The 253345-nt window shown below is 41.8% G+C and overlaps 2 protein-coding genes and 2 long non-coding RNA genes across 18 annotated transcripts in view; 3 read left to right on the plus strand and 1 right to left on the minus strand.

The window, feature by feature from the left end:
* The window catches only part of LOC107321238, a 41693-nt gene extending 21883 nt beyond the window's left edge, over nt 1-19810 (plus strand). The window contains exon 3 of the long non-coding RNA XR_001558509.2: nt 5430-19810. This is a non-coding gene — a long non-coding RNA (uncharacterized LOC107321238). The remainder of the gene's footprint in view (nt 1-5429) is intronic.
* An 8687-nt stretch (nt 19811-28497) lies between these two features.
* LOC107321229 lies at nt 28498-34874 on the plus strand. Of its 3 annotated transcripts, XR_004309072.1 has the most exons (4): nt 28498-28599; nt 32375-32455; nt 33596-33744; nt 33904-34874. It is a non-coding gene; the product is annotated as an uncharacterized LOC107321229 (long non-coding RNA). The 3 variants fall into 3 exon arrangements; XR_001558503.2 differs by lacking the exon at nt 33596-33744; XR_004309073.1 differs by lacking the exons at nt 28498-28599; nt 33596-33744 and adding an exon at nt 29418-31752.
* Nucleotides 34875-88575: 53701 nt separating this feature from the next.
* BBX (BBX high mobility group box domain containing) lies at nt 88576-224803 on the plus strand. Of its 13 annotated transcripts, XM_015877888.2 has the most exons (18): nt 144534-145537; nt 151381-151492; nt 152398-152536; nt 161726-161896; nt 163435-163677; nt 169054-169252; nt 174794-174861; nt 179107-179187; nt 181425-181505; nt 186018-186098; nt 188846-188923; nt 190334-191246; nt 192148-192286; nt 194085-194233; nt 199447-199536; nt 204969-205166; nt 205835-206027; nt 208834-224803. In XM_015877888.2, the coding sequence occupies exons 4-18, from the start codon at nt 161735-161737 to the stop codon at nt 208919-208921; spliced, it is 2763 nt and encodes a 920-aa protein (XP_015733374.1). In that variant the 5' UTR covers nt 144534-145537; nt 151381-151492; nt 152398-152536; nt 161726-161734; the 3' UTR covers nt 208922-224803. The 13 variants fall into 13 exon arrangements, with proteins under 13 accessions (XP_015733357.1, XP_015733367.1, XP_032303866.1 ...); XM_015877871.2 differs by lacking the exons at nt 144534-145537; nt 151381-151492; nt 152398-152536 and adding exons at nt 88576-88708; nt 91213-91285; XM_015877881.2 differs by lacking the exons at nt 144534-145537; nt 151381-151492; nt 152398-152536 and adding exons at nt 89376-89407; nt 91213-91285.
* Nucleotides 224804-227553: 2750 nt separating this feature from the next.
* Nucleotides 227554-244243, minus strand: CD47 (CD47 molecule; the record flags this gene model as incomplete). The annotated part of the gene is made up of 9 exons (XM_015877738.2): nt 227554-229905; nt 232055-232082; nt 234562-234593; nt 235856-235945; nt 237489-237584; nt 237935-238027; nt 238409-238510; nt 240736-240825; nt 244171-244243. Coding segments are annotated over 9 exons (651 nt in total), but the record flags the coding sequence as incomplete, so codon positions are not given.
* Between the last annotated feature and the right edge of the window lie 9102 nt (nt 244244-253345).

Genomic DNA, 253345 nt, shown 5'->3' on the forward strand with positions numbered 1-253345 from the left:
ATGGACCCTGAAATGTAGTCCTTGGGTCACTGGCCTATGACCCAGGTTATGGAATCACTACTGTAATTCTTCAAAATGTGGAAACACCTTGATGTTTAAAGAGGGTGGAGAGGCGTAAGTCTGTATTATTAATCTCATCACAGACTCATCCTTTGGATTTGATGTCAAGCACAAGCCTTTCCTTCTGCATGAAGAATGGGATGACAAAGCAAGCTGAAGTCCTCTTTTGCCAGACAGAGGTGGACTTTATGTGCGCAGAGCAGCCTCTCCTGAGAGCAGCGCTTGCATCTTGATTGTCACTTTGTCCATGACAAATGTGAATTGAACTAAGGGCAAGAGGAAGAGGAGCAGGAAAGAGGAGTAAAACAGTGCCTGGGTGAGATCTTGTTGCCTTCTGTAAATACACCCAGTAGTTAAGCACCAGGGAGACAGATGAAGTGTGTAAGGGAATGGATAAACCTGGAAAAATTAAGCAGCAGCTGTTTGCCTCTGAATGAACTCACACTGCAAATCAGAAGATTTCCAATCACAAAAAGGGAGAAGTTTGGGAACAGCCTTCAAGAGGAAGACTAAAGCAAAACATATAACATTTAAGATGAATACTAATTGTTTTACACAGTACATATCATGGCAGCCAGCAGACACAGCAGTTTCTACACAGGACCTTTTCCAAATGCCTGTGTTGTTATACAATCGAGATGAATCGACAAACCTGGCTACAAGAAAAGAGTTGCAGCTGAACAAAGCAGATGCTTAGATCAAAAACATATATTCAGTCAGGAAAGCATCTGCTGCTGTGCAACAAGTTTTTTGATGGTATGTCATGTTTGAGGGGAGTTTCAAGACACATGAAGGGAACCCAGAGCCTGGCAGCATTTCCAGAATGTGCTGTAATCTAACCAGCACAAAAATCTGTTCAGCCACTGAATCTCTGTTTCTGAAAAAGGCTTGTGGCAAAATGATATCAATATTGGTGAGTGGCTAAGGTGTAGCTTTTGTATATTAGAATATGAAATGAGTTGAACAGTTGTTTTCTCTGTTGTTATTTTTGTGTAAGTGTGTGGGTGTAGACAGGCAGGTGCTTGAGCTTTCTGGTTAGCCTGTTATTGTTCAAGCCCAGCCACAAATTTAGCGAATTGAATGCACAAGGTCAACATAACAGCAAACAAACGGGTAAATGGGGTCAGCGTGCACCTACAGCTGTGTTACAGATGAGAAAGCACAGCACGAGATGTCGAGACTTGCCTGAGCTGCAGGCAGCTTGAGGCTGCATGGGCAGGGTTGAGCAGCCCTGGTGTGACCAGAACTGCCTGTAGGGAGTTGATTGCAAAGAGCTGGTCTACCGAGAAGGCAACAGCAAACAAGTCAGCATGACTGAGAAGTGGGTTGCTTGCTTTCTGGACTTTCTGAAAACAAGAAAGCTCATACTTGAACTCATAATTAGGAGTGACTGAAATTAATCCACAGTGTCTGACCTACTAAACAAGCAATGACCATTCTTATTCCTATCTAGTGCTTTACTAAGTGATAGCCAACATCACCATTTAAATGTTGTCCTCTGTCTCGAAAGCCCAAATCCACTGGCTGAAACAGGGATTTCTGTGCCTTCCTTGTGAGTATATCCTTGCAGCTTCCTCATGCAAACAATGACAGGAGGGCATCCCAATGAGCAACAACTCCAAGTTCTCCTTGGAGTTGTTTTCCTATTGCAGTTCTGCATTTTTATTACGTAATATATGTACTGTAGTTACATGTTTCAGTCATTCACCTTGCCTCCTCCACACTTCCAGGCAGCCTTTTTCTCCTCTCTCTAGCAGCTCTCTTGGGCTATATGCTCATTCAGAAAGTGTTGAGTGTGGGTTCTCAAACCATTTGACAAAGCATTGTTGTCATTCCGGAAACACTTCAGAAACAGTTCTAGAAGCGTATTTCACTAGATGAAAAGCCAAGGAGCAAGCCACTCATCTCTGACTCCTTCAGTCATTTCAGTAAGTCCTCATTGTAATACAATTTGAGCAAGGTGGTGGGAGGAGGTCAGTAAAGTCCGACAGCTATATCGGAGGAGTTGAGAATAATTCCAGCAGTAAAATGCATAAGTATATTGGGGCTAGGAGTCTTTGCAGCTTATTGGCCTCCTTGGAAAGAATGGCAAAAATGTGCAGAAAAACAAGCTCTTGGCTGCAGCTTTCCATGAGCCAGCCTTGAGGGCCCCTCTCCTGTGTGCACCCAAAGAATAAGGCAGCTGTTTCTTTTTCATCTTCTCTTTGCTCACAGTTTGGGTTTTCCTTCCATTAAAGAGAGGATTCTGTGGGTAGGGATGCATGAAAAATTAAAATGCGTTATTACTTATTCCCCCTTTCAACCATTTCCATCCCTGAGGGTTATCTGCTTCTTAACTTTACCTGGTGACATGAGTGAATTGTTCATTTCTTTCATTAATCTCCATCCTACACAAACCTCTCTGTTCGGAGAGGTTATCAAAATTAAAATATCAGACTTTTGTCTGGGAATGTTTCCTTACCTATTATCACACCAAGGATTAAGAGAATTGAAAGAAATGGGGAGATAGATATGCAAAGGGTGGAAGAGGGAGGGAAAAGAATTTTTGCCCAGGAAGGGGGAGGAGAATTTTTTTAATTGGAAAATGCAGTGATAAAATCATGAAATTAATGAAGTGAGCAAGCTCAAGGTCAGTGCAGTACCGTAAGTTACCTTAAGCACATTTTCTAGTTTGGTTTTCAAGAAAACAAAGCTCTTCCGATTAACCAGTCTGTGCATGACTGTCTGTTTGCTTTGCCATTCCCCATTCCACCATAATTTTCAAACAAGTTGTCAGATTTCAGTCAAATATGAGAGAGGGGTGGAAGTTTTCAAAATAGTTCCTTGTGTCCTGTATTCACAAAAAAAAAGCCACTGGCAGAGCTATGGGATCAGGATCCAGCAATCACGCTGTTTTCCCAGCTGATTTTGATACTCTGCAGTGACTTCTAACTTGTGCCCAGCATCCTGTGTGTTGCCACCAAGGGACGCCATAAGGGAAGGGCTGCAAGGGAGTGCAGCAGTGATTTTATAACTACTGGAGCACCTAATGTCAGGAGGAGAACCAAGGTCTTGAATTTCTATTGTTCAAGCAACTGAAACAAAGCCATTGGAAATTCTGTTTCATTACTTCTATAGCACTTAGAGCTCCCTGGCTTTGTTAACGTTACAGCATATTAAGCCAGCAACAGCTTCTTAAACATCATGACATCTTGCACTTGCAAATGGAGAGCTACCTCACTGTAAGTGGTCTTAAGCAGTGAGATCTCCTCTCCCCTGGCTTTGCACTGTGGCTTGGCTCTTCCTTTCTGAAAGCCATTGACCAGCAGGCCCTGTGCTGTAGGAACAGTGCAAGTATCTGGGGCTGCCTCAAGAACTGCATCCCTGGAGTGCTGCAAAGACAAAGGCAAATGATGCCCCAGGAGGAAACGAGCCCTCCTCTAAACAGAGCCCCTTGGATAGGCAAGGCCATGGCTCAGGAAAAGAAAGCATCTGCACCATGAATAATTGATCCCGATGACAGCAACCCACAGATGTGACGTTACCATTGGGCACATTAAGATGCAGAGCACCCCTTGGATGATGTTAGGAGTTGCGTTACCCAGGGAACTCAAAGATGTTAATTCATAATTTATTGTATGAGGGAAATAAGAAAATAGAGAAGTCCATACAATTCTGATCGTATTTCATTTCTCTTTAGTCTCCCCTAGAAGGCCATTCAAGTAGTCTTGAGTTCTTACAGAAAGATATGAACTTTCTACAGGGAACATTCTTTCCTGAGTGCAAAACTCAAAGTCACTGTACCTAATATTAACAGCTAGTTCTATTTTAATTATTAGAACTTACTGAAGCATAAGTCCAAATATAACAGGTAAATCAGAGAGAGAGAGAGAGAGAGACCCAAAAGGCAAAACAGGTCACCAAGCTTCATTCAGCAAGTGGAAAACAGCTTGAATCCTGGTTCTCAAAGAATCTCTCTGAAGTTCAGTCTTGTGAAATCACACTTTGTCTCCTAACCCCTACACCAGAAGCATGTCCTGCAAGAATCTCTCTCTCTCTACAGAGAGTACTTGGTGCTGATATCACCTGCAGTGCCTGGCTGCTGGATGCTGTCTGTGGCTGAAAACCTCTTTTGATGCCAGATTTTCTTTCCACTTTAGTGGATGTGCTTTACTCTCCTTTTTGGAGTGAGTTTCTTTTGTTCCTCCTTTTCCTCCCCTGGTTTTGTTCCTTTCTTTTCTCCCCTAAATTGCACAGCTCTCTAGCAGCTTTTATCCTCCCTTTCTTTTCTTCTTTGAGTTTTTGAGTGAAAGAGAATCACGCACCTCTTAGGGGAGCAGGTTGCATGTAAAGTTTTCATCTTGAAATTGAATTAACTCTTTGTTGGACATCCCTACTTACAGTTCTTGGGGTAATAAGCATCACAGATTCTCTTCACCTTTACTTAGGATCACATGATTTGGTAAGCATACTGAAGTTTCTTTTTATATTCATTGCAGACAGGGTACCTTCTACATGATACATCTGTGGAAGACTGTACTTAATAGTTTTATTGTTAGATGCTACTCAACTGGAAGATGCAATAACTAGGGCTTCTTTCTGAAAACAGCCCCTCAGGACTGCCCTTGTGTTTACATTTGGTAACAATGTAAGATTATCACTTAAGCTTCTAGTCTAAGCAAACTTCTGCCAGTTCTACATATGGAAGCACTTCAGAAGTGCTGTTCCATGTAGTCTTTCATCTCATGTGCTCTATATGAAACCTCCACTCAAAGGAAGGCTATTCAGATGGCAGTTACATCAGAAAAGAAAGGCTGGCAGTGTAACTTAAATTCAACCCTCCCATCCATTATACTTCAGTCACTGAATCCATGGTGACCCATGGGGCTGAGGAAATAAGCAGGAACCAGAGGGACAGTGTGGTTACTGGGGATTTGAGGTAGAAGATGGAAGGCACCCAGAGACTGGGGCTGCTACCAATAGGTGGAGGAATTATGGTCTGGTTAACAGTGGTTGCATCTCTGTTGCAGACTTGTGCAGTGGTAGGAGATACGGAGCTTCAGACAAGTATCTGTTCTTATCAGCGGAGCACTAGCAATGGTATAGTAAAAAAGAGAGGATGTCTGCATTTCTCAGTCCTGGGAGCACATATTTTTAGCTTGCAAGGCTTTCTTTTATTTCCTGAAATACAATTCACAAAGGCAGTGAGCCATCCTTGCACAGAAGCACAGTCTGAAAGGATATATCTGTGTACACATTATTAAACATTAAAAGAAAAGTTAGATTAGCAATAGCCCAAATAAAATGCATTGTGATTGAATCATTAATTTTAATAATAATTATAACCACTACAATAATTTTGATGTGTTTTTTTTTTTTTACTTTCACAGAACTCTTATTATTCAGTACGAGAATGATCAGAGAACTAGAAAACATGACCTGCAATGAAAGATTGAACTAATTGGCTCTGTGCAATCTGTGGAAGAGAAAATGAAGCAGAGACATGGTAATAGTTTTCAAATACATAAAAGGCTGCTGCAGAGAAGAAGGCGGCACTTTGTTTTCTGCATCCATAGTGGATAGGACAAAAAACAGTGGGCTTTGTAGCAAAAATGGATTCTGGTAAGACATTGGGTAGCTCAGTTAAAGATAGTAAAGTGATGGAATAGTCTGCTTGAGAAAGATCCATCAGGAGAGTTCTTAAATGAGAGTTCAGATAAATGTGCAATGGGTTGCCTGATCTGCTGTAGGTGACGTTTTATGGTGCTTTCCAGCTCTCTTTTCTAACTTTCACCTGCACTCATGAAGGCTGTGTTTCTGTTATAGAAAGCCTCCTGTCTCTCAAATTTCAGTTAATGGCAATTCTGTCTTTGGCATCCATCAGAAGAGGATTGGGCCTTTACGTGTGGCCAGCAGATCAAGGGAGGTGACCCTGCCCCTCTACTCTGTGCTGGTGAAACCTCACCTAGAGTACTGCATCCAGATGTGGAGTCCTCAGTACAGGAGCATGCACAGAGGAGGCCACAAAATGGATCCAAGGGATGGAACACCTCTCCTATGAGGACAGGCTGAGAGAGCTGGAGCTGTTCAGCCTGGAGAATAGAAGGCTCTGTGGAAAACCTGTTTTTGCCTTTCAGTATTTAAAGGGAGGGCTGTGGGAAAGAAGGGGACAGACCCATCCTTGATGACATTCAAGATCAAATTGGATGGGACTCTGAGCATCCTCATCTAGCTGTTTGCGTTTCTGTTCACTGCAGGGGAGTTGGACTAGATGGCCTTTAATGGTTCCTTCCATCTCAAAGGATTCTATGATTCTTTCAAGAATGGAGTACCAGTGAGGATGTACAGATAAATATTTCTGAATGTCTTTTCTTCTTCATACATGTTAAGTCTTGCTTAATCTCATGGGATAATACTGTGGGTGAATGATGAGTAGTACATAGAGTAATGGCCTCACAAACTAAAGTCTTGGGTAAGAAAAAAATACCGATAATGTTGCAAGCACTTCAGGAATATGCAAAACCTCTAAGTATTTTTATATCAGGGACTTCTTATATTAACTCCATACCCTATCCCTTGTTGGTAAAATCAGGGAACAAAGATATGTAATCATATTTTCTGAATATCACATGACATGCATTTGTAGAATTCCTCTGCTACCAAAGGATGAGCGTCCCAGTGGGAACCAAGCCAAAGAAGCCTACAGTACTGTGGGGTGTAATGGAAATCTAGCAGACTTCTGCAAGATTGCACATCTTTGTGCAAGGAGGCAGGGAGAAATATCTGGTTAAAATACAAAGGAAATTACAGTTGGGGGGGGCATTGATATGTTTGGATCAGCCATTTTAAGCACCTCTGTTTATTTACTTTTAGGCTTTCGAATTATCTGTTGATAGAATTAGTCTTTTTTTGCAAACTCTCTAAATGACGTGGTTACCTAACTTAGCTCCTAAATTATATGATATGAAAACCTCCCTTTGTAATTATCCTGGTACTTGACTGCTGTGCTTTGTTTAACATCCCAGCTGATGAGCGATGATTTCCTGAATCCAGAACTGATGATCCTTGATCTTCGGAGAAAATTGCATCACTAGTTGGATTTCAGTAACACTGCTTGCAGCCGGCTTCTGGTCCAATCAGCACTACTACCAGCTGAAGCATCTGGAAATATGGTCTTAGTATTTTGCAGTTTGCTCAGGGGAGAGCAATAATAGTAGTAATATAAACTAGCTATAAGACTGGATTATTTTAATCCAGCCTTGATTCACTTGCACCTGCTATTTCTCATGTGCCTGGATTATCTGATGTATAAATGTGATATAAGAAGCATTTGATCTGTATGTTCCATAGCGTGCCCCTAATTTGAGGTGAATGGAACTCTTTGTAGTTGCAGGATGATTACAGACCAACAGCTGACTGCTTCTCAGATAGCATGGCTGTGAATACTTGCTTCTCAAAAGAGCAATACTGGAAGAAAGAAGAGGCATTTCTGAGTTTCACATTACTCCTACCTAGGAGAGCCATATGGAATCCTGATAAACTGGGAAATGTGTCAGCACAATGAGCCCTTACAGTGATTCATCTCTCTTCTAACATGATTGGTAATGAAATGCCATGGTAAGATAACAGCCCAAGAGCCTGTTTGGAGCAAACTCATTTGGCAGAGATTCCTTACAGAGTCAACCAAGTAAGAGCCCAACGGGCAGAAATCAGAGTGTGAGATGTGGATATTATTCTCTCATATCTTGCTGATTTACAGCATTTCACAGCCATTCTAGCAGAGACACCTACAGCTTCAAATTCTTAAATACTAACAAAGGAGAACTTCTTAAGTAGAAATTTCCACCATAAAGTTTAGAGCACATCATAAGCCCATGGTTGCTCCACATGGACATGAAAGTGAAATTCCCTCAGTCAAAGGGTTTTGGAAGTTATTAGAAGAATTCCAGGTTTCAGCCAGAAAACAAGCTGGTGTTCAAAGCACTTAAGCATATATGTCAAAGGCATTAGTACATGCTTAAAGTCAACCCCTTCCCTGGCCTTAATTGATGCCTTTGCCTTCAAAATTATTAAAAGCTATATCAAGGCCTACTCTGCAGTCCTGCAGATAAATTGGAGGCTCCTGCTGATTTCAGTGGGATCTCAATGGTGTCTTGCTTGCTTTATCTTTTAGTCATGGCACTGTTAGGTTTAAATCTTTAGTGCTACCCTTACTTTCATTTTCTACTACTTCTCTGATGGATCTTTGTGGGGATTTACTGTCATCAGTGGCCTACTGATAGATCTTGTGACAAAATTATATTCTTTAGCTCTCAGTTGTCAAGAAGCTCTATTCTCCCTCTCACCATCAACCCTTCCCCCTGCCACAGGCCTCCCCCCCAGGAGTTATTGGAAGAGTTTCCAATTCAGGCAACAAAGTAATTAAGAGCACAGGATTTAACACTGACTGTAATAAGACTATCCATTCAAATTTGACTTGCATTACTTAATTTTGATTTTCCCCTGAAACACATTTACAAGGCCAGACGGGTGTATTATCTCAGCATACTGTTCATTATCAAGCATGACTGGAACAGGTGGCAACATACTGACGTGTCTTTAATAGAACAGAAGTTTGAATGCATATTTCAAAACTGGGCAAATGATTTCCTTTGTAACACCATCAAAACATGAGCAGTGACAATTTCAGGAATATGTTACCTTATCCCATCTTACTTTCATGTCCAGCACCTGCCAACTGGTCTGTTACTTCTCAGACTCTTGCAGTCTTCATCAAATCCTGCTGTCTGTGTTTGGAGAAATGGAATAAGTAGTCCTGGTATGTAACTTATCAGCATGTAGCTCTGCATGGGCTGAATGACTGCTGGGTGACTGTCACCTTAGCCTTCTGGATCTTTCAGCCCATTTGCAGCCAGTGATAGTTGTTTGCACCTCAAATACTCAGCCTGGAAGTCAGCCTTGCGCCAACATATTCCTACACTGCTGGAGAGTGGAGTCAGTCCAAGATGGCTCTAGCTGTGACTGTATTACTTTGTCGTTTCTCTCACTTGGAAACCTGGACAGTTCATGTATCTTATACATCGATGTGTCATACTCCTAGCTGCATGCCTTCATTTTCCTAGGGCAAATATAGAAAAGATGGAAGGTTTATTAATGCTACTGTCATTAGGTGCATTCAGATATTGAACCCAGGTGTTGGTGGCCCAGTTCTCTATACAATCTAAAGAAGGAGGAAGGTGTGCACTTCCAATATGGAGCATCAAAGTGAAATGTGCAAGACACTCTTTGATAGGTTGTGTTCAAGACTTCCACACTAAAAGCATTTTAGCTTTCACTCAGTGCTAATGATGCTTGAATTCCTAGTCTTTCAAACCTAGATCCAATTTCCAGTTACTTCAACAGCAATAAACTAAAACCTTACAGTCTCATTGGTTTCAGCAGAATAATTCAAGCCTGTATAAAGCAAAAGTTAGGTTGGATATCAGGAAAAAGGTTAGGAAAGGTCAGGAAAGTTTAGGTTGGTGTATGGGAAATTGGTAATCACAGCCTGAACCTCTGATTAATCAGCTGAGGCAAGTGTTGGGTCAGCTGTGGGAGCACAGGTGAGAGTAATTGAGCTGTGCTCCCGGAAGGGGTGGAGCTTGACTCAACCTCCTCTAGACCTCATTTAAGGGCTGACCACCACTAAGGCAGCTTCTCTTGGAGATCACTCTTTGGTGGAGATTGTCTCAGTGATTGGTTGTCAGCAGACTGAAGGCTTCCATGTGGTGAGTTTTTCCTGTAAATAACCTTTTGGATATTTACTACCATGTTTTCATTATTGTCACCGTACAGTTGGGTATCAAGAAAATCTTCTTTACAGGAAGGGTTGTTAAGCACTGGAGTAGGTTCCCAGGTAGGTAGTTGAGTCACCATCCCTGGATGTGTTTAAATGCCATTTGGATGTGGTGCTCAGTGTCATGATTTAGCCAAGGGTTGTTGCAGTTAGGGTACTATGGTTAGGTTGTGGCTGGACTTGGTGGTCTTCAAGGTCTTTTCCAACCTGAGCAGTTCTATGATTTCTTAAAGCAAACATGATCTATTTAAATTCTGAATTTTTGAAAAGAATAGGTAATTAAATATAGCATAAATCAATTTTAGAAATCAAGTTATTTGTAATTCTGTATTTTAAAGTTTTGGGTTTTTTTATTTGTTTGAACTTCATTGTCAGATAAGTAGGAATTTAATTAATAGATTTCCTACAGAATCATCGCAAAGTATCTTTAACCAATAGAGTTTATAAAACACTGTGCGTTGATATGAACTCTCTACAGCTCTGAAATATTAATTCCACAGAACATTGGTAGTAGTTTTAACAATATTTAATCTTTGTATTCACTTGTGTCTTCTATTTTGTCTTGCTCTTTCCCTATCAGAATAGTCTCTAAACATGTTCACAAATGAAATGTCAAAACACACCACAAACTGATTTTAGCCTGCCCGAGACTAATGTAGGAAGTGGGAAAACTAGACATTTTGAGTAGTGTGGGCCAATAAAAGACTTCAGAAGAGTGAATGACCACTTGACAAAGTAAGTAATACATGGACTAAGCATTCCACATAGATGAAGGAAAAGCCTTGAAATGATAGAGATTTTATTTTGCACTTTTTTAAAGGTGGAATCAGTAGAGATATTTTGTTTGGTGCAAAAAACAAGCAATTTTTTCATACCAGTGTGATAGATCTCCAGCTTGCAGACTGGGCAGGTGACAGCACTTAGCACATACTTCTGCAGTTGTCACTCATCTAAACTTCTGACCTATGTTGTCATATTTAAATGTAATTACTCTGTTACTTCAAGCTCTCATGCTTTGGAATCATTTCAAGTGGTCATAAGCACATGAAGAATCAAACAAGTACAGCAGAACAGTAACCTAGAAAGATAAATGCTTGTTCAGAACCTTATTTGACCTGCTGCATGTCCAGCCTATCTTCAGCTGCTTCATCCAGTTTCTTCTGGTTCAGGAGTTATACAGAGATGATAATACCATGACAAGTAAATAGCCAAGAAGGTTTGGAAACATGGAAAAAAAAACTGTGTTGAACTTTTTACGTCAGCCTCCGTGTTAATAAGGAAACTGACCTATTAATAAATGCCACACGGCCTTAGTTATCTCATTGTTAACTTAAATGAGGTTGTTACACACAGATATGTAAAAGCAGAAAAAGCAAGCGATTGAGAGTTAATGAGTTATTCTGTGCAGGTTTTCAGAAATCAGATAGTACTGAAAACTCCAAGTAGTGACTGGGAGTGTAAGTTTAGTTCATTCTTTTCTCTTTAGAGTTACTTGATGATGCTTTGAACACAACCCGTATTTGGACCACAGAGCCCCTCTGCAGAAAAACACTTGTCTTTCTGTTTTGCAGGATGGATTGCCACCAATTACTGGAAATGTGTTTAGGAAAGTATGTTAGCAAACAGCTATGTAATAAGCAGGACATTGGTGTTTGCAGCAATAATCTACCTCCAGTCCAGTGAAGTGTCCCTTCAGACATTTCTGACAGGTAGCAGTGATGTTGCTATGATAAATTCTTGACTCCTGACTCAGCCATTTTATTCTCTAGGAAGGTCTCTAATATAAGCAGTTGACAGTATTTCACATGGTTTATTTTCCCCATGGCTAATTCATTAGCTAAGACACCCATGTTTATTTATTGCACCTCAAACAAACTGTGATTTGATGGCTCCTGGATAGTGCAGGTCTGACTCCATGTGCTGATCGTGCAACTCATACAGATGATTTGTTGCACTGTTGGTTGTTCAGATGTTGCTGGTTACTTGCTTACTGCAAGTTGTTTGCCTTAGTTATTTGATCACAGTGTACCTGCCTGGTGATATACCAATGTAAATGGGTGTAGTACTTGGCTCTGCATTATCTGCAAGAGTCTCTTCAGACAAAAATAATAGTAATAATACATGGAATACTGTACTCAATAAAAGGACTTGATTAGATCCAGAAGCCACAAGCAGTCTAAAGGCAAAATCAACCATTAACGACACAGCCAGAAAAAGTCTGAGGGCTGTTGACCTACCTTAAGCTGGAAATCCCAAGGCAATGACATACTGTAACGACTGGCTGACAACGTGCCATAAATTTCACTGCCCACATGGCAAAGCAAGGAAACTTTGTCCTTTCCTTACTTTCGATCAAACAGGTTTGTATGAATGCTCAAATCATTCTGTAAACAAAGTAGCCTGCAAAATGGGGTAGGAGTATATCCAGAACAAACCTGAGTTACTTGCAATGGGGAGGGGAGTCTGGACTGTCTGGTCCAGAATGCCATATGAGCAATAAACATGTTTCTCCTTGGCCATATATAATTGTCCGTGACATATTGTCACTCGGCCTCAAAAATTCTTCTTAATAGTCCAGGCGGAAATGCTGGCTTCATAGGGGTCACGTTTGATGCAAGATACAAGCAGGTGCTTTTGAAAGACTAACAGTGCAGTGTTGAATGGCTGCAGGACTCTTCCCTCAGTTGTCTCTGTCTAAACCCCTCAAAGCTTGTGCCATCCAGCTGGAGCCTGTGTGAACTCAGCCACTTCTCCGTGGTTTTGCATCTTCCCTTACAAACAGCCGCCATAAATACTAAGAACATTTAGCTCACAGAGATAAATCCTGAATTCAAAGAGCAAAGTCTGCCAGACTGCATAAAACCAGAGGCTGTCTCAGAGCATAAGCACAGCTGTACCTTTGCCCAATTTACTGAACATTTTGAAATGTACTTAAATAACAGTCCTTTTCACTATATTCAGTTATAATGGTCATTAGAGTACTCTGCATCAGCTTTCCTTGATGCTCTCATGAGTCTGAATAGTAGCAATTTATTACCCACAGGGCCATGCAGCTTCAATCTCCAATGGCACAATGAGATTTCTTTCATTACTATAGAGATATTTCGGTACGTTCATTCACTTTCCCTGAAGTCAGAAAAACTGCCCCTGTGAGAATTAAGTATAGAAAAGCTTCACGCAATACAATACGCCTACTAAATTTTTCTCTGCTATTTTGCAGGATTTCGAAACAGATCAGACCATTTTCTGAACCTTACCTATGTTAGGAAGGTCTGGTCTGAACTGTCATTTGCACCCTTACATCCCCAGCAAACTGGGTAAGGTGAAGGATCCGTTTATGGCTTTCCTTGTCAAAGCAAAAACAAAAGAATATTCCAGAAGGCAAGTAATATGTACTTTCTCTAAGTGACCCAAGGGTCACCTATGAAACAAAACAATTTTTTGCCCAAGAGAGACATGCCTTTTGATTCAGGACTCCTTAAAAGCAGAACTAGATGGTACCTGCAATCTTGTAGACAAGCAGAGAACCAGTATGTCACGTTCTGAATCATCAAATGTTCTTTGAGACTTCTATCTACATTTGAACCATTTCTTTAGAACATATCCTAAATGCATAGAAAATATAAACCCTTTTATGTATTTATTTTGAACCAATCTGTTCCACAATCAACATTTTATATCTTAATTTTCAGTCATTTTGTGCAAAATAGGTGGCTACAATGTGAGTTTCGAAACAACATTCCTAGAGGTTCCCTCATTCTTCCATGAAACTAGTTGGTACCTGAACGATTTATAAAATGGGAAAACACTGTTATTAAACCGTTGTGACTCACTGGAGGCCTATTCTTTAGGGCTAAGAAGTGGCTGAGTAATGAGTCAGTCATAAAGTTTGTGGCCTGTGCTAAAATCAGATGTGGTTGAGTTGCTTATCCTAATGCAGTCAGTAGGGACAGAGTAAGCATATCCCGGTATGCTCCAACAGAGCAATTATTTTCTGCTACAACTGAAATTAATAATCAAATGCTGAGTGAAAAGCTCTGTCATCATTCATCAGCAAAGATTTGCGCACAGAGTTATAAAAGTTTGCAAGATCAAACGTTTAAATAGGAATGCATTCTTTATGCCAGCAATGAACACTTTGAGCTCTTTCACACACCTGAATGAAGTTTGCTTTCATCTTCACTGCTGGCAGTTTGAGTTATCACTGTAAAGATCTAACTGTGGTATGCTTGTATTCATTGATATTTACTTCACCTTTTTTAAAATCTTCTTGGCTGCAAAGCTGTGCAAAAACTGGTGGGCTTTGCAGTGTGGGGGCCAGTAGGAACCTCAGGCATTGCATCCTGAAAAATTCAGAAGGGAGTCCCACAGGCAAGGTGCAATCCACAGTCAACTGCAGACTTGTTTGTGGTAGGCTAGGAAGTTGTGAGGAAGTAAAAATCCATCTACTCCTAATCAAAGGTTCATGTGACCTTTTCTAGCCAAATGGCAGTGAGGTCCCTGATAGGTCATAGTGTAAGGAAGAGTATATGTGGTGTAAGAAAACAAAATGAAGCTCACCCCACTACAGGGCATAAGACAAAAAGAATGAGCAAGAACAGGCTAAAAATGAATCATATTGGATTCCTCATAGTTCTAACAGATGCCTTCTTATTTAGCTGAAGACAGAGTTGATATTACTGCCGAACTTACAAGCTCTGTTAAGTAAATTACACTGATAGATAAGAAGCTACAGAAAGTAAAATATAAAAGAGGGTTACATTATACTAATAGCATTAAATCCCAGGATTTAACATGCACAGTTTAAAATGTTATCAAGAAGAGATAGTCAAACTTGTTAATTTATTTCTTCTAGGCATAAAATGGCTATTTTACCAAAATGATCTCCTTGGTACGTAGTACATGCACTACCAGAAGTAAAGTCACTTTCCATTTTTTTTTTAATTTATATATATGTATTTATTTATTTATTTCATGTGAGACATGCATCTCAGTCACAGAATTGCAGTTGCATACAAAACAGCTTTGACTGGGAATTCACTTAGTGCTTCGTGAATAAACCTTATATTAAAAACATGTATGCATCCTGCAGTTCTGCTAACGCTTTCAAGTCACATACTTAAGGACTCATATTCTAAATGGTTAACCATTTAGATATTCAAGAGCATTGCAGTGAGCCTGGCCTAAAGCTCACGCAGCCTCTCTGTGCCCTTGAGAACTTGATATTTCATGGTCACCCCATTAGCAATTAGTCCCCCACTACTGCAATGGCATGATGTCCCCAAGGAGTAAAAGAGCAGAAGGGGGAGAAGAAATGGAAGAAATGCATCTGAAACAGGTTCCATCCTTGTTTTTGTAAAAATCTTCCTGATTCTGCGTCTCTCATTCTAATACAAACTTGATCTCATTAGAAAAACCTGAATGCTTGAAAATATCTTATTTTTATCTGTTTATTTATTTATGTAAGAAGGAGTTAAATACATAAAAGCGTTAGAAATGCACATGTTTCAGAAATTTAGAAGAAAAGGGGAGTCAGCAGGTAGGGGAGCCAACAAGCATTTCCCCCAGGTCTGTTTCCTTTCCTGATCAGTTCTCTGGTTGCCATTTGTGGCAATAATAATCACGTATGCCTTTAAATGATCACAATCCCTACATGATGTCAGACTTTCTGGTTGAAAACTAAAGCTATAGCTCAGCCTAGGGATTAATACCTTAACAAATGATAAAACTAATAAATGGACATTCAAAAGAAAACTGCTCTGTAACTTCAAAGGGGTCCTGATCAGATTCAAAAGCTAGAATTTGCTTGAAATTTTCTTTTAACTCTTTGTAGGACGCTGCAGTGCATTTGGAGAAGCTCAAGCACTTGTTTCAGGCTCCCTAAAAGCTGAGCCCATACGCATGATGATGTTACCATCTGCTGGACTCCAGGAGGAATGCAGCAATCCAGGCAAATCCCTCTGCTGCTTGTTGCAGCAAGGCAAGCCACCTGCTCTCTCCAGCATCCCTAAAGCAATATGGAGAGGCAAATAGGCACCCAGCAGTCATCTTGTAGTGGCCACACATCAGGGATATGGATCCTGACCACTGATTTTGTTGTTTGGGTGCTGGAATGGGGAGCCAGGCTTGGAGACCAGGTATTTGCTGGAGGCTGCTCAGGAGCACGGGCCTGCAGGACCCTTTGGACTGCACCAAGGCACTCTAGACCCACTACGGGACAGGGCGCTGACTTAGAGAAGCATAGAGTAAAAGGGAGGAAGGCTTCAACATGGTGTCAGTGTGTGCTGAAAGCTTAACAAGCGGTCAAGTGCCCTATCTGGATGGGAGGCCAGGGCAAACAGAAAGTCCATCATTAGATACTGGTAGCTTAAATAGGTGTATTGCTCCCCGCACTCTCCACAGTAGAAGCTGGTTTTTTTTGCTAGGGATCTTCTACACTTAGGAAAAACTGAAACAAACATTTGACTTATTTGCTGTTTTCTGTTTGGAATTTTTAAATGACAGCAAGTAATTGCTCAGTGGAACAAATGACAATTTTATAATCATCTCCCAGTTGTCAGGGGAGGAAGAGCAATACAACACTGCTCAACATTTCTGCAACTGGAAGACAAATTAAGAAGTCACCTTAAGCTGATAGGTAGAATACTATACATGGCAAGTGATTATATTTCAGTTATCTGGCTTATACTCCTGAGCACCAAAATTACTTTAACAAACAATCGTTCTTAGCAAATGACTGTAAAACGTCTTACCTCATCAAAATCACTGGCACATCCACTGGTACTTCTCAGAACAAGCATCAAAGCTCAAGGACTGTATATTATGTTAAGCGGTTTAATATTGGATATAAAACAGTGGCGCTGGTGCTAGGGAAAGAACTACAGCTGAGGGAGGTCATGGGCAATCGAGGATAGGGGAAAACTTGATATTTAACTTCGTCTCCCATCTGCAGTATTTAATCACTTGATATAATATATAAATCCTTGATCTTTGATATTTGGAGTACCAAAGGAATTGTCACATTTTCAGAAGCATCTTTTCTGTCCAAAGGAACACTAGGTGGAAAGGATCAATTGGTAATGCTGTGACTGAATAAAGTGCTAGAGAAAAAAACCTCAAATAAAATAATGTAGCTGCGCTCAGCACGGCAGCTGTCTAATTTTCAGCTTCCAAGCACTTACCACTACTGGTGGTCTATTCAAGGTGAATCTGCTGTGTAATGTCACGATATTCAACAGAGGAATCTTCTGTGCATTTGCTATGCGTGTTAAAATTAAAAAACAAAGGACAGATCTACAGTACTCTCATCTAAATAAACTTTGCAAGGCTGTGCTTTTATCAAATTAGCTAGAGTGAAATCTGCTTTCATGGCAAATACAAACTTAGAGGAAACAGATACCTGAATTGTCAGGCTATTTATGTACTTTTGCTTGCTCTTTTCCAAATTATATTCAGCTTTATTTTTTACCAAGGCATTTCTTGGACTAAGCCAACTTCTATAATCCCCATTTCAGTCTAGGGCTGATATACAGATGGATTACAGATTCTCATTCAGCAGTTATATGCATGTGTGAACCAAAGAGAGTTAAGTATGAGCAAGGGTGTTTGGAGAATTCATGTCTTGTTCTGCAGCCTGTACCAGGGCAAGTCCACAGAAGGGAATGAGAGACACTAATGTAAAACTGGGGTAGGTGATACAAGCCCAGTACTCGTGTTCTGCAATATAACTAAGCGAACACAAGGAGTGCAAGGCTGATATTTCTAACCATCAAAAGAGACAAAACTGCCTGCCCCAAAGAAGGAGGCTGCAATCACTTTCTTTTCCAAGGGCTAGAAAAATAGTCACTTCTTGTTTGAACAAAAGTCTGTCAGGATCAGATAAATGATGAGAAGTCTTCTACATTCCAGTCCCCGGTCTGAGTCAATAGAGGAACACCCAAGCTCTTCAGTGTTGCCACCAGTGTTGGAAAGGGGAGACTCTCTGATCTGACTTATAAAGAACAAATTATCACAGTGACACATGCCCACTCCCATTTTAAAATCTCCAGGTGCTAAAAATGCTGCAAGCAGTGGTAGAAACAGAAGGACAGTTCTGCAGTGCAGGTCATGCTGCTTCCAATGCTCCTGGTTAGAAATGGGTGCCTGATCAATCTGCTTGCAAATGTTTTAGGATGAGGTCTTCTGACATTTTCTTCCTTGTATACCTTTTGTTTCTCTGGGTGACTTTACCTCAAGCAGCATTTGTAAACTCTTTGTAGATAACTTTCCTACAATTGCTGCTCAGCCTCATTGCTCAGTGCTGGCATTAATAGAGGACACGATTTGTCTTTAATATTTAAAAGTTATTGTCTATCTTCTAGACCTTTTCAATAGATAGAGTTGACCCTTCCCAAGGGTAGGGAAATGTACTGTGTGTTTCTTGCTTTTGTAGTAGCCTGGGTTCCGCAACACTTGCAGCATAGACAGGCAAACATATTTCTTTCATAGTGAAAAGAAATAAGCAGCTCCCTGTAGAAATGCACAGGACCATCTGCAGCTTGACGGGTCATTGGGTCCCAGGCTGAAGAGCTGTAAACCCAGAAGTCATCATCCAAATACTTAAAACCAGCTGAGACACTGCAAGAAATCCTTCATCCAGTAGCACACAGTTCCTCAGCCTTTTCACCTGAGGCTTGATAATGCATGGGATAATGTGTATCTGAGCATCTATTCCAGGAAGAGAATGAAATGTACAAACTCTGAGCTCCAGTAAATACAATGCCTAGCTCAGCTCTTGTGGAGATAAGGAGAACTTCAGTGAAAGGTCATTTCATTCAGATAATTAGATCCTGCTGACGTTTTCTGTGGGAATAAGTTGAGGAGGAGAGTCAGTGATTCTAGCTGTTGCTCAGATACTGACTATTAAGTAATTGCAGCTTACTGTAAATAAAGGTGACATGGAACGATGCTTTTATTTGTTGTGACTTTATTTTTGCAAAGTCTGTAAATAAAAGTTGCTTTTTTTTTTTTTCAGTTAAACTACTAATTTTTCAGAGCCATATTGTTACATGCCACAGAACGCTCCAAGGCAAGGATCTGCCTGAACTCAGACGGGAGGCCTGGAAGGCCATCTTAGGAGCTGTAAGGAGATGCAGGATGTTTAGGTGGGCTGGAAAGAGTGGCGGGTTCTTAGGGGAGTGCCGGATATGCTTACCAGCCAGCCACATCTTCACGAGGTATAGGATCTCCCCCATCCCTAAATTACCAAAAACTTGTCTGCTATATGCAGAAATCATAAAGAGCTGCACTACAGCTTCCAGCCAGTGTAGTACAGAGAAGTGATATACTTCGGGTGTAAAATGGCACAGGGGAAACTGCTCTTAGAGTATTCATTTCAGGTATGATGAACCCATTGTCCAGCAGTTTCTGCACACGATGAACTAACAGAACTCCTAAACTGCTGGCTCTTCCTTCCATCACCAGCTTGCCACTTGAATTTCTCATGTATCTGCATCCTTTATGCAAGGAAATGTTCTTCAAAAGGCTGTGAAATTTGGTGTTTGCAAGATGCTTGAGATTCAAACCTTGCAGTAGCAACATTTCTTATTGTTAAAGGCCTGAAAGATATTGCAAAACTGTTTTCTTAATAAAGCCATCATAACAGTCTCAGTATACACTGAACTATTTCTCCTACCACCCTAGTCAGATGGTGGGCTATGGTTCATGTTAAATGTGTTTGGAATAGAGGCTTTCATCAGAAGTAATCTTCTGGGAGTCTTTGCATGTTTGTGAAAGTCGAATGCACAGATGTGGCTGATAAGTAAGGAAATTGCTGTATTATTTAATGTAGATGTTAACGAAGATGTTCTCTGTCTCTCCCAGATGCAACAGCATTTGTCTTTATAATTGTATTCAGTTGCAGCAAAATCTTTTTCTCTTTTCCATCTAGAGATTAGACAGCTGGCAAAAAACAAAAAAAAAAAAAGAAAGAAAAAAAGAAAAAAAAAAAAAGAAAGAGTTGTTGAGATGGCAACATGTAGCTTCACACAAAGAAACAGCAAATGTTTAAAAGGAGAGAGGAAGAAGATACTAGCAAAGATGCTACTGATCAAGCTTCAAGCCCATAGCTTGAAGAAGGATTCCAGACCAGTGAAGCTCCAAGGTGGTGGGAAAACTGAGGCAGAAGTGCAAATCCTGTTTCATTTCTTTATTCTATTCATTATGCAAAAATCATGATATAAGAGACTTCATCACTTCCCAATGAGAATAAAATGTGAACTGTACTTTATGGTTTTAGGACACTGTTTAAAATCCCTTTGTACACCTCCAGTTCAGAATACTAAGTTTGATGCATCCTTTTTTTTAAGAATTGGATATACATCTTCTTTAGATTACAGCTCTTCCTATCTGTTACATTAAATAAATGCAAAAAAAAAGGATTTTTTAATGATCAGTTAGTTTTAAAGTTTTACCTGAGCATTCTCACTGGTTAATGCTTAAAAGAGATAGCTTCGTTATGGTGCTGGTTCTCTCTTGGTTCTTTAATTCGAGAGCTCTGACTATGCTTATGAAAGATCTTTAGCTGCCTTTATTTGCTGTGTTAAATCACTGAAGGGAAAGTTAAATAGATGAAGAAAATTCTGCGTACACAGTGTCTTTCTTCATACACCCCAAGACTTATCTGCAACAGACAACCTCTGGTTTTATTTCAGGTCTAAGCACATGTAAGACTTTGAAGGAGGAATATGACTCTCAGACTTCTGAAAACCTATATGTACATAGAATCGTAGAATCATAGAATGGCCTGTGTTGAAAAGGACCATAGTGGTCATCCAGTTTCAACCCCCCTGCTATGTGCAGGGTTGCCAACCACCAGACCAGGCTGCCTTTCCTCATAGGTGAGCTACTCCAGCCCTCTGATCATCTTAGTGACCCTCCTTTGGACCCGCTCCAAGAGTTCCACATCCTTCCTATTCTGGGGGCCCTGTGCCTGGATGCAGTACTCCAGATGGGGCCTCACAAGGTATCACATGTTGTGATATTTTACTTCCAGAGATGCAATAAATTTTCTCTAGAAGAGTCACCATCACCCACATTAACTCATTACCTTGAATAATATGTCTCACAAACATAATTTCATCTTTCCCTGCTAAGTTGCATGAGTAAAATAAGAGCACAGCACTTTCCTTTGAATTGTAGCTTGCATATTTTGTTAACAGCTTTGTCACAAACAGCCTTATGACATGAAGACAATTGGACATTCTTTTCACAGTCCTCATGCTTGCAGTCATCTTTAACATTTGTCAACACTAAAATATATGCAATTAGTGGGATGAAGTTTGGAGGAAAGCATTCAGAAGAACAATCAAGGCTGATTGTTTTGGAAGATGTGGAAGCTATTAGTGATCCTGCGTAGTATTAGGAATGTTGATCCTGCTTCACTGAACAGCCTGGCATTTCCAGCTCTTGCTTTTTACTGACAAGTCTATCAGAAATGGCACGTTTGTCATATATAATTGAAAAATGGCTATCTGCCTTCTTAGAACTTCCTTTCATTTAGGTTTGCTCTGAGATATGCAAAGCATTTTTATGCCTGGCATACTTGAATGTTAAATTCAATTTTCTAATGTCTACCACTAGCTTGGGGAAAAATAACACACAAGCTCTTGTACATACCCTGGGGATCATCAAGGAAAAACAACAGTCCCAGAAACCACTTGTGCTGCTGTTTTCAGGGCATAGAGGTTAAGAAGAATTTATACACAAAAAAAAGGCAATTACACTTTGAGTCAGCCAGCTCCTGTAAATGCTTTCAAAGACAGACGCATGAGTTTCAAAGCTAGAAGTATGCAGATCTTTCATATGTGCATCCTGTATTCACCTCAGGTGTGAGTCATGGCCACACAGTTCAGCTGTCTGGATAAACCAGATTCTGATATGTTGCATCAGATTGGTACACACAGATAGAGGCATCCATTAAATTTTAACTCCCTGTAACTTGAATGGCCCGAAACCCTTCTGCAGGATTGCTCCAGATACTTGCAGAAAGGACCAGCTCTGTTCCATCCCATACACCTTCACTCTACCACAGCAGTGGGACAGTCCGCAGACAACAGTGTCATTCAGGATGAAAAGGGGACCTGAGCCCATGGAAACAGACACATCTGTGATCTAAGCACCAAGCTGATTCAAGCAGTCAAGAAAGTTTCAAACCTCTCAAATATAGCACATATCTAGTCCTTGGCTTTTTCCACTGCATGGTGTGGCAGAACCGTGTTTTATATTAAGAAATGTAGCTAAGTGATTCTGATCTGCATCATCAGGTGCAGAGGTACCTTTCAAATATACATATATACATATATATGCTTTTAAAGTTCTTTAGAACTCTATAGTCTTTTTCTGGTTATTATGCTGATGCACAAACGATGTGAAATAGCTTGTTGTTTCACTGTGATGTTAAAAGAGATCCTGTTTGTACCCTAGAACATCCTGAGTGGAGACAGGAAGAAAAGAAGAAAAAAGGAAACACAAAGAGAAATGTGATTTTTCCAACCAAGCAGAATATTCACATGAACAGAGAAAGAGTTGCCTACTTGTTTTTTCTCCCAAAATTGTCTCTCCATTTTGCATTACACAATGCAAATTTCAAATAAATGCACAAGCTATTCCTGGAATGTAAGTCATGCAACTGTTAGCATAAATCTTGGACCCACCTGGTAGATGAGGGTAAGGCTGTTGACGTGGTCTACCTGGACTTCAATAAGGCCTTAGACACTGTCCCCCATAACATCCTCATTGAGAAGCTGGCTTCCCACAGTTTGGATGGGCATACGCTCTGCTGGGTGAAACACTGGCTGGATGGCCAGGCCCAGAGAGTTGTGGTCAATGGAATTAAATCCAGTTGGTTGCCGGTCATGAACGGTATGGGGGCCACTTCTATTTAACATCTTTATCAATGATCTTGATGAGGAGATTGAGTGCACCCTTGGCAAGTTTTCAGACAACACAAAGCTGCGAAGGAGTGTTGATCTGACAGAGGGAAGAAGGGCACTATAGTGGGACCTGGATAGTCTGGATCGATTGGCCAAGGCAAACTGTATGAGTTCCAATGTGGGAAAGTGTCAGGTCCTGCATTTTGGTCACAGCAACCCCAGGCAACCTTGCAGGCCTACAAAGGAGTGGTTGGAAAGCTGCCTGATGGAAAGGGATCTTGGTGTGCTGATGGATGGTCGGCTGAATAAGAGCCAGCAGTGTGCCCAGGTGGCCAAGAAGGCCAATGGTATCCTGGCTTATATTAGGAATGGTGCGGTGAGCAAGACTAGGGAAGTCATCCTGCCCCTGTACTCGGCATTGGTGAGGCTTCACCTCGAGTACTGTGTTCAGTTTTGGGCACCTCAACACAGAAAGGACACTGAGGTGCTGGAGCTGCTCAGATGGGCAACAAGGCTTGTGAAGGGCTTGGAGAATATGCCCTTTGAGGAACAACTGAAGGAACTGGGGCTGTTTGGTCTGAGGAAAAGGAAGCTGAAGGGAGACATTGCTCTCTTCCAATACCTGAAAGGTGCTTACAGCGAGAGCAGGGTTGGTCTCTTCTCACTGCTGACAGGTGACAGGACAAGGGGAAATGGCCTCAAGTTGTTCCAGGGCAAGCTTAGGTTGGATATCAGGAAAAACTTCTTTACAGAAAGGGTTGTTAAGCACTGGAAGAGGCTCCCCAGAGGGGAGGAGTCATCATCCCCAGATCTGTTTAAAAACCTATTGGACGTGGTTCTCAGGGACATGATTTAATGGAGGGTTGTTACAGTTAGGGTAAGTTTGGTCAGGTTACTGTTGGACATAATGATCTTGAAGGTCTTTTCCAACCTGAGCAATTCTGTGATTCCATGACTTCTCATACACAGATGGAGCTGTGTTCCCTCTCCTAGCGCTATCTTCACGCCTGCCTTTTGAATGAGGGTGAGGAAATTCTAAATTTCCCTTGCTGCCTGTAACTTAACAGCTCCCAAACTCATGCACTATTCTTTAAACAGAGTTATAGCAGAGAGCTTACTCATTCTTTCTCTAGCGGTCTGATTTATCAAGGAATTTGCTCAAGGGGAGCATCTGGTCTATCAAGAAAATGAGTTAAACCTGTGCTCACATCACACAATAAAGGCTGAAGCCCAGATGAGTTGGCACAGTAAAAGTGATAAGAGAGAAGATGGTAAAAAGAAAAAATAAAAGGAGCAAAGATGGTTTAAGTGCTCTTTGGGATGGGGGTAAAAGTATAGCAAGTAGTACAGTAAAACATTACTGAAAAGAACTTTCTTTTTTCTGTTTTCCTTGAATTCTTTTGTGCAGTTAATGCACTGCACTTGAGGTACCTGCAGATACAGCAGGTTGGTGTTTAAGGAATCTACCTTGATAGCAAAAGCAGTAGATAAACCTGGGGAAGGAGGTCCATACACAGAGAAGAGTTCCAAAATGACTGGTAAGTAACGTGACAAAGCATCAGTCAGTCAGGGTAGTGGGAAGAAGCTGCCTGATTGCAGTCGCTATTTTAACCTAAGGTCCAGTCTTTGTTGCTTCAAAAACTGCAGCATGACCCACATCTGGGTTCCTCAATCTAGGGATTTCCTTTTTCCTTCAGTTTTGTCTGGCTATTCTACCTGTCCAGCTGAAACCTTCAGCTCATCCAATTCACTGTGCACCACCATCTCCTTTCCACGAAATATTGCTTATAGATAATAGTTTAAGTTTAAAGAGAAGTTATACATCACCAAAGACTGAGCTAGCCTAGTTCAACTGTAATATTACCTTCTGAGGATCTTTTGTGTCATTAAAAAGACATGGTTTGTCCTTTCTGAGTGCACACAATGGTATCTTAAAGAAAAATTATGCTTTGTTTCTGTCTCCCTCTGAAATTAAGTCCTCTTCTATGCACTAATCTTCAAATTCAAAAATTAAGCAGAAACCATGTGAGCTTCATTTTCTTTGATAATCAAGTCTGAGCACAAGGTTCTGCACTGCATATAATAGAATATGGGTAGTGCTTTTCCCTTCAAGTGATACGACCACCCATTCACTGTGCAAGAGCTCTCTGCTTTGCAAGGCAGGAGAATGGCTTTGTCACCCCAAACAGTGTAGGAGGATAATACAGCATTAGCAGGACGTTGTGACCTTTGGTTTTAGTATTGGCCACCTGTCACCAACTTCTCACGCCAACACAGGAAAGCTCTTGCAGTATATGAAGAAAATTGCTTGCCTATACCAGCAGCTTGTGCTCTATCAAGATAACCTGCTGGGTTCCTGCTAACTTTGAGACTGCCACAAAAGTCTGATATGAATTTATGACTTCAGAGTAGAACTGTCTTAATGGCTTCAGTTGACTTTCTATGATCCCCAGAGGAGGAAATGCTCTAGCCAGTAAAGGTAGGGTATAAGTCTTCAAAGATACTGATAAAAAAGAAGCTAGAGAGTGTTATTCTTCAGTGACCCCATCTCCAGTGAGAGAAATATGCCCTTTATCAAAAACACTTACTGAAGGAAATGAGAACACACATTTCTACTTGACATTTTACAACTAGAAATGTAAATATTTGCATGGAAGTGCATGTTACATATGAGCTTTCCCGATAATATGAAAAATAGAGTTCAGCTTAATGAAAAGCTGATATAATATTAAAAAAGATAAATAAATAACTGCTTCATCAGAGCCCTCTGCTCTGGAAAGGCCGTAGCTCTAGACTCCTTTCCTGCTATCAACCACACATTTTAAAAAGGGTAATTTACAGACTAAAAGGAGGTTCTGTGTGAAAGAACAAGGTAAACTGAAAAGCTTAGACTGAGCCTATATGGTTGTGTCATATTTGAGGTGTGAGTTGGTTTACAAAGAAAAGCACAATCTTCAGTTTCTCCTCCTCAATTTCTTCTTCTCCCAATTTCTTTGAAGAGAAACATCCCCTTAGGCCCACATCTTTTAAAAGCAGCACATTATGGCAATCTGACACCTTACCAGTGTGTCACTTGACCTTTCAGGGCTCAGCCATCCTGATGCTCAAATCTTCACTGGATGTTTTGCCCAGTACAGGGTTTGTTCAGGTGCTGCTGTGTGATCCTTCCTTCACAAGTCCCTTTAAGCATTTCAATGTTATTACACTGAGCACTGGAGACTGTGCACAAAGACTTGATTCACTGCTGTGAGAGCCTGAACAACTGCATCATAGGGACCCAGATTGCACTGCTGCTGCCTGCTAAAGGAGGAACAGGCCCTGTGGTCTGCAGGCAGAGACAAAACCCTGATCATCAGTGATGGCAATGAATGCAAGTCCTAGTTTTGGAAGAACAAGAAGTATTTTTTTCTCTTTCCTCCTCAAAATAATAATGCCACTAGGAAAGAAGCAGCTCCTAGAAAGTACTGTAACATCTCTTAGCAGTTATTTGGTCATCCAAATAGTTGCTTTTTGAAAGGTAACAGGCAGTTCACACAGAAATGGTTCTTTTAAGGGCTCTATTCACTGGCAGACCTGAAACAGTTTTACTCGGGTCTGTCGAAAACTTTTCAATAATCATGAGAATCATCTCTCAGGATGCAGAGATAGAACTTGTTTAGATTTTTATTTAGCGTGGGGATGTGGTGGAAGCAAAACTGGTTCTTTATACGAAGAATTACAAATATATCCCATTAACCCTATAATGTTCTATTTTTTAACAAAAAATGTTATTACACTTATTTTAGTCAGTTTGCTAACAGTGGTTTGAAGTGATCAGTCTCTGTCATGTTTCTGGATGGGCTGACTCAGCTGCTTCAGTAGAGAGTAAGCAGATTAAGGGAGGAAAGAGCACAGTCCTCTCTGTCTCCGTCTGTGCATCTGAAGATCCATAGCAGACTCTGCAGTTATTTGCTGATGTAAGTTTCTGATGCTGTGGCACATTTTTCAGATGTGCTGATTATATATGCTGTAGCCCAGTTCTTCTCCTTACCTTCAGAAGTGATGTCCTCTCACTATTATCTTTTCAAGGTCTGTTCTCACTTCTAACCAGTAACAGAAACATGCGGCTGTGTCAGAGGAGGGTCAGGTAGAGGTTAGGGACAGGTTCTTCACCAGATGGTGATGGGGCCCTGGAACAAGCTGCCCAGGGCAGTGGGCACAGCATCTAGTTGACAGAGATCAAGAAGTATTTGGACACCGCTCTCAGACATAGGGTTTGGTTTTTGGGTGGTGCTGTTTGGAGCTGGGAGCCAGACTTGAAGATCCATGTGAATTGCTTCCAACTTTTGCTATTCTGCGATTTAGTCAGGAATATTTGCAAATAGCAAAGAGAGATTTAAATTTTGGTTTTCAACCCTGCCCGTTTGCTACTAGTTCTGCACAGCTGTCAGAAGCCCGTGGCTTCCAGTGCACATTCACTAACGAGCCCATGAGGAGTGTATTCTGAGCTCACGACTTTCTGCCTCTGCTTTTGATAGAAAAGCATCTAATGCACCAGAGCACCCTTTGTTCATCTGTTCATCTTCAGTAGCTTCAGCATTGGACCACTGGGTCTGTGTTTCCAATTTACCTTAGTCTCCAGAGCAACTAAGTCTCAGTGTTAGTGCTTCTTCTCAGCAGATTTGGTTCTAAAATGTTTGTTTTCTGTCTATCCATCCCTTCCATGCATCTCTCTGGGACACCAGGTAACTGCTCCTGGTGTCATGCCCCATGCATGCACCCGTCTCTCCCTTCCCTTGATCTTTTCTACACTGACATCTTCATGTTACTGAAGTACAGAGCCATCAAAGGCTCAGCGTTATCTGTACAATTAACTCAGGCAGGCAGGGGATCCCCTGAGTAATGTGGTGTGTATCCAGCCCATATGATAAGCAGCGCATCCGTCAATAGGAAGTCGCTGAACTTCAGGGGAACTTGACAAGATGAGCTTGCTCAGAGGTGATTCAGCTCAGTTTTATTTCATCCTCTCAGCATCCATACACTCGTTTTCTGAAAACTCAGACTGTGATCTTTAAACCAGATTTAAACTAAACTCTTCTTAATGCTTGACAGGTCCAGCCAGCCCTGTGTCCACACAGATCATTTGTAAAAAAAAGAGGAAAAAAGTAGCCAAAGCTCATAAAAATTTGGTAGTTATGGAAAAATATGTGTAAAGCCAGAGTGCTGCAGAGCAATTTTCCTTCAACCTTAGGGTAAAGCTGCATTAAGACAAGGTAATGAGGTGACTTGCACAGGTACACATAGATAAGTCTGGAAAGCATCAAAGCACTATTTCCCCAAGGTTGGAAGTACCTCCCCAGCACCATCCATATGCATCACATACATGCAAAAGATTCATAAATCATCTCATTGCTGTTCAGCATCTTTGGCATATCAAGTAGCCACTTCTTATTTCCTTCACTCTTCATGACTCTGGCATTTATGAATTTTCAACATGGGTCACACAGCATACTGCAGCTTCAGCCCCCCACTGCCCCAGGCACCTGCTGCACATACCCTGTCAGCAAAAACCATTTCGACTGGCTCAACAGCTGATCACAGCCTGAACCTCTGATTAACCATCTGAGGGAAGCAATGAGTCAGCTGCAGGAGCACAGGTGAAGGTAATTTAGCTGTGCTTCTGGAAGGAGTGGAGCTCAATTCCACCTCTCCTAGATGCCACTTAAGGGCTGACCACCACTAAGATAGCGTTTCTTTCTGAAGATTGCTCCTTTGTGGAGTTTTTGTGGTGAGCCTTGACATTGGTGAGCACCCATCATGAAGGCCTTGGAGTTGGTGAGTCTTTTTCGTTAGTTATCCTCTGGCTATTTATTTCTGACTATATTTGTTCTATTCCAACTGTACATTATACTTGTATTATTTCAACCCTACAATACCATACTTGCCTTATTTCCACTGTACAGGGGTGAAAAAGCAAGCTTGGTGCATTGTAGAATCATCATAGAATGGCCTGGGCTGAAAAGGACCTCAAAGATCATCTAGTTTTAATTCCCCTGCTATGGACAAGGTCACCAAAAACCAGACCAAGCTGCCCAGAGCCGGGTCTAGTATGCTGAGAAGTGGGTAAATTCTGCTTTCTCTTGAAAGAGCATGGGGTAATTTGATGTGCAGTCCAGAGAAACCAAAGCTTTTATTTCTGGAGCTGATCCTAAGGAAAACTGTCAGCTATGTGAGCCCCTTAAATAAAAATCAAGCACAGCTAGAAGAGGAAAAGCTGTGCAATGTGCCATCTCCAGTTTATATTCCAAGGAATACACAGGGTGATGGTGGCCTGGCATGGTGTTGAAAAGCAACAGTAGTGCTAGTCCCTGTGACTACATCCTTGTCCTTACCGGGCAGGAGCCCTGCAGGGTGCTGGCTAATGCAGAATGCCAATTGCATTAGCAAAAGCGAAGGTAGGTGAATCACTGAACTATGTTCTGAACATCTGTTATCTGATGTACAAATATCCTTCCATCTGTAATAGATAGAAATGAAGATGTCAGCAGATTTCTGTTGTACTTTCCCAGACTGATTTGTATTTATTTATTTATTTATGACAGATAATATGAGCCTAATTATTCCTTTTACTAGATTTTTACTAAGTCGAGCATCATCTGGGCGTGAGGGACCGGCGGGAGCCGCGATTGGGCAGCAGGTGGCAGGAGAGCTCCAGAAATCCCTGCTGCGCTCCGCTGCTACCCGCTGCTGCAAGCACCTCGCGGGGAGGAGGGAGCGGGGCTGCGGCTGAGAAGGAGGCTTTGGGACGGGCATCCTCCTCCGCGCTGCTCTTGGGAAAGATCTTCTGGGAGTGCAAGTTTGGGAAAGGGAATGAAGATGGTTTTGGTATAAAGTGAGGCTTTTGGGGGTTTGTGAATGGGGATTTTAACAGGCACGGCCCATTGTCTACTGTGCCTTCATTTAGGGAATGAATATGCAGGGAGACAAGGGCAAGGATGCTGGGTGCTGCCTGGCCCTTCTCAGACCTCAGTATTGACAGAGAGAATAATTAACCATTTATTATGCTCTTACATATGTTTTGCCTCAAGGACATGGAATCTCTTATTAATTACATACATTGCTTGTTCTTATTTCCTGAGTGGGTGACTGAAAAAGGAAATTAAATTGTGCAGAACTGCATGTATTACTGGTAGCACAGAAAAAGAGCACTCTCTGCATGGGGAGCCCAAACTCTTAAGGGCCTGTGTTGCTTAAAGGTAACTAATGATTCCTAGCTGTGATAAAAGTCTGAGGATTTAGGAGACGAGGTTGGCAGGGAGAGGTAATAAGCTCTAGGAGATTAGCTCTTAAAACTGGAAATGAAGACAGCCTCTTGGGCTCACAGGTACTTCTATTCCATACAGGGGGTCTATAAGCATAGCTTTCCGTTACTTGTACTATGGGAGGAGTCATGTTTGCACCTGCTGTGGTTTAACCCTGGCAGGCAGCTTCGCACTACGCTGCTTGTTCACGCACTCCCTGCAGTGGGATGGGAAGTAATCCAAGAACTTGTGGGTTGAGATACAGACAGTTTGTTAGGTAAAGCAATTCTGTGCGCACAAGCAAAGATAAACAAGGAATTCATTTACTGCTCCCCATCATCAGGCAGTTCAGCCATCACATCTCTTGGGAAGATGAATGCCATCCCTCTGAACATCAGCCCCCTCCTTGTCCTTTCTCCCAGCTTTTATTGTTGAGCACAATGTCCTGTGGCATGGGATGTCCCTTTGGGCAGTCTGGGTCAGCTGTCCTGGCTGTGACCCAGCTGTTAGGAACCCCCAGCTCCTTGCTGGCAGGGCAGTTTGACTAATGCAGAAGTCCTTGATGCTGTGCAAGCACTGCTCAGCAGCAACCAAAACATCAGTATGCTATCAACACTGTTTTCCTTACAGGGCTACTCAAGCTGCTGCAGAGAAAAATAACTCTTTTTTTTCCAGGCAAAACTAGTACAGGACCACATCTTTTTAAAAGACATCTATTTTCTGTGCTCTTAATACTGCACCATCACTACTTACACTGGTGTAACTTGCACAGAGACCTGCTTTGCTGCCGTGGAAAGTAGGGGCTCCTGAGTTTCACCAGCTAATTTGGGGTGTTCCTGCAGATCTCCACCTTCACTGCATGCCTTACCTAACTCAGTGTGTACTTATACACCTCATAAAGCTGTTGTCCAGACCCTGGGCTCTGCCCTTCAAAAAGTGTTGCACATTGCAAGGCCTGAAGGTGACTTCAAGCCTTTGTCCTTCATCCTGTATTCAGTTTGGGTTCCCCTCATGAAGGAAGGATTGAAAGTATGGTTATATTTTCCTGTCTGTTGGGATTTTCTAAATATCCACTGTTAAAGTTTTATACCTGTAATGTTGTCATCCATTTGGATGTGGATTTATATTACCAGGGAGCTGGTTTTGCTTTTTGTAGATTCATTAAACTGACCAAGGAGAGAAAAGGGAGAGAAAGCACTTATGTCATCCAGTACTAAAATATGACAACTGGATATTTTTATTTGAAGAAACTTCGCGGTTCTCTTATGGCTCCCACTCAGTGGTCTTCAAAGTCAACAGCACTCTTTGGATCAAGCTCTGTGGTCATTATAAACTTTTAAAAAGACACTCTACGCATAATGTAATCTGGATTAGGAACTCTATTTTTCCTGGCCAACGTGCTGACTGTGTCTCCTCATAACATTAAGAAAGGCATATGGCAAGAGAGGAAAGAACTGCAAAAGCAGCCTCCCTGTTTCGTGCTAGGAGTTATGATGTTTGGAGACTACACATACAAACAGCAAGCTCCTCATGAAGCCTACCACTGCCTCTGCTAGCTGTGGGGAAAATCAGAGGCCAGAAGTTGATTCTATTTTTGTCCAAACAGCATGTGGAAAGGAAAATAATGTTCCCTGTGAGAACATGCTGCTTCTGAATCCTCCTGAGCCTGCCAGCTGACTAAGGAAAGGTAACACATAACTAGTCATCCTCTCTTGTTGCATGTGCATGGCTGTTAGGCAAGACCAACACAAATGGCCAATGGTACTCATGAGCAAGGCAGCGTTTTGCTTGTGATCCTGTGCTTAGGTGAATAGCGATGTTTCTTAGGCTGGTAAGGACAAATAGTAGGGATGGAGGTGACATTCATTGCTTGGTGCATCAGCAGGAGGCAGTGGGTTGCAGTCATGGCACCAATGGCTGTTACCGCATGCATGCTGCTCATCAGTGAGCAAAACTGTCCAGACTTGTCCCATTGCATAAAGTGTTTTCTCATAAAAATGCCACAATTTCAAATTGATATCAATCTTCACAGTTGATGGCAGTGGAGTTAACAGTTTAATATCTCCAGTTCCTGGTCTAGGCACAGCTATCCTCATGCCAGCACTGTACTACATCTTAAATCTTTTCCTTTCTCCTACCTCTATATGTTGTAGACAGTGATCGTACTCACTCTGTGCCCTTACTTTACTGAAGTGGTCAAATCCTTCCACCCCTCCTCATACCTGTAACATACATATCATTGTTCTCTCCTGAGGCAGTAACCATAAATGATGTTTTGGTTCCAACTTGCCTGAGATTTTATGTTTCAGAACTACAAGGGCCTATCAGAGGCACACCTACTGCTGACTGAAGGACAGCGCTTCCTGACCAGAGACAGTTAATCATCAACAGTAAGCAGATGGTTTGTGACTTGGCCTGGTGATGATTGCTTATGCTTGGGGAATTTCCAGGTTTTGTTCATGATTCATCCAGCTTTGACTTTCCTGGCTCAAAAGGAAAAATCTCACAAAACATAAAGCTAGTTTACATCACTGAGCACTTTACACACACAGCTTTGCACCAATTGATCTGGAGATTCTTAGGTCACTTCTTTGTGGGGTTGTCCTGGCGTGGCATTGTGAGGCTGGATCTATCTCAGTTTTCCTCTTCTGTTGTGTACAAGCACTGGATTACAGGAACCTTTTATAAGATTTGTCTTATCTTTCTTCAAGGCCATTTTACCACTGCAATGGGGGAGGGTTTAACTTCTCTTCCAGACTGCAGTTCTGCCTGTATCCTCGCCTTAATAATGACAGTAATGCAAACTGTCACTCTCCTTTTATTCCAAAGGCAGCTGACTTTTTACAACCTGACACCAGGTTTGCATCTTCAAATGCAACTGCAGTCATTTATATGAGCAATAAGGAATGCAGCAGGGCATCCTTGTGGCAAGACAAAGACATGCATCTACTGTTGACCCTTCAGAGATAATAAGATGTACCACTACATTATGTATTTGCAGTATCACTAAGATGCAGGTCCCACTTTAGCTAATCTTCATGTCCTACTATAGCTAACCTTCACAACTATGCTGCAGTCATAGAATCACAGAATCATTTGAGTTGGAAAAGACCCCTAAAGGCTATCTAGTCTCTTTAGATATTGAAAGGATAGAAATACTGAAGGGATAGCCAGAGGGTATAGTAGCAGTTTCAAGGTCAAATTGTGCCTATTGCTTGTAATCTTTGTTGTTGGCTTACTCTGGAGAGTTTTGATATAGTGTGTTGTGTATTTTCTCCTTCTTATGAAGCAGAAAATTGCAAAAACTTACATCATTTAATATGTTTGTGCTCAGCTACGTGGATGTTGTGGCACTACTAGCAGCCCCACGGTGTTCTCACAGCCTGGTACCTCCCATTCCTTCTCTTGATGCCATCACCACATTCACACTCCCTGCCTTTCACTAAGGGCTGGGGATGGCTTTAAATCCATCCCTTTGCCCTTCACTCCCTTTCTAAGGAAATCTCTGAATACTGCTTCCAATCTTTTAGCATCTCCTGTAATACACTGTTGGCAAGGCAGAGTCCTCAAGGCACTGCAGCTGTCATCCTTTTGTGCCTGCAACCTTTGCTCCTCTGGCCTCATTCACCCCCCTCTCGACAGTCCCCATGGCTTGCCTCGTGCTGTCATAGGCAGAGAGGTAAGGCACATTTCTGCACTGCACCATTCCCCTTTGCTGATGACTCATCCTTGCTGTGATTCCTTCAAGAGGCAAGTTAATAACATCAATTAAAAAAAAAAGAAACACAGTAAGTCCTTCCAGCTTTCTCAGCTGCTTCCTTTTTATTTCGATCTACAGGCTCTATGAGGCATCTCATTTTGTGTGCTGAACCACATCGAGCACTGGAGCCACTTTTCCAATGACAGAAACACTCTGTTCTGCTGGCCAGCGCTGCCTGTGCACATGGGGACTTGAAGTACCCTGCAGGACGCAGCCCTAAAGGCACCAGGGAAAAAGACTGAGGCATGTGTGCTACGACAGTGGTGCCAAATTTCTTCCCTGTGGCATGGCCCAGGCTAAAGCTTAACCCTCAGCTCCTCCATGCTCGCTGCTCAGCAGGGGACAAGGGGACAGACTGCTGTAGTCAGCATGATCAGTCCTCAGCTGTGAACTGATCAAGCAGACAGGCAGTAACAGAGACAAGATTTGTCCACCTTTGTGACGGGAAGGAATCTGTACAGGAAAACCATCACTGGCTGGAATCAGCCAGATATGGGTGGGACTCAGGCAGAGGGAATGCTTGTACAGAAGGATGATAACGGCTCCACAGTCACTGTTCTTGTATCAAGGCCTTCCCAAAAAATGCCACTATAAAGGCAGTTTTCAAATAGAAAGCCCTTCTGTCCACCCCCCAGTTTAGCAAACCTCCAAGATATGAGATGGCAGAGATCCTCTATAAGCAGCCTTTGTCAAAGCCCCAGCAGGGTAGTGACAGAACACACAGCTTGTGGCTTTGCTTTGTAGGCTCAGGATCCACCCAGTGGGCCTCAACTATGTTTTATGTGTGTTCTCAATTAGCAGCCTACCAAATGGCTAAGAAAGGACATTTTGATCTTCAGCCCAGCAAGCTAATGCAACACCTTTCTTCTTGAAAGTAAATCAAATTAATGTGTGTAATTTTGGCCACATGCAGTTTGTAGAACAAAGGAAGTAATGGAAAACATCTTCTAACCACCACACATGTTTTATTCCACATACTTGTGACTACAGCATAGAAATTTGTCTTCCTGTTATCGCATTCATTTCATTTCCACTGGACTTATGTAAACTTGAACTTCTGTGATACACAGCTCAATTTCATTTGAGTTTCAGAGGCAGTGGTTAAAGGAAGAAGAAAGAACATCTGAAGACCATTCCTCACTTTGTTACTGCTCCCTCTGTCATTTGGGCTGTCAAATGAAACCAACTGCCATCCCTTAGACTACTCTATTCAGAAAAGAAAGGTTAAGCAATGCTGAAAGGTCCTCCTGGAGGAAAATGCTGATTGATTCGAGTTTCATCCTGCGGGCCAGTACAGACCAATGGTGTTTTAATGGCTCAGCTTCCCAAGTTAAAGACAGAATAATCAGTGAAAGCTTGTGCTTTCCCAGCATCTTGGCATATGATGCAACACTAATACTTAAATCCAAAATACCAAATAACTGATTATGCATACTGCTATATGTAAAGACTGCTAGTTATATTACTCCTAGTTTCACTCCAGGTTGTGGGCTCTTGGAACTTCGAAGCCTTCAGTGGAAGGTAGATCCCCATGACATCATCACCCTTAGAGGTTCTGGTAGTCTGAAGACACCTGGCCCCATTTCACAACCCCATTGCTTCCACTGCCTCTCTCACTATAGCCTCAAACCCAAGCTGCAAAGCCACTTCTTTTCTTTGATGGCTGCTCATGAACTGATCCCTTGTCACCTCTTCCTTTGGTTCCCTTGCCTTGCCTCTCCTCACACCCTTGTTGTTGACTTCAGTCCTGAAATAACTTTCTAATGGCCAACATGTCTTTAAATGGCAGTGTTCAGCATTCTTTATCTCCTCCTTTCTAGAGATGATCTGCCTCTGCTGCTACCCTTCATAACTTAGAATGTCAGATAATAGAGTAAGAGACAATAACACTCTAAATACTTAAAGGCAATCTTTGTGCCCTTATAATAAAATCACATCTGAGTGGACACCTGTGAGATCAAAGTGTTTGAGTTCAAACTGAGTTTTCAGGTAGAAATACAAAAGCAATAACTCTAGGAAGAGAACTTCCTCACCTGAAAGTCACCCTTAATGTTAAGTCAGCACAATTTCCACCATGAGCTCTTGGGACTAAGCTCAGCTGAGGTGAAGAAATATGTCAGGGGAGTGCTTGCACTGTACTGCATGAGCATATTGATGCAGTAAAAGCAGCCATGCACTGGATTTTCTATGACACAATTTTGCTGTGTGACTATGAGCGTACCCATGCAGGCCCTGATCTTCAGACTGATGAGCACCAGCGTGCAGATCTTGAACAAAAAGACAAAGATTGTATGTCCGGTGTAAATATATCTTTTTGTAGATTAACACAGGTGGAGTAAAAATTGGCTTGCAGTCAGACACAAGAGCACACCTTCCTTGTCTATCAGCCCGAAAACTTACTCTTGCTTGCAATTTTAGACTATCACTGCTGCAGTCCTACCACTGATCTATACAGAAATTAAACTCCATCAGCGTGTTACTCCATGAAAGACTCCATTTTCAAAGAAACTCAGCTCAAATTTCAAAGAAACATATGGCAGTAAGAATAGAGTTGTGTTTTATGCTCTCCAGAGTTGCAGGTTTACTTCTTCACAACATCCTAAATATGAGTGTGCTGCTGAGTGATTCAGCTTTCCAGCTCCCAGGATAAAGATGCTGTTTCACAAATACTGGAATATTGTACTGATTTGACATTTTGTAAGTTTTTAAATGTCTTCCTTGCGTTTAATTCTCCAAGCTGATGGTTAAACCACAGACCTACATAAGAAGGAGATCTGAAGTAAGTAAAACAATGTACAGTGCACCAGAAGCTGAGACCAACTCACACAAGTGCTTTAAGAACTAAATGAGAAGAATACTGATCTCGTACTTCCTACAACGCTGTGAAGACTTTTTGAACCACAAAGAACACAATGTCAGACTTCTGACACTGGATATTTTCCTTCACAAAATGGCAGATTTCTTGCAGTCCGCTTACTCTGTCACAGTGAGGGTACATTCAAGTAGAAGGAAGTTGAAAAGTTGGTACTTTGACTTCAGAGTCTCCTAAAATTCCCATGGATTGAAGGAAAGCACATGATCAGACAATTTCCTTTGCTGGAAGTATCCTTGGCCACCTGGAATAAATCATGTAACAGTGTGACTTTGCTGAGGATTACTTTGGTAATCCAATAAATGTGAATTCAACCCTAGGGAAATAGGACAGTGTAAAAACGTAATTATAGGCTTACAAATATCATACTTTCCTCATGTTCGATTGCTTTCCCAAGAGAATTTTTTTTTACCTTTGAGGCTGAAAGCTGTAGGGGTGTGTATTTCCTACAACCACTGTTACAATGAGTGCAGTGTACTACTATTTCTGCCTGCCAGTACAAGATACTCAACTCTGAGGTCCCCCATCAACCCTAGCAAAATCACAGTAGTTATGTCAAACAAAATCCAAGTGGATTTAGTAGAGAATCAGAACCACTGAAACAATTTTATCACAGTGTTATTCCTGCTCTTTACACATATATCCAAAATACAACTTTTCATAGAGATGTGTTGGCTGCAATGGACCTCCACCCATTTACACTAGCTGAAGACCAGAATAAGTGTCTTCAAAACCGGCAAAAAAAGACTTGTGTGGAATGCGTTATAAGGAAAGTGCACTCTCACAGGGTAAGGACTGTTCTTCACCCTTCCAGCAAAGAAATACAAATCAAAATCATTCCATCTCCCTGAGGAACCTTAACAAAATGACTGCTGCCATCAGTATTTCTTGTAGGCAGATCCTGAGATTGAAGAGACATTCTTCTCACTTTGTGATAGTCCTCATCTCCCCTGTCCTTCAGTGGTAGAGGTAAATTAACAGCCTTTCCTTCTTGATATGGAGATTCATCCAGAAAAAGTGCTTGGTTGGAAAATGGATCAGGATTTTTTCAAGAAAGCTGGTATTTTTTGTAAAGAAATGTTGATACTTTAGCATTGGTTGCCCTCAGTCAAAAGAAGAAAAACAACCCAGTCTTCCCCATCTCCCCCCTCCCCAGCCACCCAAGGAAGGGTGGGAATTCACAAGTTAAGACAGATGTTAAGAACCAAGACACTAGGATGGACTCTGTGACACCAAGAGCTGGTAACATCCCAAGAGGGTGCGTGGCACATGGAAAAGCCATATCAGAACAGGTTCTCACCCAGACAGACTGAAGCCTCCATGCTGGAGCACAGGAAAAGAGTGAGAAGGAAAGAGCAGCAAAGGAAAAGGCTGAGAAACAAGTAGTAGCAGAAAGAAACCATTGCACCCTGACCCCAACCCTCTGTGTCACCACACCAAAAACATGTAACCTGCAGTAATAACCTGGGGAGATGAGGAAGAGAGAAGAGGTGTTTGGGAGAAGAGCTGAGCCAGGGAAGTGTGGAGAAAGGTGTTTCTCTTTAGTGTTTAAATGTTTTTCTTCCTTGTTGCTCTAATTAAGCAATTAAATGTTTATGATAATTGGCAATAAATTATGATAATTCCCCAAGTTCACTATTTTGCCCAGAACAGTATTTCCAGGCAATAGTGAGTGATCTACCTGTCTTTATCTCAACCCACAAGTTCCTTCACTCTTTTTCTTCCTATTCTCTCCCCTTCCTTCTGGGAAGCTGAGACAGTGACTGTCAGGCAGCTGAGACCAGCCCTCTCCATCTCTATCGATAGCAGTAGCAGCACAAGGAGAGCATGTCACCCCCCTCCTCTTGACTGCTGAAGGAGCTGTAGCAGTAACAAAGCATTTGAGAAGTTTGTCTGAAAAAGCCACGATATCTCACCTTCAGGGTTTTTAAAGATCAGTGAGAGAGCTAGGAATGACTTTGTAACCTGGGTGAGGCAGGGACAAGGTCATCTTAATTCCTACACCCACACAGCTTAGATTGCTGTGTATCTAATGTTTTGGCTACCACAGAGGCCCTGGCACAGGCTGCCTAGGGAAGCTGTGGATGCCCCATCCCTGGAGGCATTCAAGGCCAGGTTGGATGGGGCCCTGAGCAGAAGCAGGTACAGTGGGTTGAAACTGGGTGTGCTTTGAGGTCCCTGCCATCCCAAGTGATTCCGTGATCCTATGAAGCTATGATCTGAACACCCAAAAATGGCAAACAGGTTTTATGGACAGTGACAGGTGGATCATTTTGCTTCTAATTATGAAGAAACTCTGAAAAGTTATTTTTCAAGAAATACCACATATATTTCATTGTACCTCATACAAACAATCTCAAGAGTGCTCTTTTACAGCACTACAACAAAGTAATAGCTCAGGAATACTGGTGACCATCTGAGTGCTTTGTGGAGTGCAGGCAAGAGTTAACAAAAGATAATTCAGATGAAGTTCAAAGATGATACTGAGAAATGGTGGGAAATGCACATGTGTTGTATTACACTTTTTTCTCTCTGCAGTACATTCCACTGTTCCCAAGTGCACTTCAAGAGGGAGAGGCAGAAGCAGCAGCAAGCCAAGGCATCGGCACCAGACTGCAAAGCTGCATTAAGTGAAGGGAGGCTTCTTACCCATACCACTGAGATCTATAATGCCCAGACATGAAGTCACCATGGCCTCTCTTAAGGAAAAGCATGTGTTCAAAGGAAGCAGATTATCTTGTCTGTCAGTCCTGATTTAGCCCTTTTTCAGTATTTTTCTGTCTGAATTTGGCTATCTAACCAAACGCCGCTTTGGATGATTGGCATTTTTATCAGAGCAGCAAATAGCAGATGACAAATGATGTACAGCTCCTGCAGATTCATGAAGCTTTGGATTTATAAACACTTTCATGACTACACCACAGCTATGGAAATATTTCCAAACAAAGAGAAACAGAAGCTTCCAAGGTGAGAATATCTCAGTGTAAGATGGTTATAACAAAAACTGGAGTTTGCCGTGGAACCAGCTCCAGCACTTGACACATCCTTCACACTTTTATCTATCCCTTTCTCTTCCATTGCCCACTTCTTGTGGTTTATTTTCCTGCCTGCCCTGATGAGTTTTAATTTCAAATGTGCAGAGATTTCTCACAATGTGCTCACTGCGGAGACATTCAGAGATTTTAGAGATACTGTTTTTGAAAAGCCTCGAATATGAAAGCAACCCAGGCATTTACAGGCTGTGGCTTCCAATAAAATGCAGGTGCTTTACTTCTCACAGAATAGCCTGTTGTACGTATTCTATCCTCTCTTTAGTGATAAATACATGCTTATATAGCTAAAAAATAGATAAATCTATTTAGACACTCAGCTGCACCAGCAGGACATTTTTACCCAATATCTGAATACACCTTCCTGCAATTGCAGCTTGAGCACTGTCAGTCTTTGTAAAACCACCACCGCTCACCAAGATTCTTCATCATACAGTTCAGCATTCCTCCTGCCAGCTCCTTTGCATGCCCACTATAAAATGTCATTGGCCAGGCAGGTCGGAGGTTTGGGCAAACAGGTAAGCTTGATTTGGTCACACAAGCAGTGCCAGCTGAAGTTGATTCTTCTGAATGTAAAGCCTTAAATGTGATGCTGCAGCAGCAGAAGTGACCTATTCCAGCCTTCCTTTTGTAAGTTCCTAGTTCATTTAATTGACTGTATGCCTCTCTTTTCCCAATACCCTGCCCTTCTGCTAATCAAATTCACCACAGCCTCCTCAAAACCAGGTGGTTAGATTCATCACTGAAATTCATGAGTGAACTCTTAATCTCATTTAGTGGTCAAAATGGGTGAGCAGAAGTGCCAGCATGGAAATTCCTAAAAGTCCTGGTACAGTGCTATTGCTCAGCTGTAGGAAGTGTTGATGTATATTATGATGTGTTCCTTTTCTACTGCAGGATTGTGCCCTCTGTGGGCTCCTGATGTTCTGGATTAGCAGACACTATGCTCCCAGGACTGAAGCTGGGGCTGGGTCTATTGACTGGCCACACCGTAGATCCTATGTCTACAGTTACCAATACCTGAGTGAGATCTCAGATTAACATCTGGTGGGAAACTCCTTTGCCATGCTGACTACTTGGAAATGTATTTCCACCCAAAGCAAGCACCTCTCTCCTTCAGACAGCTGCAGGTCTCTGTGTGAATGCCCTGGGAACTACTGACATGGGAACCTCCTCACACAGGTGTATCCCAGAGCCCAGAGAGGGCTTCTACAGGATAGGTGAAGCACTCATCCCCCTGCACATGGAATTGCCAGGGAGATGGGATCACTGGGGAGCCATATTCCCCACAGCTGACATCCCACAGCTACTATCTTCAGCTGCCACAGAGCGTCCTGGTGCCAAGGAAAGCTGCACCAGGACCATTGCTGGCTGCCACGCTGGCAGCATGTCTGCTTGGAGCTCCCCATCGTCTCCTCAATTAAAACCTGAGATCAATACTCACTGAAACATGCTTTTTAAACATATTTCTTTTCAGAGAGAAAAAAACAGCTTTCTTTCAAAGCTGTTCTTCTTCATATGTACAAACTAGGAGCAAGCAATGAGCTGCCGAGGTGGATGTGTGTATGTGCACACACACACACATGTATATGCATCAGAAGGAGAATTTGTTTTGAAGCCTTAGTAGGGTACGTTAGCCAACACAAAAATTAAAGGCAGGGAGCTATATTAAGCAGGAGCTCCAGCACAGAGACCTGCAGGGAAACATTGCTCTCTCATCTGAGTGAGAAGGAGTCTGCCAACTGCTGAAAGCAGCTTTCTTGCTCTTTCTCTGGTAACCAGAATTTGCTGTCTTTAAAGGCAAGCCATTCCCCGCAAGGATTTGCTAAAAAGGTGAAAATGTGCGGGAAGCATTCCTCCTTCAGCAGTGCTGCTGGAGCCTAATCACCTCAGCTGACCTTAGGTGTCTCTTTGCTCCAGCCCTGTATCTCATCTCATATCACTTTGCAACAGCTACTTAACCTAATTACAGGAGAGATGACAGCTCCAGACTGAAATGAGGGAGGGTGAACAACAGAGGCATCCACCCTGTGCTCTCATGCGTGATTTCCCCAGCAGGAAAGGACCCTCCTCACTTTACAGAGAATGAGCTCTACCTGCGGGAGCACAGGATAACTGAGAGGAGAAACACAAGCCTGAAACACAGATTTGCCTTCCTGCAGGCTCCATCGCATTGCCCAGAGCATCAGCACGCAGCCTCCACGCTGGGCATCGCATGGGTGGCACACGTGGGGCTGCCTCCATAAGCAGCACATCATATTCCTACTGGCTGGGGTTGGAAGGTTGTGAAAATGAGTCAAGGGTGGGTATAGATATCCTGTGTGGGGATAGGGGTGACAACAGACTGCTGGGCTGGGAAAAGGATGGTAGCTGTGGAAAACAGTGGATGATTATGATAGGTAGTGGTTTTTCTTGAATTCTTGTAGCGGAAAAGCAAGAGGATGTCTGTGAAATGAGCCTAACCAAGCTTGCTGTCCTGATTTTTCTTGACTTGCCTATGGAACATAATGAGGGGAGAAGAGAGGATGAAATCAAGTATTTCAGTATTGCTTTAGAATACCTTGCTGTATATGAAAAGGGAAAAAAATACATACATAAAAAAGGCAAATCCCTCTTTAGGTTGCATATGTGCCAGTAACTTTCAGCAATCAAAAAGGAACTTCTTCAAAAGGCAACTTTAACAAAAGGAAAAACTCTCCACAATAGATTTTGACATCATTTTTTCTGAAATGCTTACTAAAGTTATTGTTGGAAAAGGGGCAGCCTTAATAGAGGGGCAGTGAGGGCAGTATGATAATAGAACAGTTTTGGACATTTCTGAAAGCAGATCTTCAATGAATGGTACAAAACACGCTCACTGAAGTATGAGCCAAGCTGCTGTTTTCTGGTGAGACATGTATGTGTAATTTGCATTCCTGCCTTTTGCAGGAGAAGGATGATGAACTACTTCAGTCACTGCTGCAGGCAGTTTTGAAGTTACAGGACGAGAGAACGATGCTTTCTTTTCTGCTGAAAGAAGAAGGGGATCCTCCCGTGGACTTCTTCCCAATTCTTTCTTGAAGTAGTGCTGCTGATAGACTTTCATAGCAGCAGAAATCTTGTCATTTTGCTGGGTAGTGAGTAGCAGGCACTCAGTGGGAATACCAATGGCGTCTGCCACCCTCCTTCCTGCCTCCTTGGGCTGCTCTGCACTTCAGTGGGTGCGGCAGGCCCTGGGGGCCAGCGTCTCTCCAGACCTGTTTCCATCTCTCTTGGAGTCCAACCAAACCTTCCAGAAGCATGTTTGCGAAGAGGATGGTTTCCAGCAGGGCTGTTTTCAGAATGAACAGCTCAGCTTCCCAGCACGTTCCCAGCTCCTCTTCTCCTAGGGGTGCTGCTGGGGGACCCTCATCCCTTCCTACCATGCCTTGGGTGACACAGCAGCATTCTGTACCAGCAGAAGGCTTTGGCCTCATGTCACCTGCGAGCTGGGAGAGTTTTCCATTTCACGAAGAGTGACTCTGAGCTGTGACCTCAGGCACTGCACAGCATGAACAAGTAGGACAGGAGCACGCCCAATCGCTGCACAACAGGCAGGGGAAAGGATAGCACGAGCATACGAGTTAATAACAGGAGTCCTGACCACACCAGGGAGATCTCACTGTAATGTTGAACAATTGCAGAGCAACATCTACAGGAAGCTTTACATCAATAGCCCCAGGAGATCATCTCTTCCATAACATCTGCTTTTCAGATCCGGCACACTCCAGGCCTCCAGATGAAGCATGTAAATCACCAAATATGCAGAGCAGGATTTTTGAAGAAAGCTGTGAGCAATGAGCCTGGGCAGCGTGAATGCCATTCTGACCCCTAACCCAGCCCTTCCACGCAGCCCAGGTGCCCAAACCTGGCTATACATCAAGGATCCCTCTCCATCCAGCGCCTTGCACTTCCCTCAGCAGGCCCACAACATGCTGGCTGCCGTTTCGACACATCCACTGCGTGCAGGACCTGAGAAAGTACCGATCACTCTTATGACTTGGAGCTTCACTTAATTCACAGTGGAGCAAAACTTTCTGTCTGGATGAGTTTAGAGACCTAATTCTAACCGAACAGCAAACGCGGCGCTCTCCCCCTTACCCACGCCCGTATTCTGACCTCTGGTGGCAGCAGTGGGCAATTACAGAGCTTTTCCGGCTAATTAGTTTTAAAGGAACAGAAAAAGAAATGTACCAGCCAAAATCATATTACCTCACTTTGCTCTAAAAAATATCATATACAGGCAAGTATTTGAAAGGATAAATTGAGTTTCTTCTAGCTTTGTTGAGGAACCAGTGGCTGATCTTACCTAGACATGCCTCATGTGCTTCTGTTACTTAGGCTTTCCAAAGAACTCACCTCTGTTCAAAAACTCTACAGCTTTCGGAGGCCAACTAACATGCTTTTACTAAGCAGGTGCTGATGGAGCAAGCAGAGTTCTCTAGTGGGGTTTATTAATGTTCTTCCATGGGAGAAAGCAGCGCCAGAAGTAAGCTCTGCCTGGCCGTCATGGTTTATGATGGCTTGTGGTTCAGTATTATATCGGGGGTAAAACTACCAATAGGCTGATGATTAAGCAAATGACAAATAATAATTAAAACAAAGAAGGGAAGAAGAAGGGTACAAAGATCAAAGGGTAAGAAGAACATGTTTGAAATTTCCTGAGAAACTCAGATGCTTCAGGAGCACAGTGCTGGTAGGGGAGATAATCTCTGGGAGAAGTGTAAGATATCCTACGGCCCCTCATATGGTTTTTGTCTCCAAGTTGAACTGAAAGTAGCTAAAAAATAATTAACATTATTAGATATTTGAGCAAGTTCTAACCTGGATCATGGTAATGAACCCTTCAGCTGTTTTCTCCCCTAGGAGAGCTGGATGGTGCCAACCCTTCCCAGGGCTCCTGCTGCTGCTTTGGGATGGCTTCTGGAGCAGCTGCCTGCCCAGGGGTGCTGGATCTCAGGGTTCCCCCTTGCTCAGGTGCTTCACCTTCTCAAAGTAAAGAGTTTCCTCCATCATGTAGACAAATGTATGTAGGTTGCTCCAAAAGTAATGCCTCACATTTACTTCCATGAAACCTACAACTAAGAGCAGAATAACACTGTTTGACAGAGAAAATGTTCATCCTTTTCTTCATACACACTTCCACACCAGATACCATTTTGTCAGACTGTCCCTCCGCTGCCATCTGTCACACAGCAACAAGAAGTAAGGAATACTAGCTGCAAGGCTCCATCTCTACTGACACACAACCTACATCCACCTCTGACGTTGTGGTCCAATATAATAAAATAGGAGGCATTGCTTTTGGAGCAGCCCTCATATAATGCTTTTGCTTTTGCACTCTAGTGAGCTTTGCACTCTCTGGACCCTGACGGGCTGATGTACAGGTTGCTGATGTTAAGGTATAACATTCCCTACAACTGTGTGAGCTGTGTGAGCTGTTGCTTCAACTTGATGGATCAGACCCCACCTTGTTGCACTGGAGCAGGTATACACAGCAGGCTGACAAGAAAAAGGCTGAAATGTCATTGTTGTGTCTAGTAGGCCTAAACGTAGGTTTATGTGAGATATTCTAGAGAATTTCAAGCAATTTAATTGATGACACCTTATTAAATTCATTAGCCAGCATTTTCTGTGTATCAAAAACACAAGGTAAAACTGTTTCAGATGGTATCTCAATTCTAGATCAAACCTACAGGGATACTGATTTTCTGGCACTGCTACAACATACAGAAAATGTCAAAGGCAATGTCTTTTTTTTTTTTTTTTTTTTTTTTTTTTTGGTGAAAAGTCCTACAATTATGAAGAGGGGATATTTTTCCCTGGAAAGCATCAATTGCCTCTGAATAAAAAGCAGACACCACTTCAATTTCCCCATAGCATTGGGAAGCCTACATAACTTTGTCAAATGGCACGTCAGCTGTTGACTTGCTTTTGGAAGAATACTCCTGCTTTTCTGAACTACTCAGTCTTGGATAATGGGTAGGTCTGCCTCAGGCCCAGGGGCCACAGAGATGGTTGATAATTAAACAGTCTGCCTGCGTCTTGTCAGATGTGGGCCTGCAAGAAGGTATCCCTGGATTTGGGAAGTCTGACAGGTGTCACTTGGGAATGGAAAGAAATGGAGCAAATGCCTCTTCTGGTGTAAGTAGTTTCTTTTGATTCCCTGTGCTTGAAGAAATGAGTTATTATTTTACTTCAGAAGAAGGAACAAAAACCGATGAAGAGGTAAGCAAGGGTGCTTGCTTGGTAATGAAATCTTCCATTTCTATTTTGTAGAGGAGTTTTATTTCCAAATACCTGTTCCACAAAAGCTTCAAAAGGCCCCATCTTCTAACAATGCGGTGTCCTCATTGAAGCTGACCTGTGGCGGATCACTATTTACCAAATATAAAGATGCTAATTATTTCATGTAGAGACCTTAACGCGATTACAGTGAGTACGGACACTGTTTGTTGTTATAGCAATCTGAATTGAATTATCTTTGTGCCAGCATAATTAGGATCACCCCCTGAGTTTATCAGGCTGATGTCTTAGCATGGTATCCCAGCAGCTTGGTAGAAACAGTAGCAATGTCAATTTTGCGCAGGTGAAAGCAGGCCCTGTGCTTAAAAACATGAAATTTCTTTAAGAATCTTCAACAGGGAGTGCCTGGTTTTTACATAAACCCCAGAGACGGCTTTTCAGTGAGTGTTACAAGCACTCATAAAAAACAGCAATGAGAGTCCTAAAAATGAAACTTCCACCAGGCCTTCCTTACTGAACAAATGCCTCTGCACAGTGAAAACAGACACTGTATTCAAGCCCTTCAACACAAACTTGGTGACAGAGTTTGTGAGCCTTGGTAGGGCTGCCTGGTGGCTGGCATGGTGCTGCACCTTGGGGATGGGAGGGGTCCTAGTGGTGTCCCCATTCCCCAGAGCACTTTGGAAAAAGCAAATCTTGCTTTTGGATGGCTTGGTCTGCTTTGCTGGGATGGCGGTGCTGTGGGGGCTCTCCATGGGCATTGGCCTCCTCCAGGCCCCATCCACCACCACACTACAAGCTCCTCTGTGGCTGCACATGGATATGTGCCCTGCATGGTGCCTGTGGGCTGCAGAGGGGACATTCTGATCCTGGGCTGCAGTCCCTTTCTTCAATCTGCTTTCCCAAAAACACCCAGTGTGCTCATGGCTCTGACATGGGGCAGCTGATGGGCTCTCCTCATACAGACCTGCACTGCAGTTCCCCGCTATCAATACCTTGTAATGTGAACAACTCATACCTACACCTCTAACCAACTGGAGCCATGAACTTCTTTTTCTTGCTATCCTTTCCTCGGAGATGCGAAGAGGCTCAGCTTTCCTGGCTGGGCCAAGACTGCAGCAGCATGTTGATGTTCAAGCAGAGCCAGAAATGCACTCACTCACAACATGCAGACAGCTTGGCTCCACTCTGCCCTGCCTGTGAAGCTGTCCTCCCTGGGGACTGCTCAGAGGGCACCTCCACCAGCAGGTGCCAAGCAAGTGCTTTGCTGCTGTCCTGCAATGAGACACCTACATTGCCTACAGGTGTTCTTATTTTTGGCTCTGTAGCTGTGGCTGCGCATCTGTCTTTTTGTGTCTGAGAAGCAGTGCTATGCTGCCTGTAACCTTCTTGTATAGTGAAGTTTTGGAAAGAGTCAGAGAAAGTGAAGGAACGTATTCAGCTTAATTTCTGCTGGTTTGAAGGAAATGCTTTTGGAAGCTTCCTGAGCACCAGGCAGCATGTGCATGGACTGGAGGTCCCAAAGGAGATGAGCCTGCTTGCTGCTCATTGTTGGTTGTGCTTTAGGAAAGCTGTCCCCGAGGACAAGAGGAAGGAGGACATCCCTGCTGCAGCCACAGAGCCCCACACCAGCCCCTGCTCACCAACAGCAAGACCCAGGGCATCCCTGACAGGTGACAGCAGTAACATGTGTCACACAGAGCTCCAAAGCATTGCAATTCCCAACAAAGACAGGAGGGAAAATGAGCTTGTTTTTTTACAGGAACTCCAGTGTGAATAATTCCAACATGCAGTCTGTCTTCCAAAAAAGATGTTAGTCCTTCAGAGGTGCTATTCTCTTGAAGACAGCAGCAAAGCAAGTGATGCATTTAAAGCCTGGGTGGTCCATACAACAGGAGCCTCACCGTAGCAGAAAATCACTCTGTCAGATACTTAGTGGGATGCTTAGCTTCCAGAAAAACACGGTGGAGGAAAATGAACTGAAATGCAGGCAAACACACAGCAGCCAGTGAGATGACACATGCCTTTTGAATTATGCAGGTGCTTAAGGAATTTGTGTAACTGGAGACTGTAGTTTGTTTTTGTTTGCAGTACTTTGCATGATTTGATTTTCTTTATATATACTGTGACATCAGAAGCAAGCAATAGGGTCAGGTCTACTGTGCATGGGGGAACTGTGCATCTATCACAGGCTTTCCAGAAACTCACTTGGATATTTTCTGAACATAGAGACACTTAGCCAGGGCTGATATCCTCTGGGATTGTGGAAATCCACTGACAAAAAACAGACTGGGAAGGAACCAGTTCACAGGGAGATTCCCACACAGTATAGATTGCTGATCTAAATGGTCTAATATTGCTTCAAACCTGTGAAATGCTGCAGAACAACAGAGCTGCAAATACAGCTAGGTGAGTATCGGGGAGGGAATAAGGTTGTTTCTAAATTCCACCCCCTCAGAAACAGTAAAATGGATGAGAAAACATTGCCTGAAAGACTAATATTTACAGTCATATATTTACATCATACAATTGCCATGTAATTGCCAGAAGTACCTGACTCAAGAATCAAATACTGTGCTGAGGAAACCACTAGTATTTGCAATTATCTGGGTCAGGGTGGGTTAGGTACACTTAATCAAGTCTCTTTTCAACTGTAACCAGCTTGTCAGTTATGGGGGTAGTGGTGGGATAACGGTACATCCATTGCCAGCTAGAGTGTCAGACCCGCTACAGAAGGATGGCCCATCCATGGCACGGGAACGCCACGTGTCTTAGGAGGACCTTAGCAACACCAACAAAACTGATTTTGCCCCTGTAAGACCAACTCTGATGGCTTTTGTCAGTGTTTTGTGCAAGGAAGGCTCCTCCTGGGCCCAAGCAGGTCTACTACTGAGCTTGTCAGGGTTTTGACTTCTCCGGACAATGGCTCCAGGCAGCACCAAATTTTGGCAGGCCAGATGACAACTTGCTCTGGAAGGAGTCAGCCTTGAGGTGCTGTCCAACCTCGTGCTCATGAGTACAGGGGAGATAGTGTGATGCACATTGTGGGGCTGGTTTGACAGTGCCCAAACTTCAGAGACCAGCATCCCTGATTCCTACTGCACTACAGATGGCAAGTGGCCAAAGCCAGCCCAGATCTCCAACATCATGACCAAGGCAATACTATTCAGCTGTGGTTTTGTTTTTTTTTTTTCCCCCTTTTCCATACAACCCTGAAAGCAGGAAGGTCTCCTCTCATTCCCTCCCTCCTACCTTTGCAGCAGCAACATCCCTCCTTGCAGCTGCACTCCAGGCAATGCAGTTGGGTGGCAGATCCCTCTGCAGTGGGTGTCTCAGCACAGCAGCACTGGGGGATCTTCCTGCTGTCAGCAGCAGTGGAGGCTGCATTTTATCTAGATTCAATCTATGGATCTTAATATAGACCTTTGTTACGTGCGATTGAGTGCTGTTCCCGTGAAAGCACTGCCTTTCGGAACAACGTCTCAATGAATTTATTATAAGAGCACGCATCAAATTGCAAAGGTGGGGGGGGGGCGGGGCTCTATTTTAGGCATCAAAACTGAACTCACGGTATTTAGCATAGAGCATCCTTATGGGATTTAAAAACAAGAGATAAAAGTAAGGAACTGGGCTTCAGTAAGCACGAATAACCTCAGCGGGATGCATGTCAGTTCCCTGTGGCTGCTCCAGACAACCCGACTGAGTGGCTTTACGAAGCAGGCCCTGGAAGCCAAGCTGACTCAGTAGGGCAGAGACAAAACGCAATGGAACGGTTTACGGAAGTAACGTGTCACAGCAGACGGAGCGAGGGCACGCATTACAACCTGGCTTCATCTTCACGCCGGCAGGGCGCTTTGCTCAAAGCAGAGGAATAAATAAAACCCGGTTCATTACTTCTGCATAGGTCTCCCGATGATAGCACGGTCTGATTGCCTCCGCAGAGAGGCTGGATGGACGCCCGGCACCTATTCGTCTTTTCCTGCTCCGTCCCGAATCCGTGGAGAGCTCTTCTACCTCGGCAGCTGCGATGCCGGCAGGCGAGGAGCGAGGAGCCGGAATTTACCTCCTCTCCCCACGAGATGGCGCGGGGCAGCCCGGCCTGGGCTGCTTTTCCCCCAGCACATCATCCGCTGCCGGGCATCACCGAGCGCTGCGGACTGGAAAGCCGTCCTCTACCTTCTGCCACTTCACCTAGAGCTACGTGCACTTACACGTACAGCTATCCACGGACGGGCAGTGCCAGCCCGGAGGGGGTTTGGTTGGTTGTTTTTTTCCCTCAGAAAAATGTATTTGGAAACTCTTATTCTGCACTTAAAGGAGACTCCCTTCTTTTTATAGTGCATGGGTATCTCACCCACACATTGCTGTTTTGCTGTGCCACTCTGCAGAGGCAGCTGTGCAGCAGAGCTGACATGCCACATAACAGAAAGCACAGGACATTCATTCTCTTTAGACATACGCACACACTCAGGTGTCTAAAGCCCTCCTTGCATGTCAGAAGAAATAAACACGTGCACTTACAAAAAGTATTCTCCTGCTACGTTAATCTGTGAAAATAGGAATAAGTACCTCTTTATGCCCCAGTCAGGACAGGAAAAAGCAGCTCAGTGTAAGCATGTGATGGTGGGCACATGGTGGTGGTGGACTGATGGTTGGACTAGATGATCTTAGATGTCTTTCTCAACCTTAATGATTCTATGGTTCCGTGATCCTCTACATATGTACAAGAAGAGGCAAGAAGGACTGGCATATTCCATACAAGAAAAGTAATTTTTCAAGAGTGAGGACTTCTTATGTAAAAATTGGAGCAAAACTGCTTGGCACAAAAAAATCAACATTTGCTTAGCTCAACAAACTGGGATCCAGGTAGCTTAGAAAAACTCACACTCCCCTATTAAAACCAGAAAAGGAATCATGCTCACAGTGAGGGCAAAACTCTCCTGTTGCAGATTTTACAACGTGGCCATTTCTTTGCTTCACATCTGTGTTGCTCTCAACTGTGTCAAAATAGTATAGCCTAAGGAGTCCATGTCCTTATAGTGGAAACATAAAATATATACACACATTATTAAATTTGCATTAGCTTTGTTCAGTCTTCAACACAAGACCTTGGAGGTATTGTTGCATTGAAGAGCAAGTACCCATTTTGGTAGTTAAGGAGTATGAATTCTAATTCCCTCCCTGATACTCACCTGGCTTGAAACTTAGCCATGCTGCTTAGGCTGCAGTTTCCTTACTTGAGAAGCAAGGAGGAAGCAGAGGTATGTATGCCTTGCAGGGGGATCTTAAATTGTTAATAGGTGAACCCTGCTCTGAACGTGTAGGGTTGAATGTTTAATGGCTTAACATTTTTAAAACCCACCTCTTTTTCAAGAAATCAGAAATCTTTTTAGTGTTTCATCTGCTTTTCCCTTGGTCACACTTGCGACAGACTGTGAAGCTGTTCCCTGTGGACAGGAGGAAGAGACAGCAAATGGCAACACACAGGTGTAGAGCACCCATGTAGAACAGAGCACTGATGCATCCCACCCCTTGTGCATGGCAAGCAGTGGCCCCTGCAGTGTGCTGTGGAGGAAACAGCAGACATCCTCTGACGATTCAGCCCTTCAAGTGGTCAATGTTACACTACAGGGACAAGCTATGCATTCCTGATCTCCTCTGTCAATCACACCAAGGCAGAGAAGTAATGACCAGTGTAAGGGCCAGGACAGAAACGGTTCTACAGATATCAGTTTTCCTCATTTCTGCACTGTATGGATCTGTAGCTATGCTCAAACTGAGGCTACTTCTGGAATCTCCTAGAGGTACTAGCCAAAAGTACCAAAATCCTCATGCCAGGCTATGCTGCTAATGTAAGGTGCTGCCACCTCCACTTGGTGATATGAAGGTCTTTCCTTGCCACTCCTCTGGAGCAGCTGGCACACCAATGCCTTGTCTGCCTCCCACATCCTGACAGAACCATGGCTGAGCATATTTGATGATGCCCAAGGAAGAAGCACCATCATACCTCCACAGCACTTCACCTTGGCCATTGCTCTTTGTCTCTCAAGCTGCTGAAAAGATGAACATCTCAGGTCCACTCAAGACAGGCAAAGAGAAAACTGGTGTGTCCAGCCATTGCTATACAGTTGAAAGGCTCGAGAACAGAAATAAAGGGTTGTGCTGATTTGACATGCAACAAAATAGTCTGTCCAACGTGAGAGCATCCTGCTCTTAACTGGTGCACAGGGAGCCTGAATGAAGAGTAACTCAGCTTTTGTATAACCTCAGTGAAGCTGGTGTAGGACTGCAGCCTTACACCCTCTCTAGCATATGTGGCAGAGATCTCTTTTCTTCTTCAGTAATTAGAATTGAGGCCTCAGAATAAAAAGCAAGCAGTATAAAGCAGCTGCAGCTCTTATGTCAGATGTGCATAACCCAGAGCATGAGGAAAGAAAGCAAGAGCACATTGCGTATGAATAATAACAGGTCTCTGTGAAGTCATAGGAGCAGCCAGTTGGTGGATTAACAATTTTAGCATCTGTTCCCACCAAACTGACTCTCCTGAGGAAAAGTGAAATAAAAGCATTATGAGTTTCTTTTCCTTCCTCAGAAAGACACCCTCTGTAACTCTGTAATGGAGTCTTTAGTATTAAAGAAAGTATTGAACTATACATGTAATATTGATTTTCATGATCTCTCCCATACAACAAGCAGCCCTTTGAGGCAACAGAATGTGGTCTCTGGAGAACTGCAGTGCAAAATAATAGAGGTATATCTACCAGGTTGAACGACTGACAGGGCTGGTTCCACATACTCATGATTCTAGGCTGTAGGTGTTCAGTATACTCAGGCCTATAAGAATAGAGTTGTATGTAACCAACTAGAAGAGAAACAAATTTAATCTCTGTCCTTTCCTTCTGAGATCACCAGAAGGTCAGTGTTTTTGTTCAGTCTGGTTTCCAACACATCAAAACACATCAGTTCCTTTTAAGCTGAGATTTTAAATTCATTCTGGTCTTCTGATTATTGAAAGTTAAATAAATAAATAAATAAAATGCTTTGGATTTGATATTTCTGTCACAAAAAGGTCATCACTCTAATAATTTATCAGTCTATTTCATTTTCCGTCTGTGGGACATGTAGGACACGAAACTTCTAATCTGGAGAAATTAAGGTCATTATAAGTCACCAGTTCAATTTATTGAGCTTTAGGCAAGACAGCTCTCAAAGGGGAGGAAGCACATTGTAGTCACTGATGTTGATTGTCATTGTAAGTTAACAGGTCAACTGCAGTCAATTAATAAAATATAAGCAGGCCCTGAGGTCCCTACAAAGAGGAACCTTGGCTTGGATATGTCTGAGCACACATGAACAGAAGCTGCCACAGTAAGTAACATTTTGACATTTACATTACTGTTTCTTATTATGTTTCTCCTTGAAAATACTAATTCAGCAACTTGCTGGGACCCAAATCCTGAACATTATTTAGTTGTCTGTTGTAGAATAATTTCACTGGAAGAAGGCTGTCTTAAATTACCACAGAATGGGTTCTAGTGATCATATCTTCATAGAAATTTCTGTTTGCTACATATCATATTGTTAACATTTGTTTTCTCTCCCATAAGCACACCAAGATGTTTTCCAAGCACATTCCTTCCAAGAGCTTCCATGTGCAGAATCAAGAATCCCGTGGAATTTGTGAGGAGCTTTGCTTCTGCAAACAACTTTAAAGGACAAGTGCTCAGAGCCTGTGGCTAATGGTTATGAACCTGGACTTAGACGTAAGTACTTAAGGCTCCACTGTAGTTAAATCTCATGCAAAGTGAACCAGTGGTATGCCAACCAGAGGACAAATCAGAGCTGATGAAATGTCTCTGTAAGGCTGAGGAATAGCACAGGGATTTTGAAGACAGTTTGGGTCAGTGATTATGAAATTCTGCACCCAAAAGTATGTACAGATAATCTACATAAATCTTTAAAGCCCTCGTAGGATTAATTTTAAAAATGATACAATATTGGGCTAATGCTTTCCTCTCAAAGAAGAGAGCATACACCTTCTAAGCAGAAGTTGTAGACAAGCCTCAGATCATTTCTTTCCAGCCAGTCACAATGGAGCCAGTTGCTAACCAAAGTTTTTATCCCGCTTTCTTAGGTGTCTGCATCAAAGCCTCTTAGGCTTTTTCCAGGACAGAGAAACTGAAAGACCAGGTGAATATAAGTGTCAGCATCTCCCATCTTCTGCAAGCTTTCAGGACAAAGATGTCTGAGACAGGTCTAAATCCACTATGAAACTGGCACTTGATTCAAAAACTTGAGACATTTTGAAGTGTAACTGACTTTAATTATCCTCTTTGCACCTCGAAGGAAAGTTGTTGCTTCTCTCTTACCTACCACAATAGTTCTGGTCAGAAGCTGTATTGGAATAGACTGGGAAAGCAAAACGTATTGAAGAAAAAGCTGGGAGGTGGAACAACTTAATGAAATTTCCTTTTCTAACCCCAGTGGACATTCTCCATTGTCATCTTAAAAAATCACTCCCCACAAGATCAAACTACTATGCTTTTGCAGCAGTTACTCCACAAAGGACAAAATGTTGTCTGGCTTTCCTTTCCTATCTGTACACGTTTGTCCTTTGACTGAGAGCTTCTCTGATCAGAGAGTACTTGGCACATTTCTGACATGTGCTAGTGATTAATTAATTGTAATCAAAGTGAGACCAGTAAGTAACAGACAGATTGCTAACTCCCTTGGAGAAAACATTGCCTTTCTCACATCCACTATCTACAAATGAAATGAGCTCCCCAACACCACCCTGCTCTTGTCATTGTTCTGTTGGAAAATTTACATTCAGGGGCTAAAAGATGGGAAAGGCAGCAACATATCCTATCCGAGAGCTCTGAGTAACCTTCCATCCTGTTCCCTGCTTCCAGTTGGTCCATCCATGTGTGGAGAAGACACTCACCATTGAACTACTGGAGATGAATCGTGACGAGTTCCCTCCCATCCGTGGGCAATATCAACCTAGTTCTCCCCAGGAGTGACCAACAACACTGGCCCTAAGACAGCAATATCAGCCTTCCAATCAACCCTCTGAGATCAAAACACCTCCTTCCTTAAAAACCTCTCCATATAAAAAGCAGAAAAACAAAATATTGAAGGAAGGGAAAAAAAGGAAGGAAGGAGGATGAGAGGATGAGTCTGGAGGAGACTCCTTTACATGGTAGTATAAAGGAAATGAAGTTTTGGAAATGGAGCTCACTGAGTTGGAAGGTTTTTGCTCCAATGTATACCCTGGTCAAATACTGATGTTCCTCAGAAGCTTAACTGGTTCTGAGGTAAATCAGTTTAAAAACAAATAAGAACCATCCTCCTGTCTGCATGTATAAGTATCCGCTCCTGGGAGAACAATGACAACTGATCTGTGGCCAGAGCCATCCTTCATGACTTGAGCATGCAGGACAGTGAAGCATGTTAATAGGACACACTCAGATGTGTGTCTTTTCTGCCCTTTGTGAATATTGAGTATAACAAGGGTATTCTCAGGGAAAATAAATACATCTAGCTTCTTCTAGAAGAAGCAGCCTTAACATGCAGAAAGGGTGAGGATGGTTGCTGGACAAATTGATTGTGTTGTAGCATTTGTTTTAAGAAAAAACCCAAAGGAGCCTTTTACTTCCAGCAACTTATGTTCTTTACCAATGACTGGCGTTTACTCGAGAGCATTCTTAGAAACCCCTAAATGATCAGTTTGGGGTTTATCAGTGTGGTTATTGGCAGGTGCTGAAGAAAGGAAGTAAATAAAATATGATTTGATATTTCATTAGTAATGCCAGAGATCACTTCTCATAGCAGAGGCAATGAATATTGCACCTGTTAGAGTGCAAGCAATAAAGGCAAATGAATAGCCTGCTCTGACCTCTAGCCTTCATTACCTAGAACAATATGCTGTTCCCTGTATCTGAAATCATACTAAGCTTGTGATAGCAGCAACCAGAGGCTGGATTTACATCCACCCAGCCAGAGTTAAATTGCTATGATTCAGCCACCTCCTTCCTTTCTCTCTTGAACATAACCTGTCTTCTAGCTAGACTGCTGCCTTTCCAGTTCGGAATGAGCCACGGTTTTAAAGAAAAAGAACTGTGTGGGTGTAGTGAAATGCTTGGAGGATGTATGCTCTGCCATTTAGATTTTTTTCCACTAATAAAGAACGGGTCTAAGAAAGATGCCAGAATTCAAAGCACAAACTCAAGTGTGCTACTGATCTTTCAGATAACCAGATAAAAAGGCAGAAGGTAAGGCTCTAATTTCCAGACCATTTCCAGGAGTCTGAAGTCAATAATACAAATAGCTTAATGGTAACAAATATTAGCATTAAAGTGATATTCCTCGATGGGGAATGTAGCAAATCTTGCAGTTTACAGTGGCATAAATAAGATCAGACTTTGACCCCTGTATGAGCATTTAACCAATCAGTGAGCTACACTGTGAACAAGAAGCCATTTCCTTGTCCTTGATACCTAATAACATTATGAGAAAATGTTATGTCTTGTATAAAACATAGTGCACAGGCTGGTACCACTGTAGCTTGAAGGAAAGATTATACCCAACACATTATTAATAGGAGCTTTATTTTTCTCCTGGCATTTAGTTCTTCAATTAAAAATAAGAGCATCTGGAAAACATTGTGTTGGCTGTGCCTCTGGTGTGTGGAGTGAAAAAAGTTACTTCCCATCTCCAGCCTTGCACAGGGTACCTACCTTTGTCTCTGATGAGACCAATAGTCAGTCTCAGTCAGAACTGCACGGGGTATCCATGTATAGATGTACATAGTGTCCAGAGATTTCTGTCACCTTTTTGGAGAGCTGGCCAGTCTCTGCTGGCCTCTGCTTGCTGGGTTTGCCCTCACTCTGCTCCTCTTTTGGCCATCTCCTTCCAAAGAACAAGCAGCTCACATCACTGTGCCTGCCTGGCCTCATTAGTGTTGCACAGCAGTTGTGGATGGAAACTTATTCTCTCGTTGACTTGGCAGCTCACACTCACACACCTTCTCAAGATGTGTTTCAGTGCTACAGAGTCAGTTCTGAGCCTGAAGAAATGAAACAGTTCCTTGCTTGTGCCTATTGAGGAGTAACTGCAGGGATGGGAACACTGCCAAGGTGCTGCACAAATGGCAGAGCCCTTCCTAGAGACTAGGGATATATTTTAGACACAAGAATTTCCACCATGTCATGAATTCAGATCCGTAGTTATTCCATCAATATGTTGCTTTCAGCTTTACTTTGCTTTCTAATTCACAGCAGAACAGAGCTTCTGGTAGTTATCACCAACTATACAGGGTACCCAAAGGTGCTCTGTAACATCAAGTTTATTACATTCATCTCTGTGGGAGACACAGGTAAATTTGTTCACATACAGAGAGTTCAATCATGATCCCTGTAGGTATATATGAGCTATGACCACAGAGCTCTAAGGTGTACCAGCAGCTGTTTTGCCTTCCTCCCAGACTCTTCCCTGCACAACAAATGGTCCATGAAAGATGTTAAGTCAATGTGTATGTTTTTGGTGGTAAATAAAACCGACCTTCAGGAAAAACAATGGTCAGCATTACTCCCACATCTCTTAGCCATTTGCGAAACTGTTGATCTAACAAACAGAACTCCTCATCAGATAGTAAATAAAGAAGACAACCCCCCACCCCCTAACCCCCCCCCCCCCCCAAAGAAAATAAGCACATAATGATGACTTATTATTTACTTTGAGAGTGCAAACTGCAGTTGGGGTATCTAACTCATGGGCATTTTCAGGGAAACTCAGCATTTCTGTGCCTTTTGAAAATTCCCCTCACAATTTGTAACTAAGAGCTTAGACAGTGAGAAAAGAAGTGTCACGATCATCTGGATAAGTGAACTAAATGGTCCATCTTACTTCAGCAGCTCTGCACAAATTAGCCTGAGAAGACTGGTTTCGGGTCCCTCGTGAATAACGCCTTTACATCTACAAAGCAGGGATAATGACAGTGCCTAGTCTTACATATCATTTACAATCTATAGCACACAATGTACTTTACTAAGTACAGGAGTAATCCTTTGTGTGACCCACTCAAATATGGAGTCAGGAGTTCACAATTTATTCTCCTAAGAGGGGAATGGAAGTAGCAGCAAATTTCTTGATGGTTTTCTTTTTTTCCTATTGAAATGAAAAATTCTTGTTACACCAAATAATCCATACATTGATGCAGGTCCCAGAGTTGGTAAAAAAATGGCCAACGTGGCAAACCTTGAGGCTGGGGACTGCACATAAGCACATATTTAAAACCAGGAGTGCACCCTTTACTGCTGCATTCACCAAAGGCGAATGTCCAGCATGTCTGAAGTGCTATTTTGAACCGCATCTACTGGAGCTGGGCCAAGAGAGAAGAAAATTCCTGGCTCAGATGAGCTTTGCAACTTGCCCTCAGATATATAAATCCCAAGGCACCCCATCTAATTACAGTTTCAAGAGCAAAATATTGGAGGAAGTAGCTTTAAAAAGTACTGCCATCACTTTTACCGCATAGATTTTTATGAGCTCATCTCTGTCTGCAGGGTCAATACTTCCACCTAGAGGTGGCTTCCCATAAGAATGTCACATTTATGTTGATGCTTTTGTCAAGCCGTCCTGCAGAAATGAATGGACAGGAGTCTGGGGAAGGTTTGTGTCTAAAGTCAATTATCCATGTTTGGCAGAAGTTTTTCCTTCTTTTCTTTCTCTCTCTCTCTCTCTCTTTTTTTTTTTTTTTTTTCTCTTCAAGTTGTGACCTCTTATTTCCCTGTGATCCATTCACATTTCATTGTTAAAACCAACATACAGAATCAGTGCAAAACCCAGGCACAGACACAAGGCTCTGGTGGGTTATCCAAAGAAAACTGTTGGCAATAATAACAACAACAACAACAAAAAAAAAAAAAAAAAAAGATCAGAGAAAATTCTAATCAAAACTACTTTTAGGATCAAATCTTGTCTTTCTTGGCTTGCTGGCAAGCTAGAGGTAGTGTAAGGGGAGTTTTCTCCCTCTTTCATTGGTAATCACACCTGAAGCCTCTGCTTGGAAGGGGTGAAACCCTCTATCCAGCACAGTAGAAGACATCTGCAACGCTTTACCCTCAAGCACACTTTGAAAGTGTAGCTCAGGGCCCTCTGCACAGAGGTGAACTTTGCAGAGAGGTGTCACTTTGGTTCCTTTAGTACACACACATCTCTAAAAGTGCAGCAACCAGTTCTCCATACTTCAAGAAAACGTTAACAAAACATTTTTGCATTCAGTGATGTTGACTCTCTTTTCATGTGTCTGCCTTGTCCATACCACTTCTATTTATGTTTTTAGTTCAGATAATTTGTTTTTAATAACTTAATTTTGAACTTAATAACTGTGACAGTGCAGAGGCAAGCTGGTGAATGTACTTTTAAAATATAAAATGGTTTCATCTTAAAACTTTCCTTCTTGTTTTGAAATGCAATTGAAATTGCATTATTTCTGTATGGGAAATTAGTAACCACAGCCTGAACCTCTGATTAATCAGCTGAGGCAAATTTTGGGTCAGCTGTGGGAGCACAGGTGAGAGTAATTGAGCTGTGCTCCTGGAAGGGGTGGAGCTTGACTCCACCTCCTCTAGACCTCATTTAAGGGCTGACCACCACTAAGGCAGTATCTCTTGGAGATTGCTCCTTGATGGAGATTGCCTCAGCATTTCCTAGTGAAGGCTTCCATATCGGTGAGTTTTCCCTCTTTTGAATATCTGTCACCATCTTTGTTACCATCTCTGTATCGTTCCACCTTACAATTCTAAATTGTGAAAACCTTCAACTTCTGCACATTGCTTGGAATACCCAGAAAGCTTAGTCTGCCAAAACTTAGGAACTGTGTATAAAAGTTAAGATCGTATGGAAGTCAGTAGTGCAATCTTTTTTGGTTTTGGGGGATTATGAGTTTCTTATGAGTTATTCAGAATCTACCTGTGCTACCTTTGCAAAGGCTTTCTACAAAAAAACATCACGTCTGGGATTTGTGGAATTTAACTGATTGTATTTTTCCGAGAACCTTGATGGGAAATGTGCTGTAGTTACATCTCTATGTTTGAATTGCCATTCACTTTACCCAAATGTATCTAGCAAAATGATCTGGGTTCCCACAGCTCTCTTTGTGCAAAATTACTCTGTTAGCCTCTATTACAATTAGTTTGTAGTTTATGGAAAGAGACTGCCGATGATGGATGTGAAAGTGCTTTCTGTAAAATTCTGAACACTGGTGCAGACTGCCCAGAGAGGGGGTAAAGCCTCCTTCTGTGGCTTGTCAAGATCCATCTGGACTTTCCTGTGTGACCTGCTGTGAGGAACCTATGTTAGCAGGGAGGCGAAGTAGATGGTCTCCAGAGGTCCCTTCTAACCCTTACAGATTTGTGATTCTGAGATATCCAGAAGCTATGGTGTTTGCTCAGTTATGCTATCTTGATAGCTATTGTGATTGAATTAAAGGATGTCATGGTTTTGAACACCTTAAACTAGGAACACTCATCTTGGTGTAACAGTATTTTAGTATGGTTCTTCAAAGGAAAAGGGAAGAACTTCTTGATGAAACCTTGTTGAAACCTTTACTGGTTCACTTTGTTAGTTATCAGTGTAACAGCCTTAAAATCTACATCCTAAGTGATCATAGAATCATAAGATGGTTTGGGTTGGAAGGGACCTCAAGGCTCCAACTGTACTTCACCTCAACATGTGTATCAGTGCAAAAGCATGATGAACCTGTTTGTAGAGAGTTCTTCACATCTAAAGACACTTCACTATTTTGCCAGTACTAATCAGTGTTAATCAAATCAATCTTATAAATTAACAGATGAGAAATGCTTGGGTTTTTTATTTACTTATTTATTTTAAGCTCAACAAGTACTGTTTTGTTGTTTTGTCCAAGGACAGCAGAGGTCCATATACCATAACTCAGTCCTTGCCACGCTACCTCTGCAAGCTGCCATTAGCAGCAAAGTTCTCACTGTGTCCAAAGCCAGTGCAGTGCACACCCAAGCCACTGCTGGAAGGATGCTGACAGCCTGACATGATGGGACAGCCTGTATCTTGGCAAAAGACCATTTACTGAGCACCCCAGAAGAGTCTTACTGCCTGGCAAGGTAGCCTGCCCTCACTGATTTCAGCATGAGGAAGTGAAGCTCTCCATGATGATTCCAGGTCAAATGCAAGGAAAACTGATGGAAAAAAAGCGAGTTCTTAAGTACGTCTTATACTACCTTTTAAACCTGAGAGTGATTTGTCACTCCTCATCCATAAGACCCTGCCCCAAATCTTTAATGGCACCTAACTTGAGGTTGGGTGTGAAAAAAGTTTCCTTTCAGAAAGAGAGGTGAGGCGCTGGAACAGGCAGTCCCAACAGGAGGTGGGGTCACCATTCCTGTCAGTACTCAAGAAACATTTATGTATGGCACTGAGGAACACTGTTAGTGGGCTTGGTGGGAATGGGTTAGCCTTGGACTCGATGATTTTGGAGGTCTTTCCCAACCTTAATAATTCGATGATCTGAAGCAAAGACAGAGTTAATGGTCCACAGTTACACTGAGTTTTGAAGTGTACTGTGGGCAAATGAAACAAGCCTTATAGATAGCAGGGGTGAAACACAAATTCCTAACTTAAAAATCCATCTCAGGAAAAAAAAGAAACAAGGCATGATCACATGGAAAAAAAAAAAATTGTTATTACTATGTGTTTTTAAAATATTCTGTTATGAACAAAGGAAGTTGATAGTTAACCACACAATGCATTAGGTAGTAGGGAGGGTGTGAATGAGGAAGATTAAGGGTTGTAGAAACACAGTGGCACAACTTTTCAGCTGATTTGTATGCATGTCCCAATGTTTTTACCCAGGCTTCTTTCTCTATTTTTCATTTTCATTTTTTTTAAAGAAAACATGTTGGATGCAATCCTGGTCTCTCTGAGATGAATGGAGAGGAACATTGACTCACTGTGTGTGGGCACTGTGGAAGAGTTTGTTTTTTTTCCCAAGCAGAATTTAAATAACAGGCTAGATGGACCAGTGTAGTGAAAGACGGCCGAGACTGCCGTGTAAAAGAAGTTGGCGGTGTTGTGATTTGTTTTAAAAAAGAAACTAGGGCAGAAAAAAATTGTAGGTGGTTTGCTACTTCATGGAGGGTTGGGAAATGGGAGGGTGGGAGCAGCCATTTTGGAAAGCTGGCTGAATAGGATGTAACCATCATTAACTGGTCACAGCACTGACATGGGAAGCTGGAGGGCTTCGTTTTAGTGCCAAATAAAGGTTCATGTCAGGCAAACAATTTTGCCTGTGTTATTTTCTCTGGGCCCGTTCCCTGTGGCTCTCTCTTAGGACTGTCCCATAGAGCAATGTTTCTGACTGTTTCTCATAGCTTAGTTACAAAGTCCAAATTCTTTTAGACCTATTCTTCTTCCCCCTTGTGGTCACACAGGTGAGCTTCTGTCTGCTGGATCATGCCACACAGCAGCAGTCAAATGGCCACTCAGATTTCAGCACTGCCACCTCTGTTCAACTATGCGGCTCCAACCATGGCAGCGCATGTAATGTGCACACAGTCTTCAGGGCATTTCTCCTGGTGATGTTTACTTGGAGCAGACCTTGGCAATACTCTGCAGCAGGGATTTGCACATGCGCTTTCAGCAAAATTGTATGATGTATTAACTGTCCAGTTTTTACACCGTCCTCCTAAAGAACAAACCATAAGTAATGAATAGGAATGGCAGGCATTCACCAACACTAAATGTTATTCAGACCATAAAATCCAAACAGAAACAACAAAGAAATATTCTGCTACATAATTACAACTAGAAATATTTCCAGCATCCAACCACGTGAAGCAGCATCAATAATGAGAGCAAGTGCACAAGAGAGTATAAAAATTAATAAATATTCACTTACAAACTGGCTATTGAATAAATGTCTCTTCAAGTGAGGCTGAAGATTTGCTGGTTAAGTCATCGGCCCATGATTTGGCTGAGCCATAGACAAAGCTGCTGAGTAGGTGATGTGCTGAAGACAGTTTATACTTTGCTCTTAGAACCCAGTTTTAGAGCACAGTGCTTTCTGCAAGCCACTGAGTGAGAAGAACTTCCTTGCAACATTGTCCAACATTTTGACTCTACCAGACTGTATTTGCCTCATCCTTCAAATGAGTGGAAAGTTGTGTCTTGTGCTCCAGATCCCATGTTTTCCATATGCCTAAGGATTAGATCTTGTAACAGAGCAGAACTTGGCCAACTGGAAATTATTAAATATTTTAGAATACACTGACATTGTGACAATTTACTGATACCCTGCACTGGATCTGTGCACTTTGTACAACCACAACAGTAGTTACAAACTTTTGTTTCTTTATCAATATGTAAAAAAACAACAACACAATCTTGCTAATTTAACTTCACTGCATTAATGCCAGAAACCTCCTTCTGTTGTTAGGTTAGCAACCACATCTCTTCAACTTCTAGCAGAATAAGGTGTGTTCAATTTATCCAGGTTCCAGCAAGTCACCTTCCAAGAAATGGTAGATTTTTTTCACCACATCTAGAAGAAATGCAATTCCTTTATCATAAAACATAGACAGGTCTGTGTCTTAGAGATTACTGCTGTGTTGATCTCTGCACTTTGATATAAATACATATATCCATTCTAAAAGAGATGTGGGAAAAGATCCTTAGCAGTTTTAAAACATTCTAGCTCTGTTGATTTCAGTGGAGTTGTGTTAGTTTATATCAATTGCATGTCTAGCCTTTCATCTCTAGTGCTTTCTTCACAGATAGGAGTAGAAAATAAGTACAGAAAACACAAGAGAGACCTAATCTCTGAAACTGAGTATTAGTCATGATTACAAAGACCTGAAACACTGATCTTATTTCTAGTGGTTTCTAAAGTTTCCCTGGGATTATTTTTTATTTTCCCAGTTTGGATTAGATACAGGTGCAGAGGATCTAAATCATATCTTTAAAGGTCTCTCAGATTCAACATCTAAAGGCTTATCAGTTGGTGGGGCAGAAGTCATCAAGTAACCGATACCTTAAATGTAAGAAAGAATTCTCATGATAGAATTTTTTGAACAACACAAACTAATTGTTATTTCAGGAAATTTTAACTAAAGAAAAATGTATCCCTGAAAAAAAAACAACCTAATTTAATTCCTAATGGTAAAGCCTCTTAGTTCAACTGTTTAATTCCCTTTTAGTAATTTACAGATCTTTCCCTGGAGAAGTTTATGTGAGCTGACCAGAGTGATCTTAGTATGAGATGAGGTGAACTTTCTGATATTCTCAATTAACTGTTCTGTGCCCATTGGTCTGTGCCCAACGAGAGCTTGCTTGAAACAGAACACTGAAAAATAGAAAACAATTATCACTGTACCTTAGTTGGTAAACACAATTTGTTTTGTAAACCCATTCTTCCTCCTTCCTTATAGAGCCACATGCAGTTTTCTGGCTTTTTGCTGGAGATTTGAGATGGTGGATACAGAGAATGGAGGACCACTTTGGACACCAAACCCCATGCATTAAAATCACAGTCTGTCCTGGCTATTGTCATTGCCTGCTTATCCCATCTCCTCCACAAATCTGGCTTTTCCATTTTACCACTGGAAATCTTTCATTAATGAGTGCTCTAGGAGATGCCCTACGTCTGACAGCATTCTGCTATACTTCAGCAGTGAATCAGAGGGAGAATCAGTAAGAAGTAATTTTTTATTAAAGAATACAGCATCTTTTTTATTTCTATGAACATTTTGGATGATAATAAGGAAGGTGGATGCCCTCACCTGTCTTCCCAGAGTCCTCAAAAATGACGGGTGTAGGTCAGAAGAGGAAGGACAATGAGCTGGTTCTAACATTTCTCCTCTTTTTCTCCTTGAGAGAAAGAAATGTGCTGTCTGACTTCTCTTTTCCTAGAGAGGTAAATAGGATGATTTCAAGTGTAAATGGGGAAATCTTGGCAGTTTAAATGAAAACTGTAGAAGTTAATGTTTTAGAAAGTCAATCAATTGGACTAGTCTCACTGTCAATAAATATAATCAATCTAAAGCATTAGCTAAACCATGACAAGAAGAGTGCTCTGAGCAAATAGGTCTCAATAAAAAGGCTGTTCTTAAAATGTGAAATTCCTCGTGTAGTTTTGTAGAAGAGAACACACAGCAAACAACCATAAATCCAGTCAGTAGGTCAAGTTAAGACTGAGTTAATTACTTTCTGATAGAAAATCTAGTAAGAGTATAATGTAATTCTTGGTCAAAAAGGAGCAAATTCTTCAGAGACAAATTTAAGTTCCCTTGTGCATGTATGTTATATGACATCTGTGGAGATTATCTGAAGACATTTAAAAAGAAATTCAGTATTTTGCGTTAATATTTTCAAGATACTGCTGGAGATTATTTTCACCAAGACTGTAAATTGCGGAACAGTTCCATGACAAGTAACCTATTTCTTTTTCTGGATACTTGGACAAATTCAGTGATGAAGTTTTGGTAATGTAACGAGCATATCAACAGCTTCTGGTCTCCCTTACAGAATATCTGGTGTCACCACACTAAGTGAAGCACAGTCATTTCTGGGAAGTAATTGGTATGAGTTCTAATACCTTCAACTTAATATTTTTTCAGACTAATTTCTGGCCAGCTCACTAATGCCTGTGAATACCTGCCCTACTACTTTTCTTTCCTATATTTGGTTGGTCTTCTTCACCCTGTGTTTTCTGCCTGAATTTCCTTGTAAGAAAAAAAGAGAGCTTGTCTGAAGAGAGATTCATCATTTGTAAATTCAGAGACCTACAAGTCATAGGTATCTACATCCATCTACAAATTTCTCCTTACATTCAGCGGAGGAAAACAAGCACTTATAGGATATGATTCATATGACCTATTTTAGACCTACTCTAGATGGAATGAATCACAGCCTAGATGTGTCTATTTTTCCATCCATGGACTCAAAGGAATCCTAGAGTGATTTGTTCTGCTGTGGGTATCTGCAGTCTAGATGCCTATATCACAGATATCTACATAACATCAGATTAATCCTATCATCTGTGATTGAAACCTTTGCTGTAACAGCATCTTAGGTTTCCAGAGGCATAGCTCTTATTTTCTGGTGAAGGCATTCATTTTGTTGAAGCTGGCTTTCATTGGTATCCAAGACTCTTCTTCATTCCCAAATAGTCTTTGGTGTTAAAAGGAAGGTGGTTGTACCTTTTTATGTCTTTTCTTTTGTGAAATTGCTTCTTAGATATGCTTTGCCTTTTTACCTCCTTCATTCTTCATTTTAGCAACACTGCTGATAATAAACACTGGAAAGAAAGGGTAAAAGGAAATCTTCTTCTTCATCCAAGGGTTGAGTAAAAAACTGCGATAAAGTCAGAGAGGTGCTGGTCTGTTTGCACTATATTAGATGTAAGGAATTTGTGCTGGAGTTTTGGCTTTCTGTTCTAAAATATAATTGCTCTTTAACAGTGTTTTGAGAGTAAGAAGAAAGGGCTATCCGTGATTTCTTATGGTTCTCCATTTTCTGAATACTGAATTTCTTACTTAAAGAGATGCATCCTAGTATGGCAATCTTTTTAATGTGTTGGATCAAAGTTTGTGTACTAATGAACATAAATGCATCATAGGTCAATACTGTATTTCACAAAATCTAAACTACGCTGATGATGGAGACCCTGCAATAAAGGTAAGAAGAGAACTCAGTAATACAGCAAATCATAAAATATTCTAATTTGGAAGAGACATGCATGGATCACTGAATCCAGCTCCTGGCACAACAGGGGATCTTCCAGAATCTAAACACTACTTTTAAGTGGTCTTAACAAGGAGTATTTTTAAGATGTTCTACAAATTTGAATGAAATTAAGTTTGACCAAGAGTCAATACTCAGTTTAAATCGTATTTAGACAATCTAAATAGTATTTAGATACAGATAAGGAATGTAAAAGGGAGTTTACTTTGCACCTGTGTTCATTTGGTTAATAAGGAATATTATAGCTTAGCTTACTTAGTACAGCAAGTGTAGGCTGTTGAGGCACAGGCTCAGAAGAATGTAAAACTTACAAGGCAGTTTATCCTGGAGAACAATGCTGGTATGGAAAATAAATGGTCCAAAAAGTAGCTATGAGTAAGCTGACAACAGACAATTTCCACCTGGTGGATAAGAGAGGATCTGGAGCAACCTTCTGGAAGGAAGGCACAAGGAAAAAAGGTGCCTATATTAAATCTGCACATTTATAAAAGGGGTTGTAAGATCTGCTGGCCTGTAAAAGAAGGGTCGTACACAGATTTTTACACAAAGCAAGGTGCTGAACACATTAGTGAAACCCAAATGATTTTTGTTTGTTGCAGCCTTCAGAGTACTTTGCTGGTCCACCAGTGACCTCGGAGGAAAGGAAACTCTGTTTTCAGCTGACAGTGGTCTGATATGGCATCTATCTGAAAGCTCACAATGGCCATGTGTATGGGAAATCACAGGTTGAACCTCTAATTAATCAGCTGAGGCAAGTGTTGGGTCAGCTGTGGGAGCACAGGTGAGGGTAATTGAGCTGTGCTCCTGGAAGGGGTGGAGCTCGACTCCACTTCCTCTAAGTCCTCATTTAAGGGCTGACCACCACTGAGGCAGCGTCTCTTGGAGATTGCTCACCAGGGGAGACTGCCTCAGCTTTTCGGTCAAGGTGTCAACGTTGGTGAGTTTTCCTTTACTAATAACCTTTGACTATCTACCATCATCTTTGTTAACATCTTTATATTAGCCACCCTTACACCATGCAACTTAATTAGTTTTTATATAATGTGCTGCCTAGAGAATAGATTTGAATGCAAAGCCGTGCACTAAGATTTCTATTCCAGCATTAACAGCCACACTACATAGATGATGTACTGCAATTTCCATCTCTGAGCATTTCCTTGTGTACTTTCTCTCTTTATCTTCTCTCTATACCTCCTCCCTAGTAAGAGAGCAAGACAGATCTGCTCACCAGCACTCAGATATGCTCACAAAAGGAACAGTGGGGCTGATCACACCTTCTGTACAGAAAATGGATCCATTAAAATGACTAATTTTGCAAAGGTTGTGTTAGTGCTCAGGATTATTGCTCTTTATCTGTCTTTCCTTGCCATTTACCTTACCTTTTTTTCCCTTGTGTTTAGGGATTAATTTGCTCTCACAGCATAGGGCCTTGTTTTGCAGGAATGTGGTGGCTGTGTTACTGGAAATAAAGCTGGTCTGACACGGATGGTTGGCATATTAATCAACAAAACTTATTTTGGCACATACCTGCAGATTTGGAACAAGCGAAAGGTAGCATGAATTTGACATTGTTTCAATGAATTATTGAATGACTGCATTACTTTCTGGTGGAAAACACATTCTTCTCATATTTTAACCCATTTCTTTTATTTTAAGGTGGTTTATTTATGTAAAAGAAATGTTAACATAATGGAAGAAACCCTCAATTCCTGAATGAGGTGTTCTGAGTGGGTTCATATGAGATGCGCTTTTAATATAGTTCTCTCCAATTTTCTTACTTTATTTTAATATTTTGAATGACAAAGAAGCCCAGCAGTGTTCAGCTGTAAGAGCTCTCATGCACCCTGCACAGGCCAGCAGGCCAGTGATCGCAAACTGTAGTATTTCATCCCGCTTCTGTTTGAGCAAATACAATTAAAGGACAAAGTGAGATACAAGACAATGGCAAATCAGCCTTTTGATGTTAAGTGTGATACCTGCACACCTCCTGCATTGTTTCACCAGGAGCCCAGCAGCCAGAAGTGACATAGCTGGCCTCTAGAGGTAGTCTTCTGTAGTGTAATTCTGAGGCTGAAACAGATTATCGCAGAGTACCTGGGAATTATAACCACTATCACTTTAATTCCTTCCATTTGCTGCAGTGAGTAGATTTAGGTACAGCAAAGAATGTGGTCTGCCATTATGTCCTGCATAGGAATTTCCTATTTGTTATCTTTTGCCCTAAGGGAGAGACAGCAGCAGAGTTTTAGTAGGTATTGGGAGCAACAGGCTGATAGCAAAAAAATTCATCATCTGGTCTTCATGTCCTAAAACAAAAGTCACTGCCTAAAACATAATGTTTATGTTTTAACTGAGTTCCTAGAAAACCTGCTTCAATTTCTGCTCTGTTCTCTTATAAAAAATAAAATAAAAGGGAAGGTGCACATTGTGGAAAATGTGCCAGAGGACTTTGGTTGATGTGAAAAGGCTGGATCATCTTGAGCTGCAAACATGCAACTTCATTTGAAAAAATGCATGAGGAATTATGTGGCATAATTACATGGTCTATCCAGGTAATTGCATGTGAAATTGAGCATGCTGTCAGGTGCTGATGAGATTTACAGCTACACATACCTTTTTGTGTGTGTGATTGCATTGATCAAGATATTTTAAATATGCTCTAATAACAAGGACTGTTCGATCGTGTGGTATAAATTGCCCACAGCCAGGTGAAAATTGTAACACTGCAGCATAAGGCCTTTCCATTGCTGATATTTTCAAGCAGAAATTGAAACTGTTGCTCCAGCTACTGCATGAAAAGCTGCCTAGTGATGATTTGCTTCTCTTGTGCCAGTGGAAATCAGGAATAAAAAGGAGAAATCAGGAAAATCGCTGAGGTCCTGCTACCACTGTCACGTGTCTGTAGACTGCACACAGAATGACAGATACAGCGTGCAATGTACAGTCTGGGTATCTGGTGCTGACTTATCAGAGCGATATACAGATGGTTATCCCATTGCCTCAGGCAGGGAGCAGGAGGAAGGCCTGGTAGACCTGCCTCAGTGGGTTTTCGCTTTGTTGGAGACTACTGGACTGCTTCAGAAAGCTGCTGCCCTTCTTATGTTGGTGTCTCATGTGGGAATTCCATGAGACAGGCTCAGTTCAAGGCTAGGTGCTTCTGCACAAGTCCTGCAGAAGCCACTGTCCACAAAGAACCTGCAGCCTTACCTGCTTCCCAGTAGTAGGGCCCATCTACAACAAGTGTGTCTCAGGGGCCTAGCTGCCTGCATACATAGGCTGCAGGTCCCACTGAAAGGCAATGGCTGGTTTATGATACTGACACCTACTCACATTAAAGAAATAACTGATTAGCAAAATGATTTATTCCTACTGCCTCACAGTTGTCTCTCCTTTCACCAAAAATAATATATTAGCACCAAAATCTTTGGCTGATTTCTTCCTACTGGCTACAGTAATAATGGAATTAGCCAGAATGTGAGCATAATTGAAAACTCTTTTGAATAAAATCATCTCATTCAGACATACCAGTTCTAGGAAGCCAGGCTAATGTTATGATTATGGTAGGAGTCTAGAAGTCCAAGGGTGCTTAGTGCTATCCCTGATTTGCCTACTGACTTGTTTTATGACTTAAGAAGCAATTTAACTTTACTGTGACTCATCTCCTTCAGCAAAAAGATGGATAAGATAATGTTTGTTTATTTCAATAAGGTCTCAAGTGGCTTAAAAGGGTTTAATTAACTTCCATCAAACAATCTAGAATGGTAATAATGCATAGTGTTAATACTACTACAATAATACTAAAAAATAAGAAGTGGGAGGTCTTAGAAGATTTATGTTAAAAGACGATGTAAATGGGAGGGAGAGACACTGTGAGCAGCAGAAGACAACATGCTGAATCTATTCTTGACCAAGGCAAGCTAGAATTTGTGTATTTATTTATCAGTGAACCTTGCATCTTTTAATTTCTTCTTGCCTAATTCATTCCAGTTAGTTGGGGAATGTTTACAACTGTTCTCATGAAATTCTATTCATATCTCTCACTATTTCAAATGTGCCAGTCTCAAGTATGGGTACGTCTTCTGAAGTCAGTTCTTTAAAGAATATCTTACATTGTTAATACACCCAAGACATAGTGAATGCTTAGGACCATACCACCTTGCACAAGAGCACAACCTACCCCAGCCAGCATAACTATTTTTCTAACTTAGGTGACAACAGGTTGCACTGGTGCTGCTGAAAGTAAATCCAGAGTAAATCACTACAATTTACCTGAAGATAACTGAGATACATCAGTCTATGACAGCTGAAGCTCTGGACCTTCTATAATTAAAAATGTCATTGGTGTCAAGAAAAGCACTCTGAACCTACACTTATCTGTGTACTTTAAACCAAAAAATCCAGTCCTTTGTACAACTGTGAACAAGTACTTGTGGGGAGATTTGATACTTGCTGTCATGAATGTCATCAACGTTTCTCTGTAGCTTCTCAAGGACAGCACAAAGCCAAAGACCTTTAGGCTACAATATCCAGCTCTTTCCATGAGTGGGCTGGGAGCAAGCAGTATTCTGAAGGCAGAACTTTGGAGTGCTGGTGTTAATTGCCAAGTTATCATTTAAGTTTGTTGGTGTTTTCTGAGGACATTAAGGTAATTATGTCACCATATTTACACTTACTTCCATAATGAATGCAGGCTGAAATTAGTCTTGTTTGAAAGATCTGCAAGAGCACAAACTGAAAATGACCATCTTTCTCTGGGCAGCTGACCACTTTCACCCCCATTTCAACAGTAAGTTAATTAAACCAAAGTTTAAGAATAGAACAGAAATATTGCAGAGAGAAAACACTTATCAACCCTCATTTATGGAATGATTGTTTGCCTCTGTCATGGTGATAAACCTTCTATATAATAAAACAGATTGCTCATTCCTCTGTGAAGAAGCTGTTTCTCTTCCAAATATTAGTTGTTTTTAATTAGTCTCTATAGGTCCCCCAGTGTGACTCTAGGTCTCATTCGTATGTAACTTCCACAGTTTTCCTTGGTGCTTTTATTACAGAGTCAGTAAGTGGCTGTTTCTAAGTATTGTTCCTGGGGAACTTGTGGCAACATTTTCAAAATCACCTAAGAGCCCAAGTTCCATTTTCAGCAGTGAGCGAGGTGCCAAGGCTCCAACTGGAGCAGCTCCCAGGCAGCCAGGCTGTCATTGCAGCATGGGCTGGGCAACAGCTGCAGCCCACCATTACGGTGGGGCACACATGTCCCTTTTTTGGTCACACTGATCTGTTAAATGGAAATTCATGCTCATAGAGCCCTCTGGATGTCTCCCACCTCATCTGAATTCATTCAGTATCCCTATGGCAACTACAGCAATTGCTCACTTGGAATAGTCATCTTAGGATAACATTATATCGTTCCTTTTTTAAAGTGACTTAGCAATTTAAAATAAAACAGTAAAGCAGCATCAAGAACAAAAGAACTCTACAGAGACTACCTACAACTACGTAACAGGACAGTAGATGTCTACAGACTTCTCTTCCAATGAAACAACTGGACTCAGCAAAAACCTACAGCCTTCTCTCAGTCAGCTCAGCACTTTTCCTTGGCACTGATTACAATGGGGAGAGGGAGAAACAATCTTAAATCAGAAAGAAACCTCAAAAGTTACATTTGTGTAGTTGCTTCTATTAGGGTCAGTGCTTCTGAGGTCTCCAATTTCTAGCATCATTCTCTTGAAAGGGTTCTGCATCTGTGAAGTGAAATTCTCTCTTGTAGGCTATAAATGGCAGTGAAAATTATACAGTGAAGGGCTTGGTAAACATTGGGATATATTTATTTTTTATGTCTGATTATTGCTTAATATCCATATCAGGTGTTGACCAGAGGCTGTGGTAGTTGCTTTCACCAAGTACTGCAAAGTATATAGACTGTACGTTGGTAAAGATTTGATTGGTATCCAGGTGGTTTTCATGTCGCCATTGGCTGCCATTTCATGGAAGACATTTGTTAAAATTCCCAAGTCTTTGTGGTTGTCAGAGGTTTATGGTGTTTCAGTTTGAAAATACCAAGCTCAATCCTCAGTGTCAGCAAAGGTAGGGTTAGTCACACCACCTCAAGGACTTTACACCATGTTAAATCCAACTTGATCACTTTTGGAGTGGGCTAAGTCAAATGATTAAGTCATGCAATACTTCTGTGGAGCCTTCATTTAATCTTTGAGTGCAGGTATCAAAAACTACTGACAATTTGGTTTTTAAGATGCACTTTTGAAGTTGATTTGCTTGGATTGCCACGTTTAGATTGCACTCACCTGCAGTCTGCTCAGCTTTCAAGTTCGACACTAACACATGGACATGTAACAGGTCGCAAAAGTCTAAGCTTAGGTTAGAGGTTGGGAGATTTTTAAACAGTGGTGTATTCAAGCTTGAGAAATTGTGGCTTTCTGCAATACACTTATCTTTGTAAGACAACAACATCTGGCTATAGGCTTGCTAAATGCTACTTTAGGATCAAGAAATGAGTTGAAGTTTCCACATTAAGCACCCAAAAGTGGCTTATGGGAAAAAAGAACCTTATATATATGTGAGGCAGTGATTGTGGCAAGACACTCAGAGACAGGCAGATAAAACTCTTCTTTCTTTCATGTAAAAGAAGTCCTTTCCATCCTAGAAAGAGGGGAAAAGGAAAAGAAAGAGAAAAAGAAAGAGAAAAAGAAAACAAAGAAAAAAGAAATCTGTCATTGCAATTTTAAAAACTTTGAGCATTTTGAGCCACCCTAAGATTTGTTCCCCATCCAAACCATGTAAGGAATCTTTTTTCTGCCTGTGTTTATATACATCCAATCACACAAATACTTCTTTAAAACTTACTGAAATAAGACAGCTGAGATGAAGTGTGTCCTTTCTGAAGCAGCGGCTAACTGCTGATTTCAGTGTGTCATTTATGTCTTGAGATCAAAACGCCTGATTTCAATGAACTGGGAGAACAGTATTTGCTATCAGCGGAAACAGTAACTCCCCTTTTGGTTTATTAGGGATGTCTCTTTCTGTGGAATTAAGAGCAAGAGGAATTGTAGAAGGTAGGAACAGCAATCAGATTTTCTACTAATAATGTAGGAAGCCAAGTGGCATAAGCATTCAGATATAATGACATGAAAATCTGAAGATACAAACTTAGACTGAGAATAATAGAAGCACAATTTGCTTAATTCACAATTGAGAGATGTTGAAAATTGTTAGCTATTTCACATATTAACTTTTATTACTTCTTACACACAAACATCAAATGTTACAAAATAGAAGTACACACTTTGCAAGTTAACTTTTCTAAGTCTATTGCATTTAATTAATTTCCTTTTTCACATATTTCCAAATGTTGGTTTTCAATGTGAGTCACAAAAATAAATCGGAAAAAAGAAATTTATATAGATGTATATATACTTTTAAAATCAACATATGTTCAATTAAATTGTATTTTGTAATGAGGTCGCCTCCTGCTTCAGAAGATTTCCTGAAAAATATACTTGTGTGGATGAATCACTTTAAGATTCAACAGTCAGTGGAAGTTGACAGAGGCTTTTCATATGAAATATTACACAACCTTCTGAACATCAAAATTATATGGCAGAAACTGTTCTATTGAGCACTACAGTCACTTTCCCAGGATTAGATCAATACATTTTCCATCAAAGAACAAAATCTGCTAAAACAACCAGAAAAAAATATGCAAGAAAATGTTATTTTTAATACAGCTAGCCATGTAACTCTACCACAGTACAAATAATTTCTTTATCAGGTTGGTTTTTCTTTGTTTCTTGTTTGTTTGTTTGTTTGTTTTGTTGAAGTAAACCACAGAATCACAGAATCGTAGGGGCTGGAAGTGACCTATAAAGATCGTCAAGTCCAACCCCCCTGCCAGAGCACTCTCCCAAGACAAGGTTTCACAGGTAAGCATTCAGGTGGGTCTTGAATGTCTCTAGAGAAGCAGACTCCACAGCCTCCTGGGCATCAGACTGATAGTTGCAATGATTGTAATAGGGCTGAAGAAATAAAGTAGTTGTTGAATGTGGTCTTTAGCCTGGATTGAAGAATGTGTTCAGTGTGTACAGACTTAAGATTATTTGAGGCTGGGATCCCTGAATGCTTAAATTAAATCTCATGGAGAGGAAAACAGGTGATAGCATTACTGGGGTTCTCCGATGTTCTAAATTTTCACATGGGAAAAGAAAGGGGAATAGTCATACCACATTACTTCAGGAACCTGAGTGCCTCTACCATAAGACAATCTCTTCAGATGCTGCTTGTAGACAGAGGAGCTGTGCAACCACAAAGAAAAAAACAGATTGCACCTAGGGTTGAGAGAAGCCTGGCCATCAGCCACAGGAGGAGCCTAAAGTAACTTAGTCTACACTGAATCCTCACATAATTTTACTTGTCCTGAGTCCATAATCTATTATTTACCTGGATTCAAAGGGTCTGATCACTTCACAAAAAGCTACAACAGAACTTAAACACCCTATTCATTTTTATTACAATCTTGTGCACATGTCCAATGGGATTCTCCTTGAAAAACATGCCCAAAATTTTGTTTTTGTCTCTGAATCAAAGTTCATAACTGGACAACACTGTCTCTTTCTTTGTTCTTCATTTCTTGCAGCAGGCCTAATCTGCTTTCTCACAGAAGAGACAGCCTCTCCTCTTTTCTTGGAGAAAGAAAAGGAGTAAGAGCTGTGGGACACCTTGTGAAGCAGCCACAGAAGAAAGCAGGATATGCAGTGCCTGCTGGCTCAGGGAAGTTTAACACAAAGCTGAGGCCTGAGCTTCCTGTGCCACATGTGTGATAAGTTTGTGTTGTTTACCCGAGCATTAATGTTCTGAGGAGGCACGCTCCTATTTCCTGATGAGCTGTCATCAGTAATATCAGTTTCCATCAGGTAGCTGAGTTTGAGTAGTTGCCGTGCTCAGCATCTGAGTACTGTGTTCTCTTCCAGCTAGGAGTTAAATTTTCTGACAGGAAGGACCAAGGCTGTTTTTGATCTTCTGCTAGTGCCAGCAATATCTTCAATTTCTTAGCTATCTTGCAGGCTCCCTGGAGGCAGGGAAAGGTACATTCTCTTTTCTTCTCAGAGATCACAGTGGCACATTCCTTCAGTAATGTCAAAGTCATCTACAAAACCCATTTTGGTGTCCAGGTCACACAGGCCACAGTGTGGTAGACTCGGTCCTCTGCTGACTTACACTTTTTCTCAGATTCTTACAAGAAAATGACAAGCCCTGAGCTTTCCCCCCTTCAGAAACACCAGGCAGGCTGTAGTTCACCGCAAGCACCCTTGCTCATGTCTCTTGTACTGTTTAGTCTTAGCCCACTAGCATCTTTGGAGGCACAGTCTGGTTCTGGTACAGGAGACTGTTCCTATCCTGAAGATTTATGCTGCCTTTTGCTTAGTCCCAGAGTACCAGGAAAAGGCAACATTTGTATTAAATTTTAATTCAGATGCTTTTCAACCATTTGTTTTTTTCAAAACTGGGAGGCATAGAGCTTTCTTTGTCTCCAGCCAACAGAGAAAATAAAATGGCCCCAACAGGTGCAGTAAGCAGCATCTCCAATCATCTCATAACTAAACGGGCACAAAGTAAATGTATTCAATAAATATTCCATTTTGACACATAGTACACATCTGTACCACAAGCAAACACTGTAGCCAAAGGGATGCTTACAAAAAGACTGACACAAAAGAAATAGCAAAGCATAAAATTATCACTCTCCTGAACACAGAGATTTTTGTACTTTGAATTTTTATATTATTTATTGACTACAATTCATGTGCTCTGTGCTGCTGAGAATTCATAGCCAGCCCTGGGATAAATATATTCGGAGTCATCTGGAATGATTTGGAGGCCCACTGGCAGTCAGTGGTTACTGGATGCTTTTAGTGGTGCTAGCTGTCTCCTGCCCTCCATGCAGCTAACTAGACAAGCCCCAGAGGCCATTTAGAGACTTTCCTGTTCAGATCAAAGGCTCTGCACCAGGCCTGCAAGGTGCTGGGAGCTCTATGTGAGAAGCTGGGATCCTTACTGGAACATAAGATTTCTTTGGACTAGGAGAGACGGTTACAGAGCGCAATACAATGTATTTTCAAGTAACACTGGCAGATGTAAACAGCTGAAAGGGAGTCTCCAAAGTAGTTTTCTACAGATATTTTTGTTCCTTTCCAGTGAATGAAGAATAAAACCAGTGAAAACCAGCAGCCCTATGTGGTTCAAACTGCTTCAGCCTTCACTCACACCTTAGTTAGGGAAAACTCAAGTAATCTTTGGCAAACCTGCAGCATCCAGTCAAGATTAGCAAGGAAAGAAAAAAATACTCACCTTATTCTCTTCTGTCTTCTCAAATTTGAAAGAATCTGGGCTGCTTGTTGTTATGAAACCCAGCCTTGTGTGGATTCCAAGCTGATGAGCATGGGTGCCTGAAAATATCAGAAATCTGTGGTTTAGCAGGAGGGATAGAGAGTGAACGGAGGAGCTATCCTGTTGATTTTGGAAGGAGTGGCAGAAGTTCCACTGACTTCAGTTGGGTAGGAGCCAGGTCCACCGGGCATAAAACTCCACTTGGCATCTCTTCCATCTTCCACATAAATACTGACAGGGGTCTTGCAGACAAAATGTAATTGATTGTGGAACTCAGGCATCACCCCAAAATTGGTCCTTTGTGGTAGAATTTACCCCTGTGTAAAGAGTCGGTATAAATAGGATTATGAGGGACTTGGAAGGTACATAAGCCCCGTTTTGTTCCTCTGCATAATTGAATTGCACCCTTGGAGAATAAGCAAGGAAGTCTGCTTCTTAATGGTTAGTTTTCTATTACAGCATGTGATGGACGAGTGTTTTCAAAATATTTTATAGGCATGTATGTGTTATATAACAAAAGGTATTAGTTGGTACTGGGGAACAGAACCTTGGATTTAGCCTGAGATGAGAAACAACTCTTAAACATTTTCATAAAATCTTTGGTTGAAACAAAGTTACCACAGCATTATATGGCTTCAACATCCCCCAGCACCACAACCATTTCCTATCAGCCTTTCATAGAGCTCAATGCAGAGGACAAAGATCAACAGGATGTGAGTAACAAACACCATGTACTGAGAAAGGATAAATGCTGACACAGAACTAGGATCCTTATTGTATAATCTCAGCACCTACAGACAGTGAGAAAATGAGGACTTCCTCACCTGAGAAATTTGTCATCTATCTGACAGTTTTACTAAAATATGACTTCACCATATATACAGAAGTGGGCTGGGACAGTTGGTATACTTCTTGCTACTGAGACATCATGATACAGAAACACTTGAGTTTCATAGGCTGTTATTCTCCACTCCACGTACACATACACACTTATTCAGAATGAACTCTTACAAAATGTCTCCAATAGCACAAAAGTCCTGCAGAATAAGGCAGTGAGTTCCAGTGACAACGTATGTACTCAGTTACTGCCTTGAGATCAAAATCAGCTGATCCCTACAAACCCCACTGTGGGGACGACAGTCTAACAGAATCACACCTTGTACTTCCTTTAGTGTCCCTGTAAAAGCTCTGAGTAAAGCAAGAGAATAGAAGAGATCAAAGCATTTTAAATAAGGGTTGGTGTGCTAACAAAAACAGCATCAATATTTCACCAGCTGGGTCATGTCTTGGTAAGAAGCTGAATGGTCCTAAAAGGGAAGGTAGTAACAGTACAATTTTCTTGGTGTCAAAGATGAGTAAAAACATAACAAAAATCCTTGGAGGAAGTTCATTATTATTCACAGCAGCAAGAAAATGCCCAGAAGTATTTGGGTCCTTTCATTTAGCCACTAATGTTGATTATAGAAAAGCTACTTTCGGGGAAGGAGACTACACCTCCACTACACCTGTTACTGGCTCTAAACCATAAAGGAGTATGGATGTGAATGAATTCATTTTTCCTTCATATTAAAGTGCTACTGAAGTTTCTTTTAGTCTAAGGAGATATTCTGAAATAAGGAACGCAATAAAATAATCTAATGGGAGAAACAGTGGGGACAGCAACTGAATGAAAAAATAAACAACCAAACACAGAAAAGAGATAAAATGAGAAGCAAAGATGGTGGAGATGAAAATAAAAGTGTGCCCCACATTCCTGTTTGGATGACCCTTGCAGGACCAGGGGTATTCCAGCCTTTCAGAAGATGGTGGAAAATCTCAGCAGAAATTAAAACACACGAATAGTCAGCAAGAGCTTTTTCACCACACAGTCAATGCTTATAATCAGAAATTTAACCAAGTTTACACAACAGCAATAATGACAAAAGAAATAATAATAATAAAACCCTAGCTTAGAACCACATACCTCCATAGCACAGCTTCCGTGCACAATGGATCCCTGCACACTCATCTTCCTATAAGTTATTTTCCTATAGGACTATGGACAGATGGGCCGTACCCAGAATTTGAAAGGTGAGGTGCTTGCTCTCCAGCCACCCTGCTGTTAGGAGCAGCGCAGGTTTGTAGCCTCCCAAGCACATGCTGTGTCCAACTGCTGAATGATTTAGAGGCACTGATGTTCAAAGCAGCTCAGCCAGCCACCTGTGAAACAAGGCTGGTCCATCTCACACCACTCTGAAGCCACTGCTGCCAGTTCCTTCGGATTGACATTTCCCTTGGAGAATTAATAATTGTAAAACATCTGGAGTTACTGAACTAGCAGATAGCTGAAGTGATTCTTGCCATAGCTTCTGGTATCTTTTTGCAGTCACAGTTTATATCACAGTACAGTCTGCGTTTCTCATTTGTATATTTCTTATTCTGATTTTACGTTTGATTGTTTTTCCTGTCCTATTCTGGAAACAAGATAAAACATTCTGGAAACAGGCTCACTGATTAAATGTTCAAATTCATAAGGTATGTATGTTGTAACACGCTGCTTCTTACGCTGAAAGATAATTTAGGTAAAACCACATTCATCCCTGCATGCACATGAAGAATCTCACAAACAAACCAGTGGAAGTATATTTTGTGTAACTTACCCTGGCAATAGCATACATTCAGACTTCCATGCTTACCCCATCTCCATGTATTTATCTATTTCTGCTTATAAACTTGTGTAATGTGAATAATGAAGCTCAGCCCAGTATTAATTCCATAAGTATTTTAACAGGCAGGTGGCACTGTGGAGACCTTGCTTGTGTTGGTGGGCATTTACTTAGTTCATTGTAACTGCTGAGAAAGAGCTTGCCAACACATATTATAGCTCCACAAACTAGCCACACACAATTGAGTTCTGCCTGTGTGTGGTTAGAGACCCCACAAAAAGCACTGCTATTTTCCTGAAAAGGAAAGCTGCATGTGGAATTTAGCAAAGCTGATATTTGTACCAGTACCATTTTCTTCTTGCCAGGAAGCTGGTTGGACACTTTTTGCTTGTTTGCTCATTGTTCTTGTTTATTTGTTTTTAAGAGAATATCCATGCAAGAATGTCATTTACAATTAAACTTCTTGTTTTGATAGTAATTGCAAACAGCTCAATGAAGGCAGACATTCTGCTTGCTTCATGTTGCCCAAGAAACATGACAATATTCTAAGGAAACTGATTCATTTGCAATTGAAAGGTAAAGGGATTCCTGTCAACCATAACTTGAAAGACTACAATGGTTTGTCCTTAAGGAAGTAACACTTTTCACATCAGTTAATGCTCTGTTTGGTAAGAAAAAGAAACAGAAGAGATTACACATCCACAATTCTTCTCCACTCCTCTATGCACATCTGTACCACCTGTACGTGTGGATGCAAAGATGCTGAGAACTAAATGATATCAGTCCTATTCAAACAGCAAAGGTTTTCTAACAGCCTCCTGCTGACTGACACTTATGTGATCCTTTCCCATAATTTCAAGATACTTTGATACTGGACCGTTTTTTACACAGCACTGCTAAATATGTACACCACTTTGTGAGGGAAGATGGGGAGTGCTTCTTTCTATGTATATCCATATACTGACAAGTTAACTCCTTATTTCATGATTTTTTTAATGGAATAATGCATGCAGAAAGTTGTAAATATACATTTTAGAAAGCTGTTTCCAGCTGACTGAGTAGTTGCACTCCTGTAGGACCAGACCAAGAGAGTGAATGTGCAAGACTGAATGCCAGTTTGAGAACAGTTGCAAGCGTATGGCAAAAACATAAGTTGAAAAATGAAAGCATGGAGAAGATTAGAAACAATGAACTCACTCCATCATGCTGACCAGCACCGGAAGCTCTCCAAGCCAATTCGCAGAGCACCCATAGAACACAGGGATGCTTCTGAGTTGATGTCTGCAACTTAAAACCAGGGAAAGCTCAATGCAATGTCCTGTTGTAGCACCGTTTCCTAATGTAACCTGGAAAGTGCCATTTTTCTTCTGTATGCTTCAGTTTTCTTCTAGTAAAGGGGGAATAATACCTATTTCTTCACCACTTGGAGCAGTGGAAAACATAAAGATTGCAGCTCAGAGTCAGCACCTCAAAATACTTAGGGCCAAATTCCACAAGGGATGAGGATGATGATTAGTTTGTTTCCTTCCCCATCTGCTCCTACAGTCTCTTTTTAGTGCAGCATGCACCTGGGTGAGTGACTTGCTGCTGGTTGCTCTGCTCTGGGCCCATTGTGCTGCATGATCTTCTCTTGCTGCTCTTCTGTTTGGCACTGCCTGCACTCTGCCTCCTAGGGCTGGTTTTTCCCCTAAAGGGAATATTAGCTCCACCCACTCCAGTAAACATCGTACACAATGTTTCAATCCTGGATAAAAATGGCGTTGTACCCCCCAAAGCATGAATACCAGAAGTATTTTCTTGTTACTGAAGTTACTGAAGAATGCAGAGACGGTCTTTCACACAGATGGGTCAGCAAGGGGCAGTTCTTGGTTGGCTTTCAGTATTTTGCCTATCCACTCAGAAGCACAGTAAAGAAAATGAAGAAATAAAAATAAACTTCAAAGCTATATGAGCAAATGTGTTCATAACAACAAATTCGTTTGACTTTTTCCAGTACCAAAAATTTAGGATGCAGCCCTGGCTGAGAAATCTGTGACTGGGTGTCCAATCTAGCTGTCATCTCTATTCCAAAGTAAGAGGTCCTGATGAGCAGGAAAACAGCTCACTGTAGTGGGGTGCTCTTATCATTGCTGTTCACACTGTCAGGATTTCCCTCACTAATTGTAAAGTTTTGGAGCAAGAAATGTGCCTTGCACAGGGCTTGGGCTTCATAAGGAAGACAGAGATGGACAGACCTTTGGAGACATAGAATCTCTTGTTTCTGGACAGATCTTCTGGAAGTGCCAAGATCATGCCAAGGTGTGACTTACAGGCATGAACAGTTCCCTCCAAGTCAATAGGTTTGTATATAAAACTCCCTTTGATTGGGACCTAAGTTTCTACATAAGGTGCTCTGGTATCTTTGAAAATAATGTTTTTATGTAGGCAGGAAAAGTGGAGTGGAAGCAACAAGTCAGCCTAGAAATGTAAGAATGAAGGGAAAGTCATTATAAACTTAATCTGAGATCTGTGGAGCATGCACAACTTGAATTCATCTCAGCAGAACTTCAACAAAGTCATGGATTTAAGGTTTCTTTATGGACATCCACCACAAACTGTAAATCTCACCTAAGATTTCTGCGTGCCTTCCCACAACTTCCATTTGAAAAGCAAAATAAGGCAAAACTATGCAGAACCACCAATTTTTCAAATTGCTGGAAGTTTAGGGGGAAAAATAAATAGAGGGGGTAACAGAAGGACAACCAGAAGACTTGTGTTAACCCAAACTAATTGTTTTTCCAAAGCCTGCACTGAAGCAAACAAATGACACTGAGAACCAGGAAAGTACACTACAAAATACTGTATTTCTGGTTTGAGCATTTTTAAGGGTTCTGCTTGCTTGTTTGTTTGTTTGAAGATTAAATGTTTTAAAAATGCCTAATTTTGAAAGCTTTGGAAGGTTTCAGATTTTCATGCAGGTAAAGGTCTTAATAACATTCTTCAACATGGTTCCTCAAACCAGCCACTGAAGAAACAACCATTTGAAAAGAACGGCCCAATATTATCAGACCAAATGTTTGCTGATGAAGTCAAAACTTAAAATGTTGATGAGTTCCACACAAACAAATGCTTCAGCCAGAGCTGTGAAGAGTCACAACAAGGGAATATGCAGCCAATGGGCTGAGACAAGCAGGGATAGCAGACGGTACAGTATTTGTCTGCTTCATAGAGTGCAGTATCTTCCTCACTGCAGCACTGTCATTCAGGAAACCAAAATGCAAACTATGGAGAAAAGCCACATCAAGAAGCATACAGCAAGTCACCCTATATATTTCCAAAATGGCTCATTCTTACTGGCTGTGCTGCCAGGTCCTCGTGTTGGAGCAGAGCAAAGTGCTCTTCTTAAGTTTCACCTTGCCCATTTTAACCCAGTGGGACAGAAAAAAAATGCCATGTTATGATTTAATTTCCTCTTGTGAGGCATCTCACCTGGATGCACTGAAGCAGTGAATAGCTTTGCTATGGCAGGAATATTTATAGTGGCTGCACTTGTCCAAGGCGTGAATTGTTTCTTTTTTTCTTTTCTTATTCTCTCTCTATCTCTGTCTCTCTCCCTCTCTTTCTTTTTTTTTTTTTTTTTTTTTTTCCGTATTTCCTGGAAGGCTTCAAAATCCATCCAGGTTTGTTCCTCTCCCTGTACCATATTTTCAAAGCTAGTAATTTTCATCTCAAAAGCAATTTCTCAGAAAGGGATGGCTAAGTGTGGTGTCCATCTTGGCTCTGAGGGATGGGGTGCCTCTTCCTTCTGCCAGGAGATGAGCCAACACTTCTACATAGCCACCACGTGAGAGAATAAGATGGTGATCCCTGCCTCCTTGAGGGCTCTCACTTGTGGAGATGAACAAGATCACTGACAGTAGATCTGCAATATATAACAATCTATGAGCTAAATACAATGTCTTTGAGTGGTTAAGTGACTGATGCATGCTCTTGTTATTTAAGGTCAAATGGTCACTTGCAATGTTTATTTTATGAATGGTAGCAGCACTGTGCTGCCAAAGAAGTGTGCTGCGGTCTCAGACCAGAGGGAACTGCAGGCCTGGCAGTGGGACGATGAGACATGCGTTCGTCAGGCCCATCAAGCTGTAAGAATTCATGCTCACACCTAATAGGTGCCGCTCTCTCATTTGAGTAGCTGCAGGGACTTGGCACTGCCTAAACACAGGCTCAATGACATCCTCTTCAGCTAAGCAGTGGGCTTATCAGCCTAAAAATGTTTTGCTCCTTGGTTGTCCTTGTTCCTCTAGACAGAAGCAAATATATCTTTGTGAAGTAGCCTGAAGTCTCTGCTGATATCCTGGAGGCTGGAACTGTAGTTTCTTTAAAGTACCATGAACATTTATAGGAAAGGGAAAATGGGCAAATAAACAAGTAAAGGTTTCAATAACACAAGAAACAGAGATAGGAAAAAGGTGGAGGAAGGAGAAAGCTGCTCAATACATCTGAAATGAAAAAAGCATTCTAATTACATTCTGTGCTTAAAACAGTTGAATAACATGGCACTTTACATGAGACTTAAAAGTTGCAACTGTAAGAATCAAAAGCAAACGGCTGAGGGAAGGCTGCAGTCCTCTGGCTTAGCTTTTCACTGGGACTTTGTCAGTGAGTCTGAAAGAAGCACTCTACACAAAGTGAGCTTGGCTTCTCTCTTGTTGCCAGCTGTGGAAACTGATTTGCCCACACTGAACTAACTCAAGAGGCTACATGAGCTCAGGTGAGCAGGACTGTTCTGATTTACACATTTTATCTAGTGTAGAGTACTTGTATAATGAGAAGGAAAACCCACCGAGTTTAGTGCTGTGCTGGCAGTTGCATATTTCACCTACACTTGTAAGTAGCTAACATACATTCATTTAACATACACCTAAGTATCTTGTGGAATCAGAAGCAATCTCCATTGAGGTGACAGGCTTGTGCAGACCTGGATGCTCTGGCTAACCTCAATTCTGCTCAATTCTGAACCAGGAAAAAAATAAATAGTAGTAGCTCAAGAAAGTGTAGTACTGTTTCTCTGAGAAAGGGCAGCACTATGAAAGAGAAATCGCAGAGCACCAGGGGAAAAAAAAAATTACAAAGCAATGCAGTGAGTCTTAGAAGCCAGATTTTATTCCTGACTTTGCTGCTACCATACTGTGAGATTCCTGTCAAGTCAATTCACCTGCCCGTTCCCCTCCTGCCTCCTCATTTCACCTGTTAGATAAACTGCTTGCAGCTTAGGCCAGAGATAGTTTGCAAAATCCAACATCTTGGTAGCTGGCTTTGTCAGAGGGTTGCAGTTATTGCTGCTCTGCTAGTAAAAAGAAGTATAAAAACAAGAAGAGTTCATAGGAGGCAGCAGGAAGTAGGTGCACAGCTAGAGAACATTTAGGAACAGCATTTAGAAATTACACAGAAGAAAACACCCTGACAATTTTAATGTTCAAAAATAATAGAAGTAAGGGATGGGAGCAAAGAAATACAGTCTCCTGTGGATAAGCCAACAGAAGCTGGCCTCCTCTATGACTTCTACAAACTTCTGCTGAGTTCTCAAGAAACTGAAAGCATTCCTAAAAGGGGTTGAGGTGGGAACGGCAACTTCCTGAAAGTGTAGTTCTTGAAGAATGGCAGTTCTGCACCAATCCTTCACCTCTGCTCCTGCTCTGAGGTGGGTATCCTGCAGCTTTAGGCCAGATAAAATGCCTCTTCCCTACAGCACTTGCACATAAATTGCTATTAATGTTACGATGTTATATGAGTGCATTGAGGAGGAAAATAGGCCGACTAATGCATTGTCCTGCTCCACTGTTTTATAACCTGAAGGGTGCCACACTGCTCCCTGGACCATGGGTGGACACAAGCTACAGGAAAGAAAGCAGCAACAGTGGGACAGGCTCTGCAAGGCTTCATCTGCCTCAGCTTTTCTTCCCCAGGCTGTTCCAAAGCTCGGTGCAGATGAAGCATATGCTGGCAGAGTTGCCTTGTGGCCTTCCTGCCCGCTCACATGACAACCACTGCCTTTAGCTGGCCACATGCTTGGAGGAAACAGGGCCTGCAGAGCTGGGCTGCAGCTGAGTCCAAGCTCACCATTCAGAGGTGAGCATGTCCACAAAAGCTGTAATCTGAGCACAGATCTTCCATCCATGGGCCACTTGTCATACCATGGATGAATTAAGAGAGGACATAAGTTTGTGCAGAGAAAGGAGTTCTGCTGCCAGTTGAGTGCAAGGCGGGCAAATCCTAAGAAACTCCAGCAAATGCCCCAGATAGAAGAGGCTGGAGGCCCAGACCCTGCTGTGTGTGCGACTGAGCAGACTGCTTCACCTCTACTGAAGGACACTTGTGTAGCCGGGTGCTGGACACACACAGGCGTATGTATGAGCAGATGATGACATCAAGTGGAGGCACCGCACTTTTAACCCTAATTCCATGAAAGTGCCAGGAAAGTGACATTAAATGATGCAGGTTTTTGCTGAAAAGACCAGGAGTGAAACTCATGTGAAGTTTTAAAACAACGAATAATCTCCAAACAATTAGGAAAACTTCAGCATGTGCTGGCTGTCTTCTGAAATCTCTCTCACAGGCCCAGCTAGCACCTTACAACTCTTGGTAGCAGTGGCTGACTAGTGGCAGCAATGACTCCAAGCGGGCATGCAAAGAGAATAATTTGACTAAAATCATAAATGGAAAGCCAGAAATATTCACTGTTCTCCCACTATTTCCTTCTCCCCATCATCCCTGGCAGCCTGGTCTGGTGGCTGGCAACTCTGCTCACAACAGGGGGACTGAAAGCAGGTGAACACTGCAGTCCTTTTCAACCCAGGCCATTCTATGATTCTATGATGATTCTATGACCTCAGTGTGTGCAGAAGGCCCTGACTGACAGCCCAGGGAAACACAGTCCCCTCTCTCACTGCAGGCACAGTAAATCTCAGGCAGCAGAAATTCAGGCACTTTATTTTCTGACCACACCGGCATGCCTTGGCTTACTCATCTCTCATACAAGGTGACAAAATACTCCTGCTGCTGCAAGGCCTCGTAGGCGGCTGGCTGCCCTGCAGCTCATGAAGCCGTGTGTAACTAACTGCACATAGTGGGTACAAAACGTGATGGTTCTGGTTGGCAGCACGCATGGATATATTCCATATAGCTGTTAATTACGCTGCATGTGAGGCATCCTTAGGTTGACCTCCTTTTGAAATGGGCAGAGGGCACCAATTGTAGGAGAGAGTCCTCCTAAAGAGAAGTTGAATTTAGTGTATACTACTGAACACCTAAATCTAGCCTGCTGTTCAGTGGTCCCCTATTTGGCTTGATCTTAGCAATGAAGATGTATGAGAGGCCTCACAGTGTACTTCTATTGAAATGAGTAGAATCCAAGGAGCAAAGCACTAAGAGCGGGAGGGAAAAACTATCGTGGAAGCGCTAATTTCTTTCTTCTCACATCTTCAGCAAATATATATATATACACATATATATAAAGAAAGAAAGAAAAGAAAAAAATTAAGAAAGAAAAATGACACGTGCAGGCTGAGTTAGAGTGACTTCTCAGATACACCAGCACAATTTCATTTTCTGGCATCAGCTTTCTGCTTTCTGCCACCATTTTATTCAGCCATAAGAAATATTATTTCGCAGTTATTTAATATAGTTCTGCCGCACAGAAAAACTGGGAGAGAAAAAAAAAGAATAGGGAACACAATTGAACGGGGTAAAAACAATGGGATGGAGTCGAAAACACTCAGTGGAAAGAGCTCATGACGGAGAACACACAGAATAAGTTCTCTAATGTCCTCGGGTGTCGGATTCGTAAAGGTGTGAGGCACACATTTGTTTTTGTGGTGAAAACAAACAGCCACACTCGAGTCTCCGTTGACATTATTATTTCTGACCCTCCGTTCTACGCCAGTTACTGCCGGGGAGCCCGAGTCCCAATAGGAGAGAGCGCTGCTTCCCACCTGCAAGAACAACCGGCACATGCTGCAGGCATGGAGCTCTGGGGCTGCACACACATCCCTACGCACACGCAGCCGAGCGCCTCGTTCGCTGAACGGGGCTTTACCACGCAGGTCGCACCGGACCCCGCGGCGTCCCCCAGCCGCATCCCCCTCCGCACCGCTCGCTCCTGCAGCCCGCAGCCCGCCGGGGCGAGGCCCTGCGCGCCCAGCCGCGCCCCGCAGCACCCGGGCACCGCCGCCCTCCCCCGCACCGCGCCTCGGGGCCGAGCGGCGACACAGCCACAACTTGTCCGCTCCCAACTTGACAGAGGAAGTTACGGCCGGGGGCTTCGGGGCCCGCCGGGACGGCGGGGGCGGCCGTGCGGGGTCGGATCGTGCCGTGCCCGCACCCCGCAGCCCTACGGCGCTACCGGGGCACGCGTAGCTGTGTCGCTCAGCCATCCCCGCGCTACCGGCGGCCGGCGGACAGCGGCATCGCCCCGCGTCTCCGTGCCGGGGAGCTCCCCGCTCCCTGCCCCGCTGTGCCGCCCCGAGCCGTGCGGGGATCTTTGTGTGAGCGTGTGCGGGGCGTGTGTGTCTGCGTGTGTCTATGTGTGTCTATGTGTGACTGTGTGTGTGTGTGTGTGTGTGTGAGTGTGTATGTGTGTGTGTGTGCGCCGGCGGCTCCCCGGCGGGCCGCGGGTGTAACGGCGGCGCTGTATGGCTGCCGGAGCCGTCCCTCAGCTCGCCGACCAATGGCGGGCCGCCTTATATCCCGGGGAGTGTTGTGGCTCTGCCCGGGTTGCATGGCTCTGTGTGGAGCCGCGTTCCGCGGGCGCCGAGGCGGAGGGGCTCCGCCGCGCGCCGCGCCTCGCTCCGGCCCAGCGGGGAGCGGCCCATCCGCACTACGGACACACCGAGGTGAGTGCGTGGGAGCCGGGCCGAAGGGCGGGCGAGACGGGGGCGGCGGGGTGTCCGCGCCCCGCACTTTCCCCTCCGCGCCCCGGCGGCCGGGCAGCCGCCCCCCCCCCTCCAGCCCCGGCGGGGCTCGGCGTGCGCTGCGCTGTGCTGAGCCGTGGCCGCCCGCGTCGCCCCTGTCGGTCCGGCGGCCGCTGCCCGCGTCGGAAAGTTTGGGCAGGGGAGGGTGGGTGGGCTCGGGGCGAGACGCGGAGAGCGGTGACGGACGGGAGGCAGCGCTAGGCCGGCCGGTGCCAGGCTGCGATGCGAGCGGGCACCTCTGCCGCCGCGGAGAGGAAGGGGAAGGAGGAGGAGGAGGAGGAGGGCGAGCCATCGGCGGCCGCTCGGCCGAGGGGCTGACAGGGCGGCGGGCAAACTTCATCCCGAGGGGCGGCATCGCCCGCTGCGGGGCGGAGGGAGGGCCGGGGGCCGCGGGGGAGAGACCCGCTCACAGCACGGCACGGCACGGCTCAGCACGGCACGGCGGAGACAGCGGCCCCGGGGCCGGGCCGGGCGGGGAGTCGGGTGCCTGCGCGTTTTCCGGCAGTCATCGGCGATGCGCCCGGGGCGGCGGCGGCCCCGGCCCCGGGGGGCGGCGAGGGGCGGGCGGGGCTAAGCGGGGGTCCGCCGGGCGAGTCGGCGGCGGAGCGGCAGGCCGCGGAGGTGAGCGGTGACATCGGGGAGCGGCGGTGACAGAAAACTTGGCGGGGGCCGCCCCGAGGGGCGCCGGGTGGGAGCCGGGCAATACGGGGAGCAGCCCTGCTCCTCCTGCCTCCTCCTGCCGCCTCTCGCCGCCGCTGCCGCCGCTCTCCTCCCCCCCGGCAGCCGCTTCGCTCTTCCTCCTCTCGGGTTTATTTGCAATGTATGAAACTTGCGCGGCGGCTGGGAGAGCCGATCCGGGGTAGGCAGGCGGGGAAGAGGAGGAGGAGGAGGAGGACGGGGAAGGAAGGGCTGGCGGCGAGGAGCGGAGCGGGCAGCGCCGCTAATCCCGGCGCCGCACGGCAGCAGGTCTGCGCTGGGAATGCCGCTCCGCCGAGCGAGGAAGGTAAAAGGCGGCGATGCGAGGACACGCGCGGCGGGGCGAGAGGCAGCACCGGCGGCAGCTCCCCGCCCTCCGCCCCGCTCGGCGGGCAGCGAGAGAGAGAGAGAGCCCGGCTCCCCCCGGCGGCCGGGCCGGGCCGGGGGCCGCGGGGGTTGAGCCGCGCGAGGGGCGGATTCGCGACTTTTTCCGGGGGAGGCCCGCGTGTAAAAGTTGTTTTTCGGAGGTGAGTGCGCGCGGGGAGGCCGGGGCCCCGCCAGGCCGGCGGCGGTCACTCGGGCCTGGGGCGCCGAAACCATTGCCCGTCCTGCCGGTGACACGTCTGAGCCCCGCCGCCGGGCGGCCGGGGGCCGGCACCGAGCCCGGCAGCACCGAGCGGCGCCGGGCGGGGACCGGGCTCCGCGCTGCTCCCGGCGGCGGCGGCGGCACCTCCTCCTCCCGGTGGCAGCGGCGGCGGCGGGATCGTCGCCCGGGCCCGCGGGGAGGAGGAGGGGAGCGGCGGGAGGTGCGCGCTGCCACCGCCGCGGCCGGGCCCCGCCGGGGGGCGGCTCGTAGCGCCCCGAGCCCCGCGGCCCCGCCGCCCGCCCCCAAAGGTGTTGGGCAGAGTTTCCCCCCGGGAGGGCGAGATTTATGCGCTGCATTATTGCCGCTCTCCTCCCCCCTCAAAGCAAGATGGACTCTCTGCGCGCTCGCTCTCTCTCTCTCTCCCTGACTCTCGCTCGCTCTCCGCTCCTCTCCCCGTCTCCCTGTGTCTTGTCAGCCTTCGAGATCGACATTTTGTAACTAAGATGCAAAACTTGATGGGGACCGGCGGCGGGCTGGGGGTGCCGCCGTGGGGGCAGAGCCTCGGCGAACCCCGGCTGGCGGCAGCCTCGCTCCATATTTAATACCTTTCCTTCCCACCCCACCCCGCAGCCCGGGTTCCGCTGGCCCTACACTTCGCACGGGCGGCGGCCTGGGCCCCCGTGCCCGGGGCTGCGGGCTCTGCCCGAAGCCATCTCTCGCGGGCTCCGGTACCTGCGACCGCCCGGTGCTGCCCGCTGCCCCCGTGCGCAACTTTCCGCCTCGCCCCTCGTTCCCGTGTGGAGATGATCTCGCGTGGGGCGACCCTGCGCTTGCTGCTCTCAGAGCTGTGTGTGCACCCGAACGGCTGCCGGGCAGAGGGAGGGAGAATAACCCACCCTGCTGCTGCTGCTGCACGCTCGGCGACCTGCTCCCTGTGCCCTCCGCCACCGCGGTGCATCTTTTGTTTGTGCCTTCCCGAAGGCTTCCTGCTGCTGCAGTGTTGTGCTCAGAGCTCAGGTGGGGTGGAGTGAGGAGAAAGCTGCCCCTAAGTTTTGGGACCACTCCTCTCGTCGGTGTGGCGGCGGGCTGTGATATTGTAAAATGACTGTATGCTGATGGTGTGTCTTTATTTGATACTTTATAGGTCACTATCACATGACAAAGGCTTTGAGACAGCTTCATCTTCGTCTGTCTGTAGTTTCCACCTGCCTTTCTGGGTGAGTATGTAAACCGTACACACAGAAAAAGAGCCTGTTTCTTGCTCCTGAGGCAGAGCAGCTCTTGGTATCACTTCGGACATGGAAGATGCTCATTTGGGTTCTGCCACCTCAGGAAACATGTCTTCTCTGAATGCTGGCAGCAGCTGCTGGCATGCAAAGTTTCTGCATGGGGGTCAGACAGGATAAATTGAGCACCGTGCATCCTTGCATCTCCCTGTCCCTTCAGTGCTGCTTTGTCTCTCCTGTTCTTTTGAACCTTGTTTTGTGAGGGTGATGAATTCATTGGCTTAGGGCTGAAGTTTTAAACCAAAGTAACGTTAAGATGTGCAAAGTGCAGTGTGGTGGTCAGAAACTTGCCGAGATGGTGATGAGGGCAAAAACATGGAAAATACCAGCCATTGGAGCAGGTGATGGAAATGTCTGTGGGTCAGGAATCGGTGAGAAGTTTGCCATAGCAGCAGCACTACTACAGCAGGAGTTGGTTTGGTTTTAACACGTAAACAGCATTAACTGGAATTCCACCCATACTGTTTCTGTGTTGCTGTTGTGCTTTTTGTTTTTATTTTCCTTCTGGCATTGATGAATGTAGGTACTTCTCAATCTGAAAGACAAACTTTAGTGACTTAGTAGTAGTATTCCTTGGCCTTCCGTTGTGCGGCTTCCTGTTGTCTCCATGTGCCGTGGAAAAGTTCTGATGCTTTCTGATGAAGAATTCGGTTTCAGAGCTGAAGTGGACATGGTCACGTAAAGGAGAGGTTGTACGTTTGTGGGGTTGTGTTCATAGATTGCATGAAGCGTGTGCCACATGGAGCACTTTTCATGCCAGTGCCCACAGTGACACTTTACTGCCTTGGGCCTTAAATGAAGAAGTGGGAGATTATTTATGTGTATGTGTGTATACTTTTTAATGGCAATTTTATATACTTAACAGAAAACGAGATGAGACATACATTTGGGATAAGCTTAGCACTCATAAACATGAAGGATTAATAACGTAGCCATGACCTTTTCCAGTCAGCATACAGCAGACTTGTGATAAGTGATGGCCCGAACATACCAGCTAGAAGGGGGCTGCAGGGAGCTGCTGTGCTCTGTGTGCTGTGGCTGCAGATCTATTCTGCAGTCTGGGATTATGGCAGTGGGGAGGTGGGTCATGGAGGCAGTGCTGCCTGTCCTTCAGTTCTTGTAGAATTACACCCAATTTCATTTGCACTCCATTTTCCAGATGTTTTGGACAGTGGGGTTGGTGCAAGTAGGTCTGAAACTGTAACCACCAGATTAAACTACTGAAATTCTTTATGAAAGATTGTTGCTTTCTGTTCTATGGCATTACTGACATCCTGCTCTGTGCAGAGTAATTTATACAATGATTTTCCCAAAGTAAGAACACGCTGAGATATTAGAAAACTGGCTGATAAGCTTCAAACTGTTGCTCAGAGCTGAATACATGTACGCTGATTTTTGGGCTGAATTTTCTGTGTTTTCAGGTTAGAGTTGGTTTAGAGGTCTATAAGTGCCTAGAATTTCTTTATTTGGAGCAGTTGTAAATGACAGTGGGCAAGAGCACCATGGAGACTTTGCTTCAGGTGGGCTCTTCGGTCAGTTTCTAGCCTTAGTTTTGTGTGACGAAGCCTTATGTGCGCATGGGAGTTCAGTCCTAGAAGTAAAGTGGAGATAATCATCTGCCCACAACTTCTAAGAGGAGTGGGCCTTCGGTTTGTGTGTAGTGCTAAGTGTAGCACTCACCTAATACTGATCTGGCATGAACGAATTGCAAAGAAAAGCATCCTTTTGAACAAAATGGCATGATAGAAGTTTTAGAGGAGGCCGAGAAGTACATTTCCTCATAGCTTAAAATGTAATAAAAATAACATAGCCATTTAAAGGGGAGAATAAAGATTTTGTTAGATTTGGCCACAACTAGAAATATCCGTTTACTTTAAGGAGTGCTTGTTTTGGTAACAACAAAGATGTGCTTTATTACAAAGTCTCACTGAAGTATCCCTCCGTGGCTGGAGTTCAGTAATCCAGGCCTGGCATGCAGGATGGCCTTGGGAAGCAATGCCAGGTAGAGTGCTGGTGTGTCACGGGCTGGGAGGTGGAGATCTGCTTAGGAAGGGGCCATGAGAAATTCTCACACATCGGTCCCTATCTCAAAAGCTTGCTGTGCTCTCAGCACAGTGGGCTGATAAAGTGTTTCAAAGCAGACCCGCAATTTAGGAAGCTTCTGTGTTGAGCTAAACTTACAATGTGTCAGGAAGTTGCCCTGTGTGCTTTGGGGGCTGCTTGCTCTGCACCCGGTGCCTGCAAAGCTCTCATAGGTTTCAGTGGGAGCTGTGTTTAGGAGAGGAATAATGGTGAGAGGAATTTGTCCATGCTTGTTTTCCCATTCAAGGAGGAAAATGTTCTCTGTCATAGCTGTCATGTGAATAATTAAAGATCTTAAATGTCACATTTTCCACATAAAATATCAGAGGTAATCGTGCATTTGTTTTATAGCTCACACTTTTTTTCTTCCAGAATGCTTGTAATGCACTCTGTCCAGAAGTTAGTAGCTTTCCAGCTTGTGGACCTCTAAGCACACAAACATCTTTAAGCGTGTGACAAGCCATGCTAAATTCACTGATTTGTTTGCTTGTGTCCAGAGCTGAAAGTTCTTCCAGTTTGTTGCTGCTGCTTGTACTCTGTGGGCTGATGGTTGGTGATGCCCTGGACAAGGCTTGTAGGAAGTTAGGGAACTTGGAGCGAGTGGATGGGGAGAGTTGCTCTTCACTATGTGTAGCAGTGGGGAGCATGCCAGCGAGGTGTATGTCACACACATGCAGGCTCTGCTGTGGTGTGAAGGCTGTAAACACACCTGCAGTGACACCTGGGCAGCTGTGAGCTGAAACACCGCCTCTCTTTGGCCTCTGTATGGCACAGGCAGTTGTTCAGGGCTCCACGTTTGTGAGAAGGTGGACCTGTGATGGAGGAATATGCTAGAAATTAAAGCTGGAGCTGTACTGAAACTCTGGTTTTAATTCCTAACCGTAGCTCGCACTGTCATTGTTAAAACCAGCAGCTGCTTCCCAAACTGTGGGCCCGGGTTGCATCCCGTGCCCTGTGTGTGGGTGGTGGCCCGGCGGGGGCTGTAGTGGGCTGAAGGTTCACAGGGTCAGAGCATAGTTGTGGAAATGCAGCCATATGTCCTTCTCCACCTGCAGATGGAGGCTAATGAAACCTCCCTTCATTAAATCTCATTGTGCCTGTATATGGGAACAATTTACCTGAGTGAATTAAGTTTGTTTTAGCACGGTATGGATGCTGTTTTACCTTGCTGTAACCATAATAACGTATGCTTTCTTTTATTACTTAGGAGTCTGCAAAACTGGCTTGACATAGTGGTCATATGTATTTCAAACTGCTTCTGAAGGGGGGGGGGGGGGGGGGGGGGGGGGGGGGGGGGGGGGGTAAAACAGGAAGAAGCCAGCTTTTTCTTCTGCAGTATTATCTTCATTCCTTTTCCTTTCTTCCCCTTATAATTAAGAGAATTCATTGTCAAAAGCTTTTCTATTCTAGTTTATGTCAAATAATCATTACAACAGACTCTGTTTTGATTTATTTAATTTTTTTAATCATTACTGCTATTTGTTTACTTATAGCTGCCGCTATTTAAATGTTAGTGATAATGCAGTGCTTCATTCTGAGGGTGTTGTGCTGAGCCTGGTCCTGGGGGATGCGTATGTGTTCCACAGAAGACCCCCAGCTGTCACTTCTCTTGATGGGTTTCAGATGGGGTAAGACCTGAATTGGCATAGGGGTTACTTGAAGAGCGGACTGACAGCCTGCTGTTAGATTGCAATCCTTTAGGGAGAAATAAAAACAACAAATCTCACGTTGTTCACTGAACTACATTATTAATAATTGGCATTGCCTTGTTCATGCACTTGTGCCCTGTCTGGAGAAGCACATAGGTCATGCTATAATAGCACACCTCAAACCAGGGATCAGTCACTTCTCATCCCTGTTCTAGGCACCTGAGATACAGAACAGTAAAGCAGCACAGGCTTGTCTGCAGCCATTGAGCAGGGTAGTGTGAGCAGAGAATGGAATCAAACCTACATCTGACTCCTCAGTTGTGCCCTTTCCCTCAGTGTATGCATCCTACAAAGCTTTCCTGATAAACGCCCATCTTGATGTGTGAGCAGTCTCACTGAATTCTGTGCCAGCTGAGCATCTCATGCTAATACCCAACTTCCTCCATAGCACAACTGTAAATAAAGATATTTTAGAGCAGTGTGAAGCTGTTAGCTTTCAACTCTGTGGCTACTGACAGGAGAGCTTAGATTGAGGGGAGAGCTTACTGAAGAGTTATTGCTCCTGCATGTGCTATTTAGGCTATAGTGTGTATTGTGCTATTTAATATCAACTTTTCTGCGTTAACTTTATGAAATCAGGTATTGATTTTCATAAGAAACATGCGTTGGTCTGAATAGGTTTTTATGATTACATTGTTTTTATTTAATATTCATAATGTAGTGGAAGTTGCAGCTAACCTTTTCATGGAACATGAAGTTGTCAGAAGAGCCTGCTTTAGCATTCTGGCCCTATTTTGATAAGAAGCCTAACTTTCCAAACTGAGCTTCTGTTTCTAAACCCAGTGAAGGTATTTCATGTAAGACTTTAAGATTTGCTGAAAGCCAGTGTTTTGCTGCTGTGGAGGTGAGATGGCTTTGGTTTTAAAGCAGGAGCTCTACTTGAGGAGGGAACTTCGGTTAGTGAAGATCTAATTGTAGCATTTGCAGCGACGGTAGCGTTTAACATTTCTAGTGTTTATAAAGTTGATAACAAGATGAATCAACAAAGAGGGAGAGTATGAGTTTGATGTTTTCTCATGGTCCTGCCTTTTCCTTCATAGTACACAAATGCACAGAGTAATAGCAGGTCCTCATGAGCGTGGACAATTCAGCATGTGAAAGTACACCAGCTCGAGGCATCTCTGTATACAAAAAACTGCTACAGCAGAATTGCAGTCTTTAGCAAGGAGAAGGAAAGCTAACTGGATTTTATGCAATTACACGAAGATAATCCATTGCTTGGGAAGTGTGGAATTCTTATCGTCAGAAATCCTCTGTGTGGGTGTTTCGGTATAAAAGATTTTACAAAATGTGAAAATCTTCAAAAGTAAGAAACAGCATCTCACTGACCCTTGTTGTCACTGAGCATCTCTTCCAGCAAAGATGAATGAAATTCAGTGGGCTTCCACAGCATGAGGTGTAAGTTCTCCGAACTCAGTTCAAGTGGAAGCTGTCTTGACAGAAACCTCAACAGATCCTGTCTGCATCTTCCCTTGCTGAGGTGAAATGGGAAGTTGTTCATCCTGGTACCTATTTGTTTGTTTTTCTTGAGGGCAGTTGTCTGTAGCAAATTACTGAGTGTTCTGCTGTCAGACATTCAGGGACCACGCTGACCCAGTGCCCTGCTGCACAGTTACTTTCCTCTTGTAGAGCAGTACAAGGAAGGTTTCTGCCATCAGGAGCGGCTTTCCCAGGACCAGGTGCACAGGGTGAAGGGCAGCCCCTCAGCATCACTGATGACAGATGAATTGGCCCATGGCAGAGTTCAAGTGAGGAAAGCTTGAACCTGGGCCTCTGGTAGGCTGACCACATTGTGGTGGCTGCTCTGTGCTGCCCAGTGTGCTGAACAGTGCCTTTAGCAGGATGGAAACTTCTGGGTGAACTTGACTGCATTTGGTTAGTTGCTTTGATCCTATGCCTTTCAGGTATTTCCCAAATATGTTTGTTTTTCTGTTGGTTGTGTAAGGACCTTCAAGCATCTGTTTTATCAGAAGTAGTTCCTTTTCTTTCTTCCTTCTTTTCCCCCATACCTTTCCCGGTCAGGACTTAACTGGCAAGCTCACAGGATAAGGCATGTTGCATGATAATAGTTGGGATTGTGTCTTCTACAGTAGTGTAGCAAGTCATCTTTCGTCTTTTATGAAGCAAATTATCCTAAGTTCTTGTTTATGTGAGCTTATTTAAGAGAAAAACACCATGAGAGATTTGGTGATGAAGCCTGATAAAGAAAACCTTGGGAGGGAATGAACAGAGTAACATAAGAAATCAAAATTTTCCTTATTTTCACACTCTTCTGCATGAAATAGCTCCATGAAAGTCACCAGAGCTGAAACACTGTGATATTCTGCATTAAAATTAGTCTATGACAGTTAAGAGGAAGTTGTGCTTTTAGGCCAGGTTGATGAAATGGGCACTGATATGGTTGGCCATGTTTGATTTACTCTCTGTGAGTCACTTTTAAGCAATAACTGTTCCATAGTGAGCCACTTCATGCTGATTAATACATTTTATTACTATCATTCCTATTTTTGTGGGGTAAAGCATGGGAATGTCATTGCACCTTGTCCTAACAATCAAAGAGTTCTGTCCTACAGCTACACCTTTGCAGTAGGATTACCAGACAGGGGCGTGTTTTGATTGAGGGTTGTTAGAGTTAAGGTAGTATGTTGATCTTGTGGTTGGACTTGATCATTGTGAAGATCTTTTCCAACCTGAGCGATTCTGTGATGCACACCACTTCTAGGATCTGACCAAGGCTGCTGGTAGTCTGCAGTTCCTCAGGAAAGCTGCCAATTTTGTGTTATTCTTAATTATTGATATGCAGTCAGTTCTGTCAGGGTCATGTACCCATTGCACTCAGTCATCAGTGTGCAAGTGTATGATGGCCTGATGATACACAATAGAGGAAAGACAAGGAAAACAGGCTGAAATGTGCAGAGCTCCTGGAAATGAGAAGGGGCTGGGAGAGCAGCAGGTGGATGGTGTGGCATTTGTTATGAGTGTACCATGACACTGCATGTATGTTTGCTGCTCAGGTTTGTGTGGCTCAGCAAGGAAAGCATTTTGATGCAGAGTAACTACCTGGTTGGAAAGTATAGATTCTTTTGAAAGGAGTATTGTTATCACCTCCAGTTCACCGAAGTCTGGCTTCAGATGTCCTTTCTCTTTGCAAAAGGTTTGCTTTTAATACTCAGTTCTCATTTTGTGGAGTGCAGACTTCCTGCCTGCCTCAGTTTTCATCAGTGAATGCTGTGCCACAGACCTGTGAGTTTCAGCATTTACTTTGCTTGGATGTCTCAGAGTTCTTGCTTTCTTCAAGTAAAATGTCTCTATTTGTGTTTCTTCCCTCTAATTTGTTTGAGATACTCTTTCATACATTGTGTTAAACATCAGTCATCAAGTGCTCATAATATATTTTGAAACAAGTACACAAAATTGCAGCACGATTCAGCACTGATTACAGAGCTATGGCATAGGAATTAATAAGAAAATAAAAATAGCATAATTAATTTCCAGCTGCTTTTGGAGAAACAGGGGTGTTTATGGGGGAAATTTGGTGTCTGCAAAATGAGGAATGACAAAGCTGGTAGCAAATACTTGAGTGCGAGAGCCTATTTGCAGTTTGCTTCCACTGCTTTATTGATTAAAAACACATTCCAGTGCTGAAAGAGTAAACAGAAGTTGCTGTGCCGCTTGTTGAAGGCTGCTGGACTAAATAAAGAGCACGAGTGTCAGAACTAGAGCAAGGGGAGGAAGTTTTCAATTTTATTTATTGGTGTAGAAAACCTTAAATAAGGGCAGTAAAGCACAGACAGCTAAGTGGAATTGTTGGTTGTGTGTCCCCCTTTCCCACTAATCTGAAAGAGAGCCGCCTGCTTGTGTGTCAGAGGAAAACTGTCTCCAACTGCTCCCCGTGGTATTAACTCGGTGTTTTCCTCGCATGTCTTGTATGAGCTCACCTCTGTGTTGCTGCAGAGTCGGGTGCTTGCATGGAGTATGTTCCATGGCTCAAAGTGACCTCGGCCAAACCTGATGCTGTGAGAGCCCTGTGAGGCTTGGTTTCCTTGCAAGGATGCTGTCAGAGGAGCTGCAGCTCTGCCATCTCTGCACAGTTCACTGCTGCTGTGAGCTGACTGCTCATCCAGGTGGATCTCTGTGCAAGGCTTCAGGCCTCTTTCCCCAAGCCTGCCCGGTTTGTGAGCAGCAAAGGACAATCCTGCCCCTCTGGGAGGCAGGTCCAGATGAAGCAGTTATTTATTAGTGTGGTGGAGCAAGCTCCTGGTGATGTGGTTCTGCGGGTGTTGTGCTTTCTGCTTGTGGGTAGTCCCACAGGGCAGTGGGCAGAGTTTGGTTGCTCTTTGTTAAGGGAGATGGAGTAAATGGACCAGAGGAGGTGAGGTGGTTGTCACAGGTGTCCCCACACAGTGTGTGGCAGCTCAGGCCTCCCAGGGAAGACTGGCTGCTCTGAGTTGGGTATCCTACAGAGGAGTCTTTGGATGTGTTTTGGAGTGCTGTCAGACCCTGCAGCCATCGAGCCAGGGTGAAGCAGAGTGTGGAGGCAGACAGAGCTCAAACAGGGAGACCCTTATACTCTTCATGACTTCTGTGAGCCCCAGGTGTGCACATCACCTTTGCACATGTAGTGCCCTGGCATTCCAGTTCTGTCTGTGCAACTGATTGGAACTGTGACCATAGTCAGTAAGTACAAGGTTTAAAATGGTGATTTCAATCTCATTTTGCTTTGATGTTTTCATATTTGTTTTCTCAGAGGCAATCTCTATTGGAAGATGACTGTTAAAATATACTGTTAAATACAGCCTTTACACTAAGTTTGGCACTTCAGAGGATGCAGTATATGCCTGCACCTTTAGTAAATGATTGCATGGCTTATATGCATTTATTTAGCTTGTGAGTGATGGAAAGCTTTTGTTTAGAATGTGACAAATCATACTATTTAAACCGTGGTCTTTAAGAGTCCTATTTATTAAAGTAATACATGTGCACAAACACTCCCATATGGGTTAATGCAGGCTGTGCTTGTGCTCAGTGCTGTAAGGAAATGAATAAGGCACAGAATCTGATGTAACCAAACCAAACTTTTTAAACTGGAAAAATGAATCCCTATTTGTTTTGCTTTCTCAAAAGAGAAGAAAAATGATCTTTCTTGCTTTTCCAACTTTATACCACTTTCACTTTTTCTGCAACTGCAGTGGAAGTTGTTGCTTTCAGGTAACTTGGTTCCAAACATTGTTCTTCTTCCTGGCCCTTCAGTGAAGACTCACACTTTCAATATTTGAGTTTTGGTTACAATTTTGAATAAAAAATTATTATACGTAGAGAGTTATAAAACATTGCAGTAGAATTTTAGCATTGGTTTGTCACTAAAATAAAGCTAAATTACCTTCAAGGGTATTTTATGAACGTATGTTAAGCATCAGTAATGTCTGATTGAAATTTGAGTCTAATTTCTTCATTCAGAAAAGATTTGTTTTAATTGTAAATCTATTTATGTTAAGCTGAATATGTTTTCTAAGATGAGTTCAGTACTGATTATCCAAAGTTCCTGTTTGTAATAACAGAGGTCTGCCACCACGGAGGAGCACAGAGCAGCTCACTAGATGACGCTGTAGCCGGGTTAACATCTGTGTGGGAGATGGATGCCTCTGCTGCTCGTGGCAGGTACAGACGAACAGAAACCTGTCTGTTTACAAAGTTGCATGATTAAAATAAATAAAAACAGCAAAGTGATTATTTTAAAGCTGCTGTGGCAGTCTCTTCTTCAGATTGTGTGACATGTGGCTGTGGTTTTAATGGTCAAGGGAGAGCTTGGTCATCTTGCTGTCCAGAACCCAAAAACTGAAATCAGGCTTTTTGTTGAATGTGTTTTCCTCAACTTCATTTGTATATTAGATGAATAAAATGATGAAAAACAGTATAAATAATATGGTAAATGACGTAGAAACTCTGTGGGGAAATATGGGTAAAGAATTCTAATCTCCTTCCTTCCCCACTCAAAATATGAATAGCATCTTGACAAAGTCAAAAAAAACTTGATAACGTGTATTGACTCTGCAGCTCCGTGGTGCTTTTCTGCAGCAGGGGAAGAGTGCACCAGTGTTTGTGACTACTAAGGAATGTAGAATTAGACCTCAGGTGGTTGGAGGGTTGTGCTCAGAAATGTAGAGTGTGCCTGAGGCCTGGTGCCGTGGTTATACAAACTATTCACATATTGTAATTTTGCTCCCCCCAGAAAGAAGAATGGCACACTTCAAGAAACATTTTTATGGCCTTCTATCCTCGGTGCAAACAGATTTTGTGATCTTGTCTTTCTGTCCCATTTGTCCCAATTATTTTGCATCTGTGCTTTGTGTATTCAAAGTATCTACAGCTGTTGGGGTTCTTGTATAGCTGAGTATTAACATACAACATAACAACCTAAATAGAAATTAGGAGAGACTTGAAGTGACAGTCAAAATGCTGTTCACAGATGTTTAAAACAGTTGTGAACAACAGTGTTCCTTTTAAAAGAAAAAAAAGTGGAAAAGTTACTGAGTATTATCTATGCTCTCTCTTAAGAGAAACTGCCATTGCAAGATGAATCGCTCATCCTGGAAGGGTCATCATTTTCATGTACATTTGCTACAAGAGCAGTAAGGAAATAAGTCACACATTTTAGGCAGCTTCTCTTATGGAAGCTGTTTATTGCCAAAGCATTCGTGTTTTATGAAAGTGCCTTAAAACAATTAGCTCTTGTTTGGCATAAGTGTTTAAACAGAATGCTTTAGTAATGTGGCTGATTTTATAGTTACTGTGTTTCCTTAGGATTGAATTATTCTTGTTCTGACTCGTTTTCCTCCCCCTGTAAGTATGTGAAATGTTGAGGCTTTCTTTTTCAGAAGAGAAGTATTTGAGCCAATGTTTTTTTCAGGAGTTGTGGTATCTTGGAGGGTGTTCTGGATGAGATGTCTAGGAGAAACCCTTTCCTCAATGCGTGTTTAGAGGTGCTTTCCTGACATCTCACGCTGAGGTGGGCTACTGGCCATAGAGAATGTGGTTAGAAGATTCCCTTTAGTCTGAGCTCTGAGCTGATGTGTTTGTGTGAGCCCACTGAGTTTCTGTCCCATTGTTGTGGGAATTCTGGCAAAGCCAGCTGGGGGAACTGTGTGTTTAAACTACTGCTGTATCTAATGGCTGTTTAAGGGGCTGGATAGTGATACGACAAGGGGGAATGGTTTTAAACTGAGGCAGGGGAGGTTCAGGTTAGAGATTAGAAGGAAGTTTTTCACACAGAGGGTGGTGACGCACTGGAACAGGTTGCCCAAGGAGGCTGTGGATGCCCCATCCCTGGAGGCATTCAAGGCCAGGCTGGATGTGGCTCTGGGCAGCCTGGTCTGCTGGTTGGTGACCCTGCCCATGGTAGAGGGGATGAAACTAGATGAGCATTGTGGTTCTTTTTACCCCAGGGCCATGCTATGATTCTCCATTGGCAGTGCTCAGTGGGAAGTCTGAGACACCCCCAGCCATCTCTGAATATTTTTTTTGGAGGAGTAGAAGGTTTGGTCCCATCACTGCAAATTAATTCCTCATTTTCCCAGGAACAGTGCTGCAATGGCTCAGATCACCATCTCTCCAAACTGAGTTAGAAGTTTACTGTTGGCATCAGTAGAAGGAGATTTGGGTTTGTAGCAAATGTCTTCGTAGAACTAGTTGAGGGACTTATTCTTTAAGGCTTTTCTGTACTTAACATCTATCACGATATTAATTATTGGTGTGGATTTTACTGTTGCAGAAACAGGGATGAAAGTATGAGTGAGAATACAGTAAACTCAGAATTAAGGTACTGTGTGCCACGACAATTCCTTCACCTTCAGAGACCAAAGTAAGCTGTAAAATCTTTTCTGTAAGGATACATTTGCACTTCTGTAACTGCCTTTTGGTCCATAAAGGTAGGCTGGTATATAACACCTTCTGTATGAGGAGGCACACACATAGGAGATCCCTTGACTGGTTTCCACCAGGATCCTGGTACCTCAGTTATTCAGGTTGTATTCTGGTGTAGCTGGAGCAAGAACATTTTCCAGGGCAGGCAGATTATTTGGGTAGCATGTGAATTACACTCAAATGGTGATAGGAGTGAAGGAGAGAAAGCTTGGAGTGAGTTTCTAGTAAGATGTGCATCAGGCAATGAATGAACTTTATTAAGTATGACCGCAGGCATGTGCAATACTGTATCTCATACAGTTTACTGTTTAAGCTCAAATATATTCAGAGAGATGGTTGAAAATACATTCTAGTTCTACATTTATACTTTAGGAAACAAATGAAAGGCTAGCACTTTCTTCTAGGATTCAAAGAGTGTAAATTGTGCCTGATGAAACAGGAAAAAAGAAAACAGGCCAGTAATGCAGCTTTACTATTGATTTGCTTCATGATCTTGGGTAGATTGCTTCCTCTTTCTGTTTCTCCATTTACAAATCTGGGGTGGCTCCCTCCTTCACTAAGTGTGGTGCAGTCTCTGGAAAGAAAAACTTGATACTGTGTTGTGGCACAGAAAGTTTAAAATAAAAAGTTTTATTTTTATTTTTTCATTTCTTTCCGAGTGTTGGATCTGCCGTAGGGTAAAATACCAGTTAAAATTACAGCACTGTTAATACAGTACTTAATCTAACTATAAGTCCCCATGGTTAAAGTCTGCAATGCTTTTTAACATCTGTAAAAGCTGCTGCTTTCTTTAGAGAGGTGGACTGAAGTTTGACTTTTAGCATTTCATCCTACCAAAGAGTCAAAATAATTCACTTTCTAACCAGGTATCTAAACAGAAAAGTTTTTGAGCATACTGTAGAACCACAGAATAACAGAACTGTGGGGGTTGGAAGGGACTGTAGAGATTCAGCAAGTCCAACCACCCTGCAAAGCAGGCTTCCTACAGCAGGCTGCACAGGTAGGCAGCCAGGGGGGTCTTGTATATTTCCGTAGATGGAGACTCCACAACCTTCCTGGGCAACCCATTCCAGTGCTCTGTCAGCCTCACTGTGAACTACTTTTTCATGTTGGTGCAGAACTTGCTATGCTCCGGTTTATGCCCATTTCTCCAAATTTTGCCCCACAGATCACTGAAAAGAGGTTGGCAGTGTCTTCCATACTTAAGTTTTTACAAGCATTAATAAGATCTGCTCTGAGTCTTTTCTCGAGGCTGAACAGACCCAGGTCACACAGTCTTCCCTCATATAGGAGGTGCTCCAGGCCATCTATCATCCTTGTGGCCCTTTGCTGGACTCTTTCCAGGAGATCTCTGTATTTTTTTATACTGGGGGGCCCAGAACTGTATGCAATACTCCAGGTGAGGCCTGACCAAGGCAGAGTAGAGGGGGGTAGATGATGATGATACGGTCATAAATATATGTTACATACTTTGTTAAGCAATAACACTTTATTAGGGCATAATAACCCTTTGCTGTCATAACTGCATGCTTTTACAGGTCTCAGCTAAGTATTTCTTACAAATCCTTCAGAATTGTATTTCACAGATTGCAGAGTTGTCCCAGAGATGCTGAGGTGAGGTCAGGGCATGGCAGAACTTCTGAACTTCCTGAAATTTTCTACATTGTTGTAAAAATATATTATACCTGCCACCTTTTTGTTACTAAAACTTCTGCCCTGTATGTATACAGTATTAGTTTTCCATATTGATAGGGAAAAAAAGTGATAACTTTGTTGTGTCAGATTTCAGGCTTACTGGCTGAGTATTCACAAGCTGTTACCAAATCTGCCGGCATCCAAGTTCATTCAGAACTGTTCTTCTCTGTGCAAGAGCTTGCACTGCATGATAGAAACATAACCCAGTAGGATATCTCCTTAACTCAGTGCTGTATGAATACCGCCCTCCATTCTTCCTTCTTCTCTGAAAGTGACTTCTGCAGGGATGTATGAGCATGCTCTGTGGTCTGAGATGTGCGGAGGTGGTAGAAATGTGTTTATGCTGGTGCTAGGCACACTAAAATGTCCCACTGCTCAAAAGATTTTATTAAGCCAGGCTTGGTCTGTACTTAAGTAGTTCAGCAGCTCTAGAGATTGACATAACTGGTGTAGAAGGAAGAAAACACTGCAGCAGTGTGGGGCTTTGTAGACGACTTAGTGGTTCCAGAATCACATTTGAACTTGTAATTTTTAGTAGTAGTTCAGTAACAAGAAAGCCTAATGATTGTCTTCTAAAGCAGATCTGACTGAGATTCAATGGATTTTGTGTTTTCTTATATGCTGCTACTGTTCAGAGCTTTGGACTTCTGTGTCAGCCTAGGGTTTTAAGCATGTTCTGCTGTCTCAATTGGCACACCATCTTGAGCATACCAGAACTTCAGTTCTTAATACCTAGTCCACTTTCTCTTGTCAAATCCAGCCATTTGAGTGCTATACTGTGAAATAAAGTGATAGAGAAAGAAAACAACTGGTAGAAATTGGCGGATCCAAGGGAGATTATATTCCCCATTCTTCTTTTACTATTATGGTCAGCACTTGAGTGCTGAGGTTTTTTTGACTTATTTTTTTCCTTTGTTGAGTTTATCCCAAAGGATTTTGTAGTGTTTTCATCTGAGGGTGATGAGAAGGAATTGCAATTATAAATATGTGTATCTTCAAGGGAAAAAAAAAAAGATTAAAAAACACCTTCAAGAGTAAATTAATATGAAAAAACAGCCTGGAGATCGTAAGAGTTCAGTCTGATGAGTGTTGGTCCTAATTGCTTTTCAAAGAATTAATTTTTTTTTTTTTTAATTTCACAAATGCAAAATAATTTTATTTTTTGGGGAGTGAGAGGAAATGCTTTTTTTGTTTGTTTTTTTGGGTTTTTTTGTTTGGTTTTTTTTTTTTTTTTTTGGTTGTTGTGTGTGTAAGAGTAACTGTAAGAATTCTTCAGTTGTGGAGAAGACCGAGATCTTTATGAGCTCGCTTATTTTAGGTCCCAGTCCTACAGTGCTTCTGTAATATCTGTCCCCTGAGGTACTGCAGTTGCAGGCTTGAAGCCTTACATGCAGCTAATTGTATAGGGACCTGATCCTACACTGAAACATTTTGGCACGTATCCTTGGGCATGTGCACTGTTCTGGGGAAGCTGTTGTGGCTTGGCACCAGTGAATCAATTGGTAAAGATGGATCTGATTGTAGATTCCCGTTTATAAAGCAGCTAGGTTTGCCTTGGAAATCTGATAAGGCTTGTTACTTACAGAAGCTTGTAAATCCTATAGCCTGACAGATTTATAAAGGTGTTTCTCTAAGAAATAGAGATCATCACATTCAGAATGGTTGACAATAAGAGGAGGTAAATAAAAGTATAGATAAGAAAATAATACTGGTAAGCAGCTCATTGGTGAGGTAAAGCCTTTTGCTGAGGAAACTTTGCTTGAAAAGTTTGCAAAAACTATTTTGCAGAAAAATAGGCATTTCAAGAAGGAGTAACACAGATCTTATCCTGACTGACATGGAGTAGTGTTTCAGATAGGAACCAGGATGAAGACATGCTGTGATGCTTCCTTGACCTGTACCAGGTGCTTCTGGCTCCTTAGGGATCCCGCAGACTTAAGCAGAATTAATACTGGTCGGTAACAGTGGTTAGTTGTTGCTGCTGATGTTCAGAACAACAGTGGAAAGTAGAAATAATCAGGTCCTTTTTGGTCTTCTGTTGCTTAGGAATGCTGTTATTGTGGCCAACTCAGGCTCACCAAGAGGACTTTTGATCAGGCTATGAGAACTGTCTAGCTGCTCTTTCCAACTGTCCTGTGGAGTAGTTCAGCACCCTGTTAATGCTTTGAGTTTGTAGGTAAGCAGGGACATTCCTACTGCATTTCTTGTATTTCATAATATAGGACTGCTAGAGAAATAAAATGGAGATGAAAGGATTGTTGTCAGCACTCACTTGCACTGAATTGGTGTTTCTTACACTCTCAATGTTTTTCTCTAGTGCTTTGTGATGGTGTTGAGTGTCTTGCAGTGGGTGCTGGATCTGAATCTGTTCTGGTGCTAGATAATAACATTTCATTTTCTCTGTAGCCAAGGTCAGAGGGTGCCTTAGGTACACATCTACAGTTAGAACAAGTAACTGGTTCAGTGTCTTGGTATTCCAGAGCAGGGACGGGGCTGAACCAAATTGGCTCCAAATTGGTAAGGAGATGTTGATAGTTATACAGAGTGAGGGTTGATGGCACTGATACATGGGCTATCTTTGCATCAGATTGTCTGGATCTCACTTCTAGAGTGCATGGCATAACTTCTGCAGTCCTTATGCCCCGTGGAATTCTGTTTCTCCTGAGTTTTCTATGGAGGAGAAATACCTAAGGACAGCTGTGAGAAATGCCTTGATTGCTGTCCAGACACAGTCAGTGCATGGGTAGAACTCAATCTGAGAGAGAATCTCAGCCCAGGTGTTATTGGAGATTGTCACAGACACTTCTGAACTTGGACTTGTAAATTAATTGTCTGGCTACTACTAGGACTTTAAAAGTAGGGGGGTGTGGGGGAAGAATATCAGAGCCATAGGAGGCAAACACAAGCTTGTGAGGTCATGTTTTATTTTGTTTTTTTATCTGAGAACACAACATTTCTGTCCCTCAGGTATAATGTGCAGACTTGATGCACTGCCTGACATTTTGTCATTGCTTCAATCTTTAACAAAATACATTATGCTTATGGATGAAAGGGGGTGTTTCTGCTGTATTTCCTTTGGCCGTGGATCTGTAATCATTGGTCTTCAGTTTATTTAAGAGCTATTGAGGCCTTTACTAAAGGTGATTTGCTTATAACGTTAGAAAGCACTGCTCCTCTTCTAAGTCTGACAGGTTTTTTTTCCCCATTATCAAAGGAGGTCCCAAGGAGTTCAGTTTACTATAGCTGTGTCAGTGGTTTCTGGGCCACTCTGGCCCAGTTGCGTGACTAATGGGGTGGGGGGACCCACAGACGCATACCCCAAGAAAGGGGGAAAAGGGAAAAGGGTAGGGAGATGGGCCTAAAAACAAAACAGCGGCAACAATCTGAGGAGAAACAAACTAATTTACTAAATAAGATATCAGAATGCAAGATAACACACTATAATACAATATAATCAGAATTGAAGCTAATAAATAAAATGAGAGTGTTGAAAAACCAGAGGCCTTACTCTAATGCTGAAGGCAGATGCATATCTGGGACGAACAGAACGGCAAAAGAGAGCACGTCTTGTAATCTGTGAGCAGTTTTATCTTTCCGTCTGTGTGGAGAACGGAAACAGAACAACGCAAAGTCCTCTGGGCTATGTAGTATGTAGTTCTTCTCTTCTGAGAACTAGGTACCCAAAACTATTTGCCACCCACAGAACTGGAACATTAACTCTTTAACTCCCAGTGCATGGCATGGTTATGATTTTTTTTTTTTTAATCGGTGTTCCACGGCATAAAGCTATGACAAGTAAGCAACAAATACATGATGTGGTAAATCTCCACTAGGTTCAGTGAATGTGTCTGAGTGGGATGTGGGACAGGGAAATGCTCTTCAAATGTTCTGTACATCTGTGACAAATCGCTGAGCTCTGAGAATAATAAAAAAAAAAAACAGGTTAATTTGGGTTTTTTCATCTCAGATTCATGGATTTGCATCATCTGTGCTTCCCTGTGCATTTTAATTTTGGGGATCTGGAGCAGCAGTAATGTCTTTTAAATAGAGAGTCTTGCTCTTCACAATAGTTGCTGTTGTGTTTTGTGCCGCCTCTATGTAGGTGTTATGGGTTATCTGTCTGAGTGGCAGTAGGCAAAGTGTAAGATGTGAATATGCAGATCAGAGGATCTTCACCTGCTTTTTCCTGTGTTGATAAAGTTCTCCCATTCCAGCTCTTCCTCCTCTTGGGAGAATTTCAGCAGTTCATTAAGTCCTGCATGTGATAGAGGTGAAGGGGAATGAGGAGGGGAGAAACACTAATTAGAAGCTGAAGTTGCACTGATCACACTGAACTGGATCTTTTGGGAGAATTTGGTGTGTGGTTTTGCCATATTAAAAGTTGAACAAATACAGAGTTACTTACAGGAATAGGATTACTATGTTTCAAAGATGCACTTGACTCCAATGATTTTCAGCCTAACGTTTCTATTATTTCTACATGGAATCTCTTTCATACACATGAAATTTACTGCTAGTGACAATAACTTGATCATATTGTTCTTTTAAACTTAGGTCCATCAGCAAAGAGCTTATCTGAAACTTAGGATTCTTGACAGATATTTAAATATTTAAAGCACCCTCCATATGATCACTAAATCCAGCCCTTCAGCTATGTAGACAGTGCTAGGAATAATGAACCAGAACATGTTCAAAATAGCACACTCTATGAATATTGCTCTGTCATTTCAATGCTCCTGTGATGAAACACAAGAAAACCAATTCCTAAATGTTTATTTGTTGGTTGGCTGGGTTTTGTTTTTACCAACTCACTGCTGAAACAAGCTTTCAGGGAAATCCACGGAGCCCCACAAGGTGGCAGGAGCTAACTGTGCTACGTGTGAGCTGTCATCTGTAGGAGCGTGAAGGTATTGAATTGATTTCACCAGTTGTGATCATTTGGATCACGAGCAAATTAACCAGACATCAAAAACCCACCTTGTGCTTCCAAGTAATTTAGGCAAATGGATGAGATTCTAGCTTCAAGAATATTCCTTCCCCCCCCCAAATATGCATTCTTACTATATCAGTACAACGGGCCTTTGTATTCATTCAGTGCTACTTCCTTGTAATATTGCATCATTTCTGTGAATGGAAAGTGGGCTTGAAGCCCTTCAGCAGCTCACAGCCATACGAGGTTCACAGTTTAACAAGTTGGCAGAAAGCATCTCTTAGTTGCAAACTCATCTTGACATTGTGGAAATGCTGATCGTGAAGACAGATGCAGCATCTGGAACTCTACAAGTGAAAGAATTTCTGCTGCTTTAGTGGGACAATAAAGGTGTTTTTCTTTGGAAACCGAAGTATCAAACCAGAATTAAAAATATCCAAGCGTGGGGATCATTGGAAGTCATGAAAACAGCCCCTCCTAATTAGTGGGGTTGCTGGCCAGTATGTAGTGCGTAAGGCTGAAATGCAGGGGCTTTGTTCCCTCTGTTCCTACTATCCCAATCCACTGGTGTTCCTGTTTCACTTTTTCTTTGGTTTCCATTTACCTGCTGGTGGTCTGTTTGCTCTTGGAACGTTTCTGTGATGAGGATGTGAGAAGCACCACAGAATAAAGGAGTTAATCAAGTATTCTAATCAAAGATGTGATTTGAGGGCCCTGTAGTTATATACGCATACGTGCTCTTCCTTATCCTTGTGCTTTGAGTTTTAGGTCACTTACTGTTGCATGATCTCTTTAGCATGCCTTAGAAGATGCATTTCTGTGGACTTCCAAGATTTTAATTGGCAGAAGTAACAGTGAATGATGTAGTTAAGAAGAAAAGCTATTGCCCCTGACTCAGTGCACCACAGAGGGCTGGTTTAGAGACTTATGAATCCCTTGTTTTGTGTTAGGAGACTTGCTTTTACATCAGCATTTACTTTTTCTTTTTAAAATGAGGATGCTTTTTGTATATCAGCCAAATATCTTTGGTTATTTGAACAACCTCAATTATGCATATGTACAGTTCAGTAGGGCTAAGGCAAAAATGGGGTTAGGTAGTTTTCTTTACCGTTAAACAGATACTAAGAGAAGAAGTAGTTCAACTCTTATATGAAATCTCAGTTTCTCCCTTCCCAGTAGATTTCTTGTTTCTGTACTGTAGGAAAAGAATAATGTAAGCGTTTGTGATGGATGTATCTGGAATAGGCACCTGAGCTGAACTGAGTGAATATTTTTACAAGCTTGTGTGTGAAACTTTGTTGGTTGTTTTTTTTGTTTGTTTGTTTGTTTGTTTTTTTGTTGTTTTTTTTTTAACAGTGTCAGAAACAACTTAAGAACCTTTAAAACCAGTAAAATATCTCCACCTTGCTTGAATGACAGGGAATACAGGAGTGTAGAGATGGATGCATCCCTCAGCAAGTTTGCTTTTGACACAAAGTTGGAAGGATTGGCTGACACGCCTGAAGGCCGTGCTGCCATTCAGCGAGACTTGGACAGGCTGGAGAGCTGGGCAGTAAGAAACCGGATGAGGTTTAACAAAAGCAAGTGTAAAGTCTTGCACCTGGGTAGAAATAATTGCATGCACCAGTACAGGCTGGAGGAAGACCTGATGGAGAGGAGCTCTGCTGAGAGGAACCTGGGCGTCCTGGTGGACGACAGATTGACCATGAGCCAGCAGTGTGCCCTTGTAGCCAAAAAAGCCAATGGCATACTGGGGTGTATTAAAAAGAGCGTGTCCAGCAGGTCGAAGGAGGTGATCCTCCCCCTCTACTCTGCCCTGGTGAGGCCTCATCTGGAATATTGTGTCCAGTTCTGGGCTCCCCAGGACAAAAAAGACAGGGATCTCTTGGAAAGAGTCCAGCGGAGGGCCACGAAGATGGTGAAGGGCCTGGAGCATCTCCCCTATGAGGAGAGACTTAGGGAACTGGGTCTGTTTAGCCTTGAGAAAAGAAGGCTGAGAGGGGACTTGATCCAGGTTTATAAATAACTGAGGAGTGGGAGCCATAGTGGTGAGTCTGGTCTCTTTTCAGTAGTGCGTGGGGATAGGACTAGGGGTAATGGGATGAAAGTACAGCATAGGAAGTTCCGCACAAATGTGCAGAAGAACTTCTTTACATGTGAGTGTGACGGAGCACTGGAACAGGCTGCCCCGGGAGGTGGTGGAGTCTCCTTCTCTGGAGATATTTAAGACCCGCCTGGACGCCTTCCTGTGTGACATGGTGTAGGGAGCCTGCTTTGGCAGGGGGGTTGGACTCGATGATCTCTAGAGGTCCCTTCCAACCCCTACAATTCTGTGATTTTGTGATGTTCTCAGCAACTATTGCAAAGGGGCAGCATATATCATTATCTCACCAAAATCCAAGCCTGGGTAATTTTAGTGGATGCATTCAGATATTTATTATTTTAAAGTGAAAATTGTGTGGTTTCCAATGGTTGTGCTCCTCACCTGCCTTATGTTTGGAAAGAATTTTAGTTTGTACATAAACACCCTGAAATAATGGTTAGGAAAATTAAAAAGAAATTGAGCGAATATTCAGCTATTTGATGAACTCGCTACTGGAATCTGTTATATGTAGTTAAAAAGAGTACAGTTTGCACAGTTACATGCCAGTGGGATTGGGTTGACTGTCAGCTGTGGATTATTAAGCAGTTACAGCTTACTGAAACTAACTTTGCTGTATCTGACCAAAAAGTTCAGAAACAACTAATATAGCATGTCAGTGAGATGCCTCATTCCTATAGCGACTCAGTGGGAAGCAACAGGTCACTTCTGCTGATTTGAATTACTGAGGGGGTAAAACCACACACACTTAGAAGTATATATGATGGATGAAATCGGCTTTCAAATAAAAGGTCCTATGCTGCCAAGGTGTTTCTGTACAATAAGATTTTAAAGTGTTGTTCCTCTTTACCACAGCCCTGTGAACCTTGATGGGCTTGGCAGAGCATATTTTTCTACTGCGTATTCAGAGTGTATGGCAAGGTAAAGCTTGATAGTTACTGTTCCTTACTGACAAAAAGTTGGTGGTTGTGGCAGCATCACGGCTGGAAAGAGCAACTGTAATTTGATCACAGGCAGTACAGAGAAAGACCTCAGTGTGTATAGCAACATCTTCGTGGCCAGAACAGTAGCTTCCTATGGAATAGTAGGAGCTGTGTGGTATTTCTCAGCTGTGATTTAAAAAAAAAAAAAAAAAAAAAAATAGTTAAAAATAAATAAATAAAAAATCACTGTAGATTTTTATTTACATCACTGCTTGGTGGTGTACTTAAAATCGTTACAAAAAACTGGATGGTCTCATAAAGGCTACAGAGCAGTTTGGCAACTGATCCTATTGCTGTGTAGTGCAATGTTACTAAGGGATATAGGGGTGAGGGGTGGAGAAGACTTCACAGGACGTGTGCCTCTCCAGAATAAATATGTGTTTCCAGGAAACCTGGGGTCTTCCCTCCGTATCTGCCAAATTCTGTCTTTAATGTCTCAACTGTTCTGTTGATCTTAGTTAATTCAGGGACAATTGAAGCCATCCCATCCACTGGATCCCCTACTGAGGTGCTGAGTGCTTTCTCTTCTCCATGAACTCCTTGGGAATGCAGCACATCACTGGCCTCTGTTAAATACCCGACACAACTAAGGAGTCCAGCCAGGGAAAAACTGGCAAATATACTGCCTATTTACTAACAAGGATAAGAATTCTTTCTATCCCTCCCAAGTGTGTTTTATAGCTGGATTTGAGGAATTCTGACTTGCGGAGAGCTGGCTGTGCAGTACTCAGGGTCTTTTCAAAAAGTCAAGGACATCTTTGCTACCAACTTCTTAAAAGCACCTTCTTCAACTGTAGGATTTTTAAGACCAATGTGGCATAATATCAGTCCTGAAGGATATGTCTACATTGCAGACTGCTGTGTTTTGTAGTTGCCTGGGTGTGCTTTTAAATAAGGTAGAACAAGAATCAGAAGTGGTTTGGCAGCGATAGAATGGAGCTGTGTATTCAGTAATTTAACTTGTAAGGGTGAATTAGTACATGTGGAGTGCTGGGCTGCTGCAGATGGTTCTCTTCATACTGGGCTGGTTGGTTTAAATTAGGTTTAGGTGCCCAGGAGTTCAGGGTTGCTGCAGCTGGGGCCATATGCAAGGACAACATGTCATGGGCATCCCTTTAAAGAAGTGAAGCCTGGTTAGGCAGCATTAATAGCTTTTCTTCCACTAGCAAGTTGCAAATCCTGTTTATGGATTTCTTTTATAGCACTAGGTGTTGAAAGCAGTACTTTCTCTTGGGAAATTATTGTTCAATTAACTTGGTATTTGTTTTGATATGAAGATTTGTTGTGGTTGTTGAAAGTTCAAACTTGTTGGACATGACCTCTATCAGAGGCCCTGTTTTGGGGTTTTATAAGAGTGAGGAAGGATGGAAGGACCACTACACTACTATTCGGTTATTAGGGTGGAATCTTTACACTGCGCTCCCACCTTTCCTTACAGATGTACTTACTAGCATCTGAAGTCCTTAAAGTATGTGAAATATTTTAGGAATATAAATAAGCCAATGCTGCAGCCAAGCTGCCTGCATTTATCTCAGCCATCTAGGCCTTGCCAGTCAGTGTAGTGTCTGGGAGGTGTTACTTTTGCTTATACAGATCATGTTGATCTTTCAGCAGATTGAAGGAAATCAGGTACATCTGCATGACAAGAAGCTGTCAGTGTGGTAACTGGTTAGTGCTAGTGTGCTTGGGCCAGGCCTTGCATTCCTTCACCAGCATCATCTGATAGCATTCTCTTCTTTCCAGTCTCTTACAGAAAAGAGAAGTGGAGTTTTTGTGTGAGTGGCCATAATTAAACAGCATTCAGCTTCAGGAGTGTGGGACAGATGCAGGAACAGGAAAATTTATGTTACTGGAAAGCCACTATTTTGCCCTAACAACTTAAGTGTGTGTTGCTTTCCTGCATAGATCAAGGATGTAGATTGGATCTATAAGGCATTACATCTTTTGGTATCAGGTGGCCTGGCTTAAATTAGTGGTTTTTCTTCCTGCCAATCAAAACAAAGGAAAGTGTGAATAAGGAAAGGCCAATATATGGGTACAGCTACTGTGCTTAAGTTACATAGGCAGGCAGCTAATGTCCAGATTGGTATCTGTGCTCCTTCTGTTTATGCTGGAGAGACAAGAGACCTCTCTCTTCTGTGATGTCCCACAGGTGAGTTTTAGACTCAGGTGCAGGAAAATGGTGATTTTCTTTGATGTTTGCTGTATTTAGGTGTGCATCAGTGAGCACTTTTTATAGTGTATTGACTTTTGATAGCTGAAATACTAGGGATACTTTTTGTTTTTTTTTTTTTAAATATATATATATATATATATATATATATATATATATATATATATGGTTTTGCAGAGCTTTTCTGCATGTTTGAAATGGAACTTTGGTTTTGAATGATGGAAATCTGTTTTGTGTTTTTATATAGTAATGCTAACTGTTGCATAATAGAAGATGTTATACACATAGTCCCACACAAACACTGGGGAGATAACCACAGACCAGAGGATAATGCTTTTATTATTTTTTGATTGAATGAGGAAAAAAATGACTCAGTTTGCTGTTGAAATGCAGAGAAACTCATAAATAAAGAAGAGCAGGTTGTAGCGTCTGATTCACGGGTCAGGGTTTGGTGTCAGGCCTCTGGATATGAGTGGACATTGTCAGGAGAGATACTAAAGCAAATACCTGCTCTAGTGCATGAAGCTGTAAGCAGCATTTATTACCGTGCTGCTTTTAAAGGGAGCTTGCTATTAGCCAAGGCTAATTAATGGCTTTGCAGGAACACCTGGAGTTCATGATGATCGTGAGGAAGTTGCGGTTGGTGAAAGCAGAAGAGCAGCTGAAGGCTGCTCACCTCATTGTGAGCGATGATCATCTTGTCAATCCACTGTGGTGGCTGGCCCTTGGCCATGGTGGCGATGGCTGTGGCCACAGCCAGGCTGGCCATCACCACAGGAGTTTTGTCACAGAGAGGATGCTTGTGCTGCCCTCAGAGCTGTGAGGGGGCCAGTGCCAAGGGTACCCCAGGCCAGGAGGCAAGGCTGCAGTGGGGAGGAGCAGTTTTATGTTAAAGTACTGGGAGGATGCCTCCAGGCTGGCATGGTATTGCTTTTGGTGAAACTAAGTGAGAATGATCTCCCCACCAATTGAGCTGCCCAGCTTGCTATCCCAGGCAGTGAATTGATGGAAGAAAATGTCGCCCTGATGTGCTGAGGCAAGATGATGGACCTCCTGTATATGACCTTACCTCTATGGGCCCTCCTGTCGGTACCTGACCTTACCTCTATGCTCCCTAGTTTTTTCCTGTGCCTAGAGGCATCTGTAAGGTTTTTGTCAGATTTGAGAGCAATGATTTGTAGGTTCCAGCCCTACATGAAGTTAGGTTTCAGGATTTTGGCAAACGTGGTGCTGGTGGGAACAACCTCCAGAAAATCTGGTTTCCCATAGCTCTGGCTTTGGAAGTCTTGTGTTGCACTTGATCACTGTCTTTTCTATTAACACTCAAATATGTACCAAATTCAGGCAAACCAACACTGTAAGCTAAAAAGAATCACAGTGCATGTGTCTGGCATATAGGACACAGGCTGCAGCAGTGGTGTTCTAGCATTTCATTAAAGTAACTTAGATTTGAAAGATTTATTTTAAAATGTGTAAAGATTTAAATTCAGTAACACAGTTAGTGAATGAAATTTGAAGCTGAAGGAGTTTTTCCTCTATAGATTACAATATTTAGCCTGATCATTAAAGGATTTGGTGAAAACAACTAAACACTCTGAAGGAAGTCATTCACACAAGTAGTTGTGTGTAGTGGCTGTTTCTAATTGGGCTTGATGCTTTATCACTGTTAGCTTTCCATTTAGGAGGAAAGATAGGAAGCCTCAAACTTAATTCAAATTAGTGGAGTGAAATAGCTTTCTTTGCAGCTATTCTTTGGATCTCCTTGTCTCTTTTAAGAACATGCTTAGAGAATTGCAACAGCACACCTTGGGCAGAAAGCAGATTCCCTTTGTGTTTTTAAAAAACATGTAAGTATATCTTTCTAATAAATAGTTTCTAATCGGAGATCTCAAAGGTGCAGAAGAAGCTACTACTGCAGTTTTCTCTTCAAAAGTTTATTTTGCATTTTCATCTCATAAAGAATGGCTTTTTATTTACTGAGCCATTTAGACAGCAATACAAGACAAAACCCTCTTAATTATAAGGAATTATAATTGAATATGGCTGAGCCTCTCTCCATCATATTTGAGAAGTCGTGGCTGTCAGGTGAGGTCCTGGATGATTGGAGGAAGGGTCACGTCACTCCCATTTACAAGAGGGGAGCAGGGAGGACCCGGGTAACTACAGGCCGGTGAGTCTCACCTCTGTGCCTGGGAAGATTATGGAACAGATCCTCCTGGACAACATGCTTGATCACATAAAGAACGAGCATGTGATCCGAGACAGCCGCATGGGCTTCACCAGGGGAAGGTCTGCTTAACTAATCTTGTGGCCCTTTCTATGATGGAGTGGACGGCGTTGGTGGATGAAGGGAAGGCGACCGATGTCATTTACCTGGACCTGAGCAAGGCCTTTGACATGGTCCCCCATCACATCCTCATCTCCAGATTGGAGGAAGTGGATTTGATGGGTGGACAACTAGATGGATAAGCAATTGGTTGAAAGGCCGCAGACAGAAGGTGTGGTGGTCAATGGCTCTATTGTCCAGGTGGAGGCCGAGAGCACGGTAACGAGCGGTTTTGTCCCTCAAGGGTCTGTCTTGGACCGGTGCTCTTTTAACACCCTTTTATTAATGACATCGATGAGGGAATGGAAGCTGCACCCTCAGCAAGTTTTGCGTGATGGACCACCAAGCTGAGTGGTTGCAGTCGGATTACTGGTGTGATGGGGAACGGGATGCCATGTCAGAGGACCTTGACAGGCCTGGAAAGCGTGGGCTCGGCGTGAACCTAATAGCAAGGTTTCAACACTCGGCAAAGTGCAAGGTTTTGACTTGGGCCGGAAAGAACCCAGGGCACCTTACAGGCTGGGTAGGAGTTGTCTTTGAGAGCAGCTCGGCTGAAAAGACCTAGGGTGTCTTTGTAGATGGAAACTTAACATTGAGCGCAGTGCGCTCGTGGCAGCCCGGAAAGCAAAAAATGGGGTCCTTGTCCATACGAGAGGGGTGGTCAGCAGGCGACCATAACGGGAGGGTGATTCGGTCCCTCTCTACTCGCTCTGGTCTCGAGGCCCCATCTGGAGTTACTGTCGTCCAGGTGTGGAGCCCTCATTACAAAAAAATATATGGAGATTTTGGAAAGGGTCCAGCAGGAGGGGCCACAAAGATGATCAGCGGGGCTGGTAGCACCTCCCTATGAGGACAGCTGAGGGTTGGCGTTTGTTCAGCCTGGAGAAAGAAGAAGGTTGGCGTGGGTGATCCTCATTGCATGCCTTTTCAGTACCTGAGGAACTTACTCCCAGGAGCGGGATAAATCTTTCGAAAGGCTTATAATAGGGAAGGACTAGGGGAAATGGTTTTTAAGTTGAGGTAGGGGAAGATTTTAGTTGGGATGTTAGGGGAAAGTTCTTTACAGAGAAGGGTTGTTAGGTCCTGGAACAGGCTGCCCAGTGAGGGTGTGTGATGCCCCGTCCTTGAGGTGTGTCAAGTACCAGTTGGTACGAGTTGGCCCTTGGGCAACCTGATCTAGTAAATTGTGTATGGTTGGTGCCCCCTGCTAGGCAGGGGGGTTGATAAACTACATGATCCTTGAGGTCCCTTCCAACCCGGGTAATTCTGTGATTCTGTGATTATCATGTTGGAATTATGGGATTTTTGTGCTGCAGGTAATACATGCACTTACATTGTAAGGAGTAAACTTCTGCATTTCTAATGTTCCCCAGATCATTGTAATTTGTGCAGAGTATCCTGATGCCTTCTGCACAGCAGAGAGGAACAGGGATTTCTCCTCTTGAAATAATGATTGGAGAAGAGAGAGCGTGCTGCTGGTGGTTAGGATTTTGGGCTTTGGTATTTAATATGTTATGTATATTTGCACCTGAAGTTGTTCTGACACTTGTGAGTGTGTGTAGCATGTAATGGAGGAGAGGCTTCCTGGTGATGCAGCTCTGCTGTTGTATGCATGCTGTCAGTATGAGACGTAGCTTAGAGAGCTTTTGTGTGTACATAAGCATATGTGAAAAGATTTGATAGAACTTCCAAGCAGTGCTAAGTTTCAGGAGTCATTAAGCTGGTAATTCTGCTGTTTCTGACTAAACAAGTTGCTGATGGTGTTTTTTGGGGATGTTTTATCATTGCAGCTGAATTCATTGTCTGTTTAGCGTTATATGAACTGTGCAGTATTGCAGAACAATGTAATTAAGCGTTGGACTGGGAAATTGTATCCATTTCAAATTGAGTAGTGAGTTTGTTTAGAATTAGTGATTAATATTGTATTTGTTTGTAATACTGGGGTAAAATATGGAGCTTCAGTGGAGATGATAATTTCTTGATATTCCTGCAAACTCTGTATGTATACATGAACACAACTCTCATGTGAATTTTATAGGAGGCAGGATTAGCTCATATTGCAAACATGATTGATCAGAGAATTATAAGACATTTGCACTTCTTAACTGATGGTCACTTCCAGGTTATGTTTTTAAGCATTTTATACATATGCTCTTAATGTCTGTTTGTTCCTCTTTGCTGTTCTATTTCCTTCCTGGTTAGCAGGAGTAAACTTTGAACCATACAAGATCCATCAGTTTTATACTTTCTCTTTTGCATCTTCTTTTCTCAGGTCTTCCCCAACTTCACATCGAAGTAATTTTAGTGCTCATAAAGTGGCAGAATAGCAGGCCATGGGAAGCCATTTTTTCAGCTCAGAAGTACAAACACAATGATAACTTGATCCTAATCTTTACCTGCCTTTAATTTAGGAGTGGGAAATAGAAATGAGAGCTGAGAAATTGTCAAATGCAAGTGAATGCTGGCAACCATCATTCAAGCAATATAAAACTTTGAGTTAATAGTGGAATCATGCAGAGCAACTAATTGTTTGAGGGTGTATGAGTTTCTAAGCGCACAAGAGCTGAATGCATAGGAGCACGTACAACTTGTAGGTGCTTGCTACTTCCTACATCATGCCTCCTTTCTCAGGTGGGTTTTTATTCTCACTAGTAGGTACAGGATGCCTATATAATCCCTTTCAATGACCATTTATGAGCTTTCATAATCTTGTTTTCCCTGCAAGAAAAAGAATTGACACAATTTAAGGTAGTAAGTTTTCAAATTTTGATTATTTGGAAAACACTGGAGGAAAAAGAAAAAAAAAAAAAGGGCCAGTAAATAAATGATAGGTTTAAATTCTCTTATGAGATATCTGGCACTAGACTCGTCTTCTTAATTACTTTTACAGACCCCATAGAAAATAATGACTGCAGCATAACAATCGCTGATCTAATGCTGTATCTGAAGGCAGAGACCTCTGGATAGGATAATAATACTAGCCAGCAAAGACGATGAGAGAAGTCAAAGTGTTTGTAGTGTTAAGCACAAACTGTTTAACTTTGAGATGACTTTTACAGTCTTGGTCCTGAAATGCTGCAAGTGGTGAACTTAGATTTAAAATGTATTTGTTATTTTGGTGACGTCAGTCAAGGCAATCTGGGATGGGCAAAGATACAGAGAAATAATTATTTGGAAGTACAAGCAGATGTTGCTGTAGCTTCTCAAGGAAATTTCTTACGTAAAAAGACAGTTAAAAAACAAAACAGAGATTTCTGTATTGAAAACAACGTAATACTTCAGCTGGTGTTTCTCCAGCTTTTTTTGTTGTATGACTTGTTGTCTTAGGGATAAGGCTATTTCAGTAGTAAATGCCTGAGTTGTATTGATAGAGGAGGGTCTTCCAGAACACTTAAAAAATGGTTTGCAAAACAAGCAATAGCAGGTTGCTTACAGACACTGGTAAGAGGCTCCAGGGAGACCTCATTGAGGCCTTCCAGTATTCGAAAGGAGCATATAAACAGGAGGGGGAATGGCTGTTTACATGGGTGGATAGTGATAGGATGAAGGGAAATGGTTTTAAACTGAGGCAGGGGAGGTTTAGGTTTGATATTAGTAGGAAGCTTTTCACACAGAGGGTGGTGACGCACTGGAACAGGTTGCCCAAGGAGGCTGTGGATGCCCCATCCCTGCAGGCATTCAAGGCCAGGCTGGATGTGGCTCTGGGCAGCCTGGTCTGCTGGTTGGTGACCCTGCACATAGCAGAGGGTTGGAACTGGATGAGCATTGTGGTCCTTTTCAACCCAGGCCATTCTATGATTCTATGATGTGGGAGTGTTTTTAGTTTGTTACTAAGTCAAGATAAAATGTATCTTTAACATTCAACAATGCCTAAGTGATCTGTGAGCCCACAAACTGGTGATGATTTTTATTTACTAAGAACACATTTATTTATTTATTTATTTTAAAAGTTCTTCCGGTGTTTTTTAGGTTTCTGTAACAGATTGCCTGTCATGTTGTGTGCCAGAGATTTGCTTTCAGTATCTATTGAAATAGTCTTGTCTGGTGTACATGTATATTTGAAGTGAAGGCAGGAGGAAGGAGGCCAGTGCACTACCAACAGAGACCGGTGTTTGTGGGAACTGACCGGTGTGCTTTCAAAACCAAATCACAGCTTGAATAGCGAAGAATAAACATTTCTCTCTGCTATATAATCTCTTCTGCAAAGCAGAGGTAGGAAATGGTTTCTGTGAAATAGTTATGATAAACCTGGGATAGGATATGGCCTGGAGAGCTCTCTGTCTCTGGTGGACTCCCATTGCTATGATGAATGATGCTGCACGAGTGTTGGTTTGGGAATATCTTTTTGCTTCTCTTTGAAGTTGTGTTCTCGCCTGTGTTTTAGCCTTGCCTGCTGATTTGCCTACGTGCCACCTCCAGAACAGCGCTCTTGTGGTACTTGTGGATTCTGAGTTCTGGTAATCACTAAATATGCGGAGATGAGTGTGTAAGTTACCTTTCTAGTTCTGATATAATTCTGGCTTCAAGCTACCTGTGTTTCCTTAGTGAGGAAGCAGTTGTATATCATTTTAGTGCTTATCGTTTACCGAAAAGAATAGTTAATCTCTCCTGGGATGGAAGCCAGTATCTCAGTACCTGCAAAGTAAAGCAGGTAGCTGCCCAGCTACATGTATGTTAGCGCAGAAATGGCATTGAGATTAAGGTAGCTGGGGCCTGGCTCCTGCTCTGTACTTATTCAGGTTGTGAAAGTAAAAGCAAGGCATTAGGTGGCAGGCTGAGGGCTGGAAGTCAGATTCCGGGTGCTAGATGATGATCGGTTACATCTGCTCCTTTGTGTTTGCAAGTTATGGGCTAGCTGTTCTTGCTTGCTGAAGGGAACTGGATTTACAGTTCAGAGTATAGGAAACAGTTCAAAACGGACAGAAAGTAAACAAAACGCAGCGAATTCGAAGTAAAAGCAACACAAAACGAGCAGTCGTTAAATGCTTTGTTAAAAGTCGCTGCGTTTCGTGCTCCTCCCCTCTGGAATGGGATCTCCCAGATGCGCATTAAAGGTGTATCGCAGGCTCCTGCGCCGAGCAGATGAGGAAGTAGAGGAAAAACACTGTAAAGAACGAACTGCCCGGCCGTCCCGCTTCCCTTTTCCCCTCTCCCGTCAGCAGCAGCGCAGAGGCCTTAAGGCAGGGCTTTAAACGACTGCGGCTTCCCTCTGCCAGCCCGTATCCTCGGCCGGCACCCACCGAGCCGTTCGGCTCCTCCGTTTCCACGCGTGTTTCCGCAGCGCCGTGGCGAGGCGCTCCCCGGGGCCGGCGGACGGCGGTGTGACGTGCCCCGGGCTGGCACGCTGCGAGGCCGCGCCGTCTGCCCGTGCTGCCACAAGGGAGCACGGAGCGAACGAGCCCGGGCTGCGCTCCGCCCCGCCGGCGCTGCTGAGGTCAGCTTCCTGCTGCTCGCCTGCCTCCCGACGCCGCTTCTCCTCCCTGAAAGAGTGCGAGATTTGCCCGAGTCTGAAGCTGGTTTGGACGGGTGGCTGCCCGGCCGGGCAGGCGGCGGAGCGGCGATAGCGCGGCGTTGCGTAGCGGCCGTGGGCAGCATGGTAGGAGGGATGCCGCGCTGCACGGCGAGACCTGTGACCTGGCGGACGCGGGAGGTGAGTGCCAGTTCTACCGTGTGTGTGTCCGGGGCTCTTAAATCCGAAGCCCACCCGAGCTCGGTAACAGGAAACCAGCAGCAATGTCGCTGTGCTCCCCGGTGAGATGCTGCTGCTACCGCTGCTCCCACTGACGGCGTAACAGAGTACGCTCAGGAAGTGATGGGCTTCCCTGCAGCAAAGGACTGTGGTCAATAAAAGTTTATAGTGTGTAAATTTGTTTTTCTTTTGCTGAAAAGCGTTGATAAGTATGGCACAAATATAGCTGTAAAGGACGGATGATGAAGGTAAAGTTCACTCTTGATGACTTACGGTAGACAAATGCTCAGGATCTTTCACAACCTTCAGATAGGTTGAACAGTGCCGGAAAGGGACTTTGCAGTGATTGAATTATGTCTGTAGATCCAGAATAACGTGATAAACAGGAAGGGATAAAACCAATCATGTAGTGTATGGAAATAAAAAGTACAGGTAGGATGAACAAAAAGCTGCTGAGCATCCCTTAGAATGGAGGCCAGGCTGTCTGTGAGAAGATACGTTGCTTGGAAAATAACTCGGCTAAAGTAAAAGGGTGAGTCATGTAGAAAATGATTTCAGACCATATTAATACTTTTTCCCTATTTTATTTTATTTTATTTTATTTTATTTTATTTTATTTTATTTTTATTTTTTATTTTTTTTTCTTTAAGTTGTGAAGAATATAACTGCCTGAGATTTATTAACCAACTTTTAGCTTTCTAAACAGGTGAGTTGGTTCCCTGTGTGTCTTCTAATGGAGCTCTAAAATCTATAGCAGGTGGTAGTTTGCTCTTCATTTTTGCACTGTCGCACCCTTTGTTTGCCATCTTTTTGTTACAGCACTCTAACAGTCAGATTTGTGGGACCATTTTGTTCCTTCTGACAGAGGTGCCGTGGGTGGTTTTGCAGTAGATGCTTTGTAAGAAGCTGGGTGCTACCAAGTGCAGCTGGGGTAGGTCAGCCAGCTGTTGGGTGCTGCTTTCACAGGTCTCACTGCTCCTCAGGTGACAATAGGAAGAAGTGAAGTGTCCTGTGGAGGATGTGATGTGGCCCAAGTTCTGAGGCCTGGCCAGCATTGCTTGTGCTCTTGATCCAGTGCGTACCTCTGGAATGTCTGTTTTCTGTGACATGGGGTTTACTTCATTGGTTATGTTTTGAAATGAATCAAATGTGGTCTTTCATCAGGACAAGGAGGAATATATTTTGCTGGAATACTATTGGACCAGGTTTGTGCCATGAAGGTATCAGCTTATGTAAAACAGTCTACATTTATTGTCCAGTCAGTGGCCACCTCTGGGGGTGTTGGGGAGGAACATTACAGGAAGTAATGATAAAAAATTCCAGTCATGTGTGGCCCTGTATCTTCTGTTTGCTTTCAGGCGCCAGGGATGCTACACTCCATGATGCTTCCTGAAAATCCATTGCTTCTAAACCTTCTTGCTATGGACTTTAGCTCAAGAAATTAACCCTGCGTGATGTCATAGCTTGGAGAGATGGCACTGTGGTTAATGATACCTTATGCTCTGGTTGTGTCAGTATGTTAGAAAGATGGTGTGATTTCATAGTTCAGAATATCAGTATGGTTAAACCACTGAGGTTTTCAAATGGTCCAGGTACCCAATTTTTACTTGCCAGAGTTACCTCCTTTTTACTCATGCTTTGCCAGGCATGTCAAGCATCAAGCCCAGCTGCTGTTGGACTGCAGTGCTGTTTCACTCAGTTTGTCCTTACTGTCAGAACTGCAATTCTAATGCATGGGAAGCTGCTGTAAAAATTCAGCCTGTTTCAGCGGAGCCATGGGCTCCTACCAGTGGTTCTAAATCTTGTGCCTATTAATGATTTGGCAGCCTTTGCCCACAAGTGGGATCATGTTGTTTTCTACCTCTATTGCATTTTGGCAAGCTTGTGTTCTGTTTAGCTTGTGGTCACTAGTTACTTTATTTTGGGGTGCACTGAAGCATCATGGGGGTGTTCTATCTGTAAGTTTGGTCCTTTCTTGTCAGAGAGATTGAAGGGATAATGAGAAGCTCTCTCTGTTTGTAGTTATGAAGAAAGGGTTATATCTTCAGAGTTTTTTCACTTTCAGTTCACTACGTGTGTAATGCTGACTCCATCTTCAACACAGATTGAAGATGCAGTGAATAGTCTGAACTACAGCTCCCCGGTGAAGAAGTGAATTAAACAAACTTGACAGAGGTAATAGTGAAATACCACATCTGAATGGCTGCACCGTTAGGAAAAGAAACAGTCCTGGCTCAGCTGCTTGCACCCTACCCCATGTTGTCATGCTGGTGTTCCTGCGCTTGTGTGTAATGCACTGGAATGGAGAACTGACTGTGGCATTTTGCAGCTTAACTTCTGTCCACCGAAGATTGAACAAACCACAGTGGAAGCAAGACAAGGTCAGGGCTGCTTCTGCCTACAGAGTAGGCTTAAGCTGACTTCAGTGTTTGTCACTCAGGAGGCTTAAGTGCGTGCAGATAAAATGCAAGAAAGGAGGTATCCCTTAGAAATTGGCTACTACTGTCAATGTGTACTTTGTTTGTTAAGCTGGGGATGTGTGTGCATCTTTTAAATGTGATTTTTGCGGCCAGGATAGTTTCCAGTCTAGATAGCATCAGCTAGTCACTGATGGAGATGATAGCATGTCTCAGTTGTGATGCTGTTTTATATTACTCCCTATCCTGAAGTAGGTGCTGCCTTGCATAGCTTTCCTCAGTGTCACCCAACTTAATACTGTGTGCTATGCTATACTCAAATAAATCATGTTGGATTCTGGTGAGCGTGTTGATTGGTGAATTTAACAAGGTTGCTTAGTCTGGATGCAGAATATCAGTTTCTGAGAGATTCAGGTGCTATTAAGTCCAGAGTGCCCAGGGTTGCTGCGAGATGCTCATGCAATGGGTTACTCTGAGGCTTTGACAAGTGGTAGGGTGTATTGAAAAGAGAAGGTGGTTTCTCCTGTGTTGGCCTGTGAGAAGAGTATCTATCTATGGCTGGTACTTTAATGTTGTGTTTGTTTGTTTTTGAATAGCTGGATGATTATTGTTGCCTGCATTTGATTTGTGGAGTTCAGGAAGTGTTTGTTAGTGACTTTCAAGCTTTTGTTATAGGTGTTAAGGGCTGGGAAAAAAACAAACAAACAAACAAAAAAAAGCCACGCACGCAAAAAAACAGGTATTTCTATGGGAATTCCCTGGAGCTGCATTTTGGCTGGGATAGTGGAATGTTACATCTCAAGATCCTGTTTTGAGATTCACTAGTGTGGGCTCTTGGGTTTATTCAGAGCCTTGTTACCCTCTGCAAGACTCCGTGCAAGCAGAGGAGTCCACGCTCACAGATTTGGACAGGGCATTAAAGGTCTGATGTTTGCTTTGGTTGGAAGTTGCTCCCAGTAGAATCGAGAGTTGAAACTATCATCTCTATTCTTTCATGTGCACCAAAATCTAGAGTGCCTGGTACTTAAGGGTGTGATGCACGCGCACCTTTATTGGGGTGCTGCAAATGCCTGTCTTTGCTGGTGTGGAGATGGGGTTGCCCTCCGTAGGGCAGTAACAAGTGGCATTGCTGACACTGTAGTGCTGGTATCAGTGCAGGCAAAGGGTGCTGGCAGCAGCCTGCTCTATCGGCAGGACTGGCCTCCAGCCTGCTGCACTCGGCTGCTGTGGGATGTAGTCCATCTTCCTGATGGCCAGCTAAGCTGAGGGGAAACCCTGTTAGCATCTGAGAGAGGGTTTTAGGATGTGAAAACTGATTATGAAGAAAATGACTATTTATCTCTTCCTTCCAATAGTCACCCCAAACAATTCTGCCAGAACCATCATATGCATTTCTAACTACATTGAGCTCCATCAACTGCGGAGCAGAGACACTCAAAATGGATCCCTCCCATTTCATCTGTTACATAGTTATTCCAATATGAAGTGTATTTTTTTATCACACGGGGAGGTTAAAATGTTTTCAAATTGAAGTGGTATCTTTATGCTGATGTTCAAGTGAAACATTTGTTTCCCAAACTAGCAATTCAAAAGTGAAACTGTTCGTAAGAGAAGTGAAAATAATTTAATTGAGTTTTCCTGTTCCCAGCTGGCAACAAGAACGCATGTTTTTAAAGTGATGGTAATGTAGCTAAGTGTTCCACGCTCTGCTATACTACTTTTTTCTTGTAACTGTTGATGCCCCTTGCAGCTTGTTGATACATGAGGAAACTGGGCAATAGAAAAGGTGTGTAGATGCCTAGGAGTTGCTCAGGTGCAAATGCAGACAAGTTCCATCACAGCCTGTGTGAACTGACAGCTATCTCAGTCACCAGTACTACTTCCTGTGTTGGTGGAACTCGTTCAAGAAGTAGATTCTGGTTATTCAGGGCCAAAAGACAGTTACTTGGGTTTAAGCTGTTTTCTGCTGCTTTAAGGTTGCAAGAAGGCAGCCAGGCTCCATTTGAAAATCAATTTTTGTGCTATTGTATTATTATTATTATTAGCAATACATCTGAGATTATCACTATTCTTTTGTTGTCCTTTGTTTATATTTCAAGTGGGTAAGGCTGTGGTAGAGACTTTTAGAGTGATGCTGGGCTTCTACTGAATGTCCTTTAGAGTCTTTAATGGTTTCCACTAAGCTCTGTTAATTCTCAGTCTCTACCTGGAAAAGTCTGCTGCAGGAATGACATCTCCTGCTAGACGAATGCCTGCTAAGATGAGACATGCAAATTGCTGCATCGGTGAAGCAGTGGTTAGGCAGAGGAGAAAGAGCTGAGTTTTCAGAGACAGTGAGAGTATTTAAAATTTTACTATTAATTTGCAGTGTTTCTTCTGATTAAACTTCCTGCAGCATGGATTGACAAATTCATGTAACTCCTCTGCTGTGATCGTCTTTTAGAGGTATTTCAGCTTGTGCTGCATGTCAACAAGCTGAGGAATGGCACCAGGTCAGTGCCCTTTGAGAACAACATCTGATAACTGATATCATTCAGGTGATTTCTGCTGGGTAACCAAGGCACAAAGAGAGCTCATCTTGAGATGCTTAGGCTTCAGCCAGTAATGTGTTTGTCTTAAGATTGCCAGCCTTCTTGAATCATACTTGGAAAGAATACTGGAAATTTATGTCATCTCTATAAGAGGAATATAGTATATTTGGTATGTGCAACATCCCTGAGTAGGGTGACAGCTACTCTGCTAACCAGAGCTCCAAGGTGGTCTGCGGTAGGACTTTCAAGAAGGACTGCATCCTTCCTTTGGAGTAATCAACATAAGAAACCTTTCATCAAATAGAAGTCTGCCAACCCAGGTGCTTGCAGTTGTATCCAAATGCAGCCATGTTCTGGCTAATCTTTGAATTAAGAAATAGAAGTGCCAGAAAGATCTTCACACTTCAGTTTCCATATATGAAGGAAGGTAGATACTTGGAAAGTGGCTTTTGTATTACTTCTGCAATTTGTCTTTTTATTCTAGTGTTACATTTCCACATGGCTACTTTGCAAGCCAACCTGCTGTGTTGGTGTTTAAAACTTGAAAAAGTTTATATGTATACACAAAAACATGGATACACATAAAATTATGTGTGCATTTATTGTGTAGAAGTAGGACAAAGTGGGCTTGAATTACTTTCACTGCTTCTCACTGATCTTCAGTAGAACTGCAGTGAAGTCGCAGTTCTGCTGCAGAATTGCTTTCTAGCTTCCAGGCATTACCATAACTCAGCCCCAGAGCGACGAGTGGCAAGAGGCAGCTCTTGGTGATTTCATACCTTTCAGCCAAAAATGTACCTGTCTCCTCCAAGACCCGCTGCATGTAGTGATCTGACCAACACTCTATTTGTCAGACCAGTGAACAGGTGAGATGGAGGTGCTGTCTGTGGGGATCAGAAGGAGGCTGAGTTAAACACTGGCTTTAAACATTGCCTCTCTGCTGTTTGCTCTGAAGGAAACTTCCTTCAACCCTGACAAGAACAACAAGGCCTATTTTTCTTGTTCACCTGTTGGTATAGTTGTGATACCGCTGTTATCTCCTGTCAGCTGCAGTTTGAAATAGAGCTTCTTCACCGTACCATACTGATGATTTGCACTTTTATAGGTCTTTTCACTTGTACTACCAAATGATTTAAAGGACTGATGAAGAAAACTAGGTGACACCTTTCCGACTGAGGTGGCTGGGACAGATGGAGTCTGCACATCACAAAGAGACTGAGTATGAACTTTAGGGAGCCCTCCGCCTTGTCCAGGAGAGAGATGAAGAAGCTCTAGTTCCTGATTTCTTTGTCAGGGCTGCTGCAGAGAGTGAGCTGTAATGCAGCAAATGTAAAGATTGTGTGGCAGTGTTAGAAGATGGCATGAAGGGTATTCAACACAGGTTGTTCACTGCACTAGATTAATCTCTGAGCAAGAGGGCAAGCATTTACATTAAAAGGTTGTAAATGGCAAACTTCAGTCTTGCTCTGTTTTCTCTGAAGGAACAGTGGCAATGCTTTCTTCCAGAGCCTGCAATGTTATTGTTGCAGCTAAGTGATTTCCAGAAACAAGAAGAAATTTAAGATTTTGATCACGTGCCCATGATTCTGTCACAGGGCAGATGGCAAAGATAAGTGTGGAATAACAAAGATGAATAGGAGGCCTGGTTTGTTTCAAGCAAAAATGTTTCTCTGGAAAGCAATATGGATGTGCAATATGGATGTCCACTTTTTATTTCTTCTTTTATTGTTTGATATGTATGTTGCGGTTAACACTGCTGTTCATCTGAAGAAGTAATATTGGAGGTTTTCTAATAAAACTAGTGCCTTAAATTTCTGGCACTTGCCTAACGGGAGAGGTGAGAATTGAGAAGGCGTTACAAACTTTCATGGAGGTTAATAATCAGGTTTTTATGGGTTTTTAATACTATTTATGTTTTATTTGTGCATTTATGGTTTGAGTCAGCTTTGTGCACTACTTGTGGGCAGCTCTTCTATGATGGATGCCTTCCTTAGTCACTTCAGTGTTTTGCCCAAACGAGTGCAATGGATGTGAGGCAGGGTAGGGGTCAGAGCTGGGGAAGGTGAGTTAGCATTCTGTTCTCCTGCTTTACTTGTCACTCAGTGGTCAAGGCCACTACTTAAATTGGTGCTCCACATCTGTAGCTGAACTAGTTAGAAAATCGCTTTACCCTGCACTATTTGTTTGTCTGGTGAAGGACAGTGAGCTACATACTGGTTGGAAACGATACTGACACGTCTACTGTTCCCAGGAGTATTTATGAAGCAAAGAACCTAAGTCTGGCCTTGAGGTTGATCATGAGGCATGTAATTGACAGCGATGGGGCAGAAGGCACATTAGCACAGAACACAGGGAAAATGAGTGCTGGGGACAGGTTGCTGCCACACACCTGTGCATCATGTTGAAGCCCCACCAGCGGATTGCAGTGTCTTTAGGGGCTCAGAAATGAAGGCCCGAGCTCAGGGCTTGGGGAGGCTGCAGGAATTGCTCCCGGCCACTAGATGCCTCCTTCGGCCCGCTGCTGGGGCTGCAGGAGGGGCTCGCTCCGCCTGGGCCGAGTGAGGTGTGCCGGGATGGAGGGGCCCTGCATCTCTAAGCTGCAAGAAGTATTGAAGTGGTGTTGGGTTTTTGTTTGTTTTTTAAAGTTAGAGCTGAAGTAGGTACCGTCAGAAATTGCAAGATTTGTGAGGTTTGCTGTTCAGTACTTTGGCAAAGGTCCAGGACCTCATTGCAAACCATCATTTTCTTGCAACAGAACCATTTTGTATCTTCCAGATGGATGGATGAGAAAGGGGGGGAAGGGAAAAAAAGAGAAGAGGGGAAAAAAAAAAAGGAGGATCAAACTGAGTGTGGAAATTCAGGCCCAGGCAGAATTTCCACAATCTCCCTTCGTATTTCCCTGCATGCTCAGAGAGGCCACTCACCCTGCACTGCCTGGATTAAATAATCTTCCTGTCATTTAAAGACAGCATCCCTCAGGCTTCAGTTCCATAAATATGTTTTGCCAATGTTTGTAGTAAGCAAATAGTTGTTTTTTCCCCACTCCCTTCCCAGCCCAGCCTAGTCAAGATGAGGGGAAATGGCCTTAAATTGTGAGAGGGTAGATTTAAAAAAAATTCTTTACTGTGAGGGTGGTGAGATACTGGAACAGGTTGCCCAGAGAGTTTGTGAATGCCACCTCCCTGAAGGTATTCAAGGCGAGGCTGGATGGGGATTTGAATTGAGCAGCCTGGTCTAGTGGGAAGTGTCCGTGCCTATAGCAGGTGGGTTGGAACTAGCTAGATTTTAAAGGCCCTTTCCAAACCATCCTATGATTTTTCAAACTAATTAGATGATGAGGTGGTATGGCTGTTGCTCAATGTGCTTCTCTCATAGCCATTTTTGTTTCTGAGGTGTAACAGTGAATTACTTGCCATTAAATATCACAAGATCCTGTTGCAAAGTACATGTGGGATAAACAGTAATGTGGATAAGTGGTTATTTATTTTTCCCAAATAGTTTTTGCCAGCCAAGAATACAGTTGAGGTGAGACTGAACCACATTTCGATTTATGAAGACTTAATATTTTCTTTAAAGTTGTTTGCAGCTGTGAGAACTGCAGTGTTCACTGTAAAGATAGTGCTAGTCCTAGAGGAAACTGGCCACCAAAATATCAATTCCTTCATCTCTATAATTAAATTTATGCGATATGAGTGAGCCTTCTTTAGCAGGGGAGCCTGACTTCACAATTTCCAGAAGTCCCCTCCAGTCTCTGTAATTCTGTGAATTCAGTTCCTTAATGTTTTACATCCAGCAAAAGAAATAAAATTGTTAAATAATTATGCTGCACTGTGTTAATATCAGACTAGTAAAACTGAAAAAAAATAGGTTAAAAAAACCTTGTAATTCTTTAGTTCCCGTTAACTTCTCACTCCTGAATGTTTTATTGTTGGATTATCACTACTTTTCCTGGTGCTGTCAGTGATCTTTTTGGGTATGAATAGAAGGCAGAGTGTAGTATGGAAGATAGTGAGGTGAATGAGATGAATTGGGAATTTAATATGCTTGAGCTAATGTGGCAGTAAAATGACATGAGCAGCTTAATTTTGTTTAGAGCTGTGTAAAGGGAGAGGCATTCACGCGTGTATGTGTGTGCCATGCATATCTCCCATATCTCCTCCTTTGAATTCCCCCCAGCCCAGGATGATGTGCAGAGATGTGCACAGGTTATCAGCTTCCAGGGCATCTGGCCTTTCAGGAGTGAGCCAGGCTGCCGCGGCCCACAGCACTGGTGACAGCGGTGTGTTGTACTAGACGTCCACTGCCAAGCAGGGGAGCTGAGTCAGTCTGCAGCACTGAGAGCAGGGAGGAAAAGCTGCCTTCCTCTTGCAGTCCTTGAGCTGGCAGCCTGCTGCGAGCTTACCTCTCCTCCCTCCTTCCTCATTTGTCAATGGGTACACGCTGACAGAATAGCCAGGCATTTTGTGGTATTTCTTTTGTTAAACTCTGAGTGTGGTAAATCTTCAACCTTCAACCGGCATACTTTAGAAGCAGGTACTGCAAGTAATGTGATGTAAGGCCTTGTTATGCAAAGACCAGGGGAAGCAAGCGCTGAGAATATCATTAACTGGCTCAGCTCTGTCAACTGTGTTGTGTTCACTAGAAACAAGACCAAGGAGAATAACTTCCCTTAAACTTCTCACTTTGAATAAAGGGGAGAATGTTAAGACTGTTGTGCAGAAATTTGACTTGTACGAGTTACTGGATTTGGGACTGAGTAAAATTTTGACTATTTCCTATATGCTTCCAATAGTGTTCCTCTCATTTATTATGAGATTTAATTATAAGCTTGAAATCCACTTGGAGGCATTCTTCGTGAATGGTCTAGTAGAAGTTTGCCAAACTCATTTATGTATTGTATTAGATTACTGTTAGCTGAGTGCATCTTGAAGCAAAATCTTTTAAAACTTTTAATTGAAACACCCAACAAACACTGTTGTATTCATGCTTTCACCTTGTATTTTGTGAAGTTCTGTAACTGCATGGCAACAATCTTAACTGCAGGTATCATTGCATTAATGCTTTCATGAAGTTTCTGACAACTGGAGCCTTTCCCAGTGTCAGATTTGGAAGCCAGGTTTCATTCCCCAGTGTTAGTGTTGACACAGGTCTGAGTTGAGTAATTTTAGCATTTGTTCTGAAGTGCATATGCTCTTTGATGCGCATCCAGAAAATTGTTTTGGTGTGGGTGGGATGTATATTGTACATGGGCATGAGGGTTATGAGGGTTCCCTCTAGGATTAGATTTCCTCATTCTCCCAAAGCTGCTTTAAGATGAATGCTTTTTTTTGTACTGCTGAGAATTGGATTTGGCATAAAAGCCTGTCCTAGTGCGTTGTGTACGATCTGCCTAGACAACCAAGGCTACATCAGAAGTCCACCCTGACTGCACTTCTTCCACCTTCTTCACCCTTCCTGGCCTTCAGAATGGGAATCATAGAATCATTGAATGGTTGTGTTAAAAAGGACCACAAAGAGCATCTAGTTTCAACTCCCCTGCTATGTGCAGGGTCACCAACCAGCAGACCAGGCTGCCCAGAGCCACATCCAGCCTGGCCTTGAATTCCTCCAGGGATGGGGCATCCAGAGCCTCCTTGGGCAACCTGTTCCAGTGCTTCACCACTCTGAGTTAAAAACTTCCTCCTAAAAAAAAAAAAAAAAAAAAAACAAACCCAAAATCTTCCGGAGAAACTTGCTGAAAAAGTGCTGGAATATTTAACTAGCTGCTGTTAGTACTGATACCTCATTTTCTGATGGCAGTGGTGCTAATTCCACTGGTTTATTGAGAAATCCTTTGAAGTAATTCATAATCTCAGTCTGGCTCCATCCCAACATAGCATTTCCAGGTCATTTGCTACTAAACAGTCTGTTTATGGGCTGTGCCAGTGCATCTTGCTGGACAAGATGAGTCATGCTTGTGCAGTGAGGAGCAGAATGAAGTTTCTGACAAAGGTTGTTTCCCCAGCTGGGACTTCAGCAGCATCTCCACATACGATAGTTCTGGAGACCTCTGAGGAATTCCTCACACTGCCAGGTTAGCAGCCAGCAGACTTTCAAGCTCAGACGTTGTGGCAGCAGGTGAAAGTTGTAAGTGTAGTTTCCAGGGGGATGGACAGTATGCAGCAGGGCTCTTGCGGCCTCCACTGTGGAAGTGGAGTCCTGATGGCAGCTGGATGATGCATGTTCCGAATTCTGCAATCCTTTTTGTTTCTTTCCCTCTCAAATGAAAAGCAAAGCAGACTTCAAATATAGTACTCGATGCTTATTTGAGTATAACAGACATCACATAGGTGATAATCAGAATTGATCTCAGAGTAGTTTTGTGTATCAAATGCTTTGTTTAAAGTTGGTAGAAATCGACAATGCTTCAGTTTCAAACATAACGTAAGGCAAATCCCATAAATGTGGGTGCACAAACCTAATAAGTGTTACTCATTTAAAAGTGGATTCAAAATGAATAACTTTTTGGTGTACAAGAATTCTGCAGTTGCCCTTGGTATTCTGTCGACTGGGTTTATTTCTAGAATGGTTATTAAGTACTGAATACAGTATTCTTTATGTTGTTAGTGTATTTTTTTTCACAACTGCTGAATCTTATTCTTAAGGCCTTACAGATCTGTCAGTAAAAGAGTTAACAATGTAGTCACTGTTACAGGAGAAACAACTACACTTAGTTATACTATGTTGGAGACTCAGAGTGCCTTTTGTTTTGTTTTTCCTCACAGACGTGGCAGATCAGCCATAGTGAGGAAATGCAACTGAAAGCTTGAACAACTGTCTTGATTCCCCTTTCTCTTGTATATTTGTAAGGACTGGGACTGCAGGTTTGAGCGTTTTGTTTAGAAAGCACAAAAACTGGCAGTCTCCTTGTTTGTTTTTTTCCTTGACAGTCTTAAAATTGACATTTTTGGTAAAAATGTTTAAGTAATAGCTAGATATGTGACCTTCCCCTCCAACCCCCTCCTCCACCTCTGCAAAAACTGTTTCAGTTCACCACTCTGATAAGGTCTATAGCTGAATGATGACATGGCTTTAGGGAATAAAGGAGTATACCGTGCTGTTCAGCAAATACAGTCTGCAAACACAGGTTAATGGTTTACTACGCTTAAGTCTGGAAACCATCATATAGTAATTACAGCTAATTATGAGACGATACAAGTGCATTGACATGTGGTGTCCTGGGAACACACTGTACCTTCAAAATGTGCTGCTGGGAAAAGGATTCAAATACTACTGCGCTGTCTTAGGACATAAATACTATTCTTCAGAATAACATAAATAATCATATAGCAAAGCCTGGCATTAGCACTCAGGACTATCTACTTAAGTGAAAGGTTGATATAAGTATCTCTGAAGAAAGATTAGTCAATTCCCGCTTTAAGGGGATGCCCAGATGTACAATAAATTATTGCTGCTTCTTGGCTGAGGAGCAATGCATAGAGCAAAGGCAGTTTCTTGTAATGCATTTTGGAACTCTCCAGGAGCTTGTTCATAGCACACTCTGTTTTGGCTCTGTGTTGAGTATGTGCCACAGTGCAAATGTATCAAATGGTTTGTGCTGCTTTCTTATGACTCCCATTCTTGGTAGCCTCTGTGAAATCAGAATTTTTATAGTCAGTTTTTCCTGCTTTTCTGCCTTCAAATGAGAGGCTGTGGTACAAGGAAGAACTGGCTTCCCAATATTTTTTTTGCAGGACTAAATGAATCTGTTCTTCATCCTGTTGTATTTATCCGTTTTATTACACATATTGTACCTTCTACTGAAAGTCAGATTCTGCAAATGAATCTCAGCTCTTATGGCTAGCGTTTCTTCACAGTTCATCTCACCAGCGTTTCACAAGGTCAACAGGAGCAGAGCAACAGATGAGGGTTCAAAGGCTATGGCTCTTAAAGCTTCATCTTGAGAACATTTACATTTAGGCACAACTTTGTTGACCTCAGAGATTACCTGTATACTTGAAACTGAGCACAGATGTAAATGCTTACAAGTTGGCTAGAACAGAACTGGAAGGTGAGCTAGAAACTTAGCTGTGGAGTATAGAGCTTATTTTCCTGCTCTCATGCTATGGACTGGCCAGTTGGGTAAATTGTCTGGCCTCGACTACTGCCCTAAAAGGATAGGTGTCTTCTGAGGTCCTCTGTCGTGTCTTCCAGGCTGAGGGAGCTGCTCAGGTGGCAGTCAAGGCCTCTTTTGGGCCACAGAATCCATCCTGAGTAGCAGGTAGAACTCAAGGCCGGGTTTAGGCCATGGAATCCATTCACGGTAGCTTAACTTTATGTCATAGCGTTGGAATCTTTACAGAACAGGCAATATTGCAGTCAAGACACTGCTTCATAGTTCAAAAAGTAGTATTTCTTGCACTTATTAGAAGTACAATACTTAGTGTCATCCAGCCACTGCATGAGTCTCCCAGGTCAATTGCGTTTATACTGATAAGTTTCCTGGGGATGCTCATGGCGTTCGAAGACATAGAAAGGAAGAGATGCAGGACTGTTGGATGACAGCAGTTCAGTTGCTCTGTGTGTGGTGTGAACTGGAAAGTAAAAACACTGTCTTGAGCCTTGCTTCAGTTCTGTCAGCCTTCAGTTTGGTTAATAGCGTAGTTTAAGAAACAGCTCCGTGGTATCTGTAAATGCCTTTTAGGAGCAGGGATGAAAGTACTCATATTGTTGTTTTCTGTGATAGTAGGCATTTGGAATACCTGGCTTCTTGCAAGCAAAGCTTCTCTTGATTTACTGTGAGATTATGCTTCAATCCCAGCACACCTGCTTTTTGTTGTACTCAAATTTATGTGGGGGCTGCCTTGAAAACCGAGCTATTGTTATATTGTCTGCATTGGCCTAAAGATAAAGGAAATGGTTGAAAATGTAGGTGAAGGTGCACTTGGATGAAAACAATCAGCAATCACAGAGCATGGGGAATCAATACATTTGTTGCAAGTTTATGCAGTCTTTGCATGAAACTTAGTGCCATGGAGTAGTTCTGATTCAGTACTGTTGAGATGAAACAGGAAAAACAACTTGGATTTTTTTAAGCTTGGGAAAAGAAGGCTTTGTTATAAATCTGTTGTCTTTTAAAACAGATCTTTGTGGATTGTGGTCATACTTGGAATATTTTTATTTCCTTAATTAAAATGCAGTGCCTCTTGTTTTGAGACTAAATTGGACTGAAGAGAGTTTGCGAAAAAGGCGGTTTTGCTGAGATTCCCTACTTTCCTTGAGGTTATTTTGGATCAGAAATGAAGTTCAGGTGCTATTATTCAGTAAAGACCATTGAGCCAGTCGGAGTTCCTATACTATTATATGTTTGGAAAATGATAATTTTCTTTTCCTGCCGTTTACCTTGATTATAACTTTTCTATACATAGGTTTTTCCTGCTGCTATCTGTGCATAGCTACTGATTTTAAAAGAAAGATTGATGTAGGGTATGCATGCTGTCTTTAAACATACACAACAATATGGGTCAATATATAACACAGGGAAAACAAGTCCCGTCTAAGAATATTATTCCTCCAGTTTCTGTTTGGAACATGTTTCTTTGCTTTTCCAGATTCTCACAGTGCTTAGCATTTAAGTTTTTCATGTGTTTTTTATTGTTGTTTTTCCTACTTTATGGCTGCTGTGAGATGGCTGTCCAATAAAAATAGAGGGTAACTTTTAAGGCAAAGTTTCTAAGATTATATTTACTTTTACACACATGGAAATAGGAGACTAGAAAGCTCTTGATTGATACTGGAACAGCATGTCAAGGCAAAACATTTTCTTAAAGCTAAATTGCAGTTGTGTGTATATATATATTTACTATCTGGGCCTATCATTTAGACTATCTTTTACAATTTGGTTGATCATATGGGTTGAAATTAGAAGCAGTCAATCTAGCTGAGGAAATCTGTTTTTCAGTATCAGAGTATTTTGCCACATTACGTTTTGTTGAATGAGTGTTATTCTACTCTTTTCTTTTTTTGGTACTTTCTTTTTTGTCATTGGTTGTCATTCAGCATTTAGTAGTATTATGTAGAATTAAGAAAAAATAGTCACTTGTTCTCACTGTGCTGTTCTTCAGTCTTTCATAAGAGACCTCTAATTTTTTAATGCTGAATTCTTTCAGTTGACTTCAAAGCAAAACAATGGGTAAAGATTTTATCATTAATTTTCTTTCTTTCTTTCTGTTATGAGGACATATTCACTCTTTCCCAATTTATTTGAGGTGTTAAAAGAGAACTGAATAGGGATAAGGATCCTATTGAGCTGAACATGGCACAAATGAGCCCCATAAGATGAACTGTCCTCCCAAGCTCTAGTTGTTTGCATGTGTGGTTATTTTGGCATAGCAAATGTCTCAGTAGTTATTACAGACATAGGAATTTTGCAGCAGTTCTGCACACCTGTCATTCTAGCAAAGCACCTCTACAAAACTAGAAATAAGTCTTGAGAGTTTTTGGCTTGTAGACTTTGTTATGAAGAATGCCAGAAAAAATGAACACCTAAGGAATTGCATTAAATTTGATTTTATCATACTAAAAAGGCTCGTTGGGCCGTAGGTTATGTGTAGGATTTCTCCAACTAATAGACTGAGTGCAGAAGCTCAAGGAATGATAGGAATTTTCTTTGTTTGTCCTCTGGTAAATTCAGCTTGGGATGTCAAAGTTAATCGGGTGATTCCTGGGGTTAAAAGTGAGTCTGGGGCCTGATTCTGTCTCTGCTGTCCTTTTATGCTGGGGTGGGATAAAGGGAAATGGGTCACATGCATGGAAACTGGACTTGTAGACAGAACCTGGTGGGTACGTTTGGTGACACAGAGCTGAAGTTATGGTCTGTTCGCTTACATTTCTGTCAGCTCCACTATAGTAATGGAGCTGATAAAACTCCTGTTGTTAACCTCCCATCAGTGCTCCCTTTATCTGTCGAGCCAGAAAATGATCGTTTTTTTGTAGCTACTTTTAGGAGTGTGTATTTAGAGAAAACACATTTACTCCTAATGCAATTTCATGCGTTTCTACTTTATCCATTTGTGTACTGAATAGCAAACCAGCAGCACAGTTTTAATTTGGGACGGCCCCATACAAATACACGTACTTAAAGAAATCCAGATGAGAATTTGAAATGAGTGTTGTTCAGAGTAATAAAGTAGTATGAATGTTTGACTGTGGTGACACTGAAATATCCCTACCTAGTACCATTGGCAGAATAAATGACATATCAGTGTACTGTTTTTTATAGCACACAGGTTGCTGGTGCATGTGAGAAGACTGAACAATTTAGGTAGAAAAAGAAGAAGAAAAGTAGAAGCTCCGTAGAAGTGTAACAAATTTAGCAACTTTAATTTCCATCTTTTGTAAAGTCTCTTTTTTTGTTCAGGTGCTGTGTGAGTAGATATATATAACAAATAACGTATAATAATTTTACGTACATATTTATATATTGAATAATAAATAAGAAGAGGCTTGAAACTCCTGCCCCCCACACAAACTGTCTGCTGCTGAAATTATAGAAGTGAAATCTGAGCCCTTCCTAGTCAACACTAGGAAGTTTTTCTGCGAATACCTTTGTGCTTCTGCCAGACTCAGACCAGGAAGCTTGCCTTGTGCACAGTGCTTAAGCAGGAAAATCCAAGGGTTTCTTTGTCATCCTTTGATGCGCACCGATCCTCCTTCCCCAGCAGATGAGGGCAGTTCCAGCTGCCTTGGTAACTTTGTCATGTATGGATCAGGATGCAATGAAGAGAACCTGGTTTGTAAAGTGCTGTTCCAGCTTCATCCTAAACTTGGAGTGCTGGAGTGTGCAACCGAACCCTCTCGTTCAAGTGGAGGGTCTATCCCAACTATTTAAAAATAAACTAAGCAGCAGAAGAAAAATAGCCAGGAACAGTGGTCACTTACTGCTGCGTACCTCTTTAGCAAAGTTAGGGGTGGATGTTATTTTCAATTTTGTGGATTTCAGCTCCCATCCATTCGACTTATAAAGTGAAGGAAAGCAGAAACCACCAGATTTAGAGTTTGCAACATGCTAAAGGAGCGATTACACAACCTTAACTTTCCATGGCTGTGCGTCTGAGTGTTGCGTAGGGGCCATGATGTGGAGGTCTGAGACCACTTCTCCAAGTGCTATACAACTAGCTATGAAGCTATCTGCTCAGACAAGGAGGGTAGGGGTGTTCTTGCTTTTGCTCTCAGGGCATTTCTGCAAGCATCCAGTAGAGGTTTAATGTTCTTAGCCTTAACCTATCACATGGAGATGATAAATGTTTACTTCTGCAATACACAGTTCTAATCAGGCAAGAGTATTTCCTTTTCTCCTCTTGATTCAACCTGAAACAAAACATATAGGTGCTTTGAAAATGCACTTCCTCTGATTTCCTTTTTTTGGTGTTTGAATTTGCATTTTACCCTTTATATCGTAGAAAAGAACAGTTTCCCTACTTATGTTTTGATTTGGCTTTTAATTTTTCACTCATCTGTGGAGTGTGTCTTATCCCAAGTGTGTCTTCCATCAGTGGTCAGTATATCTCTAGGCCTTCCTTCCTAAGGTATTTTGTTTACCTTCCTCTAACACACTTCAGGACTTTCACAGTGCCCAAGAAATCCAAGGCAGACTGGTTTAATCAGATGAGATTTATTGGACTCCCTGTGATAACTTAGCTCAATGATGGGAGTAAAACCTTTCATACTTTTTTTGTCTGTCCCACTTTACCATGAAAGCAGGAAACATCCACATACATATCTTTTAATTCAAAGGAGAAAAAAAAAAGATATTACTTTAAAATCACATAGTTTGCATATTTTAGGCGCTAGAGGGCAGACTTTACCTTTGTGTATAAATTAATAACTGCAAACTAAAGTAATTAGCTGTAAAGCTATAGAAATAAATGCCCAGTGCAAATAAACATTGTGATGCATGTGTTTTGTTTTAATAAAGCAAATTGGGAAATAACTTTTTACTTTAGTTAAAGATGTTTCATTAAGGATTTCATTGTTGTTGTGTGTTCTGAATTGCTTCAGCGCTTTGAAATTTGCTGACTGATTTCAGTAGAAATAACATGGCAGGATTGGTAGGCAGGCTCATTCCCTTCTGTCTCCCTTTTTGTAAATAAATTACCTCATAGAAACTGTGCCTGTGCATATGTTCTGTGCTCACAGATAATTGGGTAAATTGCATTTTCCTTTCAGATAACTAACAAGAATATTGTAGGCAAAAATCAGTCACCTGGTATTTGGGCCTAAGATGGCCATTTCTGCATTGCATCTGTATAATTCTTTACCTTTTGTGAAGTTTGAATATGATTCTGCCACGCAAATGGGAAGCATTTTGCAGTGAGGTAAGAGATGGCAGGCACCAGCAGAACATAATGCCTCTTGCTTGTCCTAGCTACTCTTTCCCTTTATTAATTTCTCAATAGCAGGTATGTTTAAAAAATATATAGCAAGGCAGTTGATTCACTCAGTGCCGTCTTGTGGATATTAAAAATGACTGATTTGTTGCTTGTTATCTCAGATTTTACAAATGGCAGAAGAATATCTGGGATGTGCCTGTGACATAGGAGAAGGCTTGTGTTGCAATGTTGTTAGAGAAAGCAGCAGTGTGATTAGTTCATAGAGACATGGAAGATGCTGATACCTGGCATAAGAATGCCAGTGGGGAAGGAGGGGTTATCAGCTGGCTGTGATAAAATTCCTTTCCATACAGAAGAATGCATGAAAAACATTCTTCAGAGGGATGTTGCTATTAACACCTCCTTTCATGGATTTCATAGTATCTAACGACTGTTTTAAAGATTCAGCTCTCAAATTAGTTGATTTAAATAATTCCTGACTGTAAGTAAAACCTAATTGACTGAGTTTTTATAAAAGCTTGCACATGCAGGTTCCTGAGGCTTCAGAATTAGTCCCTAAATTAAACAATTCATAATGACTTGTATCTGTCTTCCTAAAGTTGTTGACTCGGTCCCATTTTACCCGGCATCTCCCATGGTCCTAAGACATTCTTTCTTTAAAGTGCTATTTTCTGCTTGCCTTTGTAATAGTATGGGCAGACATTAAGCATTTTTATAGATGAGAGCAATGACACCAAATGGACCTTTTCTCATTTCTTTTTTTTTTTTCCCTCCGTGCACATTTTTTATTGTACCTTCTCATTTTCAGCTGCTCTGTTACTAAGAATGGTAAACATCCCTCTGAGACAAGAGCAATGACCTCAATTATGCAGAAACATACCACTCCATTTGGCAAAACCTAGTGCGAGTGGCAACGTTCTGCAGAGCCCAAGTGAAGGGCACGTACCTTGTTCCCTCCTAAGATTTAAATGCTGCGGGATCTCTTCCTTCTGTTGCAAAGCACTTTCAACAACCTCTCTGTTCTGTCTTTGTTTCTTAGTTGAATTGCAGCTTCGGCAAATAGACACTTAAACTTGTGTGATTTGTTTATAGCGAAAGGGCTAAAATGTGAGATGGATTACAATTAAGAATATACTCAATTGAAGATGTTTTCTCACCTCTTCCTACTTCCAAAGGTGTTACTAATTTACAATGGTGGGTAAAACACCTCACGTGTAAATTACAATGTTCAGAGGTGATACTGTGCCTTCTAGACCGCTGCATTGTGCTCGGCTGCAAAGAGCTGCTGCCCCCTTCACATGTTGGTTGAGGAGGCTGTCTGTTGCGAGACTTAGCACAAAGATACCTTCGCTAAGACTAATAGACACTTGTATTTCAACTTGTCTATTCTAGATCTCTTTGTCTCCATGTCTCTCTTTTTTTCTCACTTTGTGGTTTCCCAGACTGCTTAACTCCTACTTTTTGGATGATCATACTCACTTGCCTTGCTCCGAGTGCCTTCTTTGCAGCTGTGAGACACTGATCAGAGGCATCCCTCCTCCTTATTGAGGATTTTGCTTTAATGTTTTACTCAGTTTCTTTTTCTAGTTTTTGGAGTGTTTCTAAAGAATGATGAAACTTAGGTGAGTCATAACTGAAAATGTAAGAACGGTTACTTTACTCAATCATTTAATGAACTTTTAAGAAATGGTGCCCTGGGAAGCAAGTAATATCATTACACTTGGATGTTCTGTATTATCAGGTGATTAATCTTCATTTGCACTAAACATTTTGGACTCTAGGTACATTTTTTTTTTCAGTGCTCAGTGTGTTAGACTATATATTGCACTGACGATCTACAGCTGCTCATGATGGGTGCCTTCTGGGGGGTTCTTGGAAAATGAGACATTTGGCTAAATGAAATGAAAATTTGCCTGATTCTGGATGGCAGAGTTATCTGCTTATAGGACCCAGAAGCTTTTTACTGAGCTGTAAGGTATGGTATATGGAATAGAAAGTATATATCAGGTGCTACGTATAGTATAAAAGTGATAGTGTTGCTTTAGACTGGGAGTAGGACATTAAAAATAAGATTAGATGTGCTGGAATTATATTAGACCCGAAGGTATCAGTCTGTGAAATGTTACCTGTGATGGCCCTTAAACAGCAGAGTGCTTGGGTTCGTTCACTGGAAATTAGTGCGAGCTTTGCTTATATTTGCCATCTGTACCCTGGGGATCCAGGAAGGAAACACTTAACAAAGATTCCCAAATGGCAGGAACAGTTAAGGCAGCATAAAGAATTTCATTATTATTATTGCCGTCAGAGGAATGAAATGTACTGCTGTCCCATCATCTACTTCCCCTGCTCGGATGTATTCTCTGTCTCCTACACTCCTCACAACGGTCTCCCCAGGTCCATGGGATGCTGGGAGCTGTTAGTGCAAGAGTTGGTCATTGCCAACCTGATCTGATTGGGGGCGGTTGTTGATAGGCTTCGTGTATCATGCCCACCCACACGCTTGGCTGCTGCCAAGGCTTCCTGCAGCATCTCCTTGCTAGATGGGCTGTGGTTCAGTTCTTGTGCACAGGTATCTTCCTGGTCTCAGTAACCTTCACTGCCTTTGTGTAGGGACTTGTTTCCTGGTTCGTGGGTAAGCTGGCAGCTGTTGCTGTTCTGTCTCAGAAGTTGCTGCACAGCAATAGCAATACGTGTGGTGATTATGCAGCTCTACTCTGCCCCATCTACAGGCAGGCATGTACACTGTCAGCCACCTCTTTCCTCTCCTGAATGATCCCGTGTCACTGGGAGCAGCTCCCATAGACAGGCTTGAAAAAGACTGGCAAGGCAAAGAGGTTGGTTCCTTTAGTTGAGAGCTGCCTGAAAAAGCCTGGGAGCACACACAAAGAAATACCACTTTACTTTCAATTATCTTTTCAAAGCCATGGGGTTAAACTTGTACAGGCTATATAGATATTTGTGTGAAGGAACATCTGCTCATATGGATAGCATTTGAAATAACTGTGCTTTATACTAAGCTTCATTTTAATTTGCAATCTTGTTCTGTGGCTCATTTATTTTGAATAAAATCTCAATTAACCTATAAAAGGTATGATTTTCCTTTAGAAATGGGTTGTGATATTATCCGACCAGCCAATTGGTTGTTTACTCAGTTGATTCAAAATGGAAGGATGTGGAGAAGGTAGCTTCTTTGAAACCCGGCACCACATAGAGGCTGGGTTTATTTCTCCCTCTCTTCACGTAGCATTGAACAAATAGTAACAACCTGTCCTATTTCTGATGAGTGTGTGGGCATGTTCTTTTTCTTTTCAGCCTCTGAGAATTAAAGTCTGTTGGGAGCTGGGACCTTGGGAAGTGATAGAGAAGAGCACTTTTCACAGCCCTGGCTTGTATTGCCCTCAGTTTCATTTTTTCAGTATGTTTTTGAGTGGATAAGCCCCCAGCAGGTTGGGGTAGGATTGCGTTTTCTGATTTGTGTGATTCTAACTCATAGGCAGGATCGAAGCAGATGACAGTATTAGCTAGGATAGCTATCAGACCTGTAGCTTCATGTGAGCCTTTGCTAATTCAGTGGTTGGTTATTGTTTAGTTTGGCTTTCTGCATCGGAGACGTGTAAGCAGCTGTTACTATTCAAGGGCTGTGTTAGACTAAGGGCTATATTGAGTGAGTCCTTGGTAAAGATATATATGCTGTATAAATCACTCTGAAAAAGCTTTGTGGTAGGGAATGATGTCCATTTCATGAGTGGGTCCTGCTGAGGTAGAAAAAGAAGTTGAGCCACTACCATAAAGCTGTTCTGAGCATTAAGGATGTATGTGCTGGTGTACATAGTTTCTGTTAGCTTGATGCTGTTTCTCAAACTTGATGCCTTCAGCAGGAGAAAGTATTTGAAGTGTTAGCAGGAGCGCTCATCACTTCATGCAGATCAGCCATGTAAATGGTGGCCTGATGACTGTTGAGTGCGGGCATTCTGTTTTCTTCATCTGTTACGTCTCCAAGTTGCGTCTCCATGGTACTTCTGTTGTCTGTCAAGGCGTTGGCTTTCAGGGTCCCTGGGGGGCTGTTACGTCCATGCCTCCAGGTTGGGACAGACAACACTGACCTGCACCTCTTCCAGGGTCTTTGTACTGATGAGACTGTCACGTCTTCACTAGAAACAGCCTCTTCTAGACAGAAGGGGGCATTTGTTTTTTCTTTCTAGCTGCTGTTGGTTCTAGCAGTGGTTGCTTTCCTCCAGCAGTCCTGAACGACAGAAGGTGGGTAAACTTTATTCATCACAAACTAATGGTAATTGTTTATGGAGCTTAGGGTGTGTGAGTTGACAGTTTGTAGCAGGTTAGAGCCTGTGGCTTCAAAGTAGGTAAGGAGATGGAAGACTGGATGTTGTGACATCTAATTCTCTCTCGCTGTTCAGAAAGGTGTATACTTCCCCATTTTCCTCTAACTTGAATAATAATTATATCTTAAACATGGTCTTAGGTAAGCCAGAACTGCACTGCCTTATTCATGCAGAGGTTGAGAAGTTTGGTGTGAGCACTGAGATCAGGCCTGTCTTTGTTTTCTTTTGGCTTTGTACAGCAGCTTTATTGGATTAGGATATGCTAGATAACCAGAATCTGGCTAGCACCTGACTGTGTATCTGAGCCTTTTAAGACTGTGTTTAACAAGTGAGTTGGGTGATGTTACTGAATTGACCCAAATACTGTGTGTAGTCAGGGAGGCCTTTGAGATGTGGACGCCTAGTGGGTGTTGAGGTTTGATGGCATGAACCTTGCTAGATGTCACTTCTCTAGGCTGTGTTTCAGCAAAGAAAAATGTTAACCATTTTTAATTCATTTTAATCATTGATTTGATTCATTTTAATCTATGGTCTGGTGCTTCTGGGAGTAGTGTTGTTGCTGTGGTAAGGTAAAATAGATAAACTTCGCAAATCTCATTGATTTTTCTCCATGTAAAGTTCCTTTCATTTAACTTTCCTAAGCCAAAAAAAGTGCCTGACCTGGCTTTTTGTGTGATCAGCTACACAGCTCAGCTATTCAAACCGTGGCAACTTAGTACTGCTTCTAAGCTCACAGATCTGTTAAACCCAAATAAGGTGGTGAACTCTCTGAATGCTTTATTTTATGATGCTTCAGCTTTGTGGTATCTTTTATCAGAAGTATATCTGGGTGTTTTATTTTTTGCGGCACGTTGGCTGGCACGTATGTCTTGAATGTAAATCCCATCATTCAATTTTGTTCCCTTGACGTCCCATGGACTTGCCGATGTTTAGGAACCTGACTCAGCTAACTGAACATAATGGTTATTTGACTGAAATAAAAACTGGAAGCATCTCAGTTGGTTTTAATTTACTAATTTGTGAGTTCCTGTGTGAATAAAGGCTTATTCTTGTTCATGTAATGTAAATTCCATAGTCTAAACAAGGAAGACATGTTAAAAGCCTATCTGCTGATATGAATGTCTGTACTTGCTTATCAGAAGTTATGTGACTCAGGTAATCTTGAGAAAGCAAAATGTCAAGTACTGAACACTTGCTGGGTGATGTAACTGGCTTTTACGTTGTTGTGGAGCTTTCTTGTCACTGAGCTCTAGCAGACTGCTGCATAAGTGATCTGCCGAGATGCATTTTGCCAGATATTAATGTCATGAATTATCTAAAGTGATTCATAATTGAGAAGAGTCTTTCTACAGGAAAAAAAAAAAAGAAAAAGAAAAAACCCACAAAAACAAACAAACAAAAACCACCACTCTTTTCAGGCTCTTGTAAATGTGTTTACGTAAAATGAATTTCACAGAATTACAAAACCTGGAAGTTGTACATGTCAAAGTGGATCTCAGCTATTTCAATTTAGACATAATTTCACTATGCACGTAATGCAACAGGAAAATTCTATTTTTTGCCAAATTATATCTTGTTTACTTTCTTCAGTGAGACCGTTTTAAAACGATCTCCGAGTTGTTGTATGTCTTTACTGCTTAAAGCAGGAAGTACTATGTTACAGCTCTATCAGCAGAAACTGGTTTTTCTTCACTAAATACCTGTTCAGGGAGCTCACAATGCATATGAAATGCCCAGCTGTATTGTAGATTATGTGAAGCATGAAATTAAAAATCTAAATATTTATCCTGGGCTTTCCCATTAGTGTTTCATTTGGCTTGTCAGTGGACTCCGTGGTGAAGAGGTGTTCCAAACTTATGTCACCTATGTCATAATGCAGTTCACGGGTGATATCCCCCTTTTTGGATGGTCTTTCTTCATGAAGAAAACTTGATATCTATAACCTAGCATAGGATTTGCAGGCTGCTACTTGTTTGGTAAGTCTTACTTTTCCATGCAGCAGTGAAGGCACAATCTCAAATAGTCTGAGGGTGATTGATAGGACTCTTTTGAATACAGGGATGACTAGGAGTTAACTAATGGTCTGTCTGTATTCCCAACTCTTATACGTGCTGAACAAAATTACTTTTTTTGTTTAAGCTTAGTGTAACCTTATGTATATTTTTACACAGCTTCTTTAACAAAATGGCGGATGGGAGGGGAATGCTTTTTGTTTTTTAGTTTGCTTTGATTCCTTATCTCTTCTCCAGAGAGATACTGTTGCAGACTTGGCTTTTTTTTTTGTGGTTGCATCTGTGTGGTGGTTTTTGAAAATACAGCATGTCTGTAATTTTGTATTGTGATACTGTTCTTGTTAATAAATACTGAAGGCAACAAATAATAGACAGTTGTTTTTCAGGTATTGCACAGCTCACTAAATATGTTTTTTTGAAACCAACCTTAGAGTAAATTCAAGTTTACAGTTCTCTGTAAAAAAGGAAACATCATCTTAGGATTTCAGGAGACATCCTGTGGAGTTTTGCCTGGAGTCTGCCTAAGCACTAGCAGATTGATGTGTTGTTACCTGCATGAGGGAGGACTGACCATATTTGATGAAACCAAAATTAAAGCAAAAGGGAAATATTCCACAAATGTAGCTTTGCTGTATTGTTTACAATTATTTTGACATTGTCAATTATTTAATAAGGAATTGTTCATCAAATTGTCTTAAGAGGTGAAAATTTGATGTCGATACTGTGTCATGTGATAGAAAAAACAGCAAATTCTCCTCCGCTTGGGAAGATTCAGTCTTGAAACTCAAAGAGGCTTCATCAGCAATTTTTCTCTTTACATCAATAGTTCTGTACTAATAGTTTCTATTCAGTAAGCTATATTTTGACTTAAATATCCAATACCTGAAAGGTGCTTACAGCAAGAGCAGGTCTCTTCTCACTGGTGACAGGACAAGCGGAAATGGCCTCAAGTTGTGCCAGGGTAACTTTAGGTTGGATATCAGAAAGAACTTCTTTACAGAAAGGGTTGTTAAGCACTGGAATAGGCTTCCCAGGGAGGAGGTTGAGTTACCATCCCCAGATGTGTTTAAACACTGTTTGGATGTGATGCTCAGGGATATGATTTAGTGGAGCGTTGTTAGGGTAGTATGGTTAGGTTGTGGCTAGACTCGATGATCTTTAAGGTCTTCTCCTATGTGAACAATTCTGTGATTTTAAATGCAGGCTCAAGTAGAGTTTCTTCTTGGCTTGTAGCAGAGTAGCTAGATGTAAACCTTCAATAGATATATCATGTACATATCTCTGTTTCCATCTAGGAATCTCTTTATAAGCATAAGGACCTGTTTTACAAAGCTCATTAAAAACTTTGTAAGCATTCACAAAAATTCAATTTTACCTGTTGAACAATCATCACAGATCCCCAGCAGTGATCAAAAGAATTGGGAGCAACAGTGCTCCTACTTTTGTTTCTCTGTGGTCGTAAAGATGTGAAGATAAAAACCATAATGCCTACCTGTAATCTTAACTATCCAATCTTGTTTTTGAGGTGTGCGTTGCTTGTGAAGTGGCTTTTTTGTGTTGGCTGGAGGTTTATTGTTTTGTTTTTTTTCCAACTGACGAACTCATGCAGCAGTTTTCACCATCCAGCTGGAGCTAGATTGCTCATGCTTGTTTTCTTTCTTTTTTGTTCATGAAGCTACTTCTTTAACTTTTGGTTAAGAAATGTGAGTTTTAAGGAGGCAGTAACATAAGCAAAATGCAAATTCCAAGTTTAAATGATCTGTCTTACTGAGATGATTTCTCCTTTCAGTTTTTATTGGTCTCTGGTGCTTTTTTTGCTGGATCTCTGGAAGCCCTTACCCAAAGGAGATGCAGTAAAATAATACAGGCTGAGATCCTCTACTCGTGACAGTGCAGGTTTCAAGTGCAGCAGTTTCACATTAGAGTTCTATCCCATAGTCTTAAGGTGTATAATAAGGCTATATTTATAAGAAATAGCCTACAACAACAGAAACTCAAAAGTATGCTGCTTTCCACACGCTGTTCATAGTGAACAAAAAGCCAGGACCTGGCAAGAGAGGGAACCAGTGTGTTTTATGTGTGTTACTTCTGTTTTCCAGACTTCAGCAAAGCCTCTGTTAAATTGTTTCCCCACAGGGTTTTATTCCTTTTATTTTATTCCCTCAGATCAGTTTACTATCTAGTTGTGTTGTTACTAGAGGTTTGCCTTTGCTACTGTTGCTTATCATGAGGGATCTGTCTCGTAGGAAGTATTTCAGCATGATCACCTTCCTATTTAGGGATTCTGTTTGTTCTGTAGATGCCTGGTTTTATTTTTATTTAGAGGTAAGCCTGTGCAGTGGAAGTGTGAATTAATGGTAATTGATATGTGAACTAGCATGATTTTTCCTCCGAGCAAACTTTGCTGTTGTACTGAGAATGTTTACAATGATGAGAACTAATTTGTTGTTCTTAAGCTTTAGCTAAACGTTTGACTTGTCATAATTTAACCCTGACATAAAGCAAGCTGATACCAAGACTACCAATGTCAAAGTTACCAAGGGCCAGCTTTCACAAATGAGGTTTTAGTCTTTAGGACTAAGATGAGTCATTTAATCTGATGCAGTGAAAATATGAAAGTAGAAAAGATGCTGAGGCATAGAGGCTCATCTTCGTCTTCCTGTGATCAGTTGAATTTTTTTCTATTGGGAGTCAATAGTTAAGCTGCTTACAATGTAAGATTGTGAAGATTCTGTGGTGTGTTGCCAAAAGAGCAGAAATTCAGGGTTCTTACAGTTAATAGAGGAAAAAAGTATTATTGGAGTTCACTGAATTAAAGGAATTCCCTCTTCTGCATTAATGTACTAACACGAAGAGAGTGGAGTTGAGCAAGTAGGTTGGCACATCTATGTTTACGTCTGCTTCTTTCCCTCACCACAGTGCTCCATTTTAAACCAGTGGAGAAGCTCAGGTTATAGATAACGAACATAGCATGGGTGTTAGGATGTGTTTTCTGCTGGAACACAGGGAACCAGACATAAGCTGTAGAATTACTGTTTTCTTGTCCTGTCGCCTGCAATTACTGACAGCCAGTAATGGCTTCTGAGAAACTCGTCACTTTCCCCAGAATTGAGAAAATATTATATACTCATAAGGATGTTGTTGAGTGACAGAAGGCTAAATGAATTGTGGCTTGTTGGTTACTGTAGTAAGATATCTTTTTCCTCTAATTGAAAAGTTTCTAGATCTCTTGTTATAAAATGGTTAAAAGCGTTTAGCTTTGATAATTGTATTGCATTATGAACAAGTATCAACAGGTAAGAATCACTTAGAGTTTCAACAGGGAAGGCTTCGGAGTTACTGCTTAACAAATGGAGCATGTTTGGCATTTACGTGTTTATGAGATCTACCCCTTCTGAGAGGGCTTTGTTAAAAGCCCATCATTTGAAACTCTAGGATCCACAGCCAGGTTAGGGAGGATCTTGTGTTCTGTAGTGAGGTATCCCTGCACTTAAAAAACAAAAAAGAGAAATCCACTTTTCTGCTTCCTGATGAAATTTCAGTGCAAATTTGGACTGTTAGTAGAAAGAACTGTCTCATTTGGTGCTTGAATTTTACATGCTGGCTGATTTTAGTCTCTCCTAAAGAGATCTATTGTGCCTTCACTTAAGGTTTCTGAAACTTACATGCCTCACAGAGGCTGCTGCTGAATTAATACATCTCAGCAATTCTAGACTATCTAAAAGACCTTCCACCTCTTTTCTCCCAGCCTCCAACCTGGCAAAACAGAGCAAGTTAGGCTGAACTGTTGTGGAAATTTAAATAGAAAAGTCCTCTTCAAGCTTGTTGAATGAAGATCCTTGGGCATCTTCACTGTTTCCGTAAGTGTTGGATTGACAAATCATTCTGGGTCACCTCCAAATGCTTATCACTTCATCAGGGATCTGGATTATCAGGGAAGACTTGTTCTTGTTAAGGTACTTGAGCATAGAGCACAGACTTTAAAATGGGTGTATCCACAGCAGATCTCTGAGGATGTTAAACATCTGGATTTTAGAATTTGTTCTTCAGGTGCCAGGTGCACTTTTTTATTGTTATTTACATGCACTACTTGACCAATGAGCTCAATCACTGCCTTTTGCTGTCTATCTTGATTTTGGAGGCTTTTAGGGGTTTCGTTAGACTCATAATGACTGGAAAAAAAAAAAAAAAAAGCTTGGACTGAATTGGTCTCAGATTTCCAAATGCAATGACAACGTTGTACTTTGTCTTAAACCTTATTTAGTTATTGATTGAGGAGAGAGGCTTGCAAACTTGTATCTGTAGGACTGGGTGGCTTTCTGAAAAGTCAGAGGAGGAAGGATTGAGCTAAACAAACTGCTACGTGTTATCCAGCTGCTGATATTTCCAGCTCTTCTTCATTTAGAATTACTGGCAAATGTGGTAAGGTGGTTGTAATCTCAGCTTATTGCAGATCAAATAAGGCAGTGTCATTGTTCCTGTGGATTATGCATGAGGTAGAAATCAGACCCTGAGGTGTCTAATTGTGATCTAGGATGCACAGAAACATGTGGGGTACAGCAAGCTGGCTGGTCTCACTTCAGTCTTGTCTTCATCAGAGCTGTTTTCAGACATATGAAGGACAAGAAAATGACTAGAAATAGTTAGCATGGGTTTACCTTGGGAAAACTGTACCTGATGAACATGGTAGCATTCTGTGATGAAGTGATGAGAGCAATGGAATAGCAGGGCAGCCTGCTGATTTGTTGTTCATTTACTCCTACAGTAGCACAGTGTTTGGCATTTCTGCTGAGAACAGAAGGCTGAGGAAGGCTCTAATTGAATCCAGCTACCTAAAAGGCTGTTGTGAAGAAGATGGACTGAGTATTTCTTAGAGATATACAGTGAAAGGACAGCCAGAAGAAGTAAGTCACAGAATGCAACAGGGGGAAGTACTCATTGGGCATAAGAAAAAATATCTTTCATCATGAGAATGATGGAGCAGGTGCCAGGGAGGTTCTGAAGTTAAGCCTGCCTTGGGCAGGACTAAACACCTCCAGATGCTATGTATATAGCTTTCATTATTTTCTTTTCTTGAAATAATGGCTTATTGGTGCACTCAGATTAAATATATACTATTTTCTAAGGGGAAAGGTGAAAAGATATTTGCCTTAAGTCCTTCGTGTGGGACCTGTTTCAAATCCCTAGCTTTTAATCTTTAGAAGTGGACTTGGCTGAATCACATCGTTTGTCTTAGAATGCAAGAAAAATAAACCAATTCTCTTTTTCCTAAAAAGAGACTTTTATGTTCAGCACAACTCAAGGTAGTGATCAATTTTTGGAACATTCAGCATGCATTTGACTTAAAAATGGAAGTATTGTTCTCTATATACTTCTGATGGCTAAGTCTGAAGAATATTTAAAAAGACATTTTTAGGGAAAATGCTGGACCTCACACCTGTAGCTTAGGGCATAAAGCTACCTTTTTGATAAAGAATAGGTTTTCTTGCTAGCTTGCTTTCTTCCATCTGAAATTAAGTTGTTCATGTCCAGCATCCACCGAGTTTCAGTGGAAGTGGCTGTAAGAATGCAGTGAGAATACCACCAATTAAATGTAGGAGCATGAATGAATTCCTCATCTCTGTGGGGGTTGCTATCTGTTCTTCAGAATTTTGCATTTCCTACTTTCTCAAGTACAGGGGTTTGTATGTTTTTCTGTTTTGTCATTGTTATGTGAGACGCTAAAACAACTTTTTCAATTTATTTATTTATTTTTTAAGCTACCTGACTCTGATTTTAGACCTTTTCCATCAAACAAAGTAACTTAATGACAGCATGCAGAATTGTAGCTTATTTTTCACGTGCATCTGTTTCATGCACAAAAAGTAATATATTTGTGCTTGGTGTTGCGTGGCAGTCTGGGGGGGGGAAGTTCTTTGCTAGGTTGGCTTGGATCATTTTGTTGTGTGGTCTGAGTGAGCATCCATGTGAAAGAATACACAAAATAGTTTTATCCTTAAAAGGGATAGTCACTCTGTAAGCCAAAACTTTCATAGCTTTCAAATTAAATGCACATTCTTATTTAATTAGTTAATTGAAGGTTGAAGTGCAGCAATGTAGGTAGTGAGGTACGGAACATGGGACTTAAAGTTATTTTTCTTTTGTTTGCTAGGTGCTAAAAGGGGATTTTAAAGTGCTGAGGAGCTGAGAGCTTTTGCAGGCTAGACCTGCAGCAAGATATAATTCCTTCTGAAGATTATGCACACTGATGCCTTGTGATCTGACCTCAGCAGATCCATGGGGCTCAGGGGTGGATCTAAAACTTACCTTACTGAGGAGATGCTTCATGTAATGTAATTATCCAGATAACAAGCAAACAGAAAGTCTGCTAAATGTGGAAGCTTCCTCTTCAAGGGAAGTAGGGACTGGGATCAGAGTTGTGAGGCCCCTTCCAGCTTTGACCTTCAGTCTGTTGCTTGCCCTCTCTTCAATACTGTTTTCTAGATGGTAGAGTTATCTATGTTCCCACCTGTTTAAAACTGCTTTGAAATCTCAGTTCAAGAGTTACTAAGAGCTTTGGGTTTTTTTGTTCATTTTTTTTCCCATTGAATTCAGTTCTACCACAGCAATGCAGCTTTAACAAGTCTTTTCAGTAGAAGAATAATAGAATATGATGTCTGATGACAGTGTGTTTTTAACTGTGTCTTTATCTCGAACTCTGTGATCTAATACTTTGTAGAGATGGACATAAGCATACATCCATGTAGCTGTAAGTCTACTGAAGAAGCAGATGAATATTCTCCATTTAAGATTTCAAAATCCAACTGCAATACAACCCAGACAGTTACCTTTGTTAGCTCGTTGGCTACCTGACAATGACTTCCACGTTTTTATCTGGGGTTTTCAGACAGATACAAGCAAACACATCTGTTAATACACATTCAGTTTAGGAGCTGATGTGCACTGTATGGTTACACAGGTAGTCTCTGTGCCAGATACTGTAGCTTTGATGCATGTATGAAATATGCAAATAATATTTTGCATGTCCTTTTAGCTACGTTCAATCAATGAAATTAGCTAATTCACTACACCTACTGAATAAGAGGATATTTGAACTGTTCCATTGTAAAGCTAGCATGCTAACTCACCAGACTTAACCAAGTTCTTAAGCTTTAGGCCTATGTAAGATCACAAGTTGAGTTCAGCATACAACAGAAATCTCTTGATACAGCACTGTGGATTTTTGTCTTTCTCTGCTGTGAGGACTGCTTGGAATATGATAGTGCGGTACCTTTATTCAGGGTTTTCTGAAGTGCTTGGCTGAGACCTTAACTGTTTACTGAAATTAGCACATCAGAATTTTCCTTCTCATAATGACAAGTCATGAAGTTGCCTTGAAAAAGCTCAAAATAGTGAACTCCCATTTGTGCCTTGTTTGTTTTTCCTGTCTGATGTGACAACAGCATGTGATATAAATAACACGCTTTTGCAAAATAATAAGTGAATATTTCCTAATATCAAATGAAGATAAAATTGAAAGTAACCACTAGGTGGCACTTGAAAATTGGGTATCGAGATAATGCTATCTGCTCTCAATATCGTTACAAATTTTGATAGATTTTACATCAATCTACACAGCTCTGAGAAAAGGTGGTGTTTCCAAAAACAGAGTTAAATTAAACTGCTGTACTAAGGAATCTAGTCTGCTTTAAAAGCTCATTCCTGAGGCAGAAATGCAGCCTACAAAGGAGTACTGGTAAAACTGAAAAATATGTGCACATTTGTTTCCCACTTATTTTTATTTGTATCCAACTTAACAACTCAGTTCTGTCCTGACATTGTGTGAATGTCATTGTGTCCTGACATCTTCTCAAGCTCTGTCTAAACTGAGATATTTGATCAAAATATGTACGTGCTGTTGATTTAACATTTCTTTTAATATTATTTTAGATCAATAGCTAGGATATTAACCTGGAATTCAGTGTTGGGTAAGGGTTCAGAAAGGGATCCAACTCTAAGAGCACATAGTTTTTCCCTTTACTCATTTTATGTCTTGGCAAGAGGAGAGATTGTGACAGTGTGACTCTGCAGTATATAAGATGGTAGCTAGGAATTTATTCATCAAATCAAACTTGTGGCATTACTGTCAGCAGTCATTACAGACTCCTGTTTTATTTGAAAACTCCATGTAGTCTCTTAGTTTCTGAGGTGCGTGAGGTACATAATTATGATGTATTAGCTAATAATACTGGAAGATGAGCAAATCTGATTAAATACTTTCTACAGTCATTTGTCTTGATTCTTCTTCCATAGGAGTGGTGGGTGGGTGGCAGCTCTTCTGAGGGGTTGTTTGGGCAGTCATCTTAATCTCTTTCTTGTCCTCAAGTTGAAAAAAGCAGTAAATAAACTGCAATGCTCAGTTGTTCAGGGATGTTCTATGGCCTTATTAAATATGTATTAAGGGACTAATTCTTCCATTTGCTCACACAGCTGTATTTGGTTCCCCTGACACTGGTAGCAGTTATGATTGAATTTTGTTATGAAAGCATTACGCACATGGTAAACCTTAGAATGGATTACAGTGGCGACAGACACAAGCCACGTTGTCTGCTTTTTGTGTAAGATGCTGGGACACAATCAACAAGAAGTGAAAAGGAGAGTCAAACAATTTTCCCATTCATCTCTTCTCCCTGCGATGTCTGCAGCAGTAACATCTCATTTGTGCTGTTTTGTGCCGTGCAAAAGGATTTGGTTGTACTACTGCCATGACTGGACCTTAAAGAAACTTATATGCCTGCTAACCAAAGATGAAAATAAAGCTTCCTGATTGGCAAGTCAATAAAAATAGCTTGTTATAATCCCATTTGCTGGGCTCTGAACAAAATGCTAAGCCATCCCTCTTGTTAACACAAATTTCAATTTGACTTTGCTCTGTTAGCCCCTTAGCGAGGAAGCTCCTGCTGGAGATATCCTCAAGCGAATTTGATGATGAGAGCACACACATACCAAAATTCATTAGGTATTTCCTGTGGTCACTTCACCTGTTGCAATGCTCTTTACACTGAGATTAACAGCTTAGTGATTTGCAAAAGCCTAATGATTCAGTTAACAAATCACAAAGGTTTTCATTTTAGCATGATAATAAAATAATGGCAAAGCACTGGAGTGACAGATGTCTCTCTCCTCCTTGAACAGTCAGAAGCAGTCTTCATCATGCAGGAGCACCAGAAGGATTTTTGGGAGTGTGTATTTGAATGGTAGCTCAATTCTGGCTGCATTCTTTCATTGCTGTTGAACAACACTTCTGTCTTCTGAATTTTCTCCCCTGCTTTCCAAGAAGTGTTTTTTGGATTACGCTGTTGCTACGGTCTATGCTGCTCTACAGACAGGCACTCCTCTCTCCTCTAAGAGGTGGTTGCTTTTGCAGTCTCTCCATGTCCCTGGAGGAAAAGCGTGCTCCTGATAAATGGTACTGGCGTCAGCAGAGGGCTTTTGTAGCTCACGTTGTTGTTATCCCCTCCTCTGCGGGAGGCAGCATCACAAAACACTTTGGGCTCTGCCATGTCCTAGGCTTTTATTCAGCTCACCTGCCAGGATTTGTTGGCCCTCTGTCCCGTTGTGACAGGGAAAAAAAGGGAGCAGAAAGAAATACTGCTTAGGAGAAAATAGGTGCTAAATCCCTCTGCCCCGAGGGACTGTTTCTCACTTTCTTTGGAGTAGTAGCCCAGGCATGACAGCGTTAGGCTTGCTGCCCTAAGACACGATGCTGTTCCCTGACACCTGCCTGCCCAGGGAGACCTGCCCGTAGCTGCATCCCCTGCTGGGGGAGACCTCTGTGAGCTGTGGGCCCTGCAGCTTGTCACACAGAGATACTGACCTGCAGGTGGGGGAGGCTGCCTTAACGTGTCCCTGGAGTAGGCCTAGGTGCGGCCTGTGGCTGTTTTGTTACTTCTGCCTCTGCAGCTGCTGAAGGCTGAAATGAATCATGTAATGATAAACGGCGGGTGTTTGTTGAGGAGCAGACTTCAGACAACAAGTGGTTGTGGGACAAAGCCATGCAGTCTGGAAAGAAACACTGACACAAAAAGGGGGGTACAGTTAGGCTGGTTTTTTAAGAGGTTTAAATGTTGTACTCCTGGGGGTTTCTGTTTGGAGGAACTAATGCTGTTTGAGTAAGGAGAGTAAAGATGTCAGTGATATATGCTGCCAACCCCTCTGGTGCAACATGGCTTCCCTTGTTCAGCACAGGAGCACTTTGCAGCACTGGGAGGGGGAGCAGGGCTCCTCACTGCCTCCTCAGTGAGCTGTGTCCTAAGGACAGTGGCATGGAAATCATTAGATTGGCTTGGCCTTTTTCTTCTCTCATCACATGTACCTGTCAGCAGTGGGGAGCTGTATGTTTAAGAACGTGGGCCATAAGGGTGAGCTCACCACCTCCCCCCCTCCTCCACTTGTGCAGTTGGGGGGGCTCGGAATTCTGTGGAGCAAATTTGAAAGTAAACAGCTGCACCTCAACTGCATCCTTGCCCTGGCTGGTGGTGTTCTCCTCCATCCTCGGCTTCGTCTCCCCTTGTGCTCAGCTTTGTCCCTCTACCAGAGTGCTCCTCGAGCCCCCCACCAGCTGCCTCGGCTTGCGGCTGCACCTCCTGGGAGGGCACTGCCCTAAGGGCCGCGTTGTGCCCACTTCTCTGTAGCAGGTATTCGTTGTGGCTTCTGTGGGTGGCTGTGGGGTGTTTGGTCGTGTGTGGAAGTGGTGGTATTTCTGCTGGACAGGAACTGTGCAACCCAACCAGAGCAAACACGGGGGTGGGTGTCTTGCCATGTGATCCCCGAGGCTTTCGTTGAGAGCCATATTAGTGGCTGTTACCTGGTGTTCAGACTGGAGAAAAAGCATCCAATTACTAAGTTTTAAGCAGGGTGTTGTCTGAAACAGCCATTTGCCATAACAAGATGCAGTCAGATGTTCATTCTTCATAAGGAAAGCTCAATAGATTTGGGTACAGTCAGCACTTCAGATGCCCTTATTTCCGTTCTGACCGACATCTCTGAAGAATTAACAATGACAGTATTAACCAAAAGCAAAAATAAACAATGTCTATGTAAAAAGGCAAGTGAACATTAGTAACACGTGTATTCCTTTTATTATTATTATTTTTTAATTTAATCATCTTGATAGCATAGGAATAGCTGGTGTTCATCTTGGTCTTGGGTTTAAGGGTTTCAGTTTTTCTTTTTGAGGAAATAAAAAGGAAACAACTCAGCGCTTAGTTAAAGAAAATAAGGACTAGTTTAAAACCTTATCGAAAGCGTGTCATTAAAAATTAAGGAAGACTTGTTGCTGACTTGTTGCTGTGTTGCATGTGGTGACTGCCTTTCCCAAATGTCTGCCAGCAAACAGAACTCCACTGAGTCTCAGCATGTCCCCTATTAAGCCATCGCATCTCTGAAAGTAATAAAGCTCATTAGTGGCTTTCTGCTGTGAAACAATAAACAATATATTCACAGACTGATCAATAATTAGTGCCAACTAGCTTTTGTCCTTCATTACAGAAGTATTCTGACTCAATTATTCTAGAAATTATTTTTTTAAAAAATCCTTTTGTATTCACATAGGTGTATTTTATTTTTGTCTTTTACAATGCAACAGTCTCCTTTTGTATGAGAATTCAAACGCCTCTTCAGCCCACTAAACTTGAGACAAGTGACTTCATTGCCTGCTCTCCTGCTTCTTTGTTGAAACAGCTAGTTTCAGTGTCTCCATAGCCCCCAGGACTATGAGGCATTAGCATCATAGTTGTCCTCTTGACACTTTTGGTTTTATGAAGTTGTTCGTGTTTTTATAGAGTAGTGAGAATTTTGATGGTGTGAAGCAGCAGAGCTGCTTCTGTCTTATCTTCTTAGAGTATCCCTTTTTTTACACCCCTTGAGTCTGTTACTTAATCATTTTTAAGCCAAAACATATCTTGTACAATTTTGTTATCTGGCTTTCATGATTGTTACTCTTGCAAACTTTGAAACGTTACTAAATCTAACTTAAAACTTATATGATATTTTTTACTGACATTATGGAAGAGATTTTTTTTATTTTTTTTTTTTTTTTGAGATGTGGTTTTGAGAAGTTCCAGTTATTATAAGCTTCATGGTTGAAGTTGTGTATGTATTCTATCCTATTTCTGCCACAAGTCCTGCAGAGACTGCCTGTGACTTGTTTTGTGACTTCCAATGGAACCATTTAATTGCACATGCTTCAGTTCTTATAGGATCCAAGTCCACGTTTGAAAAGCTTGCTGGTAGGGATACTTGCCAGCATTCAGGGATCCTTGTGAGGGAGAGAAGGAAGTGATGTTTTTGCTGATTTCTCTCTGCATGTCTGAGATTTGAAAACTGAAGATCTTCAACAGTAACACTGCTGCACTATTGATCTGCATCAGGAAATACCATGTGGTAAAAGCAGATGGTAGTTCTGTGTTTTAGGAGGGGACACAGGTGGGAATCACCATGCAGCGCTATACACGGCAAAATTTACTTTTGGGTAGGAACAACGTCAAACTCGCATTTCACAATACTGAACTGCAGCTGGATGTTTTTTCATCTTTTTTATTCTTTGGAAGTTGAAGTTGTTTCTGTGTATTTCATTTCCAGAGTGTGTGTTAGATCCTCTTTGCAAGTCCCAGATAAAGATTTTGGTGAAATGTTGCTTGATTCTTTGCTATATAATACTTGCTGAGAAGGACAAGTGTTGCTTGTGGAAAATTAACAGTGATAGCCAGGAAATCAATGTTTAAATGTGCTCTGTTCAAAAGCAGGATGATAGGAACAGCAAAGTGTGGAGCCTTACAGAAAACTTCTAAGTCCTCCTCCCTGGAAGCATTCACAGGGCAGCAAATACTGCTGGTAAATAGGGAGGGATGGTGGGATTTATAAAATCTAGTGTACATACAGGAAAATGCTGTTTTTACATATCTGTAAGTTAAAATGCTTGAATCTGCTTACTTCAGGGTTCAGTTTTTTCTTCAGTGAGTAGTGTCTGAAGTTCCTTCTGATTTCTGCACTGCTCAAGTCGGCAAGAGAAGCAGCTGCTAATATGCATTTCTGGAGCTAACAAGAGAGTATCACCAAAATGCCAGTGAATTAACCACCAAGAATCACCCTGGGAGTAAACATCAGCCAAAAGTAGAATTAGTCGCTGCAAAACATGTATGTTTTGTATGGGGCTGTAATGGCTCTCACTGCTGGACACTGCTGTGTGAAGTGGTCCCAGCGAGGTGTTTGATCTGTGTAAGTGAGGTGTAGCAGCTGTGTAAGTGCATTGCAGATCTTACCTGGGTATAGCAGATCTTCTGAGCCATCTCTGACATTGGTAGTTAGCCTGTGGTGAGGATGAGCTCTTACTGAGAGGTACTTTAAGAGGTACTTTGAAGGATACATGTGCAGGACAAGTATGAGAAATTTGTTTACCTTTTGCAGGCCCTTGGATGTGTAGATGGTTTTCTGTACACAGGTTCTTGTAGATAAGTACTTTTAGGAGTGTCAGAGTAACTACTTCTGGTTGTTTGCTTCAAATTTGTCTGTGAGAATTCATTTCTGCTAGGCAGGGAGTCAAATTTCCTTATGATACTTTTTAGTAGTGGCTCTCTGGAAATCCTAGCTCATAATGTCATGGGGTCCTGCAGCAATACTGCTATACATGTGTATGATTAACAGATGTGTTGGTGGATATTCATTTTATGGTTAAAAAGAGGGATTTTTCTGACTTCTTCTGTGGCAAAATATGGAAAACTACGGTGGAAATGGCAGTAGGAGTGTAGTGAGTTTCACTGAGTTAGTGGTGTCAGTTAGGCAAGAGTCTATCTGAGAGTCAGGTTGGCTAGTGTTCTGGTTTCATCCTCTTAAACTGTTTGTCACTAGTTGATCAGGTGGGAAAAGTTAAGAAAAGATTCATCCTTGTTGGTAGTGATGTTTGAAATAACCCTCTACCAACTACCTTGCCAGAATCTTCTCAGAGTCTTTCATTGGTGCTTCTGGCATTTGTTGTTGGTTTCTATAAGTATCTATATGATGGTCATTTGTGCCTAAGGGTTTGTTGTGAACATTTGACTGTTTTTGCATGGCAGGTCACAGTAATGAAAGGCAGTAGTAGGAATAAGGATCATTCGACAGAAGGAGAAGGAACTGGGAAGCGACCAAAAAGAAAGTGTCTTCAGTGGCATCCCCTGCTTGCCAAGAAACTCCTTGACTTTTCTGAAGAGGAGGAGGAAGAAGAGGAGGAGGAAGATATTGATAAGGTAGACTTCATTGGATACTTGGACTGCAGAAGGTGAATGCTGGGTCAGATTCACCTCAGCAGCGTTTTTATTCTATTTCTTGCTTTTCTCTTTCCCAAGCTAACCTAGTCAGTTAAAAAGATAAATAAGGTGATACCATGCACATAATGCTATAATGAGAAGTAGGAAATAACAAGACAATGTGGCTTGTCAATCATGATTTTAAAATCTTTGACAGACCCCTGTTTTTTAGAGTTAGTTGAGTAGTTTTAGCAAGTTACTTTAATAGCATGTTGCACATCTTGGTCTTGATTGCTTAAGGTTGTTCTTGAGATGTATTTTTAATTGTTTATTTTGGACATAGTGTTAGCTGGTGTTCAGTATCTGCTTCCAGTGACTTGGAGGACATACCAAGCTATAATTATTTTATTTTTCTTAAAATCTGGAAGATTGCAAGAGAAAAAGAAGGAAAGGCTGACAAAATTTTCTGCTATCTTTGTGTAAGAAATTCAACCTATCTTCTGGAATATTGTGAGTGCAGGTGGAATAATCTCCCTGTTTTGACACTTGATATTTTGGTGTTGTTTAATGATATTAGTTGTACCCTTCTTTCATAAGGACCCCACTGCGTCACCTCACAGATATACACTTAGAGTCGACCTCTATAATGAGAAGCCGGAATGGGAGCTGTTCGGTTTGGAGACACGATATTTCCATCGTGTGCATAATGTTCATATTGGCATCTCCTTGATGCCCTGCTAAGTCAGGAGTGAGAGATCAGTGCTGAGGAGGCATACGGGAAAGGGTGAGTGGTCCTTGACAAGGATAAGGAGCAGCTAGAAAGGGAAGGTGGGGGGGGTGGGGGGCAGTGCTGTTTATTGACCTCATGGGTGACTTTCCACTATGTAGTATAAAATAGCAATGTTGTGGTTAGGTAGGTGGTGGCTTTCTGTCTGGTAATAACTTCATTAGGTTGTAACTGGCTTTCTGCGGTGTGAGTAGTGTGCTGGTCTCTGAGCTGAGTGAGTGCATTTTGGTAGTGGATTCTGTTGGGAATTGCCCTCTGGCAGTTACTGGGCTGCAATGCAGTGGTTGTAGTGCAGTACAGCCCACAAGCTGGGAAATGAACATCAAGAGCTGGAGAAGCAACTGGTACCTGTGTGCTCTTGTTCCTGTGCACTTTGTCATTGTGAACACGTGTCATTGAAGTACAAGGCAACTCAGCTCACTTAGTGAAATATGACGAAGATGGTATCTAGTATGTAGGAAATGGGGATAGGGAGGATATCCTCCTTTTATCCCCTTTAGGGTGGTTGTTAGAGAGTAGTCCTCAGCTTAGAAATCTGCTCCGCTTGCAAATCAGTGCTTAAGTTTTGAATGAACCTTGGGCCTTTGGGCAAAGTCTGATGTGGAATTCCTGGTCTTCTAGGTGGAGTGGATGGCCTTTAGAAACATGCGTACAAGTCCATATGCATCTTCCTCATTCAGACAAAGCATAAGCTCAGTCTCTGAGAAGCATGAATAACCATGTTTACATCTCTTTCCTTTGGTTCTATTAGGTGCCTCTCCTTGGCGCTGATGGTTTAGAGCAGGATGCTGATGAAACCGAAGATGACGAGTCCTCAGAGCAACGAGCTCGCCGACCAATGAATGCATTTCTCTTGTTCTGCAAACGCCATCGCTCTCTGGTTCGGAAAGAACACCCTCGCCTCGATAACCGTGGCGCAACCAAGATCTTGGCAGATTGGTGGGCTGTTCTAGATCCAAAAGAGAAGCAGAAATACACTGACATGGCCAAGGAGGTAGGTACTACCAGAATGGATGATTTAAAAGGAGCTTTCTACATGGTTGTCTGTCTTATGTTTCTTAGTATATTAAAAACTTTTTGTGGGGTCTTTCTCTTCTCTGAACTCCTTAGCTTACCCAGTAGGATTATGGTACCCAGAACCAAGTTGTTCTTGCTTTGATTCTCCTGGTCTTGCAGACCAGAAAGGAAGTAAATAAGTCTGTGTATGCAAACTAATATGGTTCTAGTAGTTGTTTGAACAAAGCATGTGCCTTCTGTGGTAGATACAACCTGATAATCCCAGAACTGCAAACATTAACATGACAGATTATGGCTTTTGAAAACACTAAATAATGCAGTTCGTGTCAACTGACTGTAATGATACTTACATCATGCTGTGTATTTGCTGCCAATTATATAGCTTGACCAAGCCAGAAGTATACTCAGCAAATTCAGTCCCATTTTACTTATGATACTAAAGAGTTTTAAATTAGTTTAAGTACTAAGTACTTACTAGTTTAAATATTCTCCCTATATATTGAGTAGAGCAAGGCACACAGTTACTTAGGCTGATAATATTCCTCTGGAACATATTGCAATAGTGATATGTGTGATATAGATTTTGTGTAACCATTGAATTCAATCTTAGAAAAAACAACAGAGGGCCAGTGAAAAGGAAGAGCTTCTCTCATTTGTTGAGTAATGTTAGGATACTTCAAGAAGTACAGATAGCTGTGAAACAGTTGGGAAAACCATAGCCTGTCTCTCCCATCTCACCTGAACTTGAGTACTGGTGTTAACACATGTAAGATCTGAACATTTGGACAGTAGTTTGTGTGAACATGGAAAGGCCCACAGGAACAGCGAAGGGCTCTGCAGAAGGCTCCTTTTTAAAGCATAGGGCAGAGTATGACACAGTGTTTAAATACTTGAGTCTCAGCTTTGTTCAACCATTCCTGATGTGTTCTGCATTCCCACTTACAGATTAGTGATGCTTCTTGCAATGTGTGGAAAAAGGGCACTTAAAAGACTTGGTACAGATACAGAGAGAGGAAAAATGAAAATGAAGAAAGAGGGTTTTTTGGAAGAGACAAATCTGATGTGGCTGTTTTTTTAGCCTTTTGTCTTGATGAAGGAAACTCATTCATTAAGAAGGAAAATAACTGCAGAACTTCTGTATGAAGTGACACATCTGAAGCTATTAATCATACTGTTGAAAAAATCATCGTTTCTATAGTAATTTATTTATTTCTTCTGGCACAGAGCGAATTGCATATTCAACGTCAAAGGGGAACAATAAATCTTTGGTAGTTTAGATCATTGCCGCTGATTCCAAGGATGTTTAGAACAGACACAGTGTATAATTTCTATTCCTTAAACAGTTGTGTTGCAACAATAATTAGAAGCTATAATATGCCACTGAAAGTATCTTTGCAAACAAGCCTCTTCTGTGTGTGGATCGCTTGTTTAATGCTCACTCTTACAGTTAGGATTACTGCTGGGACTGACAGGAGGATGCTAACTAATATCACTTCTAGTGAGAACTGTGTATTGATATTTTGGTTTTTCCTAACAAGAGCATACTTAAAAGTCAAAGTTGAGTGCCTTTGGAATGACATCGAAGTACTGTTGTAATTTTCATGTATATACTGACAAGCCACATTTAGGCAGGATAAGCTCACTCACTGTATTTTAAACCTCAGTGAGCTTATGTGTGTGTGTGTGTGTGTGTGTATATATGAATTGCAATGGTTACAACTTCTGTTGGATTATGAACTTGAGAATGCTTTTAGTACTTGAAGTCAGAGTTTATAAAACCAGTTAACTCGGGTCTAGCATCTAGTAAGCAACTTTATCACTTGTATAATACCAGCAACTGGTACTATCTCAGCAGTATGCAAATCAAAGTGTAAGTGTACGTACATAACTTGTCTGGCTCTACAATTTCTTAAAAAAATTAATTAATTAATTAATTAAATTTAAAGGGAAAAAAAAAAAAAAAGACATTTAGGATTTCTAAAGAGAGTAAATGAGGAACCTAACACTTTGCCATATGAAATTATGGAAAGGTTCCTGGTGGTTTAGACCCCTTTCCCTGAGAGGATAACGAGGCCCTGTGGTTCATTCAGGCAATTCTGGAAAACCCCTTTTATGTACCTGCCTGCCCTTTGGGATGCCTTAATTTCGTGGAAAAACTGGCCGATGCTCCTTTTTATTTTCAGTCACGTGGTTAATGATCTTTAGAAGCAGCACTTGCGTTGGGGATGTCATACTGTGTCTGCAATGGCATACCTGAGCTCTTCTCCCAATGAGTCCTTTGCCCGTGATTTCCCAGATAAAGCCAGAGGGCCTGGAGCTCCCTGAGTTGCTGCCTTGGCAGCTGCCTTGGCACAGGAGAAGACAAGTGCCTGGTTTCCCTGTTGCAGCCTGATGAGCTCACTAGGTAACCCAACAGCCTTCAGAAATGAAGAACAGCATAGTATTTTGGGGGATTTTTTTTGTTTGTTTATGTAGATCTCTAGTACGATTTTTACATATTTATTTTTTCATAGGAAGTTGGTGGAATTTACACATATATTTAACATTTAGAAAGTGGTGGCTGCTGCCCAGAGGTGTAGCTTGAATCCGCTTTGTGAGCTTCTGAAGAAGCAAACTTTTTGTTTGGTGATGATAGCAGCTCAGAGAAGTTATATTTAAGTACAGCACCTATTCTGACCTCAGCTCTGAAATGGCACCTGTCCCACCACATAGTGCGTCCTTCCCCAAGCTTTCACAAAGAACATCGTACCAATCTCACAAACATATCCTCAGTTTTTTGGTTTTTTTTCTTTTTCTTTTTTTATTTATTATTATTAATCTACCTGAGATTTCAGGACATGACACCCTACAGGGCAGTCCTAAAGGCACTGCTGTGCCACTCTGCCTGGGAACAAATGTGGTGTCTTTACTTTCCAGAATAAGGAAATTAATTTTTCTTTTTCTTTTTTTTCCTTAAAGTGACTTTAGAGACTTCTTTAGGCCGCTGTGTTAAATTGGTTTACTGCACAGTTGGTTGAATGGAGGAAAAGAGTAAGCTCTCCTACTGCCTTCGGCTGTTTCGTATTCCTGTGTAGCTCATTTAAGTTATCTTCTCATGAGCTGCCAAGTAGAATCTATCACTACTTTTTAGGCCTTGGTCTAATAGTCACGACAGTCGATACTGAAAATCTGCCAGAGGTTTGGACAAGGCCTCTGTATATATAAAACTATTCCTTGGTTGTTGTTTAACTTTTACATTTATTTGTTTTCCTTTTCATCACAAGTTGTTGAAATTCTGACAGTAGCCTCTGAGTTGTCCTTCCTGAAGTGACTCCTGAGTAGGGTTTAAAGAGCACTGTTAACATTAACTTTTGGGCTTTGCAGAGGCAAAAATCCCTTAATGCACTATAACACTTGTATTGCCCTTGTTGGAAACTGATTAAAAGCTTATTGCTGCTTCATCTCGCGAACGGTGTGAATTATGGTTCTCATTTGATGGGCAGCCTGTCACATTAATCTGTAGAATAATTCAATTATTTAGAGCAGCAGTGCTGATACAAAGAGCTTACGTACTTCATCGCTAGAGCTTCTGTGCTTTTAACTCAGCAGGCTGGAAACATGATTCATGAGTGGGCTGGAGCTTTAACAATGGAAGGCAAAGCTTTCTTTGTGCATTTCCTTTCCACCTCTTCCCTTATCCCCTCCCCTTCCCTGGTGAGGCTATTTTTGTGGTCTGCATTCACTGGTGAAATGAACTCCCAAACCAAACTGAGGAAAAGGGAAAAGGGGTGAGATGAGTGATGCCATGGTCCTTCATTTGCAGATTTAATACGTCTTCCCTGTTCAGAAAATACAGGGTGTATGTGGGTCAGCAGCCCCTGCAGATTTTTATTATTTATAGCCATTTCTATAAATACAGGACTTGACACAGTGGGATCACACAGTGCCATGCTGCTTGTAAATTGGATCATTTTTATCCTTGCTGCAGTCTGGAGGTAGAGAGCGCCAGCTGGTAGTGTAAGACTGAAGTGAAAGTAAAAGAGATGCACGTGTGGTAGGGAGGCTGCCACAAGGCACAGTGCTGTGTGTTGAGCTGGGAAAGTATGGCAGTGACTCTGCAAGAGGACAGGGCTCTGAGTGCTCATTGTGTTTTGATACCAGAGGGCGTTTTTTCCCTTCTGTGTGAGTTCCCTTGCATGTGTATGTGTGAAACATAGGTGTCTTTCTGTGGTAGAACTGGGATTGTGGATAACTGGACAGGTGGGGGCTTGTGTCATCACAGAAGCAGCTCTCTGCTGCTGCCCTGGCATATAGCTGAAGAACTCACTTGGTTACTTGCGGCCATCGAAGCCAGACCTACCTAATAATGACTTGGGAAGAATTCAGCCCCTTCTCCCTGCAGTGAGCACTGGTTCATGCTTGGCAGCATGCCTCCAACAGCAGCAAGTACTGCAAGTCACTATTATTTGTTAGGCAAACGTTTGCAGCTGGAATGTTTGGCATGTTCCTCTGATTCATCTATTTTCTACCTTGCATGGCAGCAAATTTGAAATACTGAAGTGTGCTCATCATATTTAAATTATTTTTTTTAATTTCTTTCCTGGGCAGCAAGATACCTGGGAAACATCTCTGCTGAATTTGAGAATAAGAACAGATTCCCATCCTCTCATTTATTACCTCCCCCAGCCAAACCCTGTAGGATCCAGGTCTTACTTCCCCATGTGTAGTCCTACTTAGGTTATTTTGCTGCCTCAAACCAAGAAGACAGCAAACAACTAAGATATGTGGTCAAGGCCAGAGGAAACTTTAAATGGTCCTAGTTCATTTTATTGCAGTCATGCAGGATTGTTTTGGAGAGGGCTGGGGTGACTTATCAGAAGCTACTGAAAAACAAAGAATACTGGAATCAGTTTATTTTCAAATGAATTTGCTTGGCTTGGAAGAGAATTTACTTCAAATACTCTAAAATATCAGACTACTAGAGAACAAGTGCAACAAAGGGACATTACACTGCATTTATTGCCAAGTGAGTGTTTTCATTTCATTCAAACTAGAAAGCAAACGGACTGCACTTGAAAAAGAATTCAGGAAGCTATCTTCTCTGTTTCCCAGACAGTGAGCATACAAGCCCCGGAGAGCTGTTTGCAGGATCAGAACTTAGGCCTTATGTTCATAATAAACCCTCACTCAGGAAAGGAAAGAGAAAGTGACTTCTTTTAAAATACGGCTTTGCTTATCTTCTTGTTAGACGATGCTGGTGATTGGACTCTGAGCACATGGTTAAAAAAAATCAAGGCATTTAAGGATTATTTATTGAATCTTCTTACAAGCAGTAGATAATTTCATTATCAGTAATTTTTTCTTTCTTTTGTAGTACAAGGATGCATTTATGAAGGCAAATCCAGGGTACAAGTGGTGCCCCACAACAAACAAACCTGTGAAAACCCAGACTTCCACTGTTACAAGCAGGAAGAAGCTGTGGGCCTTCCCTTCAGACTCTGCAAAAGATATACCAAGCCCGAGGAAAGTGACAAAAAGTGAAGAAATGCCACAGCTTAACTTTGGGATGGCAGGTGAGACTTCTGTCTTGTGAGGTTTCTCATAAGTAAATATCCGTGTTTTGTTTGAGGACTTGACAGGTGGTAGAGACACCGACCCTGGAGATGTTCAAGGAATGACTGGATGTTGTGTTGAGGGACATGGTTTAGTGGGAGCTATTAGTAATTGGTGAACAGTTGGACTGGATGGTTTTTTAGGTCTTTTCCAACCTTGGTGATTCTATGGTTCTATGGCATTGAGGCTGAACTGCAAGACCTACAGATGTGTTTTGTGTCCCCATGCTAGGTTCCTAACACTGTATTTAAACTTCTGCGTAACAACTTGGTACCATTTTCTATAGCATATGTTTGGTTTTTTTTAGCGTCAAGTCCAGATATATGTGACATCTTTTAAGATGCGATCATTTGCAGTCCAGTTGTGATTTATTTTTGGCTCAGGATCATCTGCTGTTAGGACTAGAGATTTTCATTTTCTAGCTCTTGTGGATGGCTGTTCCTGAGGAACTATGTTTTCTGTATTTAAAGCAAGGATAGTATAATTTTGTTGTACTTAAAAAATAAAAAGAAGTATAAACAAAAGTCAGTACAGTTAGAGAGCCTGTACTGGTGAAGTACAGGTAATCTCTTGCTGATATCCACAACTAGCAGAATATGATATATTAATGTTCTTAAATACTGGCAGTTTAAGAACCAGGGTGGGAAATTATTCCCTAATACACACAGCTTTCCTCTTTAAAGTTTCTCATTTAATAAATGTCGATGCACTTCAGAAATTTTCTGTATCTTACCTAGTTTATGGTGACTGTGTGACAGGATTTTTCTGCTTACTGACATCATCTGCTAGAGAAGGGGAAATGATTTTATGTAACAAGTAAGGGGAAAAAGAGGGATAAAAAGGATTTTATACTTTTTTTGCCACTTCAGTGGTATGAAAATTCCTGTAATGAAATTCCTCCTGGCTACAACAAAACTGTGAAATGTAATTCAGAATACTTTTTCATGCCACATATTTAGATGTGAGAGATGAGTTCTGAAACCTGCAAGCCTCCTCATCCCATTCTGCTCTTGCTAGCAGAGGGGCATAATTTTTTCTAGTTACAGGTACACTGACTTAACTGGAAGAACAAGTAGTAGCTCTTGGTCCGCTCAGCTGCTGTCCCTCCCCATTCTAGCTGGAATATTCAACTGCAGAGCTCCTGACAGGAGAGATCTTTAATCAACATCTGACAGAGAACTTAAGAATTAATTAGAAAGTAATCCATTCTTTTAATCTATGGAGACATTCAGTTCTGAAGAAGGCCCTATTTTGTTTTAATGTGTTTTTTTTGTGGGATTTTTTATTTTTTTTTTATAATCACTTCACTTCAAACTGAGTAAGCAAGTATAGTGATTCACAGGGGTCCTGCTCCAGGCCCCATGCCAATGAAGTCCAGCTATTTCACTAGAATAGCAGTAGCCCATGAATTAATGACTGCTTCTGGCAGAGATATTAGCAGCATCTAAATCACAGGTCCGTCACACCAAATGGATTATAAGTGTCATAGTAACCGTGTTTTGTGTTCTTCCCTCAGGTTTGTGTGATAGCTTAGTTCAAATCTGACTGCTGAGTCTAGGACATCCTCTTTTAAAATCCAGGCTGTGTACTGGCTGATTAACTAAAATGTAGCTGAATGACCATAGAAGTACTTTTGTCCCTGAAATGCTGCTGACTTGGCTGTTTTGCGTCTTCAAAGCAGATAGCTTCATTAGAACAAGGATTTTCTGACTGTCCAGTCATTCCAGGAAACCTGCTTTATTTGTTTGTAACCGTAAATCCTTTTTTTATTTATTTTTACTTATTATGTTTTCTGAAATCAAATATGTCCCTGTGCTGGTCATCTCTCCTTTTACTTGTGGTGTTACAGCATCACTGGGCTTCTGACCTGCAGCATTACTAGTGATGTCCTTGCTTTTCCAACCTGTGAGTTGCAGTTGAGCATGTTTTTGTCATGGCATGTCTCTCTTGTGTTCTGTTTGAGGGCGTAAGGCAAAGACAGCTGTTGTTCTCAGTCGAAGGTGTCCAATACTGCACAGTCACAACTACAGAGCTAAAGTGGGCAACATCTTTCCTGGAGGAAAGTGGAGGATTTCCAATGCTTTTACGTTTCTGCCTCAGAAGAAGACGCTTCCTAGACTAGCCAATGTCATGATAGAGATGCAATTTTTATTCTTTAGAAAGAAGCTTAATTCTGAACTCAGGTGAAAGTTAATTGAAACTCTTACTTGTTGATCTTTGCTTTTATCCCTTTCTCAGTTTTTTCTTTTTTCTCAGATTGAAAAATTGTGATGCTGAACAAGCCAGCCTTCTGAGTTTCCAACCAGGCTAATACAAAGAAAGCATATAATTTCCATATAGTGGGATGGTGTAAGCTTAATCAATGCTGAAAGCCGTTTAGGAGGCCACAAATCACTTCCTATTCTGCAAGTCAGATGTGTATGCTATTTTCTCATAACTGTTGATTTAACTGTAAAGTACTTTAAAGTAACACTTAAAATTCTTACACTTTCATTCTAGTGGATTCTTAATGCCATAAGAGAAACATTGTGCTGAGAAGGCACTATAAGCATATGGCGCTGTTTGTGTGTATACATTTTTTGACTTCCTTTATGTGAAGTTATTTTGTAATTTAAAACCTTAGTGAAAAGATGTTTGTCTTTACCAAGATCAGACAGATAAGTGCTAGCCCTTTGCTACAGCTGCAGCATCAGTATTCAAGCTGCTTGAGCACAAAATTAAATGTTCACTTTCCACTAAGCTGTAATTTTTTTTTCTCCTCATAATTTTTAGTTTTAAATAAACAGTTTAAGTATTTGCTTACTTGAAGGAAGTGAGGGGGGGGGGAAGGTCTGTCCTTGTCCTATTGTTAGACAGTACTTATTTGAATAGCAGAAAACTGAGACCACATACTCGGAAAAGAAGATATTTAAGAAGTAGAGGATGAATTTTAGAGCAATACGCTAGTTCTTCATTTGGCAAAAGCTGAGGAGAAAGACATAAGACAACTAGAGTGAAACTCAAGGGAGCAACTATGGATGATCCATGTGGTGCAGGCATAAGGCAACGCTGTACTGCAGTGTGTCAGGCAAAGCATTTTCAAGAATTGTAGAGAAAAATCAGTGCTGTTGAACAGACCACAGGTGAGAGCTCATCTGATGTGATTGCCCTGCTAGTCATTCACGTACAAGAAAGACTGGCTCTACCTAGAGTAACTGAAGGGGAATCACAAGGACTGTGAAAGATGAATGAATGATGACATCAGAAGATCTTGACTTCTTTAGGCTAGTGAAGCTAGTAGAGGATCAACAGGGGTCACTGCTGTAAAACAGCAGAGGAAGATGCCATTTAAAGAGAACACCGATCTCAGCTTGAAGGTGTGAGCAGCAGAAAAAAAGAAGTGTACCTTTTCCTAACTCTGAGTGGATCTAAGCTGATAACTGGAAGAGAGCTCTAAATGCTTAACATTTGGCTTCTATGTTGTCTTTTCAATATGAATAAACAAAGTAGAAAGCAACTAGCAGCCCCTAACTGTGAAATATGGAGCTCAGTAAGATCGTGTGGAGATCTGGAGATCTTTTCCAGGCTTTCTTTCCAAACTACCTGACTGTCATGTCATTGTCTTTCAAGATGTGCGTTCAGTTTTGAATTGCTCTGATTCCCTCTGGTTTGAAGCACAGAACTTTACTTGTTCAAATAACTTCATGGTAAAAGTTCTGTATTGACAGGATCAATTGTGGTTAAGTATTTGCCAACTCTTCCTACTTTTTGTCTGCATTTATTCAGCTACTCATTACTAGTTCTATGCTTCTGATAGTGCCTTATCTCTTTGCAGTCTTTAATATCATTTGTGCTTTTTTAAACTTATTGTAAAATGCTAAAAAAAAACAAACACATATTACCTCTACCTGTTCAGAACAGTAAAAGAAAAAATTATTTCCAGTTGAATACTGAGTTTAAAGCTAGATACTATAAAGATTGTATTCTTAAGATAATGACCACTCTTCTATTCTTGAGATAGCAGATGAACTTGGTTTATTCATGTGGCTTTTCTCTGCTTTGATTTTCAAAAGAGCATCGTTAACAAATCTTATCCTGTGATTGTCAATAGGAGAAGCTGTCTTAGGGAGGAACTTTGGCAGTGCCTGTAATATTGAACTAACAGTATCAGCAAGTGTACCTCTGAACTGGAACTTGATTATCTGCAGTGATAAACCAGTAGGAGGTTTGCAATACAGTTTGGGCCCATGTCAATTGACTCTCCAAAAAGTACAGAGGCATGGCTCACAAGTTGGAGCAGGCCAGAGAAATTGTCTGTCCAGTGGGTGTTATGGATGCAACCATTCTGTTAGAGGCTAACAATTTTAAAGCACACAGAAAAGGAGAGTTGTGCCAGTTGGCCTTAATTCCAGAGGATGGTCCTGGGCACGTGCAATTTATTGTTGTAGAGAGAGGTTTTTATGTAGGCTAGATAAAGGAAATTGGAAGATATAAGTACAAGCTTCTGGGAGACCTAAGTACTGTCTGATGCTGATGTTTGCGGAAATACAGCAAGGACTATGATTTTTCTTTCTCTCACATTGTGGCTACTGTATGAAACATTTGGACCATGGATTTTGTCCTTCCATCTGTATGGCTCTCTGTTAAATTGTGACTCTGTATTGCTCCCAAGGCACTCTCCCAAAATCAGACAATTAATCTTCATAATGATGAAGAGTAAATACTGTTTTGAGTGGAAAAGCTACTCCATGAGTAATGTTGCACCAGTGTTGATAGTTTTCACTTTTTGTTCCTTTTTTTTTTTTTCAGAACTTGTGAAGTGCAGGGAGGCTGGAGGCTAGAAACTGTCAGAACTGAATATTTGGAGTAATAACACTTATCTTCATTCTGTTTTCCTCTGTTAAATGTTGTATTGGTTGGGCAACAAGTAGGCAGGCAGCCTGCTTGGCCGGTGTCTCGGCCGTTCTGGCACAGAGGCCTGAGAGTGCTTCATGCTTCAGAGTTGTCAGGTTGACACTTTGCACCACTAAACGCAGTTTGAAATTAAAGCAAAAAGAAAATTGGAATTTTGCTTCAGAGCTTTATCATGTCATTTTGTTCCATCCCTTTTCTTGTTCATCATCTAAGGTAGGGAGCCACTCCCTTGGTAGGAGCATCCATCGAGTTATAAACAACAACTCTAATATCAATTAGAGTTTCTTTGTGTCTATTTGTGTATGAGATCATTATACTTGCTGTTTTAAAGATATTCATCTCTGTAGTGCATAAAACCTTTGGCGGTAAAATTTGTAAATCCACGCACTGGGGTGTTAAGCACACAAATCCAATTAAATCCTTCAAACAGCTTTGAAAGCCTTTCCCAGAGGGTACAGAAATGGTTATTTGTGATTCTCTTGAACTGCCTTTTATGGCAGCTTGCTTAGAGTGTCTGTGACAAGTAGTCTTCTGGGGGTTTAGCGCTGCAAATGGTTCTTTAAAAAAGCAAATGAATAAACGTAAGACTTGGTTTTATTCCTTAACAGATCCTACACAAATGGGAGGCCTGAGTATGCTGCTTTTAGCTGGGGAACATGCCCTGACTGCACAAGAGGTAAGGAACCCTCTTCTCTACCTTACCAAAAGTCCTCAGTTTAAAAAGAGCTCTGAAGGGAAATATTTGTCAAGTGGGAGGCAGAACTTAAGGTACTTCATAGTTAACCTCTGGTGGAACTGAAATGTGTCCAGTGATGTGGGTCTTGTTCTCCAACCAAATCTGGGTCTGGTACCAGTTTGGTACTGCTGAATACATGATCTAACCAGGCAAGCCTGCCCAATGAGAGGATATTACCACAGATGGAAAAGATGAGATATAGTGACTGTAAACAAACAGGTGATTTGCAAGCTCTTTTAGTCAAGGAACTCATGTGCTTATGTTCTTGTGTAATATAAGAACACAGCTTGGCACAAATAGCAGCATAAATATATAATAATTTCCATATAGTCATTATGTATGCATTCTGAAACCATGCAAGTGCTAACAAGTAATCAAAGTATTGCAGTCTATTCCTATTGACCAAGTCTTTATGTCTAAAGGGAAGTTCGCAGGTTAGTTGCCATTGCAAACATTTTATTTTTATAAGAGACTGCAGTAAATAAATGTTTCCTGCATATCTCCAGGAGGGCAGAGACCTTTAGGCTCGTTGTTATTCATGACCTTCTTTATGGAACTGTTATAAAAACTGTTCTTGAGGTACCTGATATATTGTGTAAAATAGGTAATCATTTTTGCTTGTTACCTTTTGATTCAGTGTTTCAGTGGTAGTTAGGTGTGGAGCAAACACTTTGTAGACACGTGTTACCCCAAGTGCAGTAAAATTCCCCAAAAGTGCTTGGGCTTGGTTAACTGAACAGCACTTCTGGCTTGTTGTCTGTGTCATAAAGAGGATTCATGAGATGTTCAACCTCTGCATACCTTGACAGCCTACAGATGTATTTCCATGTTAATGCTTGAATGGCTTCACACTTAAACGGTGTTCAGGAAGTTGGCACAACAAGATGGGAGGTGGCATGACTAGCTAAAAAAGAAAAGCTCAAGAATTCATCGTAGAACTGCTAAGATTCTTCCCTCTTGAATGGGGAGACTTCAGCTGGATTTTATTGACTTGAGGGAGAGAGAATTCATTGCCCTGAGGTAACTGTTGAAGTATCCCCCAGTAAAAAGGTTCAGCTGCTGCTTAACTGTGGAAAATATAGGTACTGTTTTTTGTATAAGACAGTAAGTGTATGCAGTATCTCAAACTCTGATGCTTGCATTGAAAAAGGGAATTCTAAATGAAATCATGTAGTCTTCATTTCTATTACAATCTGCATGGCCATTTAAAAAAAAAAAAAAAGTCTATAGTTGAGACTATTTAGTTTGACTGCCTGCATGTATTACTATGCAGGCTCGGGTAGCCTTGTAATCATACATTTTAAAATGGTATTAACATTTTAAAAGCTATTGATATAAAGGAGAAGAGCACTGATACAGTTTGTCCAGGGCTTCTGAAAAGATGAAGAGAATAATGCTTACATAAGAACTCTGCTAATTCCAAGTAAATTGATTCAGCACCCACTGGTACACATGCTTCAGAAAGGAATATACGTTAAATGGATGTAAAGGGGCTTTTCAGATCAGTTGTTTAAAGTTAGGGTTGTCAGTGCTTCAGATACCAAGTAACAAAGTGAGTGTACACTGGCAAAAAATGGTGAAAGAGGCACAGTAGTGATGCTTACAAAAGTGCTTTGATGAATTAGTCACCATTTTTATATGCTGGTTATATTCCTATGTCCATCATTTTTTCAGTAGACCAGAAGGCTTTTCATCTACTAACAGAATTCAGTGTTGTGTGATGGATTTCCAAACAGAGGCTTGAGCTATTAAATGATAGGCAAGGGAAGTTAAAAACCTTAGCAACAGCAAAAAAACGGGCACAAGCAATTAATTTTTGCCTGGCATTTGGGTCCTTTCACCAGTTAAGCAAAACTGTGATGCATATACAAGCACATTTTGCTTAACACTGGAATAAAAATGCTTAACAGGCTTGTTCTTATTACTCTCATTCCAGGAGAGAAAGCCTCACCCTGTTACTTTATTGCAGCTGTTTTATCTGCGGAAAACCTGAAACTCTGTGAGGAGTGCTCCTTGCTTTAAAGCTCGCCTCCCTTCCCTGCCCACGAGCTCCGTTGCTTGCCTTACAGCAGCACCTAGTGGCCTCTATGGTTACTTCCCACAAAACGCTGAATGTGTAGCACGGTCCAAAACCTGACTCTTGTACCAGTTTCCTCTTGCTGCTGCATATCAGGACCACATTAAAGCCGTGCATCAATCAGTGAGGAAGACGATCTGTTTTCACTCATTTTAGAGCAGGCTTTGGTAACCACAAGGGATTATGGTTATATGGTGGCAGTGTCCTTATGGCTTGCTCCTCACTGCTGAAGGACAGTTGTGCAGTGTGTGGTGCTGATCTGTCCAGGTCCTTCAACAGAGTGCTGTGGCCCAGGCTGTAAAAATGACTTCAGTACAATAAAGTGTAAGCAAGTAGGAGGAAAGAGAAGAAATGACGAAAGATTGAGGATACTTTACCACTGCAGGAAATAAAAGCTTGTACTTGTACAGCCGTTCCCTCCAGTAATTGTTGTAATACTTGAGTTGAATTTGATCTGGCAGTAGGTATGTGTGTCTTCAGAAGTCCTGGAGATGATCAGTTTCCCCCAAGAGTGTGGGGGCAACAGCTGGGTAAAAATGGCATCCTCAACTTAATTCTACTATTCAATGAAGGCAGCAGCACTGACTTAAAGTATCAGAAATTAATGGCAAAAACATGACTGTTCTAACAACAAAATTGTCTTAGAATTGCCCCCAAAAATCTATCTTTTAAGCACAAAACTGTAAGAAACGGGGCCTTGCTCATTCCACAGCGTGCTGTTCCCATCTTGTGACATGAAGAAATTGTGCCTGCCCTCAGCATGCGGCCTCAGGCTGTGTTCCTGGGGTAGAATCTGAGTTGGAGGGAGCTAACAGGGATCACTGAGTCCAACCCCTGGCTCTGCACAGGACCACCCAAAATTCAAACCTTGTGTCTGAGAGCGTTGTCTAAATACTTACTGAATTCCAGCAGGCTTGGGGCCACATTCAGTAAATAGAATGGGAGCATTGTTGCTATGTGGTTTTGCAGCAGGGAAAAAAACAAGTTCAGCTGTGTACCTCAGCAAATTGTCGTGTGGCATGGTCCTCCTGCATTTGGATCCAGTGTTCTGGGAGTAGTACAGCTGGCAGATTCCTGAAGCAAGATGCTCTTCTGCTGCTGTCATGATGAAGCATCTGGAGCAGACGGCAGCATGAGCAGCAGTACAAACCGTAGGCCTGGTTACTGTCTGGTGCTTGGTTCCTGCAGCAACAGATGCGCTTGCTAGCTGAATCTCATGTGGGTATTCACCAATAAATGCTATTGACATACCTCCTCTGATAATAAAGGAGATAAAAACTACATTCTCCTTGAAATATTTCAAATAAGTTGGAATTTCACGAAAAATTAAAGATCACTGGGGGGGAAAAAGATTCTATCCTGTTACTTAATCTTCCAAAAATCCCACAAAGCCTCCTTCGTTTCTACTTGTAAGCTGTGCTACATACCCTATTTTGTATTAGCAGTGTACTAACTTTTGGGAGTCATACATGTAAACCTTTAATACTCAGATGTGTCTCTTGATGTTCAAGACAATGCTTTTACAGAAGGATGCTATTTTCAGTAGCATGGGTAAGGCCTGTGTGAATTCTAATCAGGCTGTTGTATTGTGAGTATTTTTTGAGGGTTTTTTTTTGTTGTTGTTATTTTTGAGCAGTCACTTTTCTGAATTTTGATATTGGAAATTACAGCACTTTCTTGCTCTGCTCCTCAAAAGCACCTCAAAAAAGATATCCACTTACATAAGTTATTTAAGCAGTTCTAGGCTTATGGTGCCCTTAACTACTTATTTCATGCTGTGAAGTGATCAGCAATTATTTCCGTCACTTAGCAACACTCAGTGGTTTGAAAAACTTTATTTAGCCTCTAAGTAATTAATGGGAGTGTAAATTGAAGAGATAGTGGCATGGATTGCATCCTGAATACAAGGTAGCTATGTATGCAGCCTGAAACAATCAGTGTTTTGTTGCATATAACTCTTGCAGAATTTGGAATAACAGGAAGAAAAAGAACAAAAGCAAAAAAACCAGTCCCTGGTATTTTTGTGCTATTTCTTATGTGGTTGTTGAACACTTGAATGTAGGTGCAGAGCTATGTTTTTACCTTATTCTCCACGCTCCTTGTTTCAGGTTTCCTCAAATACTTGCCAATCTGATACGACTGATTCTACGGAAGTGTGTCAGAAGTCATCACTGTTTCAGTTTGCAGAGGTGAGTTTCTTTAAAAAGGGATTGTTTTTTTTCCCAGTGTTTTCTTTCAAGAGATATCTGGTGTTCGGCTGGAAGAGAAATCAGAAAAACTGACTGAATTTCATGGTAGCATTTCTTCCTTCTTTTGGGAGTTACAGTATTGGATCATGTGTCAGGTAGATGTGTCTGATTTGAAGTGCAGATGTGTTCAGGAACACAACTGAAAGCCTAGTGTAACACTGGAGCTGTGATTTAAACAGTGATTTAGAGATCTCATTCCTGCACTTGCGTTGAGAGTTAGACTCCAGCTGATACCTGTGCTTGGATGTTATATGTTATTATATCATCTAGCCAGGTCAAATGGGATGCTGGGCAGCCTGATCTAGTACTTGATCTAGCAATTAGCAACCCTGCCTGTGGCAGTGGGTGTGGAACCTGATGGTCTTTGAGGTACCTTGAGGTCCCATAGAAACCATTCTATGATTCTTTGTGACTGCATCAGTCATTAGCTCCATCAGAAATAATTGTAGTTCTGGAATTTCCAAAATTTTCTTCCGTAACCACAAAACAGCTCTATGCATTTCTGCAACATTGCTATTAACGTATTTCTAGTAACTGCTATGCAGAGCTACTGAGCTGAGTTTTTTGTTTTTAAATATAGCCTTCTTCATTCAAATTTTGGTGGATTTAATTGACGCAAATAACACAGGGTTGCAAAGAATCCTGGCCCTTTATAAGCATCACTTGCTTGCTTACATCTTTTCAGCTTCTGAAATGGTCATAATCTAGTGACGTAAATATTTAGCTAAAGACATATAGGATACTAGGCAGCATGTGAGTGTCTGTGGAGAAAAATTTGTCACAGGAGGGGCTTCTTTTTGTTGTTTGGTTTCACACCCACAGCCATGAATCTGACTGCCTTGTCTATATTATTCATCTCTGCATATATTTTCGTATTTCTCCCTAGATGTCATCGCTTGCAGAGCAGATAGATGCCAATCCTTGCATACAGAAAGTGATTTTAGTTTTAACATTAGCTAGCTCACAAGACCTTGAGCTGTAACTTACTTAAAAACTGAGGCTTTCACAATGTAGCAGAGGTAGATTAATGCACTGGACCTTTATTTCTGATTAAAGGCTCGTGTGAAATATAAAATCTACAATTAGGCTCCTAAACAACTTACTGGCTTTTCTTGTTAGCAAGAGGGGAATACCTGATTTGCCATCAATTATAAAAAAAAATGTTTAGAAGCTCCTTAAAATTGATTAATTCCAGTGTTAATTATGGTAGTAATACAGAATCCATCTTTCAGTGAGATACTTCTGATTACTTAACCTGTCATTCGAACAACGTGGTATTTTGTGTGGTCCATTTTGATAACGGTCTGTTTCTTCAGTGTTGCTGTTAAGTCTTCCAACCAATAAGACAAATATGAGTTCACTTACTGAGTTAATTTTGCAGTGCTTAAACAAAAAAGTGCCAGAATAATGTGACTGTATGGAGGAATTGTGTTGTGTGTTGCAAGATATGATATTGCTAAGAGCTTGTGAACTCTGACTTTGACTTACCCATCAAGGAATTGCAGTAAAAGCAAGGAAATAAGCTCACCTGCACTGCTGAAGCTTGCAGTTCAGACGTAGTTCACTGATATTCAGTAACTAGAAATGCATATTAGCTAGTTTACTTCATCTTTCATGGATGTTAAGCAGTTCATAATGAGGCTGCATGTATTTGGTAAGTAGTAGGTGTGTGCGTCAACAGCAGAATAAATGGCATTTGTACCTAGATCTACAATTAATTCAAAGTGTTATTCACAACAAAAAGAGGTGACACAAGTTAAAAAGAAATATTTTTTTAAAAATGCAGCTTCCTTAGTCATTAGGATAGGTCTATTATCTCTTCTAGAAGTACATACATGTGTTGTGCCTCTGCCTTACTTATCTTCCTGGCAAAGTAGCAATTTGTGCTTTATCGGCACCACCATTCTGTGGTTGGGTCTTTTGCTGCACAGTGCAATATAACACAGTGTCAAGTTCCTGTTACTAACCCTCTTTTAACATATCAGTGGGCAAATAAAAAAACCCCTCAGAAAGGTTCTGGTCTGTTTTGTTGATCACGGGAAAGATTTTCATTGTTAAAAATTATTTGGGATCACCATTTACGTGTCTCCTGGGAAAGCAGATGCTGTTTTCATGTTGAAGTTTGATAACAAAACTGGAAAGTGAAATAATTTAAAAATTATTTCTTTTCCTCACAGATCTCTTCAAGCACATCACAGCCAGGAATTCCAGGAGCTGTAAAACAAACGGAAGAGTCTGCATTATTTCAGTTTGCTGAGGTATGATAGCTAAAGCATGTTGGGGGAGGCTGGGAGGAAGCAAGAAGCCAGTATGAGTTGTCACTGAAGGTTAAGCAACTTAGAGATATTTTAAAAAAAAAAGATTTTCTGAAGTATCACTCTGCACTGCTTACGGAAGAGGTCGCAATAGTGGAAAATGATAGCTGCCCTAGACATAGAGATCCTCTAAAAAGTAAACTTGCAGCTAAAAGTCAGCTTACCGTAACTGCAAGGATATGTAGCAGCATTGTTAGGTGGTGAGGTCTAAGCAAACTACCCTTCAGTATGTAAGTTATCCTCCTTCCTTCATGTGTTGAAAATTTAGGGTTTTTGTAGGTGGCTTTTTTAGATGTTTCTTCACCGATGTGTTTAATGTTCCTCTGTAAAGCGATTTCTCACACATTCTCTTTATCTCCATTTGGGGGAGTCTGATACTGCTCACAGAACCTCTTAAGCTAAAGGCATACTCAGAGTGAGCGTGAAGAAACTCCTATTGGAGCTAGTACTATCCTGAAGGAACATTATGAGATGAAAAGATGCCCTGTTGATTATTCGGTGTGGTTACAGAGGTTTGACTACAGACAACAGACATCCTTCTCTTAGATGTTAATCTAATTGTATACGTTGTATTTGTAACTTGGCTAGGATTAGTTGTTAGGCCTTGACTTATTCATTAAAAATGCTAATTACATCACAAACAAACAAACAGAAAAGTGATTTAGGTACCATAAAATACCTGAATAGAGGTAGCCCTATAAAAGGTACAGCAGTGTCTGTAATTGTAAAGAAGCTTTTGTATGTGCAGGTTAAATTGGAAAGTTCTCCCAAGGAAAGTTACTGGAATTTAGCAGGTGAAGCCACGTGCTGAAGCCAAGAAAGAAAAAGATCTAAACTACAGAACATTCTTGTGACGTCCCTCAAGTACAGAATCACAGAATGATTCCATAGAGACCTTTTAAGATCATCTAGTCCCAACCCCTGGCCATAGGTAGGGTCACCTCCCTCTAGACCGGGTTACTCAAAGTCCCACTAGTACAGCATTTTCAAACGTTTCATGAAACCTGACTCAGCAGCACCTTCAAAACTTCACAGAATTTAGATTCTGTTCTCCCCTAAATGGTTAAACAACCATTTAGATCAAACCTGAGAACTGTCTTAAGAATGTGGAAGCGTATTGAATCTCATACCCCATGCTAAGGCAGTTCGCGTGTCACATTGGAGTGCACGTGTGAATCATCAAACGTTGGGGAAAAAGAGGTGCCTAAAAAATTAGGTATTGGAGAGGACAATTTTAAAGTCAGGGCTAATTTTTTTTTTTCCTGTTAATAATACTGAAATGTTTTTGTAGTCTGGGGGAAGTTGTATTTTCTTGGCTATTTTTTTCAGTGTCTAGAGATGCCTGTCATCCCAAAATAAACTTTTTTTCAAGGTTATTCATCATATGTTACACTGTTGTTAAAAAACCTCAATGGCAGTGACTAACTTCATGTTTTATATAAAGTAACGGAGAAATGGTTTTAAGATTGCTGCCTGTTTTTTCATTTGCTTTGTTCCAGGGGAAAATACTATGCATGCTAAAGAACCTCTTTAAGCTGCTTGCTTTCTTTTTTTCTTTTCTTTTTTTTTTTTCTTTTTTTTTCTTTTTTTCTTTTTTTTTGGTAATTATTCTTGCTATTGAAGCTGCTTGTGCTCCTTCAGTTATGGAGGCTTACATTTGCAAAGGGTGTCTTTGTTGAGTCTGGCAAAAATCCCATTCCTTTTTGAGCCACTTCTTACAGGGTCTTGTATATGAATGCATTACTGCATTTAGTAAACTGAATTATGGTAAGCAATTTGCAGTAGATTGCTGTCAGCAATGTACAGTGCCACAAAAGAAAAAGAGGGAGGGAGGGAGAGAAAGTAGTTATATAGCCTGTGGCCAAGTAGACCTGTGAAGAAATGTGAATTGTGCTGTGGTCTGATGTGCCTGGAGACTTCTGGCAGCCATCCTAACTCATTTTTTGGTTCTGACTGGGCATTCTTCATATGTTTCCTTTCTCTTTACCACCCTTGCAGCAGGGTGAGTAAGAATGATTCCTTGTGAAGACAGCAGTCCCACTGAGTAGATTTGTTGTCTTAAATGTACTCTTTGAGTAGAGGCGTCCAAGTCTGCTGTCACTCAGAAATGGCTTATTATATGCTGATGCAGTATAGGATTCTTTCTCTAGAGCCTCAGTCAGCCTGGCTTTCTGTCCCAAGTGTGTTGTGGTCCTCAGTTAAAGTTGAGACCTGCCTTGTGTTGACTTGCTGCAACAGCCAATGAGAATCACGGGAGTGATGCTTTGCAGGATCCTGTGGGTATGCAGGCAGCAATTGCAGTGGTCTTCCAAGATAACACAACATCCTCGAAAGTTGTTGTTTGTTTTTAATTTTGGTGTGTGGCCACATTTTGTTCTTGGCTTTTTCTTTCTCCTCTGATTGTGCAAATACTTGGTCCTTCTTTCTTTTCTTCTCACTGCTACCTTTGTGGAAAGCCAGTATATAGGCCAGTAATTTCTCAGCAGTGGGTTGTGCTACTTGGCATGACGGTTGTTTGCAAGCTGCCTACTCACATGTGCTGCTTGCTGTTGTTCTCCTTGCCGTGTGAAGGAAGCAGAGCAGATGGGGCCCCTTGCTCTCTTGGTCTTACTTGGATGTGTGTTTGGCAAATGCAAACAGATGGTGATGACTGCTCTGCAGAAAAGAGACATTAATACCTTTTAGGCTTACTTTCATCAAGTTTTATCATTTATTGAACATAGATAAAGCTTCCAGAGAGTAACAGCAGTAGAACTGCTGGTACAAACATCTTAAACAAAATGAAGCTGAAAAGCCCAAACTCTTCACTTACAGCTGCTCTTCTGAAGCTTTCCTCTAGGTTATTTAACTGGAACATGTACAGTCATATCCAGCATTCAGTAGAGTAGATTTCTCCTTGCTAGCTTATCATTGTTTAAAAAATAATAAAAAAGAAAGTTTGTTTGAGGATGACTTTTTCCTTGCTATGTTCTCACATACTCACCTTTAGTAGACTTGATGGCAACCCTTTCCATTAAAGGCTTCTGCAGAACAGAAATCTTGAATCCAAAACTTTGCTCAAAATACCGTGAAACTGAGACAGTGAGATTCTGTCAGTATGTTCTGACTAAAGAAGAATTTTGCCTCCCCCTCTTCTAATTGGTACTACAACGTTCTCACATTTTGTTAAGAGTGCCCAGCCTATTGTCAAAACTTAGTTTTTTTCCTCTTTTCTCACACTGTGCATCAGAAGGCAAGATACGCATGGATATTCTCAGGTTGCACTTGAATGTGTGAATGTTCCTTTTCTACCATTCATACTGTGCTGAAGGAACCATTAAGAACTGAGAATGTATTACAGGAGAAAGAGGAAAATGTAAAGCTCTCTTCCCATGAAATGCAGTGCCCAAGGAGTCTTGGGATCCTGAGTGTGGTTCACTGAGCTGCACCAAGGGAGAAGCAGGATTTTCAATTGTTTTAGCTTATTGCTAAAATAATAATTCATGGTCAAATATTACTCGACAGATCTTTGGTGGCTGGCAGTAAAATAATAATAATTATTTTTTTATTTAATTAATTAATTAATAATTAATAATAATAATAATTATTATTATTATTATTATTTCAGGATTTTTCATAATTTATATATATATATATATATTATATTTTATATATAATGAATCTCCTTGACCACAGAAAAGCTGTTCAAATAATCCAGTTAAAAACAACAACAAAATTAAATAAAAAGAGGCTAATTTGATAACTTTTCCATCCAAAAGGTAATGGTCATGTATGTTTTTGGTTTTTTTATAATGAGGCAGATGGCAAATTAACACTGGTGGTCTTTGTCCCTATCCAAAGGTTTTCCAAGACTTCCAGGCCATGTAATGCCATGCCAGACAAAATAAAATGCAAGAAATAATGGATAATTATTATGAGTTCACTAACATAATGCTGCACTTGAAAGCAGGTCAGAACAGTTTGGCAGCAAAAGCAGTTCTGAAATGCAGGGAGAGTTATTTACCAAGCACTGGTACTGGCACAGCAACATCTGTATAGAAAGCTGATCTCCAAATGTAAGGGCATTCTTTCCTGAAGAAAGGAGATGAAATGAACATCCAGTGCCTGTGAAAACAAATAGTCTTCCTCTATATCTGACCAAATAATACCTGGGCTTTTCACTAGAATTTTATTGAACACTGAGCACCACAGTTCATGCTTTTAGGTATGTTTTGTTCACTTGGAGTGACATAAAAAACACAGCGTGATCAGAATATTATTGGTGCTTATGTTCTACTAACTTCTAAATGCCTGTTAAGTGTTTTTTGAATGGGATTGCTAATTTGAAGTAGAGCCTTTTGCCAGAAAGATCGGAAAGTGACAGATTTAGCTAATTCTTTCTTCACTGTTTTTCTCCCTTTCTTTTTTTCCTCATTAACACTAAAATATTTTCTCCTCTGTTCATTTAAAACCTAGATTTCATCAAATACTTCCCAGCTGTCAAATCCTGAGCCAGTAAAGCACTGTGGGAAGTCGGCACTCTTCCAGTTGGCAGAGGTAAAATTTATACCCATTAACAGCACAATGAGAAGATGTGTGGTTTTTCTCCCCTCAGAACATGAGTTGTATAAGGCTTGCATTAAACTCAGTATTTCCAGAGGCATAACTCAGTAAGCAGTCAGATAGCTAGAGAGTTAGGCAGCTGCACCGGGCCTGGGGAACCTGCATCATTTATTGGATGCCATACAGAATTTATAATCTACTTTCAGGATTATGAACCTTCTAACACTAATAAAACTGAGCCTAGGACAACAGCAAAGACAAGACAATTGCGTTCTTTTTAATGGGGAGGATTCAAAACGTGAAGTTTTATTATAGAGACTGGAAGGTGTATTGCTGCATTGGGGACCCAAGAATAAGAGGAGAAAAGTAAACACTGAGATCATCCAGGAATCTGTATGAAGACTTGGACACTGAAGTAGTATATTGAATTATGAAACTGACAGTTGTCAGTAGAAATCAAGAATACAAAGCAAGGTCTCCCAAGATCCTAGAAAATTTATGAGTTTTCAGTGCAACCTTGTAGAGGTCTCCTCTTTGATATGGATAAATCAAACTTCTGAGGCTTGGCCTACAAATGTTAAAATTATATGCTGCAAATAAAAATGATATGCTGCTTTCCAAGTGAGTAAGGGAGGTTCCTACCACTTTGCTCATCTATTTTTTGTTGTTGTTTTCAAAATGATTTCCTGCTTCAATGAGGAAAGTGGTTCTTTGGATCTTTTCTAGCAGTATCCATGCATATGTTCTTGTTGCTGAGGCTAATCCCTCTCATGGTATTTCATGCCATGCAAGGATGGTAATGCTACTAGGAAGATTAACTTTGAGGACTTACACAAGTAGAAGAAAATTTACCTTACCCTAGAGGCAATCTCTGGCAGGAATACTGTTTGTTCATGTGTGCTGCAACATTATCAGCAGTGCCAATGCAAGGGTCATTAACCTTAGCTATGATCAGTGACTTCTGCAGCCCTGGGACAGCAGAAAGGGTTATAACACTGAATTGGAGACTCTAGAAGTTTCAGAGGTGTGCTTTGTTGTGAGACAGAAGTACTGTTCTGTAGCAGGGCTATTGAATCCAGCCTGACTTTTGGAAGTCACCATTCAGAGTTACGATATGACTATGAAGAACCAAGTGCAGGGAAGTGCAGGAGCCTGTCCACAAGAGTGCAGGGTTAGTGCTGCACTTTATGGAACAAGTAAAGCTTGAGTGTGTCAGTGCGGCTTCAGCATGTTGGACAGTTTCCACGATCTCTGTCTCAACTATTATGCAGATAGATTCATACAAGGCTAATTAAATATACAAAATTAGCTTTAAAGGCTCTGATTTGAAGTGGCAAAGGAATACTAAGCATATCTTCCTTATCTCTAGTTCTTGTAGTAGATTAGAGCTGCTGATTTTATTCTTCTTTTGTTTGTTGGCTGGTTTTTGGAGATATCTATGATGCTGGATTGAAATTGGACAATTGGACGATTCAGCTTAACTTTTCAGATAGTAGTTTAGGACCTGGTTTGGAGTATCCCACATAAATTATGCTCACATCATCTCCAGGGCATCCTAAGTTTACAGGTTCATTTGGCAGGTATTTGTGCTGTGCTGCTGTAACTCCAAACCGCAGATGCTGTGCACTGGAGGGGGCTGGACTGCTGTTTGCATGCTGCTCCTGAGCGTGGGAGCCTGTCAGCTTCAGCATTCAGCTCCGCTTCTCCTACATCTCTCTTATGTGGATTCACCAATTTTATCTTATTTTTTCCCTGCTCTGTGCCTTCATTTTCTGTATTTCACAGATGGTGATAAAATGTGAAAGCAGATATAATGCTTTCCTAAAGATTTCTAAGAATTTCTAAGCTCTAAAAACAGTTGGAGCAGCCATGCTGCAGGCTGCTGCTGATCAGCTCTGCTAGGCCTTGTGCACTGCCTGAATGCACGCTTTGTCTTCAGCCTTGAGTGCAGGGAGATGGCAGTGTCCGGGTGCATGTCACTTCCAGGAGGCAAGGAGGCCTCTCTTGTACTGCAGGGTGCTTGCAACACTAACAGTGCCTGGCTGCAAGCATCAATCAGAGACCTGAGCCAGAATTGTCATAGTTTGGGAGGCACAGAGATGGCATTCTGAAGTCTTTTTGCTCTTTCCTGTATGGTAGTGATGAGTGTGATTTCTACAATGGAGGTTTTTAGGCCCATGTTGGTATGAAGCAGTAAAAATTGAGCTGAAACTCATTTTTTCTGAAAAATCTGAAAAAACAAAAACAACCCTGAAAAACAGGTGAAAACAAAGAGAGAACTCAGTTTTCTGAAAAAGAAACTGAAAAACTGATGAAAACAAGTGCTTTAGTTCATCAGTTCATAGAATTCCAGTTCTTTCCAAGGAAGCAATTGTAAGAAACATCCAAGCTGTGTGCTGGTATAGGTTGATGCAGTGCCCTAACAGAGTCCCTGGAGTCTATTTACATGTGAGAAATATGTGCTTCAGTTCATCCTCTAGAGAGAATCCTGTCAAGAAGATCCCCAAATCTGGAAATGGCTTTTAATGTCCATGGTATTCTCTACTGGTGCAGTGTCGTAGTGAGGTTTTATTTGTAATAGAACACGTGTATATATGTGCTTCTTTTTGATATGCTTATATAATCTTATGAATGCATTTTGTCAAGAGGAAGGAAATAATCCTTTCAGATGATACGTGATAAACATAGAATTATTCTGGTGAAATGATGTTTTTCTTTATTCTTCTCCTTTGTTTCTTTAGATATCTTCAAGTACATCCCATTCAGGTCCTGATTTAACAAAGCAGTGTGGAACATCAGCATTATTTCAACTGGCAGAGGTAGTATTAAAATACTGATGACTAATTACTACAGGTGCAGTGGGACAGAGAAGTTAATGATGTTGATTGCCCAGGTCTGCAAGGCAGTACATTGCCACAGTTATAATTACTCTGTAGCTTATCGAAGTATAAATTTTTTCATCTTGGGCGCTATATGTGAAGATTTCTTCAAATTAGCAATCAATTTGGAGACTTATAAGTGTCCATGTTACAGCTGATGAGAAGTACAAATCCCTGATAGTCAAAGGCTTATGCAGTCTCCATTTGAATTGCTTCAATTCTTATGTCAGAGTTCTGTCGTTCGTGTTATATATTGGTGTGAGTGATCTCTTAGCAAAAATTTGAGAAATCTGAAATTGATCTGAGGAAAACGCAGTGACTTGCAGAGTACGTCCATTCTGACCATGTGGCCTGTGGCCTGAGCTACAGGATAGAGACACTACTGATGTCTGGTTCAAAGCAAGTCTCTCCCATCTCATTTCACTCCAGGTGACTGTTCAGTTTACAGTTGTGTTGGAAACAAAATAAAAGTTGGAGTTCAGCTTAGGAAGTTGTAAGAGAAACAATAAGAAGAAAACCTGCCTTCCCAAGGACAACTGCTTGATGCTGCAAAGTACTAGCCTCTATAGCAGCATCAGCATGGCTTACAAATGATTCAAAACTGTATGCGCCTTCCAAGTCATTGCTGAAGGAACATGGCAGTTTGAGGACTTTGTTACAGCTCTGCTTTTGAATATCACTGTTCTTCAGACAGAATGAACTGTTTTGGTTTCCATTAACATTATCTCCAGGAGGAGATAACCATGGCAACTACTGCTTTGCAGTTCTTTGCAGGATAACTGTGACATTAGAATAGAGATCTGGGAGGCTTTTATAGTATCTTCCAAATTATTTTGCACGCTCAAATAAAGGAAAATGATTGCTGAGATTTGATCAACTTTTTTTTATTCCCTTTTGGAGGCCATTTGGTAAATGGAGGAGAGAATTGTTTGTGGAGATATTTTTAAACTGGTAGGGATATGACTGAGATTTCAAGTAGCTTGACCATGGTGATAGTGACATACTGTATTGTTCCATTTTACTTGGGACATTCTGAAAAATCAGTCTAGCAATGTCTTTCAAGGATATATAAAAGGGATTTGAAGGACTGTGGAAACACAACTAAGAGTATTATTCTTTTCTGTAGGGTTTTTGTTGTTGTTATTATCTTTTAGAGCAATAGAATCCGCCAGTCTTATTTAATTTGTTTCATTAGAGCTTCAGCATTTTTTCAGTATTATTCTTCAGCATAATTTGCTATCATAAGTTAGGATCCTAGAGAGATTTCCTGTGTAGCTCTCCCGTTAATACAGGTAAGTAACGTTAACAGTTGATGTTTATTTAATAGTAACTATTTTTAACTCACTTTAGATGTGCCTTGCTTCGGAAGGGGTAAAAATGAAAGAACCTGGGAAAATAAAAGTGGAAGTATCAGAAGATGTGACAAGGGAAGTTCCAGAAATGGAATTGGAGGAACTGGAGAAGACAACAATAAAGGACTCCTGTACAGGAAAAATGGAACTATCAGAGACATTACAAAACTGGGATGAGACAAAAGCTGAGGAATTAGAAACTGTAAAATGCAGTGATTTTACTAGTCTTCTTAAGGATAGCAATCCTTTTGAGAGAAATGATAACACAAAGGATTACATGTGCCGTTCTCCAGAGCTTTCGTTAGCTGAAATGAGTATCCTTGGGCTGGGCAAGCCAGAAAAGTTGAAGAAGAAGAAGAAGAAAAATAAGTTGGACCGGCACTCAAATGAAAAATCCACCCCTAAAAAGACTTGTAAAAAGAGACAGTCCTCCGAGTCGGACATTGAGAGTGTAATGTATACAATTGAAGCTGTTGCAAAAGGAGACTGGGGTGCTGAGAGACTTGAAGAAACTCCACGCAAAAAAGCCCGCCCATCCTCAAATGTGAAGGGAAGCATGTTGGATACAAAATCACCAAAGAAAAAAGTGAAATCTAAAGAGAAGAAGGCATCAAAGGAGAAACTCATGGAGACCACCAAAGAATCAAAGCCTCCTGATTTCCTTAGTATTACAGCCAACAAGGAAGTACCCTGTGAGGCTTCCGATAACATTAAAGTGGAACCACTGACCCCAACAGAGGAGGTGGTGCCCCAGAGCTTACCAGAACAGGTCAAAACTGAGGACAGTGACTGTGTTAAAAAAATAGAAACCTGTGGCTCCAGGAAATCAGAGAGATCTTGCAAAGGTGCTCTTTATAAAACTCTGGTGTCAGAGGGCATGCTTACGTCTCTGCGTGCTAACGTGGACAGAGGTGGGTGGTTTTGACTGCTTTGTTTACGGCATGAACCACAAAAGTCTGCCTGGAGTGGGAGGAAGAGCAACAGTTTATGTTTAAACTGGAGTTTAAGAAGTGTGTGATGGGGTTTGTGTGTCTGATTGCCTGAAATGCTGGGCTTGGGGGCTTCATAGTCCATGGTACGTCATCTTTGAGTCCTACGGTCCGTGTTCCTATTTATCTAAGCCTCTTTGATTTTGTCTTTCATGACCTGAGATTTAGCTTTTTGACTGAAGGCTTGTCCAGTTGATTCATCAGCCTGCTAATAGAAGTCCGTAGGACCTGTGTTGTGTATAACCCCGAACAATTGCTTTCTGCGTAAACATCCCTTGAAGCTGTGGCTATGAGCACAGTTATTCATCCTACAAAAAGCAGATATGTTGCACTTTCCCTTCGGTTGTTAGTTTTGCTGTAGGTGGTGAGCAAGAAAACTTTGCCTTGTGGAAGATTACATTTGAGACTGAAAGCTTCCAGAAATTTTCATGAGCTATACTGAAATGTATTTTTCCAAATAGTAGATTTAGGTGGGTAATTCTTCAAAATGCAAATGGAAAAAAAAGATATTTGTAATTTAGGTGAGTTTATTACTGTAAATCTACTCATTTCTTTGTCTTCCGTCATACCTCAGGGGATCCTGATTTTGAAGGTAGAATATATTTATAAAGGGGGGGAAAGAAAAAAAAAAAAAAACCAAAGAAAAAGAAGTTGCCAACAATTTGTTTATCTTGTTCTGGAAGGGGAAGAAGGATTGTTTTGTAACCCCTTCAAAAAGGTCAGACATCATAGATTGCATTGATGAATGGGTGTGCAAGTTCCTACTGAGTCCACCTTAGCACATTTTTCTAAGATGAGAAACAATTTTCTGCCTTCATCCCAGGAAAAAGAAGCTCAGGAAAAGGCAACTCCTCAGATCATGAAGGATGCTGGAATGAAGAAAACTGGGCTTTTTCCCAAAGTGGGACAAGCGGGAACAAAAAACTGAAAAGGCCTAAGCCAAAGGAAGATTTTGTTTTTGGGTAAGTTGCAGTTTAACACTGTTCAGAGTTTTATCAAAGTCAGCCTGGTAACTTAAGAGCGAGTCTTCCCATAGCAGTTAGTGAATATCTAACACTCAAACATTTTAAACTACAGAATCAGAATAAGATAGAATTCCTGAAAATTGCCAATCCTGTTTGGTTGTGTTATGCTCTAGATTCCTGTTGGTTATATACCAAAGTAATTTCTCTGAGGTCTTTCCTGTTTGTCACTAATGTAAGCAAATTTGAATGACATTATTTGCTAACTTGCTTAAAAAAACCCAACAAACTACAATATTTACCTGCTCAAGAGATGAAGAGGGTTAATGATATTTTCAAAGCACTTTATTAAAAACACTATTTGAAGTTGTGTGTAGGTGTTCAAGCAGAGCAAACAGAATTAGACTAAGAAAAAAAGAGATTTCTTTGCCCACTTGAAATTGCTGACAGAAGAAAACTAAGTACCGTTCTAATATTTGCAAATAATTGTGCTAAATACACCATTTTGCCTCTGTGAAGGCAAGATGTATATGCAGTAATTAAGTATACCAGAAGAATAATTAATGATTTCAAATGCACTGAAATTTAGTAAAGCTGCACAGAATTACTCTTCTACTATATGAATAATACTTTTTATAAGAGTACTAACAGACTTATTTAACTGCAGGCTGTAGCTGTTAAATCTGGTTGGCCGTTCATACTAACTTGCAAATTCTTGAAGACTTCCAGTTATCTGAATTCAAAGGGGTGAAAATGAATTTAAAAAGGAGTAGATTTTCCATGCTTCATGCTTAAAACTATAATGCGTTTCTTTTGTTCCAGCCTTTCTTATGCCCCTTTTATAGCCTGTTCTATAGGAAATATAGCTGCAGCTCACTCTGCAGCAAAGGTGTTAAATTGATGAAAGTCACCAAGCATTCTCTTGTTTGGAACAAAACTAGTGGTACGCCTTGTATTATTAGTGCACTGCATATGAACTTTGTAATTATCCAAATCTTCAATAAAAAATTGGGAAACTTTTAGGTCACCTTAAGGCATGAAAACCAAATGCATCTCCTAGCCAAAAAAAAAGAAAAAAAAAAAAAATCTGATTTCAAATAACGTATTCAAGGTTGTTATGAAAACTGTGTAATAATATATTTGCCAAATACTGTTCTACCATAGTTGTCTGGCTGGGTGGGAAAAATACACGTTTATAGATGTTGCTTCCTGATTTAGCCATGCCGTTAATGAATATTGTTCAGTGGGCTCTGTAAAGGCAGAAGCAATAATCTGTGGAGATGATGTGCTGAAGAAGGTATTGGTTATCCTTGTTCCTTACCCCACCTGATCTTCTGTCTACTCAAAGAGCTGTTTTTACTTTTACCCGCTCCTCTTAAATCTTTTTTCTCCCTTCATGATGACCTTTCAGCACTAGAGCATCTGTCTCCTGGGTCCTCACCACTCGCTACCATTGGAATTGCTCCTTTCTCCCCTTACTTCCCTGTGTCCACATAGCTTCTTCTCCATTGGGGGCTGCCTACGTTTGCCCTGGTGATGCATGCCAGGTGTGCTTTGTCCATGTACTGCTGAGTAGAGATCAAACAAATCTTTGTACTCAAGTACAAATACAGAAGCTGAATTATACGTACTTATCACAATGCTGGATTAATATATTATAGTTTGTTTACAGTATGTGTGCATCTTTTTCTTCTCAATGTATATACATGTATATGTGTGTATGCACATGTATTCATAGCGTATTTTTTCTCCGGAAACGCAGCTACATTTAATTTGATTGGTTTTGTTTCCCCTTTAGCTTAGCAAAGTTGGAAGAAGAATTTGAAAAGAAATTCAACAGCCTCCCTCAATACAGTCCTATTACCTTTGACAGGAAAAATTCATCTGTTCCAAGGAAAAAGAGAAAGGTTGGAAGCGGCTCATCTGAACAACCAAAATCCAACAAAGGTAAATTAGTGTGCAGTATGTTCTTAATAACAATGCTTTGACAAGCTCAGAAATTTATATCTTCTTACCTTGCTGTTATACGTGTGGAAAGTGTGCAGTCAAAACATTTTTATCGCACTGAAACTACTTGGTTCTCACCTGGAATATATTTTAGGCTGTATTCTTCTAATTTCCATGCTGAGTATAACTTGATGGAGATTGTGCACAAAATAATTTCCTCACAGTGAACAAATTTAACAAAAATGGGCATATTTGATAGAAAAGTGGATTTGTCAGGTTTTCTTGGGGGAAAATAGGGAGAAAATGGCAAATCATCCAAAAGTTACTTTGAAGTTTTTTGGAGAATAGTTATAAGCAGTTTTGCATTTAATCGTGCCTTTAGACTCTATAAATTAAATTGTTGGATACCAGAAGTGTCTGAGTGAAATGCGATTAACTCAGATTATTTTTTTTCCCCTCAAGATCTTAACTCTCCATTGCCAGTTTGTTCTGATAAAAATGGTTTGAGTTTGCTCAGCTCCATTGCTGAGGGTTATAAAGGAAGAAAAACTCATGACACATCTGGCTGTATTATTTACAGGCAACCTGTTTAACAGATGTAGTAGAGAAGTGAATATATGTTAGGGAAGATGCTTTTTCAACCCTGGCACCACTAATCATCATGATCTGCTACTATGAGAGTATCATAGACTGGCTGATTTTCACATCCAGAATGTGTATTTTAGCCAGGCAACCTTGGATTAGATCCTTGCTTTTTGAATGCTTCAAAAATAATTACATTAGAATATGCAAGGTTGAGCAGCTGTTCTTTTCTAGTGCATGTCAATTTTGGTATTGACTCTTGTATTTATATAATTAGATATGGAACAGTCAAACTTTTGCAAATTTAGACTTGTGTTAGTATCAACTGAGCTCTGACTCTCATATTTTTATTATGGGATATATTTGACACAACCTCTTTAATATGTGTGAATGATTCTTTATTATTTTTTAACAGTATTTTAAGCTACATCCTTTGAGAACAAAATGGTCTGACAATTGAAGCTGTAATAGCAGCTGCTTGGATTTCTTGCTGCAGTATTTACCTGTTCAGGTGTCTGTATGTCCTTTAAAAAAAGAAAAAAATAAGGCAGACCCAGAGTTGTTCTGTTTTTCTTTCTAATTTCATGATATGGTGCCTTTCCAGCCAGGTGACCTAGAATTGAAATTCTGCTTTTTTTGTTAGGTTCCTAAGTACAAGATGGTTTTTATCCTTGTTCGCATCACTATTACAAAGCTTGGCAATATTTTAGCCGCGTCTCAAGGGAAGGTCAGAAGCATAACTGCAGGCAGGTCACAACCCTGATACAAGTAGATTTGGCACAACCCTGAGGAAGAGGCTGTGGAGCATTTGCCTGTAGCTGGCAATAAGGGCTCAAAGCTAAGCCACCTGATTTTGTGCTGAAGCAGATGGCCAGCAGTCACATGAACTTTTCCAGCAACTGAGCTGTGGGGTTGCAACAAGCAGCCCCGGGGGCAGGAATATCTGATGGTGACACCAGTGTTTATGCAGTGAGCATATAACCACAGCCCTGAAATAAATCCAGGCTGAGATATCACTATTTGTTCCCAATTTCAGTGAATGCTGAATTCACAACAGCTGGCTGAGTGAGCTGGCAGCTTGCATCAGTCATTCCAGCTCCCTGGAGACTGAGGCTCAGCTCTCTAAAGCTAACTGAAAAGCTTCCCAACATACCTTTTATTTTTTTTCTCTATTTTTTTTTTCCTATCTAAAAGGAAAAGTAAAAATTGCTAAAATTGAAGGCACTCTGTGGTAGTGGGTTGGCTTTTAATTCATTTTCTTCCAGATTTTTTAGAATTTTTAAGGTTAGTATGCAAAATGAGAATTTGGAACAACCTGAACAAAACTGCACACAACCAAGCTTACTAGATCTATGGGGAAACAGTTCCAGCTACGCCAAACACCCATTAAGCTGAATTCCCAAATTAATTAGTTGTCTTCTGACAGACCATTCAGCCTAGACATGCTATTAGCTTGCTTACAAACTGTGAGTCCAAAGACATCTAGAGAATTCTGGCCTCCAGTGGTGTTATGCATACAGGTCTACAAACCGGTCTTCTGTGAAAGGGAAGCATGGGAAGCAGACATGTTGTGCAAAATGATGGAGACTGCTTTGAAATGGTTCCGGGTTTTTTGAATTACCGTGTTTATACTGTAAGAATTCAGCAAAAGCAGAAGAGGCATTTTATTCTTGCAGTGTGATGAGAATGAACTGTTAAGAGGCAGTACAACTCTATGGATGTCACCCTGTGTTGGAACATAAGAGACCTTAACTTTGCTGTGCTCTGTCTTGTCCTCTTGTGTGGAGCTGTCTCTGCTGCTTTGCTCTTTCTTGAAGTTGCTTCTGGTGTAACGTCTTTAGAAGAGGCATCCATTACAAATGGGGCCTTCTAGTGGCTGAGGCCTCCTATGTGTGTACTTTTCAAACAGATAATCATCACTAAGGGTAGGTTTAGCAAGCTCTCTTTAAAATCGAGCCCAGCTTTTCCTGAATGAGCATCTGCAGAATCATAAACTTCCCATGCATTCTCAGTCTTCAAATAAGTATATTTTCTACAGACTTTGGCTTAGTGCTTACTAAATTGCATCTGAAGTCTGGAAAGTAGATTGGAGTGATGCACACTGAAACTTCCACAGGATGTTTGGAAAATAAAAATAGAGGATTCTTTTTTTTGGTTTGGAGGTGGGTCGTTTGTTTCATAACTGGGTCTCTATGCCTTAAAGCAAAACAAAAAACCATATTCTACCCTGCCTGACATGGGTGCCACATTTGATTTTCTGTCAAATGTGATTAAAGTTTAGCTACAGGAAGCTAAATAAGGAGATAAGCCTGATTTGTTGCCTGACTCAAACAGACAGGATTGTCAGGACATTTTTTTACTCTGAAGTAGGGAATCTGTAGATCAGTGTCCACTGAACCCTTCCGTTATCTTGTTTTGCCCAGTCCTCACTTCACGTAGTTCTTTCAATATAAAAATGCAGGTGGGGCCCTGTGATGTAACTGTTTTAAGTCCATGTGTAAGGGTAGAGCTGGACTTTATTAAATGAAAGAGGCTGTTTTTTCCCCATGAGTTTCAAATTTGTCCAAATTCTGCTCCCATCATGTTAGCAGGAGTCTTCAGTTGGAGTAGAACTGAACAAGCCCCAACCCTTCTGTAAATCCCACCAATGGTTTGGTACTAGGCTTATGCACCTACTATAGTAATGTAACAAAAGGGCTAAAAAATGCAGCCATTCTGAATCTGTACAGATGGCCTGCTCCAACTTTTGCTGGAGCTGTGACTGATTTTATTTTTCTTCTTTCCAATGGAATATGTGCCAAAACATCCCACCACACTGAAGCCACCAGTCTACAGTGAGTCACTAATACACTTATTTGCAAAAATGAGCAGCAAGCATAGTCATTATTTCTGTCGTGTGCTGTGTAGAAATGCTCACTTACACACTAAGCACTTCACCAAAGCTCTTGTTTTTGGAAGGCAAGGTGAGGAAAATGTAGTATACGTTTATTTATGAAAGGAATTTTCTGTATTTTTATTTTTTTATGGCCTCTAGGACTAGGAATAAAGCATCAACTTAAAATGACTTCTCTGTGGCATTCCTTTCAACCTTAGCTTGTGATTTTGGGACTCAGTTTTGAGCATTAGGTTGTCTGGAGATGACATGCTGTAAAATTTCAAAGGTAATTTACCTTGCTTTCTCTGTATTTTTTCAGTATTATTGAAGTGGAACCTGGTTTCTATGAATGTTGTTCGCCTAAAGCTTATCCTTTTTACATGTACTAAACATTTTCCTCCTTCATTCCTTATGTACAGAGATAGGTAGTGATCAAAAACTACAGATTCATAACATGTATTTGTCTTGCTTGCACATCACTACATAGTTACAGTTTTGTATCAGTAGGCAATGTATGTCTGGTTTCTTGTAAGGATAAGGAAGAGTGGAGGTCGGTGTTTGTGGCAGACAAAATACAGATCCTGCCACAAAGGAAGGATGCCCTCTTGGTAGGGTTTCAGTCACCTTTTCATCTGCAGCTCTTCTCCCTTCTGTTTAGACAGCTCTGGTTGAGCTAGCCTGAAGACTTGTTTACCTTTGGAAATAAGTGTAGTTTGTTTCTGAAAAGTAACTCCACAAAAACAGCTTTGCAATGTGTAGGAAGATCTGTTGTGTCTTTGATCTGTGATGCCTTTGCTGCTGTACTGCAGTTTACCCCATTAGTGTGGCAAAGGATGGCTTCCTTATCACCTGTGTTAGTGGTATGCTTTGTTGGCTGCTGTCATGTAAACTGTCTTTGGACTATTTCTAGTAAAGAGTGCTATCAAAGTAGGAATGGTAATAGCCGTACACACTCTCACTTTTCTCCCCTGGGAGCTTTTGTTTCTGCATTCACTATAAACTTATTTCTAGTCACCAAAAAAGCAAACCTAACTCTTGCATGTAGTGGTGGATTGGCACCGGCTGGTAAGTAAGTTACTGTCCAGTCACTCATGCACTTCCCCAACAGTGGGATGGGGTAGAAGAATCAGAAGGGTAAAGGTGGGAAAGAAAAATCCGTGGGTCTAGATAAAGTCAATTTGACTTGAGTTACTTGGGGGAAAAGAAAGGAAAGCAAGGGAGGAAATAATGCCAGTTGTACTGTTTAGTGTGATGAAACATGGTAAGAAACATATTTTTGGTTTGAAAGGTTCAACTGTCATGCCTATGTCCTCTATCAACATCTTGTTCACCTCCAGCCTCTTTAGTGGGGAGTCTGCAAACAGAAGACCTTGATACTGCACAAGCTCTGTTCAGCAGCAACTGAACAGTTGTTGAACAGTAGGGTGTTATCAACACAACGGGATGCTGTGAAGAAAGTTACCTCTATCCCATTATACTTCCAAAAGGGAGCATGTCTTCAAACAAACAAAACTTTTTTTTTATGGTAGGACAAAGTTTAAAGTGATCATTCTTCAACTGGGGAGTTGAAGTACAGCCTACTGAAGCCCACTGAAAGCCTCCAAGAGTCCTAATGGAGACTTTCTAGATTGTGCTTCCCTGTGAAATGGTGTCCTGCATTAGTGGAATTAGAGGTTATATAATAGATACTGTAACTATTATAGCTTTTTTAAAAAAACTGCTAATTAAAAGTGTGTATTATTAATGTTGTCTGTAGGTTCAGTCCAGTCTAAGAGAAAGAACTTTTTCCCAAAAATTGTCAGCAAATATAAGCACAAAAAGAAGAAGCTTAATGTTCCGGACAAAGGTACTGGTAGTGAATAACTTAGTTAAGGTTTAGAGCCGTATGCTCTCTGAATTCAGTCTTGGGTAATGCTTCTAGGCAGAGGCTGCTCAGCTCTCTGATTGCTTTGTTCCCTTATGACCCTATCTATTTTGATTCCACTAGCTCCTGGTTCCAGTTGATCATATTACAATATTCCCATACAGTACTGTTTTGCTCATATTTGGTATCTCCAATTACAATTACCCTGTTCTATACTCCATGCAGCAGAGCTAGCAAAGCATGGGCAGTTCTGTATTTGGCCCCGAACTACTTTAGTCTTCCACTGCTCATAGGTCTCTAGTCCTTTGGTTTCCCTATCTCCATTACATCAGAGACCAGATCATTTGTATTTGGCCAGACTATTTATTCACATTGTTTGCTCCTCTCTCTGATTCCCATGTCTAGAGCTCTGCAGACTGCAGCTGGTCAGAGCTTGAAAGCTGGTTTCTCCACTAGTTCTCAGAAATAGTCCTGCCAACCCAAACCAGCCCTCCCTCTGCAGAAGTCTTAACCAGCTTCCTGTTCCTCCAGATCTTGGAGTAGAGTTCTCTCCCACATCATCCTGGTAGTGTAGCAGTGCCACTCTGGTCACTCTTAATTATAAGGCTCTATTAATTTCTTCTATTTATTTATTTGTTTTTTTCCTATCCATAATAAAATGACAGCTTCCCCAGGATCCTTATGCTTGATCCCTTTCCCTAAGGCTTAGCCATGTCATTTGCTCTCCTTTCCTGTTGCTATGTTGTGTATCCTCTGTGGTGCACTTGCACTGTTTTCCCTTATAGGCTCTGCCAGCTCTGCTGCATCCAGCAATGCAAATTTTTTTAAATTACTTATTCTTTTTCATGGTATTTGCATAACAAACACGTTGTGGGAGTTGCTCGTAAAAGTAACTATCAATTGTGCTTCCACATCAGAGTGAGAAAGATATCACTACACTGGGTGCCGGTCAAAATTTTTATGTCTTAATTATTAATAGACCATAAAGGTGAATTAGTTTAAATAAGTAAAACTAGAATTTAACATTAAAAAACATTACAATTATTCTATAGGAAAAAAAAAATACAAGCTTTTAATAAGATAAAGTAAAAAATATCTGTAGATAAAACATGAATTTGATTAAAAGAAACCAGGCTGTTTTGACATAAAGTGAAGTATGCACTATGATCAAAGATTAAAGGTTGACAAGTGTTGAATACCCTGGCCTCACTCCAGTACAGCAATGGCATGCCCCAGGAAGTTGAACATGTGAATAGTATCATAGTGTCTAAACATTAAGGACGTGTCTGTGCATTTGCTGGAGTGTGGCCAGTTTGCTAAGTTCATCCCAAGACTGAAGAAAGGCATGAGAAGCTTGAACCTACCAGTCTTACACAGCCCACACAGGAATCATCAAAGGAAAGACACTGATATATATACACACACACACATGTTCAAGGGGAGTTGTATTTTCTGAGTTAAAGTGGTAAAAATTTGGTGTCTTGACTACGAGAACTACACAGTGAGGAACAGTTATCAGCCAAATGCAGTCTGGGTATGGCCTTGGTGTACATCATACATCACTGTTTCATTAGTTCCTTGGCAGTGTGGCCCTAAAAACTTTGAGTCCAAGAACCATCCCACATTCTGCAACACTGAAGCTGGGAATCCCCATGTGTTTATTTAAGTTAAAAAATAAACAAGGGTTTAGTTATTTTGATTGTTTTGTACTTCTGATGAGTCACAGCTATATGTATGTTATGGTTTTTATGAGGTTAATTTTGTTGGAGGAAGGAGACACTTGGATATTCTCATAGTTGGAGGGGAGACACCTTTAAGGGTTGCTGTTAGCAGGGGTTACGCTGCCTTCATCTTTGACAGCTTGAGAACTGCTACAACTCCTGTTACCAGATGTTGAAGAAATTATTTTTTATCTACCTGGTGTCTTACTGACAAGGTTTCTGTGGTGTGCTGAGCTGCTTTGTCATTTTATGGTCAGAAAAGCAGGTAATAGATAGCTCTTCAGTTTTGAGTGAGACCAGTAGTTGAGTGGGCTCTTGAGTTGAGTGTTCTTATTGTAGATCTGCCTCTGTGATTTGAGTGTGGTTTTGGTGCTAGCATTTCCCAAAGGGAGCTCTGTCTTGTCTTATCTTTGTTCAGTATGGCATTAGGAAAGGGATGGGGTAAAGGTGTTTGTCGGTGTTCTTGATACCACCTTAGCTGGTTTTGCTCTAATTGCATACTATTATACTGCAGCATTAAAATCAGGGTTAACAAGGAAGTTCCAATCTCCAGCTGCAAGCTTTAGAGAAGTACTGATATTTGATAAAAATAAGCAAAATCAAGGCAGTGTGTCACATCTTCTAAATCCTCACTTTTTCTCTCCGTTGATTTTTGTGTTTTTTGGGTTTTTTTTTTCCATATGTGTAAGACTTGAGTTAGAGCTATGCCAGTTTCTCATCTGCTGTGTTAGACTTGTGTTGTGGTATGCTGTAGCTTGCACTCTACAATGCAAGAAAGAACTAACCATGGACGGAGGCAATCAGAAGACTTCATGTACTCTGTAGAACTGTGGAGTAGGGTAAACTGTCCATGCTAACTTTAAACAAATCTAGCTCAGGAAACCATCTGGCATAGAGCTCTAGGTGCTTTTCTTTCTAAGTCATTTTTGTGACCAGAAGGCCTAGATTTTCATATCATGTGCTCAACTCCTTTTGCAAAAAATAGTCCCCAAGTAGTGCATGCTCTACTGTCATGTGGTAACCTAACCTCAGAAATGTTTCTAGGACTGAACAGCAGACAGAACCTCATTTCATTTCTAGAAAGCATTCTCCTGAACATTAGATGAATTCTACACCACTCATGCATGTAGGAGAGCATGGAAGCAGGAGGGATACAAAATGGATTAAAGAAATGACTAAAAAAAACCCAGAGGGAATTAAACTTTTTTAGCCCTGTCACTTCAGCACTACAAATCAAAGGCTTGATTTAAAGCATCCAAACAGATACGCCTTTGTCAGTGGAAGCAGCAGAGTACTGGTTTTCTTGAAGGCAATGCAGGATGAGGAGCCTTGTTTGCTCCTCACTTTGCCATTCAGTTGTTCATCTTAAGTTCAGTGCAAATGGTCTTGAGAGCTTTTAGTCTTGTATAATGTCCTCTGAGTTTGGTTTTATCTCTGTTTGAATAACAATCTGTAAAGAAAGCAATGAAATGATCTCTTATCCCAACTTCCACCAAGACTGGTAGAAAAGCTCTCTTGAGGAAAGCAGCTCTTCCCTTCAGCACCCACTCTTTTCAATCCAAAGTGTGGGAGAATGAAACACAAAACCCCACTCATTCACTCTTCATTTTTATTCCTTTCTCATTCGAATTGCATGGCAGTGATTTTACAAGGAGGTGATAGCTCTTCTAAGCTAAGTGAATAATCATAGAGGACTCTAAGTCTCCTTTCAAAGACTGAGATACCTTAAAACAGGGAGAGGGTACTCGTCATCCTGAATTTTCAGCTGCCTTCCAATCTTTCTTAGTGAAACACTTAAGATTAGATGTACTGCTTTTTCCTAATCTGTTGCAATTTTATTATTTATTTATTTTACCTTTCAAGACTTTATATTTTCTTTAAGTTCTTTTTGATGTATGCGTGTAAAATTAAACATGGATTTTAATAAGGACTGCCTATTGTATTTACCAATCGAGATAATTTCCAGTGACCTGGCATAGCTCATAAAAATAATACACATTTAACTAAAAACATACCCAAGTTCTGTTCTTTCAGATGTTCATTGTTTGAAATCATGTCTTTAATGGTATTATTAAATGTTAAACAAGAATAATAAATTTTAAAACAAAAAAAAAAAAAAAAGTTTGCATTGCTAAAATTAAAGCCATTATAAAATCAACCTTAGGTTTAAACAGCATTGTCAAGGTAGCATCTAATTAGAGCAAATCCCTGAATCAGAATTAGCAAATACTGCTGGGCTACAACCAAGCCATTACATTAATACACAATCAACGCTTTTGAATTCCCAAATTAGAAATCTAGAGATAAAGCTGCCTGTTTAATTATACATTCCAATTAAGATTTTGGTCCCAGTTAGTGCAGTAAGTTTATCTGAACATCTCACTATTAGCTAAATTGAATTACTTGGAAGTCACATTTATAGTCGCTAGTGTTTCTTCTTAATCATTCTGCTTTTAGGCAGATGTTATTGCAATCACTCACGCACTTTTTAATAAAAGAAAAAGTTTTAGAACAAGACTCTGCTCTGCAGAGCATCAGCATTTATGGGTAAGCACTGTTCAGTGCTTAACTCTTCTGAAAATGGAGTGCATGTGTCATTTTTTGCTTGTCCTGTCACCCACAGAGTGAATAAATGGGTTTTAAACATTTCTCAAAACAGGAACAAAGATTGAAGGAAACGGCAGGGAAGAGAAAGCAAAATGTAGACATGGTAACAACTATAAAATAAAGGGCTGTTAAAAAGAGATGAGCTGTAATCTGATGAGTAGTAAAGAAAATAACGAGTTGAAAATGCACAGAAAAGACGAGATGGAGATGTTAGGAAAAATTACATTATCATTCAGGAGGCAGAGTGTCTGTGAGAAGAACAACCTGTGGGCTTGGTGAAGATGCCATGAGTGCTCTCAGTTTCAAAACAGTCCAAGGAAGACTTCACTTCACTAGAGTGAAGTTAGTGCCTGGTCAGGTGGAAATCTGTCATCATGTTCCGCTTCATGGATGGAAAGCTGCTTTGAAATGTCAACACTGGTACTGTTGGAAGAGGATCAGACAGTTCCATTTGTACTCTCATTTTACATAGGCAGTGATCCCATTGCAGTATTTTGTCCTGTGCTTATTTTCTTTTTCTTTTTTCTTTTTTTTTTTTTTTTAGTATTCTTGTATTTGAGTGATCTAGCTTGACTTTTGTATTTACTGTGTTTGCGTTTCTGTAAGCTTTACTGTTTTGTAGAAGGCAGCGTTTCCTTTTCCTAAAAGGAGGTGAAAAGGAGTGACTTGAGAGAGAGTTCTGAGGGTTATTCAGAGTAATTTCTGAATGCTATTTGTGATTCTGGCTATGAGCTAAGATGTTTACGCAAGAACTCTAGCTGTTGTTGTTCCTTAAATGTGTTTGTCTATTAGCTACTCATTGGCATCTTCTCTTGTAGGGTGTTGTATGCTGTCTGATAATGTGCTCAAACTGAAATGCTACTTCCTCTCTCACAGCTTACTTTAAAAACTTGAGCCTCCTGGGAAACTTTATGCTACTGTTCCAGTGCAAGCCCCTGCAGCATCAAGATGTTTTGCCTTGGGTTGTGTTCTGAGTACCTGTGAGGAAAGGCTTACTACACTATGTACATATTTACAAAATGTTAAACGAGAATAGCCAGGAGTTGTATCTTAAATGTAGATTAATTTATTTTTGTTCTCTTTCAGCCATACTCTCAGAAGACAGAAATCCCATTGAGCTTGCCTGGAGGAATAAAATTTGTATATCTGCTCTAAACACTCCAGAGCCAGCAATGATGCATGAGCCTTTAGTAGGCAGTCAGAAAAGGAAAGCAAGGAAAACTAAAATCACTCATCTTGTTCGAACAGCAGATGGTCGAGTGTCGCCAGCAGGAGGGACACTGGGTAAGGAAATGGTAGTTTTAAGTTTAAATTTTGTTAAAATTGGACAGTTGGAGGTGGTATTAAAGCAGATAATTAGGGAAGTATTATTCAGCCAGCACGTTCTCAGACCTGCTCAGAAAGATCATTCTATTAATGCAGGTATCTGTAAACTGTGAAGCGGTTATATCCTTAATAGCCAACTTCATTTGTTTGGATGCCCACATCTCTCATCTCTCCCTGGGTATTTTTCTAAGAGCTGATTACAAAGAGAAATTAAAAAAACAGTTACATTTCATACTTTCTTTTCAGTCTAGCAAAGTTATCATAATACTCTTCGTAATACGACATAAAAATGATTCTGTGGTGTGACAGTCAGTGCAAAAGCCTCAGTGGTTTAGATAATCTTTCAGGACTTCTTGTATCTTAAACATACACAGAGACATAAGCTCTGTTGACTGACCTAGAGGATTAAATTTAGCTGAATCCGATGTCAGTAAACTGCTTCACAAACCTCTGTGAACTTCTGCCATTAGCTTGGTTCAGAAGAGGCTGCAGCAAGAATTCATACCAAAATTGATAGCAAATTCCAAGTCCTGAAGGTGAGGCTTCTGTTAAAACTGGACTGGTCAGTACCTCAATGTCATGAACATAAAGGCTAGACTTGCAAGCTTAAGTCTCTTTTGTTACAGAGGAGAAGCCAAAAGATCTTCCACAAAGCAGTCTTCAAAAAGCATCGAGTGCAGAAACGGATTGCAACAGTGAATGCTCCGGAAATGCAGAGACACAAGAAAATCATAGTATTACATCAGATATGCCAGCAGTGTCTGCATTTTTTAGCTTAGCTGCTCTGGCAGAAGTAGCAGCAATGGAAAATGTACACAGGTATGATTTTCTTTTTCCCTTGATGCTAGAATGTTCAGAAAGCATGCAAACTGCATCGTGTTTAATTTGGCCTGTGCTTCCTCCTCTACTGCTTTCTCTGACTGCTTCCTACCACTGTCTTCCTAGTGTTAAGTCGACACCTACATGACACTGAAATCTATTTCAGTATGATCCCCCTTGGTAAACTTGTCTCCCAGATTTTGTGTATAGACCACTTAAGATGCTCTTTGAAATCCTACTAAAAGAGAGTTTCCAATTTTCAGACACCATGTGTCAGGTAATAGATTGAAACAGTTATTGCACACTGTTTTCTATGTCTCTGTGGCCTAAGACTGCACAGAGAATTTCATATAACTTGCGCACAGATTATTTTACTGAGCATGACTGAATGAAGCTTGCATGTTATTTTTACTCTTGTGCTTTGCTATGTAGGAGGGAAAGCATTTGCAGAATGTCCTCAGGGCAGAGCAGTTCTGAGTGGGTCTGGTCCTCTCTGTTTGAGAGTAAGGCCATTCACACAGATAACATAGAGATGCACGGATCTCTTAGGCCTGTTGGGTCAGTTCATGGTCAGATCTTGCATTCTAGACCTGTGATGGGAGGAAATGAATGGCAGTAAGTCATCTTTAGCTCTTGATTATCCAGTATCGTCCTTTGGTGCTCCCTACTGTTGAAGATATGGTGGCCTATATCCTTTGCTGTAGTGGAAAGTTAGGGAGAAAATTCTAGGCCAGTGTGAAACCATCACAGCCTCAACAAATGGTATGTAACAGATTACTGGCTACCTATGAAACCACAAGGTAACAGCTGATGATGGCATTCACAACCTCACAGCCTACTGTTGATCTTGTAGCCCCTGTGGAAGGTAACACTTGATGATGGCATTCACAACCTCACAACCTGATCTTGTAGCCCCCGATGAACAATCCAGTTCTGTTTATTCAGACTTAATGTGAATCATTGAAAAGCCATTTTTTTAAAGCTTGAAGGGTGCCAAGAAGGAAAGTCTGATTAACCCAGCCTGGCACCTTTTCTCTACTGAAGCTGTTAACCTTGCTTAAGAAATAGCTTTTCAAGTAAGAAATGTTTTCGTACTACAATCAGCCCAAACTTTTCTCGCAGTTTTGCAAAACAACAGTCTGCTATCAAGACTGCACAAGTATGAACTTCTGTCATCTTCCATGACAGGAAGCCATGAAGTGAGACCTGGAGAAGTGCTGTCCTGAGTTCTGCTTACACTCTCATCCTTGTGGTTTCATTGATTTCCAGTAATGCTGTGAGAAGTACTGCACAAGAATGACAAGATTCACTTAGTTACGATGTTATCCTCTTTGTTCTTCTAAAAGAATTTCTCCCTCATTTTTCCTCATCAAAAATAATGTTTTGAACAGATGTTTTACTTATCCTTCTGCTTGGGTCTTCCTTACCTACAACCATATTTTGTCAGCTCATCGTGCAGTTAGAGCAGTGTGGCACCTTTCATAAGGCCTGAAAAAGCCAAACCAGCAAATGTCTAGCAACTGTTGCAAATTCCAGCTTCTATCACTAGGGAAAATGAAAAGGGAGACTCTTTCCAAGTAACAACTTTGCCATAGGTCTCTTGATGGAAATCAAAACAGAAACCTGAATCTGATGGGCTGCGTGCTTCTCTAACTTCTACTCTGTTGGCTGTTTATTATCTGTGCAACTTCTTTATCTCTGAATAACTGGAAATGAGAAGAATAGTATTAGAGGTTTGCTTGAAATGTTCTTTTCAGACTCTAAATCCAATTATTATATAATTTTACACCGTCTTGGGCTTCAGAAACCAAAGTCCTTTCTAAGTGTAACCAGAGCTTGTCTGGAAGTGACAGCATGGTTTTCATTTGAGTGTTTGTTTAGCTCTGGTTACCTTGTGTGTGCCTTAGTTTAGAACTTGTGATCCCGAGCTGCATTTTGTACCAAGGCCATTTCACTGCAATGCAGGTGTGCAAAGCATGTCAGTACCTACATTTCTGTAGAGAACGTAACTGGCAAAGTGCAATCAAAGTGGCCTTAATGTAAGTAAGAATTAGGCTCCAGATTTTCACGGCTCAAAGTGACACATAATGTAACAATAATAGCATCTGACTTGAGAAATTAGATAACAGGCGGTGACGTGCTTTAGCATGTATTTTAAAAGGCAAGCTGCAAAGGAGCTCTCCCAGGTCCATCTGCTTCAATGACTGATGTTGATTTCTAGCACGTAATTCTGGTGCAGTTTATTTTTATGATATCCTGTGCCAGGGGATCATTTGTAAACTAACACTGCTGAAGTAATGAAAGAGATGTTGTGCTGGGTTGATGAAGTGTTAAGTCATGAAACTCGGAATCATCACAGCATGTTACTGCTGATAGATATATTTTTGTATTGCTTAAAAGCTTGTTATTGACTCTCATTAACATGACATACGCCTCTGTGCATTTGCCATCTTTTGCCGTATGTGAGCTTTGCTCTCCACAGGGCTGAAACCACCCATTTGGGAAACATGTTAACAGCACTTGTGTGCTCTTAACTTACTCTTTGGCCATCTGTTTTGTTTTGTGTAATCAAATACCATCAAGACTTTTCTGACTTTGCAGGTTGTCCACAGGATATTTTCTTACTGTTGCAGGAATGCCTGTAAACAGAGTTAGCAGCCAGCAGTATGAGGACATCTGTGGCAGCGTGGTGTTACGGTTCTGTAGCACTAGATGTTGAACTGAATCACTTGCTAATTTCTCTTTCCTGTCTGATAAAAGCATTTCCATGCTCTGAATAACGGTGGTTTTCTGTTTTTCTTTGCAGAAATCAGAGGGCCACACCTCTCCCACATGATGGACAGCCAAATGAAATGTCTCAGGCTCCAGTGCTTATTTCCTGTGCTGACCAGTGAAGCTCCACTTTATTGTAAAACATTGTGCTTTACCTAATATCCTAGCCTTGTCTTTACCAAGGGAAGCTAGTCAGTCCATGTGATGGAAACTATAGACTGCAAGCAAGTGCTTATTGCTCTGAGTGGCCCAGAATTCACTGGAAGCCAGACATTAGCAACTTGGGCCAGGTCCTCAAATCGGAACCCAGTATGTAGGAGGGTGATATTATTTGTCTATTAATGAACAGGAATGGAATGATCCCAGAGCTTGCTTTCTATTGAAGGCTTTTAAACAGTAAACAGGTGGTTGATGTGAAGAAGGCTGCCTTTACTGTTAGTTCACACAGCATCTCTTTTACCAACCAGAGAGTATGGCAACTAGTTTCATATAATGCCTAGTTAAATGAAAAAATCAACAACAAAAACACTGACGCACTGCACTAGTTATTATTAGATATTCTTAGTCATTTTTGTACATGAAGATTTAAGTTCTAAGATGGTTTATATTAATAGGTTATGCCTACGTTTATATTGTAGAATGAATATAAAACCTGTTCCAGAGAACTCAAGGCAGCCTGGACAGATGTACCATTGTTAGCGGTGTTTGGGCAGCCACGTGGTCCAGATGTTCTGCACTTTTATATTTGCCACCAGAGTGGTAGAGTTTACTGGCAAAAATTCTGACAGGCTATGTTTGGGTTTTGTTTCTTTTTAATTTAGCTTTGAATAACCAGGATGATGTGCATTAGAAAAAAAAAAGGAGTGGTGTATGAAAAAGAAAAATACTGCAGAGAATAGACTTGTCTTTCATGCCGTGGAAGGTTCCTTTATTTTTGCATAGATATCTGAGTGACTCGGTGAAACTTTCCTGTAAACAAAAAGTACTGCAAATATGTTTTTCAAAAGTGACCTTAGTATTATTTCACCATTCTGAAAGACCTAAAAGCATGACTTGTCAATATACATGTACTCTGATAAGCATACCGTTTGCATTTTAAAGACACTGGCATTGTTGTTGTAGTTACTATGCACAGACGGCTTCAGAGTTTGTATAAGGGGCCAATTACAGTTTGTGTTGGTCAAGGGGAAAGTTTTATGCAGATAAACTACAACTGAAGAGTAATGTTTGACCGAATTCAGACTACCACAGATCCGCCTGCCAGCTTCTGTCTTTGCTTATGCTGAATTTTTGTGGTTTGCTCTCATAAATGCATCCCGAAAGCCAGGCCAATTGTATCACTTGGCCTGCTGTATTCGCTATTTTGACCTACACTATTGTATAACCAAGCATTGATTCCTACCAACAGATGCAAAGTGATCAGTAGTAATTAATCTAAAGCTACAAATTCAACAGGGTACTTCTTCAATAGCACAAGATGTTTCCCTAATTCTTGCATTGTAGCACAACAATTTACCAAATTGGACTCCAGCAATAATTTTATATTAGTCTTCGTCATACTGGCTGACTTTTTGATAGTATTAGCTTGAGTTTGAAGTTCTTTGAATTAAGTCTTTAAATGATGCGAGTTTACATCATTCTATCAGGCATTCTTATTTATACTTGACTGAACTGATAATATGTTTTGGGGTTATTTTGTAACTAATTTGATGTAATAGCCATATGGACAGTAACTCTATTAATGCTTGCTAGGTTTAGCCTTTCTTTGTTGTAGCTAAGTGAAAGTCTGTGGTTCGTTGTTGGGAAACAACGTACCAAGAAACCACCTGAGTTGTAACAAAGGGTTAAAGGTTTGGCTAGGGTAGACAGCTTGGAAAGTCTCACTAAAACAGCACCATCAAAGATGCATGTGTTGGAAGAAGGGAACAACGACAAGAACAACTAAATTTCAGAGCCGATGTGTCAGTGAAAAGGCTTTTTTTAAAAATTCAGGTGAATTTATGAGTAAGAGCCCCTCAAATGCCATTGTAGCCTATGGCAGTATTTTTAATAAGATTTTATTAAAGTTTTATAAGTTATTTTAACAAGACAGAAAAACTAAAGACTTTAAACTGTTGGGTCACAGCAAGGTGGCTGTTGGAGTTTTGGACCACTTTATAATTAGCTGAAATCCAAATATGTTACAGTGCAGGCCGTTCACCTTGACAATGGTACTAACTTATTTCTCTAGAAACCTTTAGAGTAGATATATTTTTGTCAAAGCACCCCATCCTTCCTCAATTTAAATTTCAATATTGTTCCTGAAGATATTTCTGTATATTAATGGTACCTTTTTTAAAAGAAACAGAAAATTACTTTTTTCTATATGAATTAATATCTTACTTGATCTGCTTTTCCTTGACTTTCCCTTAGAGAGGGGGTAGGGTTGGGTCAGTTTACTGGATATGACTGTTTTCAGATACTTATAAACCTTTTTGTAGATATGCTTAATTTTTAAGCGATTAGGCACTGAGAGTAGCAGAAATCCTGCAAAGCTTTATAGTTCACTAGGCATTTGCCTTTGTTGGTTCTCTGAGTGACGTCTTGATTTTCAGTAGCTAGAGTTTTCCCTGAATCTACTAGAAGGGGTATCAGTATTTTCAGGTAACAAAGTCTGTTAGCACAACAAAAATTTCAGACCAATATCTTACTGTATTGGGGGTGGGTTGTTGTTGTTTTGGTTTTTTTGGGGGTTGTTTTTTTTTTTTTTTTTTGTTTTGTTTTTTTGTTTTTTTCCTTGTTTTGTTTTAATTTTTATTAATTTCTGCTGCTTTTGTTTTGGAAAAATCATATTGCTATTGTGTGTACTTCAGTATACCAGCAAACACTGTTACCTGTTAACACATTGTCCACAAATGCCTCTAGAAAAGAAATTGTTGCACCTTATGTATATCTCAAGCAAACCAAAATATGATGCTTTTCTGCTTTGTTTATTCTGAATATGTTGTATCATACTTTACTGAACCCATTTTAACTTAGCTAAATCTATCAATATTTATGCATTTCACATTATTTTCTGGATCTGAACCTGTGTATAAATCTTTCTTTAAAAAAAAGAAAAAGAAAAAAAAAGCGATTACCTTAGTTGTTCTCTATCACTTTTCCATGGGAGTGGGGGAATCTCATCTCAAGTGTAAGATGCAGTACTGTCCCAGGTTTCCTTGGCTTTTATTTATTTAGTGATCTTGGGTATTTCATATATAGTTTTGAGGTATACAGAATATATTGTTGTAGCCAAAGCTACAGATGTAAGCAGCTGGGAGGAAAATACTGTAATGTCTTCTTAATTATTCTAGTACTGTATGCAAATATGGGAAGAACATTCTGCAGAACATTTGAGATGCAGATTCTCATCCCCACAGTAGGTTATTTTCCAGATATTAGACCAAATCAATGAAAAACATCCATGGAGATCAGTTATTGCTCTGCTTATGGCAGTAACCTACCCCTTGAATGTGCTGTGATTTCAGAGATAGAATATATTTATTTAAGATGACTGAATGCTCTTTTATACTAATACAGTATCCCAAAGTCATGAGCAAAAGATTTCTTGTTAATTTGGGTTTCTCTTTCATAGCATTGGCGCATGATGTTTGAAGTTGATGTGGTAAGCGTTGTTGTTGGAAAAGGGTGCAGGAACAGGGGATAGGAGGAAGCTTGTGAACAAACCAGTGTTGAGATTCCATCGTTGCGCTTTACTGTTTGGGTGAAATCTACTTCTGTAGCATAAGGCTGAAGAGCATTCTGCAGCCTGTACCAAGCAGAAACCCGAGAGAGTTGTAACTTACATCAGAATGAGGGAATGCCTTATAGTTTGGACGCTGTCATTTGGAGCAGGATATTACATTGGAGCTGTTTACATCTGCTGCCTGTTTAGCTACTGTACAGATACTGGAACAGATTGAAGGCTACAGTTGTAGTCATGGGACAGCTAAGGGAGGTTAAAAGGAAAGCTGGCCTTTGTTCTCAGTATGGTGAAGTTGTGGCAACAAAGAGGAGCTAGGAAGAAAGATACATGTGTGCGCGCGCGTGTGTGTGTACATTCTGAAATAGACAAAAACATAACGGTTGTACAAGATCTTGTAATGTATGTCGGTCCTTTGAGTGCACTCCCTTTTTTGAATGCTGAGTCTAATATGGCTACCTCTCCTAGAAGACTACTTTTGTTAACTTCCATTTGTTTTCAGGCTTGATCGTTTAATCTTTTCAGCCATTGGTACCATTTGTATATCGCTGTATGCTTTACTTCCCGAGAGCAACGTTTATCTGACAACACCAGGCTGAATATACAGTGGTAGCCAAACTGTGTTGCTGGAGCATTTTTGTTGAACCTCTGCCATAGTCATATGAGTTGCGGGATATAGGCCCACTTGGATGGGTTGTGTAAGAGCAGGAACTGCAGTGCTCATCAGGTGGTGGACTTCAGATACTCCCAGTGGTCATGCAGTCAGCCAAATGCTGCTCTTGAAATTTATTCTGGAGTTTACATTTGCAATCTTAATTTCACAAGGAAACATAACTGTGCAACTTTTGTGTTGTTATACCATACATTATTCGTTAGACAACTGTTTGTTTGCCGTGCTTGTTTTCTAGATTGTAGAGCTCGTAGGTATCTTTGCCATGTTCTGTACTATCTGTGGCATTCTTCTTACCCTGTACATATTATGAAAAACTATCATCTAAAGCTACCAGAACATTGAGTCATTTTCAGGACACTGAGAGATGAGAATGAGTGCATTTAGGCTGTGAAAGAGGTTGGTTTTTTTTGCCTCCTCTCCTGAACTTCCCAATAAAAAGGCACAGAGAGCTTTATTCTCTCACCTATTATAGTCTTTTATATACTCAGTATTTTCTACTGAATTGACAACTTTGAAGGAGCTTATGAAGTGGATGCACGTTTTATGTTCCCCCACTGATTCTTCTGAGGCAGGCATCTAGGAAGAACTGACTTGAGACCTCCACTCAGCAGCACACCTAAGCTTCTGCCTAAAATCATCCTTATTTGAAGGGCAGCGTTGCATGTTGCAGTGCAACCATGCAGGAGCCTTGATTATGGACCACTGTGCCCCTAGAGTTGAGCTTTGGTTTTTGTGATGCTTCTGGAGGTGGTGTGTTATTTTGACCTAGGGCCTTCATTGGCACAGAGTTTTAAAAACAAATGCAAATAAGTTTAATGTTTGTTGAGTTCTTCCAAGGAATTATATTGTAATTTCTGGGTCTTGATCGTTAACTTATGCCAGCAGACCCATACTGTACTCTACTGGGAAAAAAAAAAAAACACCACCACGTCTGCTGTCAAACAGTACAGCCTAACTGACCTGGCTTCCGAATACAGTGCCCTGACCTGCTCTTTTAACCTTGTTTTTTTCCACGCACTGCTACACTTTATTCGGTGGTCTGAAGGTGACAAAGGCAAGAGGGAAAGAGATGTGTGTCTGTGTGTGTGTATACCTGTCTACACACACACGCACACACACACACACACACACACACAGGTATGCAGTGGCTTGGGAGTTGTTACCTGTATAAAAGCGTTCCCATGTTAGGTCCCAAAGCAACGCGAGGTTTCTCAGACGATGGTTTTCAGACTTTCTTGGTAGGTTTCATTCTCTTTCCTTCACGTTACACCATAAGGTGTAATTGTCAAAAATGTCTGAAAAGATACCGGCACTGTGAGAACTTCCTTTCTCAGCAGTGCTTGCTTTTCGTTACCAGTCTGTGTTGACAGTTTTAACACGCCTGATTTGCTGTGATCTCTCTTTGTAGGGCCCAGTCCTTCAACTTTTATTCTCGTACATAATTCCACTAAATTTTGACCCCATATTTGGCTTTATTCTCTCCAGAGCTTGGTGTAAACATGCCTTATAATAGTTCATCTCCATAAGTGGTATAACGGAGCTACTGCCTTCTTAGATGTGTGTAGTTAGAAGTCAATAAGCACATTTATAAAATGTCATACTTTCTTCGGAAACCTCTATCTAATTTGATATTAGGTGCACATGTTAAGTCATGTGTATAACATGCTAAAGTACATTAAACTGTGATCAAAAACTGAATAAAATATTTAATAAAATATTTGAAATATTTGAAAAGGACCGTCAAATAGATTTCTTTATGTTCGTTCTATTTTGGTTATCTAGTGTGTGCCTGTAAACAGTTTCCCATTTAAAACTAATGATTGCAAATAAATGCTATTAAAACAGAGCTGCTTTGATACTTCCCCTGCTTTACTATTAAGTGGCTGTTTCCTTTAACGTATGGCTGACTTAGTAGCATTAGCAGAACGTGTTTTTAGCTAGAGTATGAGTTGGTTGGCTTTTTCTTTCTTTTTTCACTGTAAAAGAAGCCAGCTTGTCTTCCACCTGAAAATGGAAGATGCCAAAAAACAGAGATGGATCCCCAAAACCATGAGCTGTAGTTTCCCATCAGATCATCCACCCAACTTCTGCACGGTGACTAAAACAACTCTGCATGTTTGCAAAGATCCCAAGCCCATTTGTTCTTCTTGAAGATGTCCATAATGGGAGCTTTCCTTTTATTTTTTACAAACTTCCAAGCCTTGACCAACACTTTTTGACACTGTTGGAAAGATCCGCACACCAGTGCAGGTACCACAGAATTCACTGTATGTATATCAGCGTGAAGCTGAAGACTGTGGACTAAGGAGAGGTGGGACTCAGTGTAGTTAAACTGGGAAAGCCATTTGCCCTTTCTTCTAAGCTTCTGGATCTTGTCTTCAAGCCACTGGAAAGCTCATTTCTAACCCACGCAAATGTAAATGAAGTTGTCTCACACAAAGAAGCCTCTGCGATGCTTTCAGTCTCTGGACACCAGAAGAACTTCCTCAGAATGGCTTCTCTCTGGAAAGCAAATAGCAAGCAGCATCCATATTTAAACTTAAAGATCCCCACTACTTTCAAAGCTTATTTAAACCAGTACTCTGTTCTTCCCTTGTATTTTACCTTCTTTATTTAGGATTGAAAATTAGACTTTGGGGAGGTCTCGCCTTTTTTTTTCCGGCCTTGGATGCCTGAAAGGTTCCTTGGTTGCAATGTATTTTTTGCATCACACAAGGCCCAGGTACAGAATATACAAAATCAGTAGAAAACAGTTGTTCGCTTGCAAGCAGAGATCTGTTTCTGGGTCAGAAGCAGCAGAAGGGAAGCTTTTACTTTTGGTGGGGGGGAGTTGGGTTGGTTTGGGGTTGCTTTTTTGTGTGTGTGTTGTTTTGTTTTGTTTTTTTTCCAGCCATGTGCCACTTACTCAGGGAAGAAGAAATGTACTCAATCTTGCACTGCCTTTACTGGTTATGCATCAGCTGTCTGCAAAGAAATACCAGGAATGAAGGAGCTTCAGAGCTAAAAGCCTGAATGTAATGGTCGTATTTGGGAAAGGGAGAGAAAAGCTCTGATGCAGCAAGAAAAAGCTGTGAGGAATCTTACAAAACACCTTTTTTCTCAGTACAGTACGCTCAGTCAGGGACACTGAATTACAATTCCTTTTTTTTTCTTAGCAGATTACCTTAAAATATAGCCATCTTCATTACTCAGACTTCCACGTTTTTGTGTCTGCTCTCATTTTGTTCTTCCAACAAAACACCTGCATAGTGCAGCCCACTCAGTGCATCTAGACCTCGTTTGTTACCCAGCTCTCACGCTGCTACTTGCAGCTGCTTGGCATTACACTGACACTCTCTTAACTGTCAGGTAAGATGAATTCCCCACTCATGCTTCCAAGACACAGGATGGAGAGACATCCTCTTCCTAAGGTGATTTACTTCTGCCCAGCATTACGACGTTCTCCATGGTTTCCATTTGTTGGGTTCTTTTCATTGCTCATCACCTTCTTTTATTGTGCTTTTAATCCTGCCCTGAAACAGACTTTTTTTTTAGTGATTTTGCAGTGTAAAAGCATTAAGTGAGATGCAAAGGCTACTCGAGCGTACCATAACCATCATACAGCACGTGGAGCTGCCAGTTCTTCAGTAGGACCGTAGCACTTCGTAACAAAATACGAGACAACGTTTCTATATCTGCTGCAAAGTTCTGTTTTGTTCTCAAAAATAAAACCTATCAGATATAACGCCTACCAGCTATTCAGTGTGAACTTCTTTTTGTGGACTGTTCTTGGCACAGAAACAGCAAGAAGCTGAGCTCTAATACAGTTGCGCTTAAAATGTGCTGAAGATTTCAGCTAGGCTTCATTTGGTGCTGGCAGGAGAAGGAGGATTAGATCTTTGGCACAAGTAATCTAACATTGGACATAGCTGTCTGTACTGCAGCTGAAACTGGTTGAAAACCCAGCTTGCATAAATCCATACCAAAAGTTTATTCCATACAAATAGGTACTTCAGTCTGTTTGTCTGTGAAACAAGAGGAACTCGTTGAAATAGATCCCAAAACCAAACTGGTTACTGTAGAGTTTCAGGCTTAACACCAAAGTGTACTTTGCTGAATGCAAACACCTAGGACTTCAGTCTGCAGCATTTTGTTTATTACTTCTGCTTGGAGATGGAGAAGTAACACTGAGAGCATTAGGTGCATTCATTACAGTGTGTGTTTGGCTACTTTGCTAGGTCATCTGGGAAGATGTTTCACAGGCACTTGTTCCCTTGCTCAAATTAAAGCTTGTATTTGCATTCACTGTGTTTGTGGCTAAGGCTTCTCCTGCAAAGGGAAACATAGTCATCTGCATGGCTTACAGTAACGCATCTTCCAGATGCACTCACTCTTTTCTGAGGTCAGAGTTGTCTGCTCAGGCATTTGATAACGTGATGTGGAGACACTTGGTGATCTTCCTTTGCCAAGGTGTTGTTGAGAGGTCCTACATGGCCAAGCTTCCTGGTGATGGCAGCCATTGGGCTCAGGTCTGGTCCTTCTGGTGCTCAGTCATGTTCCTTCCAAGCCCTTTGTGAGTGCTCTTAGCACCTTATTCAGTGCCTGGAGTTAGGACTGGTGCTTTTCCTGCAAGCTTTCCAAGTATGAAGAACCATTCCTTGATGTCTTCATGACTGGGTCCTTAAAATGATTCTGCTGCAGGAGGTCTTACAGCTTAGCAGCACGTTGCCAGAAGTTTCAAGGCCTAGTACATCTGATACTAAAAACTACCAGGAGATTTCTGTTCTAGATGGGACCTTCTGAGTAAAAAAAAGAAACAAACCTAGCTGGAACCAGATGAAGAAGTCAGGCATTCATGAGCATCCAGGTGCTTACAAGCACCTTTGAGTTTGTGGATGACAGGCTTGATATGCCCTTGGTTACAGCAGCCATGTGAATCGCCTGCAGAGACCAACAGGTCATCACAGCATTGGTTTTCATCTTGATTTGGGGAGCACTGTTTTCTACTGGAAGTCAGGAGGCAGGAAAATCACTGTCACAGCACATGATGGAGCATTTCATTGTCTTCAAGAAGCTGAAATTTCGAGAGCAGGGTTTGCCAGCCCTTAGCAGAAGTTTAAATATGAAAAAGATCAGAAATTGAAGTTCAAGTGCACAGTTGGGAATGGATGCCATGAGTTGTTTCTGTGACCGCAGCAGTAATTTTTCAGTCAGCAGCGTGTGAGCTGCGTCAGGTGTGATGCAGATGGGAAGCATTCCATCAGGTGACAGGTGTATTTGGCACTTGGCAAGAGTGTTGTAAATAACAACTGCTTCTCTGCTGTACTTCTTAACAATGTGAAGTGTTGGCCATTGCTTTCATCTGTACTTATGCAAATTGTTTGTGCTGTGCTTCAGGAAAATATGCTGTATTGAATTTGGGTAATTCTCATGTAGGAATCCAGAGCTGTGAAGGAATCTCTTAGGAGTGAAGGGCTGCTAGAGGATGCTTTATGAAAATGCTAGTATTTATACAAGTGTGACTGCAGATCTCTGAGCCAGGCTCAGAGAGTTCAGAAAATACTCCCAAGTGCTTTGCAGGATCACTCATGTTTTATTATTTTTTACTCAAATATATATATATATATATATATATTTGGTGATATATATATATCACCAAAAACCAATGAAGTCAACAACCTTCATGCCAATGCTTTGTACTGGATGTCCTTGTTCAGACAGCGCATGTTGCCTTGAACCCTCTTGGCTCCGTCAAATCCACTGTCCAAGTGAAAGCTGTTTTATATTTGCTGGAAGAAAATCTCATGTCATGTGTGGGTTTGTTTATCTTGCTGGCAGTTGGACATGTTGAGCTTCACTTACGAATTTCTCACCTTCCTTCTCAGTCATCTCACCTTCCCTCCCTTTCCTCGCACGGCTTACGACTTGACTGACATCAGTTCCAAACTTCCCACTCATGTGCAGTGGGATGGGAGCAGTACCAGACCATCCCGAGCTACTTCACAGCTCTGAAAAATATGCAAAGAGCATCCTGTATTTCATAATGCTTTTAGCAGCAACGTTTCCTGCCCATGGCTGGACATCAGCTGCAGCTTCTGCAGAGAGAGAAGCACAGGGCAACGGGATCTGCCAGCGATGCCAGCAAAGCAGCGGAGCCTTCCCTCCAGCCTGGCTTTCTTTAGGGGAGCCAGAGAGCAGCAGTGCCAGGAACCCAGCAGTCCTTTGAAATACCATCAACTACTTCCTTCTCCCAGCAGTCTGTTATTGAGAAAAGCTTCACAGTTGAAGAGGACTTGGCCTGCCTTATTTCCAGTGTGTGGCTTGTGACGGCAACTAACTTTGGAGGTAGCGTGCTGACTGTCTTCAAAAACAAAACAGAACTTCAGTGCTGCCTATTAGACCTACACTGTTGGTGTTAATCCATACTAAGCCTTAACTTGCAAAATAAATCTTGGCACGTTCCCGAATTTCTTTCTTGGAGGGAAAAAAAAAAAAAAAAAAAAGGAAAGTTCCCAAGCATTTAGATTTAATTTTTCTGTAATTACTGAGGAAATCCTCAGCTCGAGTAAGGCTTCAGGAGGATGAAAGCACCACGGCAATCACACTGACAAACTCCATTGGAATGTATTGAATTGGGCTTCCAGGTGAAGAACACAGACTTCATAAACACCAGGGCAGGAAACCACACCGACAAGTCACATCTCAGTACTGGCTGATCCCTTCCATGCAAGTCACATCTCTTAGTCTGCAGATTTTGTGAGGCAGTAACACGTTTTTCAATTCCCATGTCTTTCGTCTGCTGTTTGAAGTCTAACCCGGTGGCTTTGCTTGTGTCAGGTGAGCAGACTCCCTGTGGTTTTGAGCTGTTAGTGTCTCAGGTTGAAAATGATTTTAAAGCTGCAGCTGGGAGTGTAGTAGTGCCATGGCTGAACACCAGCAGCCCAGATGTGGGTACCAAATGCTGATGGATGCTCAAGGGATCCTCCTGCAGGTGCGGGCTGGCAGCAGCGGTGTCGCACACTTGGGGGTGTAGCCTCAGCCATGTCCCTGAAACAGTGCTGGTGGTGGCATACAGAGCCCTTGGGCACGTGTTGTGCAGTTGATGTGAAGGCATTTTTATTCTGGTATTGTTGCTACTGGGCATCGATTTAATCAGGGAGCATTAAATTAGGAAGGGTAGCACTGACATGCATTGCTAAATGTGTCTCGAGATGGTCTTTTCTCACCCACGTGAACCTTAAAAAAACAACAGAACTGGCATGCAGACAAGCTCGTAGGAAAAGCCAGCATTTCCGTGCATCAGATCCTGCTTGTGCCACTTGTGTTTCTATGGTGAAGGCAGGTTATCAAGCTGTTAAAATAGCTGTTCACTTCAGAAGTGGTAAACAGATGGATTCCCACAGCTGGCTGTAGGTGAGCAGCAGCCTGGTGCCGCCACTGCTGCTGTTTGTTTCCTTCACTCTGTGGAAGCTGGTTGCCATTGGTGTCATTGTATCACTTCCTTTCCATCACCAGCTGAGAGCAACTTGTTTAAGTGAGGTCATCTCTCCGGGCAATTGTAATATGTGGAAAAACAATACCACAAATCATCTGCACGGTAATGCTGGCGTTTCCTAATGATGTCTCACCTCATTGTTTGTGAGTACCTGTTTACAATGTCCCGGGGTCCTAGTCTGACTTTCTTTTTTTATTTTCTTTTGAAGCAGAGTCATGTTTACTCCAGATTAATTAATTTTTAGTGCTGCTTCTGGCAAGTCTAAAAGCAGCTGCTCTTGGAGTAGATTGTAGAGAGGCCCATAATGTCTTGTCAGGAAGATATAAACTGACTCTTAACAGGACACATGCTTGTGTGCACTTGGGCCAAGGTAGAAAACCAAGCATCCTGCCAAGGTGTTCAATGCATCCTTTGTGGGGGCAAGACAAGATGCTGGTGGTATTTACGTAGCATGGAGTCACAGGGACTTGGGGGCATCATCTGGAGTGCTTCTCTATCTCAGGACAGGTTAAGCTGTGCCTGCCTGAAAGATGGTTGTGGAATCCACCCTTACTTCCACAGCGCCCATGAGCATAATTATAAGAGATAGGTAGGTAAAAAAAAACCCACATCTTCAGAAGATATGCTAGATAAGTATGTTTTTGTTAACGTGACATTAAAAATAACGACTGGATAAGATCTGAGGTGAGATTTTTCACAGAGTGCCAGCCCAGCATGATCACTAGCCACGGGACTCCCACATGCCTTCAAAAACCTCTTCTCCTGAATGGTTTGTCAGGTTGTCTTTTAATAGCCATACCAGAGAGGTTCAAAGCAACCTTTCTCCCAGCGCTGTGTTTTCTATCTAGCAGTTGCCTTCAATTTGTTTTTACGGAGTTCTGACGGTAAAAACAGAACAAAAACAAACCTGCCAGCTTTTTCCTTAGTACCCTTGTGCGGATGCTACAAATCAGTCCTTAAAGCCATACTACTGTGGGGTGGAACCCAAACAAGGAAAACACTCATCTTAGCTTGCATTCAGGTGTGCTGTGAATGCCAGAATGTGGCCATCCTCTCATGGATACCACCAGGCTGAGCAGTGGGCATTTTGCTGGGCCTTCAGTTGGGTCCCAGCAATGAGCCTTGCGTCCAGCCTTGAGTCCTACCCATTCTCTCAGTGGGATGCCTCTTCCACACCAGTGCCCCAAGTGCTGGATGTAGGCCATGCCTGCATGCAGCCTGCTTTCTGATCTACCCGGGCCTAGCTTCCCCATTCTTCATCCACACAGCCCAGAGAGGGAAAGCCACCACAGAACCACAGCCTTCCACAGCGCCTTGTCTGCTCTGTGCTGCCAATGCTATTACTGGCCCTACCATCCCAAGCAGAAAGGGCAGCAAGAAGCAGGTCTGGCTGGAGGCATGACGTGACCATCAGGTGCTGCCCCTTGGCCACGCTGTGTACCACGGGGCAGACCCGAGCAGTGACATCTAGGCCAAAAGAAGGAATAAAATCAGGGGCTGGTGCTGCATCCAAGGGCTATAAAACCATGGTAGGGTGCAGACTGAAGGACCAGAAAAACTGAGCTCCTTGTTCTCTTGCTCACTTGGCCCTGATACAGGCATGGATGTTGTGAAGAGTGTGTGTGGGTGCGGGACCCAAGGCTATTTGACTTCAGCAAAAAGCCTTTGGAAAGATCCAGTGTGGGTGCCCACCAGCTATGGGCTGACATTTGAAGGGCAATATTTCCACAGACACCTCTCTGCAGTAGCGGGCAGCATCAAGTGACAAAGAATCTGTTGGCTTAAAGGAGAGAAGGTACACCAGAGCAGTTCATAAGATGGGATTCACAGCTTGTGAGTCAGATAAACGGCTTTATATAGGAGGAAATGATGTGTGTAGTAGGAATTGGCTGATTTTCCCAGCCCTGGCAGGGATTGTGGTGTGTCGAGAGTCTTTGGCTCCCAGTTTCACATATGAACTATTAAATATGGTGGGAGCCTGTCAAGTTGCAAATTGTGCACCACATCAGCAGTCTTTGGCTTTCGCTATCGATGTAATTCTCAGTGATGCCTGGAGAAGTCTTTCTTTCTGGTTGCAATGGCCTTGAAATCCCTCATCCTTCTGTGGATTTCCTAACACTTCTCTGCAGCTCCACCAGGGTAAACCAAACTGGGGTGCAGTAGGGTCAAAACTGACAGCTAAGGCTGTTGATTGCAGGAGATCAACTTGGGCACTGCTATTCATCTTTCTCCTCAGCAGTCAAAGAACCAGCAGCAGCTGGTGAAGGTGAAGCTTCAGTTGGTTTTACACCTGATGTAAGCACTTCTCTTTCAAAATCTGCCCGTTTGTTAACCCTTTCCAGCACAGCAGGATGCTGCTGGTTCTCTGTGCTGCTGAGTGAGTCCCATAGAGCTGACCAGAAGTTGCAGCACTGACAGCAAGCACCGACCCTGCAGTTGCTTTTTGAAGTTCCAGATCTCCCTTGTCTGATGCTGACACATCTATCTGCCTTATGCCAAGCACAGACGAAGGTCCACAAGCTTAAATAAGACATGGTGATGCTCTGTGATGATGCAGAAACTGGGATAATTGAGTTTTCAGCAGTTCTCCTCATAGTGGGTTTACCTTGATGGGCTGAAGAGCTTATGTCCTGCATGATTCAGGTCAGTGCCTCACTTTTATGTGCTTCTCTCTTATTGCAGCACATCACTATGTGCTCAGCATCAGTGCTCGGCGGGATGCAGAGCTGCTGCTGCTGTCATAGGTGAGATTGCTCCTGAAGGCGTGGTGCAATAGCAGTCAGGGATTTTGTAGCTCTGTTCTTTTGTAACCCAATGCCAAGGCTAATGCTGAGTTCAGCAAGGATGTGGTTGCCTGGCACAGTGCTGATTTTAATGTCAGGTATGTTTTTAAATCGAAACGACCCTTCGTTTTGTAATACTGCAAATACATCCTGCTCTGTCTGGACATCCATCTTTAGAAGCAAGCACGGTTATGCTCCCTTAGCAAGATGTCATGCTTACTATGGACAACAGTTTGTGTATTGCCACGCTGTTACCGGTGTACCCCACGCAAATCCATCTGCTCGCCATCGGGGTGGTGTGGGAGGCAGGGCAGTGGGGAATCCAGATGTCATCGCTGGGTTGGGAAGAGGCCTCTAGAAACACTTTGGGTGAAGGGTGTGTTGATGGTTTTCCTTAGGTGGATGGAAGTGGCCCTTTTTGGTGTGTTTGGAGGAGAACGAGGGGGTTGGCAGGCGAAGCATCTTGTATGAGAAGCGTTCTTTCAGATTAAGCAACAAAACTCTGCATGCACATACAGACTAGGTCTTCATAATGCAGTCAGGCTCTGACAGCGTATTGCAGCATTATTGCTATTTATAACTGATGATTACTAACAACACTATAATCGAGCAAACTTAGTGGTAGCAACATAAATAGCAATCTGGATGACTGAAGGCATTGCCATCACTGGGGATGGCAACTGCGGCATTAGAAGAAAACTCTGAGGGAAGATACTGGTTGTTGATACACGAGCTTGGGTCTGCTAGTCTTTTATATACCATTTTTAATATACTTCCTGAAAATGAAGCTTCAGAAAGGTACACTGCCTCTTTAAAATTAGCCTAGGAACTACAGGTAGTTCACATTATTTTTAAAATAATAAATCTCTCTATATATCTATATTAAAATATATATGTATACATAAGTTGGCTGGCCTGCCTTGTGGGAAGGCGGCGGCCGAACTAAGTCTGAGCTACTATTGTATTACCATGGTCTTCTGTTTTGTAGATAGCCCCTCCTCCCTAGATGAGGTTCTGTTCTCGCTCCACAGAAGGTGCCTGTGTATATAACTCCTTTGTATTGCTTTCTGCAGAGTCCCTTATATATTTCTTACTACTAATGCTGTGTAGAAAATGAAATCCAGAGATTTTACTACTGATAATTAACCATATAATGGCCATTAGCAAAATAAAGATTTAGTTGTTTGGGAAACAGATTATTTATATTGTGTATGGTTTATTGCCTGATAACTTGTTTGGTGACTGGATATTCTTTTCCTTCTCCTGGTCCTTTTCTGCTTTTTCCAGCTATGGTGTTTACTCCTCACTTTGATTATCTAGCAGGCAATAAAGTATGTTGTATGTTTTGAAGCCAAGCGGTGTGCTTCTTGATTATCCCTTTGGGGAACTGCTGTTAGCAGAGGGCCCCGAGGTAGGACAGCCTCCCTCCCAGCAGGGAGCAGAGATGACACCCCTTCGGTGGCCACCTCTTTGAGGCTGAGAGTGGGGGCAGAGATGAGCCCACCCAGTGGCAGTGGTGCCCCACCAGGCAGCCGTCTGTGAGCCCTGTGGGCCTCCACAGAGAGCCATGAGGCTGAGATTAGAAGTGCTGCTGCGTCTCTGCTGGGCACCCCTGCTCAGAAAGGCAGAAGTGATTTTCTGCTCTCTTTCAAGCTGCACTTTCCTTATTGAGAAGAGGGGATACAATGTGAGCCCTGGAGCAGCATGAGCCCCAACCTACTGCTTGGGAAAAGTGATTTTTTCCTGGTAATGGAAGTATATATTCAATTTATTTTAATGCCAACAGAGAAGATGAACAAGAGTTTCACACACTGGAGGTGCCTAAGTTTGTCTTGCTGCACTTGCATGGTGGTAAGGAAAACAAGAATAACAGCGGCTTTTCACTTCTGCACAGTTACTCTGCTCCTTTAGCACATAAACTCCTGCACGCTGGTCCCATGTCCTCGGGTGCTGGCACATCCTGCTTGGACAGCACTGCTGGAAAATGTAGGCAGCAGCTGTGAGTCGGACTATGGCAGCACACAGTAACTGCATCCAGCAGGAGGGAGAGGTGGAGTTGGCCCTCAGTCGTGAAACACACAATGTAAGTATGTGCCTTTTATATTTCCTATTTTAAAAAGCATTTATCATCGTATTATTATACCACTTCTTTCACTGGCAAAAGATGGGTGCTGCCAGCAGGATGCAGCCACTTTGGTGCCCTTTGGAAGCAGATGTCATGTGGATATCAGCCCATAGCAAGGGCAGGCATTACAGCTGTGTTGTGTTGGATTTGTCCTGGGCGAGGCAAACAGTTTGCTGCTGTTTTCAGAACTGAATGCAGGTTCTGGCTGTGGCTCACCTGGGGGCAGCGATAACCTCTGACTCAAAAATTATGCTGGGCACTGTGAGCCATTTGGGGCAGAAATCCTTCTCTTCCTCCTCAGTGCAGCTCATCAGCTTCCTATTATCTGTGTAGACAGGTCTGAGGGCACGCTTGGGCTAGCACTTAATTGCTTATCAAAGGGACCTGAGCTTTTAATTGGAAGGCTGCTACTGTGCAGCATGGTGAGGAATCTAAAGTGGCAGCAGAGCTCAAGAGCTCAAGTCTGTGTTCAGTTTTGGGCCCCTTGCTACAAGAAAGACATTGGGGCCCTGGAGTGTGTTCCGAGGGCAACAAAACTGGTGAGGGGTCTGGAGCACAGCCCTTATGGAGCAGCTCAGGGAGCTGGGATTGTTCAGTCTGAAGAAGAGGAGGCTCAGGGGAGACCTCATTGCACTCTACAGCTTCCTGAAGGGAGGCTGAGATGAGGAGGGGTTTGTCCTCTTCTCCCAGGAAACAAAGAAGACCTGAGGGAATGGCCACAACTTGTACCACTGGAGGTTCAGATGAAATATAAGGAAAATCTTTTTCTCTCAGAGAGTGGTCAGGCACTGGAACGGCTGCCCAGGGCGGTGGTGGAGTTGCCGTCCCTGGAGGTGTTCATGAGGTGTCTGGATGAGGAGCTGTGAGATCTGGTTTAGGAGCTTAGTGGGTAGCAATGATGATAGGTTGAAGGTTGGACCAGATGATCTCATAGGTCCTTTCCAATCTTGTGATTCCATGACCCCAGCTACTGCCCATTGCTTTGGCTGGGGAAGCAGTGGTTGTACACATACATTCATTTTCTTCTGGAGTTTAATAACCTGGATGCCCCATGTACCCAAACAGAAATACTACTGCCAGCACAAGCAGTCCAGCAACTACAGGAGCTCTGCAGCCCTGCCAGGCGTCCTCCTCCCACAGTTCTAGGCTGCAGAAAACCGTAACTCCCCATGGGATGCCATCCAGAGGGACCCAGACAGGATCAAGCAGCAGGGCTGCGGAATCTCATGGGGTTTAGTGAGTTCAAGCGCGAGGTCTTGCACTTGGGTCACAGCTACCCCCACCACCAATAGAACCTTGGGGATGTTAGGATGGAGCACAGACCCACAGCATAGGACCCGGGCATACTGGTGGATGGCAAGATTCCAATCCCACACCCCACAAAAGAGATCCTCTCACTTCTTCTATCAGGCAGATAACTACAGTAATAAGCATTCAATTATCAAGCTCTGATGGTACCCAAGCTCTATCCACGATAACTGGACAGTTCAAGTTTAGACTGACTTCCTGGTTTATATGACTGGAAGAATGTTGAGCACATGCAATGAAATGATTGCATGGAGCTACTCTCCAACCACTTCCTTACATTTAGAACGGCATTATTTTCCCTTCCCTTGCAGACTGAGGCAAAATCTCTTTGATTTCTGAGAATCACTCTCAACTTATGGTTCACTCTTTAAGTTTGTGCAGGGTGTGCAAGAAATTCACACACAGAAAAGTGTGTGGCTTAAGCTTTTAAGTGACTAAGCTTTTAGCAGGGCAGTTCCATAAGTTCAATCACAGAAGCACAGGACTACTCAGGTTGGAAAAGACCTTAAAGACCACCGAGTCCAACCACAACCTTCCCATACAACCCCAACTGCAACAACCCTCTGCTACTAAATCATGTCCCTGAGCACCGCATCCAAATGGTTTTAAACACATCCAGGGATGGCAACTCAACCACCTCCCTGAGGAGACATCAACAAGAAAAACCTTTGACAAAAACAACTTAAAATGACTTTATTTCAGTATATTAGCACAATATTTACAAAAATCATTTCATGTTTCATAAATAAAAACATATTCTTGAGTAAAGACTATAGATATTTAAAATGTCTATGCATTTATATATACACGCATACATACAAACACGAATGGTGTCATACAGTTGTGAACTTTGGTTTTAATTACCGGTGGGAAAGGGCTGGGCAGACCGATGACTTTTGTAACTCCCCCCTGTTAAATTTGCACCTCCAAGAAACCCAGAGCAGAGCCCTTAGCAACAGCACAACACTGGGTTTCTCTCATATCCGGAGCAATTGATTCTGCAGGCTGTACACAGCCACCGAGTTCTGGATGTTTCAGTAGAGCCCTTAGTAACAGCCTGGCCTCATCGCAACAGAGACACACAGCGGATCCTACTGCCATTTCCTTTGCAGTAGTTGCCATAAAGCTATTATACGTGGGGTGGGTTTTGTTTCTTGTAAGGCAGGATAGCTCAAGAGAATCCAGCGTGTTTGTTTCGTGTAATTGCTCAACTGCTCTACTTACAACAAACCAAAATGAATCATTAACGAATGAGGAGCAAATCTCAACCAGATTCAGTTCTGATATTGAATTGTTAACACAGAGAAATGCCTCCCATGTCTAGGTGGATCGCTATGACTATGGAAAGACCTGTACTGAAAAGATTCGTATACTAGGAGCTGAAATCTGACAGGAATCGACAAACAACTAAACTGTATTTGCTTCTTAAACATCTGATCACAAGGAACTCCCTACACTGCGGCCAATTTCACCTCTTTTAGGGAAGGCTGCACCAAGGGCTGCTTTGCTGGTTCAGTCCTGCAGCCATTGCAAGAAATCTGTTAGAGGGAACATTCTAAGATCGGATACTTCAATTCTATGCAGTTGAATTCTTGATGCAAACTGTCTGTGCTGAGACTTGGAGCCTGCATGTGGATATCTGCAACAAACCCTTGTGTCATAACATCCAAACCTGAAACTTGTAACATTTAGAATCTTTGAAGACGTGGATTTTATTATTACGCTACCATTTGGCAACAGCTTTCAAAACAGAGTTTCAAATCATTAGGAGAGAACCACACGTGCCTTTGAAATCAGCCTAGTAGAAATGGAAGCTGGGGAGTTCTCTGGCAACTGTCAATGAAGTCAGCTATACTGGAACGACTCTCAAAGCAGCTGTAAACGCTAAAACCCCATGGAATGTGCAGCTTCTATAGAATCAATCCTACGTGGATCTTTATCTGTGGATCTTTATCTGTGCCACATACATATAACAGCAAGTAAACCTCACTGCTTCTCACCGACTCCTACACAAATTCTATTCTATGCGTTTGTGACATAACGTGAACACAGATTTGGGTCAGAAATGAAATAACTCCCATCTCCATTCAAGAAAAGAGATTCAAAAATTGCTAAGAGCACTCTAAGAGGACAACGTCACCTTTTCTGAAGCATCAACGTGTTTAACGAACACAGCCATTAAGAGAACCTGAAACTGTGTGTGGTTCCAGTACCACAAACTCCACAACGTGAACAAACACATGAACCACATTCAGTGTGAAAGTTACTAAATGCTCCGCAATTCCTGTGCTGAATCAGGCTCCAAGAGCTGAGCTCCTGTTTAAAGAAGACATAAGAGGCACTGGGAGCTCTCTCACCGGACTAAAGTATGGGCCACCACAGCATACACAAGTGCTGTCTATTGACAGGAACGTTATCATTCTGTGGAATTAAGATATCTTGGTTGATCTCTTCAGGAGAGCCGGCAGTAAAATCTGCATCCATACAGGTCTGTGTCGAAGCATTTCGTTTTTTATATAAAAGTTTTGCTGAACGTTGGAAAATGTATTTGTACAATCCCTGCTTCCTGCTTGTATCACAGACATTGCTACCATACCTTGCCCATGCACACAAATAAAGAAAACAATAGTCTAAATGGCATTGCAACCTTTGGGCTGAGCAGGCCCACGATCAAAGCAGTGACTGATGATGAGTTGTTGAAAGTAATACCACTAAGTATACTGCAGGGAGATGCTGGAGTGGGCAAACAGTGCTTTTTCTATTCTCACCCTCAAGCACACCGTATATACCAGAACAAAAGAAATCAAGATCACGCTTGGGCAAACACACACGTTCCTGCTGTGACTATACAAAATTACATCATTTATATCAAAAGCACTTTTGCCACACATGCAAAACAACGAGTTTCCTGAATTTCTTCTCTTTGAGTAGTGCATCTTCAAGGCCACGGTGTACAAACAATGGTGTACTTCTCAAACATCACGCATTTCTGCAGTAGGTTCGGTCTCTGTCTTTAATACTGAAAATGAAAGAAGATAAACGTATATAGGGTTATTCACAGAAATATTTTAACCAGCAGCACTTTGAACTGCCCACGCTACAACTTCAAAGAGAAAAAGCCTTCTCAGCCCCCAACCCCCCTTCAAAGTTGTCTGTTGTTTGAATGCTAAGCTCATTGGCAGAGCAGTAACCAACAGGCAACTGCTATTTCAGTCTCTCCACAACAGCAAAGTAGATGCTGTGCCTTGGAGTTCCACCTTATGCATAGGAATAAGGTGCAGCGGTTTCCAACTCTGCTGTTACTCCTAATGCTCATTCTCTTCCACGTGCCATGTTATGAACCAGTGTGTTTCAACACCTGTTTTATTCCCTGCAGCGTATGAGTGAATTTTCAAGGGGCCGGAAAAGCCTGAAGTACAGCTCAAAATGTGCCTGCCCCTAGCGTGGAAGTTAAAACTCTTAACTTCCATCTGAATCACAGAATTGTAGGAGTTGGAAGGGACCTCTAGAGATCATCGAGTCCAACCCCCCTGCCAAAGCAGGCTCCCTACACCACGTCACACAGGTAGGCGTCCAGGCGGGTCTTGAATATCTCCAGAGAAGGAGACTCCACCACCTCCCTGGGCAGCCTGTTCCAGTGTATACGTATTCCAGTGTAACCTTTATTTATTTAAAGAAGACATCCATCTTCCAAAGCGGACAAATCAGTCAGGAATTTAACCTCATCTTAAAAAAAACAAACAACTCAGGCCAAAATTGATGGTTTGCAGCACCAGTGCTTTTGCAAGACCTATCTCAATGCTAAATGCAAAGGCAGGCTTCTGTGAGCTTAGAGGAGACCTGAGAAGAAACAGCCATACTAAAAGCGAATCTCCAAGCAAAATACAGCCTTGGCTTTCCACAGTGAGCGGTAGCTGTATTGATCTTATGTCACATCTTGAGAGTTTTGAAACAAGAACTCAGTGGACCAGTAAATATCTGTTTGTTTCCTGATATTGAGCCATGGAATTGTCACATCTGAAGCATGACCTACTTTCCACTCTGCCTGTCTACTTCAGCTCATACTGACTGCTACACATTCTCAGCGGTGCATTTAGCAGATACCAACGTAGCTGGCCTTTGAACTGTGAAAATATTTCTATCCGTATTCATTTAGAAAGCAATCCTGGAGTGCACTGAGATGAATCACACACTTGGTGTAAGTACTCATAAGTAACATCTAGCAGTGCATGGTATTTATAAAGAAGCCTGTTCTTAAGAAATCAGCTGCCATAACTTGCCCCAGCTCTAGGACTGCCTACTGTATCACTTACTGTCATGTTGTCAATTTGTGCCTTCTAGGCATGACACGAAAATATTTCCAAAGAAATGAGGAGGCTTCATGTGGCCCTGCTCTTTATCTTAACCAGCACATTATTGTATTTTGATGCAGAAGCTTCAGGTCTAAGGTTTAGTGATACTTCATGACAGGCTTGCTCAGTTTCCAGCAATAAGCAGAACTATCTACAGCATCGAGTGCTCTCTTATCCTACCCCCATTAAAAGGCAGTACAGAAAAGCACGAGTAAACAACTGCTTTCATTTGAAATCCAAGCATCTAACCTCAAATTTAAACTTCCCAAATGAGACCGAGCTGATGTTTAGTAATATTTAAAACATCAAACAGCTTCCACACAAATCAAATCACCCACCACACATAGAAGAATACATGCATCTTATTACAGTGTACCAACACAAAAGCAGTACTTGTTGTCCCACATTTAATCAGAACCATCCCATCCAGCAGCTCTCCCACCATCCTGTCCCCTTCACTGTTTAGAAATATACTTTTTTCCATCAGAAAATATGCATTTAGAAAATTCAGAAAGTATTTTCTCGATGGTCAATTAAATATAGAATCATAGAATCACAAGGTTGGACCTATAAGATAATCTAGTCCAACTGTCCTCCCTTTACCATACCTACAGAAAACCCCTAACCCATATCTCCTAGCTCCCCATCCAGATGCTTCTTGAACACTGCCAGTGTTTAAGAAGATGAAATCAGATTTGATTTAACTAAGAGCAGCACCTGCACTGAAACCTCCCCTCCAAGCACTAGGCCAATCCTGAATATACAAATCCCCAAGTAAATGTTAGAATAAATAGCTGAAGATGTAAGTGGACTCACCATCATTCTTGCATCGCTCCTTTTGTATCTTTAAAAGCCAAGCAAGTGGATTAGTAACAGGCCAGACAGAAAGAAATACTTCACAATCAATGTTCAGATTAATTCTACAACTAATTTTAGAATTTGCTACTAGTGAGCATGCCGGTTAGTGAGCAGAACAGCAAAATTATGTTTTAGTCATCTGTTTCTCACTAAGTTTCCTGTATCTTAAGTGCTACCACAATTTCCCAATCCAAGGAAATAGCAAAACTGTAGCTTTGATATTGTTTTGAATGATGGGGGGAGATTTTGCTAGAATCACACGTTTTCCACTAAAATAAACACTTATAAAACAGTATTAACACCACCTTCAAAGGGGAGGGGAAAAAAGAGGGATGGGCACAATATACTGAGATATTACAACGGTCCCAAAACAGCCGCCAAGTGATGGCACTGGCAAGGAGGAGCGGCAGTGTAGGACAGGTCTGGAGCTGCAGACATTATTGCAGTGGGAGACCAAACTTACTCAGAGCCACGTTAACTGACACATCTGCCATCTCACTGCTGTTCATTGGGAACTACAATCATTTTCTTTAACTACTTCCATAATTATCCCTTAATTAGAAGATAAGCCTTGAATATCACCTACCATTTAGTGGTTCTTCTACAGCTTTCTGCAAAACATTTAAAAATATATATATGTATAAAATGTCTTCATGTTTACTTTTGGCTCGCCACAGTTAAATTACTCTAATTGACATATACAGTAAGTAGTGATTCTACAAAAATCAAGAAAGCCGGACGTTAATAAAATTCATGACTAGAATTTTTCCCCCGAAATTAAACATTAACAACTATGTTCTCCAGATGGTTTTTCCCCAGCGTAACCTTCCCCTTGGATGCGATACCTGTAGGTGGCAGCAGAAGGTTTGGGAGCGCTACTTGTAACCCCTAAAACCTACCGGCTTATTTCTGCAATTCGCTCAATGGTTAGGAATAAAACAGCATGACTAAAAGGAAAATGAGTCGAGCAACCGTGTGTCACTTCCTCAGAAGGAAACACACCACAGTTGTGCATTTAGTCTGGCAGAGAACCATCAGAAATAACGCAGGCAAATTAGCAAGTGGTTAAAGCCGGCAGATACCACAATACGCACCTTCTCCCCCTCAGCCTCAAGAAAGAATCAAGCATCATTTTGTAAGCACGCCCCACAGACAAAATGAAGCCCTCCACCGATAGTAAGTACTCCTTAGTCTTTAGATTACACAGAATAAAAGTGTATTTGCAAAATGATTTCACCTCTGTTTATTACCTCAAAACAAATATGCTGAACAGCCCTCAGTGGAAGCAACCAATGCGTTAACACAATTTTCACCAGGTCTATCTGTGACTTCTTTAAGTTGACGGGTACAAATTGTCACACCATTAACTTAAACTACAGGAAGTGTGTTTTTAGTGGCAGAGCCTTTAGACTTTATTCCTGTCTCAAATTCAGAGTAACATAATGTTCACGACATGATAGATCACGGGCATTTCTTTACTTGCCAAATCCTTGCTGCGATATAAAACTACCCCACGGAGAAAACAGCTCAAAGAGAAACAGCCACAAAGGATGTTGTTATCTCACGTGTTGATTTGGATATCAAAGCTCATCTACAGAGAAAAACTAAGGGAAAAAACCCGCCTCCTCTTGCTCTGCTTGCCTTCATTTTACAAGTAAACACGAGCATGTTACAAGCAGGCAGGAATGCATTTTGACTGCAGCGCATCAGTAATTCATTGTTAAGAACGAGCTGAGAAGTGCAGTGAGCTTCATGAACCTCCTCTTCTTCTCTCTTCTTTAAAAAACAACATATGTATATAAAAAATGTCTAAGTTCCATGTACTTATATTGCTTTCCTTAGTGAGAAAACAAATGCTCTGCTTTTCCATTTGTTCTGTGTGACCTAAAGACAGACACACTGATTCCAGATTTACTCATCAAATTAAGGGGCGTTAAAAGAAGATCAGAAAAGATAAAAGCTATAGCGTCTGTATAGATGGGAATTGAAGAAAACATTAAGGGTTCTGTAGTAATAGGCCATGGGGGGAAAAAAAACAAACCCAAGCCCTAAACCTTTCTTATAAGCCACCTACATAAAAACCCAACATCAAAAATGTTATGCACTCACCTTAATGGAAAAAAAAAACACAACAACAAACATTAACCAATGACCTTCATAAATTCATGCCTAAGAGTGCATTGTAAAGACACCAAACTTCCATTCACATTCACCACCTTTTTGTGACAGCCCTTCAAACTCTGAGCACAACACTTGAGAAGGGTTGCAGTTACAGTACTGTGAGACGCACTCGATAGGGACAATGGAGACCACCAACTCACTCAACATTAGACATCTGTTACACAGCCAGAACTTTTGCTTGCTACCAACCTGGTCTGAATTGGAACTAGTGAAGAAAGGCTCAGTATCTCACTAAAATCCCCTGAGCCATCTAGTCACCCCAAATTTATTAATTTTAAGCTTACCCTCGGAGTTTGATGATCTTTCATTCTGGAACCTATAACAACAGAAATTAAAAGAACAAACGATCAACCAAATTAAAATATCTACTGGTTTAACTTGGAAGAGCAGCAACACAAAACTGCAGCTTCCTCTACCCGCATCTATTTAATACTCCCTCTGAATTCCAAAAGCCTCTAAGCTTTCCTCTGTTTAGGAACTAAATATTGATGTGCAATCTAGCATTTCACTGAAGGCATTCAGCTGTAAAAATGAGTTACACTATACATTATTCTTTGTACTTATTTTTTACAAGCTTTGTAAATGGCTCAGTGTCAAAAACAACCCACTGTCATTGCTAAAAGACCTGCCTCGTGCTTTGATTTGTCTTCATCTCAGTTAGCAGACATTGCATCTTCTGTCTTATTTTCTCCTTTAATAGAATTCCGCCTGGTCTCAGGGCCTATTATCTCCAGCTATGCCAAACATAGTGTACACATACTGAACTGGGAAGATCACACAGCTCATGCAGACTAGATGACTGCACAAACCAGCCCAACTCTGGAAGCAACGCATCTTCAATTGTATAGTTCTGAATCCAGACTGACAAGCTGTTTGAAGAGCCTTCATTCACAGCTTGAAGCAAACAAAGCTTCTCTGCTCTCTCACACACAAATTATAAAGTCCACATAGTGTTAGGCTGGGGTGAACCAGCTTAGAGATATCTGCACCACATTCCATCACACAGAGTTGATATGCTTTATGCTTAGCAGGCCTGACTGGATTTTATACCTTCAGGTCTTTCCTCTTTTGGAGATCTGGTGACCAGATCAGTTTCTGAAACAAAGTGTTGCTATTTTTTACTCCTGGCAATAAGCACAAGAAAACCAGAATTCACTGAAATAAAAGGTCCTTGTTCAAATTGTTCTTATTTTAACTTACATCTAACCTGTGGAAATCATTAGGTAGATATTGCTTCTTCAAATTCATATCTACAATAAGCTGTTACCTACACCACCCTGTAACCCTCCTCCACAGACTGCCTGAAATTCTTTTGCTCTTTTAGATCTAACCTTCATTTAGGCAACTGTGCAAATGCAGAGCTTAAAGTGAGACATCGTACAGCTGAAACACAATTATTGCAGAGTTGGCTTTCCTGAAGGTTTATTTTTACTCAAGATATTCCACAGTCTCTGTGAAACAAAAGCCAACGTAAGCAGACAGCCTTGCACAGGGCTTCTCTGTTTTTGTTTTTTTAAACTACGTAATGGTGAAATCTAAGATAAATCAAATTAGTGCAGAATACTGGATGCTACTTACAACTATAGACATAAACCAGAGCAAGAAGATCCGCAACAGCCATAATAACTATGCCGGCAATTACAACAGACAGAAGGACTGAAGGACAGGCTGTTAAAAAAAAACAAAAAGCAAGACATCATATCAACTGACAAATAACAAACTTCTGAGAAAGAAATGAATCCTAAAATAAATAGGTCTGATAAAAAACAGAAGTGATTAATTTCTTTCAAACCCCTTCCCTAACTACTTTCACATCTTTCTAGGGCTTTAAAGGGGGGCATCCCTGGAGGTGTTCAAGGCCAGGTTGGATGGGGCCCTGGGCAGCCTGGTCTAGTACTAAATGGGGAAGTTGGTGGCCCTGCCTGTGGCAAAGGTGTGTGTCTGGGGGGGCTGGAGATTCATGATCTTTGTGGTCCCCTCCAACTGGGACCATTCTGTGATAGCAACTACCTGTGAAGTGATCCCAAGATGGGCTCTTTTTAATGAGCTTAAAGGTCACTGAGCTGAACTTACAGTAATAGAGCTCACACCTACCCTGTATGACCCGTAAAAACACCCTCCTGAAAAGAGTGTTAATTTCATGTTGAGTGCAATAAAACCATCACCCAAATAGGATCACCCTAGAACATAACACTTCACCTATCAGGAATCTCCTATAGCTCTACTTCACTTTTACATACTACTAGACAACACTTAGGTTCTCCTCACAAATATTTCTGTAAATACTAAACAAAAAACTCAAATCAAAGGCTCCACTGAAAGGTTCATCATTTCACTCAGAATGGAGAACTCTTTAGAACCCATTGCAAAGAGAAGCTTTATTTTTACGTCTCCAATCAGATAAAAGATTAAAATGAAGAATGTCTTTACGAAACGATAAATCAGATGTACCAGTGCCTCGAATGAACCTGAGTATGCGTGCTCCAACTAAACATACCACTAAGGATAGGCATCCTAAATCCACTCTCTCCTCAGTCACTGGGTTTTTTTTGGTGCTCATTTGGGGTGGGAGGACAAAGAAGGGGGAGAACAAAGGAAAGGGTACAGCTGGTGCTCCCTTACATCAGTGGTTGATTTTCTCAGAGCTAGAACAAGATGTCAGCCACCACAAGACTTACGTAGTTCAAGAATGCGTCCAAGTTCACTGTTTCTGTATTTACCTTCTTGAGTTGTTTCAATGCCAGCCACCAGCAGTTCAGTTACAATTTGCACACAAGCAAAGATTAACAACGAATTTCTGACTTGTTTGTTGAACACTGGGAAACAGTTACAGCTCTATTTGGGATTAATTTGTCTTGTTTCTAAATACTTTAGTTCTCAGTGATAAAGGTCAATGGTTGTTTTAGGCAATTCAGGGCACAACTGCTGCAAAAACTAAAAACAATTCAAAGAACTATTTTTAAGGCAATTGCTCATAGAATGCAGTTGTGCCAGATATATTCATACTAATGAAACTGATAATGCAGTAGTGCCTTCAGGCCATTTGTCTTTAACCAGATAAAAGAGCATTAACAAAGTAGCCCCATTTACATGAGTTACTTGCTAACACTCAACATACTGAAGCTATTTTCCACAGTATATTTGTTTTAGAAATAAACATCAGGTACAAACAAAAGTAAAAAGGCACTTTCTCAGAAGATAAATTTCTTACCTGAGATAGACAGTCCAAAGCCAATTACAGCAATTAGGTAACCCACAACTTGAAAGCCTAACAGAGCGTATCCACTGCGTGTCATATGATCCAGAACTGCAAAAGATGGTGGGGGGAGAGGGGGAAAGAAACTTGTCAGTTTTAATGGCAGCTCCAGTGCTATGGAAGGGAGGTCATTCACACAAAGAAAACCCAGATTCACTTAAATCCCAAACTCGGCCAGTCAGTGTGTGGAATTAACTGGGCAAGTCACTTGGGATCCTGCATTAAGTGTGTTAGTTTTGTTTTGGGACACTGTGAAGGTCAGGAAGCCAGCATGCTATCACAGCACCTATTATCTACTTATAAAAAAAATGAAATAGTACATAGATTATGCAAATTACAGAGGAGGATACTCAGCATTTCTATCAGAAAGTTCTGGAGTTGGTGAATAAACAAATACTCACTCAATTTAAATATAGAGTATTGAAGCACCATCAGCATCCCAGCAGGTAGTACGGTAAAAGCAAGGCCAACCTGATTCATTCTAATACCGCCATCTGCAAACAGTTGTACAGAAATTAGTACAACAGAAATCCTTTGTTCAAACAAAGCACAAAGTAAAAAAGGAGAACATCACCATCAAATTTTCAGGGTCTCCAAAGAATCCCAGCAGAAGTGCTTCCCTAGCCCCTAATACTTATCCACATTAGCAGCAGAGAAAACAGAAAACAATTAGGTGTCTGCAACCCCACCCCCCCCACGAACACCTACGAGGATCTGACATTCAGTGTTGGTTTTGTTGTATTCTAGAGTTTTCTTCATTGTAAAGTTAGTAGGTGGCAGTAAAGAGGTGGCAATGAATTTCATACGACAGTAAGGAAGAGATTCATCTGTGCTCTTATTCCCCTAACCTAGGAAGACAATTTTGTTACACTTACCTTGGATAAAAAGCACGATAGCTACAATAGCGATGACGGTGAGGATGCTACATGCTATAGTAACGTCCTTTTTCCTCTTACGAACAGTTTCGCATTTCAACGCTTCAAAACAAAACCAAAAAGAAAAAGCGTGAGGACACTGATCAGACATGCAGCTTGTCACACAAAAATACACGCTTTATAATAGGCCTGTTTAGTTAGAAATCTTAATACCACCTTCGGGTGCAATGCTATCAAAATAGGGTATACACCAAACACTATGAAAGATTTCTGTTATCTACAGTTGTGTTACTGAATGGTCTTCCTTGTAACTCAAACTCACTCACAGCATTCACACTGCCCAACAGAACGGGGCCCCAGCCACACTCCTAAAAATGACCATCATTTAAACCAGCAACTTCATTTGAAGCAGTGGCAGCAGTAGAAAAAGAATCCTGCATACCTGTTCTAGAAACTTCTTTCATATTACAGATACGCCTGATAATGAACATTAGACACAAATGCAAAACTAAGTGATGGATACACTACACTCAGTGCTTCAAAGTTAATCCTGGAGGAAAACCAAACTAACAGAAAAACCCCAAACAAAGAAGAACACCTTCAACTATCACCCCCAAAACGTGTAATTCATGGTGACACACAGAAAGAAACACCCAGTTTAATAAATACATTTGTTCCTAATGTAGTTAAAGGTACAGCACAGCATCGCTGGATTCACAGGTTAATTAAAGTTCTGCAAGCTATAAGGAAGAAAAACAGTAAGAACACCCACAGCTAATTAGTTGGAGGCAGTGGGTTTGCTTTTCTCCAGAGAAGTCAGAGCTTGCAATAAAATCAAGCAGGCTCAACTTACTCCCATAAAACAATTGCTTCTCCATGGATACATATCCATGGTTATCCCAGGGCAATTAGCACTTAGCTCTCTAAACGCTAAAAATGTGCAAGTTCTGGTACAAATGACAGTTCCAGAACGTGTCAGAACAGATCAGAGTCTTAAATCACTATAAATAATGATGAAAAAATATATCAAACATTCTGGAAATAAAATCATAAAGATCCCTACGTATCAGTTTCCAACCTTTGAACACAGATGGACCTTCAAAGGTTCACTTCTCACTTTCAGAAGTTTATGAGAAGTTACCAAAGGAAAGTATATCTAGATAACTGAATGTGATTACTATAAATCGCTCTGAGTGTGATTTTCTATCACCTCCTATGGACTTGACTCTAAGCAGAAGCCTGTAAACTGAAAAAGGCTGTAAAAGCTCAAAGACTGATGTAACAAATTACACCTCGGGGAACTATCTGAAACAGAGTAAGATATAAAGCACACCCTACAGTGCATTCACATTAGACACCGTTGTGTGAAGAATGCCTTGGGAAGTCTGACACAGACAGATGCGCTGCCTCTGAAAACCTCTAACAGAATCATTGATGTCAGTGTTAAAATTACAACTCTGCCAGTGCCAAGAAACTAATGTATAACTTTACTTGAATCATAGAATCATAGAATTACCCACGTTGGAAAAGACCTTGAAGATCAACAAGTCCAACCGCAGCCTAACCAGTACCCTAACTCTAACAACCCTACACTAAATCATATCCTTGACTACCACATCCAAACGGCTCTTAAACACAACCAGGGACGGCGATTCAACCACCTCCCTGGGGAGCCTATTCCAGTACCTAACTACCCTTTCTGTAAAGAAGTTCTTCCTAATATCCAACCTAAACTTGCCCTGGCGCAACTTGAGGCCATTTCCCCTCATCCTGTCACTTGTCACTAGTGAGAGGAGACCTGCCCCATTCTCACTGTAAGAACCTTTCAGGAACTGGAAGAGGGTGATAAGGTCTCCCCTCAGCCTCCTTTTTCCCACACTAAACAGCCCCAGCTTTCTTACCCTCTCCTTGTAGGGCTGATTCTCCAAGCCCTTCATGAGCCTCACTGCCCTTCTCTGGACCTTCTCCAGTACCTTGTTTTAATCAAGAACAGTACATTGTCAACTTCCACACATGCAAAATAGGTCCTAATCTGAAACAACACTGGCAGAAAAAACATTACCATACAGAAGACTAGCTCTGTTAGAAACAGACTTTTTAGGCTGTAACATCGTGCCTTCTCCAAAGAGATGTAAATAACAGTTTGAGCGATCAGGAGAAGACTCCAGAGCAAACCAAACAATGACTTGCCAATGCTTACATAGAGCCGGATCAACTCTCCCACACACACACTCTCTTCTAGATTTAGGCACCACCTTTCAACCTGCACAGGTGCCTTTCACATAAGCAGTCTGAAGACAAATCAAAGAATTAGAGTCGATACTCACCAATAACACCTAACTGAGCCCAGCAAAGAACGATAATGAAGATCAGCAACGCTGAGATGACGATACTCTGGATTAGATTGAACTGCCGCTCTAGAGAATAAACAAAGAAAAATGGGAGGAGGAAAACAAGCACACAACAAGTTACTGGCTTTGCACATATTGCTCCTTCTAAGCTGTCCTCTAGACTGTGTAAGATTGTATTTAATAGCTAGCCTGTGTTAAGTTTTAATGCTATGAAAGCCACAACTTTTACCTATGAAATTTTCACCCTAGTCTTGTGTGACAACCTATTTCTTTTCCTCAGTATTCCTACTAACTGTAACACTTGCAAACTGAAGGTCTTAATCTCCAGTGCAACAGAGGGTACGTTTGCAATATTGTGTGGCAGCACAAGCCAAATAACACAGAAACATTGTGTTCAGCTTCCACAGCTAGGCAACAATGATGGCCAATATGACGCCTCCCCTGCTGCTCTACTCTATTCCCAACTGCTACAATTCCTGAACAACGTCCACATGTGTGATAAGGAGCACAGGAACCAGCCTACATCAGAAGGAAATGCTGCTTCAGTAATTTTAGAAGCCACACATCATCCTCCAAGTCTTCCAATCACCATCCATTTAGCTTTGCTCCCCCCATGCATTTTGGATGCCTTCAGGTTGTTCAGTCAGCTGAAGTGCTGCGAGATCGTGCAGGCCACCATCCAACATGCAATTCTGAAAACATCTCCATCGAACTGGAAAATGCAGTTCATTCTGGCGTCTCTGCCAATCATGTCACTTAAACTTACACGGTGAAAGCCAAAGCTGTCTTCTCTTATGTTATACTTGCCCCTGTTCCTCTGCCTCCACACTCATTTGCAAAGAAAAGTCTAATCTTCATTTAGATGCATACTCCTGGCACTTACTCTCCACATTCATCTCAAAACTCCACCTGCAGCTCCAGAAGCACGGGAATTAAAGTAGCAATACCTCACAACTTTCTATGGCAAATAACACCTTGGGAGACAGACCGAAATTCACGAATTCCATAGGGAGCAAGTTCAAGTAGAAATTAAAGGCTTCTATTATACATAATTATTTTGGTTCAACTGTTCTGTTAAAGACAAGATTTACGTTTCTAAAGCAACAGTAATACCTAAAAGGAAAGGAAGCGTTATTTCATGGTAAGACCACACTTTTCCAAACCGAATCATTGCTTCCAGCCCCACCCCTTCCTCCCCCCTCCCTCCCAAATGAACAGTACTACATGCAAAGGTACATCAATTTTGGCAGATTCTTTGGAAAAGGATGGTAAAAATCATCACGTGGAAGGTATGCATTGCAGGAATACTTTGTCCTTAGGATGCCTGATCTTTGCGTTTGACTTCTCCCATATTTGTGCCTAAGTCAGCCTCCTGGCTCACATTGTGCCATTCACATTTCTCACCCCGCGTTAACATTCACACCCAACATAAGGAAATGACTCTTACAACAGCAGCTGTTGCAATCCGGTACCAGTTACCGTAATCCCAAGGCATGGCATGTGTTAGTGGTACACACGTACTGCACTACGCTATTGCCACAGGGAATATATAACTCTAGTAACAGGCAACAGATTTCCCAACAAATTAGAATGTGCCTTGCAGTAATGACCCCCTGTTAGTAATAACATCACTGAAGCAAAGGGCTTCAGCAGAAATTCAGTGCAACTGTGGCACTGGCACAGGGTTTAACCCTCAAACTGATCAAACACCAGGGAAAGCAAGTCTGTGGTTCTCTGGTGGCAATAAACACTGCTTACTATCGGTCTTCAGCTGTATTGTTTTGTGTTCAGATGCTACAGAAACATGTCTTTGAAAATATCTAGTGCTACTAATTCACTGGGACTACAGAGCACCTTAAGGAACACGCTCCATAGCCAGCGTGGGCTTATAAAACCCACGAGTTCAATCTCTGGGTTTAACAAGTCAAAGAAACTAGGTACAGGATCCCAAGAATGGAGCTCTGCTGTGCCATAGTTAAGACAGCACATGGAAACATGGATGCTATAAAAACTAATCCAGCTTTTGGCTCCTTAGGAGACATATAAGCTATACCACAGTTACAACATAAATACAAGCAAATTAACAAAAGATACTAGAGGCAGAGGAATGGAGGAATATCTGTCCACTTTCTCATGACAAGAAAAAAATGCATCTCACCTAACTCATACCATTCCAACTTTTGATTTTCAAAAAAGACACTGATGTTGAATAGTAACTTGACCACAGCGTTGCCATTCTTTGGCTAAACCAAACCCTACAGGCAAATCTTGGTGACAGTGCTTGATGCATTCTCATGAACTGCAAGCAAATGGGCTGAAAAGCAGCACCACTTGAAGGTGGCATTGCCAGCTACTTTCAACACAGAGAGGCAGCCACAAAGCCTGCTGCTACCTGCTAGGATTGCACTGTAACATGGGAGCACCAAGCACGGTCAAGTCTCAGAGTCTAAAAGCACTCTGTGTATGGAGATGCTTGCAATAGTTTTGGGACATGCAACATAGAAAAACGAGAAACAACTGAATTTCTTGCTAAGACATTTCACTTAATCCGGTGCTTCACAGAACTCCAACTCCTGGATAAAAACATTGTTTTGAAAGCCAACATAAGGAAGCCAGCTCCAAATTAATATGACTTCCAGCCTAGGCAGGGAGTGGAAACTCCTACATTTGAAATGGCTGACAATAGCAGGACACGGGGAAATGGTTTTAAGTTGAAAGAGGGAAGATTTAGGTTGGATGTTAGGGGGAAGTTCTTCACTAGGAGAGTGGTTAGGCCCTGGAACAGGCTGCCCAGGGAGGTTGTGGATGCCCCGTCCTTAGAGGTGTTCAAGGCCAGGTTGGACGGGGCCCTGGGCAACCTGATCTAGTAAAGGTGTATGTTTGGTGGCCCTGCCAGGCAGGGGGGTTGGAACTACATGATCCTTGAGGTCCCTTCCAACCCGGGTCATTCTGTGACTCTGTGATTTTTGTGGTCAATGTCCTGTGAAGATACTTGCCCAGGAAAACACGTGGCATAAAAATCTTGCTCACTTTGCCACCCCCCTCCTACATGCTTTCTGCAAAGTGAAGTGGAGAATAGTTGGCTCTTATAATATTGCCTCTGTAAAAACAACTGCAAAACATCAGTAATAACACAGTGAGCTCACCGCTCAGAAACGACAAAGTGAAAGTGAATTTGAGATGGCTGCTGTTCACCAGCCCGTTTCAAAGCTCCCTTCCCGTACTGTACCTCCTCCTCAGGAGTCCCTCTAAAACAAATACCAGAAGATTATGTACAAGATCTTAAGCAGTGGAGCAAGCAGCTGTTTTACCTTCCGTTACGCCCTCAAATACAACGAGTAAATCTGAAATATTTTCTAACACGTTCTCTAAAAGCCATCATAAGCTTGCAACTAGAAAGTCTTCACTAACCACACTTTTCCACTGGGAGAGGTTTTCCCTCGTAGCAACTGTCAACTAGAAAATGAAATATAAAAAAATTACATCAGTTTCCCACTTTGTAGACTTGAGATCTCTTTCAAAGTTCCAAGCATAAAGGCTTAAAAAAAAAAAAAAAAAGCTAAAAAACCCAGTCAGTAATATGAAATGGTATCCCGTATCATATGTGATATTGTATTAAAATATTGACCTCTTTTACAAGTAAAATAAAAAAAAAGAAGAAGAAAAAGGTGGCTGTACCCCTCTCAGTTTATTTCAGGATTACACCTGTCTTGCAGTGTATATGATTAACTCTGTAATTAGGCCCAGCTGTAAACCACACAGGTGTTTGCAGCAGGACACAAGCAGCATCTGCTTGACACTCAGAGATATTTTCAGCATTTGTCACTCGGTTAAGAGCAAAAAAAATATCCTAGGACAATTCTACAGTGGGCAGGTAAGACTCCACATGTTATGTACATGGAATGTGTTCAGTTCTGAAAAACCTTCCAGCACGGAGCACATAAACAATACAAGCATCTCGTGCAAACCACCCCTACAGAGTACTTGGCAGACTGAATGTGTATAGTAGATCAACAGCTAAGGCACTAGAGCACACGGGCAGCATCAGGCAAGAGAAGGTAAAATGCCTCACAAAAGAGAAATTCATCGTTTGGTCACCATTGTTTTTATTGAACACTGTCCAAAGAAAACATTTAATGCTAGATAAGCCTAACGGAAATGGTTTTAAGTTGAAAGAGGGAAGATTTAGGTTGGATGTTAGGGGGAAGTGCCTCACTAGGAGAGTGGTTAGGCCCTGGAACAGGCTGCCCAGGGAGGTTGTGGATGCCCCGTCCTTGGAGGTGTTCAAGGCCAGGTTGGACGGGGCCCTGGGCAACCTGATCTAGTAAATGTGTATGTTTGGTGGTCCTGCCAGGCAGGGGGGTTGGAACTACATGATCCTTGAGGTCCCTTCCAACCCGGGTCATTCTGTGATTCTGTGATTCGTTATCCCTTTTTACAGACTTCCTGCATTCTCCTCAAGTCTTCCCCCAGCCCTCTCCAGGTGATTAGTGGACAGACGTCTCTGCCTCGCCTGCTGTGTTTGTTTCATCCAGATAATCATAAAGCACTCAGACATCCCCCAGCATTCTGGGTTAGTAAATAGCCTTCAGCAATGGGAGCCATCTGACTCCAGCAGCAGCATGAAGCAAACCGGTCCTTCTCCTGCCAAAATGCCTCAGCAGATGTTCTCTAGAGGCCTGGAGAAGCAGGCTCGAGTGGAGCTAGCAGGGAAAGCATGTCTGCTTCTTCTGCTTCTGCATCTGTCCCCAGACCAAAAGCCAGGATGCTGAGAGCCACAGTTGTGCACCGGGGACAGCAGCAGTGCTATACAGAGCTGCACAGCATGCTGTCTGTGAGAGAGCCGGGGGGTGCTCTCCTCCTGCTGCAGGGAGGAGAAGCCTACACCTGCATGCAGCACGCGTCCGTTGCTAAGGCAGCACACAGCACACCCACGCTGGCCTCAAAGCAAAACAGTGCTCATAGGAAATTTCATGGAGCCAGAAGCCTCGTGTGAGAGAGTATGGCTTTGTGTAAAGTGCTGCCTCACACTAGTGAACTGGGTTTCACAAATCCCCCAACAATAGCTCCCGGTGCATGTAATTTTTCTGGTTCTCTGAAGGAAGCTGTGCCATCTCTGTGTCTGCAACACTTCTTTCTCATGTCCTGTCTTCTGCAGTGCCTCTCCTTGATGAGAATTGCAGTGGATTATGCAGCACAAGGCAGTTCTGATGCTCCGGATTCCTACCGATAGAAGAGATAGGCAGTTCTGCTAGACACAGAAAGCAGAACCTGCTATGACAGAGCAGCTGTGTGCTTTTAACCACTCCTAACACCTGTGTGACCATCTCCCTCTCTGTTTACCCCGCAGTGCTGAGTGTCCCGTCCTCACCCAGTGCTCTAAAAGCTTGCACAGGAACGCTTCTCAAACCTGCCCCATCTCTGACTTGCACAGTGGGCCTCAGTGCTCCTATAGAAGTAGATTATGTATCTTGAAAACTGCACGAGTGCCTTGCTTCTTATCATTTGAGTAATGGTTTTCCCCTTTAACTTAGGCAGATATTTTAGTATCACTATGAGGTCTGCTATTTCACACTGGTTTACAGCTCCTTGGAATGCCATTGATCATTTGTTATCTGTGTTGAGCAAGTGAAGTTGCTACAGGCATGAAGCTCATGCACAGGCCAATGTACAGGAAGCAGTGACTGCTGTAACTGGCAGGAAAATTCTCAAGAGTGACACAGAAGCCTGTGTGCCTACAGCAAACAGTATCTGCAGATAGATTTGTCATACTGGCTGTGAGCGCTGTCTCCCTGAGCAAGAAATGCAGCGAGCTGACCTCCATCTCTGTACAGAGATTGCTCTGTATCATGACGCTTGGGGAAACCACCCCTGTCCAGAAGTCATAGTACAATAGGAACACCATAGGTAACACTGTTCTTCTCTTAGCAACACAAACGAGCGCATTGCTACTTCCTGTAGCAATGTAGCAACCCGAGGTACGCTGAGGTTCAATGAACTGACTGAGGTCACACAATCAGCCAGTGGCACGGCTGAGAATAGGCACTGTGTCCTTTCCTCCAGGCCTAAGACCTAACTCTCAGATCCATCCTGGGGGCAAAGGCGGGCTACCAAAGTTATATACATCACAGCTCTATAGAAAATGACATTTTTAGAACAGGCTCAACCCTGAACTTATTACAGTTACAAAAAATAATAATAATTAAAATAAATAAAAATAAAAAGCATCAATATTTCCTCCTTATGAGAGATCCTGAATGGTAAAAATGGAATTTATAAATATTAATGGGCTTCTAAGTCTGAGCACATTAAAAATATAGTCCAAAAGACTAAAGCCTGAATTAACTTAGAGAAATTGTTGCTGGAGACCTAGTAAAAAATAAAGCAGTGCTGTGAAAATGTGAACCTTTTTACAGTCATTTTTCATCAATTTCAAAAGTGTTTTTAGGGAAATAGCACTTCTTTCACACTTCCCCCTTCCCTGGCTCGTACCCATAGTTCTTACAGCATGTACAAACTATGTGCGGTTCACTTGGTAGAGCAGCTGCTTCACCTGTGGTGGACTGATGGCAACAGAGCAACTGTCTGCAATGTTATCTGCAGCTGCCCTGTGCTTAAATGAGACTCCCGGGGGTGAGGACCAGATTATCGGTGAGCTTATGGAAACCATATGTTGTCATATTTAGGTGGTGAATGTGATCTTCTTCCAGCATAGGCATTGTGATCCATCCGTGAAAGTTCTGTAATGCTGGATTTCAGGGAATGGTTCAGTTGAGCCCAAACTACAATTTTCTACTCTGTCTTCAAGGACTGTTCCAGATATCCCTCCTTTCAGTCAAGATTTGCCCAGAGAAAAGGTCAGTTAGGAAATATTAAAGAAGGAAAGCTGATAGCTTTATATCTGTTTAGACCTGACTTCCATTGCAATGTAAGTCATAATCCCTTCTGATTTCAGAGAGAATTAGGCTCCATGTATCTTCAACTGTCATGGCTCAGCCACCTAAACACATGTACAAACACAGCTGTCATTAGTGTATCGGCAGGTTTCTGAGCATGGAAAATACAATGCCTTCTACTCGACAAGATTGGTCCTCCCTGGAGGCACCTGCCAACCCAGCTTGTCTGCAATGCAAGTTCTACAACCTGCAAGTACAGGCCCGGGGCAGAAATAGTGCCACTGCCTGCTTCAAAACACCCACATCCTTCCCCTCCACCACAGCCAGCAGGAAGAGTGCCTATGTCTGCTCTCACTCTTCCTCTGCACCACAGCAGCTGCAGCCACAGCCATGTCCTATGAAAGCTGTACCCAGCAGGTGAGGGGCAGCACACCTTGTAGGCTGTAGGGAGAGGCACTCACAGAGCCTGGCTCTGCAATGCCCACAGACTCCTGCCTGCAGTGCAGGCCCCCATCACAGGACATGCTGCCAGCTGGGTCTTGCACTCCATCCTCTCCCTCCTCTCCATCCCTACCCTGATCTGCTGCCGTCTTTCACAAAATCCATAGAAATGTAATTATCGTAGAGATGTCTGCCTGTAGTGATGTTTTTCTTCGGAAATAATTATAATTGGCCGTGGCAGCTAAAAACTTATCGGAGTAGACAGATGACAGACAGCACAATCACATAAGCTTCCCTCTGAGAAAATAAAGCTAAAACCCATTTATCCTCCTAGCTGGGAACAAAGGACTTTACTTTGAAGAGCCAGGCTGTGAAAATATGTAGAAAAGACTGTTATGCTCACAGATTAAATTTGCAGTAGGTAACCAACCACAAGGAATCCATTTGCAGCAGAACAGTACTGCAGTAATTACAATAATATCACTCCTTTCATCTGAAGAACACCCAATGAGGGACATATCACTCTGTTCAGAGGAGGCTGCAGTGGTTTTAAAAGGTTAATTAAGTGGCTGGAAGCCATGTAGGCCTGAAGAGTGGCTTGATCACAGATAACATTAAAATGTAAGCAAATCTCAATCATGTCTGTAAGGGCTACTTGCACTGGGATCCAAAGCTGGACGAAGCCACTTCTTCCTGCAGTAAGCCATTAATTGCCCCCTCCTAGAGAGCAGAAAAATATTGATTCCAAGGTGTATCTCCAAGTCATGGAGGCTCCTGGAGCCATCTTTTGCATGAGAGCTGACATGCCACCCTGGAAGGAACTTGTGCTTCTTCCAAAGGACTTCAGCATCTGGCCTCTCTTTTGGCTGAATGGGTTTCTAATGGTACATGGATTGGGGGCGGGTGGGATAACTTCACTCAGTACTAATTTAAAACGTTTATGCAATTCATGACAGTCCTGAGATGCTTTTAAGAAAATAAAAATTGAGTGAGGAGAATGGCTGCCTGATAGTACTTACTTATTACACTGAATATACAAGCAGATGATAACCTCAAATTGACAGAGATATGCCTGGGTCTAATGGTATTGCATAGACACAAAGAGAAATACTGCCAGCAGGCAATCAGTTGTTGTATGGAGGAGAGCAGAGAAAGGGATGGAGCCTGGGGGGAGGATGGAAGAGATAAGGACAGTGAAATACCAAGAACAGAAGAGCATGAAATGTTTTCTATAGTTCTAATTCCCAGGATTACAAATAACACTCCAGCACATTCATTCACTGGCTGACATGCACTGCACCACAGTCATGTGGCAATACTATTTCCATCACATGCACCGCTCTGACAAATTCTTCTCTCTCTGGATAAAGTTCTGCTTTGTTTCTATTTTTCTTTTAATTATTTTTGATGGTCTTCTTGGCTCCCAAAGGCTTTGCCTGCTTAGATTTCCCCTTCTAGCTAAAAAAAGAAACTCGACTGATCTCTTTTGGCAGCTGTGAAATGGCTGCATATTGTATATGTTTTCTCGATGAGCTTCCATGAAATGGGTTTTGGTTTTCTTTTGACGGAGGTACCACTTTTAGCACAATGTCCACACAAGATTAGCAAGTGTTCATTTGGGGGGAAGAATTTTTGCGTGAGTGTAATGTCATGTATGCCATTTCTATCCAGCATTATGAATAGCGAGCTAAGTCACTTGAAGAGGGGGATGGAACTGATTGAGGAATGTTTCCCCAGTGAATGCTCAGTGTGATTAGTGATGGTCTGGTTTTTGTTAATCTTAAGGCTTCAGTAGATGGCAAACGCCCATGAGATTCAGGTTTTAATTCTTACCATTTCCTGGGGCCAAATGACAGCGCTACATGAAACTGGCCAGACTGCATGTGCTCTAATGCAGCTCAGCCTGGTATCCTCTAATGACAGTGCCCAGATGCGGATGCGTGGGGAGGAAGCTAAATGTACGTGGTAATTCCTATTTCCTTGCTTACTCAACCTCCAGCACCTTTCAGCTCAAACTCCCTAAGCTCGAGATTTCTGTGTATTTTAGAGCCCACAATGGAGAGAAAGAGAGAGGAGGCGCAGCTTTCAGTGAAGACGAGATATTACACTGCACAGCACCATGGGTGAATGTGATTGCTCTGTCTTCTTATGTAGTTTTACATGCATCAGCCTCAGTCTAGCCTGTGCTTTGGGGTAATGCTATTATAAAATCAATGAATGACAAAAACACTCTGAGATAAAAGGGAAAAGGCCGAAATGAATAAAAACAGGGTAATGATACGATATAAGAGCATGATTATAAACACTGATATAAAGAGAGCTGGTATTCAGCTAATTTCTTGTCCAATGTTTTATTTAGCCACAAAGGTCTTTTAAAAAATCATATCCATATCCAAGTATGGGATATCATATCCATGTATGAGAGCAGAGGAAATCTATTCCCTCTTGAAATTAAAAGCTTTTGTGAGGCTTTTGTGACTGAGCATCTCAAAGTCAAATTCAAACGTAAGCATCACCAAACATTAGAACAATTAGCAGGCTATTTTTCTTTTCACTTGTTACATACTGATGACTTGCCTGCTTGGTGTAATTCTTTAGTACTGGTAGAAGTCACTAGTGGCTAATGGGCATTGATAGACATTGGCCTTATAGGATGCAACTGGGCCACCAGCTGAAGCTGCTTTAACTGCTGACTGCCAGCATTCTAGCTTTTGCTTTCTCTTTGTTCCCAAGGGATGGCTGGGCCAACCATGTGTGTATGTGTCCATGAGTTTAAGCCAGCAGCAAACTGAAGTCCCAGGATTGTAGGCAGAAGCCATGAGACATTTCCAGCTACAGCCTGGTGAATCTGCCTGAGAGCCAGGAGCTCTGACCCTGGGGCCTGATGCCATGGAAGCAGACAGGACTCCAGCTGAACATTAGCTTAAAGTCTGTGACAGACAGCTTCAAATAAAGCACTTTAGTCTAATCATGTGGGCGTTCTTCAAATTGTGTTTGTTTACACAGGAGTATTACCAAGAAGCTCCTTGTCATTATTCTTTGGTTTGGAGTGAAGATAACAAGAAAGTGAAGAAATTATTTCCTGGACTATATGTGGCCACTTTAAACACAGGTTATGCCTCTCCTCAAGAAGCAGGTCTCCAACAAATGCTTTTCCAGCTAAGTCTGATTTATGGATGACTGCTTTTAAACCTGCCCTACTTGAAGTGATAATTGCAAGTTTTTTTCCCTTTGAAATCAAACCTGAACTTGCAACCTGAAGAAAGAAAGTATCCGGCAGAAACTCCACTACAATTCTCACTTCCACACCAAAAAAACCCACCTGTGAGACAGCTTTTGTTTTATTTTCAGTCGCTACTGCCTCTAAAAATCCTGGACATACAACACTGAAGAGCAAAATCTTCTTTACCTACTAATTAACAGCAGGTAAAGACAGCTTGTGTCCAAAGAGGAACATAGGAAAAAAAGGCAAGAGGGAAAAATAATTGCACCCTGGAAAGGGTTACATGATTTTTTCTCCCTTTTCCCCCAGTTAGTAGCCAAACAACGGCAATTTGATCTCTTTGTAGCTGTTACAATGAGGGTCTTGCGCTTTTCCAACAGTTTACACTGCTCTTAACTGTCTCTTTGTGGCTACAGCAGATACCGCAATATCTCCCCGCAGAACAGCTAGAACAGCTCCAGCTATTCAGGGACCAAAACTGAAAGAGCTGCCAGCAAATGAGGTTGATCTGAAAAACAGCACTATTTCAACACGCTTAGCAAACTTTGCCCTCCTCCACCTCCCCCTTTTTCTGTTTACAATTTCCTTGACTTGTGTCGACTCCCTCCACTTTTTTCTCATTATTTCCTTTGATTTCTTCTTGTGGCTTGTAGACACCAAAGGTAGTTCTGGTAAACACAAGCTTTACCTAGTATGTGTGATAGGAGGGGGGGCTGGGGGTGGCGGGGAAGGCTGTGATAAGATTTCACACGTGGTGGAGGGGATGTACAACCGTTTCTGTTAAAGCTGTAGCAAACTAATTTCATAGCAATCTGCTCTCCCCACTTTTGTTACCTCTTTATCCTTCTTTTTTTTATGCAAGTTGTTCCTTTTTTTTCCTTTTCTTTTTTTCTTTTCCCCAATGAGCAGTGTTTCTCTCTTGCTTTTTACTCTCATAGCAAATATACGTGCTCCAGTGTGTTTGCTTCCTTGCTAATTTCCTCTGCATTGCTTGCTACCTCCCATACATTTACATCACAGAAACAGACTTACTCACATCTGATGGCTTTTCCCATGCTGCAACTTCCCTGTTTCCTTTGTGAGACTGCTTTTCTACGCCTGTGTATCTGACTGTTCCTCCTGCTGGCTGCCTCCTATCCTCCAAGTCCAACTTCCATGAGAGTGATCATGACCAGCATGACCTTAACACTGACCTTCAAATATTCAGCACAGTTTCACGTGCCCATGTGTTCTCTGTTCTGTTTTATGCTTCCTCCCAAGCAGTGGCTCTGGATGTGCAGTATGTCTTTTAGGGCTTGCCACTGAGAGCAATGACCTTTGCCTGAAGCAGCTTTTCATAGACACCCGTGGTTACTTTGTGACACAGTGATGTGTACATCCAAATAGCATGATTTCAAGAACTCGGGAAGAGGAAGGTGCAGTTGAGTAATACGGGTGGTACAACAGCCCTGCCTGGTTCCGTGGTGGGAATACAGTCAGAGAGAATCATAGAACCATTGAATTACACAGGTTGGAAAAGACCTCAAACATCATCAAGTCCAACTGCAGCCTAACCATAGTAACTGGTACTTTAACACTGCTGGATCCTGGATGTCCTGGTTCCAAATAATCACTCAAAATATCAGTTGTCACTTGAAAAACATGACACATTTTAACAGTCTTGGTTGTTTTAACCATATTTGTAGGGCCCAGAACATCATCACTGCCCAGCTTATAAAAGGGAGGTCAGTGCTAGAATTAGCCCTAAACTGAGTCCACAGCTACACTACGTCTGAGAAGATGGTCCTGAATGAAAGGGGACCCTGAGCACTGACAGCTGTATTCCAGCACAGGGTGAAAAGCACCAAGAAGTGACTTCCAGTACTATCCTGAGCAGACACTGAAAACAGAAGCCTTCTTGTCTGGCTTTTGTTCTCTAATAGCCAATAAGAACTGATAAGCACTGGCACCATTGTCTGTAATAAATGTGTTTTTAACCCGTAGAAGACTGGTGTGTTGTAAACAATTATTGCACAGAATAAAGCAT

Source organism: Coturnix japonica, chromosome 1 (genome assembly GCF_001577835.2).
Source record: "Coturnix japonica isolate 7356 chromosome 1, Coturnix japonica 2.1, whole genome shotgun sequence".
NCBI classification, from domain to species: Eukaryota; Metazoa; Chordata; class Aves; order Galliformes; family Phasianidae; genus Coturnix; species Coturnix japonica.

Bases quoted from the DNA above. Each gene is read 5' to 3' on its own strand.
- BBX (XM_015877871.2), top strand. From the start codon at position 161,735: ATGAAAGGCAGTAGTAGGAATAAGGATCATTCGACAGAAGGAGAAGGA. The intron at 163,678-169,053 runs GTAGGTACTACC...TTTCTTTTGTAG, and splicing joins ACACTGACATGGCCAAGGAG to TACAAGGATGCATTTATGAA. The intron at 199,537-204,968 runs GTACTGGTAGTG...GTTCTCTTTCAG, and splicing joins GCTTAATGTTCCGGACAAAG to CCATACTCTCAGAAGACAGA.